This window comes from Heptranchias perlo, chromosome 7 (assembly GCF_035084215.1).
Source record: "Heptranchias perlo isolate sHepPer1 chromosome 7, sHepPer1.hap1, whole genome shotgun sequence".
NCBI lineage: Eukaryota > Metazoa > Chordata > Chondrichthyes > Hexanchiformes > Hexanchidae > Heptranchias > Heptranchias perlo.
The window spans coordinates 8687178-8948457 of NC_090331.1; the positions used below are offsets into that span (position 1 = coordinate 8687178).

The window sequence follows — 261280 nt, forward strand, 5'->3', positions numbered from 1 at the left end:
TCCGAGTCAGTCAACCTCTCCTCACCACCACCATTCCCCACCCACTTCCCCTCCGGATCGCCAACTCTGCCTGGAAGTCATCCTGGACGTCTCCTCCCTCCAACTGCCCCGCGCTCCGGCCCCCCCCCACCCCATGCTCCAATCCCCCCCCCATCCACGCTCCACCCTCCCCCCACCTTTCCACCACCCCAACATTGGTCACCCAACATGTCCACTCTCACTGTGCCACCTCCTCCCCACGGTCAATTGGACAGCGAACAGGCAATTCGTTACCCAATTTTTTTATATAACTAATGGACAAAAGCATTGAAAGAAAATGATTATTCTTTTAATGGCCCCTATGATATTTTTCTCCCCGAGGTTTTGCTCTCAGCAGTGTCCTGGAGATCAATTTTCAATTCCCGGAGACTCCAGGACAATCCTGGAGGGGTTGGCAACCCTAACATCCCATTAGTGTCTCCAATTCTGGCTGGCCGTATCCCTGGTGGTTTCCTCAGATGACCTCCCGCCTCCAACCACCTCACCCAGTCCAACAGCCCTTCCGCCCCCACCCATCTCCAATATTTTTACGACTAATAAACAAAAAGTGTGCAAAGAAAATGAAAAAAAAAGCCCACGTTTTATTTTAATGGCCCCAATGATTTTTTTTTCTCTCCCGAGTTTTTTTTTTGCTTCCCAGCAGTTTGCTGGAGATTAATCTTCAATTGCCGGAGACTCCAGGACAATCCTGGAGGGGTTGGAGATCCCTGCTTCCCCTCACCAGCTCGGGCGTCGGCAGCAAGTCCTTTGTCTCCTCGCGCCCCCCGGGCGACTCTTGCGATGGTCCGGAACTGGGGCACAGGTTGCAAAGGGGAAAGGACTTCACGCACAGGGACTTCAGTGATCTGCGCAGGGCTGGAGGAAGGCGGTAAACCTTTGCTAAGTCTTTCGGGTGATGACGACGGTGATGACCTTCCAGTGCAGATTTCAAACCAGGAAAGTGTCCCACCAACCCCCGCTCCTCCGATGTCCCTGAAATTAAACACGTCAACATATTTTCACCTAATTGAGCCTCTGATCAAAATCAACATCCAACAAGGCCTGTCTGTATTTACACAGCATGTAGACTATACAGTGGAGCTTTAAAATTTATCCCGACAAGATTAAATTCCTGCCATTTATTCTGAATGTATGCAGTTCCTAGAATCATAGAATTTTACAGCACGGATGGAGGCCATTCAGCCTGTCGTGCCCGTGCTGGCTCTTTGAAAGAGCTGTCCAATTTAGTCCCACATCCCAGCTCTTTCCCTATGACCCTGCAAATTAGTCCTCTTCAAGTAGATGTCCAATTGCCTCTAAATTTTCCCCTCAGAACAACCCCCCCCTCCACTCCACAAAATCTCCCCGGGCTCCCCCCTCCCTCACTACAACTGCAGCCTACAGAGCATTCAGTGGGTGAATGAACCCCTAGAAAGTTGATAGATTGAGTGAGTGGGCAAAACTGTAGCAGATGGAGTTCAACGTGACGTCATCCACTTTGGAGCTAAGAAAGATAAATCAGGGTATTTTCTAAATGGTGAGAAGCTGTGGAGCAGTGGAGAGATTTAGGGGTCCAAGTACAGAATTCATTAAAAACTAGTAGATAGACATAAAAAAGAATTAAAAAAGCCCCTTGAGATGATAGCCTTCATCTCAAGGGGCTGGAATACAAAGGGGTAGAAGTTATGCTACATTGTACAAAGCTCTGGTTAGACCCTATCTGGAGACTGAGTCCAGTTCTGGGCACCGCACCTCAGGAAGGATATATTGGCCTTGGAGGGGGTGCAGCGCAGATTCACCAGTTCAAAAGGGAATTGGATATGTACTTGAAAAGGGAAAATTTGCAGGGTTACGGGGAAAGAGCAGGGAGAGTGGGACTAATCGGATAGCTCTTTCAAGGAGCCGGCACAGGCACGATGGGCCGAATGGCCTCCTTCTGTGCTGTGTCATTCCGTGGTTCTATAATTTGAAGGTGCATGAAAGTATCCAGGGGTCAAGCAGGCAGAATCACCCTTCATTTACCCTTCCGAGGAGGTGCAGGCCTCCTCTCAGAGCCTCCCGACAGTAGCGCAGCTGAGTTCAGTAAGCATTGGGCATCTCCTGCTGGCTTCCGCTGCCCCGACTGTTCTGCCCACGATCAGATCACCGCCAGACACCTTTATTGGAGTTTTAAGTTAAACTTGATTCCCATTTCTGTTAGGCAGGCTAATCTATTGCAGATAGAGTCGTAGTATCGTAGAATCATACAGCATAGAAGGAGGCCTTTCGGCCCATCGTGCCTGTGCCGGCTCTTTGGCAGAGCTATCCGATTGGTCCCACTCTCCCTGCTCTTTCCCCATAGACCTGCAATGTTTTTCCTTTTCAAGTATTTCTCCAATTCCCTTCTGAAAGTTACTATTGAATCTGCTTCCACCACCCTTTCAGGCAGTGCATTCCAGATCATAACAACATAAGAACATAAGGAATAGGAGCAGGAGTAGGCCATCTGGCCCCTCGAGCCTGCTCCGCCATTCAATATGATCATGGCTGATCTTCTACCTCAACGCCAATTTCCTGTACTATCCCCATATCCCGTGGTGCCTTTAGTATCTAGAAATCTATCGATCTCTGTTTTGAATATATTCAATGACTGAGCCTCCACAGCCCTCTGGGGTAGAGAATTCCAAAGATTCACCACCCTCTGAGTGAAGAAATTTCTCCTCATCTCACTCCTAAATGCCCATTCCTTATTCTGAGACTGTGACCCCTGGTTCTAGACTCTCCAGCCAGAGGAAACATCCTCCCTGCATCTACCCTGTCGAGCCCTGGAAGAATTGTGTATGTTTCAATGAGATCACCTCTCATTCGTCTAAACTCTAGAGAATACAGGCCTAGTCTACTCAATGTCTCCTCATATGACAATCCCGCCATCCCAGAAATCAGTCTGGTGAACCTTCGCTGCACTCCCTCTATGGCAAGTATATCATTTCTTAGGTAAGGAGACCAAAATTGTACACAATACTCCAGGTGCGGTCTCACCAAGGTCCTATATAATTGCAGAGCGACATCTTTACTCCTTTACTCAAATCCTCTTGTAATAAAGGCCAACATACCATTTGCCTTCCTAATTGCTTGCTGCACCTGCATCATAACAACTCGCTGTGTAAAATAATTCTCCTCATCTCCCCTCTCTGGTACTCTTGCCAATTATTTTAAATCTGTGGCCTTTGGTTACTGGCCGTTCTGCCACTGGAAACAGTTTCTCCTTATTTACTCTATCAAAACCCTTCATAATTTTGAACACCTCTATTAAATCTCCCCTTAACCTTTTCTGCTCTAAGGAGAACAACCCCAGCTTCTCCAGTCTCTCCACATAACTGAAGTCCCTCATCCCTGATAATAATATAGATAATAAACAAAACCTAATAATGATAATAAACTTTGAGGGAACATTCAATAAGCTTTATAACATTCCTGTCTCTGTGTACTTTTAAGCACTTTTTTTAAGCCACTTAGGAAGCCCAAAGGCACCCATTTAAAAAAAGGCTCTACTATGTCCTGTGTGAAGTGTTACTGAGCCCTGCTAACTAGCAAGGTCCCTAGTTCAGTCCTTGTTGGTCTATTACATTGGCTAATCTCAGGTGGGGCAATAGTGGAGAGCTCAGCATCCCTGGGCTCTGAAGAAAATTCAGGGTCATAGGAACAGAGGAACAGGAGTGGGCCATTCAGCCCCTCGAGCCTGTTCCGCCATTCAATTAGATCATGGCTGATCTGTATCTTAACTCCATCTACCCGTCTTGGTTCCGTAGCCTTTTATACCCTTGCCTAACAAAAATCTATCAATCTCAGTTTGACCCCCAGCCTCAACAGCTTTTTGGGGGAAGAGAACTCCAGATTTTCACTAAACTTTGTGTGAAAAAGTGCTTCCTCCCTGAACGGCCTAGCTCTGATTGTTCTGGACTCTCCCACCAGAGGAAATAGTTTCTCTCTATCTACCCGATCAATCCTTTAATCATCTTAAACACCTCAATTAGTTCACCCCAAATAAAAGACCCATCAGGTCCTTTTTTCCAGATGACTGTCCTTCCTCTGGATAGTGCATGTGTGTGATCATCAGGCAGGGGCAAAATCAGACCTTGTTACCCCTTCCCTGCCCCCAAGGGAAGTGCCCACGGTGTTACATGATTGGCACCCCCTCCATCACCTTAAACATTCACTCTCTCCAGCACCGGCGCACTGTGGCTGCAGTGTGGAGCATCTACAGGATGCACTGCAGCAACTCGCCAAGGCTTCTTCGACAGCACCTCCCAAACCCGCGACCTCCACCACATAGAAGGACAAGGGTAGCAGGCGCATGGGAACAACACCACCTACAAGTTCCCCTCGAGGTCACACACCATCCCAACTTGGAAATATATTGGCCTTTCCTTCATCGTCGCTGGGTCAAAATCCTGGAACTCTCTCCCTAACAGCACTGTGGGAGAACCTTCACCACACGGACTGCAGCGGTTCAAGAAGGCGGCTCACCACCACCTTCTCAAGGGGCAATTAGGGATGGGCAATAAATGCCGGCCTCGCCGGCGACGCCCACATCCCGAGAATGAATATTTTCTTTAAATGATGAAAGGTCACTTGCATAAAGGTACAGGAGAGCTGTTGACGCACAAAGGAGTGTAGCCCAGTGTGAGTCGCAACTTTCACACAGAAATAGAGAAAAGCAGAACCAAAATCCTTTCAAAACTCCCCAAATGCGTAAAAATTATTGTTTTTTTATATCAAATTGTCACTTTTCTACTGAATACTGGTCAGCTATCAATCAAAACAACATCTTGCATTTATAAAGCGCCTTTAACACTGTGAAACGTCCCAAAGCGCATCACAGGAGCGTTATCAGACAACAAAATTTGATACCGAGCCAAAGAAGGAAATAATGGGATAGGTGACCAAAAGCTTGGTCAAAGAGGTAGGCTTTAAGGAGGAGAGAGAGGCGGAGAGGCGGAGAGGTTTAAGGAGGGAATTCCAGAGCTTAGGGCCTAGATGGCTGAAGGCGCAGCCGCCAATGGTGGGGCGAAGGGATGGTAATGTACAAGAGGCCGGAGTTAGAGGAACGCAGAGTAATGTCGTTCTTAATTTTGATCCACTGGGGCAGGGAAAATGATCAACTGTCTGGCAGAGGAAATTGCCTATGAGCAGAAGCAAAATCTTGCCATTGCTGCCTTATAGTAGGGTTTAAAATAGAGTACCAGAGACGGACCATGCCCTCTTTTTTGAGCTGTGTTCTGGGAAAGACGCGTCATAACATTCCTCTCCTGTGCAGTTTTAAGCACTTGGCTATAAAACCTCCCATCGAATTTTTCTAAACTCATAAAAGAATTATAACTATGTATTGTTGTGTTTATGAGCTACCACTGTTCGTAAAATGTTTATAGCACGAATGCAAAGTACAAGCTGGTGCACTAATGCCTTTAGCATCGTTCTGTCATAACCCAAACAGTGTGGCGGGGAGAGGGGGAGATAAAGAAATGCCTTGGTCGCCTATGTGAGGCCGTGAGTTGTATTCATGAAGATTTCCTCTGGTCAGTGTTTCAGGTGAAAAGAAAGAACTTGCATTTATATAGCGCCTTTTATGACCACAGTATGTCCCAAAGTGCTTTACAGCCAGTTAAGTACTTTTTGAAATGTAGTCTCTGTTGTAATGTAGGAGACGCAGCAGCCAATTTGCACACAGCAAGGTCCCACAAACAGTAATGAAATAATGACCAGATAATCTGTTTTTAATTATGTTGTTTGAGGGATAAATATTGGCCCAAGACGCCAGGGAGAACTCCCCTGCTCTTTTTTTTCATTCGTTCATGGGATGTGGGCGGCGCTGGCGAGGCCGGCATTTATTGCCCATCCCTAATTGCCCTCGAGAAGGTGGTGGTGAGCCGCCTTCTTGAACCGCTGCAGTCCGTGTGGTGAAGGTTCTCCCACAGTGCTGTTAGGTAGGGAGTTCCAGGATTTTGACCCAGCGACGATGAAGGAACATAGGAACAGGAGTAGTCCATTCAGCCCCTCGTGCCTGCTCCGCCATTTGATAAGATCATGGCTGATCTGTGATCTAACTCCATATACCTGCCTTTGGCCCATTTCCCTTAATACCTTTGATTGCCAAAAAGCTATCTATCTCAGATTTAAATTTAGCAATTGAGCTAGTATCAATTGCTGTTTGCGGAAGAGAGTTCCAAACATTTACAACCCTTTGTGTGTAGAAATATTTTCTAATCTCGCTCCTGATAGGTCTGGTTCTAATTTTTAGACTGTGCCCCCTATTCCTAGAATCCCCAACCAGCAGAAATAGTTTCTCTCTATCCACCCTATCTGTTCCCCTTAATATCTTATAAACTTCGATCAGATCACCCCTTAACCTTCGAAACTCCAGAGAATACAACCCCAATTTGTGTAATCTCTCCTCGTAACTTAACCCTTGAAGTCCGGGTATCATTCTAGTAAACCTACGCTGCACTCCCTCCAAGGCCAATATGTCCTTCCGCAGGTGCGGTGCCCAGAACTGCGATATATTTCCAAGTCGGGATGGTGTGTGACTTGGAGGGGAACGTGCAGGTGGTGTTGTTCCCATGCGCCTGCTGCTCTTGTCCTTTTAGGTCGCGGGTTTGGGAGGTGCTGTCGAAAAAGCCTTGGCGAGTTGCTGCAGTGCACCCTGTGGATGGTACACACTGCAGCCACAGTGCGCCGGTGGTGAAGGGAGTGAATGTTTAGGGTGGTGGATGGGGTGCCAATCAAGCGGGCTGCTTTGTCCTGGATGGTGTCGAGTTTCTTGAGTGTTGTTGGAGCTGCACTCATCCAGGCAAGTGCAGAGTATTCCATCACATTCCTGACTTGTGCCTTGTAGATGGTGGAAAGGCTTTGGGGAGTCAGGAGGCGAGTCACTCGCCGCAGAATACCCAGTCGAAATAATGCCAGGGGATCTTTTTCGTCAACCTGAGAGGGTAGACGGGGCCTCAGTTTAACGTCTCATCCAAAAGACGACACCTCCGACAGTGCAGCACTCCCTCAGTCCTGCACTGGAGTGTTAGCCAACAGTCAAGTCTCTGTGACTTTTAATTTAAAAAGTACTTCATTGGCTGTGAAGGGCTTTGGGATGTCCTGAGGTCGTGAAAGGTGCTATATAAATGCAAGTTCTTTCTTTCTTGACGTTTATAACATCAATGCATTTCTCCTCCCATCTCCAATCCTTCCCAACTTTTCCCCCCATTCCTCTTTGCTTCCAACCCTTTGCATCACAATTTCCTCCCTTTTCCCATCTCTCCCCTATCTTATGCTTCCTTAGACCCCCCCCCACCCCCCCGCCCCGACCCTCCCAACCCCTGCCCGTGTGATACTGAAGGACTATTTCATTGTGAATTAATCCAGGTGGGTGAGTAAAGGAAAGGCCTCACCCTGAGGAGCCGCCATGCGGCGATTAACTTTTAACTTTTCCAAAGATGTTTCCAGCACTGATTAGTTCCCAGAGTGACTCAGCCGCAGGTCATTCCAGGTGCTGAGTCTGATAAGGATCAGAGCCGCCCCTGTTTACATTGGAGTCTGACAGTGGGACGGTTCCAGTGAGAGATTAGAGGCCAACAGTGCACGTAACACTTTGAAACTAGCTAAGGCCGGTGAGGCCACCCCTAGTGCACGCCTCTGAGCTGGTCTGCGTCGCTGGTCAGACCGGCAGCTTACAGTATCCTGGGTCTGGCGTACAGGCATGAAACTCAATGCTGCGGCATCCTATTGCCTTAGACAGGTCACAATAGGTACTGTATTACAGTGTGTGTATGTATATATACAAACAATTAAAATATACACACACTGTATTGTGCGTACAGCAAACTGTGAGTTAAATGATGACAAGGCCCCTATTTATCGCCCGTCCCTAGTTGCCCTGAGAAGGTGGTGGGCTTTCTCCTTGATCCACTGCAGTCCCTGTGGTGATGATCCTCTCACAATGGGGAGGGAATTTTTTAAAAATTATTCTTTCTCGCGTTTCTGGCAATTTGTTGCCCATCCCTGATACAATTGGGTGGCTTGCCAGGCCACTTCACAGGGCAGTTAAGAGTCAACCACGTTGGGTGTGGGACTGGAGTCACTTATAGGCCCAGACCGGGTAAGGACAGAAGGTTTCCTTCCCTCTAGGACAGTAGTGAACCAGTTGGGTTTTTACGACAATCCGACAGCTTCATGGTCACTTTCTGCTAACAACAGCCTCTTTTAATTTCTTTTTTATTTCCAGATTTTTTAACTGAATTCAATTTCTCAAACTGCCCCTGGTGAGATTTGAATTCATGTTCTCTGGATTACTAGTCCAGGACTCTGGATTACTAGTCTACAACTCTGGATTACTAGTCCGGAACTCTGGATTACTAGTCTACAACTCTGGATTACTAGTCCGGAACTCTGGATTACTAGTCTACAACGCTGGATTACTAGTCCAGAACTCTGGATTACTAGTCTACAACTCTGGATTACTAGTCCGGAACTCTGGATTACTAGTCTACAACTCTGGATTACTAGTCCGGAACTCTGGATTACTAGTCCACAACTCTGGATTACTAGTCTACAACTCTGGATTACTAGTCTGGAACTCTGGATTACTAGTCCAGGACTCTGGATTACTAGTCCACAACTCTGGATTACTAGTCCGGAACTCTGGATTACTAGTCCACAACTCTGGATTACTAGTCTACAACTCTGGATTACTAGTCCGGAACTCTGGATTACTAGTCTACAACTCTGGATTACTAGTCCGGAACTCTGGATTACTAGTCCACAACTCTGGATTACTAGTCCAGAACTCTGGATTACTAGTCTACAACTCTGGATTACTAGTCCGGAACTCTGGATTACTAGTCCACAACTCTGGATTACTAATCTACAACTCTGGATTACTAGTCCGGAACTCTGGATTACTAGTCCACAACTCTGGATTACTAGTCTGGAACTCTGGATTACTAGTCCACAACTCTGGATTACTAGTCCACAACTCTGGATTACTAGTCCAGGCCACTGGATTACTAGTCCACGACTCTGGATTACTAGTCCGGAACTCTGAATTAATGGTCCAGGCCTCTGGATTATTAGCATATATTAATGACTTGGACTTGGGTGTACAGGGCACAATTTCAAAATTTGCAGGTGACACAAAACTGTGGAAGTGTAGTGAACAGTGAGGAGGATAGTGATAGACTTCAAGAGGACAGAGACAGGCTGGTGGAGTGGGCGGACACGTGGCAGATGAAATTTAATGCTGAGAAGTGTGAGGTGATACATTTTGGTAGGAGGAACGAGGAGAGGCAATATAAACTAAAAGGTACAACTCTAAAGGGGGTGCAGGAACAGAGAGACCTGGGGGTATACGTACACAGGTCATTGAAAGTGGCAGGACAGGTTGAGAAAGCGGTTAAGAAAGCATATCGGATCCTGGGCATAGAGTACAAAAGTGAGGATGTTATGATGAACCTTTATAAAACACTGGTTCGGCCACAACTGGAGTATTGTGTCCAATTCTGGGAACTGCACTTTAGGAACGATGTGAAGGCCTTAGAGAGGGTGCAGAAAAGATTTACTAGAATGGTTCCAGGGATGAGGGACCTCTGTTACGTGGATAGACTGGAGAAGCTGGGGTTGTTCTCCTTAGAGCAGAGAAGGTTGAGAGGAGATTTGATAGAAGTGTTCAAAATCATGAAGGGTCCAGACAAAGTAAATAAAGAGAAACTGTTCCCATTGGCGGAAGGGTCGCGAACCAGAGGACACAGGTTTAAGGTGATTGGCAAAAGAACCAAAGGAGACATGAGGAAAAACGTTTTACACAGCGAGTGGTTATGATCTGGAATGCGCTGCCTAAAAGGATGGTGGAAGCAGGGCCAATTGTGGCTTTCAAAAAGGGATTGGATAGGTCCCTGAAGGAGAAAAATTTGCAGGGCTAAGGGGAAAGAGCAGGGGAATGGGACTAGCTGGATTGCTCTTGCAGAGGCTTGATGGGCCGAATGGCCTCCTTCTGTGCCATAACCATTCTATGATTCTATGATTAATTCAGGCCACTTACCTGGCAGGAGAGAATCTGTGATTCCGAAGGCGGATCTCCCAGGACGAGTAGAAACAGCTATAACCTGTTTGCAGCTTTACTGACGTAGAGGTGGATCTCAAGGCTGGCCGGGGACCGGTCAACGCCTTTTTCCAGTAAGGCGAAGACGGTTCCTTTCTCGCAGCAGACATGGCGACCAGAGGTTCCCGAACACCGGGGCACAGGGTGCCCAACACCGTCAGCTTGACCACAAAGACGGGTGAAGGACCCACACCATGGCAACGGGACATCTTTGTGAGGAAGGTTCTGTTGGGAGCCTGCGGATTCGTGCCAGCCGACACCTTCTGCCTGCAGGAGTTCCCGAGGAGCGGCTATTTCGACGTGACCTTCAAGAACGCCGAAGGAGGCCTGAGGATGTTCCAGGCTTTCGAGGAGAAAGGGAAGGAAGCGCCTCACCGCGGAACCATGCTTTGCTCTCCCCGCAGGAGAAGGAACGGACGCTAACGGTCCATGTGTTTTACCCACATCTGCCTGTCGTGGACGTGCTGATGTTCCTCAAGTGATACGTGGACGGAGCGGAGCATCGACATCACGGGCATGCACGGGTTCTGGACCAGCAAGAGGAACATCCAGGCGCAGCTGAGGGCGGACACCAACGGAAACATCACTCCCCCACCATCAAGCTTCGTGATTGGGCCGAGTCGAGGGTCAGTGGTGTACCCGGGGCAGCCCGGAGTTTTTTCCCACGGCAAACCCGGGCATCGAAGTGGCCTCCTGCAAGGCGGTGATCTGCAGGAACTGCAGGAAGGAGGTTCCACCAGACACAGGACTGTCATGAGGCCAAGTGCCGCAACCCGTGCGGAGAGGCTGGTCACCTGTACAAGACCTGTCCAAACCGCAGACCAAGCTATGCACGGGCGGCAAGAGATGAGGGAATGCAGGAGAAGAGAGCGGCAGTCGTAGCTGCCCCAAAGGAGGCCAGACCCCTTCCCCCCCAACTGTGGTCCCACCTGCAAGGGCCAACGAGGAGGACAAAGAGCAGGAAGGGAGTGTCGAGGAAATCAACCAAACCCCGACACCCAGCCCCGAAACTACCCCTGAGAATGCAGAGTCAATGGAAGGCGAAGCAGGGATGGATGAAGGATGGATGATACAAGCAAAGGGAAAGAGGAAGTCCCGCAGGACCAGAGGCACGAATGGCAAAGGAGCGGCCAGCACAAGAGGAGCTTACAGTCCCCAACAGACAACAGTGATCACTCCTCAGACAACGACCAAGGAAAGGGCGGGGGGGGGGGGAACCCCACCTTCATCAAAGGAAGAGGCAAAACGCGACGGTGACCAGCGACACCGACAACCTGCTCCAACTCCAGGAACCTGAGAGCAGCAACACCCAGCTCCAGGGCACCGGGAGCAGCGATGCGCCCAGCACACCCCAACTCCGGGACGCCGGGAGCAGCAACGCGGAGAGCGATGTCCCCCGACTCCGGGACGCCGGGGGCAGTAACGCGGAGAGCGATGTCCCCAAACTCCGGGACGCCGGGAGCAGTAACGCGGAGAGCGAGGTCCCCCGACTCCGGGACGCCGGGGGCAGTAACGCGGAGAGCGATGTCCCCCGACTCCGGGACGCCGGGAGCAGCAACGCGGAGAGCGATGTCCCCAAACTCCGGGACGCCGGGAGCAGCAACGCGGAGAGCGATGTCCCCCAACTCCGGGACGCTGGGAGCAGCAACGCGGAGAGCGATGTCCCCCGACTCCGGGACGCCGGGAGCAGCAACGCGGAGAGCGATGTCCCCCGACTCCGGGACGCTGGGAGCAGCAACGCGGAGAGCGATGTCCCCCGACTCCGGGACGCCGGGAGCAGCAACGCGGAGAGCGATGTCCCCCAACTCCGGGACGCCGGGAGCAGCAACGCGGAGAGCGATGTCCCCAAACTCCGGGACGCCGGGAGCAGCAACGCGGAGAGCGATGTCCCCCAACTCCGGGACGCCGGGAGCAGCAACGCGGAGAGCGATGTCCCCCGACTCCGGGACGCCGGGAGCAGCACGACGGAAGCGGAGAGCGAACCTCAGGCGACGGCCAAGGACCTGGATCTGTTTGTGGATCTCACGGACACACCACCCCACGAGACCCCGCCGTGGACCCCCGAGCGAAGACCCTCCCCCAACTGAGGACAGGCCTCCTTCCTCAGCCCAAGGACCGTGCAGAAGTTCCTGCACACCACACAAATGCAGAATCTGGACCCAGGGTCCCAAATGGACAGTAACGTAGACCTCAGACTGATGCAATAGTAAGACCTGAATGTTTTGTTTCCTTTCTATTTTAAAATGGATTTAAAAATTGGATCCATAAACGTGCCTAGCATCAAATCGACTACGCGATGTGCCGCGATCCTAGACTACCTGTCCAGGGTCAAGAGGGACCTGTTGTTCTTGTAGGAGTGCGGGATCCCTCACCTCAGCAACTACCGGCAGCGGTCACGTGTGTGGACCCAGGGGCAGTCGATCTGGTCGGGAGGCAACGATAGTCGTTCCTCTGGCCTGGGGAGTCTGCTACGAGGAGGTCAATTCACCATCACCGAGGTTAAGGAGGTGGTGGGGGGCCCCCTGCTCGTAGCAGACGTTCTGTACAAGAACGCCCCACTCCGACTGATCAGTGTGTACGCCCCGACCCTCGAGAGCGAGTGGCTGGAGGTCTTCCAGCATCTCCCAATGCTGCTGGCGACCTCCAGACCGATCGTTCTCGCTGGAGACTTCAACTGCATCATCAATGTGGCTGGACGATCCAGCAAGGGCAGCGGTTTACTGGACACCACATCCAAACTCCTGATGGAGGCGGTGAAAGACACAAAGCTCCGCGACGTCTTCAGCAGATGGAGCGCCTCAGAGTTACACCTGGTCCAGGCCAGACGGGTCCGTCCATTCCAGGATAGATTTCCTTTTTGTGTCCCCAACGCTCAAGGTCAGATTCACCGACGTCCAGCCGGTGTTTGTCTCTGACCACTGCCTCCTACTGGCCAACTGTCAACTGCAGGAGGACCAGAGGGCAGGCAGGGGGATATGGAAGCTGAACGCGAGACTGTTGATCCCGGAGAACATTGAGGAACTAAAGAGGGATTACACAGGTTGGTGAACCGTGAAACCCCTCTTCGACTCCACGGTGCACTGGTGGAAAGCGATCAAGGCCAACATCAAAAGGTTCTTCATCCTCAAAGGTGTTCAGAAGGCGAGAGAGAGACAGAAGGAGGTGTCACAGCTCCAGAAAAGCATGCAGGATCTGCTCCAGCTGCAGTCGATGGGGGTCGATGTCGGGGAGGAACTCCGAGAGGTGAAGAGGGCCAGCAAGCCTCGCTCTTCGCCTCCGAGGCCTCAAAGATCATCTTCCGGTCCAGAGTCCGCTCCATGGAGCAGGGTGAGAAGTGCTTGGGCTTCTTCCTCCGGAAGCTGCACAGGAGACCTCTGTGATCAGCAGCGTGAAAGAGGAAGACGGCTCACTGATGTCCTCACAGGCCGACATACCGAGGATCAGCAAATCCTTTTATGCCGGGCTGTACGATGCAAAGCCCACAGACAGCACGGCCTCCCAGTCCTTCCTGTCCTCTATCATGGAGGTCTTAGAGGACAGCGAGCGGGAGAGCACGGATCAGCCACTGAACTCGGGCGAGCTGTCAAAGGCCGGTCTGGTCCTTCAAGGAGAGTAGAACTCCCGGAAGTGAAGGCTTACCGGTCGAGTTGTACTCGGATCTGTGGGACTGCTGAAAATGTACAGGGGTGTGCTTCTGGCAGGCACCATGTCAGAGTCCACGAGGAAAGGCATCATCACCCTCATCTACAAGCGGATGGGGGAGAGGGAAGAAATCAGAAATTGGCGACCCATTTCCTTGCTAAATGTCAACTACAAGATTCTGTCTAAGGCCATCGCCAACAGGCTCAAGTCTGCTCTGGAGCGAGTGATCCACGCGGATCAGACCTGTACAGTACCCGGCAGGAAGATTTCTGATAGCCTTGCACTGCTCAGGAATACGATCGCCCACGTGCAGGACAGGTGGGTGAACACTTGCCTCATCAGCCTGGACTAGGAGAAGGCCTTTGACAGAATATCCCATATGTACACGATGGGCGTTCTCTCCAAAATATGTTTTGGGGAGGGAATCCGCAATTGGATCCGACTGCTCTATGCAGACATCTGTAGTGCAGTCCTAATCAACGGGTGGGAGTCAGGGAGCTTTCCAATCAGATCTGGAGACAGGCAGGGCTGTCCTTTCTTTGTGGCCTTGTTCATATGTTGTATCGAGCCATTTGCCGTGTCCATCAGGAAGGATGCAGGCAGCGGAGGCTCTCGGGTTAAGGTCTCCCTGTACATGGACGATGTCACCGTCTTCTGCTCTGATCAGCAGTCGGTCCACACACTGACGGGCATCTGCAACCGTTTCGAGCTGGCCTCGGGGGCCAGAGTGAACCAAAGTAAAAGCGAGTCCATGTTCTTTGGCAGGTGGGAGACCCGATACTTTGTCCCTTTCACCGTCAGGTCCGACTACCTGAAGATGCTGGGGATCAGGTTCGGGGGGGCCCCAGGCCTGCACAAAGAACTGGGAGGAGTGGATCGCCAAGGCCAAACAGAAGCTTGGTGTGTGGGTGGGGTGCTCCCTCTCCATAACCGGCAGGAACCTGGTGATAAGATGTGAGCTGCTGGCAGTGTTGCTCTACGTGGCCAGGGTCTGGCCCATTCCCCACAACTCCGCGGTCACAGTCACCCGAGCTATCTTCCACTTTGTCTGGAGGTCCAAGGTAGAACGCGTCCGCAGGGTCACCATGTACAAGCCCCCAGACAAAGGGGTGAGGGGTGTCCCCAATGCCACTCTGATCCTGATGGCCGCCTTTGTGTGTAGCTGCCGCAAGATGTGTGTAGAGCCCCAGTACACAAACACCAAGTGTCTCTACTTGCTGAGTTTCTACCTGTCCAACATACTGAGAAGTCTGGCCACACTGGCTGAGTAGTCGCAGGACGTCCCGTCCAGCTGCACCGTACCCCACCACCTGTCCCAGGTGGGAGAAGTTCCTGAGGAGGAGCCCCTTCGACCACAAGGCCATCAGACAGCGGTCGACACGAAGCGTTCTCAGAGTCTTAGAGTCATAGAATCATAGAGTTATACAGCACGGATAGAGGCCCTTCGGCCCATCGTGTCCGCGCCGGCCATCAAGCCCTGTCTACTCTAATCCCATATTCCAGCATTTGGTCCGTAGCCTTGTATGCTATGACATTTCAAGTGCTCATCCAAATGCTTCTTGAATGTTGTGAGGGTTCCTGCCTCCACAACCCTTTCAGGCAGTGAGTTCCAGACTCCAACTACCCTCTGGGTGAAAAAGTTCTTTCTCAAATCCCCTCTAAACCTCCCGCCTTTTACCTTGAATATATGCCCCCTTGTTATAGAACCCTCAACGAAGGGAAAAAGCTCCTTAGTATCCATCCTATCTGTGCCCCTCATAATTTTGTACACCTCAATCATGTCCCCCCTCAGCCTCCTCTGCTCCAAGGAAAACAAACCCAATCTTCCCAGTCTCTCTTCATAGCTGAAGCGCTCCAGCCCTGGTAACATCCTGGTGAATCTCCTCTGCACCCTCTCCAAAGCGATCACATCCCTCCTGTAGTGTGGCTTGCAAGGAACGGAGAGGGTGGACTCGATCGGTTTCTTCCCCGACCAGACGGTCGATGCCGTTTGGCAGAACGTCTCATCGCCGGAACTGACCAACGGACACCAGGATGTAGCCTGGATGGTGGTGAGAAAGGCCCTCCCAGTGCGGTCCTTCCAACACGCACGGAACCTCAGCGCCACCGCGAGCTGCCCTCGAGGCTGTGGCGGGAAGGAGCCCGTCGTCCACCTCCTGATGGGCAGAGGGTGTGGAGAGAGGCGCGTTGGTATCTGTCCCGGTTCATCCCAAAAAGTTCAGTAACACAGGACGCCGTGCTCTACGGGCTGTTCCCCGGGACGCACACACCGAGACAGACATCACCTGCGGCCGGAAGACCATCAACTCGGTGAAGAAACCCGCCCGTCTTTCAGCTGAAGGAGCTGTCCACGGGCGAGTGTTGCCAACTGGCACATTCGAAGGTCCAGGTGCACGTGCTGCGGGACGCAGTGAAGTGAGGAGCGACCAACGCAAAGGCTGTATGGGGAAAGGCCACCGAATAAAGCCACCCGGCCCTGTTTTGTACAGAATGTATTAGAAAATATGTAGTGTGTTTTAAAACTGTAACGATGAGATCATTGCTTTGAAGTGCTGTGTTGCATTTTGTGGCCTTTATTTGAACTGTGTGTATCTTTAAATTTTACGGAATAAAGTATATTTTGAAATTTAAAAAATGTCAACCAACACTACTAAAACAGGTTATCCGGTCATTATCACATTGCTGTTTGTGGGACCTTGCTGTGAGCAAATTGGCTGCCGTGTTTCCTACATTACAACAGTGACTACACTTCAAAAGTACTTCATTAAATATAAAGCACTTTTGGGATATCCTGAGGTCGTGGAAGGCACTATATAAATGCAAGTCTTTCTTTCTTTCTTCTGTAGCCCTACAAATTTTTTCTTTTTAAGTATTTATCCAATTCCCTTTTGAAAGTTACTATTGAATCTGCTTCCACCGCCCGTTCAGGCAGCGCATTCCAGATCACAACAACTCGCTGCGTTAAAAAAAACTTCTCCTCATTTCCCCTCTGGATTCTTTTGCCAATTATCTTAAATCTGTGTCATTTTACAACGTTAAAGGCGCTATATAAATGCAAGTTGTTGTTGCTGTGTCCTCTGGTTACTGACCCTCCTGCCATATAATATATAAATACAAGAAGTGCTTGATTGGTGACATCAAGTTTGGGCTTAAGCAACACGTTGATTGTATGAGGAAGGGAAGGCTGAGAGAAGGAAGGAGTTCCAGAGTATTGTGGCCCTGGAAAGTGTCAGCCTTGCTGGTCTGATCACAATAGGCCCGGACTAGAAGCCTTAGCAATCTGCGAACAATGTTCCTCATCACCTGGAGGTCTATAACAGGATGCCAATCTTAAGCTTAGGACCATTGGCTTGGACCAATTGCATCCAAACAGATTCAGCTGCTGCGCTGAGGCACTAATATCTCTTGCCACAGCAGGCAGGTTACCGTTGGCAAATAAGCCCCACACACCACCTCCCCCTGTGAAGGCGGACGAGAGAAGCTGTTCACTGTGAAAAAAGAAAAAAAAAAGATGAGTTACATTGAACTGAGGCCTGAGTGACCTTGACAGGCCCTGTGTGGTTTGCCCTGTGTAACCCTCTTCAAAGAACCTTATCACATTCTCTGTAAGCTCATTGATAATGTTCTCATCAGATGTATGTGCGTGTGGGGGAGGGATGGGGCAGGCAGTGAGGTGGGTGGGTGGAGTAAATATCCTTTTGAAACAATAAGGTTTAGATAGCCCCGTCGCTGAAGCCCTTTGCCTGATACAACTGACAAAAAGGCCTGTTTACATTGTGGTTGTAAACTCAGATTCATTCGGAATTCCTATTGCTTTCAACCCAAACCGTACAATCCCTTCAAATAAAAGGTCCCATCCCCTCGCCTGGCAGTGGATGGAGACGAGGGAGAATTGGGGGGGAAGGGGAGAGCTTGACTGTGGCAGCGGACTCGTTCTGGAACAGCCAATGATGTCAGCGAGGCAACTCATAGTACCATAGTGGGTACAGCACAGGGGTAGGCCATTCAGCCCATCATGCCTGTGCCGGCTCTTTGAAAGAGTTATGCAATTAGTAGCAGTCCCCCTGCTCTTTCCCCATAGCCCTGTAAATCTTTCCCCCCTTCAAGTATTTATCCGATTCCCTTTTGAAAGTTATTATTGAATCTGCTTCCACCGCCCTTTCAGGCAGCGCATTCCAGATCGTAACAACTCGCTGCGTTAAAAAAATGCTTCCTCGTGTTGCCTCTGGTTCTTTTGCCAATCACCTTAAGTCTGTGTCATCTGGTTACCGACCCTTCTCCCACTGGAAACAGTTTCACCTTATTTATTCTATCAAAACCCCTCATAATTTTGAACACCTCTAGCGATTCTCCCCTTCACCTTCTCTGCTGCAAGGAGAACAACTCCAGTCTCTCCACATAACTGAAGTCCCTCATCCCTGGTACCATTCTAGTAGATCTAGAATAGTGTATCCCCTTCCTGATATCGAAGGAAGATTTTACTTTGTGATTTTTTTCCCCAAGCTTTCCCTCTTGCTGCCCCTTCCTTAGCCCTGTCCTGCACACTCTCCCTTAGCCCTGTCCTGCACACTCTCCCTTAGCCCTGTCCTGCACACTCTTCCTCAGCCCTGTCCTGCACACTCTCCCTTAGCCCTGTCCTGCACACTCTTCCTTAGCCCTGTCCTGCACACTCTCCCTCAGCCCTGTCCTGCACACTCTCCCTCAGCCCTGTCCTGCACACTCTCCCTCAGCCCTGTCCTGCACACTCTCCCTCAGCCCTGTCCTGCACACTCTCCCTTAGCCCTGTCCTGCACACTCTCCCTCAGCCCTGTCCTGCACACTCTCCCTCAGCCCTGTCCTGCACACTCTCCCTTAGCCCTGTCCTGCACACTCTCCCTTAGCCCTGTCCTGCACACTCTTCCTTAGCCCTGTTCTGCACACTTTCCCTTAGCCCTGTCCTGCACACTCTCCCTTAGCCCTGTCCTGCACACTCTCCCTTAGCCCTGTTCTGCACACTCTCCCTTAGCCCTGTCCTGCACACTCTCCCTTAGCCCTGTCCTGCACACTCTCCCTTAGCCCTGTCCTGCACACTCTCCCTTAGCCCTGCCCTGCACACTCTTCCTTAGCCCTGTCCTGCACACTCTTCCTTAGCCCTGTTCTGCACACTCTCCCTTAGCCCTGTCCTGCACACTCTCCCTTAGCCCTGTCCTGCACACTCTCCCTTAGCCCTGTTCTGCACACTCTCCCTTAGCCCTGTTCTGCACACTCTCCCTTAGCCCTGTCCTGCACACTCTCCCTTAGCCCTGTCCTGCACACTCTCCCTTAGCCCTGTCCTGCACACTCTCCCTTAGCCCTGTCCTGCACACTCTTCCTTAGCCCTGTCCTGCACACTCTCCCTCAGCCCTGTCCTGCACACTCTCCCTTAGTCCTGTCCTGCACACTCTCCCTTAGCCCTGTCCTGCACACTCTCCCTCAGCCCTGTCCTGCACATTCTCCCTCAGCCCTGTCCTGCACACTCTCTCTTAGCCCTGCCCTGCACACTCTCCCTTAGCCCTGCCCTGCACACTCTTCCTTAGCCCTGCCCTGCACTCTCTTCCTTAGCCCTGTCCTGCACACTCTCCCTTAGCCCTGTCCTGCACACTCTCCCTTAGCCCTGCCCTGCACACTCTCCCTTAGCCCTGCCCTGCACACTCTCCCTTAGCCCTGCCCTGCACACTCTTCCTTAGCCCTGCCCTGCACACTCTTCCTTAGCCCTGTCCTGCACACTCTCCCTTAGCCCTGCCCTGCACACTCTTCCTTAGCCCTGTCCTGCACACTCTCCCTTAGCCCTGCCCTGCACACTCTCCCTTAGCCCTGCCCTGCACACTCTCCCTTAGCCCTGTCCTGCACACTCTCCCTTCGCCCTGTCCTGCACACTCTTCCTTAGCCCTGCCCTGCACACTCTCCCTTAGCCCTGTCCTGCACACTCTCCCTTAGCCCTGTCCTGCACACTCTCCCTTAGCCCTGCCCTGCACACTCTTCCTTAGCCCTGCCCTGCACACTCTTCCTTAGCCCTGCCCTGCACACTCTCCCTTAGCCCTGTCCTGCACACTCTCCCTTAGCCCTGCCCTGCACACTCTCCCTTAGCCCTGTCCTGCACACTCTCCCTCAGCCCTGTCCTGCACACTCTCCCTTAGCCCTGCCCTGCACACTCTCCCTTAGCCCTGCCCTGCACACTCTTCCTTAGCCCTGTCCTGCACACTCTCCCTTAGCCCTGCCCTGCACACTCTTCCTTAGCCCTGTGTTGCACACTCTCCCTTAGCCCTGCCCAGCACACTCTCCCTTAGTCCTGCCCTGCACACTCTCCCTTAGCCCTGCCCTGCACACTCTCCCTTAGCCCTGCCCTGCACACTCTCCCTTAGTCCTGCCCTGCACACTCTCCCTTAGCCCTGCCCTGCACACTCTCCCTTAGCCCTGTCCTGCACACTCTCCCTTAGCCCTGCCCTGCACACTCTTCCTTAGCCCTGTCCTGCACACTCTTCCTTAGCGAAGGGGACTGTCCAGAGACCTGACACCAAGAATTTGCTGACACCGCACTTGTTCCCAGTCCCTTTGGAGCACCTCTCCTTTTTCCACCTCCTTCTCTGTGGCGAAGAAACCCTGCCCAGCCCATCGTGGCACGACGGAACTTGTTGAAAGTGGCAGCTCCCTTTGTGCAGTGACTCATGTTCGTACCAGTTAATACCCACCCAGAGACAGGACTGTTAAAAGAGGAAGGAAAGAACTTGCAATTATATGGCGCCTTTCATGACCTCAGGATGTCCCAAAGTGCTTCACAGCCAATGAAGTACTTTTGATGTGTAGCCACTCTTGTAATGTAGGGAAAGGCGGCAGCTAATTTGCGCACAGCAAGATCCCACAAACAGCAATGTGATAATGACCAGATAATCTGTTTTTTAATGGTGTCAGTTGAAGGATAAATATTGGCTCAGGACACCAGGGAGAACTCCCCTGCTCTTCCTCAAATATATAGTGCCATGGGATCTTTTACGTCCCACCCTAGAGGGCAGACGGGGCCTCGATTTAACGTCTCATCCGAAAGACAGCACCTCTGTCAGTGCAGCACTCCATCAGTACTGCACTGGAAGTGTCGGCCTGGATTAGGTGCCCAAGTCTCTGGAGCGGGGCTCGACCCCACGACCTTCTAACCAAGAGGCAAGAAGGACACCACTGAACCAAGGCTGACAAGTAACGGAAGAGTTCCTCTCCAATTTTCTACTCTTCTCCTCAAAGCACTGGGCCTTGCTAGGCCTCAGTGGCCAAGTGGCTGTAGCTGCCGGTCCAGCCTAGACAGTGCATGTTGGCAGCTGATTCAAACAATGGAGGAGGCGTCAATAACTGGGCCCAATCTTTCCCTCCCCCAAAGTGTAAACACACACAGCAGCAACAACAACAACTTGCATTTATATAGCGCCTTTAACATAGGAAGACTTCCCAAGGTGCTTCACAGGAGTGCAATCAGACAAAATTTGACACCGAGCCACATAAGGAGATATTAGGACAGGTGACCAAAAGCTCGGTCAAAGAGGAAGATTTTAAGGAGCGTCTGAAAGGAGGGGAGAGAGAGAGAGAGGTTTAAAGAAAGAAAGAACTTGCACATAAAGTGTCTTTCGTGACCTTGGGACGTCCCAAAGCGCTTTACAACCAATGAAGTGCTTTTGATTTGTAGTCATTGTTGTAATGTAGGAAACACTGCAGCCAATTTGTGCACAGCAAGATCCCACAAACAGAAATTAAATAAATGACCAGATAAACTGTTTTAGTGATGTTGCTTGATAAATATTGGTCAGGATACCGGGGAGAAGCCCCCTGCTCTTCTTCAAAATAGTGCCATGGGATCTTTTAGGTCCACTTGAGAGGGCGGACGGGGCCTCGGTTTAACATCTCATCCGAAAGATGGCACCTCCGACAGTGCAGCACTCCCCCAGGGAGGGAATTCCCGAGCTTAGGGCTTAGGCAGCTGAAGGCGCGGCCACCAATGGTGGAGCGAAGAAAGTCAGGGATACGCAAGAGGCCCGGAATTGGCGGAGCGCAGAGATTTCGAAGGGTTGTAGGGCTGGAGGAGGTTACAGAGATCGGGAGGGGGGGGAGGCGAGGCCACGGAGGATTCGAACACAAGGATGAGAATTTTAAAATTGAGGCGTTGGCGGGCCGGGATCCATGGCGTAGGTCAGCGAGCGCAGCGGCACGCGGTGACGCGCGCACAGGGGCACACGGTGACACACACATAGGGGCACGCGGTGACACACGCATAGGGGCACGCGGTGACACACACACACAGGGGCACATGGTGACACACGCATAGGGGCACGCAGTGACGCGCACACAGGGGCACGCGGTGACGCGCACACAGGGGCACACGGGGGCACACACATAGGGGCACACGGTGACACACACACACAGGGGCACACGGGGGCACACACATAGGGGCACACGGTGACACACACACAAAGGGGCACATGGTGACACACGCATAGGGGCACGCAGTGACGCGCACACAGGGGCACACGGGGGCACACACACAGGGGCACACGGGGGCACACACATAGGGGCACACGGGGGCACACACACAGGGGCACACGGGGGCACACACACAGGGGCACACGGGGGCACACACACAGGGGCACACGGGGGCACACACACAGGGGCACACGGGGGCACACACACAGGGGCACACGGGGGCACACACACAGGGGCACACGGTGACACGCACACAGGGGCACACGGGGGCACACACACAGGGGCACACGGGGGCACACACATAGGGGCACACGGGGGCACACACATAGGGGCACACGGTGACACACACACACAGGGGCACACGGTGACACACACACATAGGGGCACACGGGGGCACACACATAGGGGCACACGGTGACACACACACACAGGGGCACACGGTGACACACACATAGGGGCACACGGTGACACACACACACAGGGGCACACGGTGACACACACACATAGGGGCACACGGGGGCACACACATAGGGGCACACGGTGACACACACATAGGGGCACACGGGGGCACACACATAGGGGCACACGGTGACACACACACAGGGGCACACGGTGACACACACACATAGGGGCACACGGGGGCACACACATAGGGGCACACGGTGACACACACATAGGGGCACACGGTGACACACACAACGATCAAGAGGCTGAACGCGTTCCCCTCCCTTGGTCAGGCCTTTCACAGCACCCCTTGTTTATCTCCCCCATCTACCCCCTCTTCCAGCCTCTGTTGCCAGTTCCCACACGGATCTGTCTTGCTGACTCGGGTCTGTCATCTGTCAGCTGTGTAAGTATCCTTCACGTGCAATTAGGGATGTTAATTTTTATTACCTTGTACAAACTCTAGGTTGTTAGCAATCATAAAAGATTGTTCTGGTTCACGGGGCCCTGAGTTTTATAGCGCCGTTCCCTCGGCCTGTTACTGAGTGTGCGTCTAGCTGCCCAGTTGCAGTCGGTCACACAAACCCCACCAACTGGAACTGCTTTTTATTTTATTTTTTTTACGATCGCTAAGGGCCTTGGGGTTTGAATAAGAGCGATAAAAACCAAGAGCCCTAATTGCATCAGAACGATCCTGCTGTGGTGCCGGGAATTTCAGAGGGAGACGGTGATCCTCACTGACTTCAAAGTTTTACTTCGGCTGCAGCCAAGGGGAGTGGGAGTATTAGCCCGGCTGAGCCGAGGGGTGGGGGGCAGTGTGGGGAGAGGGCTGGTGGTGGGGGGGGGGGGGAAGGGAACGTGTACAGGAGATTAACTCATTTCAACAATCATTAAGCAATTACACAACTTGACTGCTGGCTATTACCCGATTGATACCGTATAGTCGGGACTGTAGCCCCGACTTTGATGGCACTATTGCCACGAGGGGGAGTGGAGATCCATCAAGGCGTACTGGTTCAGTTTGGCTCAGTGTCAAGCGTGCTGGTTCAGTTTGGCTCAGTTGGCTTCACTCTTGCCTCCCCATCAGACAGTCATGTGTTCAATCTAAGCTTCTGTTTCAGCCCAGTACTGAGGGAGTGCTTTCTTCCAGATGTACGGTTAACCTGAGGCCCCTGTTCAGGTGAATGTTAAAGACCCCACTGCAGTTGATCAAAGAACACTGTTCTTTTTCTTTTGTTAAAATCTGGAATTCTCTTCCCCCAAAAGGCTGTGGATGCTGGGGGAACAATTGGAGCTTTCAGGGCTGAGATGGATGGATTTTTGTTGGGTAAGGGGATCAAGGGATATGGAACCAAGGCAGGTAAATGGAGTTGAGGTACAGATCAGCCGTGATCTAATTGAATGGCGGAGCAGGCTCGAGGGGCGAAATGGCCCCTTCCTGTTCCTGGAAGAGCAGGAACTTCTCTCAGTCTCCTGGACCACATTCTCCCCCTCAACCAAAAACAGATTAACTGGTCATTCTGCTCATTGTTATTTGTGGGATCTTGCTGTGCAGCAAATCAGTGTTTGCCTACATAACAACAGTCACAAGTGAAGCTTTCTGAGAGGCCGCAAGCTCTCCACCTTTACGATCCTCCTTAAAAACTATGTCTTTGACCTAGCCTTTAATCACCTCTCCTAACATCTCCTTCTTTGGTTTGGTGTCAAGTTTTTGTTTGTCAAGAATATTGGGACGTTTTTCTACGTTAAAGGTGCTACAGTCCCCACCGCTTACAGCGGGCGCGTTGATGCAGATGGGCGTTGTGCATAGATACGTGCCTATATTTGGCTGCACATGCGGGAGGCCCTATCACACATGCCCCTGTTTGATGTGAGCAGTATAACATCACTCGTTACTCCCCACTTGCCTCGCGATGCGATCGGAACCAGCGCCCGACAATTCAAGCTGACCGGGCAGCACCGTGCGGACAAAATACCACCAGTGAGAATTTGTAGATTCACCTGAAACGGTGTTATCCAGGAGAAAGGCCAGAATTCCTCCTTGAATCACCGGCATCATCAGCAAGGACAGGAAGAGGATATCCAGGCTGCTCACACCTGCACAGAACAATCCAGAGAGAAGAAAAAATACAATCGCTGATCTTTGTCCAACAAAGAAAGAACGAACTTGCATTTAAACAAGCCTTTCACGACCTCAGGACACCCCGAAGCGCTTTACAGCCAATGAGATACTTTTGAAGTGTAGCCACTGTTGTAATGTAGGAAACGCAGCGGCCAATTTACACACAGCAAGCTCCCACAAACAGCAATGAGCAGATCATCTTTTTTTTTAGTGATGTTGCCTGAGGGATAAATATGGGCTCGGACACCAGGGAGATCTCCCCTGCTCCTCTTCAAAATAGTGCCCATGGGATCTCTTACGTCCATTTGAGAGGGCAGACGGGGCCTCGGTTTAATGGCTCATCCGAAAGACAGCACCTCTGACAGTGCAGCACTCCCTCAGTACTGGCACTGTGAGTGTCGGCCTAGAACTTGTCCTCAAGTCTCTAGATGGGACTTGAACCCACGACCTTCTGACTCAAAAGCAAGAGACATTGAAAAAGTGCAGAAGGCGTTAATCTGAGAGCAGTTGCTTCTAAATAAAAACTAACTTTACTGTTGAACATCTTGAATATTTTGGCCTCTCTAGTTCTCAGGTAGGTTGTTTCTTTTTTGGCAATTTGGCACCCCAAATACAGCACGGGTTAGATACAGAGTAAAGCTCCCTCTACACTGTCCCATCAAACACTCCCAGGGCAGGTACAGCGCGGGTTAGATACAGAGTAAAGCTCCCTCTACACTGTCCCATCAAACACTCCCAGGGCAGGTACAGCACGGGTTAGATACAGAGTAAAGCTCCCTCTACACTGTCCCATCAAACACTCCCAGGGCAGGTACAGCACGGGTTAGATACAGAGTAAAGCTCCCTCTACACTGTCCCATCAAACACTCCCAGGGCAGGTACAGCACGGGTTAGATACAGAGTAAAGCTCCCTCTACACTGTCCCATCAAACACTCCCAGGGCAGGTACAGCACGGGTTAGATACAGAGTAAAGCTCCCTCTACACTGTCCCATCAAACACTCCCAGGGCAGGTACAGCACGGGTTAGATACAGAGTAAAGCTCCCTCTACACTGTCCCATCAAACACTCCCAGGGCAGGTACAGCACGGGGTAGATACAGAGTAAAGCTCCCTCTATACTGTCCCATCAAACACTCCCAGGGCAGGTACAGCATGGGTTGGATACAGAGTAAAGCTCCCTCTACACTGTCCCATCAAACACTCCCAGGGCAGGTACAGCACGGGTTAGATACAGAGTAAAACTCCCTCTACACTGTCCCATCAAACAATCCCAGGGCAGGTACAGGACGGGTTAGATACAGAGTAAAACTCCCTCTACACTGTCCCATCAAACAATCCCAGGGCAGGTACAGCACAGGTTAGATACAGAGTAAAACTCCCTCTACACTGTCCCATCAAACAATCCCAGGGCAGGTACAGCACAGGTTAGATACAGAGTAAAACTCCCTCTACACTGTCCCATCAAACAATCCCAGGGCAGGTACAGGACGGGTTAGATACAGAGTAAAGCTCCCTCTATACTGTCCCATCAAACACTCCCAGGGCAGGTACAGCACTGATTAGATACAGAGTAAAGCTCCCTCTGCACTGTCCCATCAAACGCTCCCAGGGCAGGTACAGCACGGGTTAGATACAGAGTAAAGCTCCCGCTACACTGTCCCATCAAACACTCCCAGGGCAGGTACAGCACGGGTTAGATACAGAGTAAAGCTCCCTCTACACTGTCCCATCAAACACTCCAAGGGCAGGTACAGCACGGGTTAGAGTTCTTTTTTATTTATTTGTTCTCAGGATGTGGGGGTATTTATTCCCCATCCTTAGTTGCCCTGAAAAGATGGTGATGGGCCATCTCCTTGAATCGCTGCAGACCTGGTGAAGATAACACTCCCACAGTGGTGTTAAGTAGGGAAACATTTAACTAAATGAAGCCAGTAGCACAAGCAACAATCGAGGTTAGTTTGTTCGAACGTATAACGCAGCTTTGACCTTGAGAGAAGCTCAACTTTAACTGTGAGCACAAGGCCCAAAGCAGCTTAATTTAATGGCCTTTTCTATACACCTGGTGAGACGAATCACGGGACTTTCTCTTTACCTGTTGCAATGTATTCTGAGTTGTGGGTGAACCAGTGAGGGATCAGCAGCGCCATGAACATGGTAAATCCGATGATAAAGATATTGCGTCCAGAATCGATGTCAGTGAACTGGAAATACGAGACTCCTACAGACACTGCCATTGTGTAGGTGACACTGAGTACAGCACCTGTACAAAGTGACGGAGTTATTCACCAGGAAAGTCAAACAGTACAGTTCCACTCAAGCGTGGGCCTCAAGATAACACTGCCTTGAACATACCCCCTAAATATAACATACCCCTCGAATGTAACATAACCCTCAATATAACACACTCCCTCAATATAACATACCTCTGCAATATAACACACTCCCTCAATATAACGCCCCACCTCAATGTAACATACCCCTCGAATATAACATAATCCTCAATAACATACCTCCACAAAATAACACACTCCCTCAATATAACACACTCCCTCAATATAACACACCGCCTCAATATAAAATATTCCCTCAATTTAACATACCCCTCAATATAACTTACCTCCTCAATATAAAATATCCCCTGAATATAACACAGCCTCTCAATATAACACCCCCCTCAATAAAACATTCACCCTCAATATAACATGCTCCCTCAATATAATATACTCCCTCAATATAACACACCCCTCAATATAACAAACCCCCTCATTATAAGATACCACCTCAATATAACACACTCTCTCAATATAACACACTCTCTCAATATAACACACTCTCTCAATATAACAAACTCCTCAATACAACATACCACTCAATATAACTTATCTCCTCAATATAATATACCCCTCGAATATAACACACCCCCTCAATATAACATACCTCTTAATATAACCTACTTTTCAATGTAACATATCCTCTCAATATAACATACCCCTCAACATAACACCCCCCTCAATATAACACACTCCCTCAGTATAACATACCCCTCAATATAACACTCCGCCTCAATATAACGCCCCCCCCTCAATATAACATACCGCCTCAATATAAGATGCCTTCTCAATATAATATAACCCCTCATGCAATGCATCCCTTTCATTCTGGCTTCTAATCCACCCATATCATTGAGTCAGCAGTGGTCAAAGTCACCAGTGCGTTATCCTACCTCATCCTCCTCGACCTCTCTGTGACTCTTGACACGGTCAAACACACCACCCTCCTCTAATGCCTTTCCTCTGTTGTCCACTTCTAGGACACTGCTGCCTCATGGTACCATTCCTAGCTGTCCGAATAGAGCCAGTGCATCTCCTTCTCCTCTCATGCTCCACGCGGTCACCTCCCAAATTGCCCAAGACTCCAACCTTGGCCCAGAATTATTTCTCATCTGTATGTTGCCCGACTTTGATATGGTTGGTAAGCATTGGGTAGCCAGCTTTACCCTTCCACCGGTACCCTTGATTCCAGGACTGTCACCATGGTGCCCAACTCCATGTCCAACATCAGGAGTTCTGGATGATCTGGAAATTTTAGCCGTTCAACCTTGGCAAGACAGAAGCCCATCCTGCTCGGTTCCAATCCAGATACACCAAGCCTTAACCCTCAATCCCATTCCCATTCCCAGAAGCCTGCTGAAGCTCAGCCCAATGGTGTGCCACCTCAGTGCCCTGCTTGACCCTGCGCTGAGCTTCAAACCCACACCCGACCCTTCGCTAAAACCATCTACTTCCAACTCACAACTGTTGCCCATCTCCGCCCCTTTACTTCGTCCCCATTTCTGCCGAAACTCTTTGTCGTATGGATAGGTCGTGCACCTCCCTCCCTGCAACAGCCACTTCACTCAGTCCTGGAAGCCAGCCTACGGAGGAAAGCGAGCCCGAGTTGTGTCTTAACACTCGGCCCTACTGCCTTATCGTGGTGCTCCGCAGAGTGTCCTGCGTCCCTGCTACAGGTTACTTCACTTTAGCTATCGACTAGCGGGAGGAACTGGGCTTACCGTGGATGGCAGCTGGAATGGTCGTGAGGAAGTACGTCAACTTGGCAGACATTCCGACCAGAATACACAGCACGGCTGCAACCTGAACCGAATGTCGGGATTCTGCCTGCGGAGCAAGGAGGGATCAACAACAACAACAACAAACAAACAACAACAACCAAACAAACAAACAAACAACTTGCATTTATATAGCGCCTTTAACGTAGTAAAATGTCCCAAGGCGCTTCACCGGAGCGATTATCAGACAGAATTTAACGCCGAGCCACATAAGGAGACTTTAGGACAGGTGACCAAAAGCTTGGTCAAGATTTTAAGGAGTGTCTTAAAAGGAAGAGAGAGAGAGGTAGAGAGTCGGAGAGGTTTAGGGAGGGAACTCCAGAGCTTGGGGCCTAGGCAGCTGAAGGCACGGCCGTCAATGGTGGAACGATTAAAATCGGGGATGCGCAAGAGGGAAGAATTGGAGGAGCGCAGAGATCTCGGAGTGAACGGAGACACAAATGAGATGGATCTCACATAACAAAACTCCCTAACAATTTAGAAAACAACAACTTGCACTTACATGGCGCCTCTAAGATAATAGAAACATCCCAAGGCGCTTCACAGGAGCGTTATTAGACAAAATTTAACACTGAGCCACATAAAGAAAAATTGGGACAGGTGACCAAAAGCTTGGTCATAGAGGTGGGTTTTAAGGAGCGACTTAAAGGAGGAGAGAGAGGCGGAGAGGTTCAGGGAGGGAAATCGAGAGCTTAGGACCCAGGCAGCTGAAGGCACGGCCGCCAACGGTGGAGCGATTAAAATCAGGGATGCACAAGAGGCCAGAATTGGAGGAGCGCAGAGATCTCGGAGGGTTGTAGGGCTGGAGGTGGTTACGGAGATAGGGAGGGGGTGAGGCCATGGAGGGATTTGAAATTAAGGATGAGGATTTAGAGAGTAGGAGGTTTAGGGGTGATCTTATAGAAGTCTATAAAATAATGAGGGGCATAGATAAGGTAGATAGTCAAAATCTTTTCCCAAAGGTAGGGGAGTCTATAACGAGGGGGCATAGATTTAAGGTGAGAGGGGAGAGATACAAAAGGGTCCAGAGGGGCAATTTTTTCACTCAAAGGGTGGTGAGTGTCTGGAACGAGCTGCCAGAGGCAGTAGTAGAGGCGGGTACAATTTTGTCTTTTAAAAAGCATTTGGACAGTTACATGGGTAAGATGGGTATAGAGGGATATGGGCCAAGTGCAGGCAATTGGGACTAGCTTAGTGGTATAAACTGGGCGACATGGACATGTTGGGCCGAAGGGCCTGTTTCCATGTTGTAAACTTCTATGATTCCATGAAACGGAAGGAGAACTCTCCGACTAGACGAGCTGCAGGCTTCTACTTGTGGGGTGGGTGCTGGTGTAGTTCGGGCAAGTGATTCACTGCTGGACGTGACCTGTTGTGTTTACCGTTCAACTCCACTCAGAAACCAGCATTTCCACTGCCTCTGGGACTCTCTAAGCTAGATTTCACTCCCGCACAAACTGTGCTACATGGGATATGTCACAGGGCACTGCCCATGTACTGCCCATGCTGAATTACTTGCCCTGCCAATCGTGTGATTCTATAACAACGCATTCAACTTTTAAAAAATTATATATATAAAGACTTGCATTTATTTCTACGCTGCACCAAACTTTTGTTCCCGTTACGCTTCCTCCAGATTTGATTGGACCTTGGGTTAGATTATTTTGTTCGTGGTGACCTCCTAAAGGAGTCACTTGTGGCACTGAGTTCTGTCCAGTGACACTGGGGTTACCAATACCACCCCCTACTGGTCCAATTAAAATAGGCATTAACTTTCTTCCAATAGATATATATGTATATAGTCTTTAAATCCCTATCTCTGTAACCTCCTCCAGCCCTACAACTCTCCCAGATCTCTGCACTCCTCCAATTCTGGCCTCTTGTGTATCCCCGATTTCCATCGTTCCACCATTGGCGGCCGTGCCTTTCATTTCGTAAAAACGAAACAAGGACAGAATTTACGAAACGCGGGCTGAGTGATGTCCGTTCCCCCTGCCCCCTGCCCCCCAACCCCCCCCCTCCCAGCCTTAGTCTTCACTCCCTGTGTGTAACACCTCGGGAGATGAGCCAGGATGGTGACACCCATTTAACGCATCCAATAGGGAATTCAGGTGAAACTTCTTTACCCAGAGAGTGGTTAGAATGTGGAACTCACTACCACATGGAGTAGTTGAGGCGAATAACAGAGATGCATTTAAGGGGAAGCTCGATAAACACACGAGGGAGAAAGGAATAGAAGGATATGCTGATAGGGTGAGATGAAGTAGGGAGGGAGGAGGCTCGTGTGGAGCATAAACACCGGCATAGACCAGTTGGGCCGAATGGCCTGTTTCTGTGCTGTAAAATTCGATGTAATTCTGAGCCTATATCTGGATTTCTGCTTCATCCCTGCGCTCAGTGCCCTCTGGACATTCTTCCAAGGACATTTCAATTTACTGTCACGAGTTTCCCTCGGTCCCTTGACGAGGTTCCCTTAAAACAGTCAGGCCCTGATCGTCGCTGCCAATTAGCATTCCTGGGTGAGGCGGTGTACGCTGTCAACCCCCTACCTTTGACACTTGACTTCATTACCTGCGTGAGTTACAGCTTATTGGCCTGAGATTAGGTTCAGGAGCTCTGAGCAATATGGAGCTGGTTCTCTTGTGTCTGAGGGGCGAGTGGTTTCTGTTCCTCGATTAGGTGTTTATCACATTCTGCAACTTTCCCTTGGGCTTACTTATATTGTAGACGTGGGTCAGATGGGGGAAACCCCGGTTGGTTAGCTGCTCCGTGATTTTCGGCTCTGTTTTAACCCCAGGCCCTTGACCTTGGGTCACCTGGTACGTTGGTGGGGCGGTGGGGTGGGGGGGGTTGCGGAGGGCGAGTCGGAGGACCATCTCGAGGGTCTGCTCCTGGGCCTGGCCAAAGGAGCCATCCACAGGTCCAGGATGTGTGGGACCCACCCCTGGGTGGCTTAGGAGAGGGACCGCACGGTGTGTGTCGGTACGCTCGGGGTCTTCTGTGACCGGCGGTCTCCGCTGGACGTCCATTGTGTAATCGTCCGCGATGACCAGATCTGAACTTAGATCCTAAAGGTGGTCACCACGAATGAAATAATCTAACCCGGTCCAATCAAATTGAAGTCACTTGTGGTACTGAGACACTGTCCAGTGACACTGGGATTTCCAATGCCACCCCCTACTGGTCCAATTAAAATAGGCATAAACATTCTTTCAATAGATATATATATATATATACACTTTTAAACCCCTATCTCTGTAACCTCCCCACAGCCCTCCAAGATCTCTGCGCTCCTCCAATTCTGACCTCTTGTCTGATTTTCATCCTTCCACCATTGGCGGCCGTGCCTTCAGCTGCCTAGGGCCTAAGCTCTGGAATTCCCTCCCTGAACCTCCCCACCTCCCTACCTCTCTCTTCCTTTAAGACCCTCCTTAAAGCCTACCTCTTTGACCAAGCTTTTGGTCACCTGTCCTAATATCTGTCCTAATGTGGCTTGTGTCAATTTTTTGTCTGATTACGCCACAGTGAAGCGCCTTGGCGATGTTTTTACTATGATAAGACCATAAGACCATAAGAGATAGGGGCAGGAGCAGGCCATTCGGCCCTTCGAGCCTGCTCTGCCATTTAATGAGATCATGGCTGCTCTGATTTTTACCTCAACTCCACTTTCCCGCCTTTTCCCCATATCCTTTGACTCCCTTGCTGGTCAAAGATTTGTCTAACTCAGTCTTGAATGTATTCAATGACTCAGCCTTCACAGCTTTTTGGGGTAAAGAATTCCAAAGATTCACGATCCTCTGGGAGAAGAAATTCCTCCTCATTTCCGTCTTAAACGGGTGACTCCTTATTCTGAGACTATGCCCCCTAGTTTTAGATTCCCCCATGAGGGGTAACATCCTCTCAGCATCTACCCTATCGAGTCCCCTCAGAATCTTGTATGTTTCAATAAGATCTCCTCTCATTCTTCTAAACTCCAATGAGTATAGACCCAACCTGTTCAATCTTTCCTCATAAGACAACCCTTCCATACTCGGAATCAACCTAGTGAACCTTCTCTGAACTACCTCCAATGCAAATATATCCTTCCTTAAATAAGGGCACCGGAACTGTACGCAGTACTCCAGGTGTGGTCTCACCAGCACCCTGTACAGTTGTAGCATGACTTCCCTGCTTTTATATTCCATCCCCCTAGAAATAAAGGCCAATATTCCGTTTGCCTTCCGGATTACCTGCTGCACCTGTATGTTGACTTTTTGTGTTTCATGTACGAGGACACCCAGATCCCTCTGTACCGCAGCATTTTGTAGTATTTCTCCACTCAAATAATATTTTGCTTTTTTATTTTTCCTCCCAAAGTGGATGACTTCACATTTTCCCACATTATATTCCATCTGCCAAATTTTTGCCCATTTGCTTAACCTGTCAATATCCCTTTGCAGACACTTTGGGCTCAATTTTAGGGGGCAATTGTGGGTGCTTTGGGGGCGGGGCTCCAAAAATCGCAGAAATCCCGTTTGGGTTTCCCAGGGACCCACCTGTGTGCGCGCAGGTGATCCGAAAACAGAAGTCCCGCCGGCAATTAAAGCCGGTGGGATGACAGTTAAAGAGCCAGAGGTACCTCATTGAGGTACTTACCGCACTTTACCTGGGACAGATGAAGTAATTGTAACGATTTTTAACTTACCTGGGCGGCTTGCCCACTGCTTCTGATTCACGCCTGGTGAAACCAGACATGAAGGGCCGGAACAGGGAAAAGGAAACAAAATAAATTACATAAAACACCATAGAAGGAAGTTAAAACATAAAATGAACCTACCTTTGCACCCTGCTCCGATGTCCGATGTCTCCCTCTCAAATCTCCCCCTCTTCACCACCCCCCCATGTCCTCCCAATGTCCCCCTCTTTACCCCCGATCTTCCCCTTTGCCCCCTGATCTTCCATTCTCCCCCGGGATCTTCCCCCCTCCCCCCCCCACCTCGTGTTGCAGCTCCTGACGGCAGTCAGTCTGTCAATCAGGCTGGCTGCCGGGCGTGAAACCCGGAGAGGACGTTAATCATCATCATTCACCACGCGATCGCGTTGGAAACGGTAAGTTTTGTTCATGTGGGTTTGCCATGCCACACCCTCACCTTCACCCCCCCCCCCCGCCATCCCCACTGCCAACCCGCCACCATTGCAAAATCGGCCCCTTTGTGCCCTCTTCGCAACTTGCTTTTCCACCTATCTTTGTATCATCAGCAGATTTGGCCACAAGACACTCTGTTCCTTCATCCAAGTATTGATATATACTGTAAATAGTTGAGGCCCCAGCACTGAGCCCTGCGGCACACCACTAATTACAGATTCCCATTTTGAAAATCATAGAATCATAGAATCATAGAAGTTACAACATGGAAACAGGCCCTTCGGCCCAACATGTCCATGTCGCCCAGTTTATACCACTAAGCTAGTCCCAATTTCCTGCACTTGGCCCATATCCCTCGATACCCATCTTACCCATGTAACTGTCCAAATGCTTTTTAAAAGACAAAATTGTACCCGCCTCTACTACTGCCTCTGGCAGCTCGTTCCAGACACTCACCACCCTTTGAGTGAAAAAATTGCCCCTCTGGACCCTTTTGTATCTCTCCCCTCTCACCTTAAATCTGTGCCCCCTCGTTATAGACTCCCCTACCTTTGGGAAAAGATTTTGACTATCGACCTTATCTATGCCCCTCATTATTTTATAGACTTCTATAAGATCACCCCTTAACCTCCTACTCTCCAGGGAAAAAAGTCCCAGTCTGTCTAACCTCTCCCTGTAAGTCAAACCATCAAGTCCCGGTAGCATCCTAGTAAATCTTTTCTGCACTCTTTCTAGTTTAATAATATCCTTTCTATAATAGGGTGACCAGAACTGTACACAGTACTCCAAGTGTGGCCTCACCAATGCCCTGTACAACTTCAACAAGACATCCCAACTCCTGCATTCAATGTTCTGACCAATGAAACCAAGCATGCTGAATGCCTTCTTCACCACCCTATCCACCTGTGACTCCACTTTCAAGGAGCTATGAATCTGTACTCCCAGATCTCTTTGTTCTATAACTCTCCCCAACGCCCTACCATTAACGGAGTATGTCCTGGCCCGATTCGATCTACCAAAATGCATCACCTCACATTTATCTAAATTAAACTCCATCTGCCATTCATCGGCCCACTGGCCCAATTTATCAAGATCCCGTTGCAATCCTAGATAACCTTCTTCACTGTCCACAATGCCACCAATCTTGGTGTCATCTGCAAACTTACTAACCATGCCTCCTAAATTCTCATCCAAATCATTAATATAAATAACAAATAACAGCAGACCCAGCACCGATCCCTGAGGCACACCGCTGGACACAGGCATCCAGTTTGAAAAACAACCCTCTACAACCACCCTCTGTCTTCTGTCGTCAAGCCAATTTTGTATCCAATTGGCTACCTCACCTTGGATCCCATGAGATTTAACCTTATGTAACAACCTACCATGCGGTACCTTGTCAAATGCTTTGCTGAAGTCCATGTAGACCACGTCTACTGCACAGCCCTCATCTATCTTCTTGGTTACCCCTTCAAAAAACTCAATCAAGTTCGTGAGACATGATTTTCCTCTCACAAAACCATGCTGACTGTTCCTAATTAGTCCCTGCCTCTCCAAATGCCTGTAGATCCTGTCCCTCAGAATACCCTCTAACAACTTACCCACTACAGATGTCAGGCTCACTGGTCTGTAGTTCCCAGGCTTTTCCCTGCCGCCCTTCTTAAACAAAGGCACAACATTTGCTACCCTCCAATCTTCAGGCACCTCACCTGTAGCGGTGGATGATTCAAATATCTCTGCGAGGGGACCCGCAATTTCCTCCCTAACCTCCCATAACGTCCTGGGATACATTTCATCAGGTCCCGACTCTTTGTTTTCTGTTAGTTAGCCAATCCTCTATCCAGGCCAGTATATTACCCCCAACACCATGAGCTCTTATCTTGTGCAGTAACCTTTTATGTGGCATCTTATCGAATGCCTTTTGGAAATCCAAATATACTGCATCCATTGGTTCCCCTTAATCCACCCTGCCCGTTACTTCCTCAAAGAACTCTAATAAATTTGTCAGACATGATTTCCCCTTCATAAAACCATGTTGACTCTCCTTGATTGTATTATGAGTCTCCAAATATCCTGCTACTACTTCCTTAATAATGGATTCTAGCATTTTCCCAATGACAGATGTTAGGCTAACTGGTCTATAGTTACCTGTTTCTGTCTCACTCCCTTCTTGAATAGGGGTGTTACATTTGCAGTTTTCCAATCCGCTGGGACCTTTCGTGAAACAGACAAAAACCCAGCCAAAGAAGGAGACATTAGGACAGGTGACCAAATGCTTGGTCAAAGAGGTAGGTTTTAAGGAGCGTCTTAAAGGAGGAGAGAGAGGTGGAGAGACGGAGAGGTTTGGGGAGGGAATTCCAGAACCTAGAGCCTAGGCGGCCGAAGACACACATTCGGCTTGAAGGATAAATGACATCGCAAAGGGGCCACACCTACGCTCTTTATAAAGAAATACTCGTACTTGTGTTAGTGCCAGAGCTCCAACGTTGGGAATACTGGACGACGTTCCAGAGACTCCTCCTAATACCGCGGCAATGCAGCTTCCGACTCCTTCCAAACAGATCCCTCGGTTGGAAGCATCTCGAGGGGGATGCAGGGAGCCCATCACTTTAGCACACATCACGTAGCATCCTATTGAGTTGATGCTGGCGCCCAGCGCCATGGTGATGCCACCATACATCGACCGAACGTTGATTGTGGGAGTGCCCCACTCACCTGAACGGGAGGACAGAAAGAACCACTGATAAAGAGAAAAAAGAAAGAACTTGCATTTATATGGCGCCTTGCACAACCTCAGCACGTTCCAAAGCTCTTTACAGACAGTGAAGTACTTTTTGAAGTGTAGCCACTGTTGTAATGTAGGAAACGCCGCAGCCAATTTGCCCACAGCAAGCTCCCACAGACAGCAACAAAATTGTGATCAGATAATCTGTATTTTAGGCATTGGTTGCGGAATAAATATTGGCCAGCTCTTCTTCGAAATAGTGGCCGTGGGATCTTTTACATCCACCGGAGAGGGCAGACGGGGCCCTCAGTTTAATGTCTCATTTTGAAAGACGGCACCCCCGACAGTGCAGCACTCCCTCAATACTGGCACTGGGAGTGTCGGCCTAGATCATGGGCTCGAGTCTCTGGAGTGGGACTGTAAACAGTGTGAAGAGAGGAGACAATTCACTGGGGCTAAATTTCACCATCAGACCCCAGGAGATAACCTAGGGGAGCAGATCTCCCGCTCAGTGTGAAAATGATTTTCATCCTAATGAAATCAATGGAATGAATGTCGTCTCGGTATAAAGAGAGTGCATTAAAAACTCTGGGATCCCCTCCCTAAACCTCTCCGTCTCTCTACCTCTCTCTCCTCCTTTAAGATGCTCCTTAAAACTCACACTGGGACGTGCGGTAGGAGCAGGTCAGCGTCCTGTCGACCTCTGCAATTGTCTCCCCTTCAGGGGTAGACTCAGGGCTCAGGCTGCTAGGGAACGCGAAACCCTGGAACGGGCCTCCAACAAAATTTAAATATTCTCCCGCCACCAGCAACGGAAGTTTTTACAAAAGCAACGAGTGCGACTGCTGGAAAATACGAAATAATAATTTTCCCCCAGAACATTCTAGAAATACGCAGCGGGTTGGTCAGTGTCTGAAAGAGAAAAGATAGCTTGGCCTTTTGACCCCAGCCGAGATACCGACCTCCATTTCCCTTTCGGATGCCGACCGACATTCTGCGTCGTTCCGGAACGTTCTGTTTCTCTTATCGTGTCGCCCGGATGCTTCCCCTTGTCCAGAACGATCCCTCGCGGTAAGCCGGCAGCGAGGGCGAGGGGAGGGGCTCACTGCAGACGCCCCCCCGCCCCACCCCGTTCCCTCCCCCCGCCCCCCCGGGGGGGGTTGGCGATCGCTCACCTGGGTGCGGGATGCTGAACCAGGGCACCAGGTGTGTGCTGTTGGTGTCGAGAATTCCCCGGATGCCTCCGGCCGGATAGGGGTTCATGACGTCTCCCTCCTGCAGGATCCCGCACAAAATCCACAGAAAAACCATCGGCAGCAGGAGCTAAGGGAATCAGGGAAACGGAATGTCATTCCGGGATCCACGCGACACTAGGCTGGGAGACTAACGGACGGCGAGGACATAGGAACAGGAGTAAAGCGTTCTCCCCGGCATCCTGGACGACGTTCACCCTTCAAAATGTCGGCCTTTACCTTGAGGGGATTGGAATTCACAAGCGAGGAAGTTATGCTACAGTTATTTTAACGTCTGGTGAGACCCCATCTCTCGACTGCGTTCAGTTCTGGGCACCGCGCCTCGGGAAGGGTATATTGGCCTTGGAGGGGGTGCAGCGCAGATTCACCAGAATGATACCGGGGCTTAAAGGGTTAAATTATGAGGACAGGTTGCACAGACTTGGCTCGTATTCCCTCGAGTGTAGAAGATTAAGGGGTGACCTGAACGAGGCGTTTAAAATGTTGAAAGGATTCGCTAGGGTAGATACGGAGAAACTATTTCCTCTGGTGGGGGGAGTCCAGGACAATCTGAAAATTAGAGCCAGGCCGTTCAGGGGGTGATGTCAGGAAGCACTTCTTTCACACAAAGGAGAGTGGAAATCTGGAACCCTCTCCCCCAAAAGGCTGTGGGTTCTGGGGGACAATTGGAGCTCTCAAAACTGAGATCGATAGATTTTTGTTAGGTAAGGGGTATCGAGGGATGTGGAGCAGAGGCGGGCAAATGGATTTCGAGGTACTGATCAGCCATGATCTGATTGAATTGCGGAACAGGGTCGAGGGGCTGAACGGCCTCCTCCTTCTCCTTTCAAAACATTCAACGTGCTGTGATTCCCTCTGACAGGTGCGGAGGGGTCTGCAACATACCGAAAATATCCTGAAAACAGGGAAGTGAGTCCAAACATCAAATCCTTTGGATTTCCTCCACCTCCAAATAGGAATATAACAGGATCGCAGATGTTGGGACAGGAGCACAACCAGAAGGACCGAGCTGCAGGCGGGAGAAAGAGCGGAAGAGAAAATCATTATCTTTTGGTCTGTACAATCGACAACAATCACTCGCCTTTATATAGCACCTTTAACGTAGTAAAATATCCCAGGGCGCTTCACAGGAGTGATTATCAGACAAAAAATTGGCACCGAGCCACATAAGGAGGTATTAGGACAGGTGACCAAAAGCTTGGTCAAAGAGGTAGGTTTTAAGCAGCGTCTTAAAGGAGGAGAGAGAGGTGGCGAGGCGGAGAGGTTTAGGGAGGGAATTCCAATTGTCCCACAACTCAAAAACAGAAGTGAGAGATGAGTGGTGATATTATCCCTTTGTATTGAGGGTGTCTCAGTGACTAGTTACACAGTCATGCCTCACAAGAAGAAAGAAATTTGCATTTATATGGTGCCATTCGCGGCCTCCAGGACGTCCCAAAGCACTTCACAGCCAATCAAGTACTTTTTGTGAAGTGCAGTCACTGTTGTAATGTGGGAAACGCGGCAGCCGATTTGCGCACAGCAAGATCCCACAAACAGCAATGTGATAAATGACCAGATCATCTGTTTTTTTAGTGATGTTGGTTGAGGAATAAATATTAGCCAGGACACCGGGAAGGACTCCCCCTGCTCTTCTTCGAAATAGTGACATGGGATCTTTTACATCCACCTGAGAGGGCAGGTGGGGCCTCGGTTTAACGTCTCATCCGAAAGACGGCACCTCCGACAGTGCGGCACTCCCTCAGTACTGCACTGGGAGTGTCGACCTGGATTATGTGCTCAAGGCTCTGGAGTGGGACCTATTCAGAGGCGAGAGTGATAAAACTGAGCCCCGGCCGACACCTCACACAGTCTGGTTCTGTTAAAGGAGAAGCTGTTATATCTGTGGGTCGGTAACCAGAGGGCACAGATTTAAGATAATTGGCAAAAGAACCAGAGGGGGAGACGAGGAGAAGTTTCTTTACACAGTGAGTTGTTATGAGATTCAATAGTAACTTTCAAAAGGAAAAATTTGCAGGGCAATAGGGAAAAGAGCGGGGAGAGGGGGACTAATTGGATATCTCTTTCAAAGAGTCGGCACAGACACAATGGGCCGAATGGCCTCTTTCTGTGCTGTATCGTTCTACGATTCTATATCTGGAGGAATCAATGCACTGACCAACGAAAGAAAGTGAACCAAATGCTCCATCTAGTGGAACTCGAGGGAACTGTTTTGTGGGTGGGCATCAGGTCAGTTGCATTTCACAAAGAGTCCACAGGAGAGAAATCGGCCATTCGGCTCAACTGGTCTGTGGCGGCGGGAGTCTCATCTCACTCTAATTACCTCTTCTCACCCTGCCCCCATATCCTTCTATTCTCTTCTCCCTCGTGTGTGCATCACTTAAATGCATCAAGCCTTCCCTTAAATGCATCAACACCATCGGCGTCAACAACTGAGGTGTGAGGTGTGGAACTACACTGTGTGAGGTGTGGAACTACACTGTGTGAGGTGTGGAACTACACTGTGTGAGGTGTGGAACTATATTGTGTGAGGTGTGGAACTACACTGTGTGAGGTGTGGAACTACACCGTGTGAGGTGTGGAACTATACTGTGTGAGGTGTGGAACTATACTGTGTGAGGTGTGGAACTACACTGTGTGAGGTGTGGAACTATACTGTGTGAGGTGTGGAACTATATTGTGTGAGGTGTGGAACTATACTGTGTGAGGTGTGGAACTATACTGTGTGAGGTGTGGAAATACACCGTGTGAGGTGTGGAACTATACTGTGTGAGGTGTGGAACTATACTGTGTGAGGTGTGGAACTACACTGTGTGAGGTGTGGAACTACACCGTGTGAGGTGTGGAACTATACTGTGTGAGGTGTGGAACTATACTGTGTGAGGTGTGGAACTATACTGTGTGAGGTGTGGAACTACACTGTGTGAGGTGTGGAACTACACCGTGTGAGGTGTGGAACTATACTGTGTGAGGTGTGGAACTATACTGTGTGAGGTGTGGAACTATACTGTGTGAGGTGTGGAACTATACTGTGTGAGGTGTGGAACTATACTGTGTGAGGTGTGGAACTACACTGTGTGAGGTGTGGAACTATACTGTGTGAGGTGTGGAACTATACTGTGTGAGGTGTGGAACTATACTGTGTGTGGTGTGGAACTATACTGTGTGAGGTGTGGAACTACACTGTGTGAGGTGTGGAACTATACTGTGTGAGGTGTGGAACTATACTGTGTGAGGTGTGGAACTATACTGTGTGAGGTGTGGAACTATATTGTGTGAGGTGTGGAACTATACTGTGTGAGGTGTGGAACTATACTGTGTGAGGTGTGGAACTATATTGTGTGAGGTGTGGAACTACACTGTGTGAGGTGTGGAACTACACTGTGTGAGGTGTGGAACTATATTGTGTGAGGTGTGGAACTACACTGTGTGAGGTGTGGAACTACACTGTGTGAGGTGTGGAACTATATTGTGTGAGGTGTGGAACTACACTGTGTGAGGTGTGGAACTACACTGTGTGAGGTGTGGAACTACACTGTGTGAGGTGTGGAACTACACTGTGTGAGGTGTGGAACTATATTGTGTGAGGTGTGGAACTACACTGTGTGAGGTGTGGAACTACACTGTGTGAGGTGTGGAACTACACTGTGTGAGGTGTGGAACTATATTGTGTGAGGTGTGGAACTACACTGTGTGAGGTGTGGAACTATACTGTGTGAGGTGTGGAACTATATTGTGTGAGGTGTGGAACTACACCGTGTGAGGTGTGGAACTACACCGTGTGAGGTGTGGAACTATATTGTGTGAGGTGTGGAACTACACTGTGTGAGGTGTGGAACTATACTGTGTGAGGTGTGGAACTACACCGTGTGAGGTGTGGAACTACACCGTGTGAGGTGTGGAACTATATTGTGTGAGGTGTGGAACTACACTGTGTGAGGTGTGGAACTATACTGTGTGAGGTGTGGAACTATACTGTGTGAGGTGTGGAACTACACTGTGTGAGGTGTGGAACTATACTGTGTGAGGTGTGGAACTACACTGTGTGCGGTGTGGAACTATACTGTGTGAGGTGTGGAACTACACTGTGTGAGGTGTGGAACTATACTGTGTGAGGTGTGGAACTACACTGTGTGAGGTGTGGAACTATACTGTGTGAGGTGTGGAACTACACTGTGCGAGGTGTGGAACTACACCGTGTGAGGTGTGGAACTACACTGTGTGAGGTGTGGAACTATACTGTGTGAGGTGTGGAACTACACCGTGCGAGGTGTGGAACTACACCGTGTGAGGTGTGGAACTACACCGTGTGAGGTGTGGAACTATACTGTGTGAGGTGTGGAACTACACCGTGCGAGGTGTGGAACTACACCGTGTGAGGTGTGGAACTACACCGTGTGAGGTGTGGAACTATACCGTGTGAGGTGTGGAACTACACTGTGTGAGGTGTGGAACTACACCGTGTGAGGTGTGGAACTATATTGTGTGAGGTGTGGAACTATACTGTGTGAGGTGTGCAACTACACTGTGTGAGGTGTGGAACTACACTGTGTGAGGTGTGGAACTACACCGTGTGAGGTGTGGAACTACACTGTGTGAGGTGTGGAACTACACTGTGTGAGGTGTGGAACTACACTGTGTGAGGTGTGGAACTACACCGTGTGAGGTGTGGAACTATATTGTGTGAGGTGTGGAACTACACTGTGTGAGGTGTGGAACTATACTGTGTGAGGTGTGGAACTACACTGTGTGAGGTGTGGAACTATATTGTGTGAGGTGTGGAACTACACTGTGTGAGGTGTGGAACTATACTGTGTGAGGTGTGGAACTACACTGTGTGAGGTGTGGAACTATACTGTGTGAGGTGTGGAACTACACTGTGTGAGGTGTGGAACTACACTGTGTGAGGTGTGGAACTATACTGTGTGAGGTGTGGAACTACACTGTGTGAGGTGTGGAACTACACTGTGTGAGGTGTGGAACTATACTGTGTGAGGTGTGGAACTACACTGTGTGAGGTGTGGAACTATACTGTGTGAGGTGTGGAACTACACTGTGTGAGGTGTGGAACTACACCGTGTGAGGTGTGGAACTATATTGTGTGAGGTGTGGAACTATACTGTGTGAGGTGTGGAACTACACCGTGTGAGGTGTGGAACTATATTGTGTGAGGTGTGGAACTCCACCGTGTGAGGTGTGGAACTACACCGTGTGAGGTGTGGAACTACACCGTGTGAGGTGTGGAACTATACTGTGTGAGGTGTGGAACTATACTGTGTGAGGTGTGGAACTATACTGTGTGAGGTGTGGAACTACACTGTGTGAGGTGTGGAACTACACCGTGTGAGGTGTGGAACTATACTGTGTGAGGTGTGGAACTATACTGTGTGAGGTGTGGAACTACACTGTGTGAGGTGTGGAACTACACCGTGTGAGGTGTGGAACTATACTGTGTGAGGTGTGGAACTATACTGTGTGAGGTGTGGAACTATACTGTGTGAGGTGTGGAACTATACTGTGTGAGGTGTGGAACTATACTGTGTGAGGTGTGGAACTACACTGTGTGAGGTGTGGAACTATACTGTGTGAGGTGTGGAACTATACTGTGTGAGGTGTGGAACTATACTGTGTGTGGTGTGGAACTATACTGTGTGAGGTGTGGAACTATACTGTGTGAGGTGTGGAACTATACTGTGTGAGGTGTGGAACTATACTGTGTGAGGTGTGGAACTATATTGTGTGAGGTGTGGAACTATACTGTGTGAGGTGTGGAACTATACTGTGTGAGGTGTGGAACTATATTGTGTGAGGTGTGGAACTACACTGTGTGAGGTGTGGAACTACACTGTGTGAGGTGTGGAACTATATTGTGTGAGGTGTGGAACTACACTGTGTGAGGTGTGGAACTACACTGTGTGAGGTGTGGAACTATATTGTGTGAGGTGTGGAACTACACTGTGTGAGGTGTGGAACTACACTGTGTGAGGTGTGGAACTACACTGTGTGAGGTGTGGAACTACACTGTGTGAGGTGTGGAACTATATTGTGTGAGGTGTGGAACTACACTGTGTGAGGTGTGGAACTACACTGTGTGAGGTGTGGAACTACACTGTGTGAGGTGTGGAACTATATTGTGTGAGGTGTGGAACTACACTGTGTGAGGTGTGGAACTATACTGTGTGAGGTGTGGAACTATATTGTGTGAGGTGTGGAACTACACCGTGTGAGGTGTGGAACTACACCGTGTGAGGTGTGGAACTATATTGTGTGAGGTGTGGAACTACACTGTGTGAGGTGTGGAACTATACTGTGTGAGGTGTGGAACTACACCGTGTGAGGTGTGGAACTACACCGTGTGAGGTGTGGAACTATATTGTGTGAGGTGTGGAACTACACTGTGTGAGGTGTGGAACTATACTGTGTGAGGTGTGGAACTATACTGTGTGAGGTGTGGAACTACACTGTGTGAGGTGTGGAACTATACTGTGTGAGGTGTGGAACTACACTGTGTGCGGTGTGGAACTATACTGTGTGAGGTGTGGAACTACACTGTGTGAGGTGTGGAACTATACTGTGTGAGGTGTGGAACTACACTGTGTGAGGTGTGGAACTATACTGTGTGAGGTGTGGAACTACACTGTGCGAGGTGTGGAACTACACCGTGTGAGGTGTGGAACTACACTGTGTGAGGTGTGGAACTATACTGTGTGAGGTGTGGAACTACACCGTGCGAGGTGTGGAACTACACCGTGTGAGGTGTGGAACTACACCGTGTGAGGTGTGGAACTATACTGTGTGAGGTGTGGAACTACACCGTGCGAGGTGTGGAACTACACCGTGTGAGGTGTGGAACTACACCGTGTGAGGTGTGGAACTATACCGTGTGAGGTGTGGAACTACACTGTGTGAGGTGTGGAACTACACCGTGTGAGGTGTGGAACTATATTGTGTGAGGTGTGGAACTATACTGTGTGAGGTGTGGAACTACACTGTGTGAGGTGTGGAACTACACTGTGTGAGGTGTGGAACTACACCGTGTGAGGTGTGGAACTACACTGTGTGAGGTGTGGAACTACACTGTGTGAGGTGTGGAACTACACCGTGTGAGGTGTGGAACTACACTGTGTGAGGTGTGGAACTATACTGTGTGAGGTGTGGAACTACACTGTGTGAGGTGTGGAACTATATTGTGTGAGGTGTGGAACTACACTGTGTGAGGTGTGGAACTATACTGTGTGAGGTGTGGAACTACACTGTGTGAGGTGTGGAACTATACTGTGTGAGGTGTGGAACTACACTGTGTGAGGTGTGGAACTACACTGTGTGAGGTGTGGAACTATACTGTGTGAGGTGTGGAACTACACTGTGTGAGGTGTGGAACTACACTGTGTGAGGTGTGGAACTATACTGTGTGAGGTGTGGAACTACACTGTGTGAGGTGTGGAACTACACTGTGTGAGGTGTGGAACTACACTGTGTGAGGTGTGGAACTACACCGTGTGAGGTGTGGAACTATATTGTGTGAGGTGTGGAACTATACTGTGTGAGGTGTGGAACTACACCGTGTGAGGTGTGGAACTATATTGTGTGAGGTGTGGAACTACACCGTGTGAGGTGTGGAACTACACCGTGTGAGGTGTGGAACTACACCGTGTGAGGTGTGGAACTACACTGTGTGAGGTGTGGAACTATACTGTGTGAGGTGTGGAACTACACTGTGTGAGGTGTGGAACTACACTGTGTGAGGTGTGGAACTATACTGTGTGAGGTGTGGAACTATACTGTGTGAGGTGTGGAACTATATTGTGTGAGGTGTGGAACTACACCGTGTGAGGTGTGGAACTACACTGTGTGAGGTGTGGAACTATACTGTGTGAGGTGTGGAACTACACTGTGTGAGGTGTGGAACTATACTGTGTGAGGTGTGGAACCACACTAGAATCATAGAATCATAGAAGTTACAACATGGAAACAGGCCCTTCGGCCCAACATGTCCATGTCGTCCAGTTTATACCACTAAGCTGGTCCCAATTGCCTGCACTTGGCCCATATCCCTCGATACCCATCTTCCCCATGTAACTGTCCAAATGCTTTTTAAAAGACAAAATTGTACCCGCCTCTACTACTGCCTCTGGCAGCTCGTTCCAGACACTCACCACCCTTTGAGTGAAAAAATTGCCCCTCTGGATCCTTTTGTATCTCTCCCCTCTCACCTTAAATCTGTGCCCCCTCGTTATAGACTCCCCTACCTTTGGGAAAAGATTTTGACTATCGACCTTATCTATGCCCCTCATTATTTTATAGACTTCTATAAGATCACCCCTTAACCTCCTACTCTCCAGGGAATAAAGTCCCAGTCTGTCTAACCTCTCCCTGTAAGTCAAACCATCAAGTCCCGGTAGCATCCTAGTAAATCTTTTCTGCACTCTTTCTAGTTTAATAATATCCTTTCTATAATAGGGTGACCAGAACTGTACACAGTACTCCAAGTGTGGCCTCACCAATGCCCTGTACAACTTCAACAAGACATCCCAACTCCTGCATTCAATGTTCTGACCAATGAAACCAAGCATGCTGAATGCCTTCTTCACCACCCTATCCACCTGTGACTCCACTTTCAAGGAGCTATGAATCTGTACTCCTAGATCTCTTTGTTCTATAACTCTCCCCAACGCCCTACCATTAACGGAGTAGGTCCTGGCCCGATTCGATCTACCAAAATGCATCACCTCACATTTATCTAAATTAAACTCCATCTGCCATTCATCGGCCCACTGGCCCAATTTATCAAGATCCCGTTGCAATCCTAGATAACCTTCTTCACTGTCCACAATGCCACCAATCTTGGTGTCATCTGCAAACTTACTAACCATGCCTCCTAAATTCTCATCCAAATCATTAATATAAATAACAAATAACAGCGGACCCAGCACCGATCCCTGAGGCACACCGCTGGACACAGGCATCCAGTTTGAAAAACAACCCTCGACAACCACCCTCTGTCTTCTGTCGTCAAGCCAATTTTGTATCCAATTGGCTACCTCACCTTGGATCCCATGAGATTTAACCTTATGTAACAACCTACCATGCGGTACCTTGTCAAATGCTTTGCTGAAGTCCATGTAGACCACGTCTACTGCACAGCCCTCATCTATCTTCTTGGTTACCCCTTCAAAAAACTCAATCAAATTCGTGAGACATGATTTTCCTCTCACAAAACCATGCTGACTGTTCCTAATTAGTCCCTGCCTCTCCAAATGCCTGTAGATTCTGTCCCTCAGAATACCCTCTAACAACTTACCCACTACAGATGTCAGGCTCACTGGTCTGTAGTTCCCAGGCTTTTCCCTGCCGCCCTTCTTAAACAAAGGCACAACATTTGCTACCCTCCAATCTTCAGGCACCTCACCTGTAGCGGTGGATGATTCAAATATCTCTGCTAGGGGACCCGCAATTTCCTCCCTAACCTCCCATAACGTCCTGGGATACATTTCATCAGGTCCCGGAGATTTATCTACCTTGATGCGCGTTAAGACTTCCAGCACCTCCCTCTCTGTAATATGTACACTCCTCAAGACATCACTATTTATTTCCCCAAGTTCCCTAACATCCATGCCTTTCTCAACCGTAAATACCGATGTGAAATATTCATTCAGGATCTCACCCATCTCTTGTGGTTCCGCACATAGATGACCTTGTTGATCCTTAAGAGGCCCTACTCTCTCCCTTGTTACCCTTTTGCCCTTTATGTATTTGTAGAAGCTCTTTGGATTCACCTTTGCCTGATCTGCCAAAGCAATCTCATATCCCCTTTTTGCCCTCCTGATTTCTCTCTTAACTCTACTCCGGCAATCTCTATACTCTTCAAGGGATCCACTTGATCCCAGCTGCCTATGCATGTCATATGCCTCCTTCTTATTTTTGACTAGTGCCTCAATCTCCCGAGTCATCCAAGGTTCCCTACTTCTACCAGCCTTGCCCTTCACTTTATAAGGAATGTGCTTACACTGAACCCTGGTTAACACACTTTTGAAAGCCTCCCACTTACCAGACGTCCCTTTGCCTGCCAACAGACTCTCCCAATCAACTTCTGAAAGTTCCTGTCTAATACCATCAAAATTGGCCTTTCCCCAATTTAAAATTTTAACTTTTGGGCCAGACCTATCCTTCTCCATAGCTATCTTAAAACTAATGGAATTATGATCACTGGTCCCAAAGTGATCCCTCACTAACACTTCTGTCACCTGCCCTTCCTTATTTCCCAAGAGGAGGTCAAGTTTTGCCCCCTCTCGAGTCGGGCCATCCACATACTGAATGAGAAATTCCTCCTGAATACACTCAACAAATTTCTCTCCATCCAAGCCCCTAATGCTATGGCTGTCCCAGTCAATGTTGGGAAAGTTAAAGTCCCCTACTATTACCACCCTATTTTTCTTGCAGCTGTCTGTAATCTCCTTACATATTTGCTCCTCAATTTCCCGTTGACTATTTGGGGGTCTGTAGTACAATCCTATCAAAGTGATCTCTCCCTTCTTATTTTTCAGTTCTACCCATATGGACTCAGTGGGCGAACCCTCGGATATATCCCCTCTCACTACTGCCGTGATGTTCTCCCTAATCAAGAACGCAACTCCCCCTCCTCTCTTACCTCCTGCTCTATCTTTCCTATAGCATCTGTACCCTGGAACATTGAGCTGCCAGTCCTGCCCCTCCCTTAGCCATGTTTCAGTAATAGCTATAACATCCCAGTCCCATGTACCCATCCATGCCCTGAGTTCATCTGTGTGAGGTGTGGAACTATATTGTGTGAGGTGTGGAACTATACTATGTGAGGTGTGGAACTACACTGTGTGAGGTGTGGAACTATACTGTGTGAGGTGTGGAACTATACAGTGTGAGGTGTGGAACTACACTGTGTGAGGTGTGGAACTATACCGTGTGAGGTGTGGAACTATACAGTGTGAGGTGTGGAACTACACCGTGTGAGGTGTGGAACTATACTGTGTGAGGTGTGGAACTATACAGTGTGAGGTGTGGAACTATACTGTGTGAGGTGTGGAACTACACTGTGTGAGGTGTGGAACTATACTGTGTGAGGTGTGGAACTACACTGTGTGAGGTGTGGAACTATACTGTGTGAGATGTGGAACTATACTGTGTGAGGTGTGGAACTACACTGTGTGAGGTGTGGAACTACACTGTGTGAGGTGTGGAACTATACAGTGTGAGGTGTGGAACTATACTGTGTGAGGTGTGGAACTACATTGTGTGAGGTGTGGAACTATACTGTGTGAGGTGTGGAACTATACTGTGTGAGGTGTGGAACTATACTGTGTGAGGTGTGGAACTATACTGTGTGAGGTGTGGAACTATACAGTGTGAGGTGTGGAACTACACTGTGTGAGGTGTGGAACTACACTGTGTGAGGTGTGGAACTATACTGTGTGAGGTGTGGAACTATACTGTGTGAGGTGTGGAACTATACAGTGTGAGGTGTGCAACTACACCGTGTGAGGTGTGGAACCATACTGTGTGAGGTGTGGAACTATACTGTGTGAGGTGTGGAACCATACTGTGTGAGGTGTGGAACTATACTGTGTGAGGTGTGGAACTATACTGTGTGAGGTGTGGAACTATACCGTGTGAGGTGTGGAACTATACAGTGTGAGGTGTGGAACTACACTGTGTGAGGTGTGGAACTACACTGTGTGAGGTGTGGAACTATACTGTGTGAGGTGTGGAACTACACTGTGTGAGGTGTGGAACTATACTGTGTGAGGTGTGGAACTACACTGTGTGAGGTGTGGAACTATACTGTGTGAGGTGTGGAACTACACTGTGCGAGGTGTGGAACTACACCGTGTGAGGTGTGGAACTACACTGTGTGAGGTGTGGAACTATACTGTGTGAGGTGTGGAACTACACTGTGCGAGGTGTGGAACTACACCGTGTGAGGTGTGGAACTACACCGTGTGAGGTGTGGAACTATACTGTGTGAGGTGTGGAACTACACTGTGTGAGGTGTGGAACGACACCGTGTGAGGTGTGGAACTACACCGTGTGAGGTGTGGAACTATATTGTGTGAGGTCTGGAACGACACTGTGTGAGGTGTGGAACTATACTGTGTGAGGTGCGGAACTACACCGTGTGAGGTGTGGAACTATATTGTGTGAGGTGTGGAACTACACTGTGTGAGGTGTGGAACTATACTGTGTGAGGTGTGGAACTACACTGTGTGAGGTGTGGAACTACACTGTGCGAGGTGTGGAACTACACCGTGTGAGGTGTGGAACTACACTGTGTGAGGTGTGGAACTATACTGTGTGAGGTGTGGAACTACACTGTGCGAGGTGTGGAACTACACCGTGTGAGGTGTGGAACTACACCGTGTGAGGTGTGGAACTATATTGTGTGAGGTGTGGAACTACACTGTGTGAGGTGTGGAACTACACCGTGTGAGGTGTGGAACTACACCGTGTGAGGTGTGGAACTACACCGTGTGAGGTGTGGAACTACACCGTGTGAGGTGTGGAACTACACCGTGTGAGGTGTGGAACTATACTGTGTGAGGTGTGGAACTACACCGTGTGAGGTGTGGAACTATATTGTGTGAGGTGTGGAACTACACTGTGTGAGGTGTGGAACTACACCGTGTGAGGTGTGGAACCATATTGTGTGAGGTGTGGAACTACACTGTGTGAGGTGTGGAACTACACCGTGTGAGGTGTGGAACTATATTGTGTGAGGTGTGGAACTACACCGTGTGAGGTGTGGAACTACACTGTGTGAGGTGTGGAACTATACTGTGTGAGGTGTGGAACAACACTGTGTGAGGTGTGGAACTACACCGTGTGAGGTGTGGAACTATATTGTGTGAGGTGTGGAACTACACCGTGTGAGGTGTGGAACTACACCGTGTGAGGTGTGGAACTACACCGTGTGAGGTGTGGAACTATATTGTGTGAGGTGTGGAACTACACTGTGTGAGGTGTGGAACTACACCGTGTGAGGTGTGGAACTACACCGTGTGAGGTGTGGAACTATATTGTGTGAGGTGTGGAACTACACCGTGTGAGGTGTGGAACTACACTGTGTGAGGTGTGGAAGTACACCGTGTGAGGTGTGGAACTATATTGTGTGAGGTGTGGAACTATACTGTGTGAGGTGTGGAACTACACCGTGTGAGGTGTGGAACTATATTGTGTGAGGTGTGGAACTACACCGTGTGAGGTGTGGAACTACACCGTGTGAGGTGTGGAACTACACCGTGTGAGGTGTGGAACTACACCGTGTGAGGTGTGGAACTATATTGTGTGAGGTGTGGAACTATACTGTGTGAGGTGTGGAACTACACTGTGTGAGGTGTGGAACTATATTGTGTGAGGTGTGGAACTACACCGTGTGAGGTGTGGAACTACACTGTGTGAGGTGTGGAACTATACTGTGTGAGGTGTGGAACTACACTGTGTGAGGTGTGGAACGATACTGTGTGAGGTGTGGAACTACACTGTGTGAGGTGTGGAACTATATTGTGTGAGGTGTGGAACTACACCGTGTGAGGTGTGGAACTACACTGTGTGAGGTGTGGAACTATACTGTGTGAGGTGTGGAACTACACTGTGTGAGGTGTGGAACTATACTGTGTGAGGTGTGGAACTACACTGTGTGAGGTGTGGAACTATATTGTGTGAGGTGTGGAACTATACTATGTGAGGTGTGGAACTACACTGTGTGAGGTGTGGAACTATACTGTGTGAGGTGTGGAACTATACAGTGTGAGGTGTGGAACTACACTGTGTGAGGTGTGGAACTATACCGTGTGAGGTGTGGAACTATACAGTGTGAGGTGTGGAACTACACCGTGTGAGGTGTGGAACTATACTGTGTGAGGTGTGGAACTATACAGTGTGAGGTGTGGAACTATACTGTGTGAGGTGTGGAACTACACTGTGTGAGGTGTGGAACTATACAGTGTGAGGTGTGGAACTATACTGTGTGAGGTGTGGAACTATACTGTGTGAGGTGTGGAACTACACTGTGTGAGGTGTGGAACTATACTGTGTGAGGTGTGGAACTATACTGTGTGAGGTGTGGAACTATACTGTGTGAGGTGTGGAACTACACTGTGTGAGGTGTGGAACTATACTGTGTGAGGTGTGGAACTACACTGTGTGAGGTGTGGAACTATACTGTGTGAGGTGTGGAACTATACTGTGTGAGGTGTGGAACTATACTGTGTGAGGTGTGGAACTATACTGTGTGAGTTGTGGAACTACACTGTGTGAGGTGTGGAACTATACTGTGTGAGGTGTGGAACTATACTGTGTGAGGTGTGGAACTATACTGTGTGAGGTGTGGAACTATACTGTGTGAGGTGTGGAACTACACAGTGTGAGGTGTGGAACTACACTGTGTGAGGTGTGGAACTACACTGTGTGAGGTGTGGAACTATACTGTGTGAGGTGTGGAACTATACTGTGTGAGGTGTGGAACTATACAGTGTGAGGTGTGCAACTACACCGTGTGAGGTGTGGAACCATACTGTGTGAGGTGTGGAACTATACTGTGTGAGGTGTGGAACTATACCGTGTGAGGTGTGGAACTATACAGTGTGAGGTGTGGAACTACACTGTGTGAGGTGTGGAACTATACCGTGTGAGGTGTGGAACTATACTGTGTGAGGTGTGGAACTACACTGTGTGAGGTGTGGAACTACACTGTGTGAGGTGTGGAACTATACTGTGTGAGGTGTGGAACTACACTGTGTGAGGTGTGGAACTATACTGTGTGAGGTGTGGAACTATACTGTGCGAGGTGTGGAAATACACCGTGTGAGGTGTGGAACTACACTGTGTGAGGTGTGGAACTATACTGTGTGAGGTGTGGAACTACACTGTGCGAGGTGTGGAACAACACCGTGTGAGGTGTGGAACTACACCGTGTGAGGTGTGGAACTACACCGTGTGATGTGTGGAACTACACCGTGTGAGGTGTGGAACTATATTGTGTGAGGTGTGGAACTACACTGTGTGAGGTGTGGAACTATACTGTGTGAGGTGTGGAACTACACCGTGTGAGGTGTGGAACTATATTGTGTGAGGTGTGGAACTACACTGTGTGAGGTGTGGAACTATACTGTGTGAGGTGTGGAACTACACTGTGTGAGGTGTGGAACTATACTGTGTGAGGTGTGGAACTACACTGTGTGAGGTGTGGAACTATACTGTGTGAGGTGTGGAACTACACTGTGTGAGGTGTGGAACTACACCGTGTGAGGTGTGGAACTATATTGTGTGAGGTGTGGAACTACACTGTGTGAGGTGTGGAACTACACCGTGTGAGGTGTGGAACTATATTGTGTGAGGTGTGGAACTATACTGTGTGAGGTGTGGAACTACACTGTGTGAGGTGTGGAACTATACAGTGTGAGGTGTGGAACTACACTGTGTGAGGTGTGGAACTACACCGTGTGAGGTGTGGAACTATATTGTGTGAGGTGTGGAACTACACTGTGTGAGGTGTGGAACTACATTGTGTGAGGTGTGGAACTACACCGTGTGAGGTGTGGAACTATATTGTGTGAGGTGTGGAACTACACTGTGTGAGGTGTGGAACTACACTGTGTGAGGTGTGGAACTACACTGTGTGAGGTGTGGAACTATATTGTGTGAGGTGTGGAACTACACTGTGTGAGGTGTGGAACCAGATTGTGTGAGGTGTGGAACTACACCGTGTGAGGTGTGGAACTATATTGTGTGAGGTGTGGAACTACACTGTGTGAGGTGTGGAACTATACTGTGTGAGGTGTGGAACTACACTGTGTGAGGTGTGGAACTACACCGTGTGAGGTGTGGAACTATATTGTGTGAGGTGTGGAACTACACTGTGTGAGGTGTGGAACTACACTGTGTGAGGTGTGGAACTACACTGTGTGAGGTGTGGAACAATACTGTGTGAGGTGTGGAACTACACTGTGTGAGGTGTGGAACTACACTGTGTGAGGTGTGGAACTATACTGTGTGAGGTGTGGAACTACACTGTGTGAGGTGTGGAACTACACTGTGTGAGGTGTGGAACTATACTGTGTGAGGTGTGGAACTACACTGTGTGAGGTGTGGAACTACACTGTGTGAGGTGTGGAACTATACTGTGTGAGGTGTGGAACTACACTGTGTGAGGTGTGGAACTATACTGTGTGAGGTGTGGAACTACACTGTGTGAGGTGTGGAACTACACCGTGTGAGGTGTGGAACTATATTGTGTGAGGTGTGGAACTACACTGTGTGAGGTGTGGAACTACACCGTGTGAGGTGTGGAACCATATTGTGTGAGGTGTGGAACTACACTGTGTGAGGTGTGGAACTACACCGTGTGAGGTGTGGAACTATATTGTGTGAGGTGTGGAACTACACCGTGTGAGGTGTGGAACTACACTGTGTGAGGTGTGGAACTATACTGTGTGAGGTATGGAACTACACTGTGTGAGGTGTGGAACTACACCGTGTGAGGTGTGGAACTTTATTGTGTGAGGTGTGGAACTACACCGTGTGAGGTATGGAACTACACCGTGTGAGCTGTGGAAATACACTGTGTGAGGTGTGGAACGACACCGTGTGAGGTGTGGAACTATATTGTTTGAGGTGTGGAACTACACTGTGTGAGGTGTGGAACTACACCGTGTGAGGTGTGGAACTATATTGTGTGAGGTGTGGAACTACACCGTGTGAGGTGTGGAACTACACTGTGTGAGGTGTGGAACTACACTGTGTGAGGTGTGGAACTACACCGTGTGAGGTGTGGAACTACATTGTGTGAGGTGTGGAACTATACTGTGTGAGGTGTGGAACTGCACCGTGTGAGGTGTGGAACTACACCGTGTGAGGTGTGGAACTACACCGTGTGAGGTGTGGAACTACACCGTGTGAGGTGTGGAACTACACCGTGTGAGGTGTGGAACTATATTGTGTGAGGTGTGGAACTATACTGTGTGTGGTGTGGAACTACACTGTGTGAGGTGTGGAACTATACTGTGTGAGGTGTGGAACTACACTGTGTGAGGTGTGGAACTATACTGTGTGAGGTGTGGAACTACACTGTGTGAGGTGTGGAACTACACCGTGTGAGGTGTGGAACTATATTGTGTGAGGTGTGGAACTACACTGTGTGAGGTGTGGAACTACACTGTGTGAGGTGTGGAACTACACTGTGTGAGGTGTGGAACAATACTGTGTGAGGTGTGGAACTACACTGTGTGAGGTGTGGAACTACACTGTGTGAGGTGTGGAACTATACTGTGTGAGGTGTGGAACTACACTGTGTGAGGTGTGGAACTACACTGTGTGAGGTGTGGAACTATACTGTGTGAGGTGTGGAACTACACTGTGTGAGGTGTGGAACTACACTGTGTGAGGTGTGGAACTATACTGTGTGAGGTGTGGAACTACACTGTGTGAGGTGTGGAACTATACTGTGTGAGGTGTGGAACTACACTGTGTGAGGTGTGGAACTACACCGTGTGAGGTGTGGAACTATATTGTGTGAGGTGTGGAACTACACTGTGTGAGGTGTGGAACTACACCGTGTGAGGTGTGGAACTATACTGTGTGAGGTATGGAACTACACTGTGTGAGGTGTGGAACTACACCGTGTGAGGTGTGGAACTATATTGTGTGAGGTGTGGAACTACACCGTGTGAGGTATGGAACTACACCGTGTGAGCTGTGGAAATACACTGTGTGAGGTGTGGAACGACACCGTGTGAGGTGTGGAACTATATTGTTTGAGGTGTGGAACTACACTGTGTGAGGTGTGGAACTACACCGTGTGAGGTGTGGAACTACACTGTGTGAGGTGTGGAACTACACTGTGTGAGGTGTGGAACTACACCGTGTGAGGTGTGGAACTACATTGTGTGAGGTGTGGAACTATACTGTGTGAGGTGTGGAACTGCACCGTGTGAGGTGTGGAACTACACCGTGTGAGGTGTGGAACTACACCGTGTGAGGTGTGGAACTACACCGTGTGAGGTGTGGAACTACACCGTGTGAGGTGTGGAACTATATTGTGTGAGGTGTGGAACTATACTGTGTGTGGTGTGGAACTACACTGTGTGAGGTGTGGAACTATATTGTGTGAGGTGTGGAACTATACAGTGTGAGGTGTGGAACTACACTGTGTGAGGTGTGGTACTACACTGTGTGAGGTGTGGAACTATACTGTGTGAGGTGTGGAACTATACTGTGTGAGGTGTGGAACTACACTGTGTGAGGTGTGGAACTACACCGTGTGAGGTGTGGAACTATATTGTGTGAGGTGTGGAACTACACTGTGTGAGGTGTGGAACTATACTGTGTGAGGTGTGGAACTACACTGTGCGAGGTGTGGAACTACACCGTGTGAGGTGTGGAACTACACTGTGTGAGGTGTGGAACTATACTGTGTGAGGTGTGGAACTACACTGTGCGAGGTGTGGAACTACACCGTGTGAGGTGTGGAACTACACCGTGTGAGGTGTGGAACTATATTGTGTGAGGTGTGGAACTACACTGTGTGAGGTGTGGAACTACACCGTGTGAGGTGTGGAACTACACCGTGTGAGGTGTGGAACTACACCGTGTGAGGTGTGGAACTATACTGTGTGAGGTGTGGAACTACACCGTGTGAGGTGTGGAACTATATTGTGTGAGGTGTGGAACTACACTGTGTGAGGTGTGGAACTACACCGTTTGAGGTGTGGAACCATATTGTGTGAGGTGTGGAACTATATTGTGTGAGGTGTGGAACTACACCGTGTGAGGTGTGGAACTACACTGTGTGAGGTGTGGAACTATACTGTGTGAGGTGTGGATCTACACTGTGTGAGGTGTGGAACTACACCGTGTGAGGTGTGGAACTATATTGTGTGAGGTGTGGAACTACACCGTGTGAGGTGTGGAACTACACCGTGTGAGGTGTGGAACTACACCGTGTGAGGTGTGGAACTATATTGTGTGTGGTGTGGAACTACACTGTGTGAGGTGTGGAACTACACCGTGTGAGGTGTGGAACTATATTGTGTGAGGTGTGGAACTACACCGTGTGAGGTGTGGAACTACACTGTGTGAGGTGTGGAAGTACACCGTGTGAGGTGTGGAACTATATTGTGTGAGGTGTGGAACTATACTGTGTGAGGTGTGGAACTACACCGTGTGAGGTGTGGAACTACACCGTGTGAGGTGTGGAACTACACCGTGTGAGGTGTGGAACTACACCGTGTGAGGTGTGGAACTACACCGTGTGAGGTGTGGAACTATATTGTGTGAGGTGTGGAACTATACTGTGTGAGGTGTGGAACTACACTGTGTGAGGTGTGGAACTATATTGTGTGAGGTGTGGAACTACACCGTGTGAGGTGTGGAACTACACTGTGTGAGGTGTGGAACTATACTGTGTGAGGTGTGGAACTACACTGTGTGAGGTGTGGAACTATACTGTGTGAGGTGTGGAACTACACTGTGTGAGGTGTGGAACTATACTGTGTGAGGTGTGGAACTATACTGTGTGAGGTGTGGAACTATATTGTGTGAGGTGTGGAACTACACCGTGTGAGGTGTGGAACTACACTGTGTGAGGTGTGGAACTATACTGTGTGAGGTGTGGAACTACACTGTGTGAGGTGTGGAACTATACTGTGTGAGGTGTGGAACTACACTGTGTGAGGTGTGGAACTATATTGTGTGAGGTGTGGAACTATACTATGTGAGGTGTGGAACTACACTGTGTGAGGTGTGGAACTATACTGTGTGAGGTGTGGAACTATACAGTGTGAGGTGTGGAACTACACTGTGTGAGGTGTGGAACTATACCGTGTGAGGTGTGGAACTATACAGTGTGAGGTGTGGAACTACACCGTGTGAGGTGTGGAACTATACTGTGTGAGGTGTGGAACTATACAGTGTGAGGTGTGGAACTATACTGTGTGAGGTGTGGAACTACACTGTGTGAGGTGTGGAACTATACAGTGTGAGGTGTGGAACTATACTGTGTGCGTTGTGGAACTATACTGTGTGAGGTGTGGAACTACACTGTGTGAGGTGTGGAACTATACTGTGTGAGGTGTGGAACAATACTGTGTGAGGTGTGGAACTATACTGTGTGAGGTGTGGAACTACACTGTGTGAGGTGTGGAACTATACTGTGTGAGGTGTGGAACTACACTGTGTGAGGTGTGGAACTATACTGTGTGAGGTGTGGAACTATACTGTGTGAGGTGTGGAACTATACTGTGTGAGGTGTGGAACTATACTGTGTGAGGTGTGGAACTATACTGTGTGAGGTTTGGAACGACACTGTGTGAGGTGTGGAACTATACTGTGTGAGGTGTGGAACTATACTGTGTGAGGTGTGGAACTATACTGTGTGAGGTGTGGAACTACACAGTGTGAGGTGTGGAACTACACTGTGTGAGGTGTGGAACTACACTGTGTGAGGTGTGGAACTATACTGTGTGAGGTGTGGAACTATACTGTGTGAGGTGTGGAACTATACAGTGTGAGGTGTGCAACTACACCGTGTGAGGTGTGGAACCATACTGTGTGAGGTGTGGAACTATACTGTGTGAGGTGTGGAACTATACCGTGTGAGGTGTGGAACTATACAGTGTGAGGTGTGGAACTACACTGTGTGAGGTGTGGAACTATACCGTGTGAGGTGTGGAACTATACTGTGTGAGGTGTGGAACTACACTGTGTGAGGTGTGGAACTACACTGTGTGAGGTGTGGAACTATACTGTGTGAGGTGTGGAACTACACTGTGTGAGGTGTGGAACTATACTGTGTGAGGTGTGGAACTATACTGTGCGAGGTGTGGAAATACACCGTGTGAGGTGTGGAACGACACTGTGTGAGGTGTGGAACTATACTGTGTGAGGTGTGGAACTACAATGTGCGAGGTGTGGAACAACACCGTGTGAGGTGTGGAACTACACCGTGTGAGGTGTGGAACTACACCGTGTGATGTGTGGAACTACACCGTGTGAGGTGTGGAACTATATTGTGTGAGGTGTGGAACTACACTGTGTGAGGTGTGGAACTATACTGTGTGAGGTGTGGAACTACACCGTGTGAGGTGTGGAACTATATTGTGTGAGGTGTGGAACTACACTGTGTGAGGTGTGGAACTATACTGTGTGAGGTGTGGAACTACACTGTGTGAGGTGTGGAACTATACTGTGTGAGGTGTGGAACTACACTGTGTGAGGTGTGGAACTATACTGTGTGAGGTGTGGAACTACACTGTGTGAGGTGTGGAAATACACCGTGTGAGGTGTGGAACTATATTGTGTGAGGTGTGGAACTACACTGTGTGAGGTGTGGAACTACACCGTGTGAGGTGTGGAACTATATTGTGTGAGGTGTGGAACTATACTGTGTGAGGTGTGGAACTACACTGTGTGAGGTGTGGAACTATACAGTGTGAGGTGTGGAACTACACTGTGTGAGGTGTGGAACTACACCGTGTGAGGTGTGGAACTATATTGTGTGAGGTGTGGAACTACACTGTGTGAGGTGTGGAACTACATTGTGTGAGGTGTGGAACTACACCGTGTGAGGTGTGGAACTATATTGTGTGAGGTGTGGAACTACACTGTGTGAGGTGTGGAACTACACTGTGTGAGGTGTGGAACTACACTGTGTGAGGTGTGGAACTATATTGTGTGAGGTGTGGAACTACACTGTGTGAGGTGTGGAACTACATTGTGTGAGGTGTGGAACTACACCGTGTGAGGTGTGGAACTATATTGTGTGAGGTGTGGAACTACACTGTGTGAGGTGTGGAACTATACTGTGTGAGGTGTGGAACTACACTGTGTGAGGTGTGGAACTACACCGTGTGAGGTGTGGAACTATATTGTGTGAGGTGTGGAACTACACTGTGTGAGGTGTGGAACTACACTGTGTGAGGTGTGGAACTACACTGTGTGAGGTGTGGAACAATACTGTGTGAGGTGTGGAACTACACTGTGTGAGGTGTGGAACTACACTGTGTGAGGTGTGGAACTACACTGTGTGAGGTGTGGAACTACACTGTGTGAGGTGTGGAACTACACTGTGTGAGGTGTGGAACTACACTGTGTGAGGTGTGGAACTATACTGTGTGAGGTGTGGAACTACACTGTGTGAGGTGTGGAACTATACTGTGTGAGGTGTGGAACTACACTGTGTGAGGTGTGGAACTACACCGTGTGAGGTGTGGAACTATATTGTGTGAGGTGTGGAACTACACTGTGTGAGGTGTGGAACTACACTGTGTGAGGTGTGGAACTACACCGTGTGAGGTGTGGAACTATATTGTGTGAGGTGTGGAACTACACCGTGTGAGGTATGGAACTACACCGTGTGAGCTGTGGAAATACACTGTGTGAGGTGTGGAACGACACCGTGTGAGGTGTGGAACTATATTGTGTGAGGTGTGGAACTACACTGTGTGAGGTGTGGAACTACACCGTGTGAGGTGTGGAACTATATTGTGTGAGGTGTGGAACTACACCGTGTGAGGTGTGGAACTACACCGTGTGAGGTGTGGAACTACACTGTGTGAGGTGTGGAACTACACCGTGTGAGGTGTGGAACTACATTGTGTGAGGTGTGGAACTATACTGTGTGAGGTGTGGAACTACACCGTGTGAGGTGTGGAACTACACCGTGTGAGGTGTGGAACTACACCGTGTGAGGTGTGGAACTACACCGTGTGAGGTGTGGAACTACACCGTGTGAGGTGTGGAACTATATTGTGTGAGGTGTGGAACTATACTGTGTGTGGTGTGGAACTACACTGTGTGAGGTGTGGAACTATATTGTGTGAGGTGTGGAACTATACAGTGTGAGGTGTGGAACTACACTGTGTGAGGCGTGGTACTACACTGTGTGAGGTGTGGAACTATACTGTGTGAGGTGTGGAACTATACTGTGTGAGGTGTGGAACTATACAGTGTGAGGTGTGCAACTACACCGTGTGAGGTGTGGAACCATACTGTGTGAGGTGTGGAACTATACTGTGTGAGGTGTGGAACCATACTGTGTGAGGTGTGGAACTATACTGTGTGAGGTGTGGAACTATACTGTGTGAGGTGTGGAACTATACCGTGTGAGGTGTGGAACTATACAGTGTGAGGTGTGGAACTACACTGTGTGAGGTGTGGAACTATACCGTGTGAGGTGTGGAACTATACTGTGTGAGGTGTGGAACTACACTGTGTGAGGTGTGGAACTATACTGTGTGAGGTGTGGAACTACACTGTGTGAGGTGTGGAACTATACTGTGTGAGGTGTGGAACTACACTGTGTGAGGTGTGGAATTATACTGTGTGAGGTGTGGAACTACACTGTGCGAGGTGTGGAACTACACCGTGTGAGGTGTGGAACTACACTGTGTGAGGTGTGGAACTACACTGTGCGAGGTGTGGAACTACACCGTGTGAGGTGTGGAACTACACCGTGTGAGGTGTGGAACTATACCGTGTGAGTTGTGGAACTACACCGTGTGAGGTGTGGAACTACACCGTGTGAGGTGTGGAACGATATTGTGTGAGGTGTGGAACTATACTGTGTGAGGTGTGGAACTACACTGTGTGAGGTGTGGAACTATACAGTGTGAGGTGTGGAACTACACTGTGTGAGGAGTGGAACTACACCGTGTGAGGTGTGGAACTACACTGTGTGAGGTGTGGAACTATACTGTGTGAGGTGTGGAACTACACTGTGTGAGGTGTGGAACTACACCGTGTGAGGTGTGGAACTATACTGTGTGAGGTGTGGAACTACACTGTGTGAGGTGTGGAACTATACTGTGTGAGGTGTGGAACTACACTGTGTGAGGTGTGGAACTACACTGTGTGAGGTGTGGAACTACACCGTGTGAGGTGTGGAACTATATTGTGTGAGGTGTGGAACTACACTGTGTGAGGTGTGGAACTACACCGTGTGAGGTGTGGAACCATATTGTGTGAGGTGTGGAACTACACTGTGTGAGGTGTGGAACTACACCGTGTGAGGTGTGGAACTATATTGTGTGAGGTGTGGAACTACACCGTGTGAGGTGTGGAACCATACTGTGTGAGGTGTGGAACTATACTGTGTGAGGTGTGGAACCATACTGTGTGAGGTGTGGAACTATACTGTGTGAGGTGTGGAACTATACTGTGTGAGGTGTGGAACTATACCGTGTGAGGTGTGGAACTATACAGTGTGAGGTGTGGAACTACACTGTGTGAGGTGTGGAACTATACCATGTGAGGTGTGGAACTATACTGTGTGAGGTGTGGAACTACACTGTGTGAGGTGTGGAACTACACTGTGTGAGGTGTGGAACTATACTGTGTGAGGTGTGGAACTACACTGTGTGAGGTGTGGAACTATACTGTGTGAGGTGTGGAACTACACTGTGCGAGGTGTGGAAATACACCGTGTGAGGTGTGGAACTACACTGTGTGAGGTGTGGAACTATACTGTGTGAGGTGTGGAACTACACTGTGCGAGGTGTGGAACAACACCGTGTGAGGTGTGGAACTACACCGTGTGAGGTGTGGAACTACACCGTGTGAGGTGTGGAACTACACCGTGTGAGGTGTGGAACTACACCGTGTGAGGTGTGGAACTATATTGTGTGAGGTGTGGAACTACACTGTGTGAGGTGTGGAACTATACTGTGTGAGGTGTGGAACTACACCGTGTGAGGTGTGGAACTATATTGTGTGAGGTGTGGAACTACACTGTGTGAGGTGTGGAACTATACTGTGTGAGGTGTGGAACTACACTGTGTGAGGTGTGGAACTATACTGTGTGAGGTGTGGAACTACACTGTGTGAGGTGTGGAACTATACTGTGTGAGGTGTGGAACTACACTGTGTGAGGTGTGGAACTATACTGTGTGAGGTGTGGAACTACACTGTGTGAGGTGTGGAACTACACCGTGTGAGGTGTGGAACTATATTGTGTGAGGTGTGGAACTACACTGTGTGAGGTGTGGAACTACACCGTGTGAGGTGTGGAACCATATTGTGTGAGGTGTGGACCACACTGTGTGAGGTGTGGAACTACACCGTGTGAGGTGTGGAACTATATTGTGTGAGGTGTGGAACTACACCGTGTGAGGTGTGGAACTACACTGTGTGAGGTGTGGAACTATACTGTGTGAGGTGTGGAACTACACTGTGTGAGGTGTGGAACTACACCGTGTGAGGTGTGGAAATACACTGTGTGAGGTGTGGAACGACACCGTGTGAGGTGTGGAACTATATTGTGTGAGGTGTGGAACTACACTGTGTGAGGTGTGGAACTACACCGTGTGAGGTGTGGAACTATATTGTGTGAGGTGTGGAACTACACCGTGTGAGGTGTGGAACTACACTGTGTGAGGTGTGGAACTACACTGTGTGAGGTGTGGAACTACACCGTGTGAGGTGTGGAACTACATTGTGTGAGGTGTGGAACTATACTGTGTGAGGTGTGGAACTACACCGTGTGAGGTGTGGAACTACACCGTGTGAGGTGTGGAACTACACCGTGTGAGGTGTGGAACTACACCGTGTGAGGTGTGGAACTACACCGTGTGAGGTGTGGAACTATATTGTGTGAGGTGTGGAACTATACTGTGTGAGGTGTGGAACTACACTGTGTGAGGTGTGGAACTATATTGTGTGAGGTGTGGAACTATACAGTGTGAGGTGTGGAACTACACTGTGTGAGGTGTGGAACTACACTGTGTGAGGTGTGGAACTATACTGTGTGAGGTGTGGAACTATACTGTGTGAGGTGTGGAACTATACAGTGTGAGGTGTGCAACTACACCGTGTGAGGTGTGGAACCATACTGTGTGAGGTGTGGAACTATACTGTGTGAGGTGTGGAACCATACTGTGTGAGGTGTGGAACTATACTGTGTGAGGTGTGGAACTATACTGTGTGAGGTGTGGAACTATACCGTGTGAGGTGTGGAACTATACAGTGTGAGGTGTGGAACTACACCGTGTGAGGTGTGGAACGATATTGTGTGAGGTGTGGAACTATACTGTGTGAGGTGTGGAACTACACTGTGTGAGGTGTGGAACTATACAGTGTGAGGTGTGGAACTACACTGTGTGAGGAGTGGAACTACACCGTGTGAGGTGTGGAACTACACTGTGTGAGGTGTGGAACTATACTGTGTGAGGTGTGGAACTACACTGTGTGAGGTGTGGAACTACACCGTGTGAGGTGTGGAACTATATTGTGTGAGGTGTGGAACTACACTGTGTGAGGTGTGGAACTATACTGTGTGAGGTGTGGAACTACACTGTGTGAGGTGTGGAACTACACCGTGTGAGGTGTGGAACTATATTGTGTGAGGTGTGGAACTACACTGTGTGAGGTGTGGAACTATACTGTGTGAGGTGTGGAACTACACTGTGTGAGGTGTGGAACTACACTGTGTGAGGTGTGGAACTACACTGTGTGAGGTGTGGAACTATACTGTGTGAGGTGTGGAACTACACTGTGTGAGGTGTGGAACTACACTGTGTGAGGTGTGGAACTATACTGTGTGAGGTGTGGAACTACACTGTGTGAGGTGTGGAACTATACTGTGTGAGGTGTGGAACTACACTGTGTGAGGTGTGGAACTACACTGTGTGAGGTGTGGAACTACACCGTGTGAGGTGTGGAACTATATTGTGTGAGGTGTGGAACTACACTGTGTGAGGTGTGGAACTACACCGTGTGAGGTGTGGAACCATATTGTGTGAGGTGTGGAACTACACTGTGTGAGGTGTGGAACTACACCGTGTGAGGTGTGGAACTATATTGTGTGAGGTGTGGAACTACACCGTGTGAGGTGTGGAACCATACTGTGTGAGGTGTGGAACTATACTGTGTGAGGTGTGGAACCATACTGTGTGAGGTGTGGAACTATACTGTGTGAGGTGTGGAACTATACTGTGTGAGGTGTGGAACTATACCGTGTGAGGTGTGGAACTATACAGTGTGAGGTGTGGAACTACACTGTGTGAGGTGTGGAACTATACCGTGTGAGGTGTGGAACTACACTGTGTGAGGTGTGGAACTACACTGTGTGAGGTGTGGAACTATACTGTGTGAGGTGTGGAACTACACTGTGTGAGGTGTGGAACTATACTGTGTGAGGTGTGGAACTACACTGTGCGAGGTGTGGAAATACACCGTGTGAGGTGTGGAACTACACTGTGTGAGGTGTGGAACTATACTGTGTGAGGTGTGGAACTACACTGTGCGAGGTGTGGAACAACACCGTGTGAGGTGTGGAACTACACCGTGTGAGGTGTGGAACTACACCGTGTGAGGTGTGGAACTACACCGTGTGAGGTGTGGAACTACACCGTGTGAGGTGTGGAACTATATTGTGTGAGGTGTGGAACTACACTGTGTGAGGTGTGGAACTATACTGTGTGAGGTGTGGAACTACACCGTGTGAGGTGTGGAACTATATTGTGTGAGGTGTGGAACTACACTGTGTGAGGTGTGGAACTATACTGTGTGAGGTGTGGAACTACACTGTGTGAGGTGTGGAACTATACTGTGTGAGGTGTGGAACTACACTGTGTGAGGTGTGGAACTATACTGTGTGAGGTGTGGAACTACACTGTGTGAGGTGTGGAACTACACCGTGTGAGGTGTGGAACTACACCGTGTGAGGTGTGGAACTATATTGTGTGAGGTGTGGAACTACACTGTGTGAGGTGTGGAACTACACCGTGTGAGGTGTGGAACTATATTGTGTGAGGTGTGGAACTATACTGTGTGAGGTGTGGAACTACACTGTGTGAGGTGTGGAACTATACAGTGTGAGGTGTGGAACTACACTGTGTGAGGTGTGGAACTACACCGTGTGAGGTGTGGAACTACACTGTGTGAGGTGTGGAACTATACTGTGTGAGGTGTGGAACTACATTGTGTGAGGTGTGGAACTACACCGTGTGAGGTGTGGAACTATATTGTGTGAGGTGTGGAACTACACTGTGTGAGGTGTGGAACTACACTGTGTGAGGTGTGGAACTACACTGTGTGAGGTGTGGAACTACACCGTGTGAGGTGTGGAACTATATTGTGTGAGGTGTGGAACTACACTGTGTGAGGTGTGGAACTATACTGTGTGAGGTGTGGAACTACACTGTGTGAGGTGTGGAACAATACTGTGTGAGGTGTGGAACTACACTGTGTGAGGTGTGGAACTACACTGTGTGAGGTGTGGAACTATACTGTGTGAGGTGTGGAACTACACTGTGTGAGGTGTGGAACTACACTGTGTGAGGTGTGGAACTATACTGTGTGAGGTGTGGAACTACACTGTGTGAGGTGTGGAACTACACTGTGTGAGGTGTGGAACTATACTGTGTGAGGTGTGGAACTACACTGTGTGAGGTGTGGAACTATACTGTGTGAGGTGTGGAACTACACTGTGTGAGGTGTGGAACTACACTGTGTGAGGTGTGGAACTACACCGTGTGAGGTGTGGAACTATATTGTGTGAGGTGTGGAACTACACTGTGTGAGGTGTGGAACTACACCATGTGAGGTGTGGAACTATATTGTGTGAGGTGTGGAACTACACCGTGTGAGGTGTGGAACTACACTGTGTGAGGTGTGGAACTACACCGTGTGAGGTGTGGAACTATATTGTGTGAGATGTGGAACTACACCGTGTGAGCTGTGGAACCATATTGTGTGAGGTGTGGAACTACACTGTGTGAGGTGTGGAACTACACTGTGTGAGGTGTGGAACTATATTGTGTGAGGTGTGGAACTACACCGTGTGAGGTGTGGAACTACACTGTGTGAGGTGTGGAACTATACTGTGTGAGGTGTGGAACTACACTGTGTGAGGTGTGGAACTACACCGTGTGAGGTGTGGAACTATATTGTGTGAGGTGTGGAACTACACCATGTGAGGTGTGGAACTACACCGTGTGAGGTGTGGAAATACACTGTGTGAGGTGTGGAACGACACCGTGTGAGGTGTGGAACTATATTGTGTGAGGTGTGGAACTACACTGTGTGAGGTGTGGAACTACACCGTGTGAGGTGTGGAACTATATTGTGTGAGGTGTGGAACTACACCGTGTGAGGTGTGGAACTACACCGTGTGAGGTGTGGAACTACACTGTGTGAGGTGTGGAACTACACCGTGTGAGGTGTGGAACTACATTGTGTGTGGTGTGGAACTATACTGTGTGAGGTGTGGAACTACACCGTGTGAGGTGTGGAACTACACCGTGTGAGGTGTGGAACTACACCGTGTGAGGTGTGGAACTACACCGTGTGAGGTGTGGAACTATATTGTGTGAGGTGTGGAACTATACTGTGTGAGGTGTGGAACTACACTGTGTGAGGTGTGGAACTATATTGTGTGAGGTGTGGAACTACACCGTGTGAGGTGTGGAACTACACTGTGTGAGGTGTGGAACTATACTGTGTGAGGTGTGGAACTACACTGTGTGAGGTGTGGAACTATACTGTGTGAGGTGTGGAACTACACTGTGTGAGGTGTGGAACTATACTGTGTGAGGTGTGGAACTATACTGTGTGAGTTGTGGAACTATATTGTGTGAGGTGTGGAACTACACCGTGTGAGGTGTGGAACTATACTGTGTGAGGTGTGGAACTACACTGTGTGAGTAGTGGAACTATACTGTGTGAGGTGTGGAACTACACTGTGTGAGGTGTGGAACTATATTGTGTGAGGTGTGGAACTATACTGTGTGAGGTGTGGAACTACACTGTGTGAGGTGTGGAACTATACTGTGTGAGGTGTGGAACTATACAGTGTGAGGTGTGGAACTACACTGTGTGAGGTGTGGAACTATACCGTGTGAGGTGTGGAACTATACAGTGTGAGGTGTGGAACTGCACCGTGTGAGGTGTGGAACTATACTGTGTGAGGTGTGGAACTATACAGTGTGAGGTGTGGAACTATACTGTGTGAGGTGTGGAACTACACTGTGTGAGGTGTGGAACTATACAGTGTGAGGTGTGGAACTATACTGTGTGAGGTGTGGAACTATACTGTGTGAGGTGTGGAACTACACTGTGTGAGGTGTGGAACTATACTGTGTGAGGTGTGGAACTATACTGTGTGAGGTGTGGAACTACACTGTGTGAGGTGTGGAACTATACAGTGTGAGGTGTGGAACTATACTGTGTGAGGTGTGGAACTATACTGTGTGAGGTGTGGAACTACACTGTGTGAGGTGTGGAACTATACTGTGTGAGGTGTGGAACTATACTGTGTGAGGTGTGGAACTACACTGTGTGAGGTGTGGAACTACACTGTGTGAGGTGTGGAACTATACTGTGTGAGGTGTGGAACTATACTGTGTGAGGTGTGGAACTATACAGTGTGAGGTGTGCAACTACACCGTGTGAGGTGTGGAACCATACTGTGTGAGGTGTGGAACTATACTGTGTGAGGTGTGGAACCATACTGTGTGAGGTGTGGAACTATACTGTGTGAGGTGTGGAACTATACTGTGTGAGGTGTGGAACTATACCGTGTGAGGTGTGGAACTATACAGTGTGAGGTGTGGAACTACACTGTGTGAGGTGTGGAACTATACCGTGTGAGGTGTGGAACTATACTGTGTGAGGTGTGGAACTACACTGTGTGAGGTGTGGAACTATACTGTGTGAGGTGTGGAACTACACTGTGTGAGGTGTGGAACTATACTGTGTGAGGTGTGGAACTACACTGTGTGAGGTGTGGAACTATACTGTGTGAGGTGTGGAACTATACAGTGTGAGGTGTGGAACTACACTGTGTGAGGTGTGGAACTATACCGTGTGAGGTGTGGAACTATACAGTGTGAGGTGTGGAACTGCACCGTGTGAGGTGTGGAACTATACTGTGTGAGGTGTTGAACTATACAGTGTGAGGTGTGGAACTATACTGTGTGAGGTGTGCAACTACACTGTGTGAGGTGTGGAACTATACTGTGTGAGGTGTGGAACTACACTGTGTGAGGTGTGGAACTATACTGTGTGAGGTGTGGAACTATACTGTGTGAGGTGTGGAACTACACTGTGTGAGGTGTGGAACTATACAGTGTGAGGTGTGGAACTATACTGTGTGAGGTGTGGAACTATACTGTGTGAGGTGTGGAACTACACTGTGTGAGGTGTGGAACTATACTGTGTGAGGTGTGGAACTATACAGTGTGAGGTGTGGAACTACACTGTGTGAGGTGTGGAACTACACTGTGTGAGGTGTGGAACTACACTGTGTGAGGTGTGGAAATATACTGTGTGAGGTGTGGAACTATACAGTGTGAGGTGTGGAACTATACTGTGTGAGGTGTGGAACTATACTGTGTGAGGTGTGGAACTATACCGTGTGAGGTGTGGAACTATACAGTGTGAGGTGTGGAACTACATTGTGTGAGGTGTGGAACTATACCGTGTGAGGTGTGGAACTATACTGTGTGAGGTGTGGAACTACACTGTGTGAGGTGTGGAACTATACTGTGTGAGGTGTGGAACTACACTGTGTGAGGTGTGGAACTATACTGTGTGAGGTGTGGAACTACACTGTGTGAGGTGTGGAATTATACTGTGTGAGGTGTGGAACTACACTGTGCGAGGTGTGGAACTACACCGTGTGAGGTGTGGAACTACACCGTGTGAGGTGTGGAACTATACTGTGTGAGGTGTGGAACTACACTGTGCGAGGTGTGGAACTACACCGTGTGAGGTGTGGAACTATACCGTGTGAGTTGTGGAACTACACTGTGTGAGGTGTGGAACTACACCGTGTGAGGTGTGGAACTATATTGTGTGAGGTGTGGAACTATACTGTGTGAGGTGTGGAACTACACTGTGTTAGGTGTGGAACTATACAGTGTGAGGTGTGGAACTACACTGTGTGAGGAGTGGAACTACACCGTGTGAGGTGTGGAACTACACTGTGTGAGGTGTGGAACTACACTGTGTGAGGTGTGGAACTACACTGTGTGAGGTGTGGAACTACACCGTGTGAGGTGTGGAACTATATTGTGTGAGGTGTGGAACTACACTGTGTGAGGTGTGGAACTATACTGTGTGAGGTGTGGAACTACACTGTGTGAGGTGTGGAACTACACCGTGTGAGGTGTGGAACTATATTGTGTGAGGTGTGGAACTACACTGTGTGAGGTGTGGAACTATACTGTGTGAGGTGTGGAACTACACTGTGTGAGGTGTGGAACTATACTGTGTGAGGTGTGGAACTACACTGTGTGAGGTGTGGAACTACACTGTGTGTGGTGTGGAACTATACTGTGTGAGGTGTGGAACTACACTGTGTGAGGTGTGGAACTACACTGTGTGAGGTGTGGAACTATACTGTGTGAGGTGTGGAACTACACTGTGTGAGGTGTGGAACTATACTGTGTGAGGTGTGGAACTACACTGTGTGAGGTGTGGAACTACACTGTGTGAGGTGTGGAACTACACCGTGTGAGGTGTGGAACTATATTGTGTGAGGTGTGGAACTACACTGTGTGAGGTGTGGAACTACACCGTGTGAGGTGTGGAACCATATTGTGTGAGGTGTGGAACTACACTGTGTGAGGTGTGGAACTACACCGTGTGAGGTGTGGAACTATATTGTGTGAGGTGTGGAACTACACCGTGTGAGGTGTGGAACTACACTGTGTGAGGTGTGGAACTACACTGTGTGAGGTGTGGAACTACACTGTGTGAGGTGTGGAACTACACCGTGTGAGGTGTGGAACTATATTGTATGAGGTGTGGAACTACACCGTGTGAGTTGTGGAACTACACCGTGTGAGGTGTGGAACTACACCGTGTGAGGTGTGGAACTACACCGTGTGAGGTGTGGAACTATATTGTGTGAGGTGTGGAACTACACTGTGTGAGGTGTGGAACTACACCGTGTGAGGTGTGGAACTATATTGTGTGAGGTGTGGAACTACACCGTGTGAGGTGTGGAACTACACTGTGTGAGGTGTGGAACTACACTGTGTGAGGTGTGGAACTACACCGTGTGAGGTGTGGAACTATATTGTGTGAGGTGTGGAACTATACTGTGTGAGGTGTGGAACTACACCGTGTGAGTTGTGGAACTACACCGTGTGAGGTGTGGAACTACACCGTGTGAGGTGTGGAACTACACCGTGTGAGGTGTGGAACTATACTGTGTGAGGTGTGGAACTACACTGTGTGAGGTGTGGAACTATATTGTGTGAGGTGTGGAACTACACCGTGTGAGGTGTGGAACTACACTGTGTGAGGTGTGGAACTATACTGTGTGAGGTGTGGAACTACACTGTGTGAGGTGTGGAACTATACTGTGTGAGGTGTGGAACTACACTGTGTGAGGTGTGGAACTATACTGTGTGAGGTGTGGAACTATATTGTGTGAGGTGTGGAACAACACCGTGTGAGGTGTGGAACTACACTGTGTGAGGTGTGGAACTACACTGTGTGAGGTGTGGAACTACACTGTGTGAGGTGTTTAACTACACTGTGTGAGGTGTGGAACTATATTGTGTGAGGTGTGGAACTACACTGTGTGAGGTGTGGAACTATACTGTGTGAGGTGTGGAACTATACAGTGTGAGGTGTGGAACTACACTGTGTGAGGTGTGGAACTATACCGTGTGAGGTGTGGAACTATACAGTGTGAGGTGTGGAACTACATCGTGTGAGGTGTGGAACTATACTGTGTGAGGTGTGGAACTACACTGTGTGAGGTGTGGAACTATACTGTGTGAGGTGTGGAACTATACTGTGTGAGGTGTGGAACTATACTGTGTGAGGTGTGGAACTACACTGTGTGAGGTGTGGAACTACACTGTGTGAGGTGTGGAACTACACTGTGTGAGGTGTGGAACTATACCGTGTGAGGTGTGGAACTACACCGTGTGAGGTGTGCAACTACACTGTGTGAGGTGTGGAACTATACCGTGTGAGGTGTGGAACTATACTGTGTGAGGTGTGGAACTATACTGTGTGAGGTGTGGAACTATACTGTGTGAGGTGTGGAACTATACTGTGTGAGGTGTGGAACTACACTGTGTGAGGTGTGGAACTATACAGTGTGAGGTGTGCAACTACACTGTGTGAGGTGTGGAACTATACAGTGTGAGGTGTGGAACTATATTGTGTGAGGTGTCGAACTATACTGTGTGAGGTGTGGAACTATACAGTGTGAGGTGTGGAACTACACTGTGTGAGGTGTGGAACTATACAGTGTGAGGTGTCGAACTACACTGTGTGAGGTGTGGAACTATACCGTGTGAGGTGTGGAACTACACTGTGTGAGGTGTGGAACTACACCGTGTGAGGTGTGGAACCATACGGTGTGAGGTGTGGAACTATACAGTGTGAGGTGTGGAACTACACTGTGTGAGGTGTGGAACTACACTGTGTGAGGTGTGGAACTATACAGTGTGAGGTGAGGAACTATATTGTGTGAGGTGTGGAACTACACCGTGTGAGGTGTGGAACTATACAGTGTGAGGTGTGGAACTACACTGTGTGAGGTGTGGAACGATACAGTGTGAGGTGTGGAACTACACTGTGTGAGGTGTGGAACTACACTGTGTGAGGTGTGGAACTATATTGTGTGAGGTGTGGAACTACACCGTGTGAGGTGTGGAACTATACTGTGTGAGGTGTGGAACTATACAGTGTGAGGTGTGCAACTACACCGTGTGAGGTGTGGAACTACACTGTGTGAGGTGTGGAACCATACTGTGTGAGGTGTGGAACTACACTGTGTGAGGTGTGGAACTATACAGTGTGAGGTGTGGAACTACACTGTGTGAGGTGTGGAACTACACTGTGTGAGGTGTGGAACCATACTGTGTGAGGTGTGGAACTACACTGTGTGAGGTGTGGAACCATACTGTGTGAGGTGTGGAACTATACTGTGTGAGGTGTGGAACTATACTGTGTGAGGTGTGGAACTATACAGTGTGAGGTGTGGAACTACACTGTGTGAGGTGTGGAACTATACAGTGTGAGGTGTGCAACTACACCGTGTGAGGTGTGGAACTTTACAGTGTGAGGTGTGGAACTATATTGTGTGAGGTCTGGAACTCCACTGTGTGAGGTGTGGAACTATACAGTGTGAGGTGTGGAACTATACTGTGTGAGGTGTGGAACTATACAGTGTGAGGTGTGGAACTATACTGTGTGAGGTGTGGAACTATACAGTGTGAGGTGTGCAACTACACCGTGTGAGGTGTGGAACTACACTGTGTGAGGTGTGGAACCATACTGTGTGAGGTGTGGAACTACACTGTGTGAGGTGTGGAACTATACAGTGTGAGGTGTGGAACTACACTGTGTGAGGTGTGGAACTACACTGTGTGAGGTGTGGAACCATACTGTGTGAGGTGTGGAACTACACTGTGTGAGGTGTGGAACCATACTGTGTGAGGTGTGGAACTATACTGTGTGAGGTGTGGAACTATACTGTGTGAGGTGTGGAACTATACAGTGTGAGGTGTGGAACTACACTGTGTGAGGTGTGGAACTATACAGTGTGAGGTGTGCAACTACACCGTGTGAGGTGTGGAACTTTACAGTGTGAGGTGTGGAACTATATTGTGTGAGGTCTGGAACTCCACTGTGTGAGGTGTGGAACTATACAGTGTGAGGTGTGGAACTATACTGTGTGAGGTGTGGAACTATACAGTGTGAGGTGTGGAACTATACTGTGTGAGGTGTGGAACTATACAGTGTGAGGTGTGGAACTATACTGTGTGAGGTGTGGAACTATACTGTGTGAGGTGTGGAACTATACTGTGTGAGGTGTGGAACTATACAGTGTGAGGTGTGGAACTATACCGTGTGAGGTGTGGAACTATACAGTGTGAGGTGTGGAACTATACTGTGTGAGGTGTGGAACTATACAGTGTGAGGTGTGCAACTACACCGTGTGAGGTGTGGAACTTTACAGTGTGAGGTGTGGAACTATATTGTGTGAGGTCTGGAAATCCACTGTGTGAGGTGTGGAACTATACAGTGTGAGGTGTGGAACTATACTGTGTGAGGTGTGGAACTTTACAGTGTGAGGTGTGGAACTATATTGTGTGAGGTCTGGAACTCCACTGTGTGAGGTGTGGAACTATACAGTGTGAGGTGTGGAACTATACTGTGTGAGGTGTGGAACTATACAGTGTGAGGTGTGGAACTATACTGTGTGAGGTGTGGAACTATACAGTGTGAGGTGTGCAACTACACCGTGTGAGGTGTGGAACTACACTGTGTGAGGTGTGGAACCATACTGTGTGAGGTGTGGAACTACACTGTGTGAGGTGTGGAACTATACAGTGTGAGGTGTGGAACTACACTGTGTGAGGTGTGGAACTACACTGTGTGAGGTGTGGAACCATACTGTGTGAGGTGTGGAACTACACTGTGTGAGGTGTGGAACCATACTGTGTGAGGTGTGGAACTATACTGTGTGAGGTGTGGAACTATACTGTGTGAGGTGTGGAACTATACAGTGTGAGGTGTGGAACTACACTGTGTGAGGTGTGGAACTATACAGTGTGAGGTGTGCAACTACACCGTGTGAGGTGTGGAACTTTACAGTGTGAGGTGTGGAACTATATTGTGTGAGGTCTGGAACTCCACTGTGTGAGGTGTGGAACTATACAGTGTGAGGTGTGGAACTATACTGTGTGAGGTGTGGAACTATACAGTGTGAGGTGTGGAACTATACTGTGTGAGGTGTGGAACTATACAGTGTGAGGTGTGGAACTATACTGTGTGAGGTGTGGAACTATACTGTGTGAGGTGTGGAACTATACAGTGTGAGGTGTGGAACTATACCGTGTGAGGTGTGGAACTATACAGTGTGAGGTGTGGAACTATACTGTGTGAGGTGTGGAACTATACAGTGTGAGGTGTGGAACTATACCGTGTGAGGTGTGGAACTATACAGTGTGAGGTGTGGAACTACACTGTGTGAGGTGTGGAACTATACTGTGTGAGGTGTGGAACTATACTGTGTGAGGTGTGGAACTATACTGTGTGAGGTGTGGAACTATACTGTGTGAGGTGTGGAACCATACTGTGTGAGGTGTGGAACTATACTGTGTGAGGTGTGGAACTACATTATGTGAGGTGTGGAACTATACTGTGTGAGGTGTGGAACTATACTGTGTGAGGTGTGGAACTATACTGTGTGAGGTGTGGAACTATACTGTGTGAGGTGTGGAACTACACTGTGTGAGGTGTGGAACTATACAGTGTGAGGTGTGGAATTACACTGTGTGAGGTGTGGAACCATACTGTGTGAGGTGTGGAACTATACTGTGTGAGGTGTGGAACTACATTATGTGAGGTGTGGATCTATACTGTGTGAGGTGTGGAACTACACTGTGTGAGGTGTGGAACTATACTGTGTGAGGTGTGGAACTACATTATGTGAGGTGTGGAACCATACTGTGTGAGGTGTGGAACTACACTGTGTGAGGTGTGGAACTACATTATGTGAGGTGTGGAACCATACTGTGTGAGGTGTGGAACTATACTGTGTGAGGTGTGGAACTACATTATGTGAGGTGTGGAACCATACTGTGTGAGGTGTGGAACTATACTGTGTGAGGTGTGGAACTATACTGTGTGAGGTGTGGAACTATACTGTGTGAGGTGTGGAACTACATTATGTGAGGTGTGGAACCATACTGTGTGAGGTGTGGAACTATACTGTGTGAGGTGTGGAACCATACTGTGTGAGGTGTGGAACGACATTATGTGAGGTGTGGAACCATACTGTGTGAGGTGTGGAACTACACTGTGTGAGGTGTGGAACTACATTATGTGAGGTGTGGAACCATACTGTGTGAGGTGTGGAACTACACTGTGTGAGGTGTCAGCTGTGGCTCTGTGGTCCCACTCTTGCCTCTGAATTAGAAAGTTGTAGTTTCACCACTCTATGTGTTAAGAAGTTCCTCTTAATTTCTTTCTTTGATCTATCAGTGACCATCTTACATTTCTACCCCCTTGTCCTGGACTCACCCACAAGTGGAATCAGTTTCTCCGCATCCACCCTATTGGTCCCCTTCATAATTTGAAAGACCTCCAAAGAAAGAACGAACTTGCATTTACACAGTGCCTTTCACGACCTCAGGACGTCACAAAGCGCTTTACAGCCAATTAAGTGCTTTTGAAGTGTAATGATGGAAATTCTATCAGGTCTCCTCTCAGTCTTCACTTTTCCAGAGCAAAGAGCTCCAGCCTGTTCAACCTTTTCCTGATAGCTGCATCCTCTCAGTTCTGGTAACATCCTTGTAAACCTTTGCTGCACTTTCTCCAGTGTTTCACTATCCTTCCTGTCGTCTGGAGACCGTGGGGTGAGGGGGTTTAAATTGGTTCTCACCGGTAGTGCGAAGCGCAGTCATAGCCAATCGGCAGCATAGAAGGTTCACTCGGTTAATCCCGGGGATGAGGGGGTGGACATATGAGGAGAGGTTGAGTAAATTGGGACTCTACTCATTGGAGTTCAGAAGAATGAGAGGCGATCTTATTGAAACATATAAGATTGTGAAGGGGCTTGATCGGGTGGATGCGGTAAGGATGTTCCCAAGGATGGGTGAAACTAGAACTAGGGGGCATCATCTTAGAATAAGGGGATGCTCTTTCAAAACTGAGATGAGGAGAAACTTCTTCACTCAGAGGGTAGTAGGTCTGTGGAATTTGCTGCCCCAGGAAGCTGTGGAAGCTACATCATTAAATAAATTTAAAACAGAAATAGACAGTTTCCTAGAAGTAAAGGGAATTAGGGGTTACGGGGAGCGGGCAGGAAATTGGACATGAATTTAGATTTGAGGTTAGGATCAGATCAGCCATGATCTTATTGAATGGCGGAGCAGGCTCGAGGGGCCGATTGGCCTACTCCTGCTCCTATTTCTTATGTTCTTATGTCATACATGGTGCTCGATTTATTATTCCCACTGAAGTCAACAGAAAAGTAATAGTGCGCAGTGTAAAACAGGCTACTGATTTTCACCCCCCAAAACTCCCAGTGTGGTCTAACCCAGTTCTATATAAATTTAACATTCCCTCCCTGCTTTTGTATTCTCTTCCTCTAGAAATGAAGCCCGGTACTATTCTGCCGGTACTTTTTTTGAACTCTTCAACTTGCATCCCTACTTTTAGCGATATAATCGTATCATAGTATCATAATACGTACAGCATCGGAGAAGGCCATTCGGCCCATCGTGGCTGTGCCGGCTCTTTGGAAGAGCTATCCAATTGGTCCCACTCCCCCTGCTCTTTCTCCATTGCCCTGTAAATTTTCTCCCTTCAATTATTTATCCAATTCCCTTTTGAAAGTTATTATTGAATCTGCTTCCACCGCCCTCCCAGGCAGCACATTCCAGATCGTTACATCTCGCTGCGTAAAAAAATGTTTCCTCATCTCGCCTCGGGCTCTTTTGCCAATCACCTGAAATCTGTGTCCTCTGGTTACCGACCCTCCTGCCAGTGGAAACAGTTTCTCCCTTATTTACTCTGTCAATACCGTTCATGATTTTGAACACCTCGATCAAATTGATGTTCCTCTAATTCCCTTTGCTGCTCTACCCCATTTAGTTTCTTGCCTTCCGAGGAGTAAGTGGCCTCCTTATTCCTCCAACCAAAATGAACTTTGCTATGTTGAATTTCATCCGCTCGCTCTGCCAGCCTGCAGGTTTGGTCCTGCCCCTCCCACAGCTGAGAATTACTGGGGTGATCGGAAGAGCAAACTCGGCCCGACTCCCTTTCTCCCTTCCTCATCCAGGGAGCCACTCAAAGCGCCGGGCTCCTTAGAAATAGGAACATACGAACAGGAGGAGGCCATTCGGTCCCTCGAGCCTGTTCTGCCATTCAATTAGATCAGGGCTGATCTTTTTTTATTCATTCATTCATGGGATGTGGGCGTCGCTGGCGAGGCCGGCATTTATTGCCCGTCCCTAATTGCCCTCGAGAAGGTGGTGGTGAGCCGCCTTCTTGAACCGCTGCAGTCCGTGTGGTGACGGTTCTCCCACAGTGCTGTTAGGAAGGGAGTTCCAGGATTTTGACCCAGCGACGATGAAGGAACGGCGATATATTTCCAAGTCGGGACGGTGTGTGACTTGGAGGGGAACGTGCAGGTGGTGTTGTTCCCATGTGCCTGCTGCTCTTGTCCTTCTAGGTGGTAGAGGTCGTGGGTTTGGGAGGTGCTGTCGAAGAAGTCTTGGTTCTTAACCCCATCTCCCTGCCTTGGTTCCATAACCCTTACTAGCCTTGCTTAACAAAAAAAATCTCAGTTTTGAAATTTTCAATTGAACATCAGCCTCACCAGCTTTTTGGGGGGAGAGAGTTCCAGATTTCCACTCCCCTTTGTGCGAAGAAGTGCTTCCTCACATCACCCCCTGAGCAGCCTAGTTCTAAAAATGAGATCCCTTGCACCTCGATGGGTGTAAAATGCACCACAAAAAAGTCTATGTGAAACGTAAAGCGGAAACCTTCCCTTCCAGACGGACCTGGTCTTAAAGGAGGAGAAGGAGGTGGAGACGAAGCCGGCCCATCACCAGAGATGGGCAATGAGTGGGGGCCTCGCCAGCGTCACCCACGTTCCCGAGAACAAATAATTATTTTTTTGCTTTTGAAAAGTACTAACAGAAAAAGCCGCAAAAGCACAGCGGATCGCCCAGGGGTCTGAGAGGAAACCGCAGTTCTGTCGAAGGGTGACATCCGGGACACCAAACGCTTTTCTTCCTCTTTCAGGAGCTGATCGACCGTGAAGTGCTTTTCCAGCGAGTTTTCGTTTCACATTTCCGGCCGCCTGCATCTTCCCCCTCCAGCAAGGTCAAACTTCATCACTTCACCGCATCGGCAGCAGGTGGCAGTGTGCGCCACAACCAGAACATCCACCCCTCGTCTTTGGTGAAGAGTCTTTGACTGCTGGACTCTCGGGTCTGCAGAAGCACCAAACAAAAACCCCAGGGCGCCTGCATTCCCTCTTATGTTTGTTTTAAAGTAACAGGTGTGAGCTGTGTCTCAGTCAACAGTGCTCCAGCCTCTGCGTTGTGGGCTCAAACAGTTGTGGGTTCGAGTCCCACTCCAGAGGCTGAAGCATAAAATCTAGGTTAATACTTCAGTACCGAGGGAGTGCTGCACCGTCGGAGATGCCACTTTTCGGATGAGATGTTAAACCGGGGCCCCCGTCTGCCCTCTCAGGTGGATGTAAAAGATCCCACGGCCACTATTTTGAAGAAGAGCAGGGGGAGTTCTCCCCGGTGTCCTGGGGCCAATGTTTATCCCTCAACCAACATCACTAAAAAAACCCAGATTATCTGGTGATTATCACATTGCTGTTTGTGGGATCTTGCTGTGCGCAAATTGGCTGCCGCGTCTTCCACATTACAACAGTGACTACATTTCAAAAGTACTTCATTGGCTGGGAAGCACTTTGGGACGCCCTGAGGTCGTGAAAGGCGCTATATAAATGCAAGTTCTTTCTTCTTTCATTTTGTTATTTCCAGCTTCACTTTTTTTCCAACCTAAAGGAGAAAAGAATTGAGCGGGGCTTTCTGTACATAGTCCTGGGCCCATCTAATCTCCTAAAGAGATACATTTATACATTACACAGTAGGGTTGCCAACCTTCCAGGACTGTCCTGGAGTCTCCAGGAATTGATAAATAATCTCCAGGGTGCTTGCTGCGAGCAAAACCCGGGAGAAAAATCATCGGGGCGTTAAAAAAAAAATGTTTTTCGTTTTCTTTTTAACACTTTTGTTTACTGGGTTATAAAAATATTCCAGGTGGCGGGTGGAGGGGAAAGGCTGTTTGACTGGGTGGGGCGGTCATGTGATGAGACCTCCAGGAATACGGCAAACCAGAGTTGGCAACCCCTATTGCACAATGCTTTTGCTGCTGGTTTTCTGTCCATTTTCGTACGTTCGTGTAACCGTCTCGATTGTCTCGCTCCTAAATATTCTCACTTCTGTTACTGTGTCCTCGCACAAGCCGACAACTTGCATTCAATGCATTGAAAGGTCCCAAGGGGCTTCATCGAGGGGGAAGGAAAAAGGTGAGGTTTAGGGAGGGAATTCCAGAGCTTGGGACCCAGGAAGCTGAAGGCACGGCCGCCAATGGAGGGGCGAAGGGAGTGGGGGATGCGCAAGAGGCCAGAGTCAAAGGAGCGCAGAGTTCTCTGAGGGTATGAGGACTGGAGGAGGTTACAGAGATAGGGAAGGACGAAGACATGGAGGGATTTAAACATGCGGATGAGAATTTTAAATTCGAGGCGTTCCCGGACCGGGAGCCAATGTAGGTCAGCGAGCACAGGGGGGGGTGATGGGGGAACGGGACTTGGTGCGAGTTAGGATACGGGCAGCAGAGTTTTGGACGAGCTGAAGTTTACAGAGGGTGGAACGTGGGAGGCCGGTCAGGAGAGCATCGGAGTAATCGAGTCTGGATCGAGACATGGATGAGAGTTTTGGCAGCACACGAGCTGAGGTAAAGGTCCATTCAGCTGAAGCTGCCATGATACTTTTTGGAGCGTTCTCCTGGTGACCCGGCCAATATGCCCCTTCTCTGCCAGCCCTCCCAAAATGTAAGACTTGTCACATTTCATTGCTGTACGCGGGATCTTGCTGTGCGCAGATTGACTGTGTGTGCCTACAAAACAACAGTGACTGCACTTCACAAAAAAGTAATTAGTCGGTTGTGAAGCTTTTTGGGATGTCCTGAGGAGGTGAAAGGCACTATAAAAATGCAAGTTCAACCTTTAACCAGAAGGATGAGCGTCAATGGGCTGATTGGCCTTCTCCCCCATGGTCGCTCTTTGTTCAGGCCAACATTCCTCCCTCAACCAAGAGCCCGGGGACAGCTGGTTCACTGACCACCCGTCTCTTTGCGGGATCTTGCTGTGCGCAACATGGCTGTCTACCCGAGAGCGGTCACTGCGCTTGGAAGGAATTCTCTCTCAGTAAGGCAAGTCTTTCTCTCTCTTAAAGCTTGCACAAGGTGACCGCTGGTCGGCTGAGCAGTGTCGTAATCAAGAGACTAATGATTGTTCTCTACCTAATGACCGTTACAATATTCTAATGGATGGAGACTGAGGGGTGGCCTAATAGAGGTCTTTAAGGTTATGAAAGGGTTTGATAGGGTGGATGTAGAGGAGACGTTTCCACTTGTGGGGGAGACCAAAACTAGGGGTCATAAAGACCAATAAATACAATATAGAATCCACCTAGAAGGACAAGAGCAGCAGGCACATGGGAACAACACCACCTGCACGTTCCCCTCCAAGTCACACACCATCCCGACTTGGAAATATATCGGCCGTTCCTTCATCGTCGCTGGGTCAAAATCCTGGAACTCCCTCCCTGACAGCACTGTGGGAGAACCGTCACCACACGGACTGCAGCGGTTCAAGAAGGCGGCTCACCACCACCTTCTCGAGGGGCAATTAGGGACGGGCAATAAATGCCGGCCTCGCCAGCGACGCCCACATCCCATGAACGAATATAAAAAGAAAGATACTTCTTTACCCAGAGAGTGGTGAGAATGTAGAACTCACTACCACATGGAATGGTTGGAGAGAATAGCATGGAAGCATTTAAGGGGAAGCCAGATAAACACATGAGGGAGAAAGGAATAGAAGGATATGTTGATGGGGTGAGATGAAGTAGGGTGGGAGGAGGCTCGTGTGGAGCATAAACACCAGCACGGACCGGTTGGGCTGAATGGCCTGTGTCTGTGCTGCAGACTCTGTATAATGTGATGACAAATCACCACTGCGCACAATTGATTTTTTTTTCCACTCCCAGTTGGATCATAATATCTCGACGAGTTATACTTACAGGGCAGTGACTCCCCAGTGCGATGAGCCGAAACGTGCCGCCACCTTGTAACAGGATAGGCCGATTATCGATAGCATCGGTGCCAGCACCATTGGCCCACAATGTCGGGACGCCAGCCCCTGGACCCCGCAGAGCCCCAGGAGCACTTGTAGGATTCCAGAAACAACAACCGCCCCACGGATCTGGAGCGTCCAAAAAAACAAACAAAAGCAGTTAAATCTCTCCGTCTGGATTGTGCGGCGGGACGGCAGCCAGGGGGCCGGCGGACACTTTCGTCTCCATCAAGCTCTCCCTCCTTTTCAAATCCTCCCCTCTCTCCCCCCCGCCCACCACCGCCGCCCCCGCCCACTCCTGTGGCATTGCTCCACTCCCCATCCCTCGCATTCTTCACCAGCCGTTATATTTTATCCTCGGGAAGTTGGGCTGATCACCCTGAGAAGGTGGTGGTGAACCTTCACCTTGTGAGCAACTGTGCTACGATGAGCGGTCTCTCCAGGCCACTTCAGAGGGCATTAAGAGTCAAACCGCGTTGGTGTGGGACTGGAGTCACGTGTAGGCCTTGACCGGGTAAGGACATCGGCTTCCCTTCCCTGAAGGACAGTAGTGAACCAGCTGGGTTTGATGACTGCGCCTTCATTCATCTCCCCTAAGGCTCGGGATCTGCGCTTAAGAGTAGTGCTGCCTCATGCGCTCCAACTCCGATGCAGCCTTGCGTTGATGCAGAGCTTAAAACTTCTTAAGTTCTCTCTTACTTCAGGCTCCCGATGTCCAGGCTGTGCCTTTATGCAACTCCTCCTCACTACACCTGACGAAGGAGCAAAGCTCCGAAAGCTTGTGATTTCAAATAAAGCTGTTGGACTATAACCTGGTGTTGTACGACTCCTTACATTTAAGGGGAAGCTGGATAAGTACATGAAGGAGAAAGAAATAGAAGGTTATATTGATAGGGTTAGATGAAATAGGGTGGGAGGAGGCTTGTGTGGAGCATAAACACCGGCATAGACCAGTTGGGCTGAATGGCCTGTTTCTGTGCTGCAAATTCTATGTCATTCTATGCATTTTGTCATGGGAAAGCTGCTATATAAAAATAAGTCGTTGTTTATAGGAAGGAAAGTACATCGGAACAGAAGTAGGCCATTCAGCCCCTCGAGCCTGTTCCGCCATTCAGTTCGATCATGGCTGATCTGTATCTTAACTCCATTTACCCGTCTTGGTTCCGTAACCCTTAATCCCCTTACCCAACAAAAATCTATCAATCTCAGTTTTGAAATTTTCAATTGACCCCCAGCCTCAACAGCTTTTTTGGGGGAGAGAGTTCCAGATTTCCACTCCCCTTGGTGCGAAGAAGTGCTTCCCGACATCACCCCGAATGGCCTAGCTCCAATTTTAAGGTTATATAGAATCATAGAATGATAAAAGGTTACAGCACGGAGGGAGGCCATTCGGCCCATCGAGTCTGTGCCAGCTCTATGCAAGAGCAATCCAGCTAGTCCCACTCCCCCGCCCTTTCCCCGTAGCCCTGCAAAAATTTTTCCTTTCAAGTACTTATCCAGTTCCCTTTTGAAGGCCATGATTGAATCTGCCTCCACCACCCCCTCGGGCAGTGCATTCCAGATCCTAACCACTCGCTGTGTAGAAAATTTTTTCCTCATGTCACCTTTGGTTCTTTTGCCAATCACCTTAAATCTATGTCCTCTGGTTCTTGACCCTTCTGCCAATGGGAACAGTTTCTCTCTATCTACTCTGTCTGGACCCTTCATGATTTTGAATACCTCTATCAAATCTCCTCTCAACCTTCTCTGTTCCAAGGAGAACAACCCCAGCTTCTCCAGTCTATCCATGTAACTAAAGTCCCTCATCCCTGGAATCTTCTGCACCCTCTCTAAGGCCTTCACATCTTTCCTAAAAGTGCGGTGCCCAGAACTGGAAACACAACTTCAGTTGTGGCCGAACCAGTGTTTTATAAAGGTTCATCATGACTTCCATACTTTTGTACTCTATGCCTCTATTTATAAAGCCCAGGATCCTGTGTGCTTTTTTAATAGCTTTCTCAACCTGCCCTGCCACCTTTAACGATTTGTGCCCTCTAGTTTATATTGCCTCTCCTCGTTCTTCCTACCGAAATGTATCACTTCACATTTTTCTGCGTTAAATTTCATCTGCCACGTGTCCGCCCATGCCACCAGCCTGTCTCTATCCTCTTGAAGTCTATCACTATCCTCCTCACTGTTTACAATCCTTGTTCACCTAATTCCTTTATAGGCTTCAGCAACTCCCCGACCGTTGGGCAAGGCACCTATAGGTGAGAGAGAGAGGGAAACCATATGCCTGGCTTGTGTGGGCTGGCTGAATACTCACACCCCCCACCCCCCCCCCCCCCCCATGACAGGAAAACATAGTGACCTCTCCCTCCAGCGACAAACACCTCTTAGGAACATAAGAACAGGAGGAGGCCATTCAGCCCCTCAAGCCTGTTCCGCCATTCAATTAGATCATGTCTGATTTGCATCTTGACTCCATCTACCACTTAATACCCTTGACTAACAAAAATCTATCGATCTCAGCTTTGAAATTTTCAATTGGCCCCCAGTCTCAACACCACCTGGAGGTGGGGGCTGGGCTCCTATGAGGTGGGGAGGGGTGCACATGGAAAAGTGGCCTCCTGTTCACCACCTTCAGCAGGCAGCCTTGCGGTTGAGTGTGACGGGGTTGATTTTAACCTAACCCGCCCGTCGGGGGCCTGACGGGATCGGATGCGACGCTCGATTTACACCCCGTCTGACTTTCACTCTCCATCGAAGTCAACGGGGAGCGATATTGGGCGGGGTGTAAAATTGGCGTTCCACCCGATCCCGGTGGGATTCCCGCCTGGCGAGTGAGGTTAAAATCACCCCCCCCCCACCCCGTGTGTTTCTGGGGGAGCGGGGGGAACGGTGGGGGGGGGTGGTGGTGCGGACAGGGAGAGATGCAAATTAAGCACATGCCAGATTTCCTTCAGCCAAGGACCCCCCTTATAACTTGCCGATTGTATTTCAATCTTGGGCTGGGCGAGCTAGCCCGATTGCACTGTAAGGCTTGCAGTCGGTGGACATGGGTCAGAGGATGGGGCCGATACCCTTATCTCCGACCAGTACCCTTTGTCCAGCCGGGCTCCAAGCCAGGAGAGGAGCTTCATTTAATTTGCCCCTTGAATCTTGCCATTACGACATATTAAAACCTACCAATTTTGAAAGCATCTTACTTCACAAAGGGCAGGCTTCCACGTCTGCAGGGTGAGGTCCGTCTCTGGGCACTGGGCCCCATCACAGAGCACGGCCATTTCAGTTCCTGGAACAGTCAAACAGTTATTTTTTTAACTGGCAAGGTGAGAAAGACAATTGACACTCCAAAAATAATAGAAGAGGAAGAACTTGCATTTATTCAGTGCCTTTCACCACCTCGGGACGTCCCAAAGCGCTTTACAGCCAATGAAATACTTTTTGAAGAGTAGTCACTGTTGTAAGGTGGGAAACGCGGCAGTCAATTTGCGCACAGCAAGATCCCACGAACAGCAATGTGATAAATGACCAGATTTAGTGATGTTGGTTGAGGGATCAATATTGACTAAGATCGGTTTACAGTGCATGTGTGTAAACGCACGAGCGACAGGCACAATTAGCCACATGGGAATATGAGGTTGTGGCGATAACGGAGACCTGGCTCAAAAAAGGGCAGGATTCGGTACTAAATATTCCTGGATACAAGGTGTTCAGGAAATATAGGGAAAGAGAAAAAGGAGGGGGGGTTGGCAGTATTGATTAAGGAGAATATTGCAGTGCTGGAGAGAGAGGATGTCCTGGTGGGGTCAAGGACAGAATCTCTTTGGTTAGAGTTAAGAAACAAATGGAAGTGTCATTACACTACTGGGTGTATTCTATAGGCCACCAACTAGTGGGAAGGATATAAAGGAGCAAATTTGCAGGGAAATGGGGGACTTCAACTAACCTAATATAGACTGGGATAGTAATAGTGTAAAGGGCAAAGAGGGGGAGGAATTTCTGAAGTGTGTTCAGGAGAACTTTCTTGGCCAAAATGTTTCTGGCCCAATGCGGAAGGAGGCATTGCTGAATCTGGTTCTAGGGAATGAGGTGGGTCAAGTGGAGCAAGTGTCAGTGGGGGAACATTTAGGGAACAGTGATCATAGTGTCATAAGGTTTAGATTAGTTATGGAAAAGGACAAGGAGCAATCTAGAGTAAAAATACTCAATTGGAGGAGGGCCAATTTCAATGGGATGAGAACAGATCTGGCCCGGGTAAATTGGAATCAAAGATTGGCCTTTAAGGAGGAGATGGTTCAGGTACAGTCTAGGTACATTCCCACGAGGGGGAAAGGTAGGGCAACTAAAGCCAGAGCTCCCTGGATGACGAAAGAGATAGAGAGTAAGATGAAGCAGAAAAAAGGGGCGTATGACAGATGTCAGGTTGATAACACAAGTGAGAACCAGGCTGAATATAGAAATTTCAGAGGGGAAGTAAAAAAGGAAATAAGAGGGGCAAAGAGAGAGTATGAGAATAGACAGGCAACTAACATTAAAGGGAATCCAAAAGTTTTCTATAGGCACATAAATAGCAAATGGGTCGTAAGAGGAGGGGTGGGGCCGATTAGGGACCAAAAAGGAGATCTATGCATGGTGGTAGAGGGCATGGCCAAGGTACTAAATGAATACTTTGCATCTGTCTTTACCAAGGAAGAGGGCGGTTCCAAAGTCACAGTGCAAGAGGAGGTGGTTGAGATACTGAATGGGATGAAAATTGATAAAGAGGAGGTATTAGAAAGGCTAGCTGTACTTGAAGTAAATAAGTCACCCAGTCCGGATGGGATGCTGAGGGAAGTAAGGGTGGAGATTGCAGAGGTACTGGCCATAATCTTCCAAACATCCTTAGATACGGGGGTGGTGCCAGAGGACTGGAGAATTGCAAATGTTTCATCCTTGTTTAAAAAAAGGTGTAAGGATAAACCCAGCAACTACAGGCCAGTCAGTTTAACCTCGGTGGTGGGGAAACTTTTATAAACAATAATCCAGGACAAAATCAATAGTCACTTGGACAAGTGTGGACTAATAAAGGAAAGCTAGCACGGATTTGTTAAAGGCAAATCGAGATTGAGTTTTTTGATGAGGTAACAGAGAAGGTCGATGAGGGCAATGTGGTTGATGTTGTGTATATGGACTTTCAAAAGCCGTTTGATAAAGTGCCAAATAATAGGCTTGTCAGCAAAATTGAAGCCCATGGAATAAAAGGGGCAGTGGCAGCATGGATACGAAATTGGCTAAGTGGCTAAATTGGATAAAGGGGATCCTGTGGATGTGGTGTACTTGGATTTCCAGAAGGCTTTTGACAAGGTGCCACATCAAAGGCTACTACACAAAATAAAAGCTTTCGGTGTAGGGGGTAACATATTAGCATGGATAAAGGATTGGTTAGCTAACAGGAAACAGAGAGTAGGCATAAATGGCTCATTTTCAGGTTGGCAAGATGTAACGAGTGGAGTGCCACAGGGATCAGTGCTTGGGCCTCAACTATTTACAATCTATATCAATGACTTGGATGAAGGGACTGAATGTATGGTTGTTAAATTTGCTGATGACACAAACGTAGGTAGGAAAGTAAGTTGTGAAGAGGACATAAGGAGTCTGCAAAGGGATATAGATAGCTTAAGTGAGTGGGCAAAAATTTGGCAGATGGAGTATAATGTGGGAAAATGTGAACTTGTCCACTTTGGCAGGAGGAATAGAAAAGCAGTATATTATTTAAATGGAGAGAAATTGCAGAACTCTGAGGTACAGAGGGATCTCGGTGTCCTAGTACATGAATCACAAAAAGTTAGTATGCAGTTACAGCAAGTGATTAGGAAGGCAAATGGAATGTTGTCATTTATTGCAAGGGGAATGGAATATAAAAGTAGAGATGTTTTGCTACAGTTATACAGATGTAAGGAATCTTACAACACCAGGTTATAGTCCAACAATTCTAAATTTGTTGGACTATAACCTGGTGTTGTAAGGTTCCTTACATTTGTCCACCCCAGACCATCACTGGCATCTCCACATTACAGTTATACAGGGCATTGGTGAGGCCACGTCTAGAATACTGTGTGCAGTTTTGGTCTCCTTATTTAAGAAAAGACATAATTGCTTTGGAGGCGGTTCAGAGAAGGTTCACTCGACTAATTCCTGGGGGTTATTGTATGAGGAAAGGTTGGACAAGTTGGGCCTGTATACACTGGAGTTTAGAAGAATGAGAGGTGATCTTATTGAAACATATAAGATCCTGAGGGGACTAGAAGGGGTAGATGCTGAGGGGATGTTTCCCCTTGTGGGGGAGACTAGAACTAAGGGCCACAGTTTAAAAATAAGGGGTCTCCCATTAAGACGGAGATGAGGAGAAATTTTTTCTCTCAGAGGGTTGTGAGTCTGTGGAACTCCCTTCCCCAGAGAGCGGTGGAGGCAGGGTCATTGAATATTTTTAAGGCTGAGTTAGATAGATTCCTGATTAACAAGGGAGTCAAAGGTTATAGTAGGTAGACAGGAAAGTAGGGTTGAGGTCACAATCAGATCAGCCATGAACTTATCAAATGGCAGAGCAGGCTCGAGGGGCCAAATGGCCTACTCCTGCTCTTAATTCGTATGTTCTTATGTTCATGTGTAAGTGATAGAAAACAGAGAGTAGTGGCGAATGGTTGTTTTTCGGACTGGAGGAAGGTGTACAGTGGTGTTCCCTAGGAGTCGGAACTGGGACCACTGCTTTTTTTGATATATATTAATGACCTGGTGTACAGGACACAATTTTAAAATTTGCAGATGACACAAAATTTGGAAGTGTAGTAAACAGTGAGGAGGATAGTGATAGACTTCATGAGGACGTAGACAGGCTGATGGAATGGGCGGACACATGGCAGATGAAATTTAACGCAGAGAAGTGCGAAGTGTTACATTTTGGCAGGAAGAACGAGGAGAGGCAATATAAACTAAATGGTACAATTCTAAAGGGGGTTCAGGAACTGAGAGATCTGGGGGTATATGTGCACAAATCTTTGAAGGTGGCAGGACAGGTTGAGAAAGCGGTTAAAAAAGCATACGAGATCCTGGGCTTTATAAATAGAGGCATAGAGTACAAAAGCAAGGAAGTTATGATGAATCTTTATAAAACACTGGTTTGGCCACAACTGGAGTATTGTGTCCAATTCTGGGCACCGCACTTTAGGAAGGATGTGAAGGGTGCAGAAAACATTTACTAGAATGGTTCCAGGCATGAGGGACTTCAGTTACATGGATAGAGTGGAGAAGCTGGGGTTGTTCTCCTTAGAGCAGAGAAGGTTAAGAGGAGATTTGATGGAAGTGTTCAAAATTATGAAGGGTTTAGATAAAATAAATAAAGAGAAACTGTTCCCATTGGCAGAAGGGTCGAGAACCAGATGACACAGATTGAAGATGATTGGCAAAATAACCAAAGGCGACATGAGGAAAAACTTTTTTACCCAGCGAGCGGTTATGATCTGGGATGCGTGCTTGAAAGGGTCGTGGAAGCAGATTCAATCGTGGCTTTCAAAAAGGAATTGGATAAATACTTGAAGGGAAAAAGTTTGAAGGGCTACGGGGAAAGAGTGGGGGAATGGGACTAACTGGATTGCTGTTACAAAGAGCTGGCACAGGCTCGATGGGCCGAATGGCCTCCTTCTGTGTTGTAACCATTCTATGATTCTATGACCAGGACAATGGGGAGAACTCCCCTGCTCTTGTTCCAAATAGTGCCATGGGATCTTTTATATCCTCTGGTACATCAGCCTATATTTTGTGCTCAAGTCTCTGGAGTGGGTCTTGAACCCACAACCTTCTGGCCCAAGACAACAGTGCGACCCACTGAGCACTGAGGACATAATAAGGAATGAGAGAACCTCTTCATCTCCATTTTCTTTCTTGCCCACCTGAAGTCACTTAAATTTGCTGGGGCTTTCGTCCCGTGGATTTTGATCACTCTCCGTTACCTCAACCAAATGGCCGCTCTTCTTGTGTAAGTTAGAGAGGGTGAACATTGGCAGGCTATTTGACTGTGGTGGACATCACTTAGAAGTTTATATGGAGTTAGATCACAGATCAGCCATGATCTTATCAAATGGCGGAGCGGGCTCGAGGGGCTGAATGGCCTACTCCTGTTCCTATGCTCCTATGCTCCTAAGTTTAATCTTTTTTTTTTCAACCTGACGTCCACACTTCCAATAGGGGACAGCAATCAGGAGAAGGAACCCTGGTTATCTTTCTCCCACCTTCCCCCCCACCCCAAAATCATCCCTATCCCAGGGTGCTGAAAAACAATTGTAGTACTCCTTACTGCTGCCCAACTGAGATCAGCCAGCAGGGCAGAGGTCAAGGGTTGAAGATGGTGCCTTTCTGGGGCGTGGGACTCAGTGCCACACCGGGCAGTGCAATTACCAACCCAGCCACCGAGTGGAGCTCTCACCCAGACTATTCCATCTCCCTCCTGGCCCTTGCCCCTGGCCATGATCCAAGATAACTGAGATGAAGGAAGGTGACTAATGAAGCCCGTGTGAGAAGACAAACACCAAATGGAAGACAAAGGAGAGGGGAGGACAGAGATTAATGTGAGAAAATTGTGCCAAAAAGCAATTTAGCAACATTTTAATCAAGTGTGAAGAAACAGCCAGTTGAGAACAGAACTGGCTGGTGGAGGCTTGTGGTTCTGTTCAGTCCAAAACCCTGCCCGGGGATCCCCATCGGAGACAAGTATAGAAACCAAATTCTAACAAAACATTGTGCAATTTTGTTTTTTTACGAGTTTGATAATTCGACTATTTTAGTTGAACAGGCAGTAACCTGGTTGGCTGGCGGTTTTTCATAGAATCATAGAATCTTACAGCACAGGAGGAGGCCATTCAGCCCTTCGTGCCTTTGCTGGCTCTTTGAAAGTGCTATCCAATTAGTCCCACTCCCCCTGTTCTTTCCCCAGTAGCCCTGCAAATTTTTCCCCTTCCAGTATTTATCCAATTCCCTTTTGAAAGTTACTATTGAATCTGCTTCCACCGCCCTTTCAGGCAGCGCATTCCAGATCATAACAACTCACTGCGTAAAAAAAATTCTCCTCATCTCCCCTCTGGTTCTTTTACCTTACATCTGTGTCCTCTGGTTACCGACCCATCTGCTAGTGGAAGCACTTTCTCCTTATTTACTCTATCAAAACCATTCATCATTTTGAACACGTTTATTGCATCTACCCTTAACCTTCTCGGCCGTAACATTTCGTGTCATCTGCTAATTTCGAAATTATGCCCTGTATAACCCAAGTCCAGGTCATTAATAGCGACAAAATGAATTACAAATTACAAAGAATTACAAAGAACGTACAGCACAGAAACAGGCCATTCAGCCCAACGGGTCCATGCCGGTGTTTATGCTCTACATGAGCCTCCTCCCATCTTACTTCATCTAACCCTATCAACATATCCTTCTATTCCTTTCTCCCTCATGTGTTTATCTAGTTTCCCCTTAAATGCATCTACGCTATTCGCCTCAACTATTCCTTGTGGTAGCGAGTTCCACATTCTTACCACACTGGGTGAAGAAGTTTCTCCTGAATTCCCTATTGGATTTACTAGTGACTAGCTTATCTTTATAGCACTTAGTTCTGGTCTCCCCCACAAATGGAAACATCTTCTCTACGTCTACCCTATCAAACCCCTTCATAATCTTAAAGACCTCCATCAGATCATCCCTCAGCCTTCTCTTTTCTGGAGGAAAGATCCCCAGCCTGTTCAATCTTTCCTGATAGGTATAACCTCTCAGTTCTGGTATCATCTTAGTAAATCTTTTTTGCACTTTCTCCAGTGCCTCTATGTCCTTTTTACAGTGTGGAGGCCAGAACTGTTTGCAGTACTCCAAGTGTGGTACAAGTTTAGCATAACTTCTCTGCTTTTCAATTCTATCCCTCTAGAAATGAAGCCCAGTGCTTGGTTTGCTTTTTTAATGTTCTTATTAACCTGCGTCTCTACTTTTAGTGATTTGTGTATCCGCACCCCTAAATCTCTTTGCTCCTCTACCTCATTTAGACTCTTATTATCCAATTAGTATGTGGCCCTCTTATTCTTCCCACCAAAATATACCACCTCACACTTACCTATATTGAAATTCATTTGCCAAGTACACACCCATTCTGCAAATTTATTAATGCTTTACTGTATTTTGTCGCAGTCCTCCGCAATATTAACTATACCCCCCAATTTGGTGTTGTCCGCAAATTTTGAAATTGTACTTCCGATTCCCGAGTCCAAATCATTTATCTATATGATAAACAACAGTGGTCCCAGCACCGATCCTTGTGGAACACCACTTCCCACCTTTTGCCAGTTTGAGTAACTACCTTTAACCCCTACTCTCTATTTTCTGTTTTGCTATCCATTCTGCTACCTATCCCCTGACTCCACGTGCTCTGACCTTAGTCATGAATCTACTATGTGGTACCTTATCGATGGCCTTTTGAAAATCCAAATATATTACATCTACTACATTACCCTTCTCTACACTCTCTGTTACTTCTTCAAATAATACAATAAGGTTGGTCAAGCATGACCTTCCCTTTTGAAATCCATGCTGACTATTCTTTATTATATTTTCGTTTTCTAGATGTTTTTCTATTACATCTTTGAGTAAGGATTCCATTATCTTCCCTACCACCGATGTTAAGCTAATTGGTCTATAGTTTCCTGGGCTGGTTCTATCTCCCTTTTTAAATACAGGAATAACATTATCTGTCCACCAGTCCTCTGGCACTATTCCCTTTCCTAATGAATGTTTATATATATGTAACAGTGCCTCTGCTATCTCCTCCCTAACTTCTTTTAATATGCGCAGATGCAATCCATCCGGACCAGGGGTTTTATCCTCTCTAAGTTTGATTAGTTTATCAATTATCTCCTCCCTTTCTATCTTAAATGTCTTTATACCTTTTTTGATCTCTTCTTCTAATGTCCTGCCCACCATGTTAGTCTCCCTGGTAAATACTGAGGCAAAGTCATTATTTAATATTTCTGCCATTTCGCTGTCATTACCTGTGAGTTTATTGTGTGGATCCCTCAGTGGCCCTGTCCCTATCCTCATTTTTCTTTTGTTATTTATGTGTCTACTTTACCAGAATACTTTACTATTTTTTTTATATTTCTTGATAATTTAGTTTCATAGTTTCTCTTTGCCTTCCTAATTATTTTTTCAACTTCTTTCCTAACCTTTTCATATTCCCTTTTGTTATCCTCTCCTTTATTGCCTGTGTACTCAGTGAGTGCCTTTTTCTTTAGTTTCAATTTTGCCCTTATTTCTTTATTCATCCATGGTTTATCATTACTGGCTAGTTTGTTCTTGCTTTTTAATGGGATATATTTCTCCTGGACTCTATTGATCACTGTTTTAAATGTTTCCCACTGCTGTTCTATTTCTTTGTTTATCAGTAAATTTTTCCAGTTTATTTTTCCTAGTTCCATTCACATGAATGAGTTGTTTTAGAATTTCCCGATACCTGGTGTGTACACGAATCCTGAAACTGCTGCAAATTCCAAACAAAATTCACCTCACATAACCTCCTTCGACCTCTGTCAATGCTGCTCTACCATTGGCCACTGGGAGGTCACATAAGCGTTGCCAGGTGACGAGAGGCTTTGGTCATCTCTGACCCTCCCTCCAATAGGCATCAATTCTCTAGTGCCACAATATTTTGACGCATAGGAAAGTCATAGGAACCAAACAATCCAACTTCCCAGCTAGGGGCTGGAAGGGTTAAATTATGAGGACAGGTTGCATAGACTAGGCTTGTATTCCCTTGAGTATAGAAGATTAAGGGATGATCTAATTGAGGTGTTTAAGACGATTAAAAGATTTGATAGGGTAGAGAGAAACTATATCTACTGGTGGGGGGAGTCCAGAACAAGGGGGCATAACCTTAAAATTAGAACAAGGCCGTTCAGGGGTGACGTCAGGAAGCACTTCTTCACACAAAGGGTAGTGGAAATCTGGAACTCTCTCCCCCAAAAAGCTGTTGAGGCTGGGGGTCAATTGAAATTTTCAAAACTGAGATTGTTAGATTTTTGTTAGGGAAAGGTATTAAGGGTTACGGAACCAAGGCAAATGGAGTTGAGCTACAGGTCCAGGATTGTCTTGGAGTCTCCAGGAATTAAAAATTAATCTCCAGGGCACTGGAGAAAAATAATAGTCGCATGAAAAAAATTGGTGCCTATTTTTTTTTCATTTTCTTTGAACATTTGTTTATTAGTTACAGAAATATTGGAGATGGGGAGAAAAGGGCTATTTGACTGACAGTCAAGATACATCTGATTGGGTGACAAAGAGTCTGTTCTCATTCCAATTGTAAGGAATCTTACAACACCAGGTTATAGTCCAACAGTTTTATTTGAAAATCGCAAGCCTCCGAAAGCTTGCGATTTTCAAATAAAACTGTTGGACTATAACCTGGTGTTGTAAGATTCCTTACATTTGTCCACCCCAGTCCATCTCCACCTCATTCCAATTGGCAGTGGGAAGGCGGTACGCCATTAGCATTGACATGTCACGCGACCAACGGCAGGAAGTGGGGTCGGGGCTTTTGGGGGAGGGAGTTCCTGTGACAAAACCTCTTGAAATATTGTCCAACCGTAGTTGGCGACCCCCCCAATCCCAGCATTTGACAATATAAAAGGCCTCTGGTCGTTGAAAGGAACGGTTTAAATGCAAAGTTACAGCTGAGCAGCACGGTACCATTATGACGGGAGCTGTTGGTCTCCATGGGATACGAGGTGAGAATCACAGCAGGGATCAAATATTCAAAGGATGGAGCCTGGACCAATGGCAATCTATAAAGGAAAAAGAGAAAATTAACAAGGGGTGGGGGGGTGGTGAGGGGTGGGGTGGGGGAAGGAAAACAATTATTAGCCAATCAACAAAATCAATTGCACTGGCAGTGATACATCACCACGGTGCTGACATTTGTAATGAGCTATTTTTCAACGAGTTTTATGCTCTTCAAGGTGAATGAAAGAAGTTGCATTTATATAGCGCCTTTCACAACCTCAGGACGTCCCAAAGCACTTTACAGCCAATGAATTGCTTTTTGAAGTGTGGTCACTGTTGTAATGTAGGGAAACACGGCAACCAATTTGCGCACAGCAAGATCCCACAAACTGCAACGAGACACATAATCTGATGTTGGTTGAGGGATAAATATTGGTCAGAACACTCCTCCTTTTTTTCGAAATAGTGGTCGTGGGATCTTTTACGACCACCTGAGAGGGCAGACGGGGCCCTGCGTTAACGTCTCAAACGAAAGATTGAAAGTAAAGTGCTTTATAAAAAAAACGTAGGCAATCCCAAGGTCTGCTTTCGATTTTTGAAAGTTACTATTGAATCTGCTTCCACCGCCCTTCAAGGCAGCGCATTCCAGATCATAACAACTCGCTGCGTTAAAAAAAAAATTCTCCCCATCTTCCCTCTGGCTGTTTTGCCAATTATTTTATGTCTGTGTAACCGACCCTCCTGTCAGTTTCTCCCTCTACTCTGTCAAAACCCAAATCGAGTGTGAATGCCAAAAAAAAGGCATAAGAGTGACCAAAACTGCTCCGAGTACTCATGTGTGGTCTGACCAGGGCACTGTATGATTTCAGCATAACTGGGTCAAACTCTACTGATTCATAGTTGGGTCAGGCTTGTTGGACCAACTGGTTTTGTCCTTGCCCATCATTTTTGCATGTTTGTAAGTTCTATTTGACTTCTTGGTTACTGCTTTGCAGTGATTGGCAAGTTAAGCACCAAATCCAGTGACACCCCAAATCTAATAACACCTCTAGATCGCTTACAACTTTGCCCTTAGCCAGTTTGACACCAGTCCTACCGCGCTGTCAGTTATCCAATTTCGCTTGTCACTGTTCAGCCCGCTTAACTCTGAGGAGAATAGCGAAAGCATCTCCAGACACTTGCTCTCGGAACAGATTGTCCCACTTTGAGGAATGTGGACACCCAAGCTGCACCGGGCACCATAGAATCATAGAATCGTAGAATCACAGAATCACAGAATCATAGAATCATAGAATCATAGAATCACAGAATCGTAGAATCACAGAATCATAAAATCATCGAGTCACAGAAGTGTAGAATCAGAGAATCATAGAATCACAGAATCATAGAATCATAGAATCACAGAATCACAAAATCACAGAATCACAGAATCATAGAATCACAGAATCACAGAATCACAGAATCGTAGAATCATAGAATCATAAAATCATCGAGTCACAGAATTGTAGAATCAGAGAATCAGAGAATCACAGAATCAGAGAATCACAGAATCATAGAATCACAGAATCGTAGAATCAAAGAATCACAGAATCACAGAATCACAGAATCACAGAATCATAGAATCGTAGAATCGTAGAATCACAAAATCATAGAATCATAGAATCACAGAATCATAGAATCGTAGAATCACAAAATCATAGAATCACAGAATCACAGAATCATAGAATCGTAGAATCACAAAATCATAGAATCGTAGAATCACAGAATCACAGAATCTTAGAATCACAGAGTCACAGAATCATAGAATCACAGAATCATAGAATCACAGAGTCACAGAATCGTAGAATCACAGAATCACAGAATCACAAAATCATAGAATCATAGAATCACAGAATCACAAAATCATAGAATCATAGAATCATAGAATCACAGAATCATAGAATCATAGAATCACAGAATCATAGAATCACAGAATCACAGAATCACAAAATCATAGAATCATAGAATCACAGAATCATAGAATCACAAAATCATAGAATCATAGAATCACAGAATCATAGAATCATAGAATCACAGAATCATAGAATCACAAAATCATAGAATCATAGAATCATAGAATCACAGAATCATAGAATCATAGAATCACAGAATCATAGAATCACAGAATCATAGAATCATAGAATCACAAAATCACAGAATCATAGAATCACAGAATCATAGAATCACAGAATCACAGAATCACAAAATCATAGAATCATAGAATCACAGAATCATAGAATCACAAAATCATAGAATCACAGAATCATAGAATCACAGAATCACAGAATCACAAAATCATAGAATCATAGAATCACAGAATCATAGAATCACAAAATCACAGAATCACAGAATCATAGAATCACAGAATCATAGAATCACAGAATCATAGAATCATAGAATCACAGAATCATAGAATCACAAAATCATAGAATCACAGAATCATAGAATCACAGAATCATAGAATCACAAAATCATAGAATCATAGAATCACAGAATCACAGAATCACAAAATCATAGAATCACAGAATCATAGAATCATAGAATCACAAAATCATAGAATCACAGAATCATAGAATCATAGAATCACAAAATCATAGAATCACAGAATCACAGAATCATAGAATCACAGAATCACAGAATCACAGAATCATAGAATCACAAAATCATAGAATCATAGAATCACAGAATCATAGAATCACAAAATCATAGAATCACAAAATCATAGAATCATAGAATCACAGAATCACAGAATCATAGAATCACAAAATCATAGAATCACAGAATCACAGAATCATAGAATCACAAAATCATAGAATCACAGAATCGTAGAATCAAAGAATCATAAAATCATAGAATCACAGAGTCACAGAATCGTAGAATCACAGAATCATAGAATCACAGAATCATAGAATCACAGAGTCACAGAATCGTAGAATCATAGAATCATAGAATCACAGAATCATAGAATCACAGAGTCACAGAATCATAGAATCACAGAGTCACAGAATCGTAGAATCATAGAATCACAGAATCATAGAATCACAGAGTCACAGAATCGTAGAATCGTAGAATCACAGAATCACAAAATCATAGAATCATAGAATCACAGAATCACAAAATCATAGAATCATAGAATCACAGAATCATAGAATCATAGAATCACAGAATCATAGAATCATAGAATCACAAAATCATAGAATCATAGAATCACAGAATCATAGAATCACAGAATCATAGAATCATAGAATCACAGAATCATAGAATCACAGAATCATAGAATCACAAAATCATAGAATCACAAAATCATAGAATGATAGAGTCATAGAATCATAGAATCACAGAGTCATAGAATCACAGAATCATACAGCACGGAAGGAGGGCATTCGGCCCATTTTGCCTGTGCCGGCTCTTTGAAAGAGCTATCCAATTAGCCCCACTCCTCTGTTCTTTCCCCATAGCCCTGCAAATTTTTTCCCTTCAAATATTTATCCAATTCCCTTTTGAAAATTACTATTGAATCTGCTTCCATCACCCTATCAGGCAGTGCATTCCAGATCATAACAACTGTAAATATTTTTTCCTCATGTCACTTCTGGTTCTTTTGCTAATTACCTTAAATCTGTGTCCTCTGGTTACCGACCCTTCTGCAACTGGAAAAAGTTTCTCTTTATTTACTCTATTAAAACTGTTAATGATTTTGAACACTTCTATTAAATCTCTCTTTAACCCTCTCTGCTCTAAGGAGAACAATCCCAGTTTCTCCAGTCTCTCCACATAACTGAAGTCACTCATCCCTGGTATCTTTCCAGTAAATCTCCTCTGCACCCTCTCTAAGGCCTTGACATCCTTCCTAAAATGTGGTGCCCAGAATTGGACACAATACTCCACCATGGAGGCCTCAAACTAAACTCCCCGAATCAATAAAACAAGAGAGAGGAAAGCTTGCAGATAGAGTAAAAGGACAGGAAGAGTAGACATAGAAAGGGACAAGTGACCAGCTATTAGCAATATATAAAGGCTACCCATAACCAAAATTAACTACAGTAAATACACTGGATACAGCAAAGGCTATGGGCCCCGACAACATCCCGGCTGTAGTGCTGAAGACTTGTGCTCCAGAACTAGCTGCGCCTCTAGCCAAGCTGTTCCGGTACAGCTACAACACTGGCATCTACCCGACAATGTGGAAAATTGCCCAGGTATGTCCTGTCCACAAAAAGCAGGACAAATCCAATCCGGTCAATTACCGCCCCATCAGTCTACTCTCAATCATCAGCAAAGTGATGGAAGATGTCGTCGACAGTGCTATCAAGCGGCACTTACTCACCACTAACCTGCTCACCGATGCTCAGTTTGGGTTCCGCCAGGACCACTCGGCTCCAGACCTCATTACAGCCTTGGTCCAAACATGGACAAAGGAGCTGAATTCCAGAGGTGAGGTGAGAGTGACTGCCCTTGACATCAAGGCAGCATTTGACCGAGTGTGGCACCAAGGAGCCTTAGTAAAATTGAAGTCAATGGGAATCAGGGGGGAAACTCTCCAGTGGCTGGAGTCAAACTTAGCACAAAGGAAGATGGTCGTGGTTGTTGGAGGCCAATCATCTCAGCCCCAGGACATTGTTGCAGGAGTTCCTCAGGGCAGTGTCCGAGGCCCAACCATCTTCAGCTGCTTCATGAATGACCTTCCCTCCATCATAAGGTCAAAAATGGGAATGTTCGCTGATGATTGCACAGTGTTCAGTTCCATTCGCCACCCCTCAGAAAATGAAGCAGTCCGAGCCCGCATGCAGCACGACCTGGACAACATCCAGGCTTGGGCTCATAAGTGGCAAGTAACATTCTCGCCAGACAAGTGCCAGGCAATGACCATCTCCAACAAGAGAGAGTCTAACCGCATCCCCTTGACATTCAACGGCATTACCATCACCGAATCCCCCACCATCAACATCCTGGGGGTCACCATTGACCAGAAACTTAACTGGACCAGCCATATAAATACTGGACCTAATTCTAGGGAATGTGGCCGGCCAAGTGGAAGAAGTGCTAGTAGGTGAGCACTTTGGTGACAGTGACCATAATTCGGTGAGATTTAAGGTGGTCATGGAAAAGGACAGGGAGGGGCCGGAAATAAAGGTTCTAAATTGGGGGAAGGCCGATTTTAATAGGATAAGGCAGGATCTGGCCAAAATGGACTGGGATCAGCTGCTTGTAGGAAAATCCGCATCGGAGCAATGGGAGTCTTTCAGAAGGGAGATTGAGACCATACAATGGCAACATGTTCCCGTAAAGGTCAAGGGTGGTTCCAAGAACTCCAGGGAACCTTGGATGTCAGGGGATATACGAGAATGGATTAGGAAAAAAAGGAGGGCTTTTGGCAGATACAAAAGGCTAAAGTCGGAGGAAGCCCTAGAGGAGTACAAAAAGTGCAGGGGGATACTTAAAAAATAAATTAGGAGATCAAGGAGGGGCCATGAAATAACACTGGCGAGCAAAATAAAGGAAAATCCTAAGATGTTTTATAAGTATATTAAGGGTAAGAGGATGACTAGGGAAAAAATAGGGCCCATTAGGGACAAAAATGGCAATCTGTGTGTGGAGCCGGCAGATGTAGGAGGGGTTCTAAATGAATTTTTTGCATCTGTTTTCACTATGGAGAAGGACGATGTAGACATAGAAATACGGCAGGGGGACTGTAATATACTCGAACATATTAACATCGAGCGGGAGGAGGTATTGGCGGTTTTAGCAGGCCTAAAAATGGATAAATCCCCAGGCCCGGACGAAATGTATCCCAGGCTACTGTGTGAGGCAAAGGAGGAGATTACGGGGGCTCTGACACATATATTCAGAACCTCTCTGGCCACAGGGGATGTGCCATAGGACTGGAGAACCGCTAATGTAATACCATTATTCAAGAAGGGGAGTAGGGAAAAACCGGGGAACTACAGGCCAGTGAGCCTAACATCAGTGGTAGGAAAATTATTGGAAAAAATTCTGAAGGACAAAATTAGTCTCCACTTGGAGAAGCAAGGATTAATCAGGGATAGTCAACATGGCTTTGTCAAGGGAAGATCATGTCTGACTAATTTGATTGAATTTTTTGAGGGGGTGACTAGGCGTGTGGATGAGGGTAACGCAGTGGATGTGGTATACATGGATTTCAGTAAGGCCTTCGATAAAGTCCCCCACAGGAGACTGGTCAAGAAGGTACGGGCCCATGGAATCCAGGGTGCCTTGGCACTTTGGATACAAAACTGGCTTAGTGGCAGAAGGCAGAGGGTGATGGTCGAAGGTTGTTTTTGTGACTGGAAGCCTGTGGCCAGTGGGGTACCACAGGGATCGGTGCTGGGTCCCTTGCTGTTTGTGGTCTACATTAATGACTTGGATATGAATGTAAAAGGTATGATCAGTAAGTTCGCTGATGATACAAAGATTGGTAGGGTGGTAAATAGCGAGGAGGATAGCCTCAGTCTGCAGGACGATATAGATGGGTTGGTCAGATGGGCGGAACAGTGGCAAATGGAATTTAACCCGGAAAAGTGCAAGGTGATGCACTTTGGAGGGACTAACAAGGCAAGGGAATGCACAATGAATGGGAGGACCCTAGGCAAGACAGATGGTCAGAGGGATCTTGGTGTGCAAGTTCACAGATCCCTGAAGGCGGCGGAACAGGTAGATAAGGTGGTAAAGAAGGCATATGGGATACTTGCCTTTATTAGCCGAGGCATAGAATATAAGAGCAAGGAGGTTATGATGGAGCTGTATAAAACACTGGTTAGGCCACAGCTGGAGTACTGTGTGCAGTTCTGATCGCCACACTACAGGAAGGATGTGATCGCTTTGGAGAGGGTGCAGAGGAGATTCACCAGGATGTTACCAGGGCTGGAGCGCTTCAGCTATGAAGAGAGACTGGGAAGATTGGGTTTGTTTTCCTTGGAGCAGAGGAGGCTGAGGGGGGACATGATTGAGGTGTACAAAATTATGAGGGGCACAGATAGGATGGATACTAAGGAGCTTTTTCCCTTCATTGAGGGTTCTATAACAAGGGGACATAGATTCAAGGTAAAAGGCGGGAGGTTTAGAGGGGATTTGAGAAAGAACTTTTTCACCCAGAGGGTGGTTGGAGTCTGGAACTCACTGCCTGAAAGGGTTGTGGAGGCAGGAACCCTCACAACATTCAAGAAGCATTTGGATGAGCACTTGAAATGCCATAGCATACAAGGCTACGGACCAAATGCTGGAATATGGGATTAGAGTAGACAGGGCTGATGGCCGGCGCGGACACGATGGGCCGAAGGGCCTCTATCCGTGCTGTATAACTCTATGACTCTATGACTAAGAGCAGGTCAGAGGCTGGGTATTCTGTGGCGAGTGACTCACCTCCTGACTCCCCAAAGCCTTTCCACCATCTACAAGGCACAAGTCAGGAGTGTGATGGAATACTCTTTTTTTTTATTCGTTCACGGGATGTGGGCGTCGCTGGCGAGGCCAGCATTTATTGCCCATCCCGAATTGCCCTCGAGAAGGTGGTGGTGAGCCGCCTTCTTGAACCGCTGCAGTCCGTGTGGTGACGGTTCTCCCACAGTGCTGTTAGGAAGGGAGTTCCAGGATTTTGACCCAGCGACGATGAAGGAACGGCGATATATTTCCAAGTCGGGATGGTGTGTGACTTGGAGGGGAACGTGCAGGTGGTGTTGTTCCCATGCGCCTGCTGCTCTTGTCCTTCTAGGTGGTAGAGGTCGCGGGTTTGGGAGGTGCTGTCGAAGAAGCCTTGGCAAGTTGCTGCAGTGCATCCTGTTGATGGTACACACTGCAGCCACAGTGCGCCGGTGGTGAAGGGAGTGAATGTTTCGGGTGATGGATGGGGTGCCAATCAAGCGGGCTGCTTTATCTTGGATGGTGTCGAGCTTCTTGAGTGTTGTTGGAGCTGCCTGGATGAGTGCAGCTCCAACAACACTCGAGAAGCTCGACACCATCCAGGACAAAGCAGCCCGCTTGATTGGCACTCCATCCACCACCCTAAACATTCACTCCCTTCACCACCGGCGCACTGTGGCTGCAGTGTGTACCATCCACAGGATGCACTGCAGCAACTCGCCAAGGCCTCTTCGACAGCAGCTCCCAAACCTGCGACCTCTACCACCTAGAAGGACAAGAGCAGCAGGCACATGTGAACAACACCACCTGCACGTTCCCCTCCAAGTCACACACCATCCTGACTTGGAAATATATCGCCGTTCCTTCATCGTCGCTGGGTCAAAATCCTGGAACTCCCTTCCTAACAGCACTGTGGGAGAACCTTCACCACACAGACTGCAGCGGTTCAAGAAGGCGGCTCACCACCACCTTCTCAAGGGCAATTAGGGATGGGCAATAAATGCTGGCCCCGCCAGCGACACCCACATAAGAACATAAGAACATAAGAAATAGGAGCAGGTGTAGGCCGATCGGCCCCTCCCATGAACGAATAAAAAAAATGATCTTAAAGGAGAAAAAGTTTGCAGGGCTATGAGGAAAGAGCAGGGGGAGTTGGGATTAATTGGATAGCTCTTACAAAGAGCCGGCACAGGCACAATGGGCAGAATGGCCTCCTTCTGTCGATTCTTTGATTCTAATTATTAACAATATGAGCTGACTAGAGTGGTGATTTCACCACAGATGTTAAACATAAACGATAGCAACAATTGAACCCGAGCACAGATACTGTCAGCGACAGAGCAGTCCTTGAAATCGTGGTATTTGATTGATGGGGTTGAGGATCCAAGGGGAGGAAATCAGCGTGGCACATTAAAATACAAGCAGTGTCATGGTACAGCCAACAGCAACCCAAACTGACACCGGAGGGAAGCAGAGGCTCTCTGCGGGAGGGGAGTGTCACACGGCTTCCATTCAGAGCCAGTTCAGTCCTTAAACACTGATTTACACTGCACTAGTTCAGTATCGCTGCGAAGCCAAAAACCTCTTTGCACCCACGCCAAACGTGCAGTGTTATTGCACCCATGGTGTTCCCGTTGAAGACAAAGGGCCACTGTGCAGTCAGTAAACCCTGGCCAAACGGCCGAGGAAGCAGCCATTGATAGTCAGCGACCTTCTAAAACAGCAAGGACTCTTCATATCACAATACTTCAAAAGCAATTCATTGCAAGTGCTTTGGGGTGTCCTGGGAACATGAAAAGTACTCTACAAACGCAAATCCTTCCTTTTCTTCACCTGATAAAGGGAAACACGACCTCGGTTTCATCCCTCAACCAAAGGTCGGCACCTCAAGTAATAACTGGAACAGAAGATGTGTAGTTTCCCGTTGGCACGGCGACCGTTGTGTTGGGCTTTCTCCCCTGCCGTGCCGCCCAGGCACTATGGTCTGCTCAGGCGTTTTGGTACCGTGCTGAGGAAGTGCTGCCCTGTTCGAGGTGCCGTCCTTTGGGTGAGACATTAAACCACGGTCGTGTCTACCTGTTCCGTTGTATCAGGTGAAGAAAAGGAAGGTCTCGCATTTGTAGAGCACCTTTCATGTTCCCAGGACATCCCAAGCCGCTTCCCAACCAATCAATTGGTTTTCCAAGTGTTGCTTTGTCGGAAAATATGCACCCATTTGTGCACAGCAAGGTCCCACAGACAGCAATGAGATAAATGAGCAGTTGGTGTTGGTTGAGGGAGCTTTACAAACGCTTCACTCTATCTGGAAATCAAATATGATTGGAGAAAGAACGGAGGTGAGAATTTTTTAAGAGCAGTGAGCTGGCTATGTTCCTTCAATGGATCAAAAACGTGACATTCAATCCAGAAGAAGTCCCACAGTTTCCAGTAGAGATTCCCTCTTTAACATCAGATGGATCAACAAAAGCGAGGAATGAAAGTGTACTTCAGAGAGCACAGATGCCACCCTAAGATACAGATAGGCCAAGTTCCTAAGATGAAGACCCATTTGGTCTCATCCTTCCAGAATACATAGGAACAGGAGTAGGCCATTCAGCCCCTCGAGCCTGTTCTGCCATTCAATTAGGTCATGGCTGATCTGCATCTCAACTCTATTTACCCGCCTTGGTTCCATTACCTAACAAAATTCTATCAATCTCAGACTTGAAATTTTCAATTGACCCTCGGCCTCAACAGCATTCTGGGGGGAGAGAGTTCCAGATTTCCACTCCCCTTTGCGTGAAGAAGTGCTTCCTGACATCGCCCCTGAACGGCCTAGCTCTAATTTTAAGGTGAGGCCCCTGTGTTTCTGGACTCCCCCCCACCAGAGGAAATAGATTCTCTCCATCTACCCTATCGAACTCCTCTTTATCATTTTAAACATCGGGATCAGATTACATGGATGGGGTTTCTCGAATGGGAGTAACGGGCGATTGAAAACCTGAATACCTGCTGCCCAGTGTGGTTTGTAGCAAGGTAGAGATGCCGGAGGAGAAGAGGCTGGTGGCCATGAACTGGTAGCCGTGCTGGCGGGCGTTCTGGTTCAACGGGAGGGCATCGATCAGGAGGCAGTGAACGGCCTGCAGGAGGGATGCCTGCACCAACACGTGCTGAGGGGAGAGAAAAGGAAACCATGATTACTATCACAGGATGACCAAGACCAAACAAAGGCAAGGGACACAACCCACAGCGGTGTACAGGTACTCGGGGGGCAGCGTGGCGATTGGTATTGGCAAAATAGCCTTCCTTGTTTGTAGGTTACGTCAGCAGCACCTCTTTCCCCTTCCACCTCCACCAACTAGAAAGACGTGAGCAGCGATGCTGCGTAAACACCATCGCCTCCAAGTTCCGTTCCAAGTCGCGCACCGTCCCGACTTGGAAATATATCGACCGTTCCTTCATCGTCGCTGGGTCGAAATCCTGGAACTCCCTTCCTAACAGCACCTTCACCACACGGACCGCAGCGGTTCAAGAAGAAGGCCCACCACCACCTTCTCAAGGGGCAACGAGGGATGGGCAATAAATGCCGGCCTCGCCCAAATCCCGAGAATGAATTTTACAAAGGCTTTGAACTTTACAGCATCAGTTTCTGTACTAGATGAACTCGCAACCCCTAACAACAGTCTAGAGGTGTTGGTCAAACAGTTTCACAGTACACAGAAGGAGATTAAGAGACTGCAATATGTGTTGGGACCAATGCTGACAAGATTATGAGGGGCCTAGATAGAGTAGACAGGAAGGACCTGTTTCCCCTAGCGGAGAGTTCATAGAATCATAGAAGTTACAACATGGAAACAGGCCCTTCGGCCCAACATGTCCATGTCGCCCAGTTTATACCACTAAGCTAGTCCCAATTGCCTGCACTTGGCCCATATCCCTCGATACCCATCTTACCCATGTAACTGTCCAAATGCTTTTTAAAAGACAAAATTGTACCCGCCTCTACTACTGCCTCTGGCAGCTCGTTCCAGACAATCACCACCCTTTGAGTGAAAAAATTGCCCCTCTGGATCCTTTTGTATCTCTCCCCTCTCACCTTAAATCTGTGCCCCCTCGTTATAGACTCCCCTACCTTTGGGAAAAGATTTTGACTATCGACCTTATCTATGCCCCTCATTATTTTATAGACTTCTATAAGATCACCCCTTAACCTCCTACTCTCCAGGGAATAAAGTCCCAGTCTGTCTAACCTCTCCCTGTAAGTCAAACCATCAAGTCCCGGTAGCATCCTAGTAAATCTTTTCTGCACTCTTTCTAGTTTAATAATATCCTTTCTATAATAGGGTGACCAGAACTGCACACAGTACTCCAAGTGTGGCCTCACCAATGCCCTGTACAACTTCAACAAGACATCCCAACTCCTGCATTCAATGTTCTGACCAATGAAACCAAGCATGCTGAATGCCTTCTTCACCACCCTATCCACCTGTGACTCCACTTTCAAGGAGCTATGAACCTGTACTCCTAGATCTCTTTGTTCTATAACTAGAGGACATAGATTTAAGCTGATTGGCGGAAGGATTAGAGGGGACATGAGCAAAAACTTTTTTACCCGGAGGGTGGTGGGTGTATGGAATTCGCTGCCCGAATTGGTGGTAGAGGCAGGGACCCTCAGCTCTTTTAAAAAGTACCTGGACCTGCACCTGAAGTGCTGAAAGCTGCAGGGCTACGGACCGGGTGCTGGAAGGTGGGAATAGAATGGGCACCTGGTTGTTCTTCGTGCCGGCGCGGACACGATGGGCCGAATGGCCCCCTTCTGTGCTGTATCTTTTCTATGGTTCTATTAGCAAAGCAACCCCCCCGCCCCCACACCCCACACACACACAAGGTGACGTTCAAAGAACAGCAGCGAAGCAGATTCCAAATGTAAAGGAATGGGTTGGAGGAAAGATCAGGGAGAGCCCCACAACCTAAAGAGATCCTTGGGGCAGATGTTTGTGTGTTTCTGGGGGGGTGGGGGGAAGTGTCCAGACTGTCGACCCCAGCCTGGGCAGCCAGAGGGTATGGATTGCCCAGCAGCTTGGGGCAAGCAGATGCCCAAGGTCAGCCAGGTAGGATCGGGAGCCTGCCAACCCCATGCTGATTGGGTGCCCTCCTCCGTGACCCCACATACACCGGGTGGGTCAGCATTCGTGGGCACCAGCGGGCATTAGTGCTGGCATCAGGACCCGTGGAATTTCCAGGCTCAATTCTTTAGTGCTCGACGTAATTCTAGACTCAACGTCTTGTATCTGCTACAACAACTTCCATTGATGTAGCACTTTGTATCAAATATCCCAAGGCACCTCACAGGAGTGATTATCAGACAAAATTTGACACCGAGCCACGTAAGGAGATATTAGGACAGGTGACCAAAAGCTTGGCCAAAGAGGTAATGTTTTAAGGAGCGTCTTTAAAGGAGGAGAGAGAGGTAGAGAGGTTTAGGGAGGGAATTCCAGAGCTTCGGACCCAGACAGCTGAAGGCACGGCCCGCCAACGGTGGAGCGATGAAAATCGGGGATGCACAAGAGGCCAGAATTGGAGGAGCGCAGACATCTCGGAGGGTTGTAGGGCTGGAGGAGGTTACAGACATGGGCGGGGGGGCGAGGGGGTGCGAGGCCATGGAGGGATTTGAACACAAGGATGAGAATTTTAAATTTAAAGTTGTTGTTCCTTCTGACTTTTTGCACCCAGGGAATGGGTAGTCCCTCGGGGGTTAATGGTCAGGAAAAGCTGCACTTATACTTCATTACTACTGTGGTGTTAGTAGGTAATCAATTAATTATATATGGGATGGTACAGAGCAGCTGAGACAGTCACAGAGACAGTAATTCAATCAAGCAGCTCGTAAATATCAACAGAAGACAAGGGGCTAAATTACCTCCTTAACCTCACCTCCTGACACATGTGATTCTTCACACTGCCTGACCGAATATTCAATTTAACTCAATAATGTTCAATTTTGAGGCATCCCCATGACACAAGTGAATGGTTAACACAGATGTAAAGGCACATGGAGTGACATGGCCAGTGCTATTCAATGGCAAATCAGCCAGGTGGTTTGAAAATTGCCTTGATAATGGAAAAGAGAAGGTGAGGATCAAAGAGCACGGGTCCTTCCAGTGACTGGTGTCATAGAATCATACAGCACAGAAGGAGGTCATTCGGCCCATCATGCCTGAGCCGGCTCTTTGAAACAGCTGTCCAATTTAGTCCCATTCCCCCTGCTCTTTCCCCATAACCCTGCAGTATTTCCCTTCAACTATTTATCCAATTCCCTTTTGAAAGTTACTATTGAATCTGCTGCCACCGCCCTTTCAGGCAGTGAATTCCAGATCATAACAACTCGCTGCGTAAAAAAAATTCTCCTCATCTCCCCTCTGGCTCTTTTGCCAATTACCTTAAATCTGTGTCCTCTGGTTACCGACCCTCCTGCCAGTGGGAAACAGTTTCTCCCTTATTTACTCTGTCATAATGTCTTATTGATGACTGGAAGAATATCTTATTGCTTTGTTTTTTAGTTTTAAGGAAGCAAGGATATGTTAATTTTGTTTTCCTATTCTCATTTGCCTCCACTCCTCTCCTGAAGGCGCTGGTCCTTGCTGGGGTACGGTGCTGACAGCTCTCCACCACCTACCCCAGTGCCCGACCTTCAGGTGTGAGCCTAGCAATCTGCTCGGCATTAGGTGACACGATCGTGTCCTTACCCGCCATTCATTTTCCGGCATGGATCGTTGGAAAGCAGGCACAACAACAACAACAACAACAACAATAATAATAATAATAATAATAATAATAATAACAACAACAACAACTCAGAGCGCCTTTAATGAAGTAAAACATCCCAAGGTGTTTCACAGGAGAGATTATCAGATCAAATTTGACACCGAGCCACATAAGGAGATATTAGGACAGGTGACCAAAAGCTTGGTCAAAGAGGTAGGTTTTAAGGAGCGTCTTAAAGAAGGAGAGAGAGGCGGGAGAGGCGGAGAGGTTTAGGGAGGGAATTCCAGAGCTTAGGGACCTAGGCAGCTGAAGGCACGGCCGTCGATGGTGGAGCGATGAAAACCGGGGATGCGCAAGGGGCCAGAATTGGAGGAGCGCAGAGATCTCGGAGTGTTGTAGGGCTGGAGGAGGTTACGGAGATAGGGAGAGGGCGAGGCCAATGGAGGGATTTGAACACAAGGATGAGAATTTTAAAATGGAGGCGTTGCTGGACCAGGAGCCAATGTAGGTCAGCGAGCACAGGGTGTGATGGGTGAACGGGACTCGGTGCGAGTTAGGATAAGGGTGGCAGAGTTCTAGATGAGAACATGTCTCGCTCCTTCTTGAAACCCATTGAGGTTTCTTGTTCCATCTCCAGTGCTGGGAATCTGTTCCACATACTTACCACCCTTTTAATAAAAAAAAGTTCCTCCTGGATTTCCAATTTTCTTTTGTTGTCCTTAATTTGTAAATTGTGTTTAGAATTCTGCACGAGGCAGAAAGCTTACTTGGATCCAATTTGGACCCAAGATAGTCATGACCTGATGGCTGATATTTTCCCCTCCTTAGCCCAGCGGTGCTGAGGTCAATTGTATCTAACTGAATTACACCCCAAACTGAGATGAGGCAACTCAGCACAGACCAGGGATCGAATGCAGGCCTGGTCTGCATGGCTCAGTACTACACTGGATAATACCATTACCCACTAGACTATTGGGGGAGCCAGGCTGCAAGTATTACAAACATACGAACTAAGAGCAGGAGTAGGCCATTCGGCCCTTCGAGCCTGCTCTGCCATTTGATAAGATCATGGCTGATCTGATTGTGACCTCAACCCTACTTCCCCGTCTACCGACTATAACCTTTGACTCCCTTGCTAATCAGGAATCTATCTAACTCTGCCTTAAAAATATTCAATGACCCTGCCTCCACCGCTCTCTGGGGAAGGGAGTTCCACAGACTCACGACCCTCTGGGAGAAAAAAATTCTCCTCATCTCCGTCTTAAATGGGAGACCCCTTATATTTAAACTGTGGTCTCTAGTTCTAGTCTCTCCTACAAGGGGAAACATCCTCTCAGCATCTACCCCTTCTTGTCCCCTCAGGATCTTACATGTTTCAATAAGATCACCTCTCATTCTTCTAAACTCCAGTGTATACAGGCCCAACGTGTCCAACCTTTCCTCATAAGGCAACCTCCACATCCCAGGAATCAGTCGAATGAACCTTCTCTGAACCGCCTCGAAAGCAATTATGTCCTTTCTTAAATAAGGAGACCAAAACTGCACACAGTCTCACCAATGCCTTGTATAACCGTAGCAAAATATCTCTACTTTTATATTCCATTCCCCTTGCAATAAATGACAACATTCCATTTGCCTTCCTAATCACTTGCTGTAACTGCATAGTAATTTTTTGTAATTCATGTACTAGGACACCCAGATAGATCCCTCTGTACCTCAGAGTTCTGCAATCTCTCTCCATTTAAATAATATACTGCTTTTCTATCCCTCTTGCCAAAGTGGACGAGTTCACATTTTCCCACATTATACTCCATCTGCCAAATTTTTGCCCACTCACTTAACCTATCTATATCCCTTTGCAGACTCCTTATGTCCTCTTCACAACTTACTTTCCTACCTACCTTTGTGTCATCAGCAAATTTAACAACCATACATTCGGTCCCTTCATCCAAGTCATTGATATAGATTGTAAATAGTTGAGGCCCAAGCACTGATCCCTGTGGCACTCCACTCGTTACATCTTGCCAACCTGAAAATGAGCCATTTATGCCTATTCTCTGTTTCCTGTTAGCTAACCAATCCTTTATCCATGTTAATATGTTACCCCTACACCATGAGCTCTTATTTTGTGTAGTAGCCTTTGATGTGGCACCTTGTCAAAGGCCTTCTGGAAATCCAAGTACACCACAAACACAGGATCCCCTCTATCCACGTTGCTTGTATTGATGTGCCTGTACCAGCTGCCAGCACAGGCAGTGACTGTTGATATATTCCATGTCCTTGATGCAAGATGGTGTTCTTGAAAGAAACAAACTTGCATTCATAAAGCACCTTTCACATCTTCAGGGCATCCCAAAGCCCTTTACTAATGAGCTAATGAAGTACTTTTGAAGTGTAGTCACAGTTGTAATATAGGAAAATGGGGAAGCCAATTTGTGCACAGCAAGATCCCACAAACAGCAATATGATAATGAGCAGATAATCTGTTTTTAGTGATGTTGGTTGAGGGATAAATAATGGCCCAGGACACCGGGGAGAACTCTCCCGCTCTTCTTCAAAATAGTGTCCATGGGATGTTTTACATCCACCTGAGAGGGCAGATGGGACCTCGGTTTAAAGTCTAGTTGGATCAGCGCTCCCTCAGTATTGGCTGGTCGAAGCTAGAAGTTCCAGTCCCACTGTGTTGTACCATTTATAGTGTTAAATTAGTTTTGGTTCTGGTTAGTTTTCATTAATATGTAACACGTTAACCCATTAAGACATCTTATAAATGATGTAATCCTCTTCGGTGCGTCTGCGCGATACTATCATTGCTTTTCTCACGGTTTGTATCTTACTATCTCATCTTACTATCAGGTCCAGGCCGTGGGGCTCCAGAAATATCCCAGGGTGGCGTTGTGAGGGCAGGGACCTAAAGCAAGGGATCTTCACCCCCACTGAACATTCCCCACACACTACGAAGGTGGAAATCTCCTTTGGAAGCTAATTCCCAGCTCCTGAGAGATAAGCGGCAGTGGCCACAGCCCCTAAAATGTCATGTAATCTAACAGTGGTATGGTAGTGTAGTGGTTATGCTACTGAACTAGTAATCCCAGAGGCTTGAACTACTAGTCCAGTATGGAACATAAGTTCAAATCTCATTTTGAATTTCGTTTAAAAAGGCTAGACATAAATCAGTAAAAGTGACCATCCGATTGTCGTAAAAACCCGACTGGTTCACTAATGTCCTTTAGGGAAGGAAACCTGCCGTCCTTACCCGGCCTGGCCTATACCAGTCCCACATCAACATGGTTGACTCTTAACTGCCGTCTCAGGGCAAGTAGGAAGGAACTTGCATTTATATCGTGCCTTTCAGGACGTCCCAACTCGCTTCACGTCCAATGAGATAGTTTTGAAGTGTAGTCACTGTTGTAGTTTAGCAGCCAATTTGCACACAGCAAGATCCCACAAACTACGGGTGGGCAATAAATGCCGGCCTTGTCAGCGACGTCGGTATCCCGCGCATAAATTCCTTTCTTAAAAAAAATCATAAAATCTATAAAGGTGCCTCCACATGAGGCACTCTGAGAATGCCACGCATACAAACTCTACCCAAGCAGAAAGAAAAATGCCATTCAGTAATCACGAGGTGAATTTTTACAAGCAGCGTCCAGCAGTGCAGCCAGATCTTCTCGAAGAAATACATTCGTGGCAAAGACAAATGAAAGAAGTAACCAAACACGCCCTTACAATGGCACAGCGTCGCTCTGTCGAGCTGCCTTCTCTCCCTACCTGTATGGCAAACAAGGTGCTCAGGATCCAAGGAGGCTGCTGGTGAACTGGGTATCTGGCGATCTCGGGCTGCCTCGTTGGGCCTTGCTCTGGGCCCTGGCTCTCCTCCATGGTTCCCAGCTATCACCAGTCTGCCCCCTCTTCGCTCCCGACTGACATTGTACGACGGGTTTCAAGCTTCTGGTTGGCTTGCGTGAGAGGTGAAGGGAGAGAGAGAGAAGAACAAAGAGTGAGAGATGAGAGTGCAGATCTCCTGAGCAGCCCTATGGAGTCAGCTTGACCTTTGCCTCTTTGGTGTGTAATTGATTGGGATCAAGCACTAATAAATTTAACATTAACCCGGGTGATCCAACTGGGTAACCTCTGCTTATTCCAATGTTCATTAAAGTTAGAGGCATCCCTACTTTCCACTTTATAGTCTGATTATGAAATCTACAACCATATAAAATACATTGTCCCCTGACAGAGTGTCTGTTGTTAATTCACCCTCCTCATCTTGCTTTTCAAAGTTATCTAGAACCTGGGGACTGGGTGGCAAATGTTGGGAGTCCAGACTCGACTATACCAATGCTCTCCTGGACGGCCTCCCATCTTCCATCCTCCGTAAACTTCAGCTCATCCAAAACTCTGCTGCCCTAACTCACACCAAGTCCCGTTCACCCATCACCCCTGTGCTCGCTGACCTACATTGGCTCCTGGTCCAGCAATGGCTCAAATTTAAAATTTTCATCCTTGTTTTTAAATTCTCGTCCTTCCCTATCTCTGTAACGCCCCCCCCCCCCCCCACCGCCCGTCCCCGACAGCCTTACAACCCACCGAGATCTCTGCGCTCCTCCAATTCTGGCCTCTTGCACCTTCCCCAATTTTCATCGCTCCACCATTGGCGTTTGTGCCTTCAGCTACCGAGGTCCTAAGCTCTGGAATTCCCTTCCTAAACCTCTCTGCCTTTCTCTCCTCCTTTAAGACACTCCTTAAAACCCACCTCTTTGACCAAGCTTTTGATCACCTGTCCTAATATCTTCCATGTGGCTCAGTGTCAATTTTTGTCTGCTAACGCTCCTGTGAAGCGCCTTGGGACGTTTTACTATGATAAATAGCGCGGTATAAATGCAAGTTGTTGTTGTTTTGCACTGGGAGGGTCGGAGGCGGGGGGGTGGTGGGACCATGCCATCTTAGTTGCCGACACCATTAGTGGCAGGCAAAGGCAGTAAAAATCGAGCCCCTGGAGTTGAACCAGCTAAAAACCATGCAGCCTAAGCGTACAGAGCACAAATAAGCTGCCGTTTTCTCTGTTTGCTGCTGATACCTGTCAGTAGAAAGAGTGCAGTGATGATATTTAGCTCCTTGGTTCCCTGTGATGTTTACACTGCGCAGATCCTGAGTAAATAAGTGAACAATTAACAGATTAGCAATTGCAATAACAAGAAGTATAGATGGTCGACCATTCACTTCAAGTATAACAGATTAAACAGAAACTGGCAGCTTGAAAGAAAGAATTTGCATTTATATAGCGCCTTTCACAACCTCGAGATGTCCCCCAAAGTGCTACACAGCCACTTTTTTTTTAAAAAAGTGCAGTCACTGACGTAATGTAGGAAATGCAGCATCCAATTTGCACTCAGCAAGGTAATCTGTTTCAGTGGTGTTGGCTGAGGGACAAATATTGGCCCAGGACACCGGGGAGAACTCCCCTCTGCTCTTCTTCAGAATAGTGGCCATTGGGATCTTTTACATCCACCTGAGAGGGCAGACAGGGCCTCAGTTTAAAGTCTCATCTGAAAGACAGCACCTCCATGACAGCGCAGCACTCGCCCCGTTCTGTACTGGGCGCTTAAGTTTCCGGAGTGGGGACTTGGACCTTGTGACTCAGACGCAAGAGTTCTACCCACTGACACCAAAATGGGGACAAGGGATAGTTCAGTGGTGCCGAACACTGAGTCCTTTCCCACCTGGTCAGTGCTCTCAAATGCTGATCATCTCCTCCTTTGTGAATCATTTACTCGAATTCTTATATGTTCGCCTTTCAAAATCCAACTTCAAACAGACACGGGAAACAGCAAGGGAAACAGTTTCCAGATTTTCCTCCAAAACAGGAGCAAAGCCGGGATTATTCTTCGTATAGTTCTGACCCGCCCCATAAAGAATTGTGGGACTGCCGAGGTTTTAAAACGTGCAATTTTGTTTTGTGCGGGCGAGGAATTAGGGCAGTCAATCACAACGCAGCTGCAACGATGATCCTTTAACTCTTCTCGAGCAGCTAAGGATCCACTTACGCTATTTAAAGTTCGTGAATTCAGCTGTGGACTCCCGGTACCTGAACTAATTAACTCAGTGAAAACTCAGAAGGTGTAATTCTACCCAAGAATTACATCGAGTCTCCAGCACAGAAACAGGCCATTCGGCCCAACGGGTCTATGCTGGTGTTTATGCTCCTCACGAGCCCCCTCCCTCCCTACTTCATCTAACCCTATCAGCATATCCTTCTATTCATAGAAACATAGAAAATGGGAGCAGGAGGAGGCCATTCGGCCCTTCGAGCCTGCTCCGCCATTCAATATGATCATGGCTGATCCTCTACCTCAATACCATATTCCCGCTCTCTCCCCATACCCTTTGATGCCTTTTGTGTCTAGAAATCTATCTAGCTCCTTCTTAAATATATTCAGTGACTTGGCCTCCACAGCCTTCTGTGGTAGAGAATTCCACAGGTTCACCACCCTCTGAGTGAAGAAATTTCTCCTCATCTCAGTCCTAAATGTTCTACCCCGTATCCTGAGACTGTGACCCCTCGTTCTGGACCCCCCAGCCATTATAGAATCATAGAATCATAGAAGTTACAACATGGAAACAGGCCCTTCGGCCCAACATGTCCATGTCGCCCAGTTTATACCACTAAGCTAGTCCCAGTTGCCTGCACTTGGCCCATATCCCTCTATACCCATCTTACCCATGTAACTGTCCAAATGCTTTTTAAAAGACAAAATTGTACCCGCCTCTACTAATGCCTCTGGCAGCTCGTTCCAGACACTCACCACCCTTTGAGTGAAAAAATTGCCCCTCTGGACCCTTTTGTATCTCTCCCCTCTCACCTTAAATCTATGTCCCCTCATTATAGACTCCCCTACCTTTGGGAAAAGATTTTGACTATCTACCTTATCTATGCCCCTCATTATTTTATAGACTTCTATAAGATCACCCCTTAACCTCCTACTCTCCAGGGAAAAAAGTCCCAGTCTGTCTAACCTCTCCCTATAAGTCAAACCATCAAGTCCCGGTAGCATCCTAGTAAATCTTTTCTGCACTCTTTCTAGTTTAATAATATCCTTTCTATAATAGGGTGACCAGAACTGTACACAGTACTCCAAGTGTGGCCTCACCAATGCCCTGTACAACTTCAACAAGACATCCCAACTCCTGCATTCAATGTTCTGACCAATGAAACCAAGCATGCCGAATGCCTTCTTCACCACCCTATCCACCTGTGACTCCACTTTCAAGGAGCTATGAACCTGTACTCCTAGATCTCTTTGTTCTATAACTCTCCCCAACGCCCTACCATTAACGGAGTAGGTCCTGGCCCGATTCGATCTACCAAAATGCATCACCTCACATTTATCTAAATTAAACTCCATCTGCCATTCATCGGCCCACTGGCCCAATTTATCAAGATCCCGTTGCAATCCTAGATAACCTTTTTCACTGTCCACAATGCCACCAATCTTGGTGTCATCTGCAAACTTACTAACCATGCCTCCTAAATTCTCATCCAAATCATTAATATAAATAACAAATAACAGCGGACCCAGCACCGATCCCTGAGGCACACCGCTGGACACAGGCATCCAGTTTGAAAAACAACCCTCTACATCCACCCTCTGTCTTCTGTCGTCAATCCAATTTTGTATCCAATTGGCTACCTCACCTTGGATCCCATGAGACTTAACCTTATGCAACAACCTACCATGCGGTACCTTGTCAAAGGCTTTGCTGAAGTCCATGTAGACCACGTCTACTGCACAGCCCTCATCTATCTTCTTGGTTACCCCTTCAAAAAACTCAATCAAATTCGTGAGACATGATTTTCCTCTCACAAAACCATGCTGACTGTTCCTAATTAGTCCCTGCCTCTCCAAATGCCTGTAGATCCTGTCCCTCAGAATACCCTCTAACAACTTACCCACTACAGATGTCAGGCTCACCGGTCTGTAGTTCCCAGGCTTTTCCCTGCCGCCCTTCTTAAACAAAGGCACAACATTTGCTACCCTCCAATCTTCAGGCACCTCACCTGTAGCGGTGGATGATTCAAATATCTCTGCTAGGGGACCCGCAATTTCCTCCCTAACCTCCCATAACGTCCTGGGATACATTTCATCAGGTCCCGGAGATTTATCTACCTTGATGCGCGTTAAGACTTCCAGCACCTCCCTCTCTGTAATATGTACACTCCTCAAGACATCACTATTTATTTCCCCAAGTTCCCTAACATCCATGCCTTTCTCAACCGTAAATACCGATGTGAAATATTCATTCAGGATCTCACCCATCTCTTGTGGTTCCGCACATAGATGACCTTGTTGATCCTTAAGAGGCCCTACTCTCTCCCTAGTTACTCTTTTGCCCTTTATGTATTTGTAGAAGCTCTTTGGATTCTCCTTTGCCTTATCTGCCAAAGCAATCTCATGTCCCCTTTTTGCCCTCCTGATTTCTCTCTTAACTCTACTCCGGCAATCTCTATACTCTTCAAGGGATCCACTTGATCCCAGCTGCCTATGCATGTCAAATGCCTCCTTCTTCTTTTTGACTAGGGCCTCAATCTCCCGAGTCATCCAAGGTTCCCTAATTCTACCAGCCTTGCCCCTCACTTTATAAGGAATGTGCTTACCCTGAACCCTGGTTAACACACTTTTGAAGGCCTCCCACTTACCAGACGTCCCTTTGCCTGCCAACAGACTCACCCAATCAACTTCTGAAAGTTCCTGTCTCATACCATCAAAATTGGCCTTTCCCCAATTTAGAATTTTAACTTTTGGGCCAGACCTATCCTTCTCCATAGCTATCTTAAAACTAATGGAATTATGATCACTGGTCCCAAAGTGATCCCTCACTAACACTTCTGTCACCTGCCCTTCCTTATTTCCCAAGAGGAGGTCAAGTTTTGCCCCCTCTCTAGTCGGGCCATCCACATACTGAATGAGAAATTCCTCCTGAATACACTCAACAAATTTCTCTCCATCCAAGCCCCTAATGCTATGGCTGTCCCAGTCAATGTTGGGAAAGTTAAAGTCCCCTACTATTACCACCCTATTTTTCTTGCAGCTGTCTGTAATCTCCTTACATATTTGCTCCTCAATTTCCCGTTGACTATTTGAGGGTCTGTAGTACAATCCTATCAAAGTGATCTCTCCCTTCTTATTTTTCAGTTCTACCCATATAGACTCAGTGGGCGAACCCTCGGATATATCCCCTCTCACTACTGCCGTGATGTTCTCCCTAATCAAGAACGCAACTCCCCCTCCTCTCTTACCTCCTGCTCTATCTTTCCTATAGCATCTGTACCCTGGAACATTGAGCTGCCAGTCCTGCCCCTCCCTTAGCCATGTTTCAGTAATAGCTATAACATCCCAGTCCCATGTACCCATCCATGCCCTGAGTTCATCTGCCTTGCCCATCAGACTTCTTGCATTGAAATAAATGCAGTTTAATCTAGACTTCCCTTGGTCTTTGCCCTGCTTTCTCAGACCATCTGTCCGGTCATGTTCTGCACACTCTCCCTTACTGCCTTTTGTTTCTGTCACCACTTTATTTCCCACTGACTTCTTGCATCGGTTCCCATCCCCCTGCCATATTAGTTTAAACCCTCCCCAACAGCACTAGCAAACACTCCCCCTAGGACATTGGTTCCAGTCCTGGCCAGATGCAGACCGTCCAATTTGTACTGGTCCCACCTCCCCCAGAACCGGTTCCAATGGCCCAGGAATTTGAATCCCTCCCTCTTGCACCATCTCTCAAGCCACGTATTCATCCTAGCTATCCTGTCATTCCTACTCTGACTAGCCCGTGGCACTGGTAGCAATCCTGAGATTACTACCCTTGAGGTCCTACTCTTTAGTTTAACTCCTAACTCCCTAAATTCAGCTTGTAGGACCTCATCCTGTTTTTTACCTATATCGTTGGTGCCTATATGCACCATAACAACTGGCTGTTCACCCTCCCCCTCCAGAATGTCCTGCAGCCGCTCCGAGACATCCTTGACCCTTGCACCAGGGAGGCAACATACCATCCTGGAGTCTCGGTTGCGTCCGCAGAAACGCCTGTCTATTCCCCTTACAATCGAGTCCCCTATCACTATAGCTCTGCCAATCTTTTTCCTGCCCTCCTGTGCAGCAGAGCCAGCCACAGTGCCATGAACCTGGCCACTGCCACCTTCCCCTGGTGAGCCATCTCCCCCAACAGTATCCAAAACGGTATACCTGTTTTGGAGGGAGATGACCGCAGGGGACCCCTGCACTGCCTTCCGACTCTTCCTCTGTCTGTTGGTCACCCATTCCTCTCTCCCTCATGTGTTTATCTAGCTTCTCCTTAAATGCATCTATGCTATTTGCCTCAACCACTCCATGTGGTAGTGAGTTCCACATTCTAACCACTCTTTGGGTGAAGAAGTTTCTCCTGAATTCCCTATTGGATTTATTGGTGATTATCTTATATTTATGACCTCTAGTTCTGGTCTCTCCCACAAGTGGAAACATTTTCTCTACGTCTACCCGATCAAACCCTCTCATTATCTTAAAGACCTCTATCAGGTCACCCCTCAGCCTTCTCTTTTCTAGAGAAAAGAGCTCCAGCCTGCTCAGCCTTTCCTGATAAGTATATCCTCTCAGTTCCAGGCACACACCCACTGTCTTGTAAAAGGAGTCAGATTTGAGTGTTTGCAGCCCTCTTGTGAAGAACCATCGACTCCTCTGGATACAGATGAGGTTGGCCCTTCAGCCTAATTCACCTACAATCCTCCTACCCCACCTTCTAACTGTTCCTGAAATGATTTTTCTTTGCTCTCTGAATGTGGGCATCGCCTGGAAGCACTCACTTATTGCCCATCCCTAGTTGCCCTGAGAAGATGGCGGTGGGGCTTCTCCTCCAATCCCTGCAGTCCTTGGGCTCCCACAGTGGTGTTGGGTCGGGATTTCCAAGGATCTTGACCCAGTGACGATGAAGGAACCGGAGATATGTGTCCACGTCAGGATGGTGTGTGACTCGGAGGTGACAGTGTTCCCGTGACATTGCACGCTCTTGCCCTTCTTGGTGGTAGAGGTCGCGGGTTTGGGAGGCGCTGTCAAGATAAGCTTGGCGAGTTGCTGCGGTGCATCCTGTCGATCGTACACACAGCAGCCACGGTGCGCCGGTGGTGGAAAGGGTGGATACTGTGCCCAGTGACAGGGGCACGGATCAAGCAAACTGCTTGGTCCTGTACGGAGTCGAGCTTCTTCAGTGTTGTTACGTCTGCACTCATCCAGGTGTGTGGTGAGTTTTCCATCACGCTCCTGACTTGAGCCTTGCAAGTGGTGGAGAGACTTTGAAGGGTGAGGACTGTTCTGTCCACTTAGACATCTTAGTTAGTTCATCTTATGGAACTTTGTATCAGATTCAAATACCCCCCTCAGTTTGGTATCATCTGCAAATGTGTCCAGCTTGTATTCCCATATCGAGACCACCTATTTCCAACTCCGTAGTATTGCCCACCCTCCTCCTTTACCTCACTCCCCAGTGCAACGCCAGGCTCGATCCCCCCAAAGCTCTCCTGGCTGGCCTCCCACGTTCCGTTCTACATAAACCTCATGTCAGCAAAATGATGAAATCCACATCCGATCCCAAACTAAAATAAAAACAGCGAAATGCTGGAAAGAACTCAACAGGTCAGGCAGCATCTGAGGACAGAAGGAGGTAGGGTTAACGTTTCAGGTCGATGACCTTTTGAAAGGCCATCGAACTAAAAATATTAACCTTACTCTTCCTCTACAAGCTCGGATAGATCATGTAGTAGTGGTCAGGTGACAAGCTTGGGTTTATATGTCTGTACACGATAAGGAGGAAGCAAAGATTGAGTGAGGTAAAGAGTCCCACAGTTGAGTGAAGCAGATTAACACTTCACAACACTGGGAGCCAGCCAATGTGAGGAGTTCTGAAGACTGCTGAACTTGTACAATCCTTCACTTAGATCTTGTTAAGCACATCTGTTTCACAGGCTGTGTGCCGTGCATCTCCAGTTAAAATGAATCATTTGGCCACAGATAAACAAACACTCTCTCAAAGAGACCTGCTGAATCAGCCGTTGTGAGCTGGAGACTGGTTGTAGACGCAAAGAGATGGTTAAGGGTTTCTGACACGCCTCTTCCTCCCGCCACGGTTGAGGCAACTGTCGGAGGTGCCGTCATTCGGATGAGATGTTAAACCGAGGCCCCCGTTTGCCCTCTCAGGTGGACATAAAAAATCCTATTGCACTATTTCGAAGAGGAGCGGGGGAGTTCTCCCCGGTGTCCTGGGCCAATATTTATCCCTCAACCACCGTCACTAAAAACAGATGATCTGGTCATTATCACATTGCTGTTTGTGGGATCTTGCTGTGCACAAATTGGCGGCCGCGTTTCTTACATTACAACAGCGACTACACTTCAAAAGTACTTCATTGGCTGTAAGGTACTTTGGGACGTCATGAGGTCATTAAGGCGCCATATAAATCATAGAATCACATAGCACAGAAGGAGGCCATTTGGCCCATCATGCCTGTGCCGGCTCTCTGAAAGAGCTACCAATTAATCCCACTGCCCTGCTCTTTCCCCTTGGCCCTGCAAATTTTTCCTTTTTTAAATAGACATCCAATACCTTTTTGAAAGTTATTATTGAATCTGCTTCTACCACCTTTTCAGGCAGTGCATTCCAGATCATAACAACTCGCTGAGTAAAATAAAATGTCTCCTCATCTCCCCTCTGTTTCTTTTGCCAATTACCTTAAATCTGTGTCCTCTGGTTATCGACCCTCCTGCCAGTGGAAACAGTTTCTCCTTATTTACTCTAGCAAAACCCCTCATAATTTTGAACACCTCATTTAAATCGCCCCTTAACATTCTCTGCTCCAAAGAAAGCAATCCCAGCTTCTCCATTCTCTCCACATAACTGAAACCCCTCATCCTTGGTACCATTCTAGTAAATCTCCTCTGCCGCCTCTCCAAGGCCTTGACATCCTTCCTAAAGTGTGGTGCCCAGAATTGGACACAATACTCCAGCTGAGGCCTAACCAAAATCTTCCTTTCTTTCATGTTTCTTGCAGGGACTACTGGAGTGACAATGGCAGTCCTGGACTATGTGATACCCCAGGCTGCTGGCACTGCCTGCGATTTCAATCATCCCCCTGTTTGTTGGCGAGCCCAATGTCAGCAGTGGTCGAGACCCCCTGTGAGGCGGCTCATCAGTTTAAAGTCACCGCTTAAATGGCGGTGCGACCGACTGTGGAGAGAAGCTTGTCTTTGGAGAAAAATAACCGAGCCTTTGTTAATCTTCACCACACTGGACATGCAACGCACGGAGCTCCTTCTGCGATCCCGAGAGGATTGTACTGCTGCAGTTATATAAGGTATTGGTGAGACCGCACCTGGAATACTGCATACAGTTTTGGTGTCCATACTTAAGAAAAGACATACTTGCTCTCGAGGCAGTACAAAGAAGGTTCACTCGGTTAATCCCGGGGATGAGGGGGCGGACATATGAGGAGAGGTTGAGTAGATTGGGACTCTACTCATTGGAGTTCAGAAGAATGAGAGGCGATCTTATTGAAACATATAAGATTGTGAAGGGGCTTGATCGGGTGGATGCGGTAAGGATGTTCCCAAGGATGGGTGAAACTAGAACTAGGGGGCATAATCTTAGAATAAGGGGCTGCTCTTTCAAAACTGAGATGAGGAGAAACTTCTTCACTCAGAGGGTAGTAGGTCTGTGGAATTTGCTGCCCCAGGAAGCTACATCATTAAATAAATTTAAAACAGAAATAGACAGTTTCCTAGAAGTAAAGGGAATTAGGGGTTACGGGGAGCGGGCAGGAAATTGGACATGAATTTAGATTTGAGGTTAGGATCAGATCAGCCATGATCTTATTGAATGGCGGAGCAGGCTCGAGGGGCCGATTGGCCTACTCCTGCTCCTATTTCTTATGTTCTTATGATCACTCGGCTCTTTCTCATTCTCGTGGGCATGGTTTGCGACTTGGCTGCCCGCAACAACTGACATTTCACGCACGTGAAATAATAAATGAAGTGTCAGGAACGGCACGTTGGGAATCCAGGATTTATTTTAAAAGACGCTCCTAATGCACAACCTATCGCCAGGAATGAAGAGATGCAGGTATTTCCCACCTCCACCTCATTTGAAAGCTCATCAGAATTCATTCCCAACCACAGCGCACTTGAACCCAAACCCCTTGGTGGCAACAATTGTGCATCTAAACCACCATCAAAATTATAAGAAGATTAGAATTATTTAACATTCATGTTGAGATCCCTGTGAATGAAGCAATGTCCATTGATTGGATGACCGTCTGATTTACAGCATTCTTTGTTAAAGATGTGCAGGTATCACCAATTATTAATAGATTTTTGTTAGGTAAGGGTATTAAAGGATGTGGAACCAAAGCAGGTAAATGGAGTTGAGGTACAGATCAGCTATAATCTAATTGAATGGCGGAGCAGGCTCGAGGGCCTGAATGGCCCTCTTCTGTTCCTGTGTTCCGACTATGGAGACCCTGCATTGTGCCTCCTCTTGTCTTGTTGACACAATACCAATTATAATAAGTTCACGAGATATCCCTCCTAAGTCTGGATTTAAAAAAACCCGCAAAATTAAAAGTGGTGCCTGGTGTTGCTATAATGGTCACTTTTTGAACCAGTTCATTGGCAGAATTGACAACACTGAATTCCTTATTGGATTTATGAGTGACTATCTATAGAATTACATAGAATTAAGACATAGAATCTGGAGAGGCACAGACCTGCCTGGCCTGTTACAACCATCGACAGAGAATCAATATTCCAAAAGCTTTAAACTCAACAGTAATGACAGTCAGAAGAGCATAATCTTAACTCCAAATCACAAAGCTCGACTGGCTCAGACGTGAATAGACAAGATGGCCTGAGATTTTGATGCCACAAAAGTGGCCGAACCAAAGAAATACTGCCAGCACATTTATAAAGCAACTTTAGTAAATGGGGATTGATTTTCATATTAACTTAGGTTACTGCAGTACACAGTGGGATAATATTGATTGCTTTGGAGATTCACTCTCAGTTTTTTAATTCACTCTTAGGATTTGGGTATCGCTGGCAAGGCCAGCATTTATTGCCCATCCCTAATTGCCCTGGAGAAGGTGGTGGTGAGCCGCCTTCTTCTTCAACCGCTGCAGTCCGTGTGGTGAAGGTTCTCCCACAGTGCTGTTAGGAAGGGAGTTCCAGGATTTTGACCCAGTGACTATGAAGGAACGGCGATATATTTCTGTGTCGGGATGGTGTGTGACTTGGAGGTGGTGGTGTTCCCATGCACCTGCTGCCCTTGTCCTTCTAGGTGGTGGAGGTCGCGGGTTTGGGAGGCGCTGACAAAGAAGCCTTGGCGAGTTGCTGCACTGCATCCTGTGGATGGTGCACACTGCAGCCACGATGCGCTGGTGCTGGAGGGTGCACCCACACATTACATCACAGCGCACCCACACATTACATCACAGCGCATCCACACATTACATCACAACACACCCACACATTACATCACAACACACCCACACATTACATCACAGCGCACCCACACATTACATCACAGCGCACCCACACATTACATCACAGCGCACCCACACATTACATCACAACACACCCACACATTACATCACAGCGCACCACACATTACATCACAGCGCACCCACACATTACATCACAGCACACCCACACATTACATCACAACACACCCACACATTACATCACAGCGCACCACCACATTACATCACAGCGCACCCACACATTACATCACAACACACCCACACATTGCATCACAGCGCACCCACACATTACATCACAGCGCACCCACACATTACATCACAGCGCACCACACATTACATCACAACACACCCACACATTACATCACAGCGCACCCACACATTACATCACAGCGCACCCACACATTACATCACAGCGCACCACACATTACATCACAGCGCACCACACATTACATCACAGCGCACCCACACATTACATCACAGCGCACCCACACATTACATCACAGCGCACCCACACATTACATCACAACACACCCACACATTACATCACAACACACCCACACATTACATCACAACACACCCACACATTACATCTCAACACACTCACACATTACATCACAACACACTCACACATTACATCACAGCACACCCACACATTACATCACAACACACCCGCACATTCCATCTCAACACACTCACACATTACATCTCAACACACTCACACATTACATCACAACACACTCACACATTACATCACAGCACACCCACACATTACATCACAACACACCCGCACATTCCATCTCAACACACCCACACATTACATCACAACACACTCACACATTACATCACAACACACCCACACATTACATCACAACACACCCACACATTACATCACAACACACCCACACATTACATCACAGCGCACCCACACATTACATCACAGCACACCCACACATTACATCACAACACACCCACACATTACATCACAACACATCCACACATTACATCACAACACACCCACACATTACATCACAGCGCACCCACACATTACATCACAGCGCACCCACACATTACATCACAGCGCACCCACACATTACATCACAGCACACGCACAAATTACATCACAGCACACCCACACATTACATCACAGCACACCCACACATTACATCACAGAACACCCACACATTACATCACAGCGCACCACACATTACATCACAGCGCACCCACACATTACATCACAGCACACCACACATTACATCACAGCACACCCACACATTACATCACAGCACACCCACACATTACATCACAGCGCATCCACACATTACATCACAGCGCACCACACATTACATCACAGCGCACCCACACATTACATCACAGCGCACCCACACATTACATCACAGCGCACCCACACATTACATCACAGCGCACCCACACATTACATCACAACGCACCCACACATTACATCACAGCGCACCCACACATTACATCACAACGCACCCACACATTACATCACAACACACCCACACATTACATCACAACACACCCACACATTACATCACAGCACACCACACATTACATCACAACACACCCACACATTACATCACAACACATCCACACATTACATCACAGCACACCACACATTACATCACAACACACCCACACATTACATCACAGCGCACCCACACATTACATCACAACACATCCACACATTACATCACAGCACACCACACATTACATCACAGCACACCACACATTACATCACAACACACCCACACATTACATCACAGCGCACCCACACATTACATCACAGCGCACCCACACATTACATCACAGCGCACCACACATTACATCACAGCGCACCCACACATTACATCACAACACACCCACACATTACATCACAGCGCACCCACACATTACATCACAGCGCACCCACACATTACATCACAACACATCCACACATTACATCACAGCACACCACACATTACATCACAGCGCACCCACACATTACATCACAGCGCACCCACACATTACATCACAGCGCACCACACATTACATCACAGCGCACCCACACATTACATCACAGCGCACCCACACATTACATCACAACACACCCACACATTACATCACAGCACACCACACATTACATCACAGCGCACCCACACATTACATCACAACACACCCACACATTACATCACAGCACACCACACATTACATCACAGCGCACCCACACATTACATCACAGCGCACCCACACATTACATCACAACACACCCACACATTACATCACAGCACACCACACATTACATCACAGCGCACCCACACATTACATCACAGCGCACCCACACATTACATCACAGCACACCACACATTACATCACAGCGCACCCACACATTACATCTCAACACACCCACACATTACATCACAACACACCCACACATTACATCACAGCGCACCCACACATTACATCACAGCGCACCCACACATTACATCACAACACACCCACACATTACATCACAGCGCACCCACACATTACATCACAGCGCACCCACACATTACATCACAGCGCACCCACACATTACATCACAGCGCACCCACACATTACATCACAACACACCCACACATTACATCACAGCACACCACACATTACATCACAGCGCACCCACACATTACATCACAGCGCACCCACACATTACATCACAACACACCCACACATTACATCACAGCACACCACACATTACATCACAGCGCACCACACATTACATCACAGCGCACCCACACATTACATCACAGCGCACCACACATTACATCACAGCGCACCCACACATTACATCACAGCGCACCCACACATTACATCACAGCGCACCCACACATTACATCACAACACATCCACACATTACATCACAGCACACCACACATTACATCACAGCGCACCCACACATTACATCACAGCGCACCCACACATTACATCACAGCGCACCACACATTACATCACAACACACCCACACATTACATCACAACACACCCACACATTCCATCACACCGCACCCACACATTACATCACAACACACCCACACATTACATCACAGCGCACCCACACATTACATCACAGCGCACCCACACATTACATCACAGCGCACCACACATTACATCACAGCGCACCCACACATTACATCACAACACACCCACACATTACATCACAGCGCACCCACACATTACATCACAGCGCACCCACACATTACATCACAGCGCACCACACATTACATCACAACACACCCACACATTACATCTCAACACACTCACACATTACATCACAGCGCACCCACACATTACATCACAACACACCCACACATTACATCACAGCGCACCCACACATTACATCACAGCGCACCCACACATTACATCACAGCGCACCACACATTACATCACAACACACCCACACATTACATCTCAACACACTCACACATTACATCACAACACACCCACACATTCCATCACAACACACCCACACATTACATCACAACACACTCACACATTACATCACAGCACACCCACACATTACATCACAACACACCCACACATTCCATCACAACACACCCACACATTACATCACAACACACCCACACATTACATCACAACACACCCACACATTACATCACAGCGCACCCACACATTACATCACAACACACCCACACATTACATCACAACACACCCACACATTACATCACAACACACCCACACATTCCATCACAGCACACCCACACATTACATCACAGCACACCCACACATTACATCACAGCGCACCACACATTACATCACAGAACACCCACACATTACATCACAGCACACCCACACATTACATCACAGCGCACCACACATTACATCACAACACACCCACACATTACATCACAACACACCCACACATTCCATCACAGCACACCCACACATTCCATCACAGCGCACCACACATTACATCACAACACACCCACACATTCCATCACAGCACACCCACACATTACATCACAGCACACCCACACATTACATCACAGCGCACCACACATTACATCACAGAACACCCACACATTACATCACAGCGCACCCACACATTACATCACAGCGCACCCACACATTACATCACAGCGCACCACACATTACATCACAACACACCCACACATTACATCTCAACACACTCACACATTACATCACAGCGCACCCACACATTACATCACAACACACCCACACATTACATCACAACACACCCACACATTCCATCACAGCACACCCACACATTACATCTCAACACACCCACACATTCCATCACAACACACCCACACATTACATCACAACACACCCACACATTACATCACAACACACCCACACATTACATCACAGCGCACCCACACATTACATCACAACACACCCACACATTACATCACAGCACACCACACATTACATCACAGCGCACCCACACATTACATCACAACACACCCACACATTACATCACAGCACACCCACACATTACATCACAACACACCCACACATTACATCACAACACACCCACACATTACATCACAACACACCCACACATTACATCACAGCGCACCCACACATTACATCACAACACACCCACACATTCCATCACACCGCACCCACACATTACATCACAACACACCCACACATTACATCACAGCACACCCACACATTACATCACAACACACCCACACATTACATCACAACACACCCACACATTACATCACAACACACCCACACATTACATCACAGCGCACCCACACATTACATCACAACACACCCACACATTACATCACAGCACACCCACACATTACATCACAACACACCCACACATTACATCACAGCGCACCCACACATTACATCACAGCACACCCGCACATTACATCACAACACACCACACATTACATCACAGCACACCCACACATTACATCACAGCACACCACACATTACATCACAGCGCACCCACACATTACATCACAACACACCCACACATTACATCACAGCGCACCACACATTACATCACAGCGCACCCACACATTACATCACAGCGCACCACACATTACATCACAACACACCCACAATTACATCACAGCGCACCCACACATTACATCACAGCGCACCACACATTACATCACAGCACACCCACACATTACATCACAGCGCACCCACACATTACATCACAGCACACCACACATTACATCACAACACACCACACATTACATCACAGCACACCCACACATTACATCACAGCGCACCCACACATTACATCACAACACACCCACACATTACATCACAGCACACCCACACATTACATCACAACACACCCACACATTACATCACAACACACCACACATTACATCACAGCACACCCGCACATTACATCACAACACACCACACATTACATCACAGCACACCCGCACATTACATCACAACACACCCACACATTACATCACAGCACACCCGCACATTACATCACAACACACCACACATTACATCACAGCACACCCACACATTACATCACAGCGCACCCACACATTACATCACAACACACCCACACATTACATCACAGCACACCCGCACATTACATCACAACACACCCACACATTACATCACAGCACACCCGCACATTACATCACAACACACCACACATTACATCACAGCACACCCACACATTACATCACAACACACCCACACATTACATCACAGCACACCCGCACATTACATCACAACACACCACACATTACATCACAGCACACCCACACATTACATCACAGCGCACCCACACATTACATCACAACACACCCACACATTACATCACAGCACACCCACACATTACATCACAGCGCACCCACACATTACATCACAACGCACCCACACATTACATCACAACACACCCACACATTACATCACAACACACCCACACATTACATCACAGCGCACCCACACATTACATCACAGCACACCCACACATTACATCACAACACACCCACACATTACATCACAGCGCACCCACACATTACATCACAACACACCCACACATTACATCACAGCGCACCACACATTACATCACAGCGCACCCACACATTACATCACAGCACACCCACACATTACATCACAGCGCACCCACACATTACATCACAGCGCACCCACACATTACATCACAGCACACCACACATTACATCACAGCACACCCACACATTACATCACAACACACCCACACATTACATCACAGCGCACCCACACATTACATCACAGCACACCACACATTACATCACAGCGCACCACACATTACATGACAGCACACCCACACATTACATCACAACACACCACACATTACATCACAGCACACCCACACATTACATCACAGCGCACCACACATTACATCACAGCGCACCACACATTACATCACAGCACACCCACACATTACATCACAGCACACCCACACATTACATCACAGCGCACCACACATTACATCACAGCGCACCACACATTACATCACAGCGCACCACACATTACATCACAACTCACCACACATTACATCACAGCACACCCACACATTACATCACAGCGCACCCACACATTACATCACAGCGCACCACACATTACATCACAGCGCACCACACATTACATCACAGCGCACCCACACATTACATCACAGCACACCACACATTACATCACAGCGCACCCACACATTACATCACAGCACACCCACACATTACATGACAGCGCACCACACATTACATCACAGCACACCCGCACATTACATCACAGCGCACCCACACATTACATCACAGCGCACCACACATTACATCACAGCGCACCACACATTACATCACAGCGCACCCGCACATTACATCACAGCGCACCACACATTACATCACAGCACACCCACACATTACATCACAGCGCACCCACACATTACATCACAGCGCACCCACACATTACATCACAACACACCCACACATTACATCACAGCACACCACACATTACATCACAGCGCACCCACACATTACATCACAGCGCACCCACACATTACATCACAGCGCACCACACATTACATCACAGCGCACCACACATTACATCACAGCGCACCCACACATTACATCACAGCGCACCACACATTACATCACAGCACACCCACACATTACATCACAGCGCACCCACACATTACATCACAGCGCACCCACACATTACATCACAGCGCACCCACACATTACATCACAGCGCACCACACATTACATCACAGCACACCCACACATTACATCACAGCACACCCGCACATTACATCACAGCGCACCACACATTACATCACAGCACACCCACACATTACATCACAGCGCACCCACACATTACATCACAGCACACCCGCACATTACATCACAGCGCACCACACATTACATCACAGCACACCCACACATTACATCACAGCGCACCCACACATTACATCACAGCGCACCCACACATTACATCACAGCGCACCCACACATTACATCACAACGCACCCACACATTACATCACAGCACACCACACATTACATCACAGCACACCCACACATTACATCACAGCGCACCCACACATTACATCACAGCGCACCCACACATTACATCACAGCGCACCCACACATTACATCACAGCGCACCCACACATTACATCACAGCACACCCACACATTACATCACAGCGCACCCACACATTACATCACAGCGCACCCACACATTACATCACAACGCACCCACACATTACATCACAGCACACCACACATTACATCACAACACACCCACACATTACATCACAGCGCACCCACACATTACATCACAGCGCACCCACACATTACATCACAGCGCACCCACACATTACATCACAGCGCACCCACACATTACATCACAACACACCCACACATTACATCACAACACACCCACACATTACATCACAACACACCCACACATTACATCACAACACACCCACACATTACATCACAGCGCACCCACACATTACATCTCAACACACCCACACATTACATCACAACACACTTACACATTACATCACAGCGCACCCACACATTACATCACAGCGCACCCACACATTACATCACAACACACCCACACATTACATCACAGCGCACCCACACATTACATCACAGCGCACCCACACATTACATCACAACACACTTACACATTACATCACAGCGCACCCACACATTACATCACAGCGCACCCACACATTACATCACAACACACTTACACATTACATCACAGCGCAAACCAATATTTCATTCTGGCACATAGCTTCTTTATAAATTTGTGGCAACTCTTGGCTGCAAAAAAATGCAACAGCACAGATTCAAACACGCCATTCAAGAATTAAACAACCATTATAACTGCATTTCACTTCCAAAGGGTCTTGTTTCCCTTTGTGTGCCATTTTTAGTCCAATAGTTAATGCTTTCACCTCAATTTCCTTCCTCCGCTATATTAATGTAGTCTTTAACCCAAAGCAGTGTCAAAATAGCATCGACAGGAATAGAGCATTAAAGAGCGAGCTAAAAATAGGGAATTAACTCCGTGGGTGTTTATGTGGAAAATCCCTTCTGTTGAGATCCCGAAATCGAAGTCTGCGACTGAGACATTCATCCAGGAGGAGCTCCTACGGGTGACTTCACAGAGCCATGTCTTTCTTCTCTGATGTCCCATAAACTCATGATCTGCTTGTTCCCCAACAGTCCAGTGATGTTCAGGTGTGGCGGTGGAACCTGGTATTAAGACCTACAGAACCAATCCAAAAGTGTGAGGTATTACATTTTGGTGGGAAGAATAAGAGGGCCACATACTGCTTGGATAATAAGAGTCTAAATGGGGTAGAGGAGCAGAGGGATCTGGGGGTACAGATACACAAATCGCTAAAAGTAGCAATGCAGGTTAATAAGGCCATAAAAAAAAGCAAACCAAGCACTGGGGTTAATTTCTCAAAGGATAGAATTGAAAAGCAGAGAAGCTATGTTAAACTTGTATAGAACCTTGGTTAGACCACACTTGGAGTGCTTTGCACATTCTGGTCTCCATATTATATAAAGGATATAGAGGCACTGGAGAAGGTGCAAAAAAGATTTGCTAGGTTGATACCAGAATTGAAAGGATATAAATATCAGGAAAGATTGAGCAGGCTGTGGCTTTTTCTCTAGAAAGGACTGAGGGGTGGCCTGATAGAGGTCTTTAAGATTATAAAAGGGTTTGATAGGGTAGACGTAGAGAAAATGTTTCCACTTGCGGGGAAGACCAGAACTAGGGGTCGTAAATATAAGACAGTCACTAATAAATCCAATAGGGAATTCAGGAGAAACTTCCTTACCCAGAGAGTGGTGAGAATGTGGAACTCACTACCACAAGGAGTGGTTGAGGCAAATAGCTTAGATGCATTTAAGGGGAAGCTAGATAAACACATGAGGGAGAAAAGAATAGAAGGATATGTTGAAAGGATGAGATGAAGTAGGGAGGGAGGAGGCTCGTGTGGAGCATAAACACCGACATAGACCAGTTGGGCCGAATGACCTGTTTCTGTGCTGCAAATTCTATGTAATTCTATGCAAATGAAAAGAACGTGAAACTGCATGTCATATCATGAGTTTGTCGATGACCTAAAGCTGCAAGCACGAGGACGATGCTTACTACTGAAACCCAGAGCGTGGCAATGGCTCTGATAGGGATAGGAATGGGCTTGGCATCAAATACTCCACGGTGAACAGTGGTTCCTATTTTTCTACCTGCTTAGATATTTATAAAAGGATCCCACGACACTATTCAAAGTAGAGTAGGGAGTTCTCCCAGTGTCTTGACCAACATTCTTCCCTCAGTCAGCACCACCAAAAAAAAGAAACAAACAGCGAATTTGATCATTTGTGGGGGATCGCTATGCAGAAATTGTCCTGCTGTGTTTGCCGATATACCGACAGTGACTGCACTTCTAAAGTAATTCATTGGATGTAAAGCAACGTGGGATGTCCTGAGCACCTGATAAGAGGCTATATAAATGCAAGTCATTGTTGTATATGAATGCAACTTCCTTCTTTACCTTGTGGCCCATTTTAATAGGGTCTTGAAATTCTTTTTTGTTTGGGAGGATTTTTTATGCTCTTTTATAAAATCTACACCACAGTCTACAGCCGAGAGCACTTCACTGAGCGAGGTGGGGACGGAGTGAGCGGGTAATGGAGATAGGTGTTGATGGAGCGAGGTGGGGGCAGAGCGAGCGGGTAATGGAGATAGGTGTTGATGGAGCGAGGTGGGGGCGGAGTGAGAGGGTAATGGAGATAGGTGTTGATGGAGCGAGGTGGGGGACGGAGTGAGCGGGTAATGGAGATAGGTGTTGATGGAGCGAGGTGGGGGCGGAGTGAGCGGGTAATGGAGATAGGTGTTGATGGAGCGAGGTGGGGTCGGAGTGAGCGGGTAATGGAGATAGGTGTTGATGGAGCGAGGTGGGGACGGAGTGAGTGGGTAATGGAGATAGGTGTTGATGGAGCGAGGTGGGGGCAGAGCGAGCGGGTAATGGAGATAGGTGTTGATGGAGCGAGGTGGGGGCGGAGTTAGCGGGAAATGGAGATAGGTGTTGATGGAGCGAGGTGGGGGCAGAGTGAGCGGGTAATGGAGATAGGTGTTGATGGAGCGAGGTGGGGGCGGAGTGAGCGGGTAATGGAGATAGGTGTTGATGGAGCGAGGTGGGGGCAGAGTGAGCGGGTAATGGAGATAGGTGTTGATGGAGCGAGGTGGGGGCAGAACGAGCGGGTAATGGAGATAGGTGTTGATGGAGCGAGGTGGGGGCAGAGTGAGCGGGTAATGGAGATAGGTGTTGATGGAGCGAGGTGGGGGACGGAGTGAGCGGGTAATGGAGATAGGTGTTGATGGAGCGAGGTGGGGACGGAGTGAGTGGGTAATGGAGATAGGTGTTGATGGAGCGAGGTGGGGGCGGAGTGAGTGGGTAATGGAGATAGGTGTTGATGGAGCGAGGTGGGGGCGGAGTGAGCGGGTAATGGAGATAGGTGTTGATGGAGCGAGGTGGGGGCGGAGTGAGTGGGTAATGGAGATAGGTGTTGATGGAGCGAGGTGGGGGCGGAGCGAGCGGGTAATGGAGATAGGTGTTGATGGAGCGAGGTGGGGACGGAGTGAGTGGGTAATGGAGATAGGTGTTGATGGAGCGAGGTGGGGGCGGAGCGAGTGGGTAATGGAGATAGGTGTTGATGGAGCGAGGTGGGGGCGGAGTGAGCGGGTAATGGAGATAGGTGTTGATGGAGCGAGGTGGGGGACGGAGTGAGTGGGTAATGGAGATAGGTGTTGATGGAGCGAGGTGGGGGACGGAGTGAGTGGGTAATGGAGATAGGTGTTGATGGAGCGAGGTGGGGGCGGAGTGAGCGGGTAATGGAGATAGGTGTTGATGGAGCGAGGTGGGGGCGGAGTGAGTGGGTAATGGAGATAGGTGTTGATGGAGCGAGGTGGGGGACGGAGTGAGTGGGTAATGGAGATAGGTGTTGATGGAGCGAGGTGGGGGCGGAGTGAGCGGGTAATGGAGATAGGTGTTGATGGAGCGAGGTGGGGGACGGAGTGAGTGGGTAATGGAGATAGGTGTTGATGGAGCGAGGTGGGGGCGGAGTGAGCGGGTAATGGAGATAGGTGTTGATGGAGCGAGGTGGGGGACGGAGTGAGTGGGTAATGGAGATAGGTGTTGATGGAGCGAGGTGGGGGCGGAGTGAGTGGGTAATGGAGATAGGTGTTGATGAAGCGAGGTGGGGGCGGAGTGAGTGGGTAATGGAGATAGGTGTTGATGGAGCGAGCGGGGGGACGGAGTGAGTGGGTAATGGAGATAGGTGTTGATGGAGCGAGGTGGGGACGGAGTGAGTGGGTAATGGAGATAGGTGTTGATGGAGCGAGGTGGGGGCGGAGTGAGCGGGTAATGGAGATAGGTGTTGATGGAGCGAGGTGGGGGCGGAGTGAGCGGGTAATGGAGATAGGTGTTGATGGAGCAAGGTGGGGGCAGAACGAGCGGGTAATGGAGATAGGTGTTGATGGAGCGAGGTGGGGGCGGAGTGAGCGGGTAATGGAGATAGGTGTTGATGGAGCGAGGTGGGGGCGGAGTGAGCGGGTAATGGAGATAGGTGTTGATGGAGCGAGGTGGGGGCGGAATGAGTGGGTAATGGAGATAGGTGTTGATGGAGCGAGGTGGGGACGGAGCGAGTGGGTAATGGAGATAGGTGTTGATGGAGCGAGTTGGGGGCGGAGTGAGTGGGTAATGGAGATAGGTGTTGATGGAGCGAGGTGGGGACGGAGTGAGCGGGTAATGGAGATAGGTGTTGATGGAGCGAGGTGGGGACGGAGTGAGCGGGTAATGGAGATAGGTGTTGATGGAGCGAGGTGGGGGCGGAGCGAGCGGGTAATGGAGATAGGTGTTGATGGAGCGAGGTGGGGGCGGAGTGAGTGGGTAATGGAGATAGGTGTTGATGGAGCGAGGTGGGGGCGGAGTGAGCGGGTAATGGAGATAGGTGTTGATGGAGCGAGGTGGGGACGGAGTGAGCGGGTAATGGAGATAGGTGTTGATGGAGCGAGGTGGGGGCGGAGTGAGCGGGTAATGGAGATAGGTGTTGATGGAGCGAGGTGGGGACGGAGTGAGCGGGTAATGGAGATAGGTGTTGATGGAGCGAGGTGGGGACGGAGTGAGCGGGTAATGGAGATAGGTGTTGATGGAGCGAGGTGGGGGCGGAGTGAGCGGGTAATGGAGATAGGTGTTGATGGAGCAAGGTGGGGGCAGAACGAGCGGGTAATGGAGATAGGTGTTGATGGAGCGAGGTGGGGGCGGAGTGAGCGGGTAATGGAGATAGGTGTTGATGGAGCGAGGTGGGGGCGGAGTGAGCGGGTAATGGAGATAGGTGTTGATGGAGCGAGGTGGGGACGGAGTGAGCGGGTAATGGAGATAGGTGTTGATGGAGCGAGGTGGGGGCAGAGCGAGCGGGTAATGGAGATAGGTGTTGATGGAGCGAGGTGGGGGCGGAGCGAGCGGGTAATGGAGATAGGTGTTGATGGAGCGAGGTGGGGGCGGAGTGAGCGGGTAATGGAGATAGGTGTTGATGGAGCGAGGTGGGGACGGAGTGAGCGGGTAATGGAGATAGGTGTTGATGGAGCGAGGTGGGGGCGGAGTGAGTGGGTAATGGAGATAGGTGTTGATGGAGCGAGGTGGGGACGGAGTGAGTGGGTAATGCAGATAGGTGTTGATGGAGCGAGGTGGGGACGGAGTGAGCGGGTAATGGAGATAGGTGTTGATGGAGCGAGGTGGGGGCAGAGTGAGCGGGTAATGGAGATAGGTGTTGATGGAGCGAGGTGGGGGCGGAGTGAGCGGGTAATGGAGATAGGTGTTGATGGAGCGAGGTGGGGGCAGAGTGAGCGGGTAATGGAGATAGGTGTTGATGGAGCAAGGTGGGGGCAGACTGAGCGGGTAATGGAGATAGGTGTTGATGGAGCGAGGTGGGGACGGAGTGAGCGGGTAATGGAGATAGGTGTTGATGGAGCGAGCGGGGGCAGAGTGAGCGGGTAATGGAGATAGGTGTTGATGGAGCGAGGTGGGGACGGAGTGAGCGGGTAATGGAGATAGGTGTTGATGGAGCGAGGTGGGGGCGGAGTGAGCGGGTAATGGAGATAGGTGTTGATGGAGCGAGGTGGGGACGGAGTGAGCGGGTAATGGAGATAGGTGTTGATGGAGCGAGGTGGGGGCGGAGTGAGCGGGTAATGGAGATAGGTGTTGATGGAGCGAGCGGGGGACGGAGTGAGCGGGTAATGGAGATAGGTGTTGATGGAGCGAGCGGGGGACGGAGTGAGCGGGTAATGGAGATAGGTGTTGATGGAGCGAGCGGGGGGCAGAGTGAGCGGGTAATGGAGATAGGTGTTGATGGAGCGAGGTGGGGACGGAGTGAGCGGGTAATGGAGATAGGTGTTGATGGAGCGAGGTGGGGGACGGAGTGAGCGGGTAATGGAGATAGGTGTTGATGGAGCGAGGTGGGGGCGGAGCGAGCGGGTAATGGAGATAGGTGTTGATGGAGCGAGGTGGGGGCGGAGCGAGCGGGTAATGGAGATAGGTGTTGATGGAGCGAGGTGGGGGCGGAGTGAGCGGGTAATGGAGATAGGTGTTGATGGAGCGAGGTGGGGGCGGAGCGAGCGGGTAATGGAGATAGGTGTTGATGGAGCGAGGTGGGGGCGGAGTGAGCGGGTAATGGAGATAGGTGTTGATGGAGCGAGGTGGGGGCGGAGCGAGCGGGTAATGGAGATAGGTGTTGATGGAGCGAGGTGGGGGCGGAGTGAGCGGGTAATGGAGATAGGTGTTGATGGAGCGAGGTGGGGGCGGAGCAAGGATCAATCAGTTCAACGAGAATTAAAATTTTCAAAAAAACTATTGGAAGTAATTATATATTTTGAAGATAAATTGCTCAGGCAGACTATGCACACTTAAAATTAACATCACTATCCTTTGAATTATGATTATTTAGTTTCTTTAAGTCTGCTTCCTCAAAACCTATATCCCATCTAATGTTGATGAAACGCTTGCTTTCCCCACTCTACAGTATTGACATAGGAACAGGAGGAGGCCATTCAGCCCCTCGACGTTGCTCCGTCATTCAATGAGATCATGGCTCATCCGTGACCCAACTCCATCTGGGCATTCAAAAGAATTTTTTTTTTGTTGAGAATTTTGTGTCTGCCAAGGTGAGGGAGGTTAGTTCTGGGTAGTGAGCAGTTCGCATATCAGACACTGAGCTTTGGCATCAAGAGAACTCCGAGGTCAGGTACGGCATGATTGGATACCGAGTGAATCTCCCTCTTCACTGTTCCATCAAGCACTTCCAGGTCGGCTAGATTACAGCTAGGGGTCGCCAACTCTGGTTGGATGCATTCCTGGGGGTTTCATCACATGATCTCCTGCCTCCAACACGCCCATCCTCATGGTGCCCCGCCTTTCTGCCAATTGGAAAGCAAATAGACTCTTTGTTACCCAATTGGATGATCCTTGACTGTCAGTCAAACAATTTATGATTCCATGAACTTTTTGTCCCATGTCCAATACTTTACAGCTAATCAAGCAAAAGTGTTGAAAGACATTTTTTTTTAAAACCGCAATTTATTTTAATGCCCCCCTATGATTTTTCTCCAGGGTTTTTGCTCGCAGCAGTGTCCTGGAGATCAGTCTTCACTATCTGGAGACTCCAGGGCAATCCTGGAGGGTTGGCAACCCTAGATCCAGAGTAAATCTCCCTCCACTCTGCTCCAACAGTGTACCATAGTCTCGACCTCCCCCTCGAGCACCAGTGAGCTTACCCAATTGGAGTTCTTAGAAAGATGTTCACAGATGTGTTGCTTTATAATATTTAGGATTATGTGGAAATATAAATAAGTTTCCTCTTAAAACGGGTACACACTTTATACTTGTAATTAGAGGCTTCGGTCAAGCCAATTACAAAGCATGCAAATCTCAATGAAAGCAGGCAGAGGCTGACAGCCATGGCTTGATGCTACATTGTAGATCAGCAATCTGTTTGCACAGCATTTACAATGCAATGAATACAATGGTGCGTAAGCAGGTTATCCCAGTGCAAAATGTCATTACCCAGTTAAAGGGTGGGGGGGCAGGGGGGGTGGGAATAGTTTTAGAATGTACCATTTCATCCCAGTACAAATTGGGACCCCACCCCCTTGCCCCCAACCCCATTTGTAAACAGGCCAAGACAGAAATAAGCCAGTGGGTATGTCAAAGAAATGTGCACAAAGTGCTTTAAGATACCTTAAAGGGGAAATGTATTCAACCGTGCCAAGTGAACTCCAAAAGTTATTACATAGAGTTACAGCACAGAAACAGGCCATTCGGCCCAACTGGTCGACGCTGGTGTTTATGCTCCACACGAGCCTCCTCCCACCCTACTTCAGCATAACTTTCAATTCCTTTCTCCTCTCATTTATCTAGCTTCCCCTTTAATGCTTATTCCTTATTTAAAGGAAATGAAAGACTTGCATTTATACAGAGCCTTTCACAACCTCAGGACGTCCCAAAGCGCTTTACAGCCAATGAAGTCCTTTTGAAGTGTAGTCACTGTTGTAATTTGCGGAACACGGCTGCCAACTTGTGCAAAGCAAGATCCCACAAACCGCATTGAGGTAAATGACCGGATAATCAGTTTTAGTGATGCTGGTTCTTCTTCAAATAGTGCCATGGGATCTTTTACATCCACCTCAGCGGGCAGAGGGGATGTGATCCCTCAATGACCCTCACAAAAAAACTGAAAATGGTCATTGCTGTTCCTGGGATCTTTGTGAAATCAAACCAGCTGCCACAGGTGCTCACATAACAAGAGTCACTGCACTCCAAAGTAATAGGAACAGAGGAACAGGAGTAGGCCATTCAGCCCCTCGAGCCTGCTCCGCCATTTGATAAGATCATGGCTGATCTGTGATCTAACTCCATATACCTTCCTTTGGCCCATATCCCTTAATACCTTTGGTTGGCAAAAAGCTATCTTTCTCAGATTTAAAATTAGCAATTGAGCTAATATCAATTGCCGTTTGTGGAAGAGAGTTCCAAACTTCTACCACCCTTTGTGTGTAAAAGTGTTTTCTAATCTCACTCCTGAAAGGTCTGGCTCTAATTTTTAGACTGTGCCCCCTACTCCTAGAATCCCCAACCAGCGGAAATAGTTTCTCTCTATCCACCCTATCTGTTCCCCTTAATATCTTATAAACTTCGATCAGATCACCCCTTAATCTTCTAACCTCTAGAGAATACAACCCCAATTTGTGTAATCTCGCCTCGTAACTTAATCCTTGAAGTCCGGGTATCATTCTAGTAAACCTACGCTGCACTCCCTCCAAGGCCAATATGTCCTTCCGAAGGTGCGGTGCCCAGAACTGCTCACAGTACTCCAGGTGCGGTCTAACCAGGGTTAGACCCTGGCATAACTTCTGCCCCCTTGTACTCCAGTCCTCTGGATATAAAGGCCAGCATTCCATTAGCCTTATTGATTATTTTCTGCACCTGTTCATGACACTTCAATGATCTATGTACCTGAACCGTTAAGTCCCTTTGGACATCCACTGTTTTTAACTTTTTACCATTTAGAAAGTACCCTGTTCTATCCTTTTTTGGTCCAAAGTGGATGACCTCACATTTGGCTACATTGAATTCCATTTGCCACAGTTTTGCCCATTCACCTAATCTATCAATATCCCTTTGTAATTTTATGTTTTCATCTACACTGCTTACAATGCCACCAATCTTTGTGTCATCAGCAAACTTAGATATGAGACTTTCTATGCCTTCATCTAAGTCATTCATAAATATTGTGAATAATTGAAGCCCCAAGACAGATCCCTGCAGGACTCCATTAGTCACATCCTGCCAATGTGAGCACCTATCCACTATCCCTACTCTCTGTCGCCTTTCGCTCAGCCAACTTCCTAACCAAGTCCGTACTTTTCCCTCGATTCCATGGGCTTCTATCTTAGCTAACAGTCTCTTATGTGGGACTTTATCAAATGCCTTCTGGAAGTCCATATAAATAACATCCATTGACATTCCCCTGTCCACTACTTTAGTCAGCTCTTCAAAAAATTCAATCAGGTTTGTCAGGCACGACCTACCTTTCACAAACCCATGCTGGCTCTCTCTGAGTAACTGAAAATTCTCGAGGTGTTCAGTCACCCTATCCTTAATTATAGACTCCAGCATTTTCCCCACAACAGATGTTAGGCTAACTGGTCTATAATTCCCTGGTTTCCCTCTCTCTCCTTTCTTAAACAGTGGAGTGACATGTGCAATTTTCCAATCTAGAGGGACGGTTCCTGAATCTAGAGAACTTTGAATGATGTGACATTCTTTGAAGCGTTTCAGACACATCGTAAGCTTCTAGACAATTGAAAGTCTTCCTTACTCCCGAGATCATGTCACTGTAGCACATGTCTGATTATGATTATGATGGGCCGAATGGCCTCCTTCTGGGCTTTAAACTTCCATATAAAATGCTTCCCTCACATTTCCCCACCGCACAAACACTCTGTACCCCGAGTTCACAGAGAGGTCGTGATTACTCTCATAAAACTGAAGCTGGGATTACAGTCAGTGTAGAGAAGGGTTTTTACAATAATAAACCCAATAGGGAATTCAGGAGAAACTTCTTTATCCAGAGAGTGGTTAGAATGTGGAACTCACTACCACAAGGGGTAGTTGAGGAGAATAACATAGATGCATTTACGGTGAAGCTGGATAAGCACATGAGGGAGAAAGGAATAGAAAGTTATGCTGATAGCATTAGAAACATAGAAAATAGGAGCAAGAGTAGGCCATTCGGCCCTTCGAGCCTGCTCTGCCATTCAAAATGATCACGGCTGATCATCTAACTCAGTACCCTGTTCCCGCTTTCTCCCCATATCCCTTGATCCCTTTAGCATTAAGAAATATATCTATCTCCTTCTTGAATACATCTAATGACTTGGCCTCCACTGCCTTCTGTGGTAGAGAATTCCACAGGTTCACCACCCTCTGAGTGAAGAAATTTCTCCTCATCTTGGTTCTAAATGGCATACCCCGTATCCTGAGACTGTGACCCCTGGTTCTGGTCTCCCCAGCCATCGGGAACATCCTCCCTGCATCTGGTCTGTCTGGTCCTGTTAGAATTTTATATGTTTCGATGAGATCACCTCTCATTCTTCTAAACTCTAGTGAATATAGGCCTAGTCGACCCAATCTCTCCCCATTCGTCAGTCCTGCCATCCCAGGAATCAGTCTGGTAAACCTTTGTTGCACTCCTTCCATGGCAAAGACATCCTTCCTCAGATAAGGAGACCAAAACTGCACACAATACTCCAGGGTGTGGTCTCACCAAGGCCCTGTATAACTGCAGTAAGACATCCCTGCTCCTGTACTCAAATCCTCTTGCAATGAAGGCCAACATACCATTCGCCTTTCTAACTGCTTGATGCACCTGAATGCTCACTTTCAGCAATTGGTGTACAAGGGCACCCAGGTCTCGTTGCACCTCCCCTTTTCCCAATCTATCACCATTCAGATAATAATCTGCCTTTCTGTTTTTACAACCAAAGTGGATAACCCCACATTTATCCACATTATACTGCATCTGCCATGTTCTTGCCCACTCACCCAACTTGTCTAAATCACAATGGAGCCTCTTTGCATCCTCTTCACAGCTCACATTCCACCCCAGCTTTGTGTCGTCTGCAAACTTGGAAATGTCACATTTAGTTCCCTCATCCAAATCGTTGATATATATTGTGAATAGCTGGGGCCCAAGCACTGATCCCTGTGGTACCCCACTAGTCACTGCCTGCCACCCGGAAAAAGACCCGTTTATTCCTACTCTCTGTTTCCTGTCTGTCAACCAATTCTCAATCCATGCCAGTATATTCCCCCCAATCCCATGTGCTTTAATTTTGCACACTAACCTCTTGTGTGGAACCTTATCAAAAGCCTTCTGAAAATCCAAATACACCACATCCACTGGTTCTCCCCTATCTATTCTACTAGTTACATCCTCAAAAAACTCCAGTAGATTTGTTAGGCATGATTTCCCTTTCATAAACTCATGCTGACTTTGTCCAATCCCATTAATGCCTTCCAAGTGTTCTGTTATCACATCTTTTATAATAGACTCCAGCATTTTCCCCACTACTGATGTTAGGCTAACTGGTCTGTAATTCCCTGTTTTTTCTCTCCCTCCTTTTTTAAATAGTGGGGTTACATTTGCCACCCTCCAATCTGTAGGAACTGTTCCAGAGTCAATAGAATTTTGGAAGATGACCACCAATGCATCCACTATTTCCAGGGCCACTTCCTTTAGTACTCTGGGATGTAGATTATCAGGCCCTGGGGATTTGTCAGCCTTTAGCCCCATTAATTTCCCTAGCACTATTTTTTTACTAATATTGGTTTCCTTCAGTTCCTCCGTCTCACTGGACCCTTGGTTCCCTAACATTTCTGGCAGGTTATTTGTGTCCTCCTTTGTGAAGACAGAAGCAAAGTATGTGTTTAATTGTTCTGCCATTTCTTTGTTCCCCATTATAATTTCCCCCATTTCTGACTGTAAGGGACCTACATTTGTCTTTATTAATCTTTTTCTCAACATATTTATAGAAGCTTTTACAGTCAGTTTTTATGTTCCCTGCTAGTTTACTCTCATACTCTATTTTTCCCCTCTTAATCAATCTCTTTGTCCTCCTTTGCTGAATTCGGAACTGCTTCCAATCCTCAGGCTTGCCGCTTTTTCTGGCAATTTTATATGCCTCCTCTTTGGATCTAATACAATCCCTAATTTCTTTTGTAAGCCATAGTTGAGCCACTTTTCCTGTTTTATTTTTGCGCCAGACAGGAATGAATAATTGTTGTAATTCCTGCACACGTTCTTTAAATATTAGCAATTGCCTATCCACCGTCATCCCTTTTAGTAAAGTTCCCCAATCTATCATAGCCAACTCGCACCTCATACTTTCGTAATTTCCTTTATTTAGATTCAGGGCCCTAGTTTCGGATTCAACTACTTCACTCTCTACCTTAATGAGGAATTCTATCAGGTTATGGTCACTTTTCCCTAAGGGACCCCGCACAAGTTGTTAATTAATCCTTTCTCATTGCACAATACCCAGTCTAGGATCGCCTGTTCTCTAGTTGGTTCCTCAAAGTATTGGTCTCGAAAACCATCACGTACACACTCCAGGAATTCCTCCCCCACAGAATTATTGCTAATTTGGTTTGGCCAATCTATATGTAGATTAAAGTCACCCATGATTATAGTTGTACCCTTCTTGCATGCGTCTCTAATTTCCTGTTTAATGCCCTCCCCTACATCTCCACTACTGTTTGGGGGCCTATAGACAACCCCCAAAGATGAAGTAGGAAGGAAGGAGGCTCGTGTGGAGCATAAACACCGGCATAGACCAGTTGGGCCGAATGGCCTGTTTCTGTGCTGTAAATTCTATGTAATTTAATACAAGGAACATCTGCTCTTCTGTGCTGTTTGACCAGCATAGTAAGGGAGGCTGAGACACTAGTAAATGTACAGATGATCCCCTTTATAACATTTCCAGTCACTGTTTTACTGCGACTGAGTCAAATTCCATTCACATTACATGGCATTCTGAGACTTTTAATGGTGCTTTCGAGTTTGAATTCTTTTATTTCAACATTTTCCCTTGAAAATTCCAAATCAACATCTTTAGTTATGTAGCAATTCAAGAGCGGATTCTTGTCCATTAATCCAGATGCATTGAGACGTGTTCCTCCAAGGAAACCAGCTGTCCTGCTTTGAACTGGACAGTCTTTTTGTAGGGATGGGGGGGTGGGTTGTAATGTCTTTTGATAAGTGACAATTGTATAATAATAGTCAGTTTTTTTGATTGTGGTGTTTAAATAAATAATGTTGATCACATGTGCATTATAAATTGACATAATTTGCACAACACACAATCAGGTCAAAATAAAATGTAGTGCGGATCCCAACTCTTCACAAAAGTCCATACAGTTTCTGGACAGGAGTTGGCTGCTGGAAACTGGATGTGTATGGATACGAACTACATTGTATGTTGGGCCTGCTGTAGATCAGGGCTGATTCCTCCCCATCACTCGAGTGCAGACTAGACCAAGCCCGTTGGACAGGCAGCTCACTACCTACCTGAATCACTCTAGAATGATACTGAAGAGAGGAGATTCGTGAGTGTTCAGGAGTAAAGAGCATTTATACCTGCTGGAGACAGGACCAATGCTTGGAGCATGTCAGACAGAGAGACAATTCCTTGCACAACATCCTCCTCATCCACTAATACCAACCGGTGAACCTGTGGGAAGAGACAATAGCGATGTGAGGTATCAGGACCAAAGGTCAGTTGGCCCATCCGACTCAACGAAGCATCCAGGTCCTCTTTAAGGTCTCAGTAATTGCGCTTCTCCAATTCTGGCCTCTTGCGCATCCCCGATTTCCATCGCCCCACCATTGGCGGCCGTGCCTTCAACTGCCTAGGCCCTAAGTTCTGGAATTCCTTCCCTAAATCTCTCCGCCTCTCTCTCCTTCTTTGTTTCATGAAGCTCTTGTGATGCACCTTCGGAATTTTTACTACGTCAACGGCGTTATATGAATACAAGTTGTTGTTGAATGACCAGGCTTCATATTTTGCCTACCCCAAACCAATGTCCTTCAACATCTGTAAGGGAAAGACCGGTCATTGTTCCAGGTGTCACGTTTCAGCAGGTGATAATATTAATGCAAATCTTTCATTCTTTCTTTATCCGAACCCCTCAATTAGATTCCAGCCTGTAACTCACACCCGGGTATCCATTATTCTATATATAAACCATCCGAACCCCTCGATTAGATTCCAGCCTGTAACTCACTCCCGGGTATCCATTATTCTATATATAAACCCCCTGAACCCCTCGATTAGATTCCAGCCTGTAACTCACTCCCGGGTATCCATTATTCTATATATAAACCATCCGAACCCCTCGATTAAATTCCAGCCTGTAACTCTCTCCCGGTTATCCATTATCCTATATATAAACCATCTGAACTCCTCGATTAAATTCCAGCCTGTAACTCACTCCCAGGTATCCATTATTTTATATATAAAGCATCTGAACCCCTCGATTAGATTCCACTTTACAATTTGATCCCCAGTACCTAGTTGGAAGTGTAATATTTGCCATCGAAGACGTTCTTGGTGGCTGAATGCGGTGAGAAGAAGAGGTAGTAAGTCATTGTGTTTATTGGTTCCTTACCTCATGCTCGACAAGGCGTTCAATGATGGCTTCCAAGGTCTCATGTGCATAACACTTGAGGACATTTTCGAAACAATGCCATCGCTGCTGCAGCGCCTCCTTTACACTGACATCCAGATTGTTATAGGCTTTCTGTGCAGCAAGATTCTGTAGATAGGGAGGAGAATGTTTGTTTAGGCCTGTGAGGAGGGTTGGGGGGGCATCATTAATCACCATGTTTAACCCCCAAGATCCACCCGTCTGCCTGTCTGCAGCTCTGTCTCTACATGACGGTCAATTATATTCCAACTTATATAGTCGGAAATTTAAATTGTTAGGAAATACAAGTAAAAAGTTGACTCAATCATCTGAATTCCAGCTTCAATGCCACTTAAAATATGCCTTATGGGGAAGGTGTTGTAGTGCATTGACCCATTCCATGTTTTGTATCTGGCACTAGGTGTAGTGCATTGACCCATTCCATGTTTTGTATCTGGCACTAGGTGTAGTGCATTGAGCCATTCCATATTTTGTATCTGGCACTAGGTGTAGTGCATTGACCCATTCCATGTTTTGTATCTGGCACTAGGTGTAGTGCATTGACCCATTCCATATTTTGTATCTGGCACTAGGTGTAGTGCATTGACCCATTCCATATTTTGTATCTGGCACTAGGTGTAGTGCATTGACCCATTCCATATTTTGTATCTGGCACTAGGTGTAGTGCATTGACCCATTCCATGTTTTGTATCTGGCACTAGGTGTAGTGCATTGACCCATTCCATGTTTTGTATCTGGCACTAGGTGTAGTGCATTGACCCATTCCATGTTTTGTATCTGACACTAGGTGTAGTCCATTGACCCATTCTATATTTCTTAGCTGGCACTTGATGCAAGGTTCTGTTTTGTCTCTGGCACTAAATGCAAGAAGTAAATTCTTGCATTTATATAATGCATTCTCAAATCTCCGAAATGTCCCAAAGCACTTCACGACAATTAAAATTGTAAATAGAGATTCCATTCTGTTTGTGCAGGGTCACCCAACATAGCTCCACAAGTACATAAGCCTGGAAATTACAATCTGCAATATTATGATCACACGGACCCTGAAAACATTTGTACCGATTTCATCTTACTGCCACCACCTATACTTGTATATAAGGTGACCTCCCCCAACTCTCTCCAGCCAAAATAAAACGAAAGTCTTTGACCTATGTATAAGATGCACGCACCATCGGTCACTGAGGCTCCCCGGAGAGCGGGAAGTCTGATTTTAGTTCCTGTTGAGTGTCCTGTGTGATGCAACCTCTGTGGACAGATAGACCTCCACACCCGCTGGCACCAAGTTACTGGGAGCTCGGCCCTTTCCAACATCTCTGAATCGTACCTTGTGTGTCCCTGCCTCCCCATCGCCCCCGCCACTCCCCCCCCCCATGTGTCTGTGCCTCTCTGTTTAGATTTCTAAAATACTTGCAGTACTTACTATAGCATCGAATCGTGAGTAAAGATTCACCACTTTACCTGGAATAAAAGGAAAAGTAGATCAGAATGGGATCACTGTGCTATAAACTACTGGAAACAGGTACATCCATACAGGTATATCCAGGCTTTTTATCTCCATGGCCATACAGGTGCCTATCATGGAAACATACAAAGAGTTTAAATCCCTGTTCTCATTAATTTGCAGATATCTCAAGTTGCTGTTATAATTAAACCTTGGCCTGATTTAGGATTGCTTAAAAAAAGAACTTGCATTTATATAGAGCCCCTCATGACCTCAGGATATCCCATACAGCCAGTTAAGTACTTTTGAAGTGTAGTCACTGTTGTAATGTAAGAAACGTGGCAGCCAAATATGCATACAGCAAGATCCCACAAACAGCAATGAGATAAATGACCAGATAATCTGTTTCTTTTAATGATGTTGGTTGAGGGATAAATATTGGCCAGGACACCGGGCAGAACTCCCCTGCTCTTCTTCAAAATAGTGTCATGGGATCCGCCTGAGAGGGCAGACCAGGCCTCAGTTCAACGCCTCATCCAAACGAGGGCACCTCTGTCAGTGTGTCACTCCCTCGGCTACTGCACTGGAGTGTCAGCCTAGAGTTAGTGCTCAAGTGGGACTTGAACCCACAACCTTCTGACCCAGGCCATTCAGCCCCTGTAGCCTGTTCCGCCATTCAATTAGATCTTAGCTGATCTGTATCTTAACTCCATTTACCCGCCTTTGCTCCATATCTCTTGATCCCCTTACCCATCAAAAATCTATCGATCTCAGTCTTGAAATCTCCAATTGTCCCCCAGCACCTACAGCCTTTTGGGGGTAAGTGGTTGCAATGCAATGAGTTTACCTCTGGAGGTTACATTCCTCTTTAAGTTCAACTGCTCAACCATCTCCGAAATGCCAGCACCATTATCCTTTCACATTTACCACCCCCTCCACCCCCATCTTATACCCACCTGTCACTTACCCAGCTTGTTGACGACAGGCAGAGCAGACACCCGTCTTGTCACGAAGATCCCGAGTGCCTCGTAAACCGGTGATGTCTCCTCTATCACGGCTACGTGATGGTAAGTCCCAATCCCAAGCTCTTGGAGAGTCTTTGTCATAAAGCTTGGCTTGGGGAGTTTCGAGCCCTGCAAGTGAATGGAAACACAGAGAGATCAGCTAAATAGACTGAGTCAAACAGACCATGAAGGACTCACATTCATTGTCTGGACTGGGCTAACTGATCTCAGTCAGGGTATAGAAGATTAAGGGGGGATCTAATTGAGATGATTAAAAGAATTGATTGAGTAGATAGAGAGAAACTGTTTCCTTTGGTGGGGGGAGTCCAGAACAAGGGAGCTAGGCTATTCAGGGGTGATGTCAGGAAGCATTTCTTCACACAAAGGGTAGTGGAAATCTGGAACTCTCTCCCCCAAAAATGATGTTGAGGCTGGGGGGTCAATTGAAAATTTTAAATTGATAGATTTTTGTTCTGGAAAGGGTATTAAGGGTTGCGGAACCAAGGCGGTGTAGATGGAGTTAAGGTACAGATTAGCCATGAGCTAGTTGAATGGCGGAACAGGTTCGAGGGGCTGTCTCCATTTCCCTTTCCTGCACCAGCCATCCTCCGGCCTGTCAGTAAGGATGCCAACGTCGTGATAATTGGTGCTGAGCTACGTGCACTTACGTCCTGTGAAGTCTCACTCACCAGGAAGTGGGCTGAGACTGCGCAAACTCATTTCACATGGAATCATTACACCCAACAGAGGACTTTCATCCCATCAGTCTGAGGTGAATTAAAGCACAGCACCCCAAGGGTGAAGGGATGCTACGGCATGTATTTATAATCTCACACCTTAAGGTCAAAGTCAATTTTACAAGAAGAAAAGGACGACATGCAAGAGACTGGAAGATATGAAACTCAATTTGAAGACATAAATACAGCAACATTTAGCTATTTTTTTGGATTATTCCTCCTCCATTTTTAGTGAATCATAGAATCGTTCAGCACAGAAGGAGGCCATTCGGCCCATCGTGCCTGTGCTGGCTCTTTGAAAGACTATCCAATTAGTCCCACTCCCCTGCTCTTTCCCCATAGCCCTGCAATTTTTTCCTTTTCAACTATTTATCAAATTCCCTTTTGAAAGTTATTATTGAATCTGCTTCCACCGCCCTTTCAGGCAGCGCATTCCAGATCGTAACAGCTTGCTGTATAAAAAAATTTCTCCTCATCTCCCCCCGATTCTTTTGCTAATTACCTTAAGTCTGTGTCCTCCGGTTAGCGACCCTCCTGCCAGTGGAAACAATTTCTCCCTATCTGCTCTATCAAAACCCCTTATAAATTTGTACACCTCTATTAAATCTCCTCTTCACCTTCCCTGCTCTGAGGAGAACAATCCCAGCTTCTCTAGACTCTGAACGAGAAAGAGAGGTTTTCACTTATCCCGTAATTATCTTTAAGCATAATGCAGATGAGAGACTTACAAAGATGTGGAAGTATTTCAGGATGCGTTTGTGCGTCAGGATATAGAGCACGTTACCAGACACAGGGTCGATGACTGGCAGCCGATGAATTTTATTATTAATCAAAGAGTAAACTGCATCAAATAGGCTAGGGGGAAGAAAAAAAATAATAAATGGATTAAAATCAGACGACATGAAAACAGTTGGTACTTAACAAGAATCATAGAATGATTACGGCACAGAAGGAGGCCATTCAGCCCATCAAGCCTGCGCCGGCCCTCTGCAAGATCAATCCAGCTAGTCCGACTCCCCTGCTCTTTCCCCGTAGCCCTGCAAAATTTTCTCCTTCAGGGACCTATCTAATTCCTTTTTTGAAAGCCACAATTGGCCCTTTCAGGCGGTGCATTCCAGATCCTAACCACTCGCTGCGTAAAAAAGTTTTTCCTCATGTCGCCTTTGGTTCTTTTGCCAATCACCTTAAACCTGTGTCCTCTGTTTCGCGACCCTTCCGCCAATGGGAACAGTTTCTCTTTATTTACTTTGTCTAAACCATTCATGATTTGTGTCATCTACAAATTTTGAAATTGTGCCCTGTACACCCAAGTCCAAATCATTAATATATATCAAGAAGAGCAGTGGTCCCAGCACTGACCTCCGGGGAACACCACTGTACACCTTCCTCCAGTCTGAAAAACAGCCGTTCACCACTTCCCTCTGTTTCTTATTACTTAGCCAATTTCGTATCCGTGTTGCCACTGCCCCTTTTATTCTGTGGGCTTCAAGTTTGCTGACATGCCTCTTATGTGGCACCTTTTGGAAGTCCATATACACAACATCAACCGCATTGCCCTCATCAACCCGCTTTGTTACCTCATCAAAAAACTCAATCAAGTTAGTCAAACACGATTTGTCTTTAACAAATCCGTGCAGGCTTTCCCTTATTAATCCACACTCGTCCAAGTGACTATTAATTTTGTCCCGGATTATTGTTTCTAAAAGTTTCCCCACCACTGAGGTTAAACTGACTGGCCTGTAGTTGCCGGGTTTATCTTTACATCCTTTTTTGAACAAGGGTGTAACATTTGCAATTCTCCAGTCCTCCAGCACTACCCTGTGTCTAAGGAGGATTGGAAGATTATGGCCAGTACTCCGCAATTTCCACCCTTACTTCCCACAGCAACCTAGGATGCATCCCATCCGGACCGGGTGACTTATCTATTTTAAGTTCAGCCAGCCTTTCTAGTACCTCCTCTTTATTAATTTTTATCCCATACAGTATCGCAACTACCTCCTCTTTTACTGTGGCTTTGGCCGTATCTTCTTCCTTGGTAAAGACAGATGCAAAGTACTCATTTAGTACCTCTGCCATGCCCTCTGCCTCCATGCGTGTATTCCCTTTTTGGTCCCTATTTGGCCCCACTCTCCTCTTATTACCTTTTTACTATTTATATGCCAAAGAAGACTTTTGGATTCCCTTTTATGTCTATTCTCATACTCCCTTTTTGCCCCTCTTATTTCCTTTTTTACTTCCCCTCTCAACTTTCTATACTCAGCCTGGCTCTTGCTTGTATTAACAACCTGACATCTGTCATACGCCCCCTTTTTCTGCTTCATCTTACTCTCTATCTCTTTCGTCATCCAGGGAGGTCTGGCTTTAGTTGCCCTACCTTTCCCCCTCGTGGGAATGTACCTAGACTGTACCTGAACCATCTCCTCTTTAAAGGCCGCCCATTGTTCAATTACAGTTTTGCCTGCCAATCTTTGATTCCAATTTACCCGGGCCAGATCCTTTCTCAACCCACTGAAATTGGCCCTCCTCCAATTACGTATTTTTACTCTAGATTGCTCCTTGTCCTTTTCCATAGCTAACCTAAATGTTTTGATACTGTGATCACTGTTCCCTAAATGTTCCCCCACTGACACTTGCTCCACTTGACCCACCTCATTCCCCAGAACCAGATCCAACAATGCCTCCTTCCTCGTTGGGCTGGAAACATACTGATCAAGAAAGATCTCCTGAACACACTTCAGAAATTCTTCACCCTCTTTGCCCTTTACACTATTACTGTCCCAGTCTATATTAGGATGGTTGAAGCTCCCCATTATCACTACTCTATAGTTCTTGCCCCTCTCTGTAATTTCCTTGCAAATTTGCTCCTTTATATCCTTCCCACTAGTTAGTGGCCTATAGAATACACCCAGTAGTGTAATGGCACCTCTATTGTTTCTTAACTCTAACCAAATAGATTCTGTCTTTGACTCCTCAAGGACATCCTCTCTCTCCAGCACTGTAATATTCTCCTTAAATCAATACTGTCATAATCTCTGGGAAATAACAGCTTGAGAAGGGCGGGCATCTATTTGATGGGACCACGTTGGACCTGATTGATGAGGAGAGGGTTAGTTGACTTTTATTTTCTAACTGCATATTAACCTTTAGTGAAAGGATCATGTAGTACTCAGCCATCAGTACAGCACTACATGTAGGTGTCAGCTGTGGCTCAGTGGTAGTGCTCTCCCCTCTCAGTTGTGAGTTCAAGTCCCACTCCAGACACCTGAGCACAAAATCTAGGTTGACACTCCCAGTGCAGTACTGAAGGAATGCAGCACTGTTGGAGGTGCTGTCCTTTAGAGGAGGCGTTCAACTGAGGCTCTGTCTGCCCTCTCAGGTAGGTGTAAAAGATCCCCCAGTGCTAATTCGAAGAAGAACAGGGGAGTTCTCCCTGATGTCCTGGCCAATATTTATCCCTCAACCAACATCACTAAAAAACAGTTTATCCGGTCATTAGCACATGTTTTTGGGGGACCTTGCTGCGTTTCCTACATTACAACAGTGACTATACTTCAAAAAAGTACTTTGTTGGCTAAAAAGCACTTTTGGATGCCCTAAGGTCGTGAAAGGTGCTATATAAATGCAAGTTCTTTCTCCTTTTTACACCACAGACACTTGACACAGAGAGGCCTGCTAGCTCCATTGGTGCTTTCACCCTGCTGCTTTGTTGTCAGTGTTAGCCACTGGGTCGTGCCACCCAGCGATGTAAAGGCGGCAAACTCCACTCCTCCGACAGTGTCCTGTACCCCAATTTCCACGGGTTTGGAGAGCTGGATCAGAAGGGAGGGGAGGGGGTATCCAAAGGTCCCAGTATGGACCAGCAGCACATTGCAAATGAAAGCTGGGAGAGCAGGGGCTTGTTGGTTGTAAATCGTTGCTCGAGTGTCGCTCTCCTATCGGGCCAGAGATAAATGGCTAGAGGAGCTTCGTCAGAGGTCTACGTGCAGGTTCTCTACCCCATCGGGTGAAGGTATGGGAAGACCCAATCAAGAGGAGGGAAGAAAAATGTTAACCTGAGGAGAAAAAGGTCTCATTCGACGAGAGAGAAATCCCTGTATGGTACGACTGTGGGTGTATCCAAAGATTCAACTCCGTGAGTAAAGTTGCTGAGTTATAAAGAGATTGGGATTAATTTTTGCAAAGTGAGACCCTCGCTAGAGATGAGCGCGGGTCAGAAAATCAAGGCTGTGGTGTTGTAGCTCATCACCATTACCGTGCTCACTCCGAGTGAAGCTCCACACTGGGGCTGCAGTCTTGCAAAAGTTGGCCAGGTGGACTCTCGCCTCTAAGTCAGAAGGTTGTGGATTCAAACTCCACTTTAGAGACTGGAGCATAAAATCTAGGCTGATACTCCCAGTGCCAGTACTGAGGGAGTGCTGCACTGTCTGAGGCGCTGTCTTTCAGATAAGATGTCAAACAGAGGCCCCGTTATCTCTCAGGTAGGCGTAAAAGATCCCATGGCACAATTTCAAAGAAGAGCAGGGGAGTTCTCCCTGGTGTCCTGGCCAATATTTATCCCTCAACCAACGTCATCAGAAACAGATTATCTGGTCATTATCACATTGCTGTTTGTGGGATCTTGCTGTACACAAATTGACTGCCGCTTTTCCAACATTACAACAGTGTCTATGCTTCAAAAGTACTTCATTGGTTGTAAAGAGCTTTGGGACATCCTGAGTGTTAATTGTATCCATGTGATTTATATCAATTTTATATTAGTGTTAATTGTATTCAGGTGGTTTGTATCAATTGGGGACGCCCTTGTATCCATATATAAGAGAGCTTATCTAGGGGGTGGTGTGTGTGTAATGTGGATCTCTGGGAATAAAGGCTTGGAAGCAACTGAAGACCAGGCTCTAGTATTTTATCCTTCACCACCGGGCTATCCAGTGTAGAACACTGAGGTCGTGAAAGGCACTATAAAAATGCATGTCTTTCTTTTGTCTGCCTTTTTAACGATGGACTCTAGCATGCTCAGACCTCTTCCTCTCCCAACAAATATACACATGGCCTGCTTATCCCCATAATATCGACACCACATCCACTCCCTCCACCACCGGCACACCGTGCCCGCAGTGTGTTCTATCCACAGGATGCACTGCAGCAACTCACCAAAGCTTCTTTGGCAGCGCCTCCCAAACCCGCAACCTCTACCACCTAGAAGGACAAGGGCAGCAGGCGCATGGGAACAGCACCACCAGCACGTTCCCCTCCAAGTCACACACCATCCCGACTTGGGACATATATCGCTGTTCCTTCATCGTCGCTGGGTCAAAATCCTGGAACTCCCTTCCGAACAGCACTGTGGGAGAACCTTCACCACACGGACTGCAGCGGTTCAAGAAGGCGGCTCCCCACCACCTTCTCAAGGGCAATTAGGGATGGGCAGTAAATGCCGGCCTTGCCAGCGACGTCCACATCCAGAGAATGCAATTTTTAAAATACAGCATCTGCTATTTCTCTATAATAAAACGAAGGTTTGCTTCTCCCCTGTAACAATGAGATAAAACTGGACATACTGCAGCTGCAATCACACAGAATAATAATTTTACCTGTCATTTGGGAAGATACTGATCAGCCTCTTAAAGGAATCTTGTAAAAAAATGTCTGGGAAAAAGGGGAGAGTAAAATCATTGAACTGAATGAGGCCCAGGTACATCTGATTTAAAGAAGTGATCTTCATGATGTTCACTCAATATGATCAAATTACTTAACTCAAAGATTAGAAATCCAAACCCAAACATTTTTTTAAACATACATTACTTGTTGATCTCATCCATGCCTTTGTTACTTCCAGACTCGACTACTCCAATGCTCTCCTGACCGGCCTCCCGTCTTCCACCCTCTGTAAACTTGAGCTCGTCCAAAACTCTGCTGCCCGTGTCCTAACTCATGCCAGGCCCCACTTACCGACATTGGCTCCCGGTCCAGCAACGCCTCCAATTTAAAATTCTCATCCTCGTGTTCAAACAGCCGTGAAGGAGGTGCAGCAACATCATTAGGCAAGTTAACAGAAAGGATTTTGACTTTTACAGCAGTGCTCCATCGAGAATAAACATTCAAGAAATATGTAACCAAGCAGCCTTTGGGAGAAAAATTAATCTATACTTCGGAATCATCATTAAAACACACGTGCACACACGCACGCACACGCACCCACGCTCACACATGCACACACACTCACATGCGCACACACACTCACACATACGCACACCCACGCTCACACATGCACACACATGTGCACACTCACACATATGCACACACATGTGCACACTCACACATATGCACACACACGCACGCACACATGCACACACACGCACGCACACATGCACACACACACGCACGCACACATGCACACACACGCATGCACACATGCACACACACTCACATGCGCACACACACTCACACATACGCACACCCACGCTCACACATGCACACACATGTGCACACTCACACATATGCACACACACGCACGCACACATGCACACACACGCATGCACACACACACGCACGCACACATGCACACACACGCACGCACACATGCACACACACGCACAAACCAGTGCTGAATGAAATTAACCACTGCAGGGACCCCCGCCCCCCCATCCCTCACCTCTCCAAGTCTCAATCTTATGATCCTCCAATTCATAGATTTGCACCTGAAAGAGAAAAATGGAAATTAAATACCACCCCTGATCAGTCAAAAGGAAGCTCCTTACAAAGGGTCCACAGGCTAACAGCAAGCAATGCCCCCCATAGCCTGGCAATGAGCAACCACTCACTCCACTTCAGCAGGAACATTGGCATTCTTGTGACCCAGATGAATTCCAGGGACAATTACCAAGCTATTTTGACCCTCAAACAAATCAGTGTCCCTACACAACCCTATTGGCCACCCTAATGTGCTGATTCATTCTTCTATACGTAGTGTGACACAACAGCACAGCTACTGCTCAGAATATATGTCATGTTTCCTGAGTTCAACAAAAGGAGGCAATTTGTACGAGATTCAGTTTGGACTGGGATGTTTTAATTGACTAAAAATGCAGTATGCCTTAGCTGGTGTCAGCTTGGCTCAAAATAGCAGCACACTTGACTCTCCAGGACTTCAGCACGTAATCTAAGTTGACAGTACTGCACTGTTGGAGGTATCGTCTATCGCACGATATGTCAATCCAAGGACCTGCCTGACTGATCCTGTCGTTAAGGTATCACAACTTGAAGCACAGCAGGGTTAATACCCCTCCCTCAACCAACATCACCAAAGCAGATTAACTGGCCATTCATCTTTTGGATGTTGTTGGGGTAGAATGACTGCTATGTTTGCCCAAGTAATAATAGTCTACAATCTAAAGCTAATGGTCTCACCCCCATTATAACCTCAAATCCCTCCATGCCCTGCCCCTCATTCCCTGGACTCTAGGGGAATCAAGGGATATGGGGATCGGGCAGGAAAGTGGAGTTGAGGTTGAAGATCAGCCGTGATCTGATTGAATGGCGGAGCAGGCTCGAGGGGCAGTATGGCCTACTCCTGCTCCTATTTCTTATGTTCTTATGTTCTCCCTATCTCTTTAATCTCATCCAGCCCTACAATCCTCCGAGATCTCTGCGCTCCTCCAACTCTGGCCTCTTGTGCATCCCCAATTTTCATCGTTCCACCATTCAGCTGTTTAGGCCCTAAGCTCTGGTATTCCCTCCTTAAACCCCTTCACCTCTCTACCTCTCTCTCTCTATCCAACTATAAGATGCTCCTTAAAACCTACCTCACCTGTCCTAATATCTCCTTATGTGGGTCAGTGTAAATTTTTGTCTGATTACGCTCCTGTGAAGTGCCTTGGGATGTTTTACTACGTTAAAGGCGCTATATAAATGAAAGTTGTTGTTGTTAAATGTACCCCAATAGTATGTTGTAGGAGTGGCTTTCCCCTTCATAGCATATTGAGCTTAAACCAAGAGATCAAACAAACAGCCCAGTTGTGGTCTTTAAGAACACACATGGTGGCAGGTAGTGTTGACTACAACAACCCCTTCTAGCCTCTGTTCAACTCTGGAAATGTCGACCTTGGTCAAAGAAAAGTACCTGAGGCTGATCCTTACCATTGGAGATGTGTAGTATCTGTGCAAGATGTTGATGAAGTCAGTAATTGTCAGCATGCCTGCAGAGAGCAGAAAGAGGAGCAGTCACCCAGAGGCCATTGGGTCAGCAACAACGTCAACAGCGCGAGAGAGTGACGGTCTTCAGCTAGGCCACTGGTTCCTGGTCTTCACAGAACAGACTGAATCACTCAGCCAATAGGCTGGTACAAATCCCCCCAAAAATCCATGTAATAAAAATAGAATTTGAATTATTTAGTGACTATGTACAGGGACCCTGATCATTGGGTATATAGGAGTTACTGCCTGTAAACCAGTGATCCTGGTCATTGGGTATACAGGAGTTACTGCCTGTAAACCAGTGACCCTGGTCATTGGGTATACAGGAGTTACTGCCTGTAAACCAGTGACCCTGGTCATTGGGTATACAGGAGTTACTGCCTGTAAACCAGCGACCCTGATCATTGGGTATACAGGAGTTACTGCCTGTAAACCAGTGACCCTGGTCATTGGGTATACAGGAGTTACTGCCTGTAAACCAGCGACCCTGGTCATTGGGTATACAGGAGTTACTGCCTGTAAACTAGTGACCCTGATCATTGGGTATACAGGAGTTACTGCCTGTAAACTAGTGACCCTGATCATTGGGTATACAGGAGTTACTGCCTGTAAACCAGTAACCCTGGTCATTGGGTATACAGGAGTTACTGCTTAGGATCATTGTCAGTAAATCCATAGAGAGACAACAGGTTATTCCCAGTAATTGGAGTTTAGAAGAATGAGAGGTGATCTCCTTGAAACATATAAGGTTCTAAAAGGGCTCGACAGGGTAATGGTTGAGAGGATGTTTCCCCTGGCTGGAGAGTCTAGAACTAAGGGGGATAGTCTCTGGATAAGGGGTCGAACATTTAAGACTGAGATGAGAAGAAATTTCTTCACTCAGATTGTTGTGAATCTTTGGAATTCTCTACCCCAGAGGGCTGTGGATGCTCAGTCGTTTAGTATATTCACGACTGAGATTGATAGAGTTTTGGACACTAAGGGAATCAAGGGATATGGGGATCGGGCGGGAAAGTGGAGTTGAGGTCGAAGATCAGCCATGATCTTATTGAATAGCGGAGCAGGCTCGAGGGGCCGTATGGCCTACTCCTGCTCCTATTTCTTATGTTTCTTATACATAGGCAATTCTGCTCAGTGTCACTGTAAGAAATTTACCCAGCGATTTCTGTCCTACCCCCTTCCGCTTCCCCCGGTAAATGTACTGTCTGTTGTCATACTGAGCCATACAAACCAGAAAGGTTCCATGCTTCATCCCTGACCTCTACTCAAGTGTCAGGTTGGCTTAGTTGGTAGCACTCTTGCCTCAGAAGGTCATGGGTTCATGTCCCATTCCAGGACTTGAGCACATAAACCAGGCTGACACTCCCAGTGCAGTACTGAGGGAGTGCTGCACTGTCGGAGGGTTAGTACTGAGGGAGTGCTGCACTGTCGGAGGGTTAGTACTGAGGGAGTGCTGCACTGTCGGAGGGTTAGTACTGAGGGAGTGCTGCACTGTCGGAGGGTTAGTACTGAGGGAGTGCTGCACTGTCGGAGGGATAGTACTGAGGGAGTGCTGCACTGTCGGAGGGTTAGTACTGAGGGAGTGCTGCACTGTCGGAGGTGCTGCACTTTCGATGAGTTGTTAAACCCTGTCCTGCTGGTTCAGGCAGACATTAAAGATCCTCAGGCCCTATATGAAGAAGGGTAGGGAGTTCTCCTGGAGCTCTGGCCAACGATCCTCCCTCAACTACCACCATCAAAAGGAACAGATTAAATGGTTCAGTCCATTCAGTGGGATCTTGCACACCATGGCTGCCTCATTCACCTGCCCAACACAAACTGCAATGTAAATTGATTCATTGTACCTGAAACGTATCGGGATATTTCTGAGAGACGTGATAAGGTGCTCTATAAGTTAGTTCATGGTGATATAGCTCAATGGTAGCACACTCGCCTCTGAGTTGGAAGGTTGCGGGTCCTGCTACAAAGACTTGAGCACAAAATTTAGGCTGAGACTCCAGTGCAGTATTCAGGGAGTGCAGCGCTGTCGGAGGTGCCGTCTTTCGGTTGAGACATTAAATCGACACCCAGTCTGCCCTCTCTGGTGGACATAAAAGATCATGGCACTATTTCTAAGAACAGCAAGGGAGTTCTCCCCGGTGGCCTGGGCCAATATTTATCCCTCAACCAACATCACTAAAACAGATTATCTGGTCATGATCACAATGCTATTTATGGGATCTTGCTGTGCGCAAATTGGTTGCCGCATTTCCCTACAAAGTATTTCATTGGCTGCAAAGTGCTTTGGGACATCCTGAGATGCTAAAAGGTGCTCTGAAAATGCAAATATTTTCTTTCTTTGATGTTACTGATCAATTCTTACTAATAATTAAATCCCACAAACATGGGCCTCTACCCATCCCCTTTAGACATACAGGTTAAACTCACCTACAAAGCACTGCTCCTTACTGTCCCAGAGTGGAGCTGCTCTCACACCATTAGCGACCATTGCCAAGAATGCTTTCTTCACCTGTGCAGAGACAAGAGGGATGGGTGAAAAACAAAACTCAGCTTTTCTCTCTGCATTACTTTCCCCCCACCTCGCTCCTCCCGAAGGCTGCGTCTCTCACTGGGGTCCAGTGCCATGGGCAGGGCCAGCTCTCCAGTAACCTGCCCAAGTGACCAAGTGTGAGTACAACTCCTACTCTGATCTCTCTATCGTCAGCCTCTTACACTGTTCCAAGAAGCTCAACACAAGCTCGAGGAACAGCACCTCATCTTTCGATTAGGCACTTTACAACCTTCCGGACTCAACATTGATTTCAATAACCTCAGACCATAATCACTGCTCTTACTTTCTCAGACAGCAGGTGCTGGTAATGGTTCTCCTGTTGCCATTTGCAGCTCCTCTAGACCCATCTTTTGTTTCTATACCTGTCCCATTACCACCCACTTTTGCCTTGCACCATCATCCCTTTCGTCATTTAATCACTCGTGCCCTCCACCCTAACACAGACCTTCTCTTTGTTCTTTCCTCCCCCTTCCTTGGCTCTGTCCTTGTTTAAAAACTGTTAAAATCTCAAACTTCTTCCAGTACTGACGAAAGGTCAACGACCTCAAACGTTAAGTCTTTAAGATGCATGTGAGTTAGAGACACATAAGGGAGGGCAATGTTAGTCAGTAGGGCAGTGAGAACCTAGTAGAGGTAGAGAGGGGGATCCTCCAGACACTGGCCCTATCCAACAGGTACGAGGTACTTGTTACCTTTGAGGATAAGGATGAAGGCTGCAGGAAGGATGCCCAGGATGCTAACCATGGCACTGTGGAGCATGAGGCAGCCCAAAGTAGGAGGATCAGAATAAAAAGGTTGCAGTCATAGGGGATTCTATAATCAGGGGAATAAATAGCGTCCTCTGCAGTCGCAACCAGGAGGGTGTGTTGCCTACCTGATGCAAAGGTATTCGATATCTCGGAGCAACTGGAGAGGAACTTGGAAAGGGAGGGGGAGGATCCAGTTGTCGTGGTCCATGTCGGCAGCAATGACATAAGGAACAACAAGGAAGAGGTCCTGCTAAGGGAATATCAGAAGCTAGGAACTAAATTAAAGAACAGGACCTCATGGGTGGTAATCTCAGGATTACTACCTGAGCCATATGATAATTGGCATAGGGATAGGCAGAACAGAAAGGTGAATGCGTGGCTGAAAAACTGGTGTGGGAAGGAGGGGTTCCATTTCATGGGACACTGGCACCAGTACTGGGACAGGGAGGAGCTGTACCGCTGGGACGGGCTCCATCTGAAGCGGAATGGGACCAGTGTCCTAGTAGAAAGGATAAATAGGGCGGTGGATAGGCTTTAAACTAGCAAGATTGGGGTGAGGGGGGCTGGATTTGGTAGCAATAACAAAACCCTAAAGAAAAAAGAAAAAGGAGATGAGTGTAAAGGTCAGACCAGGGTCAGGAATAAAGATAACAAATGGTCAAGGAACAAATACAGTTATAAAACAGAAGTATAAAAGGACTGTTAAAAATAAAGTAAAAGGAATAGCTTTTAAAGATGAATTAAACTGCCTGTAGAGCAATGTAAACAACGTCCAAAATAAAACAGGGGAACTGGAGGCAATAATCCGTAGCGAAGAACCGGATATAGTAGGAATAACCAAAACATGGCTACATAAAGAACAGGACTGGCAACTAAATATTGCAGGTTATAACATAATCAGAAAGGATAGGGAAGGAAGAAGGGAGGTAGAGTGGCTGTACTAATTAGAGATAATATAATGGCAGTAGGAAAAAGGGGCACAACTAACAGAAGGATAGAAACAGAATCCATATGGATTGAAATAAAAGATAAGAAGGGATCGATCACACTAATAGGGGTAAACTACAGACCAACCAATAGTGGAAAGGAGGTGGAGGAAGAAACATGTAAGCAAGTATGTGAAATGAGTAAAGGACATAGAATAATAATCATGGGAGATTTTAACTATCCCCAAATAAACTGGCATGAAGAGATAGGTAAAGGGGTGCAGGGAATGGAGTCTTTACAATGTGTGCAGGACTCCTTTCTTACCCAGTATGTAAAAAGCCCAACAAGGGAGGAAGCACTGCTGGATCTAGTAATGGGAAATGAACCAGGACAGATAAGAGAAGTAAGCATAGTGGAACATCTAGGCAATAGTGATCACAACATAATAAGGTTTAAGATAAAGATTGAGAAGGACATAAGTAAGACAAAGACCAAAGTAACGAAATTGGAAAAGCTGATTTTCAGGGGGTGAGAATGGAACTAGAGAAAATAAACTGGAAAAATGTACTGACAAACAAATAAATAGAACAGCAGTGGGAAACATTTAAAACAGTGATCAATAGAGTCCAGGAGAAATATATCCCACTAAAAAGCAAGAACAAACTAACGAGTAATGACACACCATGGATGAATAAAGAAATAAGGGCAAAATTGAATCTAAAGAAAAAGGCACTCACTGAGTACATAGACAATAAAGGAGAGGATGACAAAAGGGAATACGGAAAGCTTAGGAAGGAAGTCAAAAAAATTTAGGAAGGTGAAAAGAAACTACAAGATTTAATTATCAAGGAATATAAAAAGAAATAATAAAGCATTCTTCAGACACATAAATAACAAAAGAAAAATCAGGATAGGGACAGGGACACTGAGAGATACACACGATAAACTCACAGGTAATGACAGCGAAATGGCATAAATATTAAATAATTACTTTGCCTCAGTATTTACCAGAGTGATTAACAAGGTGGGCAGGACATTAGAAGAAGAGTTCAAAATAGATATAAAGACATTTAAGATAGAAAGGGGGGGAAGATCATTGATAAACTAATCAAACTTAGAGAGGATAAAACCCCTGATCCGGATGGATTGCATCCGCGCATATTAAAAGAAGTTAGGGAGGAGATAGCAGAGGCACTATTACATATATATAAAAATTCATTAGGAAAGGGAATAGTGCCAGAGGACTGGTGGACAGATAATGTTATTCCTGTATTTAAAAAGGGAGATAGATCAAGTCCAGGAAACTATAGACCAATTAGCTTAACATCGGTGGTAGGGAAGATAATGGAATCCTTACTCAAAGATGTAATAGAGAAACATCTAGAAACCAAAAATATAATAAAGAATAGTCAGCATGGATTTCAAAAGGGAAAGTCATGCTTGACCAACCTTATTGAATTATTTGAAGAAGTAACAGAGAGTGTAGAGAAGGGTAATGTAGTAGATGTAATATATTTGGATTTTCAAAAGGCCTTCGATAAGGTACCACATAGTAGACTCATGACTAAGGTCAGAGGATGTGGAGTCAGGGGATAGGTAGCAGAATGGATAGCAAGCTGGCTATAAAACAGAAAACAGAGAGTCGGGGGTTAAAGGCAGTTACTCAGACTGGCAAAAGGTGGGAAGTGGTGTTCCACAAGGATTGGTGCTGGGACCGCTGTTGTTCATCATTTACACAAATGATTAGGACTTGGGAATCAGCAGTACAATTTCAAAATTTTCAGACGACACCAAATTGGGGGGTATAGTTAATACTAAGAAAGACTGCAACAAAATACAGGAAGACATTAATAAACTTGCAGAATTGGCGTGTAATTGGCAAATGAATTTCAATATAGATAAGTGTGAGGTGGTACATTTTGGTAGGAAGAATAAGGAGGCCACATACTGCTTGGATAATAAGAGTCTAAATGTGGTAGAGGAACAGAGGGATCTGGGGGTACAGATACACTAATCACTAAAAGTAGCGACGCAGGTTTATAAGGCCATAAAAAAAAAGCAAACCAAGCACTGGGGTTCATTTCTAGAGGGATAGAATTGAAAAGCAGGGAAGTTATGTTAAACTTGTATAGAACCTTGGTTAGACCACACTTGGAGTACTGTGAACAGTTCTGGTCTCCATATTATAAAAAGGATAGCACTGGAGAAGGTGCAAAAAAGATTTACTAGGATTATACCAGAACTAAGGGATTATAACCATCAGGAAAGATTGAACAGGATGGGGCTGTGGAAAAGAGAAGACTGAGGGGTGACCTGATAGAGATCTTTAAGGTTATGAAACGGTTAGATAGGGTAGAGAAGATGTTTCCACTTGCAGGGGAGACCAGAACCAGGGGCCATAAATATAAGATAGTCACTAATAAATCCAATAGGGAATTCAGGAGAAACTTCTTTACCCAGAGAGTGGTGAGAATGTGGAACTCACTGCCACAAGGAGTAGTTGAGGCGAATAGAATAGATACATTTAAGGGGAAGCTCGATAAGCACATGAGGGAGAAAAGAATAGAAGGATATGCTGATAGGGTTAGATGAAGAAGGATGGGAGGAGGCTCGTGTGGAGCATAAACACCGGCATGGACCTGTTGGGCCGAATGGCCTGTTTCTGTGCTGTAAATTCTATGTAAATCTATGTACTGCTTAACCCTGGAATGTTAAAGCCAATTGCAGCTCCACAACCCTGACCCACACAGGTTCAGAATGATACCAGGGCTAAAAGGGTTAAATTATGAGGACAGGTTGCATAGACTGGGCTTGTATTCCCCTTGAGTATAGAAGATTAAGGGGTGATCTAATTGAGATGTTTAAGATGATTAAAGGAGTTGATAGGGTAGATAGAGGGAAACTGTTTCCTCTGGTGGGAGAGTCCAGAACAAGGGGGCATAACCTTAAAATTAGAGCTAGGCCGTTCAGGGGTGATGTCAGGAAGCACTTCTTCACACAAAGGGGAGTGGAAATCTGGAACTCTCTCCCCCAAAAAGCTGTTGAGGCTGGGGGTCAATTGAAAATGTCAAAACTGAGATTGATAGATTTTTCTTAGGCAAGGGTATTAAGGGATATGGAACCAAGGCAGGTAAGTGGAGTTACGATACAGATCAGCCATGATCTAATTGAATGGCTCGAGGGGCTGAATGGTCTACTCCTGTTATTATGTTCCTTCCTATGTTTCTAGGTCAGACTAGTGGTCAAACCCTGGACCTTTATGGTCTGTTTGGCTCAGTACCATGCCACAAGGTGCATCTACCCACTAGGTCAGCATGAGAGCTTCATGTGGCTTCATTAAACAAAGTCAGAATGAGTCTTTGTCCCTGGTTGAAAGTTCCTTTTACATAACTGCAACTGTAGCAACGAATGATGTAATGGGGAGAGGTGTGGGGGTGGGGGTGGGGGAGGCAGCAAAGAGGATTGTTGAACCCATAATTCCCCATGGGGTGACGTCCCAGCCTCAATCAAGCTGTCAAAGAACGGGCTGAGCAGGAACAAGTCAACCCACCACCAGGTACCTCCTGGTTGACAATTACAGGGCAACCAGGTTAGAGGCTTGGAATAGTTCCTCTGCCCACCCTTGTGGTTGGGGAATTGGTGTGTGGTACAGAGAGACTTAAAGAAAGGGTAGAAAATATGAACAAATGGAGGGAAAAGATTTAAATCAAATATATGCATAAAATACTTTTATAGAACACTGATCGTATTCTAATTTTCTGGCCAGCTCTCCCAAGGACTTAGTGTATCAATGCATTGTGTGGTATGATCTGAATATGGACATAGGAAGGCATACACAGTGTAGGGAGGGTACAGTGGTGTAGTGGTGATGGTACTAGACTAGTAACCCCAACATTGTCAGTTCACATCTCACTGCGACAAGTTGTGAAATTTAATTGTTCTGTGGGCTAATACCAGAAAAAGTAACAATAAAAGCTGCTGAATTGTCCTAAAAACCCAACAAGGAAGGGAACCTGCCACCTCTACCCAGTCTGGCTGACATGTGACTCAAGTCCTACACTACCTGTTGATACTTAATGTCTTCAGGGCAACTTGGGATGGGTTATAAATGCAACATTGCCCACATCCCAAGACAAATTTTTAAAAATGTAAATTTATTTCAGGATCATCTTAACTGTGGTGGGGAAATCAAGTGAGGGATTTGCAGTGTTAATCTTATCTATTTTTTCTTTCACCAGTCAAGTGACAGAGTCCTGTGTATTATATTAAAAGAAGGAGCTGCCAGAACAGAATACAGATTTCCTGTGTGGAAGGCCAAGTGTCCAGTTTGACCAGTGGGGAACTGATAGTGACCTCCGCCCCAAAATTTAAAAAAAATCCTTAATTCATCAAATTTAAGAAGGAAAGAATAGTTATTCATCGATGTAAAGACAAAACTTCCTATAGAAGATTTGAAGCTCACGGCACTCTCTTACACCCCCTCCCATGACTCCTAACTTGCTTGAAGATCCAGCTGTAATACATTCATGGGATATTTAAAGTGTAGTCCAATAACCAGAACCCAATAACCAGAACCCAATGACCTGAGCCCAAAGACCAGACCAGAGCCCAAAGACCAGAGCCCAATGACCTCAGCCCAATGACCAGAACCCAATGACCACAGCCCAGTGACCTGAGCCCAAAGACCAGACCAGAGCCCAAAGACCAGACCAGAGCCCAAAGACCAGAGCCCAATGACCTCAGCCCAATGACCAGAACCCAATGACCAGAACCCAATGACCAGAACCCAATGACCTGAGCCCAGTGACCTGAGCCCAAAGACTAGACCAGAGCCCAATGACCAGAGCCCAATGACCAGAGCCCAAAGACCAGAGCCCAAAGACCAGAGCCCAAAGACCAGAGCCCAATGACCAGAGCCCAATGACCAGATTTTCTAAAACAGTATTCACCCTTCCATTAAACACACCATCAAAGTGCAAGAGAATGGCTGCCTCTTTCTAGATGTCACTCCACAAGGCCACTCCCTTAACCCTAGTTATTACTAATACAACTGCTCCCCAAACTCAATGACTCACTCACTGCTAAAAGCTCATTGTCCTAAGCTCAACCATTACTAAAGTTGCCTCTCACAGACCTATTGCCCTTTGCCCTGAACACATTGATTACCAATGTGAGTGCCTGCTGGTCCTGTTGCCTCATTGCCATCCATTTCTAATATCATCTCTCCCAATCCCACTGACTAGCCCTACTCTTAATGTTACCTCCTACATACCTATTGCCATATCCCCACTCATCATATCCCCTCCAAATCCCATTCCTCAAACCCTGCTCTTTGCTAATGTTACCTCCCTCAGACCCACTGTCCCCGTCCCTGCTTTCACCTGTAAAGTTGTATCAAACACAACGAGTTTAGAACTGGTTGGGATGGCATCGTAGCACCGATGGATTTTCATAAAATTCATATAGATGTCAGCATCAGGTTCCAACCCTGTTGGGGAAGAATCAGAGACAGATTAAACTGCTTTCAATGCGAACACTAAATCACAAATTGTACCTCTGCCCGTTCCGCCCTGTCTGCATGTTTCTCACCACTTCTCCATGCCTTTTTCAGATGTCTCGAACAACCGAACCTGAAGCAGCCCATAAAACGAGTTAGGTACCAGTTGCAGATGAAATTGGATGTGGATAAGTGAGCAGTATTGCACATTGGAGGAAACAAATGGGTAACGTAGGCATCCCAAGAATGGTGTTGAACAACAAGCTAAGGGTGAAGTTGAAAGAGATCAAAGGTTGGGGGTGGGTGGGAGGGGGGGGGCGGTGGTTAGTGACTGGGGCAGAGGTCACATCTATAAATACATTTACCTTCTATATGATAACACTTGGTCCATGTGATCTCCTGGACTGGTTTCGATTGCCTGGGGGGTTGTGGGGGCGGGGGGGGGTCGGAGAGGAATTTTCCCTTGTTGACCCTGGGGTTTTTTCCTCTGTTTTTTTGGCCTCTCTCAGGAGATTACATGGCTATGGGGGGGTGGGGGGGGGAATAGGGAGGGAAGAGGGTGGGGAGGAGTGGGGGGAGGGCGGAAGTGTTTAATAACGATGCTCCGGCCATTATGGTATGTGGGGCAGGTTTGATGGACCAGCTAGTCTTTTTCTGCCTGTCAATTTCATATGTTCGTATGTCTAGTTACATAGAAACATATGAACATACATAAATGACGGGCAGGAAAAGACCAGCTGGCCCATCAAGCCTGTCCCACACTCGTGATGGCCGGAGCATCATGACTAGACACCAGCCCCATCCCCACCCCCACCCCCACTCCTCCCCTGGCAGCCTTGTAATCTCCTTGGAGAGGCAAAAACACCCAGAAAAACCCAGGACCAATAAAGGAAAAAAAATCTGGAATATTCCTCTCCGACCCCCTCTGGCAATCAAATTCAGTTCAGGAGATCACAGGGACCATGCGTTTGTTACTGCAGGGCACCAATCCAAGCAAACAGAATGCTGAACTAAATCGCCAAACTAGTACAATATAAGGCAGAGGATGTATTGCTCAAACTATAGAGTGCTGCCAGTCAGACCACATCTCGAGCACAGTGTCCAGTCTTGGTCACTGAGACGAAGGGAGATGTTCAAACCCTTGAGGTGGTGCACAGAAGAGCTACAAGACTGATCCCTCACATCAGGGGACTGAGTTACAAGGAAAGACCAGAGTATCATAGAATCATAGAAAGGTTACGGCACAGAAGGAGGCCACTCGGCCCATCGAGTCCGCGCCGGCTCTGTGCAAGAGCGATCCAGCTAGTCTTACTCCCCCACACTATCCCCATAGCCCTGCAAATTTTTTCCTTTCAAGAACTTATCCAGTTCCCTTTTGAAGGCCGTGATTGAATCTGCCTCCACCACCCACTCGGGCAGTGCATTCCAGATCCTAACCACTCACTGCGTAAAAAAGTTTTTCCTCGTCACCTTTTGGTTCTTTTGTCAATCACCTTAAATCTATGTCCCCTGGTCCTTGACCCTTCCGCCAATGGGAACAGTTTCTCTCTACCTACCCTGTCTAGACTCTTCATGATTTTGAATACCTCTATCAAATCGCCTCGCAACCTTCTCTGTTCAAAGGAGAACAACCCCAGCTTCTCCAGTCTATCCATGCAACTAAAGTCCCTCATCCCTGGAATCATTCTAGTAAATCTCTTCTGCACCCTCTCTAAGGCCTTCACATCCTTCCTAAAGTGCGGTGTCCAGAACTGGACACAATATTCCAGTTGTGGCCGAACCACAAAGGTTTATAAAGGTTCATCATGACTTTCTTGCTTTTGTACTCTACGCCTCTATTTATAAAGCCCAGGATCCCGTATGCTTTTTTAACCGCTTTCTCAACCTGCCCTGCCACCTTTAACGATTTGTGCACATATACCCCCAGATCTCTCTGTTCTTGTACCCCTTTTAGAGTTGCGCCCTCTAGTTTATATTGCCTCTCCTCGTTCATCTTACCAAAATGTATCACTTCGCATTTTTCTGCCTTAAATTTCATCTGCCACATGTCCACCCATGCCACCAGCCTTTTGATATCCTCTTGAAGTCTATCACTATCCTCCTCACTGTTTACTACTCTTCCAAGTTTTGTGACATCTTATGGAAACTGTGCCCTGTACACCCAAATCCAAGTCATTAATATATATCAATGTATATTTCAAGGAAACTTGAGCCTTTTCACCTCAAGGAGGTGTGTGATGGTGGAGTCAAGTTAGGTCCAGAACACTATGTCAAGTTAAAACTTTACAGGAGGACATGGGATCAAAATGGTGAAAGACAAATTTAGAACTTAAAAATTTGCAGGGCTGTGGGTAAAGAGCAGGGAGGGAGTGGGACTAATTGGATAGCTCTTTCAAAGAGCCGGCACAGGCTGGATGGGCAGAATGGCCTCCTTCTGTGCAATAAGAATCTATAATTCTATGAACTGATATCAGGAGGCTCCTCACACAGAGAGTGATCAATACATGGGATGGACTTTTGGGTAGAGGCAAAACCCTTGGAATCGTTTCTGAAACAGGTGGGTGCGATAGGGGAACTGTGATGAACAAAGATAGTCCTTTGTAATCTATATCGATTGTGTGATAGGGGCTCAAAACTTCAGGGTCAGTTGATCCCCATCTGTAGATGATAATTGTGTATTTATCATAGCTTCCACTATTGTGAAATTAGCCCATCGAAAATAAACATATTTCAGGTATTTGTGAGGATATTCGATGGATTATTGGTTTTAATGTAATATTAAATCTAAGAATGTGAAATGCATTTACTGTACAAGTAATGAATCTCTGGTCCAGATTTTGTGCATTCTCAGGTACTAGATGTCTGGTCCTTTATTGACTTAAACTCTGTACTCACCAATCTTGTCGGGCAGAAACTTCTCAAACAGGCTGCTGTCCAGATCTGAAAGCTGAACAACAGGAATGAGAGCTGCAGATTATTTCCCAGCTGTTTAACACAAGGGTCATCTAAAACCCAGGTGTGCAGGTGCTAAACACCATCAGCTGTTGTGCAGAAACACTCACAGTCAGTACAGCACACGCACATGCGCACTCACACTCACACACAACCAGTACAGCAGACACACGCACACACGCAAACAGCATATCAGTCCCAACCATGTGTTCCCTCCCCATACTGTCGGTCTGCCCAGCTGTGTGCTGCCTCTCCATCCTATCAAACGTTCCCTTTTCCCTCAGGGGTTGTGAGTCATTTAGGTCAACAACATGTATGACCCATTTAGACGGTCACCAGGCACCTATGTAAACATTATGAAGTTTGGTAAAGTTTACCATTAGTTATTCAATACAACACACCAACACCACACTCTAAATTGGAAGATATTGAGGGTAGAAATCAGGGACCAAAGACATTATAGAAACAAGATCCCTCATTTTTTCTCTCAGCTTGCAATACACGGGGAGTGGAGACTCTTTACATAAAGACCGGTGGCCTCTGAGAATTGCAGACGGACAGTGTTTAGCGATAGAAGCATCTGGAACTTTTAAAGATCAACAACATGAACGGTTGCCACAGTGCATCACAGATCATGTTATGAGTCAGAGAGATAGAGAGGGATAGAGAGCGAGAGAGAAATAAAGAATGTGGGAGAGAGAGAGAGAGAAAGAAAGACAGGTTCAGAAAGAGAAGAGATGGGATGAAAGAGAGGGATTTGGATATGAGAGAGAGGATGAGAACATGGGGAGAAAGTGAAAGATGGGCAGTCAGAAAACAGGATATGAATGAGAAATGTGTGAAGTCAGAGAGAGAACAACCAATCTAGAGGTGTGGAACAGAAAGGGAACAATTTAGAGTGAAATACGTAGATAGAGAAATAGAACAAGGGAGAAAGGAACACAGAGAAAGCTGGCAAAGTGGCCAAAACTGGAGGAGAGGTGATTCTCTCAAAACATCAGATCTGATTTCTTACCGTGACAGAATAAGGAGAGAGTAAGCTGCAGAGATTGAAGCTGCATTCACAATGAAGAGTTTGCTCCACTATCTGGGGCTAGGGAAGAATTGAGATTGAGGGCGTGCGTATATAAGGGGGAGTGAGAAAAAGTACTATAGAAAATTGCTCAACTACATGGAACATGGGGAGAAGGTGGAGGAATTTTTTAAAAACATAAGAACATGAGAAATAGGAGCAGCGGTAGGCCATATGACCCCTCGAGCCTGCTCCACCATTCAATCAGATCATGGCTGATCTTCAACCTCAACTCCACTTTCCCGCCCGATCCCCATATCCCTTGATTCCCTTAGAGTCCAAAAATCTATCTATCTCAGCCTTGAATATAGTCAACAACTCAGCATCCACAGCCCTCTGGGGTAGAGAATTCCAAAGATTCACAACCCTCTGAGTGAAGAAATTCTTCCTTATCTCAGTCTTAAATGGCCGACCCCTTATCCTGAGTCTACGCTCCCTAGTTCTAGACTCTCCAGCCAGCGGAAACAACCTCTCAGCATCTACCCTGTCAAGCCCCCTCAGAATCTTATATGTTTCAAAGAGATCACCTCAGGGAGTATAGGTCCATTCTACTCAATCTCTCCTCATAGGACAGCCCTCTCATTCCAGGAATTAACCTAGTGAACCTCCATTGCATCACCTAAGGCAAATATATCCTTCCTTAGATAAGGAGACCAAAACTGTACACAGTACTCCAGGTGTTGTCTCACCAAAGCCCTGTACAATTTTGGTAAGACTTCCTTACTCCTGTACTCCAACCCCCTTGCAATAAAGGCCAACATGCCATTTGCCTTCCTAATTGCTTGCTGTACCTGCATGCTAACTTTATGTGTTTCTTGTACGAGGACACCCAAATCTCTCTGAACACCAACATTTCATAGTTTCTCACCATTTAAAAAAATATTCTGTTTTTCTATTCTTCCTATCAAATTTTATTTGAGGTAACATGTCATGTGAGTCCCATGTAAAATGTAATCTGCATTGCTCAGTTTATCCTTGAAAACTCTGACCGTTTGCTCTTTCCACTGGACGCACAGGATTGTGTACAATCACATTTATTTTTTCCTTAGTGCAAGTGCTTTGAAACAAGTTTTTAGCTTTCCTCTGCACCTTTGGAGAAAGTTACTCACAGTTCAACGCGTGAGAGAGAAAGAGCGGGAGCAAGAAAAAGAGAGTGGAAGTGTGTCAGAGAGTGACGTAGACAGTAAGAAAGAGATGTTTGGACAAGTAAATGAATGAGAGAGAGAGAGAGAGAGAGAAAATAGCGACAGGTGCAAATTTATAAAACAAATGAGTCAGAAGCCTATAGAGGGAGAGGGAGCGACAGAATGAGAGCGAGCAAGGGAAAGAAACAGAAAGTGCTGCACAGATAGTTAAATACAGTACTTATGAGGAAAATAAAACAAGACACTGCTGCCACCGACCCTCTATTGTACCTTACCAGTACCTGTTCTATAGGCTCCTCACTAGCTTCTTGCATTCTGCCCCTGGCCTGCTCGGTAGAGATAGAGTTTAAACTGCACACTATGGGTGTCTCCATTTATTACAACACTTCCATTTCTGATCTGGAATGCAAACAGCTTGCTTCACTGCCTAAATTTGTCACATCAGCAGACTTGTTTGGAGTTCTCCTTAGCAGGACAGAGCTGCCTGCAGCTTGATATATACATACCAGAGCTTCACTAAAGCACTCTGCTGTTCAGTCTGATGGATCAGGCTTAAATCATATACAAGAGTGAATAGTTTAGGATTATAAGAGGTTGATCTAAACAAGGGGTTCCGGTGGTTTATATATAGAATAATGGATACCCGGGAGTGAGTTACAGGCTGGAATCTAATCGAGGGGTTCAGATGGTTTATATATAGAATAATGGATATCCGGGAGTGAGTTACAGGCTGGAATCTAATCGAGGGGTTCAGATGGTTTATATATAGAATAATGGATACCCAGGAGTGAGTTACAGGTTGGAATCTAATCGAGGGGTTCAGATGGTTTATACATAGAATAATGGATACCCGGGAGTGAGTTACAGGCTGGAATCTAATCGAAAGGCTCAGATGGTTTATATATAGAATAATGGATACCCGGGAGTGAGTTACAGGCTGGAATCTAATCGAAGGGTTCAGATGGTTTATATATAGAATAATGGATGCCTGGGAATGAGTCATAGATTGGAATCTAACAGAGGGGATCAGATGGTTTATATATAGAATAATGGATACCCGGGAGTGAGTTACAGGCTGGAATCTAATCGAGGGGTTCAGATGGTTTATATATAGAATAATGGATGCCTGGGAATGAGTCATAGATTGGAATCTAACAGAGGGGATCAGATGGTTTATATATAGAATAATGGATACCCGGGAGTGAGTTACAGGCTGGAATCTAATCGAGGGGTTCAGATGGTTTATATATAGAATAATGGATATCCGGGAGTGAGTTACAGGCTGGAATCTAATCGAGGGGTTCAGATGGTTTATATATAGAATAATGGATATTTGGGAGTGAGTTACAGGCTGGAATCTAATCGAGGGGTTCAGATGGTTTATATATAGAATAATGGATATCCGGGAGTGAGTTACAGGCTGGAATCTAATCGAGGGGTTCAGATGGTTTATATATAGAATAATGGATACCCGGGAGTGAGTTACAGGCTGGAATCTAATCGAAAGGCTCAGATGGTTTATATATAGAATAATGGATGCCTGGGAATGAGTCATAGATTGGAATCTAATCGTGGGTTCAGATTATGGACACTAGCAGTTCTCCTGGCAGCTATTCTTCAGGGAGAAGGTAGATGGCAAATTCCGTAGGGCTTTTAATCAGGGAGGCATCCGCTCCTGCCCTTCCCCAACCTCCGCACACGGGCTGTTTAAGGTGGAGTCACTGGGTACACGGGGCACCAGTTGCACTGCTTTCACCTAGAACATTTTTTTATCGTGGTTAATTCCAATCGGTAAGACATGGTGGAGATGTGCTGAAAATAGCTGACTGGCAGAACGGTCTAGGAACATAGAAAGAGTAGGCCATTCAGCCCCTCAAGCCTGTTCCACCATTTAGTTAGATCATTATGATAAGGCAAAGAAAAAGAAATTATGCTCCCTTTATAATTGCAGAAGTACTTCCAATAGATCACTCAATGTAAAGATGGGGTAAAGAACACCAGATAGATTATTGTTTGCAAGTATAAGCTATTGCATATTGGTAGAAGAAATATCAGAAATAAATGATGAATCGGTCACATTTTGCAAGGGCCAGTGAGCATTGGGGCTGCTGTACATTGACCAAAAACTTAACTGGACCAGCCATATAAATACCGTGGCTACAAGAGCAGGTCAGAGGCTGGGTATTCTGCGGTGAGTGACTCACCTCCTGACTCCCCAAAGCCTTTCCACCATCTACAAGTCTCAAGTCAGGAGTGTGATGGAATACTCTCCACTTGCTTGGATGAGTGCAGCTCCAACAACACTCAAGAAGCTCGACACCATCCAAGATAAAGCAGCCCGCTTGATTGGCACCCCATCCACCACCCTAAACATTCACTCCCTTCACCACCGGCGCACTGTGGCTGCAGTGTGTACCATCCACAGGATGCACTGCAGCAACTCGCCAAGGCTTCTTCGACAGCACCTCCCAAACCCGCGACCTCTACCACCTAGAAAGACAAGGGCAGCAGGCACATGGGAACAACACCACAAGCACGTTCCCCTCCAAGTCACACACCATCCCGACTTGGAAATATATCGCCATTCCTTCATCGTCGCTGGGTCAAAATCCTGGAACTCCCTCCCTAACAGCACTGTGGGAGAACCGTCACCACACGGACTGCAGCGGTTCAAGAAGGCGGCTCACCACCACCTTCTCCAGGGCAATTAGGGATGGGCAATAAATGCCGGCCTCGCCAGCGATGCCCACATCCCATGAACGAATAATAAAAAATAACATCATCAGGCCTCTCCCTTATAGGGCAGAATGCATCACAGTCCCATTAAAATATTCAGGGAGAGGCTGTTCCATCCAAAGTGACAAGACAAGAACATGAATTAAGTTGAAACATAACGGATCACACCTGGTAGGATTGCGGGTTTGAGCAAAGTCCGAATCCCACTGGCCAACGTCAAGTGCTTCCCCCAACCCTCTGAAAATGAGACACACCACTGAAATTTGAGGAGGTCCATCCACACTGATCGCACTGAATCGGTCCAATTTTAACACAGGCCATTGGGATTGTGCTAAACCCAAACTCATCAGGATAAGTCAAGTTCCTCCCCCTTAAAGGGGTAGCCCAATATAACAAAAATTAAACATTTTTGTTTGTGATAATTTATTGGATTCTTTCTTACTGGTTACAGCACGCACAGGGTTAAAGTCAGATATTTTTAGCTCATTTTTCAGAGAACGTACATCCCAGTCTGGGATACCCTTCAGGAGCAGTATTCCTAAGAAAGATTTCTCAACAGATTTCCGCTTAGGAGTCGCTCTGTCCAATTTGGTCATCTTGGTACCTCGGTCAGGTACAGACACAGGTTGAGAAATGTCTTTCAACTCTGCTGTATACGTGTGGGTCTACATGGTTTGGAAACCTGTGAATGGTTGACTATTCAATGCAGTTAATTCGAAGTAGTTTTTAATTCCTTTTGTGCTGTGGTATCCTTAAAAGAAATTTGGGGGCTACATTTTGGCTGCATTGCAGGCAGAATCAGGCAGTCTGAAGCCAGCAGTGTCAGGTCTAATCAGAAGGCTCTATTGTAGCATACTGCCACATAAGAAGTGAACGACCATGTTTTAAACATCAATTTCATGTTGAGGGTTAGTGCAAGAAAAGTTGTTTTGACAGAGCATAATAGCTAAAGTCTGTAATGACTGTAAATACACTTGTTATACTGAGAACTGCATATTTATTTGTTTACTGTTCAATAAATTCATCTGTCGTTTTATAGCCTAAGCCATGGTCTGATGGATAATTTATCCTTCTGCCTTTCTGAAGTCCAGGCGATCATGTAGTGGAAAATTCCAGTAAGGCGGAGTACAGTGACAAGGCTTTTCTGTTCAGCCCCTAGGTGTCACTACGTTTACCCTTACACTGAGCAGTTAAAGGAACACTCCAGTTCATCGGAGATGCAAGGTCCACTTAAGGGAGTGGCTAGTGACGCTGAACCCAAGGAATATTTCTAGAATAAAAAAAAACAAAACTATATCTCCGCCCAAACTAAACCAGGTGAAAGGGTCCTCTTTGAAAGTCTGGCAGGATTGAGCAATATATCAAGCATCCCTGTCAACCGCGCCCCCCCCCACCACACAAAAGGGAGACGTAACTACAATTTCAAGTGGCCCATCCAATTTGATTCACAGTGAATCTGTCCATTAGCAAAGGTTTGTTTATGGGTGAAAGTATCTGCATCGGTGTGAAGCTGCTGCCAACGAGGGTAATCAAGTATTGGAAAGCAGCTCGAGAGCACTTGGCTCAGTTGGTAACTTTTGCTCCATTTGTGGGTTTAAGCCCCATTCAAGACCTTTGGCACGCAATTTGGACGGGCGTTCCAGTGCAGTACAGAGGAACTCCTGCACTGAGATGCCAAACAGAGGCCCCGTCCGCTTGGTTCAATTGGGCACTAAAGATCCCACGGCATATTTCAGGTGCTGATGGACCTGCTGTGTATTTCCAGCATTTTCCGTTTTTATCCTTGGATTTCATTCTTTAAAGATCAAAACGGAACACTGCTCAACATCACTTCTTAATTTACTTAATCTTCTCACCTACTTTTTTCAACTTTTGTTGTGCCCTGCACTATGGACCTTGACCCTTCATGCAGGGGCCTCAATAAAAACTTACATTTTAAAAAATTCCATTTTATTATCACAATAAATCCTGTTATACAGTATCAACACCAATCCATTAATGCCTAGGACCACATCTCAAATTCCCCACCCACCCTCCCCCCATTTTAAACCATATTTATTTGTTATTGGTCATCTCTCTACCTCTCTCCTCCTTTAAGTCGCTCCTTAAAACCGACCTCTTTGACCAAGCATGGTGGTCACCTGTCCTAATCTCTATTTTCGTGGCTCGGTATCAAAATTTGTCTATTAACGCTCCTGTGAAGTGCCTTGGGACGTTTTCACTACGTTAAAAGTGCTATATAAACGCAAGTTTTCACTAATACTTATGATTAAGTATTAGTGACAGGATATTGGAAAAATAGTCTTGATCTACAATGCCCAAAGCAAACTGGGCTGAGGCTATGTGAATAAGGATCGGCGCACAACAATATAGCGTGCTGGTGTTGTGCTGTTTATATGGATGAGCTGGTGATACATAGTACGTCCAGTCACTGTGAGCCAACATGTTCTGCATACCTACCAGGCCACTATTGCTATATTTAGCAGGGTATCTCCCCTCCCCCCCCCCCCCCCCACCCATGCTATATATAACACCTTGGGCCTTGCAATTCAACTCGACGGTTGTAATGTTACTATTACATGCTGCAGTAGGCACGACAACAGAGAAGAGCAAAACAAGCCTCTTAATTTGGTTTGTAGCAAAGAATTTTTTTTAACTAAAAAATTACAAATGCCTCTATTTTGAGATGTGGAGATGCCGGTGATGGACTGGGGTTGACAATTGTAAACAATTTTACAACACCAAGTTATAGTCCAGCAATTTTATTTTAAATTCACAAGCTTTCGGAGGCTACCTCCTTCCTCAGGCGAACGATGTGGAAATCTTGAGAGTAAATCTTTCATTAGGATTGGCTTCCTTTATTTTACATCCAAAACAAGCCGCATACCACAAACTCCACACAACCCAGGCTGGCATTCCAGAACAGTATCGAAGGGGTGCTGTACTGTTAGAGGTGCCATTCTGTGAATGAAATATTAAAACAAGAGCCTATTTGCTTATTCCAGTGGACGTAAAAGATCCCATGACATCATGTAAAGAGGAAGATGGAATTCTCCTCTTGTGTTGTCCAACATTCTTCTCTCAATCAGTAACATTGAGAAGCAGATTAACTAGTCATTCATCTCATTGCTGTTTGTGGGATCTTGCCGTGTACAAAATGGTGTCTGCACTTCAAAGCAATTTATTGTATGGGATGTCTATGGGAAATATGATAAAAAATTATATAAATGCAAGTCTTCCACAAATCTAGTAAGATATAATAGCTAAAGATGGTCTTTAAGAACAATAAACATTTTTTTCTAAGAAATATCTATTTACTGATTGCTTTTCCCTCTTTTCCTGAGGTGCTGATTCTTGGTAGGTGGCACCCGTCTTCTACATCACTTCATTGGCCATTCATCGAATTATTATATCCACCATCATTGAGCTTAGGCAGCAAAACACCCTTTGCTCCTTCCTTCATCTGAGTTGGGGGCAGGGTGGAGGGGGGCGGGTGGTGGTGGTGGTGGTGGTGGTGATGGGAGAGATAAGGTATGACTGGTGCACACATTCAATCATTAATACCAAACACAATCTACTCTTCCAACCAAGTCGGGTGCTAGAAGAGGAGGCCCTCCTCTTTAAACTGGGATCACACCTGGAAGCACATTTGCTGTAACGGGTAACATGAATAGATAGTGCTGGGCAACTTGAGAACTCATTTTCTTCAGCCTCTTTTGAGCATATCGCCAATGCCAATTACAAGAAGCGAAGCACATCTCTGGTCCTGGTGGCTGATCCCTGCCTGGAGTTACTAAAATACTCTTGGGTGCCTTTGCAACTCCAGAAGATATGCATGGGTGGATTTGTTGGAAGAACATAAGGCTTGGAAACTACTGTGAAATTTCTTTTTAATGCCCAAAAGTAATTGATTAAACTCCGGGATATCAACCTAGCATTATCATTAGGCCACAGCTTGAGTACTGTGTACAGTTCTGGTCACCACATGACAGGAAAGACGTGGTTGCACTAGAGAGGGTACAGAGAAGATTTACGAGGGTGTTGCCAGGACTGGAGAGTTTTAGCTACAAGAAAAGATTGGATAGGCTGGGGTTGTTTTCTTTGGAACAAACGAGGCTGAGGGGAGATTTAATTGAGGGATATAAAATTATGATGGGACCAGATAGAATGGATAGGGAGGACCTATTTCCCTTAGCAGTGGGGTCAGTGACCAGGGAGCATAGATTTAAAATAATTAGCAGAAGGATTAGAGGGGAGCTGAGGAGAAATTTTTTCACCCAGAGGGTTTTTTTTTATTCGTTCATGGGATGTGGGCGTCGCTGGCGAGGCCAGCATTTATTGCCCATCCCTAATTGCCCTTGAGAAGGTGGTGGTGAGCCGCCTTCTTGAACTGCTGCAGTCCGTGTGGTGACGGTTCTCCCACAGTGCTGTTAGGAAGGGAGTTCCAGGATTTTGACCCAGCGACAATGAAGGAACGGCGATATATTTCCGAGTCGGGATGGTGTGTGACTTGGAGGGGAACGTGCAGGTGGTGTTGTTCCCATGTACCTGCTGCTCTTGTCCTTCTAGGTGGTAGAGGTCGCGGGTTTGGGAGGTGCTGTCGAAGAAGCCTTGGCGAGTTGCTGCAGTGCATCCTGTGGATGGTACACACTGCAGCCACGGTGCGCCGGTGGTGAAGGGAGTGAATGTTTAGGGTGGTGGATGGGGTGCCAATCAAGCGGGCTGCTTTATCTTGGATGGTGTCGAGCTTCTTGAGTGTTGTTGGAGCTGCACTCATCCAAGCAAGTGGAGAGTGTTCCATCACACTCCTGACTTGTGCCTTGTAGATGGTGGAAAGGCTTTGGGGAGTCAGGAGGTGAGTCACTCGCCGCAGAATACCCAGCCTCTGACCTGCTCTCGTAGCCACAGTATTTATATGGCTGGTCCAGTTAAGTTTCTGGTCAATGGTGACCCCCAGGATGTTGATGGTGGGGGATTTGGCGATGGTAATGCCGTTGAATATCAAGGGGAGATGGTTAGACTCTCTCTTGTTGGAAATGGTCATTGCCTGGCACTTATCCAGCGCGAATGTTACTTGCCACTTATGAGCCCAAGCCTGGATGTTGTCCAGGTCTTGCTGCATGCGGGCTCAGACTGCTTCATTATTTGAGGGGTTGCGAATGGAACTGAACACTGCAGTCATCAGCAAACATCTCCATTTCTGACCTTATGATGGAGGAAAGGTCAATGAAGAAGCAGCTGAAGATGGTTGGGCCTAGGACACTGCCCTGAGGAACTCCTGCAGCAATGTCCTGGGGCTGAGATGATTGGCCTCCAACAACCACTACCATCTTCCTTTGTGCTAGGTATGACTCCAGCCACTGGAGAGTTTTCCCCCTGATTCCCATTGACTTCAATTTTACTAGGGCTCCTTGGTGCCACACTCGGTCAAATGCTGCCTTGATGTCAAGGGCAGTCACTCTCACCTCACCTCTGGAATTCAGCTCTTTTGTCCATGTTTGGACCAAGGCTGTAATGAGGTCTGGAGCCGAGTGGTCCTGGCGGAACCCAAACTGAGCATCAGTGAGCAGGTTATTGGTGAGTAAGTGCCGCTTGATAGCACTGTCGACGACACCTTCCATCACTTTGCTGATGATTGAGAGTAGACTGATGAGGCGGTAATTGGCCGGATTGGATTTGTCCTGCTTTTTGTGGACAGGACATACCTGGGCAATTTTCCACATTGTCGGGTAGATGCCAGTGTTGTCGCTGTACCAGAACAGCTTGGCTGGAGGCGCAGCTAGTTCTGGAGCACAAGTCTTCAGCACTACAGCTGGGATGTTGTCGGGGCCCATAGCCTTTGCTGTATCCAGTGCACTCAGCCGTTTCTTGATATCACGTGGAGTGAATCGAATTGGCCGAAGACTGGCTTCCGTGATGGTGGGGATATCGGGAGGAGGCAGAGACGGATCATCCACTCGGCACTTCTGGCTGAAGATGGTTGCAAACGCTTCAGCCTTGTCTTTTGCACTCACGTGCTGGACTCCGCCATCATTGAGGATGGGGATGTTTGCAGAGCCTCCTCCTCCCGTAAGTTGTTTAATTGTCCACCACCATTCACGACTGGATGTGGCAGGACTGCAGAGCTTTGATCTGATCCGTTGGTTGTGGAATCGCTTAGCTCTGTCTATAGCATGTTGCTTCCGCTGTTTAGCATGCATGTAGTCCTGAGTTGTAGCTTCACCAGGTTGGCACCTCATTTTTAGGTACGCCTGGTGCTGCTCCTGGCATGCTCTTCTACACTCCTCATTGAACCAGGGTTGATCCCCTGGCTTGTTGGTAATGGTAGAGTGAGGAATATGCCGGGCCATGAGGTTACAGATTGTGCTGGAATACAATTCTGCTGCTGCTGATGGCCCACAGCGCCTCATGGATACCCAGTTTTGAGCTGCTAGATCTGTTCTGAATCTATCCCATTTAGCACGGTGGTAGTGCCACACAACACGTTGGATGGCGTCCTCAGTGCGAAGACGGGACTTCATCTCCACGAGGACTATGCGGTGGTCACTCCTACCAATACTGTCGTGGGCAGATGCATTTGCGACAGGTAGATTGGTGAGGACGAGGTCAAGTAAGTTTTTCCCTCGTGTTGGTTCGCTCACCACCTGCCGCAGGCCCAGTCTGGCAGCTATGTCCTTTAGGACTCGGCCAGCTCGGTCAGTAGTGGTGCTACCGAGCCACTCTTGGTGATGGACATTGAAGTCATAGAGTCATAGAGTTATAGAGTTATACAGCACGGATAGAGGCCCTTCGGCCCATCGTGTCCGCGCCGGCCATCAAGCCGTCTACTCTAATCCCATATTCCAGCATTTGGTCCGTAGCCTTGTATGCTATGGCATTTCAAGTGCTCATCCAAATGCTTCTTGAATGTTGTGAGGGTTCCTGCCTCCACAACCCTTTCAGGCAGTGAGTTCCAGACTCCAACCACCCTCTGGGTGAAAAAGTTTTTTCTCAAATCCCCTCTAAACCTCCCGCCTTTTACCTTTAATCTATGTCCCCTTGTTATAGAACCCTCAACGAAGGGAAAAAGCTCCTTAGTATCCATCCTATCTGTGCCCCTCATAATTTTGTACACCTCAATCATGTCCCCCCTCAGCCTCCTCTGCTCCAAGGAAAACAAACCCAATCTTCCCAGTCTCTCTTCATAGCTGAAGCGCTCCAGCCCTGGTAACATCCTGGTGAATCTCCTCTGCACCGTCTCCAAAGCGATCACATCCTTCCTGTAGTGCGGCGACCAGAACTGCACACAGTACTCCAGCTGTGGCCTAACCAGTGTTTTATACAGCTCCATCATAACCTCCTTGCTCTTATATTCTATGCCTCGGCATAGAATATAATGTACTCTGGTCCCCCACCCAGAGTACATTTTGTGCCCTTGCTACCCTCAGTGCTTCCTCCAAGTGGTGCTCAACATGGAGGAGGACTGATTCATCAGCTGAGGGAGGACGGTAGGTAATCAGCAGGAGGTTTCCTTGCCCATGTTTGACCTGATGCCATGAGATTTCATGGGGTCCAGAGTCAATGTTGAGGACTCCCAGGGCCACTCCCTCCTGACTGTATATCACTGTACCGCCACCTCTGGTGGGTCTGTCCTGCCGGTGGGACAGAACATACCCAGGGATGGTGATGGAAGAGTCTGGGACGTTGGCTGAAAGGTATGATTCTGTGAGTATGGCAATGTCAGGCTGTTGCTTGACTAGTCTGTGGGACAGCTCTCCCAATTTTGGCACAAGTCCCCAGATGTTAGTAAGGAGGACCTTGCAGGGTCGACTGGGCTTGATTTGCCGTTGTCGTGTCCGGTGCCTAGTGGTCCGATGCCGGGTGGTCCGTCCGGTTTTATTCTTATTATGACTTTTCGTAGCGAGATTTTACAACTGAGTGGCTCGCTAGGCCATTTCAGAGGGCAATTAAGAATCAACCACATTGCTGTGGGTCTGGAGTCACATATAGGCCAGACCGGGTAAGGACGGCAGGTTTCCTTCCCTAAAGGACATTAGTGAACCAGATGGGTTTTTACGACAATCCGGTACGGACCAAGTGCTGGAAAGTGGGATTAAGCTGGATAGCTCTTTTTCGGGCGGCACGGACACAATGGGCCAAATGGCCTCCTTCTGTGCAGTAACTTTCTATGATTCTATGATTATCACCTCAGGCTGGCTGCATTCAACCAATGACAATTCCAATATCCCAACAGGGTGTCTATATTTAACTTCATAACCTTCAGTTCTGTAGCTTATCAGGTACTCAACCAGATGTCCACCTCCCCAATTCTCTTGAAGTTGACTATTATTGGGGTACTGCTCCACAGATGCTGGCAGCCCTACAGTGCCTCATCCAAGTGACTATTCTTCATGTTAATGGAAGTAACATTGCACATATTTCTTCTGATGGAAAAAAAAGTGATCAGTTTCATTCACAATGATAAAACCGTGTGTCATCCTTGGCTCGTTGGTAGCACTCTCTTCGGGGTCAAAGGTTAATGGGTCAAGTCCCACTCCAGGCTGATGCTTTAGTTTTGCACTGTTGGAAATGCTGTCCTGCTCCACCTGCCCTCTCAGGTGGACCTAAAAGATCCTGAAGCACTATTCAATGTGCGGGAGATTTCTTCAGGTGTCCTGGCCAACATTTATCCCTCAATCAACATCACAAATGCAGATTACCTGGTCATTTATCTCATTGGCGTCTATGGGACCTTGCTGTGCCCAAATTGGCTGCTATGTTTCCCTGCATTCCAAATGTACTTCATTGGCTGTGAAGCACTTTGGGACATCCTAAGAATATGAAACGTGCTATAAAATTACAAGTCCATTCTTTGAAACAAAAGTCAACTGGTCTTTAATGGAGGCAGTACACAAATAATATAGCAAGCCAGACAAAACTTCTATTGTATGGGAAGGCCAAATAGGTACAAGTCTAGGACACATAATGGACTTCTATCACACACATTATCGTGAGGTTTTTGCTTTAACTCAAGTGTGTTCTTAACTTGCAATAAAAACATTGTCCTCCTTTTGGTCCATCTATATAGCATGCCAAGGTAGTGAATGGATGGCCTAGTCCCATTAGTTGAAGAGAGATACCTGATAACTACAGACCGGTCAGTCTAATGTCAGTTGTGGGGAAATTACTGGAATCTGTCATCAGGGACAGAGTAACTGAGATCTTGGATAAGTGTGAGCCGATCAGAGTTAGCCGGGATTTGTGAAGGGTAGGTCACTTCTGACTAATCTCGTTGAATTTTTTGAGGTCACTAACATGGTGGATAAGGACGTGTCTATCGATGTTATCCTTATGGATTTCCAGAATGTATTTGATAAGGTTCCGTACAAGAGATTATTAGCAAAAATAAATGCACACGGAATTGGAGGTAATTTTGTGATATTGGTTGGAAATTGACTGGGAGGTAGGAGACAGAGTAGGGTTAAAGGGAACGTACCCCGACTAGCGGGATATGACAAGTGGTGGTCCCCAGGAATCTGTACTGAGGCCTCAGCTTTTCACCACATATGTCAATGACTTGGATAAAACAACAGAGTTGTATATCCATGTTTGCAGATGATGCTAAGGGGGTAATTTTAACCTAACTCACTGACCGGTCTATAGTTATCTGATATCTTTTGACTAATGGGACTAGGGCATCCATCCACTGCCTTGGCATGCTGTAAGAAAATACTTGAATTAAAGCAAAAACCTCACGATAACGTGTGTGATAGAAGTCTATTATGTGTCCTAGACTTGAAGACTAACGCCCCATTGGATTGCTCTTGTACCTATTTGGCCTTCTCACAAATAGAAGTTTTATCCCACTTGCTATATTATTTGTGTGCTACCACCAATAAAGACCAGTTTTCATATTCATATTCATCACCTTTCATATTCTTAGGATGTCCCAATGGAGAGTAAAATAGGGCAGGGTGTAAAACCAGCGTTGAACTCGATCCAGTCATTTTCCCGATGGGTAGGCTGGGTTAAAATTGCCCCCAAGTTAGGAGGCACAGTAAGTTGTGCAGATGGGAACAGGAAGTTCCAAAGGGACTTAAACAGATTAAGTGAGAGAGCAAAACTGTGGCAAGTGGAGTTCAATGTGGGAAAGTGCAAGGTCATCCATTTTGGATCCAGGAAAGTCAAATCGTTATATTTTATTACTGGTGAGAAACTAGGAACTGTGGAGGAGCAGAGATTTGGGTGTCCGTGTACACAAATCACTAAAAGCTAGTGCACAGGTACAAAAAGTAATCAAAAAGGCTAATGGAAGGTTGGCCTTTATCTCAAGGAGGCTGGAATATAAAGAGGAGGAAGTGATGCTCCAGTTGTACAGAGCCTTGGTCAGACCCCATTTGAAGTACTGTGTTCACTTTTGGGCACTGCATCTCAGGTAGAATATATTGGTCTTGGAAGGGGTACAGCACAGATTAACTAGAATCATGCGGTGCTTAAGGGTTAAATTATGAGGACAGGTTGCATAAACTTGGCTTATATTTCCTTGAATATAGAAAGAATATGTCACAAGGATTGTGACTACCTCAAGCACGGGACTCTTGAGCCAGTTCCTTTTTCCAAGTTCTCAATGAACACATAATTAACTCTTTTTCCAGTTTGCCCGTTCCACCTTTTCACTATCGTTTAATCTCTGATCTCATTCAAGACTGGTGGATTTTCTGAAGTTCCATGCAGAGTCCAAGCTAACTCGCTTGCTTATCATTTAATACATAATTCATTTGCATTTGTTTCAGGATAGGATGCATCATTTGAGTCGTATGGGAAACATTGAAGAATTGGACAGTACACAAGGCATTCGACAACATTAACTGCAAGATATCTTTACTAGGATTCTTAAAACTATTGCTCAGCCCCACACTGCAGTCTCTCGACAGTTGCCTGCATTATTTTCAGAAACTGATTCTGCAACAGACTCTTGGCGACGTTAACGAAATAAGTAAACATAGCGACAGCAGACAAGTGACAGAATACAGAACATAGTTCTCTTTATTAATGATTCTTATTTTAAAAAAATCTGTTTAACATGAAACAGATTCTGAATTATTATAAAATAGCTTCTGAGTAAACTTGTGTCACAGTTTGAGAAAGGCAACGATCCTCGTTTTCCGGAACGCTGGGCCCTGCGGCCAGGGCTCGGTGTGGTTAGCACGGAGGCGGAAAACCAAAGACTGAACAAATTCAAAAAATGCATGAGCCACGCCAGTCTTGTAAACAATTCCTTACACAAATGAGTTAATCAGGTGATACCCAGCCCTTTGTAGGATTTCTTACATAGTCCTTTTCAGCTGTCAGCAGATAGACAGTAGACAAGCAGCAAACATTACATGCTGGATACAATTTAAAGCAGCCACACACACACACATACATGGGTATGGATTCATACTGTTGTGCTGCATTACTAGGATTGCTAGGTTTAAGCCAATGCAACATTTCACTCAATTTGTAATCTATGACTTTAATTAATATGCACACAAATGTTCTTAAAAGCAAAATATTTATTTGAATTATTGCCACAATCATTGCCTTCAGGGGAAAGAGGGAGCTAGCATGCGGTGCACATCACTAATTGTTCTGGCAATAATGGGCTTACTATTATTAAACCAAAGAACACCAAGCAGAAATCCCACAAGGCAGCTATCGCCTTTCTAATCAGTTGTCATTTCACAGGTGGTCAGAGCTACTTTTACCCCTAGTTCACAGCAAACTTGTAAACATTTTAAACTTGTGTGTATATATAAGAATTTAAAAATGATCAAAAAGCTTTTTGTTTTGACCTATATCACGCGGCAAAAGACTAGGGTGGAAAGTGAGTCGAGGAGAAGCTCATGGTTCTGATCGTTCGGCAAGTCAGATTTTTTTTTAAAAAGTATATATTTTTAATTATTAGAGATTAAATGTGGAAAGAGCAGCCTTGTTGCAGCCACTACGCTTACTGGAAGCAGTCACAAGTTTCAGAACTGCCTGCAACAGGAAACTCCAGTCCACAGCTGTGCAAATACTCCGCGAGTGGTCAGCGTGGTTACTCTCATCTGTTACGAGTCTGTATGCATTTCGGCAGCAGGTGAGCTGGAGACAAGTTAACCCTTTCTCATTCAAAAGCTTTGGCGATTCCGTTAGCTGACGATCTAACGTTTGCTTTAGCCAGGAAATCAAGAGCTCTTTTATAGGAAACTCAAATTTGAAAAAGGTTTTCCCCTCTTGTTTACTCGCCCCCCCCCTTCCAAGTTGGAGATCTCAAAGTGACTAAAATGCTTTCCTTCTATAACCCACTTGGGTTGGGACAGATGCCACTTCTTTTTTTTTTGAGGGAGTGGGGTGACACAAGAGGGACAGCAGAAAAAAAAACGGACATCAGGCACTCTATTGTTCATCTACACAAGAGTCAGAAAGTAAAAGGCATTTCTCTGTCATAAAGTTATCTCCACATCATAAAGTTATTACTCATTGCAGTTCTCTAAGTAGTTCAACCAGTTTGTCCCCCCACTCCCTCCTACTTTCATTCAAGGCACTTGTTGTACTTGCAGATGTTCCAGTAATCCAGAACAATCTTAACACCTGGCTCAAGGCTTCCTTTGATGTAATCTTCTAGTTACTTGGCAGGTGGGAAGCGCTGGGAGACCTATACATCAGGTGCCAATTCTCTCCTGGTTTGATCCAACATTCAATTCATTTGATCTTTAACCCCCCCCACACACACACGGTGATAACACCCCTAAAGCAACTTTGTGCATAAGCAGAAACGATGTGCAGATTTTTAAAAATATAAAGCGTCCTTTTTTTTTTAAAAAAAGTAACAAAATATAATTATATATATGTTAGAATTTCCTTTCACATGCCAAGGGGCTCCTCTGAGGGAATCAAGCCAGAGCCCATTTTTTGTATTGCAGCTGTCCCAAAAACACCCTCCCTCAGAAATGAAAATTGCTAAATTTCTGGGAAAGGACAAATAAACTTGAATACTTTCAAGTAGGGTTGAGTAGTACTAGAAGTTCAGCTTCAAGCTTCCACTTGACTTTGTTGCTTTGATGGGAAGGAAGGAATGAATGGTTATGTACTGAATATGGTCTTTTTGTACAATCTAAGACTGGCCAGTACAGTTTCAAAGTTCCAGCAGGGTGGGTGGTGCCTACAACTTTCCAATGCCCCACAGCAGCACGGTGGCAAGCAGAGCCTACACTCTTCCTCGAGGGGGGCCTGGTCACTGGACTGCTCCTGCACACGACCTAGTGAGAGATATAAAGCAATGGTGGCCAAAGCCCGGAAGCAGGTCTGAAATCGTCTGTCAGCTGGGGAAAGTGCTTGGAGACTGCGGAAGAGAAACAAATTACTCTCCACAAATGAACATTGAAGTTTGATATCCACATCACAATGCATGAAAGCTGTAGCAGAAAGATGAGAAATCCTGCACCAGTAACACAAATAAGCTGAATGTAGCCTGAAAGTTAATATGCAGCACATCCTCTTCCATATCACAGCTGCACTGTGAGTCAGCATCTCAGTAACAGCGGTATGAATTGCACATGCCAGAACAGTACACTGTTCTGCACCAGGTGTTCACCAGAAGTATTGAAGTTCTGACCTAGAGGCTTCCCTGTCTTGATTGCACCATAGCTTGACAGGACTGGATATGTACCAGTGGGGTCAAACAATATAAAAATTATACATTGGTTGTCATACATGCAAGATGAAGCCAGATCGGCAAAAGAGAGTTTGAATTACCTACTGCTTCCACCAATAGGCTAACACTGTAAAGTCTGTAAAAACTTGGGTATCAGTGGAGACCAGTTTATCAAGGCAGTCAAGATGAAACATTGCAGGTTTACTGAATTGTGTACATTTTTAAAAAAAAAAGTGAACTCTTATACAAAATCCGGTAGTGATATTTTGTTAAGGTGATTTCAGAAGCAATTTCTAGCTACAAGACTTCACTTTTGGTCTCCAAGGCTTCATTATAAAAAAAGTGATAATCTCTAATCCAACAAGGTACTCACTGCGTCAGTGACAAGTAGACTGCAGTGAACATTCTCACAGCTCAGTGCAACAAGTAAGGGATGGAGGAGAAAATAACTTAGTGAAAGAGTGCAACAGGTCTTAACAATAAATTAACAAAAAAAAATTATCGATCAAAATTAGGCATCAAGAGAATATCCACTTTGCATGTCTTAAATGCTCCTGCAGGTCACTTCAGTATTTAAAAATATTTTCTTCGTAGCGTGGAGAGACTTCCTGGATGATTTTGTTCGACAGATAAAGAATTCCCATGCCTACTGCAAAGCCATTCACCATACTGTAAAACTGTTGTCTGTGGAGAGAGAACAGTTGTGCTCGCCTGCATTCTGCAGCCGGGCATTGCCTAGTGTTCAACGAGGACTTTCGAACACCAGTCAAACACCAGTGAGGCGGGGAGCTGATAAAATATCTGCATTTTGATTTGGCAGTTCAGTAAGGCTTAGACTCATTTAGATGCATAGTGTACATTTCACGATATAGTGAATGGCTGGTGTGATACAGGAACTCAAATCAAGGAGGTTCTGTGCTTAACAAAGTCAAGCTGGAATACAAACTTGCATGTGGCAAGGGGGTCATTTCCCTGCTCCCCCACCCTGTTCCTCAGCTGAGGTAGACATATGAATGTGTGGAATCAAGCTATTGGGAATCAGCAGTGAGCTTCGCTTCCAGAATAGGGTAAGCTGGACGACGAGGAACACTCCACTGGGCATCTGTGGTAGCAACTAGTCTGTAGGCTATCAGGATGACTGCTGGACATCCACTGGTAGCTGTGGAGTAAGATAAGGTTCCTGCTTGATGGTAGTTTTCTTTTTTGGCATCATATCTCTACTGTGAACAAAAGAAGGACAGGTCTCTTATGAAACTGCCTGTACGCTCTACGTCTCCCTTCTCCCATTTAGCTCTAATTATCACCGAGAACACATATTCGGAACCTACGTCAGTCATGTTTATTCTCTGCAAACCAGCAACCCTCTTAACGTGTGTCCTGTTAACACAAGGTACCTTCGTTTTGGGTTTCAGCACAGATATCAGTGAGGCTATGGAGTGGCAGCATTACATAATGAGGCCTAAATAAAAAAAAGTAGTAATCTTTTTATATCTAAGATGTCAGCTTTGGCTCAGCGGTAACACTCCTGCCAAGTCAGAAGGATGTGGGTTCAAGCCCTCCCCCGCTAGAGAATTTGAACACAGTCTAAGTAGGCTGACACTACAGTGCAGTACTGAGGGAGCACTGCACCGTCGGAGGTGCCATCTTTTGGATGAGATGTTAAACAGAGGCCCCATCTGCCCTCTCGTGTGGACATAAAAGATCCCAGCGCACTATTGCGAACAAGAGCAGGGGCGTTCTCGGAGTGTCATGGCCATTATTTATCTCTCAACCAACATCACTAAAACAGATTATCTGGTCATTTATATCATTGCTGTTTGTGGGACCTCGCTGAGCACAAACTGGCTTCCATGTATCCCTATGTTAAAACAGTGACTACACTTCAAAAAGTACTTAATTGACTGTAAAACACTTTGGGACTTCCTGAAGTCTTGAAAGGTGCTTTATTATACGAGTCCTTTCCCTTTATGAGAGCTGCCCAGTGATTAAAACAAAAGGATGAAAATGACGGAGGGGATGTAATCCTGACGTGGCTTACATCATTATATTTATCTTTGAAAAAAATCAGCACAGCTACATTGGTCAAAGGAAAGGGTCAGTTATTAACCGAAGCTTTAAATTAAAAACAGATCAGCTTTGGTTTCAAACAGCAGCTACTGCTGGTTTCTCTGCCTCGGATCCACCCTGTGATGCTCTTACCTCAGCAGGGAAGTATTCAGCTTGCACACCCCGTTCAGACTGAAGTCCAACTTCTGAGAGACATTAAGTTTGGGTGGGTGCCACTGTTGAGAGGAAAAAGGGAAGTTTTCATTTTTACCCAGGGTAACAACACCCGCTTCCCCGCAATAACTGAAATTACAGTAAACAGGTTTCTCTGTGGCAGGTGTACTTTCAAGAGGGTTTACTGTTGACGTTGCACAAGAGATTATTGGCAAAAATTATAGCGCACGGAATTGGAGGTGACCTTGTGACATTGGTTGGGAGGTACGAGAGGAAGAGTAGGGATAAAGGGAATGTACTCTGATTAGCGGGATATGACAAGTGGTGTTCCCCAGGGATCTGTACTGGGGCCTCAGCTTTTCACCATATGTATCAATGACTTGGATGAAGGAGTAGAAAGTTGTATATCCAAGTTTGCAAATGACACTAAGTTAGGAGACACGGTAAGTTGTGCAGATGGGATCAAGAAGTTACAAAGGATCATAGACAGATTAATTGAGTGGGAAAAACTGAGTTCAATGTGGGAAAATGTGAGGACATCCATTTTGGATCCAAGAAAGACAAATTGGAATATTTTCTTACTGTTGAAAAACTAGGAACTGTGGAGGAGCAAAGAGATTTGGATGTCCACATACACAAATCACTAAAAGCTAGTGGGCAGGTACAAAAAGTAATTAAAAAGGTAAATGGAATGTTGGCCTTTATCTCAAAGGGGCTTGAATATAAAGGGGAGGAAATTAAGCTTCAGTTGTGCAGACCCTTGGTCAGACCCCTTCTGGAGTTACTGCATTTAGTACTGTGCCCCACACCCTCAGGAAGGATATATTGGCCTTGGAGGGGGTACAACGCAGATTCACCAGAATGATACTGGGGCTTAAAGGGCTAAATTAGGAAGACAAGTTGCATAAAATTGGCTTGTATTCCCTCGAGTTCAGAAGATTGAGGGACAATCTAATAGAGATGTTTAAAATGACAAAAGGATTCAATAAGGTAGCTCCAGAGAAATTATTTTCTTGGGTGGGGGAATCCATAACGAGGTGGCACAATCTTAAAATTAAAGCTAGGCCATTCAGGAGCGAAATCAGGAAGAACTTTTTCACACAAAGGGTAAAGGAGATCTGGAACCCTCTCGCCCCCAAAAGGTTGATGCTGAGTCAATTGAAATTGCCAAGACCAAGGTTGATAGACTTTTGTTAGGTAAGGGTATCGAGGGATTATGGATCAAAGGCAGGTAAATGGGAGTTGAGGTTTGGATCAACAATGATCTGATTGAATGATGGAACAGGCTTGAAGGCCTGAATGGCCTACTCCTATTCCTATGTACCAGGTCCTTCTCCCATTTCCTTTTATATTCTTCGTTTTCAAACATTTATCCAATTTAATTGGAAGTGATATTGTAGTCTCTGTCCTAATAACTTTGCGGTGAAGCATTCCATGTCTTGTGTACACCTGCTTAAGGTTGTGGCAGAAAGGTGAACCTAGGGGTTGTAGTTCATGAAATACCGAAGAAGCCGTAGGGAAAGTGAATACTGCGGTAGGATGTGTAACTAGGACCGTCAAGTATATAACTAGAAATATAATACTTACCTTATATAAGGCCTTGGTTTGGCTGCATCTACTTTTGGTCCTCTCACATGGTGGGGGTATTGAGGACCTACAGAAGGCCCACAGGAGCTACCTGAATGATACCTAGGGTTAGGGCTCTTTGGAATCAGGATAAGCTCAGGGAGCTGGGCTGTTTTGACTGGAGAAGCGTAGAGTTCGAGGCACTATGATCAAGGTCTTTAAAATGATGAAGGGAATAGATTCTGTTCGGGTGGATAGGTTAGATGCCAGCAAGTACAATTGTACCCATTTATTTGCAACTCGCTTGATTGTAATTCCTGTTTTAATGCAACCATTTCTAAAGTCCCATTTTTTCTCCTATACCTCCGGTTGTAAAAAGTTTGTTTCATTGCAATTCCATTTATTGCAACTCCCCCTTATATGCAAGAGTGGCCTGCAGAAATACCACTTCAATGAGACTTGTCACCTTTGAACTTGGGGTTTCTAACTCAATCTGATTGGTGATCATGTTGTAAAATGTTGTAATAATTCTTCACTGCATAACAAAAACTCAAAGACAGTGAGCACTTTTCTTTTATTTTTTTTTAAAAAGTTGTACTGTATTCACTCGTAAGATGTACGAAATTTAGCAAATAGAAAGGTTGTTGTGCACCAGACCAGCTTTGATTTTTGTTGCTTTTTTATCGCTTCCTGCTTTACAGAAATTCTCATTTTATCGCAATTTGCGAGGTTGTCCCCAGCGATTGCAATTAAGCAGGTTCCACTCTACTTCTTTTTGGCAGAGTCATCGACCTCTTGAACAGATTGCCAGATCATGCGGCGAGTGTGGATTCACTGCAGTCCTTCAAAAAAAGGCAGCTAGACAAGCTCCTGAGATTGGAAGACACCTTTGGTTATAGAAGGTAGGCGAGTACTAGCTGTAAATAACGATTATCAGTTACTGCAGTCTCTCGGACCTTGCTCAATTACCATTGGAGGTTCGTAGGAAAATGAACCAGTCTTCCTCCCACCCCCCTACTAAATTGGCGCACGGCTTTTTCATCTCCCATAACATTGAGTGACTTGCGGAGGAATGGGGGTACATCATGCCTGGATAAACTAATTGGTCTTTTCCTGTCCTTTTTGTATGTTTCATAAGGTGTCAAAAATATATATTTTTTCTTACTTCCCCTGCGTTCTTGTGATCATCCTTCGTCTATTCTCCCTTGTTACTAATTCACTAGCCAACATGAAAAAAAAAATCTCTCACCATTTACCCTCTCAGGATGCTTTAATAATTTTGAAAATCTCTATTAGCTATCCCCTTAACTTTCTCTGTCCCAGTGAGGAAAGCCCCAATTTTTTTCTTCTGGCCCTTTGCTGTGCCCCATCTTTACAAGGCAGCTGCTAACTTTAACATTAAAAGCGCTGGATCGTCAGGTACGGAGATCCCAGTGCCTACTGCCATTTTAACTTGGGTTTCTTTTTGTGGCAAGTGTTGCTGTACTTTCCAATTGAGGCAAAAATGAAAACTGAAATGAAAATGCTGGGGGACCCCGAGGTGATCGATCAGCACTTGGAAGTGAAAGATAGGGTTAAAGTTTCAGGTGTTCAGTTGAAGGGTTACACCCAAAATATTAACCTAGCTTCTCTCTCCCTCTCTCTCTGAAGCTGACTGACTTGCCCTGTTACCAATATTTTCAGATTTTATTGCAGTTTCTAATTGATCATATTTGAGAGAGAAACGAAAGAATAGGATTCACCCTCCCTTTCGAGTGCATCTCCTGAAACCACGAAAAGCAACTGTTTTCAGTCAAAGAGTAGCAGGCTGGCATGAGTGAAGCTATTGTGATGTACCCAAACTTAGGTTGGGCATAGTTGAGTCTTCACAAAGTTGCTTTACAGTGGAGGATTGGCAAATGCAGGGTTGGTACTAGACCAGGCTATCTGGGTCAAGCATGTGTAGGTTGATGCCCATCCTTTAGACAAGATGACCCAACAGGCCCATGTGACTCAACCGATGACACAGACTTCAGAAAGCAACAGCTTAGTCTTGTCAGCATTCATTGTACTGAGCATAAGTGCTGTCCAGAGTTAAACTGGTTCAACTGTCTGGTACCCATTTTGGTGATAGGAGCTTGTGTAAATGATTTCTACTCAGATTTTAAGGTCCGGCCTGGCTTTAAGTTAGGAAATCCAGAGTAGGAACAGGGCCCAGTGATATAGTATACAGATGCACGTTACAACTGAGAGATTTGTAAACAATTTTACAACACCAAGTTATAGTCCAACAAATTTATTTTAAATTCCACAAGCTTTCGGAGGCTTCCTCCTTCGTCAGGTGAACAGTGTGGAAATCACACACCGTTCATCTGACGAAGGAGGAAGCCTCCGAAAGCTTGTGGAATTTAAAATAAATTTGTTGGACTATAACTTGGTGTTGTAAAATTGTTTACAATTGTCAACCCCAGTCCATCACCGGCATCTCCACATCACAACTGAGAGAGACAGTGCAAGGTCCTCAACTTTTTAAATCCTGCATTTCCAACTGCTAGGAGATATTCGAGTGGCCTGGAGTGACTGTAATTTTTCCTCCCTGTGGAGATCATTTAGCTGTCACTCTGCTTCCCCCTCAGATGTCCTGGCCAGTGTCAAAATCACTATACAATTAATCAGTGCAACAACTTACATTTTATGAAGCACACTGAATTGAGCACCCACCCCAATGTAGATCCATCATCCAAATGAATGATAGATCTTTCAATGTGAAGAAACAAAATCTGAACCCGACAGAGACAGAAGACTGTGAAAAGACAATATTCCTGGTTACTCACAACATGTGAAGGATTAACACATAATCCCAGGTGAACTCCTCTATAACTCAGTTCTTTCAACACATCAATTCCTGCAGGAAGATAAATGGTAACAGAGTAAAATACTAATTTGAAAAAGAACTTTTCCGTCCTTTCTCCTGTGAAAGCATTCTGTCCTTCCTCCAGTTTTTTTGATTGGATATGGTTTCCAGGCACCAGCCATCCTTTGGGACCTCACTCGAATGGTCATTCTTTACATGCGTGTCCAGACAGAGGATATTGGGGCCACACCCAATCCTGTCTTCACTTGCACTTTCCAGCAGGTATCACTGGCCAATGTTCAGAGGGAGTGAACCAGTGTTAATTTTCGTTTTCCTAATCCTGAGTCAATGGGGCCCAACTGTAGCACCAGTGCTGCGGTTAAAGCTGAGGTCAGGCCGGAAATCGAACCTGGAAACCCCCTGGTGTGCACAGCTCAGTTCTACAACAGGCGCTGTGCTTGCCACTGGAACCATCGCGGGAGCTAATTTAATAACAAATTTGAACAAATATGGCTACAGTATGAACAGTGCACAGATTTTACACTTTAGAAGGAAATCAGATCGCCACCTCCTCAATTCAACAAGAACCAGAGAGCACACAGTAAACCTTACACAGGTCGTTCCCAAGGTATGATTCTGCCAGATTCCAACTAACATCCTAAATTATGCTTTAATGTTAGTGCACACTGGCTCGCCGGATGGCTAGATTTACAACAATCTATGCACACGTCAGGTCAGGCAATGCGACAATCTTAAAAAAACAGAATCTGGCATCAGTGTACCTTCTAAAAAAAAACAAATACATGAATCAAAAAAGAAACTTAGCATGGTATTATTCTCAGTCTGACTTTTAAATATTTTTGTTTCAACAGACTGCTGATAACATGTAGGAAGAAATGGTTTGGAAGAATCACCGGGGCAAAATTTGCAAGGGGTGCAAATTATTACAAAATTGAAATGACATGATCAGTGAAGTATGCTGGATTAATGATCGCACCTCTTCAGCTATTAACCCAGCCTTTGGCTCAACAATCTGATGTCAGGCAGTTCTTAACACACACTGATCAAATCTTGGGGTGGCCTTCTGGGTAAGGATTGTGGAGGCAAAAACCCAACAATCATTTAAAAGATAGTTGGATGCTGTGATGGAAGCAGTGTAGGCTGTTTCTGGATAAGCGAGCTGGGATGAGGCAAATGTATTTTGTGATCATAGGAACAGGAGTAGGCCATTCAGCCCCTCGTGCCTACTCAGCCATTTGATAAGATCATGGCTGATCTGTGATTTAGCTCCATATACCTGCCTTTGGCCCATATCCCTTAATACCTTTGGTTGCCAAAAAGCTATCTATCTCACATTTAAATTTAGCAATTGAGCTAGTATCAATTGCCGTTTGCGGGAGAGAATTCCAAACTTCTACAACCCTTTGTGTGTAGAAATGTTTTCTAATCTCACTCCTGAAAGGTCTGGCTCTAATTTTTTTTTAGACTGTGCCCCCTACTCCTAGAATCCCCAACCAGCGGAAATAGTTTCTCTCTGTCCACTCTATCCGTTCCCCTTAATATCTTATAAACTTCGATCAGATCACCCCTTAACCTTTGAAACTCTAGAGAATACAACCCCAAATTGTGTAATCTTGCCTCGTAACTTAACCCTTGAAGTCCAGGTATCATTCTAGTAAACCTACGCTGCACTCCCTCCTAGGCCAATATGTCCTTCCGAAGGTGCAGTGCCCAGAACTGCTCACAGTACTCCAGGTGCGGTCTAACCAGGGTTAACCATCTCAAATCCACTCAATAATCTCACCAGTCATTTTCCACTGCAAAAAGTCACCTGTATTAGATTTTCTATGTAATAAACTTAACTTACTGAAACATAGTGGAACTTGCTACAAGAGTCTAGAACTAGGGGGCATAGTCTCAGGATAAGGGGTCGGTCACTCAGGACTGACGGGAGGAGAAATTTCTTCACTCAGAGGGTTGTGAATCTTTGGAATTCTCTAACCCAGAGGGCTGTGGATGCTCAGTCGTTGAGTAGGTTCAAGGCTGAGATCGATAGATTTTTGGATACTTAAGGGAATCAAGGGATATGGGCGGGAAAGTGGAGTTGAGGTTGAAGATCAGCCATGATCTTATTGAATGGCGGAGCAGGCTCAAGGGGCCACGTGGCCTACTCCTGCTCCTATTCCTAATGTTCTTGCATGGAGTGGTTGTGTCGAATAGCATAGATGCATTCAAGGGAGAACTAGATAAAACACATGAGGGAGAAAGGAAGAGAAGGATATGCTGGTAGGGTTAGATGTAGTAGGGTGGGAGGTGTCTCGTGTGGAGCATAAACACCGGCATAGAGCAGTTGGGCCGAATGGCCTGTTTTTGTGCTGTAAATTTCATGTAATTCTATGTAATACCCAGGAAATTTCAAGTCATACCATGAGGATCCCAAATCTGGATCCTGGATTCAGCATTTGACAAATCGTTTAGAAAGATTTACCACATCACAAAACCCATCCAGGCACCTGAAAGTAATTGGATTACAATCTGAATTCACAATGTAAGATATCTGGCCTATCCTAGCTCATCGAATTAAAGACCCTACAAATCCACACCACACCAACCAGTTTCTTAAATGATTCCTGGGTTTTTGCTCTCACTCACTCAATCCACATGTCGACCATAGTTTATACGAAGAACTTCCTGATACTACTCTCAAATTTGCCTTTTACTCGTGCCCCTATGTCCTAAAGTCACAGTTTGTTCTGAAGTAATGTCCCAGCTTTACCTTTTCTATACTACTCACTATCTCGCCTACTCTTAGAGGTCACGTCTCAGTTACCACCTTTCAAAGCTGAAAAACCCAACTTTCTTCAGTCTTTCCTCATACTCAGCACCCACCCATTCCCCCCCAATGCTGGCCAGGGTAGCCCTTTTCTGCACCGCCTCCAGTGCCTGAATGCATCTTAATGATGAGAACAGTCCTCACCAGAGTATTGTACAGTCTTAAGCATAGACTTTCCCCAACTTTTAACAATATAATTCAGCAATCTATTTGCTTTGTTGCTCCAGTGATTAGACTTATTAAACATAGAGTAGTAATATGCCTTGATCCTTTTCCATTTTATCCTTAACTACTTTGACACCACTGATTGCATGCAGACAACATTCATTTTTCTTTCCCTGTGTATTACTTTACAATCTACAACTATACTGTATTTCACCTGCCACTGTCTCAACCACTTAAATATGTATTTTTTCTTAACTCGTTTTGTGGGTCCTTGGTCTTCCCAGATTCAAACGGCATCTAGTTACCACTGTATGCACAACAGAAAGCAGACCCCCACCAAGATTTGTACTGGCAACCAGCACCTACTTCATGGTGCAATTCATTATTGGGACAGTGCTTTACCAGAAGGGAACCCATCCTTTATTTTCTTCCCCTGATTGCTTCAGAAATGAAGACTTAAAAACATTTCGCAGTACCTGCCTCTCTGTTCTGACCGTACTTTTGTTCCCACAGGTCAAGCAAGATGTTAAAGTAACGGGTCTGGTCGAAGAACCGGAGATAGCGTGATGAGAACCGGCAGGGGAAGATTCGTTCAAACTGTCCCCGGCGGTTGTACTCATCCTCTGATTCCATTAATATCCGGATATCGTCAGGGGTAAGGGTATCCAGCAGAGAGGAATAGAAATCCTGAAAGATAGAGATATATAGGTTAAAAAAAAAATCAAAAGGTCACCCTCCTGTCTTTAATAAAAACAAGAGAGTTGGAAATACACAGATGTGTTAGCATTTGTAAAGAGAAATGGTTAATGTTTAGACCGTAGGCCCTCTGTCAATCTGATTTCTCCGAGTGGATTCTTAATAATTGTACATTAGGTGAGATGCTTTAACGATACATCTTTAGAGCAGATTAAAAAAAAAGTGCAATGTCATCTTGCATGCTCTCGGTCTTCCCCATGTTGAAATGAAGACTCACTACATTGTCTGCCATTCTAACAGGGGCCTCAGAATCATGGAGTTCTTCACCTCCCTCCTACAATCTTCAAAAACCTTTCACTACTTTCTGATTTAACTCATCTCCTCTGCTTTCCACCCCCCCCACCCCCACAATCGAACACTAATTTAGCCCATCACCTAGATCTGAGTTTCTCAATATTAGAAATACTTGAACCAATTACACAAAGCTCCCAGACAGGTGAGGGGGATGGATTTCAAAAGGTGCTCACTGAATTTGGGTCAGTTGAGTGAACGACTGTTTTTAGTAGTGCAACCCTGTGTATTAATCAAGGGTCAGGGGGTTAGTCCTATTGACACACAGAAATCACACATCCCTTTGGCCAATTTAATCTCTAAGCACCAAGAAACCCTAGAGCCCATAAATCAATTCATCAGAATGACATCAACGTTACACTTTCCAGGCTGTGCAAGAAAGGAGGGCCACAGTGATTGAGCTGGTGTACCACGGAGGTGTCTGCAAGTCTTAGGATGCAGATTAGCATCCACAGTACCAAAAATGCCAAGAACTGAGTAGAGCAAGGAATCAAGGCAGCAAAAGCATTCCTTCCATCAGGCAACGGATCGTGCAAAATTAGAAACCTGAGAGAGGATGTGCAATGTTCTTTTAAAGGAACTATACAAGAACCCAAGTCTTAAACTGTCGCAAAACATTTGCCAAAAAAACAATGCTTCAGTTTTTGTTAAGAGTGCATCTTTGAGTAGAATGAGCGATGGGATTGCAAGCTCATTGCGTCTGTTTAACTACGTGCCGTCAGGCTACAAAATAAGAGGGCCAAACTCCAACAAGCAGAATTCAGACGGGTCACGAATGAATTGTTTGTCATATATAATTAGTGATGAGCAGTTACATCAGCGGCTTATGGCACTAATAACTTGTCTCTTTGTGCTTCAGATGTTGCAAATTTAAGCAGTGGAAAGACTGATTACCATAGGCGGCGATTTCTGGCTCAGATAGTAAACTCGCTTCAGCTTCTCATCTGGTGAAAGTTCACTGCTTCTTGGCCTGGATCCTGATACACTGCAGACAAAAAAGTTTTCATTCTTTGCACTTGTCAAGGGGGAGGACGTTAACGCTGAGGAATGGAACATTTTCCATTTCAGTCACTCACTTTCACCATCATGCACTCCACACTCAGGTACAGTACGGCTGGATTCAGAGTAAAGCTCCCTCTATTCGGCTATAACATTATATGTATATCCCAACATCTACTGCACCAATTTTTTTTCATTTCCATTCTGTGGCCGCTAGGAAAGAGAATGCCAATTAGCGTTGTGTAGGCTCGTGCCCACTGACAGCCAGTGGCAGAGACTTTCACACCACGTGCCTGGGCTGGATTTGAACCCAGTCCCAGAAATGAAAAGCCAGTATTGAGCTGCATCGCATTGTTCCTCCAAGAACTCACTAACACATTGTTAAAAATAAAGTGCCACTCCTTAGTTAATCCTCAAAACATGAATTTGGCAGACATAAATTAGACAATTACGAGTCTCTTGATTCCACCATACAACCCCTTTCTACTAAACCTATGATTACAGCATTATCAACACCACTAGCCAAGACTCGGTTACAGTGTAATACCAAGACCTGCCGTGTGATGTCAATTTCACTCCTTACAAATGGTAGTCTAAGGGAAGTATTTTGTATTCAAACTCAGAATTTTATGCTGAAAAATGTTTGATTTTTTTTTCTTAATGCCAATTTTCTAAGCTGTTGGGAGCCACGAGGTTGGATCTTCCTCACTGCTCAGTTGTGTCACTGATGGAGAATGTCCCCAGAGACCCATTGGAAACAAAGGGGAACGTGACTTCTGACTGACTAATGACTCACTCTGCAGCTGCACAATCACCCCCCATGTTACTGGCTGCGAATGCAGAATATCCAACCAGTAGCAAGATTTTGCAGGATCACGCGGCTCCAGAGACTGATCTGAAATTGCTGCATCTGTTGTTTCTGATAAAAGTGCCTCTGGGGCAAACAGGGACACTGACTGGTGAATTCAGCGAGTGACCTAATGGCTGCACACCCAACCCTGTACGTTTGCCATCAGCTCAGCATCGTATTGTTGACCTTTTTTCTAAATAAAAACAGGATTCTGAGTGTGATATTTTTCAGTCTAAAATGAGGGAGAACTTTGAATAAAAAGTATGCTCTCCCCAGACTTGCTTTCCTTCTTAAATAAGGTTACAGTTCACTACATCACCTACCTTAATTCTTAAGAGCAAAAAAAAAAGAAATTAGTCGATCCAAATAATCCAGGCTAAAGTATGCTGACCAGAGGAATACATGGGACAATATAGGATGCTGACCAGAGGAATACATGGGACAATATATACAAGTAGGAAATCTTTCAACACTGGGGCTGAGGTAATTAAAAATGAACATATCTTAGTAGCAAAGAGGAATTTTATGTTCCACTATTTAAAAATTACAATATTTCCCATTATCCTTTATTAATCAAGTGATTGAAAATACATCTTTAAAAGAATTACGTTAGCTTGTGGTCAATCCTCAATTTAAGGGTGATGAGGAGCATTTTTAAAAAAAAACCTTTAGCAAGAAGTAACTAGAATTGGAGCCGACTTCGTATACATTGTGTCTTTCTCATTCCTGTTGGGCTCTGACTAAATCTTTTCCGAATTGAAGGAATGAAGGAAGAGTAAAAAAAGTTTATCAAATACAGAAATTAACATTTTAAACACTCCAAGGAAGGTTATCAGGGCTAGACAGCTATAAATACCTCAGGACCACTGTACCCATAACAATGAATGAATGAACAAGACAGCTCATACTTTTACCACTGTAACTAAAGAAAAATGTTTATGCTTTCAGCTTTTATTTACTCCCCTTACAAATAGATATAAAAAAAGTGGCTGCAGTACATATTATAGAATGATAGAAATTTTAGCATGGGAGGCAGCCATTCTGCCTGTGCTAAATTCACATCAGAATTCTCTAACTTAACCCTATTTCCCTGTTCGTTCACTGTGTCCTTTAATATTTTTCCTCTTCAAGTGTTTATCTACAGGATGTGTGCGTTAATTTGAGGTCGGTTTTCTGCTAAAAAAAACCTAACTATCCGGTAGTTCAAATTAAGTAATTTAAATAAAAGACCATAGGAACTCATTTTGCTGCACAATTTCAATTCAAATTTACAGATAATATGAATTAAGCAACTTCAAGTAAAGATGAGTAGACTGTAATTCCCTCTTAAATGCTGTGATTGACTCAAGAAAGTCACAGTGCTGTGCACAAACCTGGGATGGAACCGCTGACCTTTAGCTCTCCAAGTCAGCACCACACAAACCCAACCACTTATCCACTAAGCCACCCACCCAGGAAACACTCAAGCATCAATTGACATGATTAGCCAAGTGTTCTTACTAAACTACTTGACTGCCCATTCCAGTCACATTATCGATTTGGAATGCTTTCACATATTTCTCGTTCCATTTTACAGTGACTGGGAACCATGTAATTTAAGATATCTTGGCAGCAAATGCTCGAGAAATACAGATTGCAGCTTCTTTACCTTCTTACAATGTTTGGAGTTACATCGTCCTTTTGAGGAATAATGAATCCAGCCAGATTCAGGAGATCGCTAATCATCTGTCCCTTAATGTTAACATCCAGTGTGGAATTTGAATGTAAGCTGAGTGGAAGAGGTTAAGAAGATTAAAGGTTACAATGACTCAGCAACAAAGAGGATTCCATTTAAAAAGGAGGGATATGTTTGCCTACATAAGTTACAGCACTAAAAAAATGAAATTATTGTGGAAAGCCCTTTGGGACATGGACAAATTTGATAAACCTCAATAATTTTTTTTTAGACCATCTTTCATGGATTGTACTTTCCTTAAACGAATTTTGAAAGAATTAGACTAGCTTGTGCTCAAAAATCATTGATCCCGGCTCCTTGTGACTTCTCTATCAGCCACATACAGCAACACTGGCCTGGGGAACTGGGTCAGACTGCAGGTGGGCAGCAATGCACAGAATCATAAAGCACAGGAGACCATTCGGCCCATCGTGCCTGTGCCAGCTCTTTGAAAGAACTATCCAATTCGTCCCACTCCCCTGCTCTTTCCCCATAGCCCTGAAAATTTCTCCTTTTCAAGTATATATCCAATTCCCTTTTGAAAGTTACCACTGAATCTGCTGAAACAGGACAATTCCCAAACCTGGACAACATTTTTTAAAACATTAGTCAGTCAATCATGTGGCGTTGCACACAAAGTTATGACCAAGTGCAGCATTCAGGTCAAGTAGAGAGAGAGGGCAGGGGAAATGAATTAGATCTGGGGAAGGCGGCAGACAGGACGAGAGTGTGTGGAGGAGGGGGTGGGGGAAGGGATGGAGGAGGCGTGAGGGGATGGGAAGGCAGAGGAACAAAGTCAGCAGAGAGGGGTGGCCCGAAATTTTATCTCAGCAAAGGTGGGGGTAACCTTCCCTGGCAACCAGTCCCGATTTTTGCCTCACTGGGGGAAATAGTGAGGATAATTAAGCTTCCCTCCCACCCAGGCTGCGTTCTTCTCTCAAAAAAGAGGGAGGGTGGATTGTGCAGTAAGGTTACCTCTCTCCCAGGTAATCCTGCCTTCAGGTCCCAATTTGTGTTTCAGCGGCGTAGGGGTGGGGGTGGGGGTGGGGCTGGGAAGGTGGGGTGCAGTACTGCACTGAAGTATCAGCCTAGATTGTGTGCTCAAGTTCTGGAGTGGAGCTAGAACCCACGACCTTCTTAGAGGCGATAGTGCCTTCACGGAGCCAAGCTAATACTCAAGTTTAACAGCTCTGAGCTTGCAGCCAGTTGAAGGAGCTACCATGCAAGGAGAGATGAAGGGTATGGCCTACTCCTGCTCCTATTTCTTATGTTCTAAAAATCTGTGCTTTGCGATATAAGCAACAATCACATGGTGTTTGTATGATATCCCTTTAAGCGCCATTTTAATGAAAGGTGCTAATCCACTTGTGGGGGAGTCCAAAACTAGGGTCCATAAATATAAGATAATCACTAATAAATTCAATAAGGAATTTATAAGAAACTTCTTTACTCAGAGTGGTAAGAATGTGGAACTCGCTACCACATGGAGTGGTTGAGGTGAATAGCATAGATGCATTTAAGGCGAAGCTAGATAAGTACATGAGGGAGAAAGGAATAGAAGGATATGCTGATAGGGTTAGATAAAGTACGATGGGAGGAGGCTCGTGTGGAGCATAAAAACTGACATAGAATTTACAGCACACACCATTCAGCCCAACTGGTCTATGTAACCCATTTAATATAAAAAGGTCAAACCTTTGTTACAGTACCAGGCAGAGAAATTTCATATGAATGTATCAATGTGTCAGCTATGAACATGCCACAGCCAATTTCAGGCCTAAGGAGCTAAATAAAACTAAAAAAGGTCCAGACGGTTGAGTACTGCATTGGTTACACTGGTACCTTGGTGAGATGTTGACTTCGAGAACCCACGGTTTGAGGTTCTCGTCAAGCATTATGTCAAATCCGAAGAGTTCATGGCAGGTGTAACGATTCCGTACGTACAAATGCATTTGGCTGTTCACGTAAGACTCAGAGCTGCAGAGCAAGACAAACAGCATTAATAAAAACTGAAACAACAGCAAAATACTGCGGTTGCTGGAAATCTGAAATAAAAACAGAAAATGCTCAGCAGGCTAGGCAGCATCTGAGGAGAGAGAAACATTTCAGGTCGATGACCTTTCATCAGAACTGCTGAAACGTGGCAGCCAGTTCCATATTCTGAACACTCTCTGTGTAAAGAAATTCCTCCTGCAAATAGTTCTGATGAAAGGTCATCGACCTCAAACGTTAACTCTGTTTCTCTCTCCACAGATGCTGCCTGACCTGCTGAATGTTTCCAGCATTATCTGTTTTTATTTAATAAAAACTGAAACTAACTATATCAGCCAAATTAAATAGAAAAGAACCTTAATTAATGTTTTTTTTAAAAAAATGTTATTTGGAACTTTTCAAAAAAATGTATGAAATTCATACATGAATGCTTTAAGCTGCAATCAGTCACATTGCCTTTCTAACCCCTCAGATAGACACAGACACGCACACACAGACAGACACATTCATTTCCTGGGTATTATTCACATGGGAGCCTTTAGCTGAGTGATAAGCAATCTATTTGACCACGGATGCATCACAACTAAGCCGAATCCTGTCCTCGCCGACACCATCCAGCCGAAGCCATTGGGCAGCAATCAGGAGATGTTCCCTGTCTGATATCCACCCCAAGTCCAGCAATGTTGAGGCCAATTGTAGGCCACTTGAACTGCTACCTCTGCCGAGATTGAACTATGTGGCTAAGTACCAGACAGGACAGTGCATTTACTCGCTGAGTCTGGGGATGGGTGCTTGAAAATGTAAACGTTCCAACACTGAATTCAGATGGAAAGGTTCTATTATTCACGGCTCAGCCTCTACAAACTGAAGCTCTCCTTCACAAAATGACGTGTAATTAAGTCAGTGCAAATCAACACAGGTCTTAATGTGCCTTTAAGAGTACACCACATCACCATAAAAACCTACTCCTTTTCCTTGCCAAGTGGTATCCTGCGCAGTTCCTCCGAGCGCAGCCTCTCCTGTTCTCTTGAATTCTACACACTAATGTAGCAAATTTGTCAAATGATGGAATCTATCTTTCCATTATAACAGACTTGTACAATCGCCAATGAAAACAAAAAGGGAATTCTAACTCCAAGATGAGATTATCTATTTGGAAAGAACTGTCATATTTTCGCATGCCAGAGATCTCGTCAGCCTTGCCTTTCCCCTGCACTCTGGAATTCTTTTACTAAACCCTACTGTCTTGTTATTTCTCTCTCCTCCAAGATCATTCCTCATAAAAAAAAACTTACCTCATTAACCTTGCCTAACTGCTCTCCTGTTCAGTATCTGCTGCTCCTCCTGTAACACCCCATGTGATGTATTGTTGTGTCTATGTGTGCCTATGCAGCATTACCACTGGCAGAAGGGATTAATTGCAGCTTGACAAGTTTACACAGGCAGTTTCCATTATAAATGTAGACATATTTTTACGTATTTCCAGTATAAATTCATAAGGACGGAATGCACGACTATAAAAGCGAGAGTTCAGTCGGTGAGCGGCGGGAAAGAGCGAGACCAGAGCGGGGATATAAACAACACAGAGAAAGCGAGACTCTGCGACCAGTGGCAGAGTTCCGGGTGACGTCACCAGTCAGAAAGTGACGCGGCACAGGGGAGGCAGCTGATTGGTGAGTAGGTTCAGGTGAGTATTTCTACCATTTTACTGTAAGTAAAGTAATAAGAAAGGGAAGGTCTGCAGGTTTTATAGCAGGTAGTGTTTTTTTTAGTGAACCTAGGTCCCTAGTATAGTTAACATTTTCTAATTTCAACGTAATTTAAAAGGGGTAACTAAGCTAAGGCAAGTCATGGCAGCAGACCTCGCACCCACAAGATGTGGGAAGTCATGGACACTACCAGTGTCCCTGCCAACCATGTGTGCACCTGCATCTACTGACCGATCGTATCTCGGAGCTGGAGCTGCGGGTGGATTCACTGTGGAGCATCCGCGATGCAGAGAAACTCGTGGATAGCACGTTTAGCGAGTTGGTCACACCGCAGATAAAGGGTGTACAGGCAGGAAGTGAATGGGTGACCACCAGGCAGAGTAAGAGGTGCAGGCAGGTAGTACAGGGGTCCCCTGTGGCCATCCCCCTCTCAAACAGGTATACCGTTTTGGATGCTGTTGGGGGAGATGGCTCACCAGGGGAAGGTGACAGCGGCCAGGTTCATGGCACCGTGGCTGGCTCTGCTGCACAGGAGGGCAGGAAAAAGAGTGGCAGAGCTATAGTGATAGGGGACTCGATTGTAAGGGGAATAGACCGGCGTTTCTGCGGACGCAACCGAGACTCCAGGATGGTATGTTGCCTCCCTGGTGCAAGAGTCAGGGATGACTCGGAGCGGCTGCAGGACATTCTGGAGGGGGAGGGTGAACAGCCAGTTGTCGTGGTGCATATAGGTACCAACGATATAGGTAAAAAACGGGATGAGGTCCTACAAGCTGAATTTAGGGAGTTAGGAGTTAAACTAAAAAGTAGGACCTCAAAAGGTAGTAATCTCAGGATTGCTACCAGTGCCACGGGCTAGTCAGTGTAGGAATGACAGCATAGCTAGGGTGAATATGTGGCTTGAGAGATGGTGCAAGAGGGAAGGATTCAAATTCCTGGGCCATTGGAACCGGTTCTGGGGGAGGTGGGACCAGTACAAATTGGACGGTCTGCATCTGGCCAGGACTGGAACCAATGTCCTAGGGGGAGTGTTTGCTCGTGCTGTTGGGGAGGGTTTAAACTAATGTGGCAGGGGGATGGGAACCGATGCAAGAAGTCAGTGGGAAGTAAAGTGGTGACAGAAACAAAAGGCAGTAAGGGAGAGTGTACAAAACATGACCGGACAGATGGTCTGAGAAAGCAGGGCAAAGACCAAGGGAAGTCTAGATTAAACTGCATTTATTTCAATGCAAGAAGTCTGATGGGCAAGGCAGATGAACTCAGGGCATGGATGGGTACATGGGACTGGGATGTTATAGCTATTACTGAAACATGGCTAAGGGAGGGGCAGGACTGGCAGCTCAATGTTCCAGGGTACAGATGCTATAGGAAAGATAGAGCAGGAGGTAAGAGAGGAGGGGGAGTTGCGTTCTTGATTAGGGAGAACATCACGGCAGTAGTGAGAGGGGATATATCCGAGGGTTCGCCCACTGAGTCTATATGGGTAGAACTGAAAAATAAGAAGGGAGAGATCACTTTGATAGACTTGTACTACAGACCCCCAAATAGTCAACGGGAAATTGAGGAGCAAATATGTAAGGAGATTACAGACAGCTGCAAGAAAAATAGGGTGGTAATAATAGGGGACTTTAACTTTCCCAACATTGGCTGGGACAGCCATAGCATTAGGGGCTTGGATGGAGAGAAATTTGTTGAGTGTATTCAGGAGGAATTTCTCATTCAGTATGTGGATGGCCTGACTAGAGAGGGGGCAAAACTTGACCTCCTCTTGGGAAATAAGGAAGGGCAGGTGACAGAAGTGTTAGTGAGGGATCACTTTGGGACCAGTGATCATAATTCCATTAGTTTTAAGATAGCTATGGAGAAGGATAGGTCTGGCCCAAAAGTTAAAATTCTAAATTGGGGAAAGGCCAATTTTGATGGTATTAGACAGGAACTTTCAGAAGTTGATTGGGAGAGTCTGTTGGCAGGCAAAGGGACGTCCGGTAAGTGGGAGGCTTTCAAAAGTGTGTTAACCAGGGTTCAGGGTAAGCACATTCCTTATAAAGTGAAGGGCAAGGCTGGTAGAAGTAGGGAACCTTGGATGACTCGGGAGATTGAGGCCCTAGTCAAAAAGAAGAAGGAGGCATATGACATGCATAGACAGCTGGGATCAAGTAGATCCCTTGAAGAGTACAGAGATTGCCGGAGTAGAGTTAAGAGAGAAATCAGGAGGGCAAAAAGGGGACATGAGATTGCTTTGGCAGATAAGGCAAAGGAGAATCCAAAGAGCTTCTACAAATACATAAAGGGCAAAAGAGTAACTAGGGAGAGAGTAGGGCCTCTTAAGGATCAACAAGGTCATCTATGTGCGGAACCACAAGAGATGGGTGAGATCCTAAATGAATATTTCACATTGGTACTTACGGTTGAGAAAGGCATGGATGTTAGGGAACTTGGGGAAATAAATAGTGATGTCTTGAGGAGTGTACATATTACAGAGAGGGAGGTGCTGGAAGTCTTAACGCGCATCAAGGTAGATAAATCTCCGGGACCTGATGAAATGTATCCCAGGACGTTATGGGAGGTTAGGGAGGAAATTGCGGGTCCCCTAGCAGAGATATTTGAATCATCCACCGCTACAGGTGAGGTGCCTGAAGATTGGAAGGTAGCAAATGTTGTGCCTTTGTTTAAGAAGGGCGGCAGGGAAAAGCCTGGGAACTACAGACCGGTGAGCCTGACATCTGTAGTGGGTAAGTTGTTAGAGGGTATTCTGAGAGACAGGATCTACAGGCATTTGGTTTTGTGACCAAAACCAAATGGTTTTGTGACCAAAACCAAATGGTTTTGTGACCAAAACCAAATGGTTTTGTGACCAAAACCAAATGGTTTTGTGAGAGGAAAATCATGTCTCACGAATTTGATTGAGTTTTTTGAAGGGGTAACCAAGAAGATAGATGAGGGCTGTGCAGTAGACGTGGTCTACATGGACTTTAGCAAAGCCTTTGACAAGGTACCGCATGGTAGGTTGTTACATAAGGTTAAATCTCACGGGATCCAAGGTGAGGTAGCCAATTGGATACAAAATTGGATTGACGACAGAAGACAGAGGGTGGTTGTAGAGGGTTGTTTTTCAAACTGGAGGCCTGTGACCAGCGGTGTGCCTCATGGATCGGTGCTGGGTCCGCTGTTATTTGTTATTTATATTAATGATTTGGATGAGAATTTAGGAGGCATGGTTAGTAAGTTTGCAGATGACGCCAAGATTGGTGGCATTGTGGACAGTGAAAAAGGTTATCTGGGATTGCAACGGGATCTTGATAAATTGGGCCAGTGGGCCGATGAATGGCAGACGGAGTTTAATTTAGATAAATGTGAGGTGATGCATTTTAGTAGATCGAATTGGGCCAGGACCTACTCCGTTAATGGTAGGGCGTTGGGGAGAGTTATAGAACAAAGAGATCTAAGAGTACAGGTTCATAGCTCCTTGAAAGTGGAGTCACAGGTGGATAGGGTGGTGAAGAAGGCATTCAGCATGCTTGGTTTCATTGGTCAGAACATTGAATACAGGAGTTGGGATGTCTTGTTGAAGTTGTACAAGACAATAGTAAGGCCACATTTGGAATACTGTGTACAGTTCTGGTCACCCTACTATAGAAAGGATATTATTAAACTAGAAAGAGTGCAGAAAAGATTTACTAGGATGCTACCGGGACTTGATGGTTTGACTTATAGGGAGAGGTTGGATAGACTGAGACGCTTTTTCCTGGAGAGTAGGAGGTTTAGGGGTGATCTTATAGAAGTCTATAAAATAATGAGGGGCATAGATAAGGTAGATAGTCAAAATCTTTTCCCAAAGGTAGGGGAGTCTATAACGAGGGGGCATAGATTTAAGGTGAGAGGGGAGAAATACAAAAGGGCCCAGAGGGGCAATTTTTTCACTCAAAGGGTGGTGAGTGTCTGGAACGAGCTGCCAGAGGCAGTAGTAGAGGCGGGTACAATTTTGTCTTTTAAAAAGCATTTGGACAGTTACATGGGTAAGATGGGTATGGAGGGATATGGGCCAAGTGCAGGCAATTGGGACTAGCTTAGTGGTATAAACTGGGTGACATGGACATGTTGGGCCGAAGGGCCCGTTTCCATGTTGTAAACTTCTATGATTCTAAAATGAGGGCTAAATTACAACTCCTGATCCAAATACCCACCAGCTTCCAATCCCAATTCACAAGACATCTACATTTGGACCAGACTCTCCGGGTGCAACACCACAGGCGATCGACTAACACAATGAATTATTCTGAAGTGCAGTATGAGTTACATAGGGAACTGTGGCAGCCACAAACAGCAATGAGATGTATGACCAGTTAATCTGATTTTTATTTGGTGATATTGGTTGAGAGGGGAATATTGGCCAGGACCCAAGTACTGGTTCGATGGGATCTTGAAACATCTACTTAATAGGACAGAGTCTGTTTCCATCTCATCCAAACCGCAGCACCTCCAGTGGTGGAGCATTCCTTCAATACTGTACTGGAGAGTTAGCCTTTATGTGCTCAAGTACTACAGAAGGACTGAACCCATAATTTTCCAACTCAGAAGCAAGAGTACTACCATCTGAGCCAAGCCAACACGACTGGAAACAAAATAAATGTAGGATAGAGATATAACAACTTGCATTTATATAACGTCATTTAACATGGAAAAACGTCCAATGGCGCTTCACAGAGGCATGATCAGATGCTGAGCCAAAGAAAGAGACATTAGGAGGAGTGACCAAAAGCTTGGTCATAAATGTGGATTTAAGGGGAGTCTTAAAGGAGAGGGAGGTGGAGAGGCAGAGGGGGTTAAGAGAGGGAAGTTCAGAATGCAAGGCCTGGGCAGCCAACGGCACAGCTGCCAATGTTGGAGCGAAGGGGTGGGACGGATGAACAAGAGTCCGGAGTCAAAGGAACGGAGATTGGGTGGGGTTGTAGGAGGTTACAGAAATAGGAAGGGGCTAGGCCATTAAGGGGCTTAAATTAGGAGGATGACAAATGTTAAATTTAAAGCATATGAGTACCAGAAACCAATGCAGATAAACAAAGAAAGGGGTGATTGATGAGCAGGACCTAGTGCAGCATAGGATGCAGGTAAAGTTTTGGATGAAATGAAGTTTACAGCAGGTAAAGGATGGGAGGCCAGCCAGGATAGCATTAGAATAGTTGAATCCGGAGATCACAGAGGCACAATGAGGGTTTTTCCAGATCGGCTGAGGTAGGAGCACAGACGAATGATGTTACAGAGGCGGAAGTGGGCAGTCTTTGAGACAGAGAGAAAATGGGTGTGCAGCTCAGCGTGGGGTCAAATAGCATCCCGAGGTTGCAAACAGTCTGGTTCAGCCTCAAACAGTTACTGGGGAGGGGGATGGGCTCAGCGGCGAGGGTATGGAGATGGTGGCGGGGGCCAAAGACGTGGCTTCGGTCTTCACAATGTTTAACTGGAAGAAAGTGCAGCTTCCCAAAAAAATAAGCATGTCCAAAATAGAAGACATACTCCTTATTAAAATTGCTGCATATACACAGAATATGGCAAAATGTTGACTTTGATTATGAAGGATAGGATGGAGAAGCTTTAACATATATTTTCCAGTTCCTGCAGTTGTTGGTTGTTACTCACTGAGATCCCTTTCGTTACTCACGCTATGATAGTTTTGACGATCACATCCTTCATCTGCTCCCAAAGTAGCTCGGTCCTCACTCCTTTTTGATTCAGGTACATCCACAATGCCTTAAGGCTCCTAAAGAAAGAAAACCAGTCAGAAAATCTTTTTATTTAACATTAAAAACCAACTCACATTCCACAACCTCTCCCCCTCACCACCACCCACGGGATCAAAGCACCTTTTTAAAAAAAATTCGTTCATGGGATGTGGGCATCGCTGGCAAGGCCAGCATTTATTGCCCATCCTTAATTGCCCTTGAGAATAGTCCCAGAATAGTCACTTAATTACTTTCCACTGGGGGTCGTTGGACAACAATCAGAAGTGGGTACGATTTTTTTGTACCCTCCTACCCTCCTTCACGGAGGGGTGAAGGGACTAACTAGCATCCCAAATGGAAGTCAACTAATTCAACACAGACCAGGAATTTAACATGGGACTTTCTGATCTGTATGGCCCAACACTGACACCATGCATGGGTTTTAAAGGTCTGCAGATTGTAGAAAGGGAAGACAAAGGGAGACGAGAAGTTTTGAATCCCTAGAGGGGAGTGCAACTAGTCTCAGTTTCAACAGTGAGGATTGCATGGAAGAGGAAAAATGTGTAGAGCAGTATAGGAGGAGAAGGAAGGGAAAATTCAGAGGAACACTATTTTAGTATTGATAAAATACACAAGAAAAAGTTGTGACGGAGTGGAGAGGAAGAGCAGGCGAGCAACAGAGATTTTGAGATTAGAGGCTGCGCCTGAGAGGTACTCAGGGAGAAGGATAGTGATGCAACAAGCTGCAAAGGCTCAGTGGCAGCAAGAAACCTAATAGAGACACCTTTGGAGTATACATATACTGGGGGTCACTGCTGAGCTTTGTTTTCAAGCTCGCCAAAACTGGAAAGTCTCACCCCCTGGCTAACTGGTGAATGGAATTTTCCCAGCCCCGGTCTAGGTTATGGGCGTCACTGGTGAGGCCGGCATTTATTGCCCATCCCTAGATGCCCCTTGAAGAAGGCCCACCACCACCTTCTCTTGAACCGCTGCAGTCCGTGTAGTGATGGTGCTCCCACAATGCTGTTAGGTAGCGAGTTCCAAAACTTTAACCCAACGACAATGAAGAAACGGCGATTTACGTTCAAGTTGGGATAGTGTGTGACTTGGAAGGGAACTTGGAGGTGATGGTGTTCCCATGCATCTTCTAGTTGGAGGTTGTGGGTTTGGGATGTGCTGCCGATGAAGGCTCGGTGAGTTGCTGCAGTGCATCCTGTAAATACACACTGCAGCTACGGTGTGCCGGTGGTCAAGGGAGTGGATGTTTAAGGTGGTGGATGGGGTGCATCAAGCGGACTGCTTTGTCCTAGATGATGTCGAGCTTCAAATGTTGTTGGAGCTGGACCCATTCAGGCAAGTGAAGAGTATTCCGTCACATTCCTATGCTCCTATTTCCCCTACAACAGAACCACTACATTCACTCTAAGTTAAAAGCTCCAAAACTCCTAGACTCTTACCATTTGTGACCTTGACAGAGCTTTTCATCACTGTTCGGCTTGTACTCTGCATTTAGTTTATTCACACTGTAGTTTGTGAGGTGCATAAACTTGTTACCAAGGCTCTTCATGGAAGATGAATACCTGAGCAACACAACAAAAATTACTACCCACAAGTAATGGTACAGCAGAGGAGATGACACTGAAAATATCAGAGGGAAATACCACAGTTAAAGAAAATGATACTTATTAACACTGTACAAAGAATTATACTACTGAACCTCCCATGGTCTTTCTCACAGCTGGTCAGCAGAAATAGTAGCAGTAATTTTAACCCAAGTCAACGGAGAATAAAACCGGGTGGGGTGTAAAACGGGCAGCCGACCCAATCCTGCCAGGCGGTTTAGGTTAAAATTACCCCCTGTATGTCCTTCAGCTGTTTGTTGCAACAGGCTGAGGGTATAGCACCACCCCTGGAGCAACTACAAATAACAGGCATTACCACTACAGAGTTACCCATTGACTTGGGGGGAGTGACAACATTACCAACTCAAATACTTTATATGACTTCAATGTGATTGAAAGATAACAATACCAGCACCCAAGAGAGAGAAGTAGATTAGCGTTTCAGGTGGGACCAGTCATCAGTCCATGCATTATAATACTTTCAGAACCCCCTGCACCTTAAGTCACAAGGCCCCCAGACCCAAAATTACACATCAGCAACCTGTTATTCATTTCCTCTCTCTATCATATTTCTTTTTAAACTTACTTGCAGCTTGCAAAACGGACCAGGCCGTCTGTAAACATATAGACCCGTAGAGGATCGTAAGCAGTCACGTAGACATAAATTCTCAAATCAAACTTGCTCTCGCCAATGAGGTAGGGTTTGTGCAAGTATCTAGAACAAAGAAAATAAAAGTAGATTTTAATGTTACAATGCTTGAAATTGATGACAATGAAACCAGGACTTACTATGCTTTGCTACAGACCAACACCACAAGTGATGACAGCATTTTGTAAACAGGGCCACTAGTTTACAGTGACTGAATAAGTCAATTTCATCTTTTATTACAAGATGCTGTGATTGCATTCGGAAATTTGCTCCGGTTCCCCCCCACCACCCCTGTGAAAAATGAAAGTCAGTGGCCTTGTTTACACTAAACATACGGGATGCTATTTGCTAGAATCGGACCACTAATTTACACTGCTAAATTCTATTTTAATTACAAGAGATTCTGTTTTTTTTTTAAAAAATGAGAATGTATTTCTTCGAGCACTTATATTTTAAAAAAGCTTCTTTATGAAAGAGATTCTGCCACCCGGCCAGGTCTGGCCTGTGGCTAACTTCAGTCATGCTCTACATGGATGACTCAATGTCCTCTGAAGTGGCTGAGCAAGCCACTTAAGATGTAAAAAATAATCACCATGAAGCACTTTTCAAGAATGTGGCCCATCACCTCCTTCTCAGGACAGCTAGAGATGGGCAGTAAGTGTGGCCTTGCCAGCATCACCCACATTCTGAATAAAAAGTGAATATAAAGGCTAGCACAGAATTGCTGCACAAATTATTTGAAACTACCTGCAAGGTACACTTCAACATGCTGCTTTCACACAATGTCACATATTCAAACTGAGCCAGGCTTCAACCTGTACAATACACTTGACATATATACATGCACACACGTATACAGGAATAGGCCACCCAGCCCCTCAAGCATGTTGCACCATTCAATTAGGTCATGGCTGATCTGTACCTCAAATACATTTACCTACCTTTGCTCCATTTCCTTAACATCCTTACCCTACAAAAATCTAATGATCTGTCTTGAATATATCAGTTGACATCCTTGGCGGGGGAGGGGGAGGGAGGAGGGAGGGGAGAAAGAGAGTTCCAGATATCCACTACCCTTTGTGTGATTAAGTGCTTCCTGATTTCACTCCTAAATGGCCAGCTCTAGTTTTGTTTATGCTCCCTTGTTCTAGATTCCCCCACCAGAGGAAATACCCTATCAAATCCCTTTATCATTTTAAAGACCTCAATTATATCACTCAACACTCTAAACCAAGGGGGATACAAACCAAGTTTATGTAATCTGTCCTCATAATTTAGCCTGTTAATCCCTCATATAACACGTGAATTTGTGTTGCACCCCCTCCAAGGCCAATGTATCCTTCCTGAGGTTCGGTGGCCAAAATTGAATGCAGTATTCCAGATAGGGTCTGACCCAACACTCTGTACAACTGAAGCATAAGATAAAGGCCAATATTCCATTAGCCTTTTTCTACCTGTGCACTAGCTTTTAGCACTCTATGCACATGGACACCAAAATCCCTTTTGCTCTTCCACAGCTCTGAGTCGCTCACCATTAAGAAAACATTCCAATTTGTCTTTCTCAGATCCAAATTGGTGGACCTCACACTTCCACACAATGAATTTCATCTGACATAGTTTTGCCCACTCAGTCTGTTTCTGTCCCTTTGTAACTTCCTGCTCCCAACTACACAACTTACTGCACCTCCTATCTGCAAACTTGGATATACAACTCTCTACTCTTTCATCCAAGTCATTAATATATATGGTGAAAAACTGAGGCCCAGTACAGATCCCTGGAGAACACCACTTGTCACATCGCAGAGAACATTCCCTTTATTCCTGCTTTTTATCTCCCAACTCCCAACCAATTTCCAACCCATGCCACAAGGTTACCTCCAACTCCACGCGCTTTCATTTTTGCTAATAATCTCATATAGAACCTTATCAAATGCCTTCTGGAAGTCCAGATAGATAACATCCATAGACACTCCCCAAATCTAACATGTTAGTGACCTCAAAAAATTCAACTAAATCAGTAAGACATGATCTATCCGGCACAAATCCATGCTGACTTTCTGATCTGCTCGAACTTGTTCAAGTGCTCAGTCACTCTGTCTCTGATGATAGATTCCATAACTTCCCCATAACTGATGTTAAGCTCACAGGCCAACAGTTACCTCTCTCCTTTCTAAATAATGGGAGTGACATTTGCAATTTTTCAATCCAAAAGGCATAATTTCTGAATCTAGAGAGCTTTGCAGCTCTCAAGGGCTCTGCTATTGTTTCCATTTGTCCTACATGATTTTCCTTCTCCCTGCACCATCTACTTTAACTTATACTTTTCCAGGTCCTCAACACAATGAAGCCCCTTACGTCCCTCAATCTACCCGTACTCCTACAATCTACAGGCATTTAAAATTGGAGTTTGGTGATACATTGGGTAGGATAGCATAAGGGTTATGTACTTGACCAGCAATCCAGAGGCTTAGATTAATAATCCAGAGAGCATGAGTTCAAATCCCATCATGGCAGTTTTAGAATTTGAATCAGTTTTAAAAATCTGGAAATATAAAAAAAAGCTGGTCTCAGTAAAAGTGACGACGAAGCTGTTGGATTGTCGTAAAAGCCCAATGATTCACTAATGTCTTTCAGATCAGCCATGATCTTATCAAATGGCGGAGCGGGCTCGAGGGGCTGAATGGCCTACTCCTGTTCCTAGGAACTTTCCTATGAAGTTCCTACATAATCTTGTCTAAGAGCGTGTAGATATGTATAACATACATACACACATTTATATATCACATGAAAATGTGTATATAAATATAAATCTGCATGTACACGCACATTCATCCACATCCATATATTTTGTATATTTATTTATATCTATATATAAGTAATAAATTCGGACTTCTGAACCAGCAGAGGCCGTTTCTTGGGGATCTGATTCCACTTGTGAATGACCTGGATGCCAATTCCTCTTGCAGATGCAGGCTGTATATAAAAAACAGAAAAGCCATCAGTATATCAATAGACGTCTTTTTAAATATCTTTCTAGTAGCAAAAGCGTGAGTGCCACGTGTCAAAATTGCAATGGTTTCATTTCTCCAATGTGATTACTGACATGAGCCACACTATATACAGTTGCATTAAAGCTCTGGTCTAGTCACAACCTTGCAAACTCTTCTGGTCACGTAATGCAAAATCCAACAGCCAGAATTGCACTCCCAAAACAGAAACTACACTATTGACTGAGGTATCCAAAGGCTCTATTCTGATCCCCTCTTGCTCCTCATGTACATTAGGTACACAGAGGGTGATGAATCACCATAAGAGGGTGCCAGAAAACTGGACAGATAGATATTATCGGAGAAGGGGAAGGACTATGGAGAAGGACGATGTAGACATAGAAATACGGCAGGGGGACTGTGATATACTCGAACATATTAACATCGAGCGGGAGGAGGTATTGGCGGTTTTAGCAGGCCTAAAAATGGATAAATCCCCAGGCCCGGACGAAATGTATCCCAGGCTACTGTGTGAGGCAAAGGAGGAGATTGCGGGGGCTCTGACACATATATTCAGAACCTCTCTGGCCACAGGGGATGTGCCAGAGGACTGGAGAACCGCTAATGTAATACCATTATTCAAGAAGGGGAGTAGGGAAAAACCGGGGAACTACAGGCCAGTGAGCCTAACATCAGTGGTAGGAAAATTATTGGAAAAAATTCTGAAGGACAAAATTAGTCTCCACTTGGAGAAGCAAGGATTAATCAGGGATAGTCAACATGGCTTTGTCAAGGGAAGATCATGTCTGACTAATTTGATTGAATTTTTTGAGGGGGTGACTAGGCGTGTGGATGAGGGTAACGCAGTGGATGTGGTATACATGGATTTCAGTAAGGCCTTCGATAAAGTCCCCCACAGGAGACTGGTCAAGAAGGTACGAGCCCATGGAATCCAGGGTGCCTTGGCACTTTGGATACAAAACTGGCTTAGTGGCAGAAGGCAGAGGGTGATGGTCGAAGGTTGTTTTTGTGACTGGAAGCCTGTGGCCAGTGGGGTACCACAGAGATCGGTGCTGGGTCCCTTGCTGTTTGTGGTCTACATTAATGACTTGGATATGAATGTAAAAGGTATGATCAGTAAGTTCGCTGATGATACAAAGATTGGTAGGGTGGTAAATAGCGAGGAGGATAGCCTCAGTCTGCAGGACGATATAGATGGGTTGGTCAGATGGGCGGAACAGTGGCAAATGGAATTTAACCCGGAAAAGTGCGAGGTGATGCACTTTGGAGGGACTAACAAGGCAAGGGAATACACAATGAATGGGAGGACCCTAGGCAAGACAGAGGGTCAGAGGGATCTTGGTGTGCAAGTTCACAGATCCCTGAAGGCGGCGGAACAGGTAGATAAGGTGGTAAAGAAGGCATATGGGATACTTGCCTTTATTAGCCGAGGCATAGAATATAAGAGCAAGGAGGTTATGATGGAGCTGTATAAAACACTGGTTAGGCCACAGCTGGAGTACTGTGTGCAGTTCTGGTCGCCACACTACAGGAAGGATGTGATCGCTTTGGAGAGGGTGCAGAGGAGATTCACCAGGATGTTACCAGAGCTGGAGCGCTTCAGCTATGAAGAGAGACTGGGAAGATTGGGTTTGTTTTCCTTGGAGCAGAGGAGGCTGAGGGGGGACATGATTGAGGTGTACAAAATTATGAGGGGCACAGATAGGATGGATACTAAGGAGCTTTTTCCCTTCGTTGAGGGTTCTATAACAAGGGGACATAGATTCAAGGTAAAAGGCGGGAGGTTTAGAGGGGATTTGAGAAAGAACTTTTTCACCCAGAGGGTGGTTGGAGTCTGGAACTCACTGCCTGAAAGGGTTGTGGAGGCAGGAACCCTCACAACATTCAAGAAGCATATGGATGAGCACTTGAAATGCCATAGCATACAAGGCTACGGACCAAATGCTGGAATATGGGATTAGAGTAGACAGGGCTGATGGCTGGCGCGGACACGATGGGCCGAAGGGCCTCTATCCGTGCTGTATAACTCTATGACTCTCTTCAGCCCAACTTCTCTTGTAAATGTACGCATTGGTGTAATTCTCTGTACTAATTTACCAGTGTTATCCAGTGCAGTCCCTTCATTCAATGAAGTTTCCAAAATTGTTCATTTGAAACAGGCTTCCCTTTAATCAGCTAAAAAGTTAAACTGGAGGTCAACTGCACTGTGCAATGGAGTGTTATGAAATAAAATTTAAACACCGAGCCATATAAGGAGATATTAGTACAGGTGACCAAAAGCTTGGTCAAAGAGGTAGGTTTTAAGGAGCATCTTTTAAAAAAAAAGGGGGGGGGGGGGGGGAGAAAAAAGAGAGAAAGAGAGAGAGAGAGAGAGAGAGAGAGAGAGAGAAAAAAAAGAGAGAAAATGAATGGTGGAGCGATTAAAATCAGGGATGCGCAAGAGGCCAGAGTTGGAGGAGCGCAGAGATCTCGGAGGGTTGTAGGGCTAGAGGATGTTACAGAGATGGGTTGGGGCGAGGCCATGGAGGGATTTGAAAACAAGGATGAGAATTTTAAAATTGAGGCAGTGCTGGACCAGGAGCCAATGTAGGTCAACGAGCACATGGGTGATGGGCGAACGGGACTTGGTGCGAGTTAGGAACTGGGCAGTAGAGTTTTGGATGAGCTCAAGTTTATGGAGGGTGCAAGGTGGGAGGCCAGCCAAGATTATAGAGGTAACAACGGCATTGATGAGGGTTTCAGCAGCAGATGAGCTAAGGCAGGGCGCAGCAGCAGCCTGGGAGCTATTTCTTAATCGCTCCTCTCCCCCACCTCAAGCCAAGAAATGGTTCATTCTGGCAGAGGCAGATCTAAAGAGAAGGACGGGGAGAAGCTGAGGAATGGATATGAAGGATTCCTAACTTGTGGCAATTATGAACACTATTGTCCAATAAAAACCCTTGATGTACTACTTAGCAGCCGTCACACTATAATTTACTAGCTTCCCGAGAGTTTTAAGAATTCACAAGTCATTTTAATTATCAGCTGTGGCTCAGTGGGTAGCACTCTTGCCTCTAAGTCAGAAGATTGTGGGTTCAAGTCCCACACCAGAGACTTGAGCACGAAGTCCAGGCTCACACTCCAGTGCAGCACTGAGGGAGTGCTGCATTGTCAGAGGTGCCATTTTTAGGACGAGACGTTAAATCGAGGCTCTGTTTGCCCCCTCAGGTGGACGCAAAAGATTCCATGGCATAATGAGAAGAAGAGCAAGGGAGTTGTCCCTGGTGTCCTGGCCAATATTTATCCCTCATCCAAAACTGTTAAAACAGATTATCTGCTCATTATCACATTGCTGTTTGAGGGAGCTTGCTGTGCACAAATTGGCTGCCGCATTCCCTACATTACCATGGTGACTACACTTCAAAAAGTACTTAATTGGCTGTAAAGCACTATATAAATGCAAGGTCTTTTTTTTTAATCTGTGCTAATTTTCCATTTTACAAAGTCTCCAAAGATAATCTTTGCCAATTTAACCAACTCATAGAATCATACAGCACAGAAGGCGGTCATTTGGCCCATCGTGCCTGTGCCAGCACTTTGAAAGAGCTATTCAATTTGTCCCACTCCCCTGCTCTTTCCCCGTAGCCCTGCAAATTTTTCCTTTTCAAGTACATACCCAAATGTCTTTTGAAAGTTACTATTGACTCTGCTTCCACCACCCTTTCAGGCAGCACATTCCAGATCATAACAACTCGCTGCGTAAAAAAAATTCTCCTCATCTCCCCTCTAGTTCTTTTTCCAATTATCTTAAATAAACTCTTAGACTTAAGCAACTCTCGGATTAACTTACCGGTTTGATAATCCATTTCTGCCTGCTAGAGCAGTCCCCCCAGGCACTCTTCAGCAGTTTGATGTCATGAGGGAGGATGAAGGACTGCGGAAAAAAGTTGAACTCCCTTTTCCCGAAACGCACCTGCATTTTCAATAAGTTACGCCACAAACGGTCTTTGCGCCCAATTTGAAATGATCCCGGGAAATGATTCAACTAGGAAGAAAAATAAAATTTAGAAAGTTTGATTTATTTCCCCCCCCCCAACCAGAGTGCACCATCATTGTTTGATGTTTACCTGATTTGTGTGGAGTAATACTAAATACAAATCACTTCCAATAAGAGAATAATAAAGCAATACATAAAGCAATTTCAGCTGAATTTCACAGGTTATTAAAAATGCAAAAGTGAGAACTCTCCTGATTGCTCAGTTGCAAATTGAACAACTTGCATTTATATAGCGCCTTTAATACAGGGAAATGTCCCAAAGCACTTCAGAGGCAGAATCAGACAAAAATCGATGCTGAGCCAAAAAGGAAGAGATATTAGGAGGGGTGACTGAAAACTTGGTCAAAGAGGTAGGTTTTAAGGAGGGTCTTAAAGGAGGAGAAGAGCCAGAGAGGCTTAGGGAGAGAATTCCGGTGCTTTTGGCCTAGATGGCTGAAGGTACAGCCGCTAATGTTGGGGGCGAAGGGAGTGGAGGATGCGTAAAGGGCCAGAGTTGGAGGGGCACAGAGTTCTCGGAGGGTTGCAGGGCTGGGGTGATGGGTGAGCAGCATACATTTTATCATGTGAAAGGTGCTATATAAATGCAAGTTGATGCTAAAACTGGATCGAGCCCCTCAGTCTTTGCAAAAGTCAATGCTTTAGCTCAAGAGATTGCACTTTAGGGCAGGAATGTAGCAGGCATGGACAGCAGGAAAAAATTTACCAGTAAAATATGCTTATAGGGCAAAGAAAAAATGTTGGATCTGGCTCTTGCTCAAAAGTCTTGGAGACAAGCATCCAATTTTGCCTTTTTTTGGAGCACAAAGTAGGAAAGATAACCTCAATAACTAAATAGATTTTCAACAGGGTGTGCTCGCGTTAAATATTTGGACAAATATGGAGAAAACACTTATACGGAGGGAGTGGGGGGCAGAGGTGGGAAAGAAAAAGGATGCTTGACTCAGATTTTAAAAATCTAACTGTTTACCTTCTGATATTCCCGGAGGGTCTTGAACTGTGGTGATTTCATGTGATGTCCCCAGCAGCCCAGCCAATCGTAACTTCCTGAAATGTAAAACACACCAATTTTCCACTTAGAGAAGGCGATTTCTCCCCTCATCTCGTGCAGGCACAGGCCACTGTCTAGTATATCTCATCCCAGTGGCCATTCGTCATGCTTGAACCTACAAAGTGAGCGCTGGCAACCTATCCGCCCGTGGGGAGCATCACAGACGATCCTGATATAGTTTGCACCTAACACCCAAACAGTCCCGCTTGGGTGGAGGCACTGCATACATATCAGCAGGGTGACCGCAGCTAAGTGATCCCCTCCTCAGGGCACCGAGGCAAACTGTTACCTCAGTTGTGATCAGCTAACTGGGACCTTCTTAGTCTGTGTGGCGCAGTAACCCAACAGGCAGTGCGCTTACCACTAAGCCTTCAGGAGGAGCAGGATCAGTTAATTCAGGCTCTCCAGTTCAGTGGAGCACTTACGGAGTCACTGATTTATGGCGACTGAGTACTTCAAATTCTATTCCTACTACATGCGATTCTGGTGTTTTCCCCAATTACAGGCAACTATTCTATTAGTTTCTTCCCATTAAAATGAAAAACGGTGGTTTTCCCCAAAATGACCACTGGTTTAATTACCAATTAAGCCAAATTCCACGTACACTGCTAGATTTGGTGTTTTGGGATTTTAACAGGTATTTTAAAGGATCACGGTCAAAGATTTTGCCCAGTTTTCTACGACATCCACAAACCAGTTGTAATGATCATATGTGATTAACAATCAAAGTAAAAAAAAAGTGCAATCAAAAGTTTCGATTCACTTCCAGTGCTACTGTGAGTAGGATTTAATGACTTACTTTTAGTAACTTTGAAATGGGATCTGGCAATGGCATTTTTTACAACTATTGGCGTCACAGAGGACATTTTCCATTTCATCTGCTTCCTTTGGTCCAATGGCAACTGTTCGACTGTGGGATAACAACAAAAGTCATTCAGTAAAGCAAACAGAATTTACATTGCGATTCTGGTCTAAAAGGTGCAATGCTAGAACAATGGATCACTTTACAGGCCAGGAACTTAAGACTTCGAGTGGCAAAAAAAGTTCAGCTGTTTAAGGTAGGGTCGCCAACTCTGGTAGGTCATATTCCTGGAGATTTCATCACGCCTTCAACCGCCGTGCCCCCACCACTGGTCCTCCGACTCGTCCATCCTCGCAGGGAACCCCCTTCCCACACCCATTGGAAAGCAAACAGACTCTTTTGTTACCTGATTGACTGACAGTCAAGAATCATCCAAACAACCTTTAGACCTCCCTTCTCCAATATTTTTATATAACTAATAAACAAAAGCATTCACAGAAAATGAAATAAACACAATTTTTTTTTTTAAAAACGCCCCTATGACTTTTTCTCCCAGGTTTTGCTCGCAGCAAGCGTCCTGAAGATAAATCTTTACTTCCTGGAGACTCCAGGACAATCCTGGAGGGTTGGCAACTCTAGTTTAAGGCAGTGAGCAGCTGAGCCATATAGATCAGCAAAAATCTGAGGTTTGATCCCTAGTTTGTGCTGAGTTAGCTGAAGGTAGTGTTATGTATACCACAAGTGGCTTCAGTGGCACTTGGGGTTAGAAAGGGTTCCCACTCCTAATTGCCATCCAGCAATCCTTGCCAGAAGTACATGCACATGGGCATTATATAGAAATAGGAGTCGCCATTCAGCCCCTTGAGCCTGTTCCACCATTCAATTAGATCATGGCTGATCTGTACCTGAACTCCATTTGCCTGATTTTATTCCTATTCCTTGAAACCCTTACATAACAAAAATCTATCGATCTCAGTCTTGTAAATATCAAATAACCCAGTAATCACAGCCTTTTTTGGGGAGGGGTGGTGGAGGAGGAAAGAGTCCAGATATCCACTACCCTTGAGGGAGGACAGAACAGAGCTTGGCAATGTTGCCTCTTGCAGTCAAATAGCCTGCTGAAAATCACTGACTGGACCAACACCGGAACAATGGCCACCTGGGTGAGTTACTACATTGCACTCAGTACACATGGGACAGTACCCAACACCATCAGGAGAGGAAATGGAAAGGGAGCGTATTGACAGAAAAAGGAGGGACAACAAAAAGAAATGGCTCTAGTGGCCAAAACACGGTTACCTCAAAGTCCCCATCACAATCTGAATCTTCATACAGTTTCTGGTCTTGCATATTTACCACATGCATACACAGTCCTCTTCCACTGCTTGGTACTGAATTCCCTAAGCGCCAAGAAAAAATTCTCCCATTTTGCAGGGCCCACAAGAAAACCTGTGCAGTTCTACGATGACATAATTGGTATATATACTGCTTAAAATTGTATTGAATCATACAAAGAGCCCAATGTTCACTCTTTGTTCCAGATTCATGCTAACAATCAAATGCTAACATCTGGGAGAGGGGGAAAAAAAAACTGAAGGAAGATCCCAGATTCAATCGTGGTCTATGGCATCTTGGTAGATGTCAGCCAGGAGTTATGCGGCAGCTATACAAAACCCTGGTTAGACCACACCTGGAGTACTGTGAGCAGTTCTGGGCACTGCACCTTCGGAAGGACATATTTGCCTTGGAGGGAGTGCAGCGTAGATTTACTAGAACGATATCCGGACTTCAAGGGTTAAGTTACGAGGAGAGATTACACAAATTGGGGTTGTATTCTCTAGAGTTTCGAAGGTTAAGGGGTGATCTGATCGAAGTTTATAAGATATTAAGGGGAACGGATAGGGTGGATAGAGAGAAACTATTTCCGCTGGTTGGGGATTTTAGGAGTAGGGGGCACAGTCTAAAAATTAGAGCCAGACTTTTCAGGAGCGAGATTAGAAAACATTTCTACACACAAAGGGTGGTAGAAGTTTGGAACTCTCTTCTGCAAATGGCAATTGATACGAGCTCAATTACTAAATTTAAATGTGAGATAGATAGCTTTTTGGCAACCAAAGGTATTAAGGGATATGGGCCAAAGGCAGGTATATGAAGCTAGATCACAGATCAGCCATGATCTTATCAAATGGCGGAGCAGGCACGAGGGGCTGAATGGCCTACTCCTGTTCCTATGTTCCTATGACAGCAGTACTGGAAGATGCAATTGACCTCAGTGCACTGGACTAAGGAGGGAAAAAAACATAATCAGGGTTGTATCTAGTAATCCCTCTGGAAAGTGCACATTTGGATGCCAGGAGACGACCAAGCTGGGCTCGGCTGAGTGTCCTCTCCATGATTGAATGACGTCCCGACTGTCACATCAAGAATGATTATTTAGGTGAAGGAGCAGACAATTGCTTATCCTAGCATGGGGCAATGGCCTCAGAAAAGGAGAGAAGAGTGGGGGAAATAAACGAGTGTGTGACCGGCAGCTGCTGTCTTCACGCTCAAGCAATTTGCTGATACTTGCTATCTAGGCTCAAGTAAACAACGGACACTTTGGCACGGTGCAGGAGGGCTGTTACCAGCTGTACAACAGTAGGTCATAACTCTCAAGTACCACTGGACTACTGTCTGCTAAAATCAGCTAGCAGCATTAGTTAGTAGGTCACTATTAAAATAAAACATGGCAGCTTTTCAGCTGGTCTTAATTAACATTTCACTCCAGTTATTTTAAATGTACATTTCAAACAGACTTAATAATTGTCTGTGTCTAATTGCAGGCCAAGGTGGAACTTTTCTTATCCATCAGCCAATTTCATTCTGGAAAAAAACACAACCAAGCACATTTCCTTCTCTCCTGCAGAGCGCGAGTGAGTGATGCTCTCCCTCTTCTCCCACTGCTTCCCTACTCCCACCCGGGCCTTTCACTTCCTCAGTAAGTTTTCTCTTCCCCACCCCTCAAACAGGGCATCTATCCATCTTTCTTCTTGCCCCAAACAGGATTTCTCTCTTTCTCCGTCCTCTGCCCTCAACTATGGTGTCTATTTCTTTTATATATTAAAACAAATTGCTTGGATCAGTGTATGCTCATCTCTAGAAATCAGACTGGCTCGTGGTCATACTGTTACCAGGAACCAGTCTCCAAATTCTGTTTCTTCTCAGGCTCTAATATATATATATATATATATATATATATATATATGTGATTGTTGTGTAACGGTTATGTTGCTGGACCAGAAATCCAGAGAATTTGAATTCAGTTTAAAAACAAAATCTGGAAATTTATATTAAAAAAAACTGGTATCAGTAAAAAAAAAGTGACCGTGAAGCTGTTAAAGTGTTGTAAGAACCCAGTTACTAATGTCCTTTAGTGACTGAAACATGTTGTCCTTGCCCAGTCTGGCCTATATGTGAATGCAGTGCCACACCTCTTACCAGCCCCCTCTGAAGTAGCATAGCAAGCCGCTACAAAGAATAGCAACGTGGGAGCACCTCCACCACACGGACTACAGCGGTTCAAGAAGGCGGCCCACCACCACCTTCTCGGGCAACTAGGGATGGGCAATAAATGCCGGCCTTGCCAGCGACACCCACATTCCGAGAATGAAAACAAAATTTTTAAAACTCTTACAAAGGCAGTTTGAGGATGAGGCTGATGTCCAAGTGGAGAGCAATGACTTCACACTCAGGAAGAGAGCATTTCTGTGCCCCAAGTGTGGCTCTAGGTCTTTGCGAGACGTTTTTTTAAAAAAAGGGAAAGCCATACAGAAAGAAGATAGAGGGAAGGAGAGACTTACTGAAAAAAAGGAGTGGGAAAAACATAAAAGACAGAAAATTAGACAAGCAGAGACACTAACAGGAAGAAAGAAGCAAACTTTATTTTTGTCTGCAAACAATGCCACAGCATAATCAGTTTATACAATCTCCTTTTCTAAAACAATTAGGTACAAGGGCTTCCTTCCTTACTTTTTTCATTTGAGGTCCCAAAGTAAATCATCAGAGGCATATCGTAAAACAGGCTTTTTATCAATGCTGGCTTAACAACTTGAAGTTTACATTCAAGTGCTTGTGAGTAGCAAGCATCAAAAACATTCCTAAGAAAAAGGGAGAACAATTAAGTGTGTATCAGGGTACCATGACATATTTACTGTACTATAAATACCATCACAACAAATAATGTTGATTTAGAGAAAAAAAGGCAAAGAATTTTCAAAATATCAACATGGATAACACAGAATTTTAAACACTTATTTGAGATGGGGACAGCTGGAAGCTACCTCACAGGTAAGGTGGCAGTAGGATGCACATCACAACTTTGCTCTGTACTGTTCCATATTTAGCCAGCCGAGAATGCTAGCTTGTTACAGTTAAGTATTGAGATTTTCACATTGTCAGCAACTAATGGACTGAATGAGGAGTAGGAGAACATTCACTTCTAAAAAAAAATAGGGCAGGGGAAAGATGGATAAAAAGCCATAAATGGTGATTCAATAGGGAGTCATCATTTGAAAGGACATGAAAATCGAAAGAGATGTTGGGAAGGCTGTGCAATGAGTCTGGGCTATGCTACACCTAACTGAGTTTTAAAAAAATATCTGCCTTATAAATCAGCAGGCAGAGATTGCTTCTATCCCAAGTGAGCTTGTTTTGAACCCAGCTTCCAGCGATGAAAAGCTAGATTCTAATCCGCAGCACAAAATCATCAATCACAATTTTGAAGAAACAGTTTCCAACCCCAAAAGAAAATGTTACCCACTTTGTACGTTTAAAAAAAAGGCTTCATTACGGTCAGTTAAATCTTCAGGAAATGAAAGACTAGATTATGCATATCTGATTTACGAATGATTAATCTGTTTGCTCATGCATAAATTGGTACATTTCAAAGCTATATCTGTTCTTTAGGTACAGGATGATGGAGAAGGGTGGGCCGGGGGGGGGAGTAAAATTAATTCCTGAGAGCAGACTAGGAAAGTAAGCGCAAACCATCTCAGCAAGGTCTTCAGTCAAACGGAATAATGCTTTTTTGGCAAACTTACTTGGCATCCGCAGACTCAGATGGTTCGTCATTAAAGACCAACTTGGATGAACCATCCGTTGATATAGAACAACAGGAATCTGTGATGGTGGAACACTCCGACTCTTCTGAAGAGGAACAACACCAACTTGCATTTATATAGCGCCTTTAACGTAGTAAAGCAAACATTAATATAGTTATGAGCACAGCTCTATATAGATATGAGCCAGGGTACATTTCTTAAAAAAAATGTATTCAACTGAATTATCACATTATCCTAAATAATGCAAAAAGGAGGGATCTGTAAGGAACAGTGCTATTTTAGTCATTAACTAAACTCATTTTGATCTTAGTCTCCATAAGAAATTTAGTTTTAATTTTGGAGATAAAAAAAAACTTATTTCTAGGAACGATATACTTGTCAGTAGTGTATAAATTTGAGACAAACATCTTAATTGTCATTCGAGCCCCAGTTATTTTTTTCTCACCCTTTCCTGTGGCTTCCTGAGCTGTGTCAAAAGTGAAATAACTTACGCTTTTAGGAGAAAAAAAATCCATAAAAGAAAACATGGAAAGCAAAAAAAAATTTTTGATTTAAGTTTTCCAAGACAAACTAAAATTTGGGAACAAAAGTCTAAATTGAAAGTAGGACTAAACATTTCTTCTAAATAAAGTCAGACTAAAACTCAAAGCCAGAGACAAGATTTAAAACTAAAATCACAAAAACTGCTCATAAGCTTGTACCCTGGCTGTTCCATTAAGCATCACTTTTCATTGGGCGCCTTAAAAGCAACAATATTCAATCATGTGCCAGTGGCTACAGCGAAGTCTTCAACAACTGCAGCAGTCCTCAGGGCCAAAGGAGGTACCCACAGGCAAGAAAAAAAAAGTTCATGCCTGAGGTGCATTGAATTTACCATCACATTCCTGGCTGCTGGTATCCTCCAGTCCATCTGCGAGCTCTTCCTCATCGGGGTCAGCCCTGTTAAGGAACAAAGCACATTTCAGGTAGCCTGCATCATAGCGTTACAGTGTGCGATAAATATCCCAACTTTTTTTTTTAAAAAACCTATGTCTTCTCCAAGTAGTTTCCTGGATAAATAGGAGGGAAGCTCTCCAGTTGGCCAGGAGTAACTGCACAAAAGCAGTCTGGGGTAACTCTCGTTTCTGCTTGATTTTTTTTTGAAAAGGAGAATATCTTAACTATGTTTTGTGCTTCATCCAAATGGCATTACCGTGATAAGGAACTCACCGTGTAGGGAAATGCAGGACAAACCTGTGTGCTAACACTTTGGTATAGCAGGCAAAAGCACAGTTCACTTTCTCTTAGTTTGGTTTGTCAACAGATACAAAATGCTTCAGGGACAGTACATTTAGTGCATGTTTCTTTCACTCTGGGGCCTGAGTTTCAATTCATACCAGATTGATGAGATAAAGGTTGCTGTGGGAAATACACTTGTCATGCTGGTGCAATGTGGCACGTTCAGATTGTTTCTCAGGTACTATTTTAGAGTATTTCCCAGCATTTTAACTTTGTATCTAACCACTGCAACTTGCCTTTATATACTTTTCTCTCCCCATCTGGAGGAATTGACTTGTGGATATACAATTCCACCAGTGCTAACTACCCTCCAGCCCCTTACCTAAGTATGAGCCTTGACTCTTGGCAAGCTATATGACTGCTGGGAGGGAAGAGGAGAAGGCTGGTGCATCGCAGCTAAACTCGATCTTGCTCTCACATAGCAGACGCACACTAAGTGGGGTTTGATGCATAGCAATTAGGAGTGGTAACCTTGGCCAATTTCTGGTCTCTAAATCAAGGCACTGTGGCCAGTGTAGTAGCCCAGTTGAGATCAGCACGGATTGGGGACTGAAATGCAAACCTGTTAATCACTAAACACACAGCCATCCAGGGGAGCCTCACTGTTGCTAATGTGAACCCTAAACTAGAAAAAAAAACACTTTGGCCCAGATATTAATGGCAGGGCCTCATTAGAATATCGCTGGGCTGCCTCCCACCCGGCAGTCGGCCTGGCTGACGGGCGCAAAGGAGCAATAGCGGCAGGAGACTGCAGCCGGGGACCCCGGGGGATGGTCCCCAGCACTTGGGAGGGAGCTTTAGCTCCAGGCTCGTGATCAGAAGGGGCGGGGGAGCTCGGTTCAAGGAAGGGCCAAGGCTTCCTTGTGAGGTCCGGAGGAGCACTCCTGCCCCACAAGAAAGCCTGAAAAATATATACTTTTTAAAAAACTTACCTGCTGACACTGCCCCCACCCAGGCCGCTTGTTGATATTGCAGATCGGGTCGTGAGGACATCAGATCTGATCTGCATATTTAAAACAGGACCCCATTTCCTTCCTGCAGGTGTCCTGCGCAAAAGAGCAGTTTAATATGGGGACACGCTGGGAAGAAAGCGGGAACAGTGAGGGTAACTAGCACCCGTTATTTTTACTGCCCCTCCTCTCCCTGCCACCAATTGGAGTTATTGAGTCTGCTCATAGGAAGAAATCACTTACACGTTTTGTTTGGAAAAAAAAGGGTTTTCACCTCAGAAGTCACAGATTAGTGTCTATAGCCACAATAAAATGACACAGGCATAGTTTCAGTGCACCTTCCCAGTATACAAAAATACTGCAGAGCAGAAGGCTGGTGCATCACAGCTAAGCTTGATCTTGCTCTCACACTCAGCAGGGTTCGATGTGCTGAGTTAACTGATCTTGGCAGGGGTTAGTGGCAGAGGTTGCAATTGGTTCAGTACCTCCGAGCTAGAGTGGGTTAAGTTGATCAGAGTTCCTGGCCCATATCACTACTGGAAGTACACTTGTGGATGTGGAGTGAGGACATGATCAAGCTCATCTGTGATGCCTTCTGTGGTTAGGGACCCTGCCAACACTCCCTCTGTTTAGGCTTGTACATAAAGACGACTCTCATGACTGAGGAACCACAGGGCACCCGTGGAACCACAGCCCCAGCAGGGAGCCAACATCTTCTAACATTAATCACGCTGTAATGCAGAACATGCCAACAGTTGAAAGAAGAGTGATGTGGAAATTTCTATCGCTATTGTATCTTTAAGCAGGCTAGTTGGTTATGAACAGGCTTGTTACAGTTGAGAACTGATGCCTGGTAGTGATTACAAGAAAGTAATGTCATCCAGGGGCTTAAATAATATAAACAACTGCATTTTTGCTCTTACAGTTTGGCAAGAGATGTTTGCACTCCGATTTTACTATTTATATTCACCCTCAGATAGTCATAAATTGGATGCAGTACAGTGTCCGGAGGCTATTTTCTTTTGGGTTTGTTTTTTTTCCGCTGGAATGCCCTAGAGGGCACAGTTGCTAGAAAACTCTATACACCATATCTATCAAGACATATCTATTGAAGAACTGATGAAATGCAACAACCACTGCACGATCAAAAGAACCATTGCTTCTTCATCTCTCTTTTCCCCTCCCCCCATACACTTTTCAACCTCGATGGTGTACTGCACTCCTTGGACCTTTGCCTAGGTTTCCTCCTGAAGAAAAAAGTTCTTTATCAGAAAACAAGCCAGTACATGTTCTACTAAATTTGTGAGAAGCATTAGGTTGTCACTATAGACAGGTGGGCACAAAATACACATGCATTTTGCAAATTTATTGACCGTATGTAGCTAGATAAGATCAATCAATACAAGAACTCAACTGGCACTTTCAAAAAGGACTGGAACTTCACAATGCATTGTCGAATTTCAACAGTTAAATATGTGCTGCAATGCCTAAAAGTATGTGATGCAAGAAACTAATGCAAACGCTATTTAAAATAAGGAGTTTCTGAGCCAAGGAGTAAGGGTACTATAATTAATGTCAGTGGAAATACAGTGAATCATTCCAAAACATATCAGCATCTCTAGTGGTGTGAGAACGAAGCAAAAACCATTATAGACTCAGCAATTCATCCCAGACAATTTCTACACCCCCATAAATAAAAAAATCACCACTTTTTTTTTTAAAAAAGCTCAAAATATTAAATCAGTTCTCCGCAACAGCTTGACTTCATTTTTGATGGGGTACTGACGGCACAATTACAAGTTGGGAAATACTGAAAGAGTACTTACTCCGAGTCTTGAGCATCTGCCTCATTCTTGGGCTTTTCCAGTTCTTTTTCAATCTTATTTGCACACTTGAGCTGCATGGCAGCTATCTGTAGCGTGACTGAGCCAACATTCGTTTTAGGGGAAGAAACAGAGATCAGCTTCTTGGTTTGGTCAGGCCCATGATGCAAGCTTGTGGGTCCTGTAAAACTGACTGGGTTATTATTCTGAATCTGTACATTGGTGGATAAAATGCCAAGAGAACTTTTGTTAGTAACAGCATTGGCATTTTCTTTACTTGTACTGTTTTCCTTAACTACAGGCTCCAAGTTACTATTGGTAAAAATCCTATCAGTTTTTAAGATTGACTGGAAATTATTTCTCTCCTGAATGAGATTTGGCACAGTTCTTTTCAACAATCCTGCAGCACTGCTGAAGGGTGCATGCTGAAGATGAATGCTTTGGGATGGTAAGCCTTCCGTTTCTTTCGAAAATGTCACACATCGCTCGTGGATATAATTCTTCGGAACACGGTCTTCTGATAATCTTTTTACAGCTTCTGTAAACTTTATTTCTGGATCACCAGCATTGCTCTTAGTTAGCTTGATAGCACTCTTCAAGTTGCCATGGGAATGTTCACTCTGATGAAAAGAGCGCTCAATTTTAAGGTCTGAGCCACCATGAACAACATTTCCACAGACAGCCCTAGCACTGCTGCCATTGTACTTGGCTGCATTTTCTGTGTCTCCAAACTCATTGTTGCCATTTAAAGTAGTAGTCTTGGCATTCTTGTCCCATTTCTGGTGCAAAGGCACTTTGGCACTGGTGGGTCTCATGAACGCATTTGTGTTCAGCAATGGCTTGCGATATATTGAGGTAGGTTTACCTGCCTGGTTGGGGCCATTTTTGCCCAAGAGCAGAGGCTCACAACCTGCACTATGAGATCCACAGTGCTGTGAAACTGGAGTAGTGGCGCTGTTGGGCTTCATCAGGCTTTCACAAGAGATTGCTCTAGAAGGGATTGAGTGGATAAAGCCATTAACGTACGCTGAAGTTGGTGTTGTAGCTCTGCTTCCTAGCCCACTAAACCGTGAACCGAGGGACTCGAGTCTCTGGTAGGATCTGCAGCCATGGCCAGTTCGATCATGAATGGATGGGTTTTCAAAAGGACTGACTAAAACATTAGAATGAAAACCAGCCTGGGAACTCGACCTTATTGTTCTGCCATTACCTCCTGGCAGAGAAAGGTAGGGGTGACAGGCAACATGCTGAGATGTCCCTGAGCAAGTATTTTGTTTCCTTACAGGTACAATCACATTATAACCATCCCATTCCCATAGCGGGTGCTGGGTAACAGAATAAGCTGGCCTACCCTCCTGTGGGTGAACAGGATAGAGGGGTCTCGAGCTAGAATTCAGTGAAGTCTTGTGGTAGTTTTTGCAACTGGGGTCTGTAGAATAATCCTCAGTCTTGGGCGAGGCCATGGACTGCCATTCTAGTCACAACACAGGCAAACTCAACAGAAGCTGTGCAATAGAAGGAAGAACAGGAAAAACATCTTCACTGAACCTGGAAAACAAAAAAAAAAGACTAATTCAATTGTACTGAAAAATGAACAGCATATTTCGACACAAAAGCAATCTCCACATGATAACAACACATTATACACAGCACACTAAACCACCGAGTATGAAATTTAATGAGAGAAACCAATGAAGTTATGAGTGCCACAAGTATGAGGCATTCATGAATGTCATAAATTTGCATTCAGTTGCTTGAAGGCATCCCATTCACATTTACAAGTAATCACCAAGTGCCGCCCCCCCACCACCAAACCAATTAGCAGAGAAATTACTGAAACCCCAATAGAGGATTTCAGAGTCATTTCGAGTGGGAATAATTCCACACATTCTTATGAATGTTGAGATTGTCCAATTGGAGCAGTTGTCGGCTGTTTTGTCCTATGGGAGCTATATTGAGAATGATCAAATTCATTGTGCCGGCTAGATTCAAGAGATTTTTTTTCCAAATGCTAGATTATAACAGAGAAAAAATAAGACCATAAAGGTTTAAGAATCTTGTTACAATTAAAGGCTTAGTAATCTTGTTACAATCCAAATTTGATTTTAAATGATTATTACATTTTAATTACTAGATTTGCATCATAAATGATTTAGTTGACTGAATAATTAAATAAAAAGTCATGCTTTTCCTCCTGATGAAAATTCAGGTATGCACACAAAAGTCTAACAATTTTTGGGTCATGTTATTTTTCTTTCTTTGCACACTCTTATTGGTTACCATAGGATAGGACTGTAGTCATTTATGTAAAACATAGTACTCACAGGAGATCCAGAGAACATGGTTACAGTTTGCCGATAATTCAGGATATTGTCAGTTCGTTCCCTGCTTAAGTCAGTATTTCACATCAACAAAATCATTTTTTGCCGATGATATAGAAGATGAATTTAAAGCTTATTTGCTAAATCTGATACAACTCCACTTATCAGCCAACCGTATCCACTCTTGAAAGAAATAACAAACTTGCATTTATATAGCACCTTTCACCACCTCAGGACGTCCAAAAGCACAGGCGGGTGGGGAAGGGAGAGGGCAGAGAGATGCAGGAAAGTTAAGCAAGTGGCGTTGAGATCTACCAACAAGGGATGTGCCTTCTCTGTTCGTAAAATGCGTTCCCATCTGGCGGAACAGCCTACTCCTGTTCCTATGTTCCTTTCTGGGACAAGGAAGATGGAGAATGAAAAGAAGAAAATGAGAGTCAACCCACATCATTCTTGTCTAGATCCTAGCAACTACATAAGAGAAACAATGACCTGAGAACAGGTCGGGGAAAGGTGAGATGAAAAAAAAATAACAGACACCAATACAAGTAATCAAAAAGAGAAAAACAGCCCGATGGTGCTCGTTAGCCATATGTATTTAGTTCTCATTTTCATCCACATAAATCATAAAGCATCTCCAGTTTTTGAGCTTCTGGTCTACTTGCCTCATTCCCTACTTTTGCAGCTTTTCACAATTTCTCTGTCTTGTAAATCTCTAATTTATCTGGTTATCATTCCTCCGACTGTCTTATACTAATATCAATGCATTCACCCATCCCATTTTCCACTTAAGCACTATAAAGGTCATTCTATTTCTCTTCATGCACATTTCCCTCCTGCCCTTATTCTGCTCCTTTCTGGGTTTGTTTATGTTTTTATCTTCCCCTTCCCTTTTTCTGACTGCATTAATAGGTCCATCTATCTCTTAGTTTTCAGCTTTGAAGGAGGTCTGGGCACCACACTTTAGGCCGTGGCAAGGTGCAGAGAAGGTTTACTAGAATGGTACCAGGGATAAGGGACTTCAGTTATGTGGAGAGTCCAGAGAAGCTGAGATTGTTCTCCTTAGAGCAGAGAAGGACAAGGGGAAATTTAATAGGGGTGTTCAAAATTGTGAGGGGGTTTTGAGAGTAGAGGGGGAGAAACTGGGCCCGATTTTAGCAGGGCTGCGGGTTCTCGGCGGATGGGCTAGCGGGCGCGTTAAATTAGTGGGTTTCCCGCGTGATCGTAGCAGGCAAACCACTAATTGGATCCACTTACCTGCTCCTCCGGGTTCCCCGCTGCTGATCCGCGCGTCGGGCGGGCTGCACATGCGCAGTAAGATGTGTCAGCTGGAGGCGCTCTATTTAAAGGGGCAGTCCTCCACTGACAGATGCTGCAACCAATAGCAAAGATGACTGCATGGAGCAGCCCAGGGGGAAGGCTGCTCCCAGTTTAATGATGCCTCACCCCAGGTATCAATACATGGGGTGAGGAGGAGGACAGAGATCTTCCACCCGGCGGGCGGTACATGTAGGTACATGTCTCCGGACCCCGGGGTAAGTGTGCAGTTTGGTGACTTTGACCGTCAGGAGGAGGGTGGTGGAGGCCAAACTTTGTCCCAAGTGACAGAGTGGCCTCCTGCAATGGGTGAGGGTCTCCCCCCACCAACCTGTCAAATGGACCTTTGCAGCTGCCACAGGCTGACAGCTGCAACACGTCCATTCGAGCTGGGAGTGTTTCCACATAGTCCCTTAATCAGGTCAGTTAATGACCTGAAATACCTAACTAAATATTGTCAAGTGGCATCCCGCTGGCTTTAATTGCCTGCGGGATTCCCACCAGGGGGGGGCTGCGCGCGCACGCCGGCGCGTCAGCGGGGAACCCGGAAGTGGGCGGGATCGAGGCGGGATCCGGTCCCGCTCCTGGATTTCCCGATTTTCGGGGCCCTCCCCGCCGAGAACGCACCGGATAGCGGGTGGTAAAATCGAGCCCACTGTTTCCACTGGCAGGTGGATCGGTAACCAGAGGGCACAGATTTAAAATAGTTGGCAAAAGAACCAGAGGAGAAATGAAAATTTTTTTTAAAAAATGCAGCAAGTTGTTATGATCTGGAATGCACTGCCTGAAAGGGTGGTGGAAGTAGATTCAATAGTAACTTTCAAAAGGGAATTGGATAAATATTTAAAAAGGAAAAATTTGCAGGGCTATGGGGAAAAAGCGGGGCAGTGGGACTAATTGGGTAGCACTTTCAAAGAGCCGGCACAGACACGAAGGACCGAATGGCCTCCTCCTGTGCTGCACGATTCTATGATTTTAGAAAGAACTATCGGGGTGAAATTGGCACCTTCATAGACTGCAGTTGATCTTTAATGTTGTGTCCCAATACCCAGGCAATCAGAGAGCTCTGCAACCAATATAAAAGACCCGGATTAACACAATAGTAACAGTAAATCTCAATGTTTCATAAAAAATCTATTAGAATATTGGAATATTTAGCCAGAACGACGACTGCAAGACTACACAGGTTATGCTAAGGGTTTTACAGTGCACTGGCCGGACTACCTCTAAGAGGCAGTGCCTAAATCTGGGATGGATCCTACCCCTGCTGTGCAGTCTACTCTTGATTATATTTTAGTGCAAGGACTTTGAATTATGAATTAGAGAAGCATTTGAATTTATCAAAGTAAATAACTCAGCAAAGTGGGAACTTAGTGCTGAAAAGAAATGAATTAAGAGGAGTAGAGTGTATAGAGTTGGGACCTAATACTTCCTAACTTGGGTGATTCATTAACCATCCCAGAGAATCCTGGTCTCTCGACAGAGGGGCAGTGTCTGACAGCCCAGCTCTAGATGGAGGGTCTCCAGACTGAGAGGGCAATTTCTGACGGCCCAGCACTGGTCAGAGTAGATAAGGAGAAACTGTTTCCACTGGCAGGAGGGTCAGTAACCAGACGACACAGATTTAGGTAATTGGCAAAAAAATCCGGGCTGGGGTGGGGGAAGATGAGGAGAATTTGTTTTTACGCAGTGAGTTGTTATGATCTGCAATGCACTACCTGAAAATGTGGTGGAAGCAAATTCAGTTGTAACTTTCAAAAGGGAATTGGATAAGTCCTTGAAAAGAAGAAATTTGCAGGGTTTTTTTTATGTTCGTTCATGGGATGTGGGTGTCGCTGGCAAGGCCAGCATTTATTGCCCATCCCTAATTGCCCTTGAGAAGGTGGTGGTGAGCCGCCTTCTTGAACCGCTGCAGTCCGTGTGCTGAAGGCTCTCCCACAGGGCTACGAAGAAAGAGCAGGGGAGGAGACTAACTGGATAGCTCTTTCAAAGAGCCGACATAGACACGATAGGCTGAATGGCCTCCTTGTGTGCTGTATGATTCTAAGGGTCCACATCCAAAATGTTATCTGGTCTAATCTCTCCACAGATGCAACATGATCTGCTGAGTCTTTCCAGTATTTTCGTTTTTTGTTTCTACAAGGCCTTGGTTTAACCGCACCTACAATTTTGGGCTCCTTACATGGTAGAGAATATAGACACCCTGAAGGTCTAGAGTGGGGCTACCAGAATAAGAACTAGTCTTTGGACTCTTAGCTATTTGGATAGGCTCAGGGACTGGGGCTGTGTTCAATGGAGAAGTCGCAGACTTTGAGGTGCTATGTCTGACATCATTAAAATGATGAAGGGAATAGATTAAGTTTGACTGGATAGGTTATTTGAACTAGATAGGGAGAGAGGACTAGAGGGCGTCAGTACAAAAGACTCAAACATTTGGGTTAAATATCAGAAAGCAATTCTTAATGTTGCTGTTGTTATGTTCACAGAGAGTTATCAACCTCTATAAAAGAGCGCCAGAACAAGTGCTAAATCTGGTTTTGCTACACGCCTTCAAAAAGGAACTGGATAAGTTCTTTAGATTGGAAGATATCTCGAGTTATAGAAAGTAGCTGAGCATTAGTTGTAACTACCATCTTTCGTATGAGATGTTAAACGAAGGTCCCATCTGCCCTCTCAGGTGAACATAAAAGATCCTATGGCTCTAATCATAGAGCAGGGGTGTTCTCCTAGTGTCCAAAATAACATTTATCCCTCAGCTAATGCTTATCGAGTTATTCATCTCATTGCTTTGCGAGGGACCTTGCTGTGCACAAAATGACTGCTGAACATTGCCTACATAACAAGTGACTACATTTCAAAAGTTAGCTGTGAAGCATTTAGGGCCAACCCGAGAATGTTTAATGTGCTATATAAACGTAAGTCCGTTCTTTCTCAGTGATTTCAGTTACTGCAGTCCCCTGTAGCTTCCTTGATTGCCTTTGAGGATCAGAGGGAAATGTCACACAGTTTCTTCTTAATTAACCTAAGGATTCTTCAACTCTCCCGCGAAACTGCATGACTGGAGAGGGAGCATGGAGAATTAACGTGACATGTAGACTACACCATGTCTGGATGGATCAGTAAGGTCTTTTCCTGTCCCCTTTTCTATATGTTTGAAGTGCCAGGCAATGACCATCTCCAACAAGAGAGAATCTAACCACCTCCCCTTTACATTCAACGCCATTACCATCGCCAAATCCCCCACCATCAACATCCTGGGGGTCACCACTGACCAGAAACTTAACTGGACCAGCCATATAAATACTGTGGTTACAAGAGCAGGTCAGATGCTGGGTATTCTGCAGCAAGTGATTTACCTCCTGACTCCCCAAAACCTTTCCACCATCTACAAGGCACAAGTCAGGAGTGTGATGGAATACTCTCCACTTGCCTGGATGAGTGCAGCTCCAACAACACCAGCTCGACACCATCCAGGACAAAGCAGCCGGTTGATTGGCACCCCATCCATTACCCCAAACATTCACTCCCTCCACCCACAGGCGCACAGTGGCTGCAGTGTGTACCATCCACAGGATGCACTGCAGCAACTCGCCAAGGCTTCTTCGACAGCACCTCCCAAACCCACGACCTCTAGCACCTGGAAGGACAAGGGCAGCAGGCACATGGGAATACCACCACCTGCACACTCCCCTCCAAGTCACACACCATCCAGACTTAGAAATATATCGCTGTTCCTTCATCGTCGCTGGGTCAAAATCCTGGAAATCCCTACCTAACATCACTGTGGGAGAACCTTCACCACACGAACTGCAGCAGTTCAAGAAGGCGGCTCACCACCACCTTCTCAAGAGCAATTAGGGATGGGCAATAAATGCCGGCCTTGCCAGCAACGCCCACATCCCATGAACGAATAAAAAAAAAATTATTTACACTCAAAAATATCAGGACCATTAAAAAAGGAAAAACACCCCATCAAACTCCTAGAAGCATTGACAAGTTTCTTCATACTCTACTCTTCATTCAATATGTAGTGCAAAGAAACATCAGGTATTAATGGCATCATATTAGTGAGTTTTTCAGGAAAGAAGTTATATTTGAAAGACTGAATTCAAGCGCTCAGTAGTAATCATTTTTTGTAGCAAATTTAAATCAGTACTGGAACGCACGGGTGAAAATGCGACACAAAGCAAAATATTAACTGCACAGTGTGCAGGCACAAATATGTTTTGTTATAAAGGATTTGTATATTAATACCAAATATCAAAATACATAGCTTCACTCAACTTTTTTTTTGAGAGCATCTGGTGAATCTCAATACTTGCCTTGATGTGATAATGTCATCATATTAATTTCACATATACTGTTGCTAATTTCAGTATCATGCTGTGCACAACTAGAATTGTCCACATATCCAATTGCAGCATAGGACTTAATCAATCTTCCTGTTTGTGGGAATTCTTGAGTTCGGTTATTTTTAATGACACATATTTCTATTTTTGGCTCAATGTCACTTTAAAAAAAAATCACTAGCACAGAAAAAGGTATTTCTAAATAAGTAACCATTCTTTGAATTGCACTGACGTTTGAAACCACAAATAGTACTTTCAGAAACAAAAACCCTTAAGCAATCACATTCACCTTCACACTCCCCTTCCCCCCAAACCAAATAAAACAATCATTTGTAGGATTAAACCGGACATTGAAAACTCTTACAATTCCAGGTATTATTTTCATACAGATAAAATCTCATACAGAGGAAAATATATCTAAAAAGGTCTTTTCAATTAAAAGAAGCATTCCACATCAATTAAAATAGGTACTACTTCGAATGCAGCTTATTCATGCTTAACAACTCAGTAGTGCTTAGACAAAGCATAAGGCAAGGCAAATGTCCTCTAATTTGGCTACTAATGTTCTCAGAATGGAGTGCTGAAAGCTGTCCATACGGGCAGTGGCCGTCAAATGCTGCAACATATGTATGTATCTATGTATCAACATACATATATACATATACACATTTTTATACCTATGCTATATCCAGAACAGAGAACAAGAGCATATACAAGTCAAATTGTAAGCTATACAGCCAGTTACAAGCAGAGATCAATTTGTCACAAGTTGTCTAAGATCAAGGAAGGTGAAAGTTAAGCCCTGTAGCTCAGATACAGTTACTAGTGCATAAGGTGGATTCAGCTAGAGCAGAGGATCCGAGTGCAACAGGAAACCCACCATCGAAGGGGGGCTCATCAACTCGACATCGGACGCCACCATCCCAGGGGAGGAAGATGATAAACTTAACCACGCCACTCATAAGGACAAGGTCATACAAGCATTGGTTATCACCATAAAATAGACTAATCTATCCAATAGACTGGCTATCCGATGCTGTTAACTTGTCAGCTGTCCAAGAAATGTAATCCTAGATTAATCTGAATAATTTATATCAGTCTCAGACACTGATCTCAAATATAATCTAACAGTCAGTGAGCCAGTTAATGCTAAATTACTTGAGCTGCCTTTGTTGTTCCTTTCATTAAGTAACTCTGAATTCCTTGTTATTCAAATTGCTAGGTGACCCTTTCTTCAACTATTTATATCTACTATTATTTGTATACTCAATGTTTAATTTTAAGTTGTGCATGATTTACTGTCTGACTTCTCTGATGATTTGGCATTCATTAACTTGTGGGTATCCTAATTGAGGGTTGGTAAAGCAAACTCATATTCAATCCAAACTGGGTGATGCAAGTCAGTTCAGTGAGCCAAATGTGGACATCACTCACTTCTAGACGCAAGCTGGGAGGTAAAACGCAGATAGTTAGTTAGTGAGGAGTTACGTTGAGGGGATTGGTCTGGTTCCTTGACATGTCAGGATACCGAAACCCAGGTTTCTTACAGTAGACTTGTTAAGGATGAGTTAAATGAACAAGCCCATTTCTGACTTTGTATTCAAAATACTCACCCCATTCCTTGTGTGTGCATGTGCATGCATGTGTAAATGCACACAAAGTGAGGGATGTCAGTAAAAAGGGAATGCAATACATTTGGGGACTATCAACATGAAACACTGTCAAGTAAGATCAGATGCTGGATGAGGCTTGCTCTACTCAAGCTACTGCACTGGTTTGAATTTTTCTAATCACACCGAATGTCCTGTGGCCTTTTTTTGGTCACTAACTATGTGCAGTATATTGTTGTGGACCCACAACTAAATTTAGACTTTGTAAACTAATTTCAAATAGCGGACTTACAGCCACCTGAAACTTTCACCTATTAACATGGGCAGGACTTGCGTTTCGGAGATAAAAACAGCATACTAACCTATGCACCACCCTACACCCCTTTAATGACCCATTATATTTTCATAGAAGCAGTTAACAATTCATTCCTCTGACATCAACATCAACTTAATGGAGCCTTTCTTCAACTGACCATGTGGCATTCCAAGCTGCAGACCTACATGATAATTCTGCCAGTACCAGATTGGAGAAGAGGAGGAAGGTCAGTCTCATGATAAAATGTTCCATGCCCATCATAAGACAGTGCTAAGAATCATAATCACGCACCAGGAATCCTTTGGGATTTGAACCTATGAGAGTAGGCCAGTACTGTATCTGGTCACAAATTTTCTGCATACCAGTAACATATCAAAATGAGCATAGTTGTCAGTGTGGCTGAATTAGTCAAATTTTATTCTTATTAGATGTGATTTTTAATCAGTGCTTAGAGAATAGAATTCTGCAAATCCATCCATGGTTCTGTGTACTTCAGTTTACAATGAGCTCTAAAGACAAGGAAACTTATAACATAACAGCTCAACTAATAAAACTACTACTACTTGGGGATGGAAAACACGAGAACAGGAATTCTGTTTTTTCTTTTAAAAGCCTTAAAATGCTGAACAAGCAGAAGCCAAATGCAGATAGAATAAAAACTTGGACTAGCTGACACCAGTGTTTTCGCAGGTATTGGCTGCATAAAAGGGACCAAAAATTATCACTTACTTCAGCTAAAAACGTACCAGGGCTTTGTGACAATAATACAACTGTTCAGGTCATTAAGCCAGTAGGACAGTTCCAGAGACTTGAGTTTCCACTTATGCCGTCACAAAACAACCATTACTCACTCACTTACAAAGGCACTACAAAACCTTATACTGTGTAATTAAATACACAATGGTATCAGCCCCGTGTGCCTGACAGAACAGGTCAAGCTGTGCTGACAAAACACTTGTACCGTTAAGCTCGACAATCATGTAATAAAGCACAACATAAGTGTCATTTTGGCACTTACATTATGTAGAATTTATTGACAGGTCATCGACTGCAAGTGGTTTAATAAGTCACGATTTTGAAAAGGTACACCTGATTTTGTACAAAGTGATACACAAATATTCTATGTTTTTTAAAAAAAAAGTAATTATGGCTTAAGATAAGGTCCGATAATAAAATTATGGAAAATTATTCTGGTTTGGGGGGGGGGGGGGGGGGTGGGAAAGAGAGGAGGGCAGCATCAAAAGTTTATGTTTCAAGTAGACTAAAGGAAAACTCAAAACCTAACAAGGTACAAGGTCAGGCAAATGACTCAGTGCAGCACAGGGACGAGTAAGAAAATTTTGGATGTTAAGAGTCTATGCAGGGTGGAGCTTTGGAGGCCGGAATGGAGAGCAGTAGGGAAGTTGAGTTTAGAAGTGAAGACGGCATGGATGAGGGTTTCAGCAGCAGATGGGAGTCAGGTAAGGGCAGAGATGGGCAGTGTTAAAGGTGGCTAACATTTGTAATTCAGCCAAGGGTCAAACTAAATATAGAGGTTGGACAACGTCGGAGCAGGCTGATCAATGCAAGACAGAGAAAATAACAAAAGGGAGGGGGTGAGGTAAGGAGAGAGTTAGGGTGTAGACTTTTTAATGGCTTTCCAGTAGGTGGCACTGGCAAGGGATCAGGAGTGGGAATCCTGGCTATTTTTCCCTCTGTAGCCCAAAGGTGCCGAAGCCAAATGAGCGCTACTACTGCCACGCCAGCTGAGATCAGCCAACTCTGCACAAATCGGCAGTACTTTACTCTTGAAGTAAAATAAAATCTTGCATCAAACCTTTCCATTGACAACATTAGCTATGTTCAATAGTAAATTTTAAAACCTCCATTTTGATTTAGTTCATTCATGATGCTAGTTGCAAAAATACAGTTCTCCTGAACCTTTTCCTCTACTACAATTCTAATCAATGAATATAGGTGCACTTTAAAATAAGCCTTGAAGCAAACAGCATACATTTAAGTGAACAAGCCACTTGGAAAATCCAACATTTAAAAACTTGAATCTACACATCTAAACTTACTGACCAACTACTGTAAAACAGCAGGCATGCCCCTCACACAAATGCAGGAATCCAACCCCTTTGCCTGGTCAGGGTTCAGCTTTAAATATCCTGAATATGTCACATCAAATCTCACCATCCAGTACAAAAGGAACTCACCTTTGTCCCTCAAAGTTCGCACATACACTAATCTAACCAGATGGAATACCTGCTCATATCACTCCTGGATAGGGCAAACACAAGATGAATATTCTTCCTGCCCCCTCCATCAATTTCAGATGCTACTGGCCAAGTTACAGTTGACAATTCTATGACCTGAACTGTCCAATCTCCAAATTCCTCTAAGCAGGAACGAGGCTGTGAATACACTTCAAACGCTTCCATCCCCTAAAACCTAAAAAAGTGACTGTGATTCACAAATTTCAGACAATGCCAAATCCAAGTGATTGTGGCCTGGTCAATCCCTCCGCCCCACCCCAAGCAAAAGCGTCAGGGAATGAAAGCCAAGATCTTGCTTCCAACCCTGCTGCACAGAGTATCGAGTATTTATACAGCCTCCAAAGAGGCCAATGGACAGCCATTGTCGCTGCAACCCTCTGTCCGGAGACAGGTTTCAGCATCCTTAATCTCACTGCATCCATCCAGCCTCTCCCCAATCTTTCTAAATGGGGAGCTCCCTGGTCGACTCATCTCAAATGGCTTCAGAACATGGCATAAGGGATTCCTGGGATGAAAGGGTTGTCCTGTGAGGAGAGATTCAGTAGAATGGGCCTATATTCTCTGGAGTTTAGAAGAATGAGAGGTGATCTAATTGAAACATATAAAATTCTTAGTAGGGCTTGACAGGGTAGATGCTGAGAGGCTGTTTTCCCTGGCTGGTGAGTCTAGAAGTAGGGGACATGGTCTCAAGATAAGGGGTCGGCCATTTAGGACCGAGATGAGGAAAAATTTCTTCATAGAGGGTTGTGAATCTTTGGAATTCTCTATGCCAGAGGGCTGTGAAAGGTCAGTCGTTGAGTATATTCAAGATTGAGACCAACAGATTTTTGGACACTAAGGGAATCGAGGGATATGGGGATAGGGCGGGAAAGTGAAGTTAAGGAAGATAATCAGCCATTATCTTATTGAATGGCGGAGCAGGCTCGATGGGCCGTATGGCCTACTCCTACTACTATGTAGTATGTTCTCATGAAAGAATCACCAGCGTAGGATAGCTCCTCTACGAGAGCTAGATTATGCACTTCTAATAGTTAGATCACAAATTCCACCTCTCCTAGCATGACCAACTCCAGTATCTCCAGAATCCTGAAAAACTTTGCAGACTTCATTGTACAAGACCATCTTCTTGGAACTTTTCATCCATTCCTCAGCAGCCTCCCAAGGACACATTTCCACCCTGTGCACCAAGCTCACTTCCATAATCAACATCAGAACAGAGACCTTGAGGACTACCTGCTCCATTAAGGGAGCAGCAGAGTGGCAAGAGATATGAAGTCAAATCCTAAACATCGCCACCTGCAGCAGAATGCACCAAGTCCAATTCAAGATCATATATCACATATACTGCATTTCACACAAGCTCCACAAATTTCATCTCTCCATACCGGATGACACCTGAAGGGTCTGAGACCAGAAGGGCACCCCCCCACCACATATTCTGGTTGTGGTCCTGCATCCAGCCATCCCAGATAGCACTCTGAGGCCACTAAGGCCATGACTGATCTTACAATCCCAAAGCACCAAGCTCAGAGCTTGCTGAGTTTGCCCACTGGGAAGCAAGCCCCCTCTTCCCTCCCTACCCCCCCCCTCCGATCCTGCAATAAGCAGGCTAGCAAAAATCTCACTACAAGGCGATGCATTCCTCCCCTCTGTAGCAAACTATAGCCCCTCAGCCCCACAACATGCGGCTCAAACACATGTGAGACACATACTTGTTAGTGACTTCACCTGGAACTGGGGAAATTCCAAGCAGTCTGGGGCCCATTCGTGGAGACTCACTCAACATAAAAACTGTACCCCTAGTACAGCAACCCATCCACTGGCCACGAAGGGCAACAATGGACAATGACATGGCCACGAGTATGCAGGGGCTCCTCCCCCATCCTAACTAATCCCCCCTGAAACCAAGACCAAACAAACCGCTTCAACTCCCAGTCATTGAGGTTTACAGCACAAAAGGTGACCATTTGGCTCATCATGTCTGTGCCAGCTCTTTGCTAGAGCAATCCAAAACTAATCCCACTATCCTGCTCTCTATCCAGTTTCCTTTGCTTTAAATATTTATCCACTTTGTGGCCTAAACATTTCCTTGCAAAAATTTATCATTACCTCTTTACACTTGTACTCTATGCGCTCATTTATGAAACTAAAAATCCTATAGGTCTTTATGACTTTATCTACCTGCACTCGTACTTTCAGTGAGTTATGCATTTGAACTCTTACGTCTCTGTCCACGCCCAGTACCACATTGTTTCCAGTGCAAGCTGTCAAGACAGGAGACCTGGACATAGCAATGCACTGCTCCTGCAAGTATATTCATATATATCTTACAAAGTTATTGTTCACCTACTTTCATACATATTATGAAGCCATTGTACAATTAATGACATTAACATGTATTTTGAGGCAAGCCACCTGTAAAACAGCTTTATAAAAGATATATGTAAATGTACAATTTTATAAAATGCAAATGTACATCTAACTGTACAACAGCCTTGAAATAAACATGAGAATGTTCACTTAAAGTACCAAAACAAATCAACTATTAGGCAAGCTTATTCATTGAGTAGCTGAACCATGAAGCCCAAGAAGTCCTTACATTTGATCCTCACTCTGTGCTGAATTAGATGATGTCAATCAGGGTATGGTAAGGGCACTACAATTCACCTCATTACTCCAGATTAGGAAGGAGATAATTCAGCCAGGCATCCTGCTTCTGATTGCTATCCAATGGCCCCACTGGAATTGTTCATATAGGTGTCAGGTGAAAGCAGATCAAGCTCAGCTAAGATGCCTCAACAATCAAATAACTTGGTCCCAGATTCACGCATGAATAATTGCCAGTTGAGTGACGTCATGAATATGCCTGTGGAACCATAATCCAGCAAGGAAACAATATTTTCAGGAGAAGGGAGCATCCAGTCAATAAAAAACAAAATCAGTTGGTGTCAGCAAAGTCAGAAGACTGTGGCTTCAAGCCTCACTCCAGGACTTGAGCACACAATCTATGCCCATGTCAGTACAATAATGATGGACGTATTGTATTGTGGCATGTGCAATCTTACAGGGGAGCATTAAACTGAGACCTGGTGTGTTAGTTCAGATGGACGTAAAAGATCCCCTGGCACAATTTGAACAGCATAGTTTTTCCTATGGCCTTTCAACAATTAGCACCAAAAATGGATCAACTGTCATTCATCTCATTTGCTGTTTGTAGGACCTTGTTGTGCACAAATTAGCTGCCACATTTATATACATAATTGTGACTACACTTCAAAAGTAATCCATTGGATATGAAGCGCTTTGGGAACATCCTAATATGCTGCTATGTAAATGCAAGTTTGTTCTTTCTAGTTACAATTCACAATAAAAGTTTAAAAACAGAATACAGTAACTCATGGTCAGAAATGCCTCAGAACAATTATTTCAAACTGCGATTTATTCAGTCAGCTTCTCTTGTGGAGCCAGCTACACTGCTGTCATGAATGGAACCTTTTACACAGCCCAAAAACGCACACAGTACAAATGGTTTACTGCCTCCCAAACTTTAATAATTGATAAAAGCATTGCCTTGCCTGATTCCTGTGCACAATGCTAAACAACTCTCTAGATTAAGCAATGAGATCTCTCACGTATTTAATGGACACTACTGTTAAGAGCAACTCGCTGCGTCACATCTTCCAGAGCATTTGGCATGTTGCACAGAATATAATTATATTTTGCATGGCTATGAAAGTCTTGCATTATAATCAGGAGCATGTTGTTGAGCAAGATCATACAAGATGCCAGCATATATACCTGATGCTCTCGCTGGTGTACTGCCTGACACCCAAGGACACCACTTTCCTGGAACTATCAGTAATTTGAGAAGTTTAAACTGATAAAAATTAACTGTCCCATTAACACGATCCCTCCGATACACAATATTCTTAAGAGACGTGGCACATTACACACAACATTTTCCAATCAGATCTAATTTGTGCTGGCACGTTCTCTGAAATACATACACTCATGACCTATAATCTATTAATCAGTACAAAAAGGTTATTAAGAATTAGGCCAAGCATGGATGCAGAACAATTTGGAGACACACACAATTTCTTCTCGAATTCCTTCAGAAATAATCTTCACGTGTCTAATCTTAGCCAGTCTAGTAAGTAGCATAGCCATAGAGACTAGAGGTCTCAGGTTTGAATCCTAGTCTGTGCTGAGTTATGTGATCTAAACTTGAGTGACAGAATGGCCATTACATTTGGCCTCTGGATTAGTGAATGAAAAAATAGCTGGAAGTGCTCATGTGGAATTGTCAAATGAGTACAGGATCACTTTTGTTTATGATGCCTGCCACTGTCAAATAGCCCGACACTCAGTCAATGCTCACACACAAATTGTGGAGATGCCGGTGATGGACTGGGGTTGACAATTGTAAACAATTTTACAACACCAAGTTATAGTCCAGCAATTTTATTTTAAATTCACAAGCTTTCGGAGGCTTCCTCCTTCCTCAGGTGAACGTTGTTGGAAATTACGTTCACCTGAGGAAGGAGGAAGCCTCCGAAAGCTTGTGAATTTAAAATAAAATTGCTGGACTATAACTTGGTGTTGTAAAATTGTTTACAACACACAAATTGACAGCAAGGAGTCAATACCTTCAGTACAGGAGGGTGAAAATTGCAGCATTAACAGGGTTCTTTTAAAAGGGATACTCTCAATGCTTAAAAGCAATTTTTCAAAGCCAATTTTTAAGAGATTAAATTTGGTAACCTTTAGAGACAAACAAAAGTGACCACTAAAAAGGTTATTTAAAACAAAAATTAAGTTGATTGAAACAGTTGATTTACATTTCTTATCTCATGTTTATTAGTTCACAAAGAAATCTGGCCAAAGTATGTTTTCCTAAGCATCATAAAATAGTCACCACCACCTTCCGATAACTGAAGATGAGAAGGGAAGAGAGATACTGAATTCAGGTGTTACACTACATGGTTCAGAAGCTCAATGCAACCTGGTCAAATTTGCAGACAAAACCAAAATAGGGTGAGGAGGCAAGTGCATCTCAAGAGGCAGCGAGGGACCTGTAAGATGAGTTGTAATAATAAGTACAGACCAGGGGCAACAGAAATTTTATGATATATAAACATAACGTATTGCACAATAGAGGGGAGGGGGGGGGGGGGGGAAATCGCCAGCATACATACTCCAACAATCAGGTCAAAATATCTAAAGGTGAAGTTGAACCAGATCTAGGAATCTTACTAGATATGTCCAACCACTGTGAAGCGGAAATCAATAAAACAAATAGATTTCTCAACTAGAATACCAAACCAGTAGGGCGTAAAGTGGAGCAAACCATGCACAAACTATACTTTGTTCTGGTCAGACCACACCTTGAGTACTGTGTCCAATTCTGACAGTAGGGAGTCAGTCAAACCTTGGAGGCTATGCAAAGGACCACAAGGCTGATTCCCAGCACCAAAGGACTGTATAAAGAGTGGAGAAATGTCAGCCTTTCAACCTTGAAAAGAGGCAACAGAGACAGCCTCTTGGAGGTACACAAGATAATCAGTACGATGAGGTTATTCCAGAAAGTTACTGCAAATTAAACTGACAGTAGTACAGATTCAAACTAGTGAACGGCAAATGGAGGACTGATAACAGAAAGTTCTTCACACACTAATCAACTGATGGAACACAGATATGATATTGTAGAGGATGAAAAAAATGGATTTTAAAAAAAAACCACTAAATACTGTGATGGGACAGAGAAGAGGGCAGTGTAGGTTCTTTCTGGATGCATGAACTCAGATGGGGCAAGTGTCCTTCCTCTTCTGTACCTATCTCGTGATCTGTCTGCTTAAACATGAGGATTAAAATGAGATATCCTTTCCTTCCCTACCCCAATCTGTGTCTCCATAAAAGAGAATTAAAATGAAATAAATTATTAAATTCTTATTTGGATTTTTTTTTAAAAAGCACCAATAGCAAAACTCTTTAAAGCAGCACAGCAACCAGAAAATGAGCTTTCGAATACAATAAAAATCTAAAGCCTCATGTCTAGTTCTAAAAAGACATACAATTTTAAATTTAATAGGCAATCATACTTAATTTCTGGTTCAACTGATTTTTTTAAATTAGTACAGAAACACACAAGTAGTAACATAATTGTAGAGATCCAGTACATAGACAGGAGAGCTGATTGAAGAAAAAAAAGTGACTAGCCGCAGGTCTTGACAACACACAAATTCAAATCAACTCCCTTACCCTTGTAGTTCCTTAAACTGGGCTTTCTTTCATAGAGTTAGCTTGGGCAGGCACTCAATCAAAAGAATCAAGTTTTACTGGTTACGACTTTTGAACAGGATCCTGTTATTTTAAATTTATCCCACTAAACTTGACAGTGTCACACCATGAAATCTCTTACACATTTCATAACAATACCATAAGGGTTGACCGATGAGTTTACAGTTTAAAATAGATTATATCACTAGGATACAATCTGAAAAAGTTTACATCACTAGGGTTTCACAATCAGTGCATCAATACTTTGTACTACATCTGATTATTTATCTAACTTGTGTATCCACAACAAACTACAAATTATATCACCCCCTGCTGACTGACAGAAACAGGGACCTCTCGTTACAGAAACTTCTACAATATCTTTTTATATGCAATTTTGGCTAGGCCAATGATGACAATTTCAAACTGGCTTCTATGAACAATTTTTGGGAAGAGGTTTCTGTTGCTGTGCATGCATATATGAATACACACATTGAAACTTAGCAATCTTTGAACTCTACCAACCAGGTTAGTGATCCTTTATGGACAATCAATGTCTCAGCTCGGCTAGTTGGTAGCACTTGTCTCCAAGTCAGAAAGTTGGGAGTTCAAGCCCCATTTCAGGAATTAAGTGTCAGCCTAGATTACATGCTGTATTGTCAGAGAAGCCTCTTTCAGATGAGATGTTAAACCAAGGCCTCCCTGTCTGCCTGTTAAGGTACATGTAACAGATTCCACTGCACTTTTTCAAATAGGTACCGTGAGTTCTACCAGTGTCTTGACCAACACTACTCTCTCAACTAACACAACAACAGATTAACTGGTCACTATTGTTTATGGGACCTTAATGTACAAAACAGTGACTACAATTCAAAAGTAATTCACTGGCTGTGAAGTGCTTTGAGATGTCCGGACGACATTAAAGGTACTATATAAGTGCAAAAAGAAAAATACTGAAGACGATTCTTCCAACATAGTATACTGTATTTGCTGCTCAGTGTGTTCGGTTTCCTTTACATCAGGGAGATCAAACACATATTAGATTACTGCTTTGCTGAACATCTTGTTCTATCTTTAAGAGTGACCCTTGTCGCTTACCACAACATGATCCGGATACCACTCTGACCTCTCTGTCTTTGCTCTCAAAGCAAGCTCGAGGAACAGCACCTCATCTTTCTATTAGGCACTTTGCAGCCCTCTGGCCTAAGTACTGACTTTAACAACTTCAGACCTTAACTACAGCTCCTATTTTCTCTCTGGCAATGTGGGATTGTGTGCTGACATTTCTGTGAGCAGGGGAAGGGAGCAGGTTGGTGCTTTGGGTGGGGTCCCCTGCCCATTGCAACACCATGTTTACAGGTTGGTCTGCAACCCTGGGTGTCAACCTGCTTTTTTCTTCCACCAGGCTCATGGGCCACTGGAACCTGCTCTGCTTTGACAGTTTTTTTATGCTTCTCTTTCTACTCCCTATGCTTTTAGTTATTCACACACTGTGTCTCGTATATATCTTATTTCTCTCATTAGGCTTCCTAATAGTTCATGCTAATCACTACTACCATTTAACCATCTCCTATCTTCCACTTAAGCATTCCACTTGAGGTCTTGCCATTTCTTCTCCTGTTTGTGTTTTTTTCCCCCTCTCCCTTCCACTTGTTCTGTTAATTTTCAAATGCTGTTCATCAGTAATATCTTCCAGTTCTGACAAAAGGTCTGAATGCCTAAAACAGTAACTGGTCTGCTCTCTCCACAGATGCTGCCTGACCTGCTGAGTGTTTCCAGTATTTTCTGTTTCTGTTCTATAAATGCAAGTTCTTTCTCCTTCTTTCTTTTACTTTTAAAAAAATCACTTTCATTCATCATTAATGAGTTTTTATTCTCAACAGCAAATTCAATCCACCATAATACACACTGAACATCAATTCAATTCCCAGACGTGTGCACCCAGTTCTACGTGAAACACTGTCACACCATAGACATTCAGTGCCCACACTCCCAGTATTGAGTACACCAACCGGTCCCTCTCTATACTTAAAAGCACAGTGCCCGCACTCGCAGCGGGCACTGAGTGTCTATTGACTGAGAGGGAGCGCCCGGGTGGTGTGCTCGCTGCCGGGACCGTGGGCACTGAGTGTCTATGGAGAGAGGGAGCGCCCAGGTGATGTGCTCATCACTGGGAGCGTGGGCACTGAGTGTCTATTGACTGAGAGGGAGTGCCCGGGTGGTGTGCTCGCCGCCTCTGTCAGGCGAGAGTGAGTGAGAGGACGAGGGCGAGCGATGGAGATCGAGGGCCTGTGAGATAGAGCGAGAGGACGAGGGCGAGCGAGAGGACGAGGGCGAGCGAGAGGACGAGGGCGAGCGAGAGGACGAGGGCGAGCGAGAGGACGAGGGCCAGCGAGAGGACGAGGGCCAGCGAGAGGACGAGGGCCAGCGAGAGGACGAGGGCCAGCGAGAGGACGAGGGCCAGCGAGAGGACGAGGGCCAGCGAGAGGACGAGGGCCAGCGAGAGGACGAGGGCCAGCGAGAGGACGAGGGCCAGCGAGAGGACGAGGGCCAGCGAGAGGACGAGGGCCAGCGAGAGGACGAGGGCCAGCGAGAGGACGAGGGCCAGCGAGAGGGCGAGGGCCAGCGAGAGGGCGAGGGCCAGCGAGAGGACGAGGGCCAGCGAGAGGACGAGGGCCAGCGAGAGAGGCCCCCTCTGTCAATAGAGATCAGTGCCCATGAGCACACCACCCAGCGCTCCCTCTCTCTGTCAATAATCACTCAGTGCCCACACTCCCAACGTTGAGCACACCACCGGGCGCTCCCTCTCCGTCAATAGACACTCAGTGCCCACGCTCCCAGCATTGAGCACACCACCGGGCGCTCCCTCTCCGTCAATAGACACTCAGTGCCCACGCTCCCAGCATTGAGCACACCACCCGGCGCTCCCTCTCAGTCAATAGACACTCAGTGCCCACGTTCCCAGCATTGAGCACACCATCCGGGCACTCCCTCTCAGTCAATAGACACTCAGTGCCCACACTCCCAGTGATGAGCACACCACCCGGGCACTCCCTCTCAGTCAATAGACACTCAGTGCCCACGCTCCCAGTGATGAGCACACCACCCGGGCACTCCCTCTCTCCATAGACACTCAGTGCCCACGCTCCCGGTGGCGAGCACACCACCCGGCACTCCCTCTCAGTCAATAGACACTCAGTGCCCACGCTCCCGGCGGCGAGCACACCACCCGGGCGCTCCCTCTCTCAATAGACACTCAGTGCCCACGCTCCCAGTGATGAGCACACCACCCGGGCACTCCCTCTCTCCATAGACACTCAGTGCCCACGCTCCCGGCGGCGAGCACACCACCCGGCGCTCCCTCTCTCAATAGACACTCAGTGCCCACGCTCCCAGTGATGAGCACACCACCCTGGCGCTCCCTCTCTGTCAATAGACACTCAGTGCCCACGCTCCCAGTGTTGAGCACACCACCCGGGCGCTCCCTCTCTCAATAGACATTCAGTGCCCACGCTCCCGGCGGCGAGCACACCACCCGGGCACTCCCTCTCAGTCAATAGATACTCAGTGCCCACACTCCCAGTGATGAGCACACCACCCGGGCGCTCCTTCTCTGTCAATAGACACTCAGTGCCCACGCTCCCAGTGATGAGCACACCACCCGGGCGCTCCCTCTCTCCATAGACACTCAGTGCCCACGCTCCCGGCGGCGAGCACACCACCCGGCGCTCCCTCTCAGTCAATAGACACTCAGTGCCCACGCTCCCGGCGGCGAGCACACCACCCGGGCGCTCCCTCTCTCAATAGACACTCAGTGCCCACGCTCCCAGTGATGAGCACACCACCCTGGCGCTCCCTCTCTGTCAATAGACACTCAGTGCCCACGCTCCCGGCGGCGAGCACACCACCCGGGCGCTCCCTCTCAGTCAATAGACACTCAGTGCCCACGCTCCCGGCGGCGAGCACACCACCCGGCGCTCCCTCTCAGTCAATAGACACTCAGTGCCCACGCTCCCGGCGGCGAGCACACCACCCGGGCGCTCCCTCTCAGTCAATAGACACTCAGTGCCCACGCTCCCAGTGATGAGCACACCACCCGGGCACTCCCTCCCTCTCAGTCAATAGACACTCAGTGCCCACACTCCCAGTGATGAGCACACCACCCGGGCACTCCCTCTCAGTCAATAGACACTCAGTGCCCACACTCCCAGTGATGAGCACACCACCCGGGCACTCCCTCCCTCTCAGTCAATAGACACTCAGTGCCCACGCTCCCAGTGATGAGCACACCACCCGGGCACTCCCTCCCTCTCTCAATAGACACTCAGTGCCCACACTCCCAGTGATGAGCACACCACCCGGGCACTCCCTCCCTCTCAGTCAATAGACACTCAGTGCCCACGCTCCCAGTGATGAGCACACCACCCGGGCACTCCCTCCCTCTCTCAATAGACACTCAGTGCCCACACTCCCAGTGATGAGCACACCACCCGGGCACTCCCTCCCTCTCTCAATAGACACTCAGTGCCCACACTCCCAGTGATGAGCACACCACCCGGGCACTCCCTCCCTCTCAGTCAATAGACACTCAGTGCCCACGCTCCCAGTGATGAGCACACCACCCGGGCACTCCCTCCCTCTCTCAATAGACACTCAGTGCCCACACTCCCAGTGATGAGCACACCACCCGGGCACTCCCTCCCTCTCAGTCAATAGACACTCAGTGCCCACACTCCCAGTGATGAGCACACCACCCGGGCACTCCCTCCCTCTCTCAATAGACACTCAGTGCCCACACTCCCAGTGATGAGCACACCACCCGGGCACTCCCTCCCTCTCTCAATAGACACTCAGTGCACACGCTCCCAGTGATGAGCACACCACCCGGTCACTCCCTCTCAGTCAATAGACACTCAGTGCCCACGCTCCCAGTGATGAGCACACCACCCGGGCACTCCCTCCCTCTCTCAATAGACACTCAGTGCCCACGCTCCCGGCGGCGAGCACACCACCCGGGCACTCCCTCCCTCTCTCAATAGACACTCAGTGCCCACACTCCCAGTGATGAGCACACCACCCGGGCACTCCCTCCCTCTCAGTCAATAGACACTCAGTGCCCACGCTCCCGGCGGCGAGCACACCACCCGGACACTTACCGGGACTCTCTGCCTGTGTTAGAGCCGTGTGCGGCGGGAAAAAAGGCTGACCACTTTGTACCCCGAGGGCGGGGACAGCCCCTCGGCTCCTCCCCCTCCAACCGGAGGACGGGGGTGAAGGTTTGCCACGGTTCGATGCCCCCTCCCCTCCCCTCCCCGCCGGCGGCGCGCGACGTTTTCTTCTTGCTAGGCCTCACGGCACGACGGAGCCCGGCGGCTAACGTCGCTCATCGCCGCCTCCCCGCACCGCCGACGGCCGCATTTTCTTCCCTTTACACGGCATCATCTTTCACTCCATTTTTTTTTCTCTCTCTCCTATTGGGTTAACTTTATTTTTTTATAAATAAAATAATAAACTCCTCATGGGGGTTGGGGGGGGGGGGGGGCTCCACCAGAGTGACAGCGCACGCTCCCTAGCAACCACACATTGCGTGCTTAAGGCGGGCAACTAATTGCGTGCATGCGACGTGACAGCGCCACGTAACTTAACGCGAGGCGGGGATGGGCGCGGGGACGCGCACGTAAATGGCGCATCGGCGACGTGCGAGGTGGTCACGTGATGCGCTCATCCTCCCTCAGACCCATGAGAATCCATAGATAAGGCAATGGGTTGATGCTTTTATTCAGTGGGCAGGGAGTAGTCACTCTTTTCCTCCCTCTCCTTTTGTTACTGCATTCACAGTATGTTACAGCACAGAAGGAGGCCATTCGACTCATCATGGCTGTTCTTTGAAAGAGCTATCCAATTAGTCCCATTCCCCTGCACCTTTTTTCCCTTCAAGTATATATCCAATTCTCTTTTGAAAGTTACTGTTGAATCTGTTTCCACCACCCTTCCAGGTAGTGCATTCCAGATCATAACAACTCTGCGTAAAAACAGTTTCCTCATGCCACCTCCGGTTCTTTTGCCAATCAACTTAAATCTGTGTCCTCTGGTTATCAATTCTTCTGTCACTGGAAACAGTTTTTCTTTATTTACTCTATCAAAACCCGTCATGGTTTTGAACACCTCTATCGAATCTCCTCTTAACCTTCTCTGCTCTAAGGGAACAACCTCAGCTTGTTCCCTTGAGGGAACAACCTCAGCAACAATGACCTGGATTTTAAAATTCTCATCCTTGTTTTCAAATCTTTGCATGGCATCGCCCTTCCCTGTACCTATAACCTCCTCCACCCTACAACCCTCCAAGATCTCTGCGCTCCTCCAATTCCAACATATTGGGCATCCCCGATTTTCATGGCTTCACCATTGGTGGCTATGCCTTCAGCTGCCAAGGCCTTTAGCTCTGGAATTCCCTCCCTAATCCTCTCCGTCTTTAAGGCGCTCCTTAAAACTTACCTCTTTGACCAAGGGTCACCTGTCTTAATATCTCCTATGTGGCTCGGTGTCAAATTTTGTTTGATAACATTCCTGTGAAGCACCTTGGTACTCTTAACTATGTTAAGGGCGCTGTATAAATGCAAGTTGTTGTAGTAGTAACAGACCTGCCCTTAGAAAGAAAGAGCAGAAAAAAGCTAGAAAAACACAGCTCAATCTGCATCTCTGGAGAGAACAGATGCACTTAAGGGGATGCTCGATCAGTATATGAGGGAGAAGGGAATAGAAAGATATGGTGATAGGGTTAGATGAAGAGGGGTGGGAGGAGGCTCATGTGGAGGATAAATGCTGGCGTACATCAGTTGGGCCAAATGGCCAGTTTCCGTGCTGCAGTTTCTATGCAATTCTATGTATCAGGTGCTAGAGAAACAGCACTGTAACTTTTTATCAGGCACTTTGCAGCCTTCTTCTGACCTTTTGAAATGCTGTTTATCTGTAATTTCTTCCATTTCTGACAAAGGATTGCTAACCCACCGGCTTGTCCTGGAGTCTCCAGCAATTAAAGATTAATGTTGTGAGCAACCCAGGTGAAAAACCATAGGGTTATTTTCTTTGAACACTTTTGTTTATTAGTTATAAAAATATTGGAGATATGGAAAAAGGCTGTTTGACTGGACAAGAGGTGTTGGCAATCCTATCTACACCTGAAACTATAACTCATCTGTTCTATCCATCGATGCTGACTGACCTGCTGAGTGTTTCCAGATTTTCCTGTTCTTGTTCCAAATTTCCTGCATCTGCAGCTTTTTATTAGAAAGGAAGACTTAAATAGCACTCGATCAGGTCTCTCAGCAACATCTCAAGGAGCTTCATACACAATTCATTACTTTGAAATGCAGTGACTGTTGTTATGTAGGCCACCATGGCAGCCAGTTTGCACACAGCAAGATCCCACAAACAGCACCAAAGTGAAGGACAATTCAATCTGATTTTTTTGGTGGTATTTATTGGTTGAGAAAGGAGTACCAGCCAGGACAGTAAGAGAACTCCTTGCTTTTACAATAGTGCAATGAAATCTTTAATACTCATATAAATCTGATAATACAAATAAAAATTTGAGAATATAAAGCTGGTACCAGTAAAAGTGACCATGAAGCTGTCGGATTGTCGTAAAAACCCAACTGGTTCATTAATGTCCTTTAGGGAGGGAAACCTGCTGTCCTTACCTGGTCTGGCCTATGTGTGACTCCAGTCCCACACCAATGTGGTTGACTCTTAACTACCCTCTGAAGTGGTCCAGCAAGCCACCTCATCTGAGAAAGGAGCAACAATCATTTGCTTTGATTTAAAAATGTGAGCTTAAGTTAGGAAAGCACCAGTGGTGGCATGAAGTCTCTCCCTGCAGCCAAGTCCATCCAGCAATACCCCTCATAGGAAGCCCTGAAACAACTAATGACTGATGAGGTTCCACCATCTTACTATCCTCTGAAACAGAAACATGTACTACCCATACCCAGTAAGCCCCTTGAATCATCCATTCTGTCTGACTCAATTCCCCTGCCAATGTTGCACCTCAGCCTGATCGATAAGTAATGCTATCCAAATTGTACAGAACTATGTTTTCCTACATGACATCAGGGACTACACTTCAAAAGTGCTGAATTAGCTGTAAAGCTTTTTGGGACATCCTGGGAGGTCATGAAAGACGCTATAGAAATATAAGATCTTTCTACATAAAGCCCCGAAGATGTGTATCTGCACGTGCCATATAATCTGCAATGTAGAATGACCTGAAAAAGTTTGTACGTTTTACGTGATCTAATAATAAAGTGGCTGAGCTTGATTCATGTCATTCAAAACAACTATTTGTGGGTTTCCAGTTTGTTTGATTGTTTCTAATCATATATTTCCTGCCTAATATTCTTATTAACATCTTTAAACTCAGTGGGGGGCGGGTGAGTATCCAGTTCAGAACCAGATTGAGGGTTGGAAGAATAAGTATAGATAGATCAAATGCCTTGTGTAACATGATATGTCCTGAGATACCATGGAAAGAAAAGCAACCAGTTTAGCATGAATAATACAGGATGCAAGGTACTGGTTTTTCTTGAATTGCTTAAGTGAACAAGGACAAATTTTTCAGAACTTTTTTTTAAAGCAGGAGACAAAATGGGTTCGGCAGATTCCACGATAAGAGTAAATTGGGAGTGATCTATGGAGGAGGCAGGCCAAATGACCTTTTCTCATTCCATGCTTTTACCAGGTCCTTTGGCTCTAATCATTTAATTGAGTTTGCAAAGGACTACATAACTATTTTCTCAAATCTTATTCCTTCCAAGGTTCTGAATCTAAAAAAACACTACATATCACATCATCAGGATCCACAACACTGTGAATATTCCTACACCAGAGGCTCGTTGGATTGACTCAGCATTCACACAGTGTCAC

The 261280-nt window shown here is 46.2% G+C and overlaps 3 protein-coding genes across 18 annotated transcripts; all 3 read right to left on the reverse strand.

The window, feature by feature from the left end:
- Positions 1–600: 600 nt before the first annotated feature.
- On the reverse strand, positions 601–112897 carry slc23a3 (solute carrier family 23 member 3). Of its 5 annotated transcripts, none has more exons than XR_010963377.1 (13): positions 112627–112896; positions 105100–105260; positions 94663–94757; positions 85113–85198; positions 81872–82053; positions 38925–39048; positions 37962–38109; positions 36523–36776; positions 28880–28985; positions 26921–27088; positions 24707–24802; positions 17087–17271; positions 905–1011 (listed from the first exon to the last, which is right to left on the reverse strand). XR_010963377.1 is itself a non-coding variant. In XM_067987033.1 (13 exons), exons 1-13 carry the CDS (start codon positions 112735–112737, stop codon positions 967–969), a joined length of 1767 nt encoding a protein of 588 aa, XP_067843134.1. In that variant the 5' UTR covers positions 112738–112897; the 3' UTR covers positions 905–966. The 5 variants fall into 5 exon arrangements, 4 of the variants coding, with proteins under 4 accessions (XP_067843133.1, XP_067843136.1, XP_067843137.1 ...); XM_067987033.1 differs by lacking the exon at positions 17087–17271 and adding an exon at positions 16069–16259 and having other exon boundaries at positions 112627–112897; XM_067987032.1 differs by lacking the exon at positions 17087–17271 and having other exon boundaries at positions 601–1011; positions 112627–112894.
- Positions 112898–132718: 19821 nt separating this feature from the next.
- On the reverse strand, positions 132719–173977 carry prkag3a (protein kinase, AMP-activated, gamma 3a non-catalytic subunit). 7 transcript variants are annotated; one of them, XM_067987037.1, is made up of 14 exons: positions 173831–173977; positions 171282–171333; positions 168271–168377; positions 161090–161171; positions 158606–158664; positions 157122–157167; positions 156061–156115; positions 151198–151324; positions 149696–149861; positions 148708–148745; positions 147246–147392; positions 146215–146308; positions 139283–139435; positions 132719–133213 (listed from the first exon to the last, which is right to left on the reverse strand). In XM_067987037.1, the coding sequence occupies exons 1-13, from the start codon at positions 173927–173929 to the stop codon at positions 139341–139343; spliced, it is 1167 nt and encodes a 388-aa protein (XP_067843138.1). In that variant the 5' UTR covers positions 173930–173977; the 3' UTR covers positions 132719–133213; positions 139283–139340. The 7 variants fall into 7 exon arrangements, with proteins under 7 accessions (XP_067843138.1, XP_067843139.1, XP_067843144.1 ...); XM_067987038.1 differs by having other exon boundaries at positions 173837–173976; XM_067987043.1 differs by lacking the exon at positions 171282–171333 and having other exon boundaries at positions 173837–173976.
- Positions 173978–187290: 13313 nt separating this feature from the next.
- Positions 187291–257873, reverse strand: ttll4 (tubulin tyrosine ligase-like family, member 4). Of its 6 annotated transcripts, none has more exons than XM_067987047.1 (19): positions 257515–257873; positions 233912–235456; positions 230732–230796; positions 229837–229939; positions 228767–228894; positions 224756–224866; positions 223876–223952; positions 222702–222896; positions 218755–218837; positions 215802–215930; positions 215051–215173; positions 213533–213631; positions 206018–206152; positions 204110–204229; positions 201507–201597; positions 200042–200252; positions 196548–196618; positions 192148–192230; positions 187291–191168 (listed from the first exon to the last, which is right to left on the reverse strand). In XM_067987047.1, exons 2-19 carry the CDS (start codon positions 235369–235371, stop codon positions 191078–191080), a joined length of 3375 nt encoding a protein of 1124 aa, XP_067843148.1. In that variant the 5' UTR covers positions 235372–235456; positions 257515–257873; the 3' UTR covers positions 187291–191077. The 6 variants fall into 6 exon arrangements, 3 of the variants coding, with proteins under 3 accessions (XP_067843148.1, XP_067843149.1, XP_067843147.1); XM_067987048.1 differs by having other exon boundaries at positions 187291–191165; positions 229837–229942; XM_067987046.1 differs by having other exon boundaries at positions 229837–229942.
- Between the last annotated feature and the right edge of the window lie 3407 nt (positions 257874–261280).

Excerpts from the sequence above, each read along its gene's own strand:
- slc23a3 (XM_067987032.1), bottom strand. The coding sequence starts at position 112,737 with ATGGAGGAGAGCCAGGGCCCAGAGCAAGGCCCAACGAGGCAGCCCGAG. Across the intron at positions 36,777-37,961 it reads GTTCAGCATCCCGCACCCAG|GTGAGTGGGGCACTCCCACA; the intron begins GTGAGCGATCGC and ends CCTCCCGTTCAG. Across the intron at positions 1,012-24,706 it reads CCTGGATAACACCGTTTCAG|GGACATCGGAGGAGCGGGGG; the intron begins GTGAATCTACAA and ends GTTTAATTTCAG.
- prkag3a (XM_067987037.1), bottom strand. The coding sequence starts at position 173,929 with ATGGAGACACCCATAGTGTGCAGTTTAAACTCTATCTCTACCGAGCAG. Across the intron at positions 156,116-157,121 it reads TAAGATTGAGACTTGGAGAG|ACATTTTTTTACAAGATTCC; the intron begins GTGAGGGATGGG and ends CCTTTTTCCCAG. Across the intron at positions 147,393-148,707 it reads ACTCACGATTCGATGCTATA|AATCTTGCTGCACAGAAAGC; the intron begins GTAAGTACTGCA and ends CCCTATCTACAG.
- ttll4 (XM_067987046.1), bottom strand. The coding sequence starts at position 235,371 with ATGGCCTCGCCCAAGACTGAGGATTATTCTACAGACCCCAGTTGCAAA. Across the intron at positions 223,953-224,755 it reads CCATTTCAAAGTTACTAAAA|GAAGTTACGATTGGCTGGGC; the intron begins GTAAGTCATTAA and ends TTTACATTTCAG. Across the intron at positions 201,598-204,109 it reads ACTCCAAACATTGTAAGAAG|TGTATCAGGATCCAGGCCAA; the intron begins GTAAAGAAGCTG and ends TTTTGTCTGCAG.